At 44.3% G+C, this 259,242-nt stretch overlaps 4 protein-coding genes across 8 annotated transcripts in view; 2 read left to right on the top strand and 2 right to left on the bottom strand.

Annotated features, from left to right (window-relative positions):
• Positions 1-8,134: 8,134 nt before the first annotated feature.
• On the top strand, positions 8,135-19,513 carry GTSE1 (G2 and S-phase expressed 1). 2 transcript variants are annotated; one of them, XM_086473853.1, is made up of 11 exons: positions 8,140-8,218; positions 8,904-8,967; positions 9,048-9,657; positions 10,839-11,009; positions 13,178-13,322; positions 14,527-14,904; positions 15,078-15,150; positions 15,597-15,845; positions 16,982-17,159; positions 18,301-18,441; positions 19,430-19,513. In XM_086473853.1, exons 1-11 carry the CDS (start codon positions 8,140-8,142, stop codon positions 19,511-19,513), a joined length of 2,172 nt encoding a protein of 723 aa, XP_086329979.1. The 2 variants fall into 2 exon arrangements, with proteins under 2 accessions (XP_086329987.1, XP_086329979.1); XM_086473861.1 differs by lacking the exon at positions 10,839-11,009 and having other exon boundaries at positions 8,135-8,218.
• A 2,790-nt stretch (positions 19,514-22,303) lies between these two features.
• Positions 22,304-34,189, top strand: TRMU (tRNA mitochondrial 2-thiouridylase). Its single transcript, XM_086473841.1, has 11 exons — positions 22,304-22,388; positions 23,506-23,671; positions 25,875-25,981; positions 26,544-26,666; positions 28,539-28,711; positions 29,677-29,730; positions 30,275-30,341; positions 31,168-31,268; positions 32,285-32,429; positions 32,679-32,761; positions 33,836-34,189. The coding sequence occupies exons 1-11, from the start codon at positions 22,304-22,306 to the stop codon at positions 33,980-33,982; spliced, it is 1,251 nt and encodes a 416-aa protein (XP_086329967.1). The 3' UTR covers positions 33,983-34,189.
• Positions 34,190-52,175: 17,986 nt separating this feature from the next.
• CELSR1 (cadherin EGF LAG seven-pass G-type receptor 1) lies at positions 52,176-227,208 on the bottom strand. Of its 3 annotated transcripts, XM_086473825.1 has the most exons (36): positions 226,993-227,208; positions 224,013-226,929; positions 155,633-156,271; positions 133,807-134,029; positions 129,542-129,657; positions 126,410-126,498; positions 103,782-103,939; positions 102,484-102,647; positions 100,932-101,057; positions 96,770-96,936; positions 96,115-96,300; positions 95,672-95,785; positions 95,172-95,346; positions 94,318-94,459; positions 91,955-92,075; positions 90,531-90,714; positions 89,618-89,719; positions 87,706-87,800; positions 87,181-87,390; positions 84,317-84,500; positions 80,523-80,666; positions 79,127-79,328; positions 78,626-78,793; positions 76,057-76,183; positions 75,441-75,641; positions 70,456-70,630; positions 62,754-62,866; positions 61,363-61,442; positions 59,955-60,081; positions 57,892-58,017; positions 57,460-57,596; positions 56,846-56,949; positions 55,861-56,028; positions 54,691-54,933; positions 54,122-54,386; positions 52,176-52,200 (listed from the first exon to the last, which is right to left on the bottom strand). In XM_086473825.1, exons 1-36 carry the CDS (start codon positions 227,206-227,208, stop codon positions 52,176-52,178), a joined length of 8,733 nt encoding a protein of 2,910 aa, XP_086329951.1. The 3 variants fall into 3 exon arrangements, with proteins under 3 accessions (XP_086329951.1, XP_086329945.1, XP_086329957.1); XM_086473819.1 differs by having other exon boundaries at positions 224,013-227,208; XM_086473831.1 differs by lacking the exon at positions 226,993-227,208 and having other exon boundaries at positions 57,502-57,596; positions 224,013-226,695.
• Positions 227,209-259,129: 31,921 nt separating this feature from the next.
• Positions 259,130-259,242, bottom strand: part of LOC104348045 (histone H2B 5) — a 4,741-nt gene continuing 4,628 nt past the window's right edge. For both annotated transcript variants that reach the window (XM_086473810.1, XM_086473805.1), the window contains exon 2: positions 259,130-259,242. This exon is cut by the window's right edge. In XM_086473810.1, coding sequence (XP_086329936.1) covers positions 259,130-259,242 — 113 coding nt within the window.

Below are 259,242 nucleotides of genomic sequence, written 5' to 3'. Positions count from 1 at the left end.
CTTCTCGTGCACTTCAATGGTATATTTACAAGGGAGGGACCATCCTTTTGCTTTCACTTGTACTATTATATTATATAATATATATTAATATAAAATTAATCATGCTATATGGTTTATGACAGGGGTGCCTATGTCCTATGACAATGTATTTAATGCACTAATCATCTATTTTTTATTATTATTCCTTTGTGTGCTGTTCTTCAGTGATCATCATCAAAGCTTTGCTCCCATGTTAAAGCATGATGAGGTGGTACCTTAACAGGGTGTTTGCCCAAGTAGGGTAACACTGCCGGAGTGCTGCACGGACACAGGAATGCTGATTCCAGCACCCACATCTGCCTATTGGGAGCTGACACAGGTGTCTCTGGGGCTACACTGTGCTTTGTAAACCCTCCTTGAGGTATGCCATGTAGGTCTTCTCAGAATCACTTCTGTTTACATACCCCTCCTGATTATGGATGGCCACCAAAATAGAGTACACCTTACTTACAGGAATTGTGTAGCCTACAGGTACTATGTACTTACAAACATGCATCTATTTGTTCCTAAGTATTCAAAATGTCTTGCAGTTCTTCTTTGTTTATTGGGATACTGTTTGTTAGTTTAGGCAATGCTGAAATTTGGGGTTTAATCTGACTTTAAGTTCCAAAGGCTTGGACTATTTTTTCCAACAGTCACTGCCCCTGAGAGCTGCCAGTCCATTAACCTGAGCTCATCAGGAGTATGCAACCACACAGTTAACAAAGAGTTTAACACAGCCTGCCAACTGGCTGTATTTCCAGAAAGCTTGCACATTTTCTGAGTGGAGGTAACTTCCATGAAAAAGTGTGAGCATGGAATGCCCCCCATTAAGGATGGGCTGTTGTACGTAGAGGTTGATACTGCCATGAGGCATTAACTAATTATGGAAAAGTAAGCAGTGGCTGAAGATGAATTAAATGTATTGGTACAAGATTGGCGACTGAGACAGCTGGTTCTGCAACAAAGGATGCTCACAAATACGGTTTATTTCATGGTTTTATTCCTGAGTTTACAAAGGCATTACCATAAGTTAATAGAGATGCAAGTCCCAGCAACAGAGATGAGAATTTGACTTGTTCAGAGGTCTTCCTTTGCCTGCAGGATAGCTGGTTTTATTGATTTTTTTTTTTTCCTATGTTGTTGCAACAGGGCAGATTGTTTGCCTGTTTATAGCATATGCTTTACCATGGATTGGGACAGGTAATCTTAGCAGAGGCAGAGACTGGACAACTTAAGTTCAAAAATGGAAAGCTGGGGTGGAAATACAAAACATTGACCAATAACTCTTCTTCTTGCTAGCGTATTGTGCTTAAAGTAAGTTTCATATACACACAAAGGGTAATATAAACATGTGCAAACGGGTATACGTTATTCACAAAGTCATGCTCTGTACATTGCCTATTAGATTGCTTCACAGATTCAGTTCCACAAGTAGCAACAGTTTAAGCAGTTTCAAGTAAACTGCAATAGGCCGAGACCACTTTTTTATCCCTCCTGGGTATGGAAAATTGACACAAATATTCCTTCAAATATTTGACAAAGAAAGCATACTGCTGCTATAAGCATGAATCCTTTCTTGACCAGGCTCCCCAAATTGCCATTAGAAGGATCATGACAATCACTGCGTAAAGGGTATGGAGTGTAGCAAAATCATTTCCACACTGGTGCTTGGACCCAGATGTGCTGTGCCAGTTCTCACTTTTGTTTCCACTGGTTTTCTGTCTGTGAGCACGGAGAGAATGTATCCTGCCATAACAAAAAGCAAGATTAAGATTAAAAATGATTCTTTTCTACTAACAGTTCAACAGTGTGTATAATGAAGTCCAGAGTGTGCATTGTATCATTGACTAGATTTGGGAAAGAGCTCTTCAAACTGTATGGGGCTAATAAAGTAATTTCCATAATTGGAAATACAAAACATTTACCAGCCATTTGGTATTTCTCTCCCACTGACAGGCAGAGAGACTAGGTATGGGCTTGTTAGAGGACACACAGTGCTCTTACTCTTCACTGTTGATACAGATCAGTTGTATGAGAAAAAACATACCCTTTCATTTTGCAATATTATGAAAGTGGCAGGGTTTAAAAAAAATTACCAGTTTCCAAAGCTTTAATACACGGGAATAAGCACAGCATGTGCTATGTGAGCTTCCCATCCTGCTCTGATAATGTCTTTCTATCTCTGCTCTTCAGAGGGGACTTCCCTCGGCAGTCTGTGTCAAGACATTCATTAGCCAAAGATACATACAATTAGGAGTAACTACACAAAGCGTATCCCCAGGAATCTCTGGAGTAACATTTCACATTGCTTTGCCACCTTTACCAAATGGTTTGAAAGTAGAAGTGTCAGCCTATGGTAACTGACCTTCAGTTACTGTTATTGCCACTGAAAATTGCCTGCTAAGCCCCAGTGGGCCTGCTTTATTTTTTAAGAGAAAAAAATGTTAAATGTCAAAAATTCCGTCTGAATAGAATGCCAAAAGCAGATCAATCAGCTTGCGATTTTCATGTAGCTTAGGAGAGGGTCTGAGAAGTACTAGATGTGTTATAGCACTGGTTCATACATGTCCCTGCTGTTATTATCACAGAAGAGTAGGAGTTACCAAAAATTTTACTGCAGATACAGCTTACGGGTAAAGAGCTTTTAAATAGAAATTATATTTATATACTTAGGCACACTTGGAAGAGACCTGTCAAAACTCACCTGTTAAAAATGAAAGACTAGGAAGTGCAATCTACAAAAGGGAATTCACCAATAAAACAGAAGTTCTGCAGCTGCGATTTTACAGAAAGTAGTTGTAGAATTTGAAATACGCATTTAACATTCATATCAGGACAAGGGCTACCTTATGTCTTGTGTAACTGCAAATGGAGTAACAGAGCTCATGATCATCTGGCAGCATCATGTGAAGACCACGAGAGGAATATTCTGTCAGTAGTTTGCTTTCCTATTCCTACCTGAGGGGAACGCAGGATGTGCAGCTTACCTCCTGGAAACATTCATGGTGCCTTGGTGATTGAGTTCCCAATGCGGCAGATTTCTTCTTGCAGAGAGGAAAAAGGCCTTTTTTATCCTCTTCTTTCCTTGCACAAAAAAGGAAAATCTTCGCTCAGTACCAACAAAAAGAATCTTTCTTCCAAGCCCACCAACTTGACCAATGCTAATCTGGGAGCACTTAATATGTGTCAATCAAAACTCTCAAATTACTGATTTTCTAAAGCTGATTTTGACACCGTTCTTTGAGAATTTCCCTGGAGCAGCTCACAAGGCAAGTAATGAGTAATCCCAATGACTGGCTTCTTTTAGCTGCTGGGATCCCTTCCTATAAACAGTAGCTCGCTGCTGAAGTGTTGCCAAATTCATAGCAACACAAGTAATGCACAGATGGAGGGTGCTGGTGATGAAAAATGCAGGATGAGCTATAACTTAGAACTACTTTCTATTAGATCACAGGCTATTTTGGGGTAAAACTCAGTTCCTTTCTACAACTGTAATTTGGTTTAACTTTCCTGGAGTGAAATTTCAAGCCACCATCACTTAGATGTGCTCTAATATTCAAACATTTTAATGAAAAAGTAGGTACCTTCTTTAATAATCTGTTGACTCTTATAACACAATCATATTCCATAAGTATTCCATAAGCAGTATATCAGCCCAAAAGAAAACGTTTGGACATTCAGGGTTAGTCACATACATCCTATTCTTCCCTGACCACCTGGAGCCATTAACAAAAGGCTGTGCCAGTGCAGTTCTCCCAAAAGCTGGGACAACATCCACTGCTCTTCCCTCATCTGCCCAGCCAGACATACCATCATAAAAGGCTATCAGGTTGGTCAGGCATGATTTCCCCTTGGTGAATCCATATTGACCACTCCTGATAATCTTCTTTTCCTCCACATGCTTAGAGATGACATCCAGAATGAGCTGTTCCATCATCTTTCCAGGGATGGAAATGAGGCTGACTGGCCTGTTGTCTCCTGGGTCCTCCTTCTTGCTCTTTTTGAAGATTAGAGTGACATTGGCTTTCCTCCAGTCCTCAGGCACCTCTCCTGTTTGCCATGACCTTTCAAAGATGATGGAGAGCAGCTCAGCAATAACAGGTACCAGCTCCCTCAGCACTCACAAGTGCATCCCATCGGGGCCCATGGATTTGTGGGTGTCCAGTTTGCCTAAATGATCCCTTACACAATCCTCCTCGACCAAGGGGAAGTTCCTTTCCCCAGACTTCCTCTCTTACCCCCAGCGTCTGGGATTTTTCTCTTTATCACCCCCTGATCAAGAGTCCCTCCCCACCTTTCCTGCAGGCCCCCTTTAAGAACTGGAAGGCCGCTATAAGGTCTCCCCAGAGCCTTCTCTTCTCCAGGCTGAACAACCCCAACTCTCCCAGCCTGTCCTCACAGAGGAGGTGCTCCAGCCCTCTCATCATCTTCAAGGCCCTTCTCTGGACCCACTCAAGCAGGTCCATGTCCTTGTGCTCAGGGTCCCAGAGCTGGACACAGCACTGCAGGTGGGGTCTCATGAGAGCAGAGCAGAGGGACAGAATCCCCTCCCTCGACCTGCTGGCCACACTTCTTTTGGTGCAGCCCAGGATACGATTGGCTTTCTGGGCTGCGAGCACACACTGTTGGCTCACATTCAGTTTTTCATCCACCAACACCCCCAAATCCTTTTCTGCAGGGCTGCTCTTGATCCACTCATCGCCCAGCCTGTATCTGTGTTTGGGATTGCCCCGACCCAGGTGCAGGACCTTGCACTCGGCCTTGTTGAACTTGCAGGGGCCCACCTCTCAAGCTGGTCAAGGTCCCTCTGGATGGCATCCCTTCCCTCACCAACACTGTAAGCTTGTCATAGAAGGCCACCAAATTTGTCAGGTACAATTGCCCTTAGTGAAGCCATGTTGGTTGTCACCAGTCACCACCTTATTTTCCATATGCTTGGGATATCACTTACACTCCAGAAAATTAAGACTGAGCTTGTTTACTCATACTTTCAGTGGTCTTAAAACTCTTTTCTGTAAATTACATTTATAAAAAGAGGTATTTTAATTTCATCGACACTGTGAGTGTTTAACGGAAACTGAGTCTTTATTTCCTTTAAGTAAACTTGTCACAAGACTAGTACATCACAGTGTGTATTTCAACAGAAGTGCACCTGCTGTTTAATTCCGATGGTGATGTGAGTAAAACTGTGTCACTGGAACTAGTGGAGCCTCCGAAGCCATCATACCATTCTTCATTATTAGTAATATATTGAATATAGGAAAACAGAGGAAGAAATCTGGACATCTGTAAAGAATTACGGACTTGAATCACTTCTACCTCTTTCAGTCCTGATCCTGAGAATATAGGCAGTTACAACTTTTGGATTCTGTTTTCTTAAATAACATACACAGAGTGGTAGATGCCACAATAAAAACTGTACACTGAATTTTTCCTGTATGTTTTTAGTTTTCTTTATACATTTTTTCTATTTCAGTCCTAAGATCTGTAGCACTTGCTTAGCCTATTTGGCCCTTTCCCCATTAGTTTCATCGTGGTTTTCTATTTCTTACTGATGCATTGTGACTGAACTGAACAAAAAGAGGTATGTGCCAGCCTCATCTCAGAAGTGTGAGATTTGGGTCATATAATACACTCTTAAGATTGCTCAACTTTTATTCTTCCATCATAATTTTCTTTGTGGAAAATTATCCTTTCTAGTGCGCATGGCCCAGTTTTGTAAATACAGCCATGAACCCTTGTTCAACTTACTGAAAAAAACTGCTGCTGAGCTCTTAGGGAGACATTCTATAGGCTAAAGCAATGCAAAAGAAGAAGGATAAAAAAGTAGAATTGAAACTGATGCATCATTAACAGTAATTCAAGGACCCATGAGAAAAACACTGAAGAGAACAGGTATAAAATCTGGAGACTAAAACATGGATAAAAGGTGGTTTTTTTCTTCTGATACAGAAACTCTGTAATAATGAGGCCTGTTTTATGAGCATCAAAGCCTGACACTTGACCGCTGCCAGGCAGGAGGGACTCCTGGGGTGATGGGAGGCAGAAAATGTGGGAGGTAAGCATGTTAATACTCAGCCTGGTACCCTATTTGTCCCAGCCATTTACTGTGCATATTAGCCAATACATAGGGTGCTTGCTGTATACTCAAGTTGCATACCTACTGCTTATAAGGCTCCACAAAAGATATCAAAATATAAGTGGCCAAGTACAGCAAGGGTTACAAAATATTTTGTCTATATGAAAATCTGCAGGTTATGATTAACCATTTATTCAGCTGCTGAATTACAGTTCAGTGATTGTGTCATCCCAAAATACTGAGAACAGACTTGACTGCAATTTCTGAGGCCATGCAGGTATTAGAAGAAAAACCTAAGCACTGCATAGCATTAAATGTCAGAAGAAATGTGGAAGAGTGGTGTTTTCCTGGTGTTTCTTACTGACATGGGGCTACTTCTAAAACCATTCTATCAGTCAGCCCATATTAATTGGCAGTAGCTGGGACTGACACCCAGGAATCCTGCTATTCCTTATGTCAGCCTAGGAATAGGCACATGCCCCTTTCGGCGCAGTTCAGTTACTAGGACAACCATCTCCAGCAAAAGTGGGGAGGCAACAGAGCGGGCAAAGGAGCGGCCCGGCCCGCGATGCCGAGCAGAGCAGAGCAGAGCAGAGCAGAGCAAGCCGGGTCGCGGCGCCAAACATGGTCGCGGGCAGCCACCCAGGCCCGCCACGGGCGCCTGCAGCAGCTTTCTGGGCAGCCTCCGGTGGCCCCGGGGGCCGCGGTGCTCCAGAGGCCCGCCTCTAGTTCTACCAGACCGTATTTAACCTGCTACGGGCTGGCCGCGGCGCGCAGGTGTGGCCCCGCGGCCATGGGCAGCCACGACCAACTACAACCCCCAGAATGCCCCGGGGGGTGGGTGAGGGGTGTCATGTATCGTTCGAACCTGCCAATGAGGGCGCGCAGGACGCGCCACGTAAGCGCGGCGCGATTTCAAACGCGCGGGCGGCACAGCTGTGCCGCTCCACGCTCGGCGGCCCCGCGGAGGTGAGCGGCGCGGCGCGGCGCGGGCGGCAGCCGTTACCGGCTCGGGGCCCGTTACCGGCTCGGGGCCCGTTACCGGCTCGGGGCCCGTTACCGGCTCGGGCCCTCGGTGGCCCCAACCGCTTCCCCAGCGTCGCGGCGTGGGGTCCGGAGGGCTTCCCCCGAGGCCCGGCCGTAGAAGGGTGGTTTGCGGTCGAGGGGTGGGGGCCTACGTGAGCCCGCCTGCGGTGGGGCAGGGGGTTCGGCGGGCGGCCCGGAGGGCTCTTCGCGGGGCTCCGTGTGGCTTGTGAGCGGCTCCGCGCTCGCCGGGCAGCTTCTCCATCTCCGGGTGTGTGGGGGGGTGTGTGGTGTCCCCTCGGCTCCGGTGGGCTCCGCTGAGCTGCCCCTGAGCGCCCGGCGCCGGGAGGTCCGTGCTCGGCGTCAGTCCCCGGTGTGGCCGCACCGCATGCGGTACTCCTCCTGAGGGTCTCCTGGCTGACCCCTCGGCAGGGCCCGAGCGGGCCGCGTTAAGGTAGGGACGAGGCTGCCTTTGCTCCCAGGACGACGGTATTTGATGGGTTTCTGCGCACAAGTGAACGGCGCTGTGTTTAGCGCAGCACACGTTTCTTCTGCGGGGCAGCGACGTGCGAAGTCTCGGTTCTGCCAGACTTGAATTAGGGCTGTAAATAGATTTTTTAGCCTGTGGGGTGGCAGAGTTCTGCTGCAACCGTCTGGCCGTGCTGCCCGTTGCAGCTGTATTCATATAAGGAGTTCAGTTGCTGAACACAGAGTTTGCATTATGGAATTTTGGAAATCCTAGGCGTCACTGCTGTATTTGAAGGCTTTTTACAGAGGTTGCAGCACTTTACATTTACATTGTCTTAGGTAATTCAGTAGCACGTTTCAAGAGAGGATGGTGAGATAAGTGACATCCCTTATACCATGTTTGTGTGGCTGTCGCTAAACACAACCTACAAGAGTCTTCAAAGGGAGCGTTTGCCTCCTTGCTAATTTGGTAGTATCATAAAATTCTCTGGCCTTATTGTTGTCTTTTTAAACCTACTGTATAATTAATTCTGTTTTTCCCAGGCACTATGGAGGAAGGAAAAGAAATGGCAGCACATTGCTCAAATCATGTGATTGAAGAAAAACTGGGTAGTTGCATGAGCAATGGTAGGTGGAGAACATGTTGGGATATTCTCTACCAGGTCTGTCCCTTATTTAAAAGTTAAGACAGTTCAGATCAGTAGACCTCCTTTATCTGCTTAATCTTGTTCTGTGTACTTGTTTCTTCCATGGGCTGCTGTTGCTGCTTGTGGAGCACTGGTGATAGAGCACGTGTAGTAGTGAGACATGATGTCCTCAACCTCTCTTATCTAATCTGAGCTCCTCCCTTTTCCTTATCTGTCTGCTGTAGATTCAATTAATATTGACTAGGAATCAGGAAAAGTAATCTTTCTCACTGGCTCCTGTTACTGTCCTGTGGTAGAACTGGGAAAGAACTGACTGGTAGGACAACTGCGTTATCATATAGCTCTAGATTATATAATCTCACTTCTCTTGATTGGAGGCTGCTGATACCCTTTCCCACAGCCACATCCAGTGTTCCTATTACAGATGCTTAGAAATTAGTGTTAAGCTCTTTCATTATATTTGGGTATCTATCACAATTATGATCATATTTATAGCTGTACCTTCAATTTCTTTGACCAAAACCTTGTTTTTATTATTTTAATTATTTAAACTCGGTAGCTAAAACTTTCTTTGCCATCTGACATCAGCTTCACCAAATTGTCAAAGCATAATGCAATCGCTTTTACTGCACATCCCCACTGTGACAAAATACTTCTTGTTATATTTTCAGAATTGCCTCTTCTGACTGATGAAAAGTTTGATTTTGACCTTTCACTCTCTCCAGCAAGGTGAGTGAAGACTCTACAGGTAAATATACCTTTAAAATGGACACACATAAGGTGCTGGGCTGACTTATTTTTCTTTGTAGTGGAAATGAAGATGAAGTTTTTGTTGGACCATTGGGACACAAAGAAAAATGTGTTGCTGTCAATATTGAAGCAAAAAAAAGTGCTGAAGAAAAGACTGCACCTGCTTTGGATGATAAACTCATGTGGAGCCCACTTACAGGAGAGAAATTTGTGGAAATTTTTAAAGAAGCTCATTTGTTAGCACTGCAAATAGAGACTGAAAGCAAGAATGAGCAGACTAAAATAAGCCAGTCAGAAGAACGGGAAAACAATATTATAGAAAAGTTTGTGGAAGACTCAAAGTCAAAACTGAAACTACTGAGACACCAAAATATAGCGAAAAGTCCCAGGGCTGTTAAAAGGGAGACATACTGTGTGTGGGATAGCCCAGCGTGTCAGCTGCCAACCTGTTTTCAGGAGTCGAATAAACTTTTGTCAGGTGACGAAACACATGCTCTTCATACTCCTCCAAACAGAAGCCCTGTTAAAATTGGTGTGTACCCTACAAAAATTGCCAGTTCGCCTCTGCCACAAGAAGAGAAAAATAAGGAAAGAAAGGCAACTGGCAAACTGCCAATAGCAAAACCTTCATCAACTCTTGGAAAAAGCAATTTGTTGACTACTGAAAAGGTAAAGACAGCTTCTGGGCAACTATATTTTCTTCAAACATGCCCTTTGTGTTTTAGGAATGCCTAAACTGTTCATGCACTTTTATTTTTAAAAAGTGAACTTTAATCTTATGATGTTTCTCTACCTCCTAAGAACCTTAGGCAGGAAACATTATTATATATGAAAAAGAGAAGTTGGGGCAGATACTATGGTGCAGTAGTCAAGTAGGTTATCTGTTACGACAGTGTAGAGCATCTATAGGCAAATTTCTTTTCCATTGTGTTCCAGTTTTGTGAATACCATCATTCCTAGCTTCTGTTTAAAGACCATTTTGTTGCTGGTAAAATTACTGCAATGTTCTTGGTGACTTAATGTGCAAAAATGGCTTTTACTGTTAAACCTTGTAAATGGTGGGGGGAGATGGACCCCACAATTGTTTTGATAGGACAGGAAAATCTTTTAGCTCTAGTTCTGTCCACAACTTCTCTCCATTGTGAAATGGTATTACACCTAGGAAGTGGCTATGTGACCAACAGAAAATGTATTCTAGGACAGCAAGGAAACAGTTGTGTTAGTGGCCTTGTGTGCACACATCCCAGCCTCTAGCTAGAATATCTTCTGGGGTTTAGTGTCTACACCTTATGGCTTAGGCTTCAGTACATACTGCAGATTTTACTGGAAATGTGATATTGGCTTCTTGGGAACTTCTAGAAAACCGGGGACCCTTTGATTCCTTTGTGTTATAATTATCTTCTTGATTTTGGGTGCTGTAAGAAAAGGCACAGTCTTAATGCTTCAACTTGCCAAACTGTACCCCACTGTCCAAACAGCCAGCTTGGATGATGCAGTCTACTATTGTAATGTCTCATCTTTGGAAACTAATTAAATGGAGGTCTCACAGTTGTAAGGAACAGATGTTACACGATGTAGGTGAAGGTGATTTTGTGAAATTTGTGTGGATGAATTGTTGCAGAAGTGTCCTTAGGTTGATGCCCAATATCTGGGTTCAGGTATGTTCTAGTACTTAGGAAATACATTTGCTAGACTACTTCAAACTGTTAGTCTAAAGACTACAGACTTGACTGGATTCAAAGGCTTCTATTGTTGTCTTGGTTTCTCAACAAAATCAATTTGTGTAAAAAGCTTTATAGTGATTTCTAGAAACACTAGTAGCTTTTAAAATGTTGCATTGGAATTTCCAGCCCAAACTAGGAAAACATACTGGTATTTCTACAAAAAGAGACTTGAACAGCATGGGATCATCTGAAGATCTAATTTCTGATAAATCTAGTGCTGCTTCAGATGTCTTTGAGTCTTCGTTCAATGGCAGTTCCTCAATGCAAGACAAGAAAGCCCTTCCTGCACCAACGAAGGTAATGGCAAGCATTCTTAATCACAGAATCACAGACTGGCAGGGGTTGGAAGGGACTCTGAAAGATCATCTAGTCCAACCCCCCTGCCAGAGCAGGGTCACCTACAGCAGGTCACAAAGGAACGTGTCCAGGTGGGATTTGAGTGTCTCCAGGGAAGGAGACTCCACAACCTCCCTGGGCAGCCTGTGCCAGTGCTCTGGCACCCTCAATGTAAAGAAGTTTTCCCTCATGTTCAGGTGGAACTTCCTGTGCTCCAGTTTGTGCCCGTTGCCCCTTGTCCTGTTAGTGGGTGCTGCTGAAAAGAGCCTGGCCCCATCCTCTTGACACCCACCCTTTAGTTATTTATAAGCGTTGATAAGGTCCCCTCTCAGTCTTCTCCAGGCTAAAGAGCTCCAGGTCTCTCAGCCTTTCCTCATAGGGGAGATGCTCCAGTCCCCTCATCATCTTTGTAGCCCTCTGCTGGACTCTCTCCAGCAGTTCCCTGTCTCTCTTGAACTGGGGGGCCCAGAACTGGACACAGGATTCCAGGTGTGGCCTTACCAGAGCAGAGGGGGAGGAGAAGCTCCCTCGACCTGCTGGCCACACTCTTCTTAACGCAACCCAGGATGCCATTGGCCTTTTTGGCAACAAGGGCACATGGCTGGCTCATGGTCCACTTGCTGTCCACCAAGACTCCCAGGTCCTTCTCTGCAGAGCTGCTTTCCAGCAGGTCAGCCCCTAACCTGTACTGGTGCATGGGGTTATTCCTCCCCAGGTGCAGGACCCTACACTTGCCCTTATTGAACTTCATTAGGTTCCTCTCTGCCCAGCTCTCCAGCCTGTCCAGGTCAATATGAAAATAATGAAAATGTTAAAATAATTTTTGTGATGTTCTGATAAAAAGAAAAAACTTAATACGGTTTATATACAATGTAGCTTTAAATTAGAAAGTACAATTGTTTTAAAGAAAAGTAGTCTCTGTTCTGTAATTGCCATTCTTGAGTGTGTGTTCTAAGTCTATACTTAAAAACAACTATAAATGTGTTGGATTAACAAGCATTACCTTTGTTGCAGGTAAGTGATCAGCAATTTTCTGTAAGAAACAAAGTTTTTCATGTGTGTAGTTAACTATACCATGTGAAAAGGTTGCCATAACTTGTATGAAAGTAGAATACCTGTATCTGTTTTGAAGCTTTAGATACTTACTTCCATGCTGCATACCACTTCACTGAATCACAGAATGGCTGATGTTGGAAGGGACTTCGTGAGGTCATCTGGCCCAACCTCCTGCTCAAGCAGGGCCATCTAGAGTCAGTTGCCCAGGACCATGTCCAGATGGCTTTTGAGTATCTCCAAGGATGGAGACTCAACAGCCTTTCTGGGCAACCTGTGCCAGTGCTTGGTGACCCTCGCAGTAAAAAAGTGTTTCCTTGATGTTCAGAGGGAACCTCCTGCATTTCAGTTTGTGCCTATTGCTTCTGGTCCTGTCACTGGGCACCACTGGACACTGTCCTTTCAGATATTTGTATATATTGATGAGATCCACTTTGAGCCTTCTCTTCTCTAGGCTGAACAGTCCCAGGTCTCTAAACTCCCCTCAGATGGGAGATGTTCTAGTCCCTTAATCATCTTAGTGGCCCTTTGCTGGGCTCTTTCCAGTAGTTCCAAATAGCTTTCATACTGAGGAGCCTGGAACTGGATGCAGATCTTCAGGTGTGGCCTCCCCAGTGGTGAGCAGAGGGGAAGGATCACCTCCCTTAACCTGGCTGGCAACACTCCTCCTAATGCAGCCCAGGGTACTGTTAGCATTCTCTGCTGCAAGGGCACATGGGTGGCTTGTGTTCAGCTTGTCCGCCAGCACTTCCAAAGGCCTTTTCTGCGAAGCTGCTTTCCAGCTGGTTGATGCCCAGCATATACTGGTGCCTGAGGTTACTCCTTTAATCCTTTTTAAGTCCATACTCAGGTTTGTGGCAGGAATAAAGTCTGCCTCCAGATCTGATGTTCCAGCTCTGTAAAATAACCCACACATAATGAACTGTTCCTAAGCAAATTCACTTTTTAAACTGTAATCTGAGGAAGGAGAGTCTCTAAAATTCACAAATAAGAAGCTATAATACCAAGAGAAAGCATGGCAAAATAATGTGTTAAATAGTTTTTTGCTTTTGAATAAACTATATTCCCTGATTCAGCCTGGCTTAAAGAAGACAACACATCTGAAACTTCCTGGTGTTGCCAGTGGTCTTACAAGAAAAACTACTTCATCTTCGTCATCAGTTTCCAGCATGAACTCAAGTCTGAATTCAAGTTTATCCATTTCTCCCATAGGAAAAAATGGTAATCACTCTTACTACAGATTTGTGCCACAAATTTTAAAGTAGCTAAGCTTGTCTTGGACTATGGGTTTGGATATGTTTTAATGGTGTCTAGTACTTAAAAGCAGTAAGAGAAGTTTTGAATGGAGAATAAAATTTTGTAGACTAGCCCAGTAACCCTGTGGACTAAAGGTAAATCTTAGGCTTCTATCATTTGTAAAAACTAGATTTACATAAGCCTGATTGCCTACATGCAAGGGTCTGACACAGCTAGAAAGTAAGCAATGCCTTAGGAAACCAGTTCTTTTTGTACATGATCTTCTCTATTATAGCAAAGTACATGAGCTTCTGAATCTGTAAGCTTGTCTAACTTGACTTCAAAACAAACCAAAACAAAAACCACAACACCAAAACAACTGAAATGTGGAAGGCCTAGTTCTGAGTTTCTGTAAGCCTAGTAAAAGGATGAGCTTTACTCAAGCAGATTGGGAAAAAAAACCTCTGGGGAGAAAACTAATACAACCAAGAAGCTTATACTGTAAGGAGGACATCAGTTTGACCCTTTCAGTAAGCCTCAAAGGATCAGGAAAATGGTATCCTAAAAATACTGACAGAAGTAAGCACCAGAGTTCTTGTAGCTCTGTCAAGATACCAAGTTACTGCAAATTTTCATTTTGTTCTTTGTTTCTGGATGAATAATAATATATCAGTAAAAGTTAAAGCTTAGTAAGTAGCTTATACAATAGAAATGTCTAGTCAAGATTCATCCTATTTAACTACAGACTAGAAGAAACAACCATACAGAAAACTGGGAAAAGCACTTGTGGGGTAGTTCAGCCTGTGCCGCTAATCAGTGTAACTTGAACTATTACCTTCCTGAATGCCTGCTTAAGGGAACTGAACCAACCATGCTGGGAGAGAATATTCGAAATGTAACTTGAATCTGCAAGCTGATTTAGCATTCCTTGAAGAATATTCTTTGACTTGATTGCAGTAATTCAGGGGTTTGGTGAGGAGAATTTCTAAAACAGACAAAGTTGCTGGAGAATAAAGGGAGTAAGTTTTCAGTAATGCTATGTGTCCTCCTTAAACTTGAGTTGTTTGAACATAAATTGAAATGCTGTAAATTGCTGTTTTTCTTTCCTGTGTGAGCATAATTACTCTGCTTAGTCAAAAAATTAGCAATAAGCAATGATTCAGAAGTATAACTTAACTTTCTATTTCAGGAAAACCAAGCATGTCTTCAAAAGCTAATGTGAGTGGCTCTAAGCTTTCATCGAGTACAAACAGGCTGGCCCTTGTCAGACCTACCAGAGTGTCGTCTCTGCAGGCTACCAATATAGAGACATCCAGGAAGCAAGCAAGATCAGCCAGTACTCCCAAAATGTCTAGTGCCGTAAGCTTGGCTAAACCTTCAGCTTCCGCAGCATCGTCTGAGGTTGTAGGCAGTGGAATTCAGAGTCTGAGCTCTGTTCCCAGTCTGCAGAAGCTATATCAGCAGAATAAAGATGGAAGTGCAACAAAAGGAAGCCTGTGTCCAAAGCCCAAGGCTAGACTTTCGTCCATTCCGACAAGTCAAACCAAGGCTCCAGTGAAGACTGGAGGTAAACATTCTTCACATGCCCTGTCTTCTAGCATGGCTATTAAAAGCAAATGTTACCTTGAATGCTTGCTGTTTCATTACACTTTTGTCCACCTCTTGGAAGGGATTAGTATTGTAACGGAAAGGTATCTGTTAAAAAAATTGGATAGCAATTAACAAAACTTCTTTCTTTAGATACACCACTGAACAAATCGGCACCAAAAGCTACATCATCTCTTGGATTAACGTTTTGTGGCACACTTGGAAGGTAAGGTTTAACTGAAAATTCTGTGTACTGAGGCATACTTCTTAGAATGCAACATGCCTGGGCGTTGCAACAGTCTTTGGAAGTCCTACCTTCATTGTCTAGTCCCTTGAGATCCTCGAGGTTAGCTGTGTTAATGCCTATTGGAACTGATATTAAAAAACCCCACAAACCACAGAACAAAAAAAAACCCAAACCCCAAGACTAAGCCGAACAGCACCCACCCCATGCTCTGCAGAAGGGGGGTTTTGTTGCTGTGCTAAATAGACTAGAGTCATTCATAAAAGAGTTCTTACAAAATAAAGCCCTTACTGTGGCTGTGTTTATCAATTTTATGATGATTGCTGTTCCTTTACTGACCAAAGGGAAACTGATTTCTATTGTTTGGTAGAACAGTTTGAATAAAACTGTTTCTAGAGGTGTTTGGCTAATGCGTGTTCCCTGTTCAGTGCCATGGCAGTTAGCACTCCTGTGAAAGCTTCAGAAGATGGGATCCTTCAGAATTCTTGTTTTCCCGAGAGGTCTGTCGCCATGACTCCTGCCAGTCTGAAACGGTCTGGCTTACCTACACCTGTTCGTCGTATCTCAGGATTTCCAGCGGTGACTCCTAAAACTGCACCAAGAATGGCATTTTCTCCATGTGCTGCATCTGTTCGCCAAAGTTCCACCCTTTCTACCAAAAAGACTTTTACACTTGGGTAAGACTACAACCTCCATATATGAAATGAGTATTGCAGGCAAACTGCCTCTAAATGAATTTTAATGATGACTTTCAGGTTTCAAGGACCTCTGCTAGATGTCAGAATAAAACATTTCAGTGTAGATGCTGTATAGGCCTAATAAAGATTTATATCTTCTGACTAGTAAAATACTATAACCCTTACTGAGATGAATAATATCTAACATAAAATAATTATAATCTCTAATAGGAAGTTACTTGTATTTCTTGAGCTAGCGGGCAACTTAAGATTTGTATCTGATGTTCTGACTGAGAAGATTTGGTGTTGATGATGTTTTGCTATTGCTTTCTGATGAAGGGAAGTAGCTAGGTAAAACTGCACTTTGTTAAAGCATCAGTCAAGGATTTAGTTGACTGAACTTGAGTTTCTGAGCAGGTTTAACTTTGTTTCATTTGAAATAATTGCTTGCAGAAAGGGTGAATCCCACACTGCTGTTAATAATGTTTTTTCTGTGAAAATAATGTTGCCTTCCTATTACCAGCCCAACATCTTCTCACAAGTGCTATATATAGGTATGTAGGCTTGCTTCATGGTTGGTGATGAACAGTATTAAAGCAGAAATGATTCATGGCTAGAAAACTCTTCCTGTATGTCATGTTAGGCTTAAATGTCCAAAATAGTCTCTCTCTCTCGGAAACAGTTACTGTCTCTACAATGACTTTATCATACTAATCAGATTACAACCCCTGGTCCTCCAGCTGGTGTCAGTACTTCCTCTCAGCAGGGCCTGAAGTGGGTGGCTCAGTGACATGCAATATGAGTACTCGTTTGCTAGTTGTTTCTTCAAAGTCTAAAAAACCAAAATCCCGTGTGTGAAATTTAGGCTGCATGTATATGTCAATTTAAGATTAAATTCTTCATCATCCTGAAGTCATTAGCTCTTTTTTTGCAGGGGTAGGCTATAAATTTTATTGCAGCATGAAATATCTTGTATTTTGCAGGTAACTAGCATACTTTCAGATGAAAATATGGGAAGCCTTTTGACCATTAAAATGGTCTAAAAAAAGAGAAAATTGTTAGGGTATTGGCTTGCCTGTCTTTAGTATTTCATGCTGATTAAAGAACTCAATTTTTGCCAATGCTTTTTTCCCTAGTTCTAAACAGACAAAAGAGAGTAAGACACAGATATCATCTTCAGAAGATGATGTATCTCCTCCACCTGTGCTTCCTCTTGCACTTAACTTCTCACCAGAAAAGAATACAGAAGTAGTGGAAAATGAATTAAAAGAGGCTGAAGTACAAAATCAGCTGGCTGAAGAGAAACAAGCTGAGGTAAGAAATGACAATACATTTTTGTACAGAACTGCTAAGTAAACTGCTTGAAAATACATTATTTCAAGATGAGGGATTAAGTAGGAAAACCACTTCAGTGCACACAAAGTTGAAATGGATTAACTCTTAAGCATGTGCACCCTCTAGTGCCTATTTTTAACTGAACAGCTGTTCAGTGTTTCCACTTAGTCTGTTCCCATCTCAAAGCTGAATGGTCAAATACTTGCAGATTTCATATTAAACTTCCACTTCTGTGCTGTGAAATCCTTGTGGATTTGATTAGAAAAGCAGTGTCACAGGGCAGCTCCTATTGCAGCCATAAAGCCCTTTTGGGGCGGGGGGGGGAAGGCACTGCTGTACCTAGATTCAAACACCTAACAGCAGTGCAAATCTGCATACAATGAGTGAGGATGAAACCCAAAGCCCACGTAGCAGTAAACTGAGTTGTGCCATGTGCTTAGTCCAGTGAACATTTGTCCCCTTTCCCAAGAATCTACTGGCTTTGTGTTGAAAGCTGGCGCTCCACAGGCATTGAGGAGAAAGGACTGAACTGGTAGTCCTGAAATATTAACCTATCAAAGTGGCTATTGATTTATGAGTATTCAGGTGTAGGATAATCTGTAGATTAATTACTTGATGTTGTTGCATCAGTGTTTTCTTTGTTAGCTTGATGACACAAAGTATCTGTTATAGAATTGTGTAGCACATGTATAGAGTAGTTAAACTGGTCAAAAGCATAACTAAAGTTTGGAGCTCTACAGAATAGTTTATATGGCTAAATAACATTGCATAATAATTGTAGTCAAGTCAATATTTAAATATTGAGAGTTACTGCTCTTCTGTTTTAAGTTTGACTTAACTCTGCTTTTGAGTGAAAAATCGTTTTATGCCCTGAGGCTCTCTTGTGCTTTGTCTCACAGCATTTTCCCTATGTGTGGTGCTAGCCACTGCCAGGTTTTTTCACACAATCACTGTGCGAACAATCCTGCATGAGAAATACCCAACATGTAAATTAAGCCTATCCTGTGATTGTTACAGCTGTATGAGCTGAAGTGACAGCCTAAATGTTTATGAACAAGTGTGGAGAACAGAGGGGAAAACATGAACTGTGGTTTGGTGTGGTTTTTTTTTTTTTTTTAAGGCCTTACTGGTAGATATTGGAGTAGACAAATCTCTCCCACACGCTTTGGAAGGTGAAAGCAGACCTCTGATTGACCTTTCCAATACTCCTGAAGTGAGTAAGATTACTCCTCTAAAGCCTACATTTGCAGGGCATGTGAAGGTAAGTTATATTCAAGTCTTCCGGTGCAAATATGCTAGTGGGAAAGTGTCAGCTGGCTGCATGTACTTGTCTGCAGAGCAGCTCCACAATACTGTGAGAATTACTGAATATGAGCTCAATATGATACTACACACTAAGGTGCTCTTAAGTGAAGAGAATGTAATGTTTAAAATCAAACAATGTGCTTTAAACCAGAGGTTAGTGAGCAATCTGCAAATAGGAAAAGGAGGAGGATGGAGGAAGAACTTAATGCTTAAAGCAGTTAAAGAATGAAGCTGTGCTGAAGCAGGAAGTGAATGCTGTCTTCTGTAGGGCAGGCATGCTCACTTGTTTTCCTTTTCCTGCAAATTTTCAATTCTTGGCAGCAGCAGCTCATTTTCAGCAAAAAAGCGAGGCTGTCTCTGCTGTTTAGCTCCTCTCCTAACGCCCTCCTTTGTTGAAAGATGTGTGTTGGAATCTGTTCTAAATTTGACAAGTATTTCTGGGCAAGTGGGTGTTTTTTGTACACTAATGGCTTGAAGGTAGATGCCTTTAGGTATTTTCAGATGAATGGTGGTAGCTATGAGGATGTAGCCTTTGGAGACATTAGATGTAGTTGGGATCAATTCAATATCAGGTCCTCGCAAAAGAGGATCACAGAAGTGTGACTTCTGGGGGAGTGTTCAGAGGACTTAAGTGCCCTGCGCTGCCTGCAGGACAGTGTCACCTGAACATGTGTAGTGGTGAAACTTAAAAAAGCCTTTTAGGCTTTTAAGGTGTGTATGTGCAATAACCCTCTTGAGAAGCTCGTGCTTGTCTAAGAATGAGCTAGATGTTTAAAAACCTGAAGTTAAAGCTTGAGTGTAGTGCTTGTATCTGTCTTCTGGATACTAATTTGAATCCTAAACAAAGAAAGTACTTGAAGACTACATTAATAGATGTTATTGCTGCTAGAAGTTATGTACAACAGCTGACTACAATAGCTAAATTTTATTGGTTTTTCTTTCAGCTAATTGATTTGAGTTCACCTCTTATCACTCTGAGTCCTGATGTAAACAAAGAAAATCTGGATTCCCCTCTACTCAAGTTCTGAACTTGAGTTGAAATGAAGAATTCATGGCATCTGTGATCTTTAAAGTGTTTAGGTGTTACTTCTTGCTCATACAGGATTTTTTTGAAGACTCCTATAGATTAGGTGAAGAACTGCGTTAACACAATAGAATTCTAACAGTCTTAATATAATCAAACCGAGTCTAATTAATGGTTCTGTTCATGGATGTATTTAAACTGTGTTGCTCTAATTCTCTGTATTGGAAGCCTGTCTCTTCATTTCCTACCAATTGTCCTTTGATTCCTTATTCCTGATGTGCAACAAAGATTTAATTTAAAATAAATGAGTTTACCAAACTGTTGTAGAAAACAGTAACCTTTTATTACAAGCTTCGGTTAGACTATTTTAGTGTTTCACTAACAAATGTTAAGATGTAGGTAAAGCTAGTGGACTTCAGGGTGGCTTTTCATCGAAAGTGTAGCAAGAAAGCATAAGACAGGCATGGACCTGCTTGAGCAGGTCCAGAGGAGGACCACAAAAATGATTGGGGGGCTGGAGCACCTCCCCTGTGAGGACAGGCTGAGAGAGTTGGGGCTGCTCAGCCCAGAGAAGGCTCCAGGGAGACCTTATAGCGGCCTTTCAGTACTTAAAGGGGGCCTGCAGGAAAGGTGAGGAGGGACTCCTGATCAGGGAGTGCAGTGATAGGACATGGGGTAATGGTTTCAAGCTGAAAGAGGGGAGATTGAGATTAGATATTGGGAAGAAGTTTTTCACTGTGAGGGTGGTGAGACACTGGCACAGGCTGCCCAGAGAAGCTGTGGCTGCCCCCTCCCTGGCAGTGTTCAAGGCCAGGTTGGATGGGGCTTTGAGCACCCTGGTCTAGTGGAAGGTGTCCCTGCCCATGGCAGGGGGGGTTGGAACTAATCTTTAAGGTCCCTTCCAACCCAAACCAATCTATGAAGTTTGGGAATAAACATTTTACTGTTGAATGTTAGTGGAATACACTAACAGCAACAGCTGAATTTGTGTGATTCAAAGGAGAAAACAACAGCTTGTTACTGGCAGATGGTTTAGTCTTGACATTTGAAGGCTAGTCTTGAACTTTTTTGCTCTCAAATAACAGAAGAAAGATTTCTACATTAATTTGTCACACTTAGATAATACGTGGAGTTTTTAAATACAGGCAGGTGAATGGAAATGAAAATGCACACAGTAGTAGCCCATAAGTGTTGAAGCAACAAGCCTGTCTTGGTGACTAGATACTCCTGTTGTGTATGTCCTAGCTGAATGTATTTATGAAAGTTTATCAAGAGTTAAAAATGGATTTTCAGCTGTCTGTATTAATTGAAAAAGTGGTGGAAGTGGGAGACTCTTAAGTTTTTAGGAAGAAATGTTCAGATGAGCTTGTCAAACACTTCAATGTTGAACAAGGCTGCTGCCTTGGCTTTATCTGAAGGCACTTGCCTACTTCTCGGCACAGCTGCCTTTTCTGGGTACTGCAGTGTCAGACTGTTCTGAATGAAGGCCTTTGGCCTGGTTGAGAAGACAGAATTCTGAGTCAGAGGAAGCAGCCATGCTGCCTGTTCCTGCCACCTATGAACCATAAAACCATAGCATTTGTATAGTTTGCTTGTTCCTGCTTTCCTTCTGTGAAGAGGGTTTCTTCAAACAAAGTAATTACCAAAACATTATTTGAACTAGTGCTGTGCAGTTAAAACTAATACTCAAACCAGGTCCTCAACCAGTCTTTAAATGGGGGGGTAAATGAGTTTGGTTCCATATTTCTAAATTGAAAGAGAAAAAAAAACAAACCCAAACTTGTTTCTTTTGAGTGATGTATTTGTGATTTATTTTTAGAAAAGAGTTAAAATGGGTTTATGCCCTGCAGTTCAAGGACTTGCAGGAAAGCCAAGGCCTCTGGGCCCCTTGAGAACTAGTTTGTGAATGTATGCTTCGCCAGGCAGCAGATCTAAATACCGGGTTTGAGTATGACCACACCACCTTATGAACAAGGGGCAGTCATCTGCCAGTTGAAACAACCTCCAGCTGTGGTCCTAAAGCAGGCAGCTGGATACTGGGATTCACCACCTGTCTTGACTAGCCTAACTATTCATGGGAGCTGGGGCACTGAGTTGGCAGCTCACTGTGTCTTCAACTGAGAGCCACATTCCAACTTCAAGGTTACAGGTCAGTCGCTCCAACATCCAGAGGTGCTTGAAGCAGGGCTGGTGCAGGATGTCTGTGTGGGGCAGGGAGCTAGCGGAGATGGTGCTGCTCTGTAGCAGCAGCTGGAATAACCTCTGGCTTATTGACAATGGACATGAAGCAATCAAACGGAGACCATCACCTCTTCTGGGTCTTCCTTCGTCCAGCTGCTCGCGGACGCTTGGAGGGCTCTTGGTTGAAGTGGAGGGTTCTGGCTGGCCTGAAGCGGGGACAGCCGTGGCCCAGAAAGCTCTCCTGATTTTTCCACCTCGAACACCGCCTTATCTCCGCCCTGCCCTGCCCTGCCCCTCCTGCGGCCGCTGGCCGGGGCCCCCCTTCCCCGCCGGGAGAGGCGCAGCCCGGCTGCGTGCCGCTGAGTTAAGCGCTGAAGGCGTCAAACCGCGGCCAGCGCGCCCTGGCACCGCCTCGACGGGCGAGCGGGCGGCCATGGCGAGCGCAAGGCTGGCCCGGGCCCGCGCCCCTGCTCGCCCGGAACCCCCGACAGCAGGCGCGTTTCCCCCGAGCGCCGTTGGCCGCCGCCCCGCCCCGCCCCGGGCCGCGGCCGCCGGAAGCGGGGGGGCGGGCGGCCGGAAGCGGCGGCGCCGCGGGCGCTGCGGAGCGGGGGCGATGCTGGCGGCGGGGCGACGCGTGGCCTGCGCCGTCTCCGGCGGGGTGGACAGCGCCGTGGCCGCCCTGCTGCTGCGCCGCCGAGGTGGGTGGGTGGGTGGGTGGGTGGGCCGGCCGGCGGCAGGGCCGGGCACTGCCCTCCGCCCGCGTTGCGGGGGCCGTCGCTCGGCCCGCTCTTGGCCCTCCTGGCCGGCCGCTGTCCGGCGGGGGGAGCAGCCCCCCCCCGGGTAGGGCGCCTCGGGGGCGGCAGGAGTGGGCGGTGGCGGAGGGGCTGGGAGAAACTCGGAGTTACGAAATATTGATTGATTGATAATATGAACTTGAGCCAGCAGTGTGCCCAGGTGGCCAAGGCGGCCAACAGCATCCTGGCCTGTATCAAATATAATGTGGCCAGCAGGAACAGGGAGGTGTTCGTACCCTTGTACTGGGCACTGGTGAGGCCGCACCTCGAATACTGTGTGCAGTTTTGGGCCCCTCACTACAAGAAGGACACTGAGGTGCTGGAGCGTGTCCAGAGAAGGGCAACGAAGCTGGTGAAGGGCCTGGAGAACAGGTCTTATGGGGAGTGGCTGAGGGAACTGGGGTTGTTTAGTCTGGAGAAGAGGAGGCGGAGGGGAGACTTTACCACTATCTCCGACTACCTGAGAGGGGGTTGTAGTGAGGTGGGTGTTGGTCTCCTCCCTAATAACAAGCAATAGAACAAGGGGAAATGGCCCTAACCTGCACCAGGGGAGGTTCGGGTTGGATATTAGGAAGAATTTCTTTACTGAAAGGGTTGTCAGGCATTGGGACAGCCTGCCCAGGGAGGTGGTGGAGTCACAATCCCTGGAGGTGTTTAAGAGATGGGTATATGTTGTACTTAGGGACATGGTTTAGAGGTGTTAGTAGAGCTGGGACAAAGGTTGGGCTCGATGATCTTGAAGGTCTCTTCCAACCGAAACTGTTCTATGATACTGTCATCGCATTGGGTTGCTGGAAAAGCTTGATTTTGTGTTGGATGTTGGCTGCAGAAACAGTCATGCTGTACCTGTGCTGTACATGCTGTACCTGTACCGTACTGCTTAGCAGTATGTTTGCTTAGGGCAGGACCACTTGCATCTTCCTAAGGAAGCAGTTGCTCAAGCGAGTCTTGAAAAACACGGGTTTTGGGGCCAAACTGCAAGGGTTTCACTTTATAAGTCGTTCTTACCCTCATTTTGTAGGCTACCAGGTGACAGGTGTCTTTATGAAGAACTGGGACCCTCTGGATGAACAAGGAGCTTGCTCCATTGACAGGGACTGTGAAGATGCTTACCGGGTTTGTCAGAAGCTCGATATACCTTTTCACCAGGTTTCCTACGTGAAGGAATACTGGAATGAAGTATTCAGGTAGAAACGTGTTTAAAACAGGTGATCTGTCAGTGTCTTAGTGTAGTACCATGTGACTGTGAAAAGTAGGGATGGACAGATAACGGGCAACAGCAATTTATTGCGGTTTTGTCATGCTAAGAGAAAGTACTGAAGCCTGATAAATATGAGAGGAATTTTTTTTTTCTCTCATTCATGTTGAGGATGTTGATTTTCATATGTTTATTATTTTTTAAATTAATAGATGTCTCCCTAGTTATTACGAGTGTGTAGCAGTTGCTTTGTTGCAGCTCATTTCTTCTGCTTCCCACAGGCTGGCCCAACCTTAGAGCAACTTGAGAAAAAAATGGGGTGCTGTTACTGTCTCTGTGTGTAACTTACACAATGAGTTTTGCCTTAATATATACTGAATCCAGTTTAGCACAAAGTAGTCATGAGCTGGCCTTGCTTCTTTAAGCTTGTAACAAATTTGAAACTGTTCTCTAAAGAGGGTGTTAGGATTTCCTGTGAATTTGTTCCACTTTAAGGGAAGAAAGTTCTACGTAGGAAAAGCTGGGAGTTTTTCTTGGGAGGCAGAAGAAGGGGCGTATTGGTATAACAACATCATTTATCTTTTATGCACTCAGTGTGAGTACATAACAGTTGTTCCCTATCTTCATCATCCCCGTTTAAGTAGTGCTGTTGTCACCTTGTCTTGTAAGAAACTGAGGAATCACCTAGTCGTGGTACTTTACGTCGTGTTGAAATGACATCAAGTTGAGCACTAAACTTTTGTAGAGTGGATGAAGCAAACATCTCTGTTCTGGGATATTCCCTGCTGGTGTGAGAGAATGAATAAATGTTACCAAAACACTTGAGGGGTGGGATGTGTCTGTAAATGATAGCGAATCAGAGATCGCAGAAGATCAGCTTTTCTTTTGCTTCTCATCATTTATTAGTACAGTGTTCCCAAACGATCTGCTTCAAGTGTCTTGGTTTGTTTCAGAATCCTTTTTCTTTACTGTCATCACTGACCATGAATTTGCTTCTCCTCTGGATCTCTCTTTAGAGGGTTATTCATCAAAACCCACCTTTTATCAAGAGAACTATTCCAGATCTTTTGTCTCCCATGTTTGTGCACGGTCTGTTTCAGATCTTTACGTCAGAGAGAGGCTCAGTAGGCATCCTTCGTGGCCCTTTCTCCGCTGCTGTACTTTACTTGAAGTTCTGAACTGATGTGAGCCTGGCTTTATGCTGAGGCTTTTATAAACCTTCCAGTGTACGCTTGCAAAAGAGCATTGTGCTATCGTAAGAGTGCAGTGCTGAGCCAGCGAGAGGGAGGCAGCTCTGGGAAGACCCAGATGATTTAATTATTAGTATGAATTGTTGAGTTCAGAACTGTTAGAAAGGAGTTAGACAAAACAAAAGATATGTGCCTTTATTTTCTGTTCGTGAATGTAAGGTATAACATGGTGAGGAAGAAGTAATTAATTGTGTTTCGGATGGTGAAGAGTAAAACCAAATACCGGGGTTGCTGGTGTTCTTTTAGATCCAGTCTGTGCCCTCAGTTCTTCTGGACTTCGGTGACTACTGAGGACAAGCAAAATAATGCAGCGATCAGACCTTTTGATGTCTCAGTCCATCACTGTATGTTGGTTTAATTCTGTTAGTTAGTCAGTGTTCTCAAGCAAACAGTGCTAAGCACTTCAGTTACATGACAGTGTAAAGCCACAATATGACTTTGTGAAAATACTTGAATTTCTTGAAGGGAAAAAAAAAAAAGACAGGAAAAAAATCTCTATAACATTAAGCCCCATGACTGCTTATGGTGGCTTTATTGCAGGTTAAGTTATTGTCCATTCAGCTGAGACACAGTAACTGCTGGTGTGTACTCCGCTCCACTGTCACTTTGAAAAATTAAACAGCGTTGTTTAATTCTGAAAGTGTCAGAGGCGAGTGGGATGTGCACCGTGGGCAGCCAGGTCTCCCCTGAGGGAGTATTAATTTAATAAAACACGGTCACACGGCTGTGAATGATCATTTGACCATGTCCTCGGTGCACTTAGGAGAAAATCTTCCAAGCATTGTTTTTTACAGGTTAAAATCTAATGGGTATTTTATTTCTTGCATAAAATGCTTAGTATGACTGGGTGTCAAGTTCTCATGCTTAAACAGATCATTCAGTCTTGGATAGTATTATGTGGCGTTAATAGTGTTGATATCCATTTGAATCTTTATTTTACAGTGACCTCTTAAAAGAGTACGAATTGGGAAGGACTCCTAATCCTGATATTGTGTGTAACAAGCACATCAAGTTCAACTACTTTCTTCATTATGCTATGGATAACCTTGGTAAGGCCTTTTCAAATGTGTCAGTACAGAGTGCGTGCCGTGGAAATGCTTAAAGGATACGAATTCTTGAAAAGGTGGGGAAAAACCTGAGTTCATATGCATGCCTCATTCACGTATCTCTGTGGCAGTATGTCAATATTTGCGAAGTATTTGGTTTTAAGTTTGGTTTTACATATAGAGTCATAGAATGGTTCAGGTTGGAAAGGACCTTTAGGGAGTCATCTAGTCCAACCCCTGCTGTGGGCAGCATCGTCTTCCACCAAGTAAGGTTGCTCATATGTAGGAACAGATTTAATTCAAGGATTTACCTTGATCTGACCATTAAGTTTTACATTCTTAGGTGGTCCTTAAAGTACAAAAGCACAAGTGCTGGCATGCTGGTGAATAGTTTATGTTCTTTAAATATCAGGAGTATGATTATTGTCAGTAGAAGAATTCTCTATAGGTTTTCTTCCTTCATTGCTTTCTGCTTTTCTTGCTGGATGTTTATAATCCTGTTTTAAATGTGAATTTCAAGTATGTGCCTTTGTGCTTTTTGTGGTTTTTTTTTTTTCCTTGATAGGAGCAGATGCAATTGCTACTGGGCATTATGCTAGGACCTCACTAGAGGATGAGGAGGTGTTTCAACAGAAACATATTAAAAGACCACAAAGGCTTTTCAGAAACCGTTTTGAAGTTAGAAATAGTAAGTGGTTTCTTCATTTCATATTTCATCCTAGATATGAAAGAGAAATTTAAACTATATTTGGTGTCACAGAATCAGGGAAGTTTGTTACACACAGAACAATTACCATTTTAATTACCATTAGTCTTTGTAGGTGGTTGATTGTGCAAAACTGAAAATCACCCTGACGAGTCAGGTATTACATTTTCTATTTTAAGAGTTCTAATCCAGGTGCAGAGGTAAGAATAAGCATTTCAGTAGTAATTAACATTCTTGAGGAGCTGTAATGTGGATTAAGGAGGCAGGGCTATCTTCTATACCCTGGAGAAGTGTTTCAAGAAATCTTTACCAAGTATCTCCGTGACTTACATAAAATTTTCTTTTTAAATGTTTCTTCTATTTTAGGGAATGTATTCTTTGACTATTCAGTATCTAGTATGGATAGGACTCATCACGGGGATATGCATAAGCGGAATTTTAGAATTATGGCTTTGAAACATTAAAATTAATAACATACTTTTATACAGTAATTGGAATGTGTATTATTTTACTGAAAAAAACCAGGTTCTCATTCAGTAATGCAACTATTCTGCCCTATTTCTCTGTTCTGTAGCAGCCTGGTTTTCCCAGGTAGGTGAAGGTTCTGCCTACTCTGCAGTTGAGAAGTGCGAGTGCAGATCGTGCAGGCATTTTAAGGCTGAGATTCTCAGGTCAGCGAAGGTGCTGGTAGCAGCAGCGCAGGTTCTGCTTTTCGCTTTAACCATCTTCCTGTGGCTGTGCCTAATCAGAGGTGGATCTCAGCACCGCGGTGGTTCTCTGGGTGTCAGTACCAAAGCCAGCTTGATGAGCGCTGGTTTGGGGGTGTCTCTGCACAGCACTAGCACAGTTTGGATGGCAGCGTAGAGATTTCCCAAACAGCTCTGCAGTGGCTGGGATGCGGTAAAGTGGCTCAGATGAAGCTTGGGTGTATAATGAGAAGCAGGCGATACCCAGAGGGAAAGGCACTTGTAAACTACCACTATGCAAAGCTGCCGTGGTGATGTTTTTGTGTTACAGCTTCCTTGCTTTCATTTGTTTGTTCTGGACTTAAAGGGGTTTATTTGTTTTAATTTTATATCTGGAAAGTTGAAATGGCCCCAATGGGACCAACAGTCTGTACTTGTGACAGACTGTGGTTCACAGTTGTAGTATTTTGTGGTGCTCTAAACAGGCTTCCTGCCCTGTTACAGAGGGTTTGTATTATTGGTTGTGACTGAGCTGTTGGCATGTAGCTGGTGTTTGAGTCAGGAGACAGATAACAGATGTACAAAGCAGAGCTATTAGCTCTTAAAGAGAGTGGACAGAACATGACTGAAAAATTATACCAGTTTTATTTCAGCTGGCAATCAGGGAGACTTCATCTGTTAAAGAAAAAAAAAAAAAAAGCGTCAAACTCTCCTCTCTGAGCACTGGGAATAACTCTACTGATCATTCAAGTCATTGATATACAGCAGTGTGATTTCAGGGCAAAACTGAACATCTTTTTGATGGACAGTATACTCCAAGATACTTGAATCTCCATTCTCTCTTTCACATGAGATGTGAAAGTTCTTTTCATTTTTCATATTGTTGATATTCTTGCCAGTGACACATCCAGTGTTGCAGTAGATGAGGCAATGTAAGACTTTGTAAGAATCTGGGTTGCACAAAATCAAGACCTTTTTAGAACTTTTTAGTGGTGAGAAAATACCCAAACATTTTCAGTTAGAGTTTGAAAAATCTGAAAAATACTGTCTTTAACATGTATTTGGAAAAAATGAAACTGAAATGTTGATTGTCAAACAAAATGCTAAAGGAAGTTGACCTATTAAAGGGGGTTATGTTGTGATGCTTTGTGTGTTCTGCACTTTGCAGCTGTGAAACTCCTTCAAGGGGCTGACCTCTTTAAGGACCAGACCTTCTTTCTGAGTCAGATCTCGCAGGATGCTTTGAGGAAAACCATTTTCCCTTTAGGGGATTTAACAAAAACTTTTGTAAAGAAGATAGCAGCGGAACATGGCCTTCATCATGTGCTAAAGAAAAAAGAGGCATGGTAACACTTAAACTCTTTTGATTTGTATTTCTCTCTAAAATAGACTTTCCTGAACTTTTTGAACTTTGATCTATGACAACTCGTCTGTTTCTGAGCACCATAATAGAACAGGCTGGGAGGCAGGTTTACAGCTGTCTGCTTGCTTAAAGTAGTGTTACGAGCTTGTGTTTAGTTGTGTGTTTTAGCTTGCAGATAATTTGTCTACCATTGTATCTCAGAAGAACTAAGGTGAAGGTGTTAGGATGCTGTGAGCCTTAAGGAAAGCTTTCTCTGTCACAGCAGGTGAGAAGCCTTTGGCCTTTATTTTCCATAGCTTTTAAAGGCTTCTTCACTGTGATTGTTTTTCAATATGTCTTTATAGAAATTGGATCATACTGTTTTTCCATGGTTACTCTTTAAAAAAAAAAAAAAGTTCTGTTTCTCTGAGAACTAACACTTCATGAGTTGATCCTGACAGAATGTAGTGCTGGTGGCAATTGTATTGCTGATGCTGCCTTGATCGCTTTTAATGTTTATATTGTCCACCCTAAACGGGTGTTTGAAGAATGGAGGCAGTAACCGAAAGAAAAAGGAAAGCTTGTTTTTTTTGAAAGGTTTATTTGCAAGAGGTATAGCATTACTGTATAATTTGTGTTACTTTTGTACTTTAATCTGAAAGAGACTTCTGGTTTTAATACACAAACAATACAGTCACCAAGGTTAATATATTTATTTATTGAACATGTGTTCTATTTCCTATTATTTCTCCTCTTTTCTGTATTTACGGCTCTCACTGATACTGTATAGAATGTTTACTGATGTTGGAGCAGATGTTGTGGGGATTTTTTATTTTATGAGATGCCTAGTATAGTTTGGGATACATAGGGAAGGGGAAAATCCGTCTTGGACAAATTATTAATAAGCATTATTTAAAATGTTTTTCTCTGCTTTTATGGATTTGATACCACGTTTCTTTTTCAGAGTATGGGAGTCTGTTTCATTGGTGAAAGAAACTTTGAAAATTTCCTTCTTGAGGTGAGCAACATTAAATCTATGACAATCTATATTCTGTTCTGGTTTTCAGTAGTAATTTGTAACACTGTCTAAAGAAAAATCTCCCAACAGCTTGTGGCCCACACTTAAGTAGCAACGCCCCACCTCCCTTTGCAGTCCCAAGCCTGCCCAGAACCTAACGCCCACAGCCATAGGAAGTACCTTGACCCTCCAGCAGCCAACAGTCAGTCACTTTCTGCAGCAAAAGGAGCATGTGGACTTGCACTCCTGTGCCTGCCAGGCTCTCACAGGGGGTTGGAATGTGAGAGGGGCGGATGGCTGAATCCTGCTGTCCCCCGGCATAGGTGAGGATGGGGGGAGTGAAGCCCGGAGTTACTGCTGATTGGGTCTGCCCTTCCTGCTTCTCACTAAATCAGCATCAGGGAAGAGGCAGTAAGCTGCTTGGGCAGAATTTGCTTCTTGAAAAGTTATTTTCCAACTTCAAGGGAATGTAGTGACAGGACCTGAAGTATACCATGAGGTTTTTGTGGGCCATCTTGTGACTTAATTTCTTCCTATTTGGTAGTATTTAGAACCTCAACCAGGTAACTTTGTTTCCATTGAAGATAAGAAGGTGATGGGAACACACAAAGGTAATTGGCTAAACCCACCTTAATAACTGCTTTTAGATAAATGGAACAATGCTGCTTATATTTGGAGGGACAAATTTTGTGAAATTCCAAACTAGTCTACAGGTTTTTCCCAGCTGGATAACTAATAATCATGGAAAACTTGCTTTGTACAGTAGTAAAGCCTTGAACAACAACTGATTCTTGATTATTTGTTCTGTGTTGCAAGAAAGTAAATTATAATTATTAGAGTTACTCTGTTGATACTAAGTGGTTGTTAATTTAATACTGAGAGACCATTGTTCATTTAATTCTTTCAAAGTGACTGTGCTTCAGTTCCAGACTCTTTAGTACATAAACTTTGCAGAAAAAATACCCCGTGCACCCCAGTGGTGCACAGTAGGACATCACCAAACATGGGCAGCTTACCTTTTCCTTTCCTTCTGTGTGTCCCTCCTTTGCTTTCCTCAGTTCTAGCTGCCAGAACTGGGTTCCTCTCCCAAGTGATTTATGGAAGTATGATATTCTACTAGTACATAAAAATAAGGGAAATTGGTAAGACTAAGTGGTAGCAAAACCAGAAATTGAAGCTGAGATAAAGAAATGTTTGTCTTTTATAAACCCTAAGAGTACCGCAATTGAAATGGATTAGTTTGAAATGTGTTTCAGGTACAGATGAAAACTTCTGAGTAGATGTTAGTTTAGTTTGTCACTGGCGCGCTTCTCTGAGACAGCTTGGTTCATTATTCTTTGTTTAGTGGGGAAGTTTTGGGGGAATGATTTTAACGTATTTTTCTGAAAGTAAAAGATGAAAAGTTGCTAGCAGCATTACATTTTTGTATTTCTTTAGGTTGGTTCCTCTACACCATAGGCCAGAGGGCTAGATTAGCAGGCCTGAAGGATGCTTGGTTCGTTGTAGACAAAGATGTCAGCACTGGAGATGTCTTTGTGGTGAGTTAATTAACACTGGTACTGCAAATGACTAATGCAAGCGTTTTGTGACTCCTGCTGCACGGAATGTGCTTCTAACCTGGGCAGAATTCTTGGCTTTCCTCTTGGGGTAAATTTGAAACATCTTGTCCAAACTGGCTTTTCCTGAGTAGAAAGTTGGTTTAGATTTTGGCGTAGAACCTTTCCAAACAAAGGGCAAACACTGAAAAGAATTGGCCAGTCTACTCTAAAACATGAGGGTTTTATTGTAGTTGTTATGACACAGTATATAAAATGTGTATTAACTTGGTTTGCTGTGTATTGCTACTTTCTTTTTTTTAGTAAAAGAAATAGCAGGCAGTAATACAGTTTTATCATTTTGAAAGCTGACACAGGATGTATATAATACTGCAAATAATTGGTGTATTAATGACTAATCATATGAGATTACTGGGAGTTCTGCAGCTTGCTAGCATTGTTAATGTTTCTTGCTGATCATGCAGTTGTTGCTCTTATTTGATACTGATGTGATTATAATGAGGTGTTCTGCTACTTGCTGATGTGCCTGGGAGGAAAAAATCAATCATACGAGAGCTGAGAGCAAACAGGCAGGACCACTAAGAGATTTTTTTGTGCCCTACAGTAAGGCTGTGTGCGTGCAGCGCCTTTGCTGGGAGGTGTTGAGTTGAGAAACTGGAGAAGAGGGAGGCAGCATCTTGTTGAGATCTGATAAGGAGGACAGTAGATATCTGAACTCTGCCTGAAGAAGGCAGAGATATGGTTGGAGGTAAAAGGATACAAGAAGTGACATGACTCTGAGATGTAGAAGACTGACAAATTTAATTCGGGCTTGCTTTAGCCTGTTTTTTTCATTGAAGGCTTCCACCTGGAAGCTGATTAAATGCTAATAAATGCTTGCTTTCTTCCTCGTTTTTTCTTTGTTGTGATGTGGTTTGATGCTTCTATATTTCATGCTTCATTTTATAAGTTATACGCTCTCTAGCAAAAACATCAGCATTAAATAAATGTATTTTAAGGCACCATCAACAGATCACCCTGCTCTGTACAGAGACCTATTGCGGACAAACCGAGTGCACTGGATAGCAGAGGAGCCTCCTGCAGAGCTCGTTAGAGATAAAATGATGGAATGTCATTTCAGGTTTCGGCACCAGATGTCACTGGGTAATCAGACCTTGTTTTGTTTTGTTCTGGTTTTTTGTTTTACGCAGTTTGTGAAACCGCGGTAGTGTGCTCAGCGTAGTTTTGCAGAATAGTTTAAATGTTTTGGCTTGTCTTTCTGTAGTGTCTTTATAAAAAATTCTGTGCAGTAGTATTTTTACTGACTTCTGTTTAACCTAATAGTGAAGGTTTCTCTTTTGTAATGTGACCATAAGGATTAACTGGCAGGTGTTTGGCCATTTTCTGCTCTAGTGCCTTGTGTGCTGACTCTAAACCAAGATGGAAGTGTGTGGGTGACGCTAGTGAAGCCAGCAAGAGCTATCACACCTGGGCAGGTAAGTTATTAGAGTGATTTTCTTTCCTTTTTTGTGTTTTGGCTTATCTAGCTAATAAAACAGAGTAGTCTTTTTATTAGCTGGAGCAAAATAGGTAAGTTATTTGCATATGAGAGCAGTTAGCTCTACTTTGACTATTCATCAGCTGTTTTGAAGGAGATTGTTTCTGGTTTTAAGTGGTCACTTGTTATCCATATAGTCTGAGAAACTGACTTACAAGTTATAGAAATACATGAAAACATCTCTGGTAATCAATTGTATATGCCAAAATGGAATCTGTTGTTGTCTTAAATAGATTTTAAAAGGCATTAGTTTGTTAACTGGCCACTTAATATGGTTTTAGTGTTCAAATTTGTGTAGTGAGTTTCATTGTCCCGGTACAGTACTGAGAAGTGGTACAGGGCAGTGATGCCTTTTAACACTGCTAATATAAAGATACTCCATCAAATCGTAAACCAGTGGTTCTCAAACATTTTCTGCATGAGTGAGCTGAGCTGAGAAGACTGCAGCCAGAGCTGATGGCGGGCAGGAGAAGCCCGGCTGCCAGGAGCTGCTAAGCCTGTAACCGGGCTCTTGGCTGCAAGGTAATGAGACAAGGCCAGGAGGTCTGTGCTCCTCCTCTCCTGCAAGAACCTGCTGAGCACATCAGGGAGCCCCAGTCGCCTCCTTCCAGGTGGTCTGCTCCAGTCGTCCTTGGTCCCTGTCCTGTTTTGAGAAGTGCCACAGTAACCTGGGCGCAGGCGTCTGGGGAGGGTCCGGTGAAGATGCGGATGATGTGGTGTGTGTCGTCCCCTTTGGGAAAGGAAGCTTTCCAGCACAACCCATGCCACCTCAGTAACTGAAGAGTTTTGAGATAATCGTGTAGAAGTTCACAAAGGAACTTCCACCAACAGGTTTATATTTACACTCATGTGAGCCAACAAATCCTTCACGGTTTTTTGGGGTTTTTTTCTTAACATTTAGTCAGAACAAATTTAAATAAATACACTCACTGTCCCGCAGTCTTGCACAGCCTGTACTTGCGCACCGTGCCGTTTGCAGCTGCTGAAAAGACTCCCTGTGTTTATGTCCTAGTTTGCTGTGTTCTACAAGGGTGATGAGTGCTTGGGCAGCGGGAAGATCCTGAGGATGGGCCCATCGGTGTATACCCTGCAACAGGGCAAAAACCGAGAGGAAGGTCCGAAGAAGGAAGAGATCGACAAGATAGAACCAGCAACGTAACACGTGGGTTTGTTTGTTGAAGGACTTGGGAGAGTTTGCTGCCTGAGAATAATAAAACCAATAATAAACATAGTTTATGTTGATCCGTATGTTCTGAAGGTCAGTTGACCATCCCAGCTCTTGACTGTTAACACTGAACAGGTTTAAAACTAAGCCAGTTTGGTACAATTTTTCTGAACCAGATGGTGATACTTCCGTTAATATGTATCAAGGCATGTCTTAAAGTTTTTCTGTAATAGTAGTTACAGGAATTTTAATATAAAAGTCATGTCTGAAATCATAAATCTATCCTTTCTGTGTACTTTTTTTTTTTCTTACTTGAAGATACCTGCCCTTGGTCAAGTTGTTTTACACTGAGCATATTTGTGCTTTGAACTCTAGAAAAGAAATTAATTATATTTAAGTTCACCATTTTGAGTGAACTCCAAACAACAAATATTTATTTTTCATTTTATATAGTTTTATAAGAAATGCTTTGGATTCTTAAGCTGTATTAAGTCCTGGTTTCAGATGTTTATGTAATTCAGAATTACAAACCTTGGGGCATAAAACAGTCTTGATTGTTAAATTTTTTCACACAAGTGACTAATTTCTTGTTAACTGCTGAGGGCAGTGGCTGTTTGGTTTGTTTCCTGGAGAAGAGAATACGTTGTTGTGCTTTAGAAAAAGGCAAATTCATACCCGTTTCCTTATTATGCAGCTAACTTAATATAGACCCGATAATAGTAGGATCTTTCCGTGTGTCAAGATGGAGCGGTATTAGGAAGAGCTGAATACCCCTGTCCAAATTATCTGCATTTATAAGGACTGGGTGAATACTGAGGACACTCTAAGCTTATAATAAAAATTTATTACAGCAAGTCAACAAAAATAAATTGCTGTCTTTCAACATGGTAGTAGAAGGTAACTGTCCCTAAAGTACAGCTGTGCAGGAGCGGGTGTAGATGGGTGTAGTCTTTTGAGATTTGCATCCGATTTAGGTGGTAGGAAAGCTGTCCTATGAATAGATCTTTTCAGCAGATCTGAAGGCTTGGATTACATGTTGTCTTCTAAGAATTTCCTATATTTCTTCTGGTAAGAAAAGTAAAAGGTAGCCTCTTTTCTTCAAAGTGTGGAAGTAAAAGGGAGAGAAGACACTCTTCCGTGTCTACCTGCCAGTCTGGAAAAGTTAAACACACAGTTGAGGGAGCCGTATGGAAAAAAACCTAGGCTGTTAAAATCTTAGGTGTTTATTTGACATTACAGTAGATATGCTTGAGAGGGGTTGAAAAGCCATCCTTTTCCACTGGTGCCAAAATCAATTCAGTTTAAAAATCTGTCTTCAGAGTGTCTATCCCTGTGCAAGTTAATTGTAAAGTCTATTTGTGCTTCACATCAGACCCCGATTTGTGTTGGTCAGTCATGTTAAGGGTCCTGGTCATGACTTTTATGGGGTTTTCCTAATGTTTCGCTTATCTTTCCTGAAACTTTTGTCTTTGCAAAATGTGGAATTACTTACTAAGGAGTTAATGCTCCACGCTGTCTTCATCTGAGTTTTCCAGTAAATATCCTGATTAGGATCTTCACAAATGTTTTGTGTTACTGTGTTTTTATGACTACTTCATCTCACAACACTCTCGGGTGTGTTTACGGTACTGGTAGAGGTAGGTTCACCTGTAAGGACATGAAAGAGGGCATAGCCATCTCTGTGTCTAAAAATTCCCTTCCTTTGAAAATTTGCAGAGTTGCAGAGGTTGGCAAGGACCTGTGGAGACCATCTAGTCCAACTCCACTGCTGAAAGCAGGGGCAACTAGAGAAGCTTGCTCAGGGCTGTGTTGTCAGATTTTGAGAATCTCCAAGAATGGAAACCCCACAACCTGCATTGCTAAGATCCCCCTGAGCCTTCTTTTCTCAAGGCTGAACAGCCTCAGCTCTCTGAGCTTCTCTGTGCGACAGATGCCCCAATGCTCCCTCATCGGCTTCTCCATATTTCTGTCAGGAAGCTGTCAGCACTCAGAGACCTCCCGGACTGCGTGTGCCTTTCATGGCACCGTGCGTTCATGATCCCGATGAGATCAACCCCTGCAACTGCACGCAGACCTCTAGCTCCTCTGCTCCTCTCGTGTGTTCCCCTCGCTGCACGTGTGGTGTATGGGCACGTCAGAGGGACGTCTAGAGGCCCCTCCTGCCTGTTTTGTTTCCAAGGCCTCTCCTGCCTGGATTACCCTGCTGCCTTAGCTTGCCAACCCAGTCCGCTGCTGGGTCTCCCCAGGGCACCCTGCCTCCCCGTGCCTGGTGAGCAGCCAACCTCCCTAGACACTGGGTCAGGGCAGCAGCTGGAGCGTCTGTCCCCTGGGGCAGCGAGTGTCCCGCTGCCATCACTCTGCCTGTCCCTCCTTCCGTGCCGTGGCGGGTTTGGGCTCTCAAGGCTACAGGGTTTCAGGGAAGATCCAATTAATCTCTCTTTTCTCCCCTCTGATGTGGCCCAGGCTGCTGGCCTCCTGCCACAGCTCCTGGTGACACGGACCCTCCAGCAGCGCCCACCTCCTGCAGGCAAGGAGCCCAGCTCTGCCACGCCTGGGAGCTGCACCCTCCCCCAGGAGCTTCGTCCGAGTTGGAGTTGCTGTTAACGTTTCCTCATTCTTCAAATGGATGAGAGTTACTGGTTTTTAAAGTCCTAAAGTCGCTGTGTAGACCATTATGGGTGCCACTACCTGGAAATGAAAGTCAGGTCTTTAGAGCTGGTAAAGGATTGCAGAGCCAGTGGACCCCAGCTGGTAATTTTGTTTAGCTTAAGGCTGTGTTTGACACTGGTAGTTTCCAACCGTTAGTGTTTCATGTTTGTATAATGAGTCCTTACCTCCTTTTTGCTTTCATGTTTCTACCAGCCTGTGTTTCCTTTCCTATGTGGCTCCAAGGATTTAAATGTGTACAATCTTTTGGCTCTAAAACTCTGAAATTTAGCTATTGTATAGTCACCTGTGATCCCTGGACTTATTAAAGTGTCCACAAGGTAAGTTCTCAGAGCTGCCTAAAAATGTCTGCTTCTGGGCCTGCCCGAACCCACTGAAACTGTATCAGCCTGGGGACACTGAGGTACCGAGCTCTGCCTGGAGCTCAGGGTGAAGGAAACAAGATCCATACAGCCGGTTCACATCGTCCTGGTTTTAAACTCATTTGCTCTTAGACAGTCTTTTGAACCTGCTCTGAAAAAGTTTTCTAAGCAAAACCCTACTTGATAATTTTTTTTTTTTGCAAATACTTTCAGAACAACAACAAAAATCCCACAATAGTTTTGATAAATTTGCTATTTTTTTTGTAATAAAATGTTCATCCTGCCCTACAGGCTTAGTAGTTACTTGTGGTTTTCTGGGTGTGAGCATTGCTTCAATGATGGGTGGAGCTGCTGAGTGGTTTGATCTCTGCTGCCTGGGTAAAGCATTGCTGGCTACGAGCACAGTGAGAAAGCACCCAACTCCGGGAGAGGGCTCATTCAAGCAGGGGGGATGTGTTTCTCCACGGCCTGAATGCGTTTCCTGAACCTTTGAAGAGGAGTTTTTCCACCCTTCCTGAGCTTTTTTCTTTTTATCTCTATCAGGTGGGCTGATTTTTTTCTAAATCCCATTCTGAGGACAAATTCTCCCAGTATGTTATGCCTGGGAAGACTTGGCTGCTGGGTCACTGGTACAATGCTGGGCGCATCCCAAGCTTGGGGGACTCAGGGTGCTTGCTTGGCACACGCAGTGCAGAAGTTGTAAGTGCTTTTAACATCGTTATGGTGGATTTAAGAGTTCTGGCAACAAGATCCCAGGTTTGCTGGGAGCCACTGAGCCAGTGCCTCACAGAAGGAAATTTAGCCAATGCTGCTTGTAGCATAGCTGGGGTGGGGCACAACAAGCGTCTCCTACAGCTCCTGTAGGACAGAGGTGTTTTAACAGATGCTCTGCTTCCCTGTTTTCTCTAAATGTCCTTAAATGTGGATACAGCAGCAATCCATGATAGCTAATGCAGAAAATTTGTAAGCTAACATGCTGCTCTTTGGTGGAAACCTCTCTAGCAACCGTCTCAATTCACGTTTGAGGCTCAGGGACTTTGATTTCATCATCAGAACTGAACCTCATGGTTCTACTGAAGAAATCTCACCTGAGGAAGAAGTGAGTATGGACAGTGTTTGGTTAGTAGATGCTCATTGTCTGAGAAGGATGGAGACTTCTTCTTGGCTTCAGTGCAGCTCAGCCTCTTGCCGTGATGATGAGCAAAGACCTTTGACATGATAAAGCAATTGCTGCTGTTGCGCCTAGTGAATCCCACTGTACTGATGGGGGCTAGGCATTGGTAGGCATTTGTAAAATTCAAATTGCAAATAGCTTCTTGTACGGGATGTTTTACAACAAGTTGCACACGTCTGGCAACATGAAGCTTGCAGGTTTAGGACAGCGTTTCCAAATAGCTTGTGCTGGTCAGAGGGGGTGGTACGTTTCTTTTGCCGTCCCATGTGTTTCTCCTGGGTAAGGGTCTTAACTACTGAGCTCCTGAGCAAGTTCCTTGCTCCTCTTATCCATAGGGTCTCTGGAAAGGTGAAGTTTATTGTCCTACATATGGACACAGCTTCACAGGGGAGTCTGGCAGAGCAGCCCATAGAGGCACCTTTCTACATTTCTGGCTGTTAATGCAAGTTGAGCAGCACCATCACCATCTCTGATTGCATTTGTAGAGAGGACGGTGGTTTCAGTGACACCAGTCCCACCTGGGCGGTGTGTGGTGGTGTTGAGAAGCACTGCCTGAATCCCACTCTCCAGCCTGCCCTGAGGCCTGCAGCCCAGCCCGGACCATCACGAAACACTTGTGAAAGTGCCTAGCGGCACCGCTGTAACAGCTTGGACACGTGGAAGTAAAAGGGCGAGGTGAGAGCGGAGGTCGGTGCCTGGGGTTGGGCAGCTGCGCTCCCTGTGAGGGACAATCACTGACAGAGTCTCCCTCATGCAGCCTTTGCCAAGGCTGGAATTTGGCTAAGGTTTGGCTTGAACTGGGTAAGAGCAGTTTGACCAGCAAGCGAATTTTCTTTTCTTCTCTACTGCAGAAGAGGCATCAAAATGGTTTTAAAAATTCATTGGGTTTTCATCTTTTTGTCATTCTTTTCCCGCTTTGGGCAACAAATTGCAAGCAGATGATTTCCCTTTCAAGTTATCATTAAGCTTTTCAGGTCCTGAAACATTCAGTTTCAAACACTCAAGTGAATAACTATTTAAAAAAAGGAATTTTCCCTTGCAAAGTAGAGACCATGATAACAACAGTTGGATCACGTGACTAGAAAACCATGAATTGTATCAGCTAAAGGCTGGGACTGAATGGCAATCTCTGTTGTACGCTGTGAATATATTTGAAACCTGTGTTGCTGAGTGTATAATGGCTGAAAAATTGCCCTCCAAGCTCAGTTTTATTCCAAACGCTCTTGTGTAAAAGCTGTCTTCATTGCTCCCCTGGTTCTCTTTGTTCTTGACAGTGTTCTTGCCCCAGCTGGTCCTGCAGAGCTGGAGGACAGGGTTGTCCTCTGACACTGCTTTCCCCTGGGTGGCTGCTTTGGAGAGGTGAGACGTCGCACAGGTGTTGTGAAGGGCTTCAGTCGCACTGCGGCAGCTCAGTATTTATGGTCCGGCAGTAAAAGCATTGGCTCTCAGCGTTCATATTGGCTTGTAGGTCTGGAAGAAGCTTTTATCCTCCCACCTCAAAATTAACCGTTCACATGTTTTCTCTCTGTAGCTGCAAACCATGTGGAATAAAGCTGATGTTGTTTTGATGAAGGTTTGGGGTTTTTTTCCTTTTTAGAATAGATCTATCTTTTCAGCACGCTTATAAACAGAAAATAACAGGTGGTTTTGGATGCAACATTTAAGTTGTACATATACATATGCCGTTCAGCACCTGTGGACAGGGCTGAGCCCTCCTCAGGAGCTGGGGGTTTATTGTGTGCAACCACCTGTGCTGACTTTGCCCCGCAGGTAAGGGGATGGGACCAGAGTGAAGATTCACAGCACAGCCTCCACTGCCTGGATTTCAGGGTTGTGCAATTTCAGAGTTAGGGATACAACTTCCCCTTCCACCTTCATTCCCAAACCAGAATTTTCAAATCTCTCTTTGTCCAAAAAACACTTTTCAGCTTGGAGACTTCAGCACAGGAAGGCCCAGCGAGGGTCTCTGCTGTCCCTTCTTTACGTGGGAAGGTGTTGAGTTCTCCAGCCCAAGACAGCAGAATGAGCTGCAGAGGGATCACTGGGCCACCAAACAGCCTCAGAGTCAGGCCATGGAAGCATGCAGTACCGTCTGCTTTGCAGTGATGTCTTCTTCAAGCTAGATCCCCTTTAGAAGGTGGAGCACGTAATATGGAGGAGCAAAGTGAGTCTCCTGGTTGCTCTTCATAAGCATGGGACTCCCTTATCAGTCACGTTTGTGATGTAGTCCAAAAAAACCAGCAAGGCTGTAAGCCTGTCTCAGTGGGAACTGCCACAAGAGACAAAGCCCTTCCACCTCCTGCCCACTGATCCTGATACTACTGAGCATTTCTTCAGCTTCTCCAGAGGTCTGGTGGGCTGGAAGCCAGAAAGAAGGTTTTGAAGGCAAGAGGCTGTTCATGGGAAAGGAGCAAATATGAAAAGATGATGTGGTGTGAGGCTACAGTGGAAACGTTGTGTGTGGGCTGGGGAGGTTGGAGCCAACTCATCTGTCAGTAAGGATCAGAGAAAGTCAGGTTGAAACTGCAGATCTCTCTGAATGCTTTAGATGCTGGTTTCTTTAAATAAATGTAGATTGTTTAACTTTGCCAAGCAAAGACAGACCAACAGCCCTGAGTACCAAGGCCAAAAATCCCTCAAACTCAAACAGGTAAGTGAACAAAAAAGATTTGTTTTACATGCAAGAAACAAGGAGAAAAATGGACGAGGGGTTAGGTACTGGCCTTCTGGCCTGGAAAAACGTGGGTGTTATGAGCATTTTGGTAGCACGCACGGTTGGGAGATGATGGTGACAGTAGGTGAAGAGGATGTCCCACTGATGAGGAACATACTTGCAACCATGCAGATTTTATGATTAGTTTTTTTTAAAAAATGCTTCCTCTGCATGTTTATGTATTTACATACTTTAATGAATTAAACACAATGAAATTTTCAATCATAAATGTGATAATCACCTCAGAGTGGTGTGCCATTTCCAGCTTCAGCACCAGGAGGCACCAGGACATCACATTCATCCCTCCCAACGTGCATGACATCGTTAGGAGGTGGTGGTGGCTACAGGAAGACCAACTGGGCAATTAGCACATCCATAATTGTGAAGTTTTTCCCTTTATTTTAGACTTTTGTTGAGCCAGTACATTGGAAGAATTGTCACTCAGTGGGTTTGCTGAAGGCAGGGAGAAAGCCACGCTGTCCTTTCAGCAGACGGGTAAGCCGGCTGAGAAGCAGCGGCTTTTTAGAGCCTAACTCCTGTTGGGGCTGGGCAGCAATCGCAGAACGAGTCAGGCCAGTGAGAGCCCTGGCAGCAGGGCAAACACACACTTTCTGTTTAGATTTCAGGTCCTGTCTGTCCTCTGTCCTCTGTGCCGTGCTGTGCTGGCCATTCACTTTCACCGTCGCTCTTAAAATTCACCCAGCTCCCGAATGCCTTGGGGTAAAAAGGAGGGGGGTTTTTGTGTTGTTTTTTTTTATTTTTTTTTTTTTTTAATTTTCTTATTGAGAACTAGCACCAGATTTTTACACTTATTTGGGTGTGTGAGAGGTCTGATGAACACTAACTTCTGGGTTTGATTTGTTGAATCTCTAGGGATTTATTTCCTTTCTAAAAATGTCTTGCGTTTTACGTAAGCTCGAGAAACCTGAGAATGGAAAAAGTTAATGGACTCCTCGTTCTATGCAATTTTACAGCATATAGAGTAGTTTCTTCAATATGAAAGTGCTTCAGACTCACTCTGAAAGTTTTAAGGCCCTAGAAACAATGAAATACATGTAGAGATTCCCCTTAATCATACCCTACCTGGAGAAATGAAATATTCGCAGGGGACTGCCCAGCTCCGGATTTTAATAATTCAGTGGCACCATTCCCGTTCAGTAGCACCATCTTTTGAGGATGCTCCCAGGAAAACACCAGCCTTGTAATTACAGCACATCAGTTCCTGTGGGGAAAAGTGACAGAAGACCTATTTCCAGCACAAAGTTTAATCAAGAGGCAAAGTGACCCAACTTCTCTGTCCCACATTTCTCCAGTAGTGCTGTGGAGGCTCAGATGGAGATTAAAATCATAGAATGATTTGGGTTGGACATGACCTTGAAGATCATCTAGATCAAACCCCCCTCCCACTAGACCAAGTTGCTCAAAGCCCCATCCAACCTGCCCTTGAACACTGCCAGGGAGGGGGCAGCCACAGCTTCTCTGGGCAGCCTGTGCCAGTGTCTCACCACCCTCACAGTGAAGTTTCTTCCTCATATCTAATCGAAATCTGCCCTCTTTCAGTTTGAAACCATTACGCCTTATCCAATCACTACACCCCCTGATCAGGAGTCCCTCCCCACCTTTCCTGCAGGCCCCCTTTAAGTACTGGAAGGCCGCTATAAGGTTTCCCTGCAGCCTCCTCTTCTCCAGGCTGAACAACCCCAACTCTCTCAGCCTGTCCTCACAGGGGAGGTGCTCCAGCCCCCTGATCATCTTTATGGCCCTCCTCTGGATCCACTCGAGCAAGTACATGCCTGTCTTGTGCTGAGGACTCCAGAGCTGGAAGCAGCACTGCAGGTGGGGTCTCACGAGGGCAGAGTAGAGGGACACAATCCCCTCCCTTGACCTGCTGGCCATGCTTCTTTTGGTGCAGCTCAGGATACGATTTGCTTTCTGGGCTGAGAGCGCACATTGCTGGCTCACATTTGGTTTTTCATCCACCAATGCCTCCCAAATCCTTTTCTGCAGGGCTGCTCTTGATCCACTCATCGCCCAGCCTGTATCTGTGCTTGGGATTGCCCTGACCCAGGTGCAGGACCTTGCACTTGGCCTTGTTGAACTTCATGAGGGTTGCACAGGTCCACCTCTCCAGCCTGTCAAGGTCCCTCTGGATGGCCTCCCTTCCCTCCAGTGTGTTGACCTCATCACACAGCTTTGTGTCATTGGCAAACTTGCTGAGGGTGCACTCAATCCCACTGTCCATGTCTCCAAGAAAGATGTTAAACAGCGCTGGTCCCAATACTGACCCTTGAGGAACACCACTCATCACTGGTCTCCAGTCTGACATCAAGCCATTGACTGTGACTGTTTGAGTGCAACCATTCAGCCAATTCCTCTGGTGCTTTGTGTTCCTGCAGGGCTCCTGGGTTTGAGTCTCTGGGGTTGCAATGAGCTGGATGTACGTCGCAAGCAGTGTCGGTGGTAGCTGCTACCCAGCAGTTCTGCAGGATGGTCCGTCTGTGTTGTCCTGCCAAACTTCAAGTTGGACTCTTGGACAAATGACAAATTCTTTGTCTTATTTTGCTCTGAGAAAGCGTCTGGGTAGGAAAGAGGAGACTCAGAGCTATGTAGCATCGACCTGATGGGAGCCATTATTTCATTCCTCTGTGCATCTAGTTCTCTTCCAATTTTAATGAAATTTTGTCAGAACAGAGATGAGAGGTTCACCCATGTCCTCTAGAGCAGGGAAGATGCCCCATGTGCTCCTCTCCCCTGGGGCAGGTGCTTGTAGAGATTCCCTCTCTCTGTCTCCCAGTCTGCTGCTTCCTCCAGGGCTGATGAACACGAGCACAGCAGGAAAATCCTAAGCTGTGCCCGCTCCTCATTGCAATGGAGGAGGAGAGACTGATGAGTTAGAACCAGCAATTTAACATTTCTTCTCTTCTTTGAAGGACTTCAGGGAAATCTACATCTAAAAAAAAAGGATGAGTAGTAGCACAGATCTCTCTGGCTGTCTGTACATCTCAAAGGCTGCGTCCCCAGCCCTGCTGCAGCTCCTGCCCGCTGTCTCCATAAGCTGGTCTGGTATGGCTTCGTTATGCTGGAGGAGGCTTTGTATAAAATTATAAACATCAAAGAAGGATGGATTACAAACATAAAAAGGACTGGTATACAAAAAATGAGATGACTAGATATGAGGCATCTGGTGGATTTAAGATCAGTGTGGGATTAAAGGTAGTTTTTATTTTAATCTAGTTACTTAAGGTGAGTTTTTCTGCTGTTTTTTATCTATTGCTCCTCTCTGGGAATGTGTGAAGGACTCTACAGGTTGTGTCACACCAACCAGCTCTGTGGCAGAGGAACGCTGTTAGCAAATCTGCTATATGTAGTAAAACTGTGATTAATTTATTATAAATTTGAAAGGTTTCAGGCATGCCTTTTAAACTGAAGATCACTCTCTTACTATTAGTACTTATTGCTATTGTAATACCTATAGAAATTAATCAGACTGGCCTACACTGGTTTTAAATATTAAAGGTGGTGGTTTATGGTATAAGATTTTTACACTGAGCTAGTTTTATACCTAGCTTTTAGGGCTAAGGAGCTACCACAACAAAAATCTCTGTGAACTGACTAGTAGCTAGGTGTTGAACCTTGTGGTAGCCACATGGCCATTGCATGGAGCAGAGACTATCATCTGGTGTGTCTCCTCCGCACTGCAACACAACAGCAGTGCTTGAATTACAGAGAAAGCAGGAGAATTTGCTACAGGAGAAGAGGATTTGAGCATGATGACTTTTAAGGTGGCTCCCTGCAAGTTTTACCTCCTTTCTGATTCCAGAGGCTGAGCATTACTGACGGATCAGAAACAACATGTAAATACTCTCTAAGCACAAAAGGTTGATCCTGGGAATCAGAGCAGGCAACTCTGCTCGTGCACTGCTTGCCACAGCTGTCTAATCCCTTAATTGCAATAGGCGTCAGCTGTAACTCATCCCCACAGCTAATGCTGCTGTACTGGGCACCCGCCATGAAAAGCCAGCCCAGTGGAGGCCAGGCTCATCTCTAGTTAGAGAGAGGCAGGTTTCACACAGACGGAGCTTGCAGCAAATCCCAGGGGATGCATGGCATGTATCTGCATCGCCCTAAATGCCCTGTGGGAAGCAAGAGTGCCCAGCTGCCGGTCTGCTCCAGCAAGAGGAACCAGCGTTGACAGAAACCTCTTTGGTGTCATCTTGGTTGCGATGGCACTGGCTCTGAGGCAGAGCGCTACCCGCAGGGGAGCCGTGCGTGGGGCAGTGGGCTACTTGGGAAGCTGGCATGTCCCTCAAGTGAGCGAGAAAGAAAATACACAAGCTGCTTTTGGTTTGTGCTTGGCATAACCTAGATGAGATCATCCAAGAAAGTTTTCTTCCTTGGACAACCCAGTGGAGAAGAGCTGTGTGTCAGGCATGCTTTGGTGGGATGGCAGCTCAGTCTGTCCCAACCGTCTGCTCGCTCCCATTAGTTTGGACATTTCGTGCCAGTGGAACAACCCCTAACCCTAACCTCAACCCTGAACCAGCAGGGCTTTTCCCTGATCCTTTCCATCCCTGAAACCTGTTCCCTGTGAAGCTGGAAGTGAAGGAGTTAACCATTCCAGGCTCTCTAATTTGTTTTATCGAGAAAATTGAAACATATAATAAAATGTACCCATTTTTCTCAAAGTCAACGCCTGATTTACTGCTTCACCTGGAAACCTGTTCACTTCACTGGCTCCCAACCACAGCTGCTGCTGTTTTGTACTGGATTGAGGGGGATGTTCCTAACCTGAAGGGACTACGTGGAATGGATCCAGGTGAAAGGGATATTTATTTCTTTTAAAAACAGGTATTCTTTCCCATTTTAAAACACGCTGGCCTTTTGGGGGCTGCTTTTATAACTAATGAAATTATTGCTGTAGGTTCTTTTTTTCCCAAATCTGATGATCACGCACTGGAAACGCAGCTGTTTTGATTGAAGAGCGCTCTTAGCTCTTTGTACCTTCAGGGTGCTCGCTCCAGCACTGCTATTTTATAATGGATGGCTTGCCATGTGCCGTAAATGTGGGGTGCTTTTTTTCTTTCTTTCTGAGTGATTGTGTCATCGCAGAACCCGCCTGTTTGCCTTTCTGCCGCAAACCTGCTTTGATGAGCGCTCGTTAGCGCTGGGAGTTTTGCTGCTGCTGTGGGATTTTCCAGCAGCGCCCAGCAGCTCGGTGCAGGAGCCGTGAGCTGCAGAGGCTCCTTTGGGATTGCTGTCCCTGCGGGAGCCTGGCTGGGACCTGCACCTCTTGCCGATGCTCAGCCTGGCTGAGGATGATCTGGTGCATCGCACGTGGAGCTCGTCTCACCGCTGCATTTTCCTCACCCTTTTACTCCTGCCACAGCTGTGCGGTGCCGGTGGGCTCTACGGGGGCTGTGTGGCTGCAGGGGCGAGCGCCAGCGTGGGCTTTCCCCACTGGTGCTTTTCTAACGTCTTCCCTTGCCCCACCAGTGATGTCCATCATTTGCCCACACAGAGGGAAGAGCGGCTGGGAAGCATCTGCTTGCAGGGGTTTAGGGGGAGACCTGTTCCTTCCTCTGCTTCCCACCCAGCAGAGCTGGTGCTGGAATCACCTGTGCTTTAGAAATACTTTCACTGCATTTAAATACATCATACACAGGGACCCACTGCTTCAGTTGCCCTGTTTATAGATGCACAGGACTTCACATGGTCATTATCTCCTTGAGCATATGAATATCTAACAAAAACACAGACCCAACCCTACGCTCTTCACTTGGAAAGTTTGATATAGGCTTAACACGTGAACATCATCAAGATGGACTTCCAAAGAGCTGCCATCAAATGACCAAAAGCAAGACGTTTTCCTACATGTTAGTCCAAGGGTTTGGTGTTTCTGCAAGCTGTTGTATGTGCAGGGCTGGGGGAAACCCAATCCATAAGAAATTCATGTTGGAAACTACCTGACCAGATGCACTGCAACCATTTCAAAGAAAGAGAGCATCAGCACCTGGAAAGTTGAGGCTTTGAGTTCATTTTTGTTTCAAGAGTGGATCTGATGTAAAACGATGGCTCTGTGAGGGTCAGGATGGGCTCCACAAGCCTTAGGACATGCTGGGCAGGGGGCGGTCCCCGCTTTGGCTGAGGATGGTCCTGGGACACATGGTAGCTGTCAGAGAGACAGGGCACCTCTCAGCTTAAGCTCAGTTCTCTCCGTAAGGGGCAGCTGGGCCCCGCTCCACCTCTGCGATGTCTCCTGACCCAGTGCAGAGGCTGGGGTCTCACAGCAGCCTCGGCTGCCTTCATGAAGCACTGGTTCAGAGCCTCCCTTCGAATCAAGAAAATATGCTCAGAGTATGTAATATTTGAGTTCGAAGGAGTGGATACCCTATTCACAGCGGTCTTTGAGCAGAGGAATGGCAGCAGCAGATGTCTGACCAAGACTGAAGGGGAGATATCAGCCCGATATAGAGATCCAGGGGGCTCCTGGGGGCACTTAGAAATATTTTTAAGTATTTAGAAGACAATAATGAATTAACATGGTCTCTTTGCCTCACAAGTGTCAGATCTAATTTTCTTCTTTAACATGGTGCCTGGCATGATAGATAAAGGAGCAGCAGCAGATGGGACGTCTTCAGTAAACGGTTTGATACTGTCCCATGCTGTATTCTCACATAGAAAACACAGCGGAGGCTGATGTTAATCAGTATGAGGCAGGTGCAAAACTTGCTTGGCAAGAAGGGAAGTTTTACAAAAGCCGTGTTGGGCTTAGTTTTATTTGGTATTTTCATTCATGGTTTGAATGATGAAATAAAAGGTAGCTTGTAAAGGCTGCAGATGCTGCCAAAGAACTCCAGGCATCCTCACAGCCAGGACCAAAATCCAAAATGAGTACGAGAAACTGGAGAACGGATCCAAAAATCAAGAGACTAAAATGTAAAATGAGTGCAGTGCAAACTGATGCTACAGGGAGGAAAAGTGAGCTGCATTATGTGTGAACAGGAGCAAAAAGGCAAGGCAGAAGCTCTGCAGAAGAGGCTGTGGGGCCCAAATGCATCCCAGACTGGCCCTGGTGCTGCAGGCGACATTGGTGTGGACAATGGTCACATCTCACCAGGGCTGCTGGGGATCTCCTTTCTACGGTCCTCTACACCTTGGCAGGAGCATCCTCTGCAGCTGAGCGAGCTGCGTGTCTGAGCATGACATAAGGATACGGACGAACTAACTCATCATCCTGCAAGCGCTGTTACAGGCTATTGGCAGATGTACTGGAACCGTCATTTAGGATTTTTTAAGACTGCGTTAGACAAATCCCCAAGTACATTTGATCCTGAGTTGTTGGGAGGGGCTGGGCTACGTGATCGCTTCGGTTACTGCAGCATTACTGTGCCATGATGCTGCCACTGGTCCATCTCCTCTGGAGACTTTTTTCTTACCATTTGCTTAGGCCAAACGTAATTGTAAAGATTAGGTCAGGAAAAGGGAATGAAATGGATAGATTTAATTTTTTTTTAATTTCCTCTTTTTGGTTGTTGGTAGGCCTAGCACTTGCACTTTGTAGACTGCTCTGGTCTTTTCTCTCTCTCTCTCTGCCATCTCTAGAAAGGCTACACTAGACCCAGTAATGGGTTGAAGAAGGTCAAGAAGGAAGTCTAAAAGGTACAGCAGTGTTTCTGCGCAAGGAGATCTGAGCTGCTCAGGCAGAAAGAGACAACCCAAGTGCTCTAGGATGGAGCCTGTCTTCCTCTTTGACCTGGAGAAGGTAAATGAGGAACGATTGCTCACTGTCTCTTGTGCTGCTGGCAGCAAAGGTGTCCATCGCAGGGGACAGGAATGAAGCTGAAGATGAGTAAAAGAACCTTTTCTTGTTGCTCGTGACCGAATCAGGCAATCCACTGTGTTTACGTGGGTCCAAAACACAACGTGACACATTATTGGAGGAAACAACGGGCTGCTGGAGACAAGCACAACCCCCCCTGCCCTGAGGTACAGCGCGCTGGGAGCTGTGGACCCTGCTGGGGTCACCTCACCACGTAGCGTGTGGCTGATAATCCTCTTTCCCTGAACATCTGCTGTTGGCCGTTACTGGAGACAGGATCACAGGCTGGCCTGTCCCATAACTACCCTGCTTATGCGAAAGCCTGAGGCTTATTTATGCTCTTCCACAGTAAAGTGAACTAATACTTGAGAATCAACTCAAGTATTAGTGTTCCACCAAAACACGAACTTGTACAATAAAATTTAGAACAGTTTCCCTCTGGGCTAATTGTTTGGGTTTGTTTAATGACAAGTTTTGGCAGAACTGTTTGCAAATTGAAGACCCTGTCTTTCATTTTGCCCCTAAATCATGACAGTAACCAGGCTCTCTCCCCCTGACCTTACACCCTCCCAGTTTATTGCCTAATGTTTAGAAACGTTTATGGAAAATCTGGCCAGATGATACTGAGAAATACTTTTGTTTCCAGAAAGCTGGCAGACATGTGCAGGTCACTGCTGTGTCTTGTGAGACGCATGAATGAAGACTTGCACAACAGCCTGAAAAGTACAGAGTGAGCAAGACCATGGCTTGGCCTCAGTTGGCTTGAGAACGCCAAGAATGTAGCCAAGAAAGTCCAAAAAGGTCCTCATCGCAGGCTTTCTTGGGCTGGGCTGGCTGCCTCACCCCCCGCCACCTCCTCTCCAACCTCCTTTTCTAAACCCAGTGCTTTCCTGGCAGTCTGCTTTGCTCTGGGTTAGCAGAGGGTGTTTTTCCTCCATGGACCGCTTCCCAGGTGTGAGAAACGCCGTGGGTTTGGACTGAAATGGAATGCGCACGGTGGTACCCTGTGCCAGCAAAGGGCACAGGGCTGGAAGGGGGATTTTGTGCGTGTGTGTGTGTGTGGGGGTGGCTCTGTGTGTGTGTCACCTGGAGCAAACCCCCCATGAGATACCACCCAGGGCTGATTCCTCGGCAACAGTGAGGACCTGTATGTCCCCTCTCCTGCTGCTTTCTAAACACCAGGAAGTGCCATTTGGACCCTCAGTATCTGTACTGCACTTAAAATAAACAACCACAGGAAGAATAACAGTTCAAAAAAAAATTCTTAATTTATTGTAAATTCTCCTTTCATCTGTGCTGCAATTCCAGTGTTCTGCACATTAATAAATATACATTTGTTAAAAAAAAAAACAACCTCCAGTGTCTAATCTGCCATAAAGCTTTTAAAAAGTCATAAAAATAGGTTTTAATTTTTTTTGTCATTAATACAACTGACCCTCATTTACTGCAACAATTCTGATCAAAATAAAAACTACCTACACCTCACTGGGACAAAATATACATACACAGATGTAAGAACAACTAGTGTGGGTTATACACAACGCCTGAGCACACAGCCAGGTGCCAGACCCTTAAAACATTCAAAACTTTTTCCAGTCAGAAAATGTCACACAGTATGTTGCATAATTTTAAAGGAACAGCATCCTTCCTCCCTCTCCCCTTCCAAAGGCCGCCTTGAAACATTTGAAAATGCATAGGAATATCATGAAACCAAGATTACAGTAGATACTATTTCAATTTTGTCCTCAACTCCTGCATTTTATTTAGCCTGATTTTCTGTTTTTTCCCTTTCACACACACAGTTACACAAACGAAAGCCAGCATTATCCCAAAAGGGCTACTACAGCAAGCGAGGAGCTCCTGAAAGCCTTGGCGGCAGAGAGCAGGTCATGGCCACACCACTGCCACCCTTCGAGTCGTGTATTCCCACCATGGGGAGCTGCCAGCAGAGCTCTGCCCCACGCTGTTGGACGCCAACTTTTTAACCTTGTTTTTCCTTTTCTTGTAAATGCTGCAGGAAGGTGAAGACAGTGGACAGGCAATGCTTAGCTTTCCTATACTTGTGAAACCAGCATATTTTGTGGGAAACATGAAACCTTAAAGCCTTCCATGTGCTTTCTGAAACACCAAGGCCAGGCCTGTGTCAAAGAGCTGGGCAGTGAAACCTGGACATCCTTAAAGACTTGTATTTCTGCTTTGATTAGCAATGCGCTGACTCCACTGGGAAAGAAGTTAACAGTAAAATAAAACACTGCCCGAGGCAGAAGTTGCCCCACGGGAGGAAGGCCCTTTTCTCAGGACATGCAGAGCGCTGGTTTGTTGCAGAGCCAGACCAAAGTCAAAATCTACCATACAATGACAATACTTGTTTTCTTGTTCTTGGTAAGGGAAACATAGATTTGACTTCTTCCAGACAAGGACTGTGTTGAAATCTTAGACGAAGATATGACTTATGTTTAGTCCTGAAGTTCAGTTGCTGAACATTTCAATGCATTTGAGAGAAAAGGTCAAAACACCAAGAAATGAAAAAACAAACCAGTTTTTGTGGGTTTTAGAAGAGGTTACGAAAAAAACATACTGTGTCCTTAAAGTGTTCCAAAATCTGTCAACAAAACTTATAAATTATAGTCATGGATTTTGATGCAATCTTTACTGTATTACTTTGAAAACTGCATTGCATCTTAAGGTGGCTTCCATGCAAACCTCAGTTACTTTATCAAATGCCAAATTCAAGTAAGATTGTGCAATGTTCATATAAAAAATATCAAAACCTCTTTTAATTGATTTCCTATTATCAAATTAAGAAGATCAGTATAAATGTAAAATATACAAAGGAATTTTTTCTTTAGCAACACCATACAAAATATATAAAAGTATCTACACTTTTTATATATATATAAAGTATTTTTTTTTCTTAAGACGACGTGTCCATAGGAGAGTGGATAGAGATGCTGGCATAGAAACGAAAGGACACTTGTTGGGATATTTCTCCCCAGAGCCCAGCAAGATGAAGCGTTCACACTGTAGCCGGACAAAACTCCGCAAGAGACGTCTCCTGGTGCTTGTCTTAAGGCTGATGGATTGACTTACTGTAGGTCCGCTGTGTTTTATCTTGGTTCTTCCCAGCAACAAGCAACCCCTGCAGCACTGTCTGCACCGCGAGCAGGTACCCGTCCCTCGCAGTCCATCCTGTGGCCATTTCCATGCGTTTTGGCACGGGTTCACGCCGCGCGGAGCGTACCACACAGCAGCCTTGTCACTGGCGCATCTGGGCACTCCGTCTCCTCCGCGAGCGGTCAGGAGTCTGCCACAACGTGAAACCACAAGGGAGTCAATGCCCACCTCGCCCTCTTTGCTACGCGGCTACTCCGATGAAGTCCGAGGTGGGCAGGCAGCAACCCCGCAGCGAGGAGTCCAGAACCGCGCAGCAGCGATCACAGTTTCCTGATGGTTCAAATTGAAGTTTCGTTACTGCCTCTGTTAGTGAGAAGAAGTAACCATGCAGGCTTAGGGTTAAACAGGCACAGGCAAACCTCTCCACCCAAAACCACCTAATCCTTTTTAGGAAGGGCTCACGCTCCATGAAGTTACCATGCCTTGTCAATCCAACCCTTGCAAGGGGGATGCTGGCCTGGAGGGGAAGACCAGCTGGGAGAAACAAATCCAGGTAGTGCCCAAGAGATGCACTCTTCAGAGGAAGCTCTGCAGAGGGCTTGTATTTGGCTAACGCTTAGGTGAAGATGCAAGGTTCACACACAGATCTTACAAACTGTCAGAAATCTGGTATTTCGCACAGATTGATGCGACCTGCTGTCCAACAGCAGCAGTTTACATTATGCGAAAGGTGTGGAGATGAAACAGTTGCTTAGTACAAGTTGGCTAGTTATTCTCCAGTAACAACTGTATTACTGGTAGCAGCAAGTAGTTGTTGCTTGTTAAAGACGTCTCTGTTTCCTGGCTAACCAGGATATATTTCTTCATCTAGTTCCCAGCAACCTAAAGATGTACTTTTATAGTCAGCTGGAAATGGTCTGTGCACCCAGACAACACGAGTGTCTAAAGCATGGTGGGACAATGTCAGAGTTAAAGCCAGGTGAGAAAATTTTTCTTGGTTTGGAGAAAGAATGAGACTATTTGTGCTAATAAAAAATTAGACTATATGTGTAAAACGCTTGTGCTGACTTTACACATGGCTGTTGTCCTCATTTTAAATGCAAGAATTACGACAAGTAATGAGGTTTCTGAGAACACTCTTTGGCTGAGAGCTTGCTCTGCCTTTTGTCAATGTTTGATTTAGTTTACAACGGCAAATGCGCGCACCCATCGCCATGCAGCGGGTGGGAATCGCGCACCTGGTAATTTAGGGTCAGTGGCTTGACATGGCACTTTCTCTGTAGCCTTTGGATCTCCCACCCCAGCAATGGCTTCCCTCTGCCCAGCTGGACACCCACCCCATGCTCCCCCCAGCCTAGTGCCTTTCCCCACCAAAACACTGGGCTTCCTCAGGGGTCCTCTTCACTCGGTCTTGCCCCCACCCACCTTCCTCCATGCTGGCTGCCATACACCCACAACAGCTCTTGCTGGTCTTACTGGACCTGCATCAAAAAGTGCTGCTCCATGTTTACCCTCTACTTCTCCTCCTCCTTCAGTGCCTGGTACTGGCCACATTAACTGCACCCTGACAGTGACAGGTCCCTAATGGCCCCAAACACTCTCCTTGCTGCAAAAGGAGTGGATCGGTGAAAAACAGAGGGGAAAACAAATGTTCCCATGGTCCAAGTGGGGTGCAGGTGAGGGGCCGGGGGCAGAGAAGCAGGAGCAGGGGGTAGCCCAGAGCAGAGCACCCCTGAGGGCACACACGGCTCTCAGGACCACAGGTGGGCATTGCTAAGCCATCCCAGCATGAGGGAGTGGAAAAAGCCCAGCCTTGTTCTGGTGATGTGTGTAGGCAGGAAGGGCTGGGGAAGGCGATGACCTCAGCAGCTCACCAGGCAGGGAGGGGACAGATAATTTGTGTGGACGTGGGAGCCCAGTTTGCTGTGACCAGGGGGCAAGTGCGGCAAGTCCCGGGGCAAGGTGACGGTGCAGATAGGTTGCCCTAGTTCACAGCGTGCCAGTAACACATGAGCTTGCCAATTCAGAGCACGCCAGGGTGACCAGTGACAGGCGTCTGTCATGGCACCTTGCCTGTGATACCTATTTTGGCCTTCCCATCAAGTGAAACACCATGGCTTGGGGACACGGTATGGACAAGCCATCAGGACAGACACTGGTGGTGAAGGACTCTGGTCCAGTCACCAGGTGAAATCCTTGCTCACGTGTGAGTTTGGGGCTGGAAAATGGAGGAAGAGACCAGAGCCATGGGAGGTCTGCCAGGGCATCCTGATGTGGCACTTACTCTGAGTCTGAGGTGTCAGCATGTCCTGTTCCCACATGGACATTCATGGCCATGCCGTTGAGCTGGTCTCGAGACTGCTCCCTCCGAGCATTTTTTACTGTCACCCCTGAGTCCGAGGGAGAGCGGACCCCATCATTTGTCCCCAGAGATGTAGTCCTGGATGAGATTGTGGTCTGATTGTAATCCGACAGCTTTTCCCGCAGTCGATTCTTCATATTCTTATCCACCAGCGGGGGAGGGTAGGTGACTTTATTTTTTAAGATGCCTGTTATGGAAAAGAGGGAATAATGAGAATTCTGAAACACAGCAGTAATTTTCTTTATCAAGCTGAACACATCCAAGAAGTGACACTTTTTCTTTCTTAATCAGACTTCTAGTTTGTCATGTTATTTCAAAATCAGGAGATTAGACGTCAGCAACTACCTACTAGCTTCCCATGGTGTATCTGGTTACACAGGTTGGAGCCATTAGGAAAATGTTCTTCCCTGAGAGCTACCAGGTGAACTAATTAATACTCATTAACCCCCCAGTCTCCCAGCCTGTCTGTAAGGCTAGGTTGGCTGTGCTACCTTTCCTCTGCTCTGGCTGCTGGTTATTCTGGTGGGAGAGAGGTCTGTTCTCCTTCTGCTGTCCTTCGTTCTCCTTGTCCTGCGGTGCTTCGTTGCTGTGGTTCACCTGGTTTTCCCTGTGAAGCTCTACGTTGACCTTGGTCTCGACTTTGAGTTTCTGTTTCCCGCTGGGGTCCTCACCATCGCTGGCTGTTACGCACTCTGTGGGCCAATAGGGTTTCACATGATTGGGAAGGGTATCAACTGCAATGCAAAAAAACACTAGCTCGAAAAACACTTTTGATATGTCTTCTTAACTGCTGCCCAGCCAGTCCTGTTCCCTGTGGCTGGGGAGGAGCAAAAGCAGCACAATCTTTCAGGTGATCCTTGCTGGACTGCGCTGCCCTCGGGGTGCAGCAACCTCCACAAAACACACCTGGTAGGATGGCAGGGTGTCCAAACCCTTCCCAGAGCAAGGTTGCTGGCTCCATTATGGAGAACTATGAGGCAAACCTGCCCTTTCAGCTCTCCAGCGCTGGCAATCCCACCGGCTCCTTGGGGAGGTTGGCTTCTGAAGGGTGAGGGCACCCAAGGCACTTTGTGCTGCGTCTGTGCAAAGCACCAGCACACAGCCTGGACGTTTGCCAGTCCAAGCTGACTTATGATTAGGACAAGATGAACTATGCCTAGAAACGCCTGCACCCTTCCACACAGTATTGATATTAATGGCCAAGGACCTCCAACTCTTTAGGTCCAGGACCTCCCCAACACCATTAAATCCATATGCCTGTATTGCACGAGGGGAGGGGCAGGTGTTTCTTCCCCCTGCCCTCAAAACAAACAACTTCTTCCTCCTCTTCTTCTTCCTTCATTTGAGACTTTGCTGGCTGGGTAGCACCATTTCCCAGTGCTGTGGGGACCCACCTGCAAAGCCCACTCTCTGCCCGAGCACTGTAAGTTGCAGATTTGCTCAAGCATCCTTTTACTTGTCCTCAAACACCCCTGTGAACAAGCCTTTGGGAGGAATAAAGGTCTCTAAGCTGGAGACAACAAGAATCTCTGCAGAAACATGGCACAGCAGTAGGGATGCTGTGTTAGCCATATGGTAGTCTGGCAAATTTGTTTCATCTACTCTAAAGCCATTTTATAGAAGGAAATCAACCCATTGCTCTGCCCTTGCACTGGGAGTACCTTTGGGTGTGCTGTGGAGTGGGCCACGTTCATTATTTTTGGAAGTAGATGTATTCCACTTTTTCTCTGTCTCGAGCCCATCATCCTCACTGTCCGATGAATGGGAAGAGGCGTAAGAGCTGCTGTGTTCATCAAGGGACAGTTCGCTGTCAGAGTCTGAGTCGTGCTCTACAAATGCAGAAAGGGGAAACACAGCGATGAGAGTGTGGACAGGAGTTGAACAAATCTATCTGACAAACGCACAAGGAGAAAGAAAAGGCCTGGTTCAGGCCATGCTGGGGATGAGCTCTTACATCTGTAAATGTACATAGGATCAATTCACATGGACTGTGGTACCCATCTAAGTAATTACGGGAAGCACACCTGCTTGGCTCAGCTAGTGGGCAAGACCTTTTATGTGCATGGGAGGTGCAGAACAGAATGGGGACACTTTTTTCCCTGTTCAATATGCAGAACAGTAACTCTGTAAGATCTCAGTCAACACACAGGCAAACCAAGGTACCCAGAAATATCAATAATCTGCAAACACACTTAAAAAACTTCAAAACTGCTACAAGGTAACAAAATTTAACTTTAAGACCCAAATGAAAGGGAATCAGACAAGAGACACTTCCCATTTTCTTGTACAAAACATATAGCAGCAAAGGAGGATATTGCCTCAAGGTCTCAAATGTTAAAAGATCTCCAATTAAAAATCAAGAGCAACAGCACATAATCTGCGAGAAAGAAAGGAGACACCAGAAACTGTCAACAGCTGTGACAGCTGTCAGATTAGAACTGAACCATCACAAGAGGCAAATACATGAGATTTCCATTCCAGGATTCCCTAGTAAGGCAGCCATTGCATAGCTTGCTATGCCAAGTGCATAATAAGGAGACACACCAAGTCAGACTAACTACTCTTCCTATTACACAAGCCTTTGAAAAAAGTGCTGAGAAGGAGAAGGCGCATGACTGGGTCAAAGCATTTAGCAACAATTCTTACCATTGGATTTTGATGGATTCCTATGAAAAATGGAGGAATCTGCTTCAGTCTGACCAGCCCTTGCTTGACTTGAGGATCCACTTAGCTTATGAGCAGCCTCATCCCTTTGAGAACAAAACCAGAGGACAACTTTCTTAGTCACTTTACTGTTCTTAACAACAAGGCAGACATGCAGCTGAGATTCTTCTGGTCAAATGCAGACAGTTGCAGTGGACGCTAGCCAGCCTGTGCTTGATTGTCGATGTGGTCACTTTTACAGCAAGACATAGGCTATCCCAATGTATCTGTCTGCGTTTGGCCACATGAATCACACTCTGAAAAAGCCTGAAGTTAATAAGCTAAATTGCACTCCTTGAGCTACGTCTGAATTTTAACAGGCAAGCAGCACGGCCCATATAGTTAACATAATAGTTACGTTAACTGCTGTACTGTTGGAACTCCCCACTGAAGATGCATGCAAAAGAAAATGCATGAAAGAAAATGACAGTTTCATAAACCAGAACTATTAAGACATAGAACAAGTAGCATTTGAACCACAACATTTCTGTTTTCCACAAGAGCAATGAAAAGGGAAAGGCAAGCACCTGAAAGCCATGCACCTGCCACCTGATTACCTGAGAATATAAGCAAGGTAGCTATTGTGGCTCTTGGCTGACCTGACGGTGCTTTCTAGGGAGACAGTGGATTCCCCGAGAGTTGTGCGATACATATTTGGCTCTTCTATATACGTGTTGTTACAGTTCAGAGATCGCTAAAGGGAAAAAAAAAGACACAAAGCAATAGTAAATGATCCTACCAAAAGCCCATGTTAGCCGTGAATGTATTAAGTTTTGAGGGAACCAAGTGGTTTTTGACGTTTTCTTTCTTCTCAGAAGTTTTAATTAAAACAGAAATCAAAACTTTTGAGAGAGGCCATCAGTAATCGTAGTACACGTCACTGAAAGCAATCAGACAAGTCACTTAATTACGGACAAGACACCCATAAATTTATTTTCGGTAACTTCTACCAGCAAGAGGATGTTTGTTTCCCAGTGCTTTCTCCTTACAGTTAATAATGTGGCTCTTGTTGCAGTGGAATCGTCTGGAAGAGGTTTCTTCCCAGTTAAAGTGTTCTTCAAGTGCTTCCTGACTTCTTTGTTAAATACGCAGTGGAAGAAGAAAATGAACAGCCCCTGCATCATTTTAGAGAGAGGGAGAATAAATGTAAATGATTCATTGCTACCAAACTGCAAACACAGGTACTGGAGAACAGCCGATTTGAAACAACCCCTGAATTCTAGTTTGTAGTCCATGATTTCAACAGCAGTAACTATTTTCTGGTTTTGACTGAAATAGCACTGATTGATTTCCTAGGACTTCTTCATAATTTGCTTCCAAGTTCAAATGTACATAAAAGGGCTGGGAAAATATACACAATGATGTGTCTGTCCAAAATTTACAGAGCAGAGCTTGTGGCAGGTGCTACCCTCCCTCAGTGTTTGGGAAGAAACTTTCTTCTCAAAACATCCAACGAGGACCTCAATGTCCCACTGGAAGACATTACAGAGAGTTTCAGGATTTAGATTTTAGAGCTTGTACACCGTTGATGAGACAAAATCAATTGCAGCACATAAAAAATATCACAGCCTTTAGTGAAAACCTCTGGAAATTGAGAACTTCTGTGGTAGGTTTCCTTAATACTGTCGCTAAGAGAACTTTAGAAAGCCTTATGAGATGTGGAGAAATACCGGGGGCAGAGAGGTCCCAAATTTTGCCCCATACGTTCCTTGGTTCAGCAATACCTGCTGGTGGGAGAATTACTAAAATGCCCAGGGCTGAGCAGTTGTTGGCTGCTGGGAACACACACTAACAGCCTTTGCTGGGGGCAGGGTGCGTGCCTTCAGATGCATTTGCTCTGAGTGAATTCATGCAGCTGCCAAATTGTTATCAATTTTGGTAGGAAATATAGTATATAGAAGCCAATCACTCATGAAGTTGCAGCTGTACCAACATCACAAGGTGCCTGCGTTTCATGACTGCAGCCAAAGCAATTGACTTAGAGTAACTTTAAACTTCAAGCTCGCTTTCTAAACATTCAATCAAATGCGATCTTAGCTGGCATTAGCACTTTGGGATTACTCATTAATAAAATTCACATAAATGTCTCTTTAAAAATATGAGTTCAAAGAAGGCAGTGACATGAAACGCCACATTCCACTGTGCCTCTCTGGGCAAGTTTGGAGAATTCCAGCTGCTGACTTTCCTCCCTCTCATCAGGTTTATATTTAATTTAATTTTATTTTAGGCTTGTGGAAGCCTGGTTTTACAGCCTGAGTAGGTGTACTTATTTCAGAGCATGCCAGCTGCAGGGGCAAAATAACCTTGCTCCAGGCTGGCCTATCTGGTGTGCTTCCAAGGCATGGACAGTCATCTCCAGAAAAGATCCATCACACTTCTTTTTCTCTTTACACTTTACAAGAGTGTCCTGCTAGCAGTAGCTGTTATAATACTGTAGGCACTTGCCATGACAGTTACTGCCATCTTTGGTCACATTAAAATTGTGACCAACATGAAGCTTCATGACTACTTCTGTGACAGGTCTCCTACAAATAACTATTTTCTGCATCTTTAATCAACAAATGTGTACACTAGGACAGGCAACCCAGTAAAACCCTAATGCAATGAGTTTTATTTGAAAATCATTATTTGACTTATTTCCACGAACAGTAACTTAATTTGTGAAAGCTTTGAGCTTGGAGCCATCCACTCTGGGTGAAATAAAACAGTCGCTTTGCGGTAGCAACAGAACAACTGTTAACAATGAGCACACAGAAGACAGTAACAAAGGTTTTGTCTCTGGAAAGACAGAGGTATAATTATCTACTGTTATTTATCTGTCACAGGTTACAATAGCAGAGCACTTATCTTTAGAATGACTAGAAGTGAGAGATGCAATTACTCAAAGTTATGGTTCTGGTGAAAAGAACCCTCTCTTTGAGAAAAGAGAACAAAAATTGTACTTGCCATCTTTATTTTTCTTAAGTTAGCTCATGTGTAGTGGGTTTTTGGAGGTCTGGGTGCAGCCATGTGCCCACCAAGTTCTGCCACGGACAAGATGTATCCAACTTACCTGCAGGCAGCTGAAAATGGCAAAGAGATAGTGAAACGTCATGACGTCGCTGTTCACCGCCATCAGCCCCAGCAGCCACGTGGCACTGATGAGCAGCAAGAGCAGGAATGCCGTTCGCAGCACAGAGCTGTAAAGCCAACACAGACGGGCATTTGCAGCATGACAAGATACAAGAGAATAGCCCAACTTCTCTGCACGGGCAGTGCCACGTGCCCAATGATTTGCCAGCTGGAAAGGCCCTCTGGGAAAATTAGGACAGTGTTCACCAGGTGCAAGTTCCCAACTCTCTCACTGCACTACTCAATGACTTAGCACATTCAGGTTAAAAAAAAGGTGATTTCTTTTCAAGTTCGTTTCCAAGGTTTTCTTCAAACAAACCAGGCTGTTTGCCAAGCCCATGCTGTTCAGCCTTGTTGACTCTGAGGAAGAGATCTGGGTGGTAAACGGCCATGTCCGTCTCATTTCTGTTTGTCAAGTTCACTCTCACATTCCTTCTCAACATTACAACAGCCCAAGGTTTTGGATCAAGGGCACTCAGGGGAATATTTGTTTGCTTAAAAACTTTATTTCCACAGACACTTTCAAAATATGGTCACAATTCTAGTGGCAAAAGTTTTGTATTAGGAGTAAAATAGCTGCCATTAAGTAGCAATTATACTCCACTTGTTTAGGGAGATTTAAAAAAGAAACTTTAAAAAAATTACCCAACAGCCAGGGCTGAATAAATAGCTGGAAGAAGCCTTTTGAAATCTCACACAGCTACCTATTTGAAAAAAGAAAAAAGGGTCTGTCTTGCCACTAGCTAATCACATTTCAGTTCACAGCTAAATTCTGAGCTTTGGGCAAAACAGACGTTAATGGGAACAGGCTGCCACAGCAGGTTGAGAAGGCGGCAGGTTGCAGCTTGCGAGGCTTTCTGCTCACCCTATGGGGAGTGGGATGGGGGGAGGCTGGCCCTCATCATGGGAACCTCAGCGGATCTCTGCCACGACAGGCATTTGTGAGGGGAGACCTCTCTGAGCCACGGGCGAACACAGGGAGGCCCAGAATTACGTCTACCTGGGCATGCCACAGGCAGAGGTGAAGTGACAGTGTAGTAGGGAGTGTGATGAAAGATTTGGAAGGACTTTAATGATACCACCCAGAGACCAGACCTTTCCCTGTCCCCTCTTTTCTCCTGTCTACACTGGTTGGCGGTGCAGCGCAGCATGCTGGAGGTTTTACAGAGCCTCCAAGGGAACCTCAGGAGTAGGTGCTGTTGAAGAAGCTCCAATCATCTCTACCAATGCTGACTGTCTCCTCCAAATATCTTTCTTGTTTCCCGCTCCAACACTTGCTTTTAGGCAATTCTGTCCCTTTATTATTCCTAGCCCGAACTTTTTCTGCAGGTTTTTGAACCCAAACTTACATGACTCCAGTTTTTTCAAATGAACGTTGCCTTCGTCCGCATGATGCTTTCATTGCTAGTATAAAGATGACAGTGTTTATCTGAAAGGGAAATTGAAATAACAGCATGGATTCTTTCTGTACATCTGTTAGAGCTCAGTTTTCAATGAAACTGCGATTTTTATCCTAAAATGGTTTGTAGTGCCAAGAATATTTTTCCTTCAATTTACAGGTTTCTGAGTTCCAAGACTCATCACATTTTAAGCCAACATAGTCAAGAACATTCTGGGACTTGATCTGGATGAAACCCAGTAAGGTGGCCCTAGGCAAAGAGGCTTGAATGAAAGATAAAAAGTCAAGAATGGCCACCCTTGTCCAGACCAGAGTCCACTCAGCCCAACACCTAGTTTCAGCTGGACCAAACCAGAATATAGGAATATAGTAACAGGGCAACCATTCAGTGATAGTTCCTCTGAATACTCCTCCAGCCTCCACTGATTTCCATGGCTGGGATGTACTAGGTGGAGTGGGGTGTTTGTACTTAATCACTCATAGTGAACATCAACACTGAAAATTTGTCTGGTCATTCCCTTTCTGAAACTGTGTAGAGCTTTACCACTGCCACTGTCCTGTTTCTGGGAGTTTCTAACTTAATTTGCTGTGGAGGAATGATGCAGCTCATCCTTTTTGTTCTGAATCTGCTGTCTCCTGCTACTGCTTGTTTTGGAAAAGACACTAAACAGTTGGCTCCACAGGCATTTTCTCCAGACCACCATGCTATTACAGGCTCCTCACTTCCCCCTTCTCTGCAGCTTCCCCTTCTCTAGGCTGAAAGCTCCTAGTCCACTTAGTTGGTCCTCCAGCTGGGGTTGTCCCTGATGTCTCTGATGACTTGTGACCCCAACCTACACTGCGTCCAGGTCTGCTTCATACTTTCTGAGATGAGGAGACCAGAACTGCACTTGGTATTCAAGATAGAGTCACACCATGAAAGTTTATCTTCTGTTGCTCTGTTACTGAGGGAAGCTTTAAGGGAGACACCAGCCCATACTTTTAAATTCCTGAAATTGGAATTATTTGGTAGTTCTTTAGGACTTCTGGATGAAGTGACTTGCTATGGCTCATTTTGTTGATTTGTTTAGTAAGATCACCAAACAACCCTTCAAACATGGAACGAAGCAAACGGGGTTTCTGGCTATTGCTCCAGCCATCCTTTCACTGGCAAGCAGCCCTCTGATTTCCAGGAGCTTAGCTCACGTCTTATCTGTTTAAGCAAAGAGAGGCAAGCTCGAGTACTTTGGCTTTAAATGTAAACAATACAGTTGCTTCGCTTTATGACAACCATTTGACAAAATACAAAAGAAAAGGTGGCAGTAAGGAAAAGACAGCAGATGCCAACTACACCATACTTACAACTACAACAATTACGATGGGCCCAGCGAAACTCCAGATAAGGGTGTCATGAACAGACAACCAGCAGAAATCAGGGTTCCCATAGCCTTGTGGATCCAGACCAACAGCAAGCCCTGGGTCACAAAATGAAGAGAAAGTACATCAGAAAGGTCCTGCTGAGATCATCTATATAAACAGGCACATTTTTAAATCACTGTCTGACAAACAAGATGATAAAGGCGAAATGTGTTCAATGGGACTGTTTGGGAGGTCAAAATCAAGGTAAACGTTGAAATTAACCTTTTGTAAATAAAAATCTTTACACTGGTCGATCCATATCAAATGATTCTACGAGTTTTGCCTACCAGAACAAATATCAGCTGAATAAAAATGACAATAAATGCAAGTCCCAAATGAATTCTGTTTCAGCACAGTTTTATAGTCATACTCACACAGTGTGATGAAGCCTTGAGGGTGAGTGACATGTTGAGGAATTTCAATAAGCCTATGCAGCAGAATGACATGAATCATAACTGAGAGGATGTCAATACTACAAAAAAAAAAGTGCATTCTTAACTGCCATGAGCTTGCTGTCACTAAAATTACACCAGAGACAAAGGAACCTGGGAACTCATGGGAGTTAACTGCTTGAGCTCAGGTGAGATTCATTTTAAGCTGCCATCCCAGGTACCTCACCTTGCTTTCAGCGCTGTTTGAAATGGAGTTTGCCAATGCCCTCAAGGCAACTGAGTGAAGAACACACCTTTTATTGTTTCATTTTTCTAACACCAGACAATTCCAAGGGAGTCTCTGAGTCCAGCCTCCACCTGCTGGTTTACAGTGCTGCCGGATTTGGTGACCTACACCTTGCCTATATGGCAATGGACCGGGATTGCTGCCTTTGACCTGCAAAATCATAGAATCATAGAAGGCAGCCTGTTGCAATGCTTAACAATCCTTTTGGTGAAGAAATTTTTCCTATTATCCAATTTAAACCTCTTCTGTCACAACTTGAGGTTGTTTCCTCTTGTCCTATCATTTGTTACTTGGGAGAAGAGACCAACACCCACCTCACTACAACCTCCTTTCAGGCAGCTGTAGAGAGCAATAAGGTCTCCCTCAGCCTCCTCTTCTCCAGACTAAACAACCCCAGCTCCCTCAGCCACTCCCCATAAGACCTGTTCTCCAGACCCTTCACCAGCTTCACTGCCCTTCTCTGGACACACTCCAGCACCTCAATGTCCTTCTTGTAGTGAGGGGCCCAAAACTGCACACAGTATTCAAGGTGTGGCCTCACCAGTGCCCAGTACAGGGGCACGATCACTTCCCTGCTCCTGCTGGCCACACTATATCTGATACAGGCCAGGACGCTGTTGGCCTTCTTGGCCACCTGGGCACACGGCTGGCTCATGTTCAGCCGGCTGTCAATGAGCACCCTCGGGTCCTTTTCTGCTGGGCAGTTTTCCAGCCCCTCATCCCCAAGCCTGTAGTGCTGCAGGGGGTTGTTGTGACCCAAGTGCAGGACCCGGCACTTGGCCTTCTTGAACCTCATAGCATTGGCCTCAGCCCATCGTTCCAGCCTGTCCAGATCCCTCTGCAGAGCCTTCCTACCCTCGAGCAGGTCAACATTCCCACCCAACTTGGTGTTGTCTGCAGCCTTACTGAGGGTGCACTCAATCCCCTCGTCCAGATCATTGATAAAGCAATTAAACAGGACTGGCCCCAATACTGAGTCCTGGGGAACACCACTTGTGACCAGCCACCAACTGGACTGAACTCCATTCACCACCACTCTTTGGGCCTGGCCATCCAGCCAGTTTTTGACCCAGTGAAGCGTACTCCCAGCCAAGCCATGAGCAGCCAGTTTCTCCAGGAGAATGCTGTGGGAAATGGTGTCAAAGCCTTTACTAAAGCCCAGGTAGACACCATCCACAGCCTTTTGCTCATCCACTAAGCAGGTCACCTTGTCATAGAAGGAGGTCAGGCTGGCCAAGCAGGACCTGCCTTTCATCAACCCATGCTGACTGGGCCTGATCATCTGTTTGTCCTGTATGTGCCGTGTGATGGCACCCAAGATGATCTGCTCCATAACCTTCCCCAGCACTGAGGTCAGACTGACGGGCCTGTAGTTCCCTGGATCCTCCTTCCATCCCTTCTTGTAGATGGGTGTCACATTTGCTAACCTCCAGTCAACTGGAACCTCTCTGGTTAGGCAGGACTGCTGATAAATGATTGAAAATGGCTTGGTGAGCACCTCTGCCAGCTCCCTCAGTACCCTTGGATCCCATCCAGCCCCATAGACTTCCGTGTGTCTGAGTGGTGTAACAGGTCGCTAACCATTTCCCTGTGGATTATGGGGGCTTCATTCTTCTCCCCATCCCTGTCTTCCAGCTCAGGGGGTGGGGTACCCAGAGAACAACTGATCTTGCTATTAAAGACTGAGGCAAAGAAGGCATTAAGTACCTCAGACTTTTCCTCATCCTTGGTCACTATGTTTCCCCTCCCATCCAATAAAGGATGGAGATTCTCCTTAGTCCTCCCCTTTTGTTGCTAATATATTTATAGAAACACTTTTATTGTCTTTTTTGGCAGCAGCCAGATTAAGTTTTAGTTGGGCTTTGGCCCTTCTAATTTTCTCCCTGCATAACCTCATGACATCCTTGTAGTCCTCCTGAGTTGCCTGCCCCTTCTTTCACGGGTTATAAACTCCTTTTGTCCTGAGTTCCAGCCAAAACTCTCTGGTCAGCCAAGCCAGTCTTCTTCCCCGACAGCTCGTCCTACAGTACATGCCAACAGCCTGCTCCTGCACTTGTAAGATTTCCTTCTTGAAGCATGTCCAACCTTCCTGGACTCCTTTGCCTTTCAGGACTGCCTCCCAAGCGACTCTGTCAGCCAGTCTCCTAAACAGGCCAAAGTCTGCCCTCCAGAAGTCCAAGGTAGCAGTTCTGCTGACCCCCTACTTACTTCTCCAAGAATCAAAAATTCTATCATTTTGTGATTGATATGCCCAAGATGGCCTCCAACCACCACATCACCCACAACTCCTCTGTTCACAAAGAACAGCTCCAGTGGGGCGCCTTTGCTCGCTAGCTCACTCCCCAGCTGTGTCAGGACCTTGTCTTCCACACACTCCAGGAACCTCCTGGACTGTTTCCTCTCCGCTGTATTGTATTTCCAGCAGACATCTGGTAAGCTGAAGTCCCCCACAAGAAAAAGGGCTAGTGACCATGAGACTTCTTCCAGCCTTCTCATCTGCCTCTTCATCCTATAACAGACTACCACCACAATAGCTGCCTTGTTGGTCTTTGCCCTGATTCTTACCCATAGCCACACAACCCTACCGTCACCATCATCAAGCTCTACACAGTCAAAACACTCCGTAACATACAGGGCTACCGCACCACCTCTCCTTCCTTGCCTGTCCCTTCTGAAGAGTTTATGGCCATCCATTGCAGCACTCCAGTTGTGTGAGTCATCCCACCATGCTTTCGTAATGGCAACTATATCATAGTTTTCCCACTGCACAATGGCTTCCAGCTCCTCCTGTTTGTTGCCCATGCTGCGTGCACTGGTGTAGATGCACTTCAGTTGGGCTATTGATCCTGCCACCTTTTTGCGGGGAGAAGCCCTAATTCCTATGTGACCATTCTCAGGCGCTTCTGCTGTTTCTAACACATCGATAACCCTTGTGTCTTTGCCGTCACATGGATCTCCATCCCCTGCCTCCACTGACGCAGCAGACTGAAGGACCTCACTAGCACATCATCCCTCAAACATCGGTGTCCTGCCCCAGACTTATCTCTAGTGAGTCTGGTTTTATCCCCTTCTGCCTTCTAGTTTAAAGCTCTTTCAATGAGCCCTGCTAACTCCTCTATGAAAATGCTTTTCCCTCTTTGAGACAGGTGTACCCCATCTGCAGAGATCTTCCTTCTTCAAGACACAGAAATTGATCTCTGCAAGGCCAATGGCCAATGACATATGGTAAATGGCTGCAGCATGTTGTCTGGGCATGGGGGGCACCTATTGCGTTGAGCGTATGTCCTGACTGAAGCAGACGGCCAAGGCTGATGGCAGTGCTGTTCTCGACAAGGAGAATTCATGTACAGTAACAAACACTTTTTTTGAATTGAAGCCCGTGTGCTTTGATGAAAAGACACTGAAAAAGGGAGAGGTAGCTGTGCTTCACTGTTGCTGCTTAGAGCTGGCCCACAGCCAATATTCACATCTGGTACAGGCCTATGGTCTATGAAAATTAAACTGGTTATTTGGCAAAGCAGTGGATATTGGATCTGTTTTCTCTGAAATGTGAAATGAGATAGGACTGGTCTCCCTTCCTGCTCCCATTGGCCCTTCCACCACCCCTTTCAGCAGTTGCCATCCAGAAAGAATTAGCCATAAATGATTAAGGGACCATAAAGTATTTTATACAGATGTAATTCTATAGACACAGTCTGTTTCCCAGGACTTGATTTCCCCATTAGTGGGTCTTAAACTACAGTTTGACCAAGCATCTGGCTCTAAGAGTAATTGGCAGACAGCAACATTTTTTCACTCTCAAAATCCTACCCATTAAACAAACGGGGCAAATTGCAGTCTTCAGGTGCGTGGTTCAATTTTTACTGCAGTCAACAATACGTGAAATAACACTTTACCCACAGGCAGAACTAAGCCAATGCAATGTAATATAGAGAATCGTTTTGGCACATCAATTAAATGCTGCAGCCTGGCTGTCCTGAGCAGACTGAGTGGGCAGGCTGTGTGACAGCTCACTGGCGTCTGCAGAACTGGGGCTGGTCCTATAGCCAAGCATCCTGTGAGGGCCAGCACCCACCCCAGGAGTGTGCCAAGAGCACGCCGTGGGGAGGTGCTGCCTGAGGGGCATATTTCGACCCTTCTGAGCTCCTGTGGGCTCAGCAGCCTTACGTGACTCAGGTGGCTGTGGGTCAGCCTCACCTCTCTCCTGACTCATCATCTTGCTTAGTATTCACAGCAAACAGCAGATTTGGAAAGTGCCGTTTTCTGGGGGATATTTGTTTTAGGGCTACATAAGAACCTGTTTTAACACGAGCACTGTAGTCTCCATGGCAAAGCAGATACTGCACACATATGCCAATGGTTAGTGTGTTGCCATGAAGACATGCAGAACTGGAGGGGTCTTGCTGGATGCCAAACCCAGCCCTTTGCTCCTGAGGCAAGGAAGTCATAAAAACCCTCTCCTAGATGGATCGAACTACATTTTAAAATGAGAAAGCTTAAAGCAAGTTGAAAATGTTCCCCTATTGCTCCTCATGGAGGAATATTACAGATCCACACTGTTTTAAGTGTAAGCCTTCTTGCAGCTTCCATCCTACTTTTATTCATGGCAATTTGCTTTTCTATGCTCTGATTAAAAGTGGTTCTTCCCTGTTGGAGTGTTCCCTATGGAAATGTTTTACCAAGTTTCTTCCCCCACTAAGGGTCAAGGTTCCCTTCTGCAAGCAGCCTGGTCCCATCGCAGATACCTTAGGACCAGTGTGTCCCAGCTTGAAATGAATGTCAGTTTGAGCATGGAAAATAGAAAAAATAAATAAACAAAACAGAGTAAAAACACTGCTACTGTAAGTTAATTTTTTTCAGGATAGCTATGATAAAGATGAAATGGGCTAGATAATTATCTTCCGAATAAAACAAAAAAGTCCTTTGGATGTCCAAGTCTAAAATTCCTTCCTTTATCTAGACTTATCCACTATTAAGAAACATACCCAATCCTTCTTACATAAAGCAATTTAAAAGAAGTTGTGTTTAAGATGCATGTTACGAAGTTGGAACCTTTTTACTGTTTAGATATTAGAATTTAAAATTTATTAAAGACGCTTATTTAAAATATGTACAGTAACAGTTATCCAGGGGCAAGAAATCCCATATTGTGCTATTTATGATGAAATAATTTTCTCTTCAGATGTTTTCTAAACCTGGAACGGCAAGCTAAAGGCTTAGTTTTCTTTATCCTTCATTTCACAAAATCCTCTGACTTGCTCAGTAATAGGGATTGACTTTTCATTTAAATAAACTGCAAATTCAGTAGATTCAGAGATTAAACTACAGGAGACATCCTGGAACCATAACTCATAGTTTTAAAAGTGCAAAATAGTTCCATATCTAAGTAGAAAAGTACAAACATGGTGTACTTGTATGTTTAGATTGTATAATACTGCTGTTGAGAAGGTCTGAATTAATTTAAAATTCAGGAGAGAAACTAAACATGAAACAGAAAAACCTTCCGACAAAATTCTTGTAAAGAGTTACGTGTTCAGAAATGCAAATTGTTTATTGCTACTAAATGATAACCCTTCTTTTCTACCAGAAATGATGCTGCCAGTTATCTGATTGCACTTCAATGTTCATGAATATACCGCAATAGTCCTGTATGTATTGATAAAAGTTACACAGGTCTGAAATGTTTTAGGATGTTCAAGGATGATTTCTATTTAAAATGTCAGGGGTATGTCTAGAGTAGCAGAACCTTCTGGGCTGTGCCTTCCACTGTGTTCTGGATAAAGTGATAGCAGTAGAAATTACTTATGTACAAGGTGATATGGAAAAACTTACCAGCTCTCGGTAGAAAGAACCTGTACTAACCTATGCTATGTTTTGGTATTACACTTAAGTAACACAGAAAAAAACCCACATATTTTTAAGTCTAACTTGTTCTATAATATTTTTCCAAGTGTGTATAAGTGATAGCTATTTGTTGGATCTGAGAGACATTTAAACCTCTGGCATTGCTGACAGTATGTTGTTATCCATAAAAATAAACATAATTGGATAAAAGTTAACTGTCTGCCTATGATCTGATTTCCCATATGGCAACAGATACACACTGAAATAGTTGAACCAAAAAACCCTGCTCCAACTGTTCTGCAAAGCATACTTCCTAAGGAGCTGTCTGCCTGAATTAACACAGCACCATGTGCTTAGGGTAGTACTGGAAATGTCTGATTGCAAAAATAGGCATGGTGAGGGCGGAGATCGATGTGCTCCTGTGGATCACCCTGGAATGGTTTAAAAGATTACTGCCTCCAGCTTTTCATTACTTTTCCTCAACTGGAAGTTATTGCCTTTGTATCTGAAATGAAGTAAAAGACTGCTTGAGTATTTCCAGCTTGTTTTTATGCCAAGTAAAACAGAACTGCTGAAATACCCTTCAGGAAGCGTTTACTGCTGGTCGAGGGTAGGCAATGGAAACGTCCAGTGAAGGGCAGTAATGTCCCGCGGGCAGCTTCGCTTCTGAAGCCACTTCAGCTACCTCCCTGGGAGGTTGTGTGTCCATATCTCAAGGTACCAGCACCAGGAAGGAAAATTTCTGAAAGCTACTGGCAAAGTTGTTAAAATAAAACCACTGTAATTCCCAAGCAATGTTATCGAGTCATACTTTAATCTGGGTGCAATTATGTTTATCTTACTGTAAAACCATCAGTATCACTTCAACTGGGGCAACAGATATTTGGTACACAGATCTGCCAAACTCAGGCTGACTTCTGCTAGACGTGATTTGGTTTGCCCTTGTTCAGGAAAACACTGAAGTGACAGCAGTAGTTGAGTGGACCCACAGCTGTCTAGGATGGGGTAACTTTCCTGAATCTGGCCAGTGAATCACAGAATCACAGAATGGCAGGAGCTGGAAGGGACCTCTGGAGATGGCAGGGAAGGGAAATGAAGTTGATTTTGGGGTGGTTGAGGGTACCTGTTATGATGGCAGGAATGCCCCAGCCAACAACGTAGTAGAACCGCATGTGCCCGAAGTTGATGTTCCTCACTTCAGTCAGCATCCGGTAGATGTGGAGCTGCTCCACGAACATCCATGCAAAGGTGCTCATGTAGAAATAGTGCAGGAGGATGGCAATCACGGTGCACACGAACTGCAGAAGGGAAATGGCAGGGAAATTAGAGTTGCTCTTCTTAATCACAACCTGGTGAGTCACCGGCTCCCCTGTGAAGCTAAAGGCAAGTGTAATAAAAAGGTTTTGGCAGAACAAATATACTGCCATTGATTAAGTTTTTCAGTGTTTCAGAAAAGCTGTTCATACTGTGAAAGCTTTTTTTAAAAAAAAAAAACATAAAATTATGTGGCCTGTTCTGAGCCTGGTTCAGCTTTACCTTATCAACCCAACATGCTTTTGGTCACTGCCCTTGCCCTCCACGTTCTGTGGCTAATTTCTCTGTGCATAGTTGCTACAAAGATAGGCATTTTAGCTATTCTGATCTAATTCCTTCTGCTTGCAGGAGGGGCAGGGCTGGCAGAGCTCCTGGCTCTTTCTCCTGGTGCAGAGCAGGAGGTGGGGATCCTCCGTTCTTCCGCTTGTATGGGCCTTGCCTGCGCAATGCCACTACATCAAACTCAGCCACAGCGTGTTTAACTGCATCAGCTAAACCAGTCTCATTGCAAAGCCAACAAATTGCTCCTGAGAATGGCCACCCTCAGCCCCGCACTGGCTCGGTGTCTCCCATTTCCACATCAAGGGCAACCCTACGGGTTTTTGTGCTACTTCGATCTTTCCAGAGAGATAGCCCTCTCCAAGGAAGCAGGCTATTTTGGTACAGTTTGATTTGTTTTAAAGCAACCCATGTTTTGTGCCTGATATTAGCAGATAAAAAGGTAGAAAGAAACTCTCCTTGTGTTTGGCAGAGGTGGAGTGGAGGTATGAGAAGATCTTTGGTCTTTAGTTTAGGACCTGTGCCTGAAAAAGGCCTTCTTGCTCGGAAAAACTTCACTTCTGGGGACAAAAATCCATGAAGCTTCAGCCCAGGAAAAGTGAACGTGATGAACATGAGCAATGGATGATCTGTAGACTTTAACCAAAGAAATCCAGCCTTTCTTTAAGGAACTTTCTGATCAGTTAAATGAAATGTCTGTCTCACAAATAGATAAAATTTGATGTGATCTTATGATCTAACATAAGCTCAGCAGACCATTTTGCCCCTACATGTCTGTGTCACAGGTCTGAAAAGGTCTGTTCCATCTACAACTCCTTTTCTGGGACTCTTTCAAAAAAAATAATCGAGAAGCAAAAGCATGGATGCATCCATGGGGTAAGGTAGTGACCACCTCTTTTGTCCTTGCAGCTCTGCCCTTCACTGATTAACCCTGCAGCCCCTGCACATCTTCTATACTTCATCAAGTCACAGAGGATGCCTGGCCATGATCACTGGACTAAAATGATGCAGCTAGAAGCAGATCACCACCCACTTCACAGATCAATCTTTTACCTAATGTCAAAATCAGAGTATTTGTCTACAAAGTGGGAGAGTGGCTTCTAGGCTCTACCTTGCTTGAGCATGGGGGGTTAACCCCTTTCCCATCCACTGCAGAAAACCACCCTAACCACCAGGCTGTAGGATATTCTCGGTCCAGAAATGCTCAGCTCTGCCCTCCTCTTGAGGCTGTGTTACTTGCAGTCAGACACAGAAGTCATGAGGGCAAACAGAAAGCAGGCTAATGCTGGCCAGGTAGTTCACATCTTCGGCTAGGAACAACGGGATCTGGAGCTTCCAGTCCCAGGTTTGGATTTGGCTTTTATCCTACGTCAGCAGCACAAAGTAGACCACTCAGCTCTGCCAGGCTGAAAGTAGCAAAAATGAAGGACCTGCTGAAACCAAAGAGAATGGGAACTTAGGGTGACTAGGAGTAACAGCTACAGTGGGAAAACTGGTAGTTGAAGTCATCTTTGTGACCAAATGGCCACCGTGAAACCTCTGACCTTCACAGACTTGCATTTCTGTAGTATCTGCTATCCAGCTTCCCTCCCAATTTAATAGTTTGATGGGTGAAAACAGGAATGACCACAAGCATCCGACACCTGAATCGAAATCTTGCAGTTAACCTTCACCTTTCGGAAGCAAAGGAAAGGATCTTGCCAAGGATCTGTTGATAAGCGTGAATTAAGAGCACTTCGTGTAACCATTAATTTTTTTTTCAAAATGTTTTACATTGTGCTTTGGAATCTTTTGTTCCTGTGCAGCACTGACTCTGCTTTCAGATTTTGGCATGACTTTTTAGTGTTTTTTTTCATGGTATAATGCTCAGAAACATAAGTTTCCCTGTTGAACTTTGCCGAGCAAAGGTATCACACAAAGACTGCCAACTTTCTGGATTCACTTACTGCTTCAGCTTTATTATAACACCAAGTGTTATTGAAAATGCAGCTCACCAAATAAAAGACCTTTCTTCCTTCTATGTAAGCAGGGCTTTTTCTGTTCCTACTCGCACATGCATATGAGTAGACTGCTGCCCTGAACATTACCTTTTACAGGTAAGAAAAAAGAAAGAAAATAAATCACTTTCTATCAATAGTCCAGGGAAAGATTAAAACCTCACCCAGAAATGAGACTGTTAATTTACAGAAACCCATAAAAGCCAGGCTGGGTGCCAAGCAGTGCAGTATTATTTGTGCTCCAGCATTTTTTACCTCTTTATGTTCATCAGTGCATGACTCGTTAGACAACTCTCATTCCATACAGACAGATGAATAATTGTCTCAAGCAGAAATGGCTTACAGCCCTCCTAACTTCTCAAATTGACTGGGTAGGATGTAAGAAGAGGTTTTCTGCAGTATGAAATATATTCTGTAAGTTAAAGATCTTCATAAGTGGGTTAAAGGTTTGGGGTGTTTCACTGAGTCCTGGTAACAGTACAGGACATGATCACACATGAGCCCCAAAGCATGAAAATGAGAAGGAACTAAAGAGAACAATCTCACTAAGTATGACCATTAGTATCTGTGGTATTGCTGCAACGAACTGTTTTACTACTCTTAGAAACCTTGGCTTGGTGCTTCATGATATTATGAAAGGAATCTGGAAATAAGGAGCCAACATTTACTGCATAATTTCTGGTAAGATTCTGCAGGGATGTGGGCTTGGCCCCCTGCTCCTCAGTATTCATGCTGAAGAACTGAAAGAGCATAAACTCCTTGCTAGTGAAATGCAGTGAAGAATGAGTGGTGTGCTCAAGAAGGCATGGGAAAGGTCAAGTTACATGGAGTGCTGTGGAACAATTGGCAAGGTGAGTTCTTTTGAGCAAAATTATTTTAATATGCAAACTCATACATTATGAAACAAAGACAACATGGGTCACACATGACGTGAGACCATATCCCAGAGGGCAGGTCACTGCAAAAGATCTCACCATAGCAGCAGATAAGGGACCGGAGTTCCTGGTGCAAAGGAATATTGGAATATGGGACTGGAAGCGACAGTACCAGCTGGAAAGCTTCACCCAGTTTAGCATCCACAATTTTTCAAAAGATAAAGTGGAGGAAGATAGCCCAGAAAAAAGGCAACAGAGTAATTTGAATCTTAGAAACTGAAGAATTTAAGCCACTTAATTTTATTTAGTTTTCCAAAAGACTTCTCTCAAATTTGCTAGGAAAAGTTCTTGGCAGCACTCAATTACTGGAAGCTGAAATGTCAAGGTCGGATACTTTCGAAAACGTACGTTTTATCTCAAATGGATATTAGAATCCAGGGTGACACATTAGGCTTAAGTTACACAGCAAGTAGGGCTGCGTGGTTAGGCACCATGGTGTCATTACCATAATGGTGATACTCATTGAACGTAGGCATATTCTCCCATTTCTGCTGCTTGGACTATGTGGAATCAGCAGGGTTCTTTACTTTTTTGTGTGTGTGTTTTCATCTCATGATCGTACTTCCCTCTCGAAGTTTAGACTGAAACATGTACAGTAATGAATTTCTAGAAGATAAATTTTCTTCAGTGTTCAGATGATCCCTGCACTAACATTCTAAATATTCTTCGTATCTGTTAAGGGCATTCTTTTCATGGCATGTCATCCCCCACCTGCCTACTGCCTGTTTGGTACAGGCGACCAGGAAACTTGGCAGTGCCAAAACCCCTGCCTGCTTGTCTCCTACCTGTCTGCATGGCGACCGTGACTTTCAAGACGGGCACTACTAAGAATCAGCAGCAATACTACATATAATGCTACATAGTTCAGATAGCAATGAGGTCCTAGGTAGGGAACATACACACTTCACATGTGGCATATATCTCATATTCAGTCCATTCAGAGCTTGCGTTTCTTGACATGCACAATGTTGGAAGTGCCTGCACTAGCTTTGGCAACAGATATGATAGGCTGAAGCCAACGACCACTGTGGCTGGAAGGCACAAAGCGAAGCGACCGATTTCCTGCTGATTCCTGGATGCAGCAAGCTGTCCCATGCCTGGCAAGTGGCTTCTCCAGAACAGCCATGGTGGGTGTGCAACATGCATATTGGCACCTGAACAGCAACACATAGTTGACAACCTACCAGTCAACACCAGGAGCCGTTTGGGCTTGTGAGGTACCTGCTGCAGGAGAAACTGGAGAGCCTCCTACTGAACAGATAGAGCAAGACAGAAAACATACTAATGGAAAGGAAGGAAGAAATCAATATTCAGGGTTCAGTTCCTGGGATAAGCCTTCAACAGGGCTGCTGTCATACATTCTCTCAAAATAAATATAGTCCTGTCTCCTGCCATTAATATTAATCATGTAAACCACACAAGAACATATTAAAAGTCTGATATTTTTCACATTACTGTTGAGGCCAAGCAGAAGCAAGAAAGAAGAGAAGTGAAACAGATGGGAGCAGGTAAAAACCACAATATGAACCCCCCGATTTAAAGCTTGACAACAGCTCTAGCAATAAACACAGAGTAACTCTTACCGGGTTTTCAGTCTGGTTGATTCCAATAAGAAAGACAAGCTCAGAGAAGAAAAGGGCAGCCACCAGGTTTTTGTGGATACTGTGCAAGTTGGAACGTAGCGTGCGGATCAGGACCAGCAGTATGAAGGTGATCAGCAAAGCCACCAGTGAGATGGATACAGTTGTGTAAGTGACAATCTTCAGAGGAAGCACCTCCCCATTCTGTAGAAAGACAGATTGACAGGACCTCTGTAAGTTTCTCCTTCCTTTTCCTCCAGTCAAATCTACTACTCAGAATGTACTTGTTTTCATTACTACTGAGCCAATGTACAGATTTGCTTTAGGACCAACAGCAGTGGATGATACCTACCACCTCATGACTCAACATACTGAGTGTGTATGGGCAGCACCCAGAGGGTGTACTGACCAGGTAAGAAGCTCCTCTCAGCAGACCCAGTGGTGGGTGCTGTCAGGCACGGGGCAATGCACTCCTGACACACTACAACATGGGATCGATCCGCTGATGATGCTCTGAGTCATGCTCAAAGCTAGAGCTCAAGCTCTGAATCAAAGCCCTTGAAAACCAAAGCCCTTGAAAACTAAAGCCCTCAAAAATCACGAGCCTGACATCACCCACCTCTCGTTTTGAAATGTCCATCAGAACAGCAAAGCTGGTTATATGGTTGCACTGGCAAGCAATATGGCTCTGGTTTCTGGAAAACAACTCACATCCTCTGGAGGACCAGGCACCTGTCCCGCCAATCCTGTGGGGAAAAAAGGCATTTCTGAGTGCCGTCTTCTGATCTCCCCTCACCTCCCACTGCTGCTCTCCAGGGCAGCTATTGTTCTGCAACCAGAGAGGACTGTAAGTACCAAGACAGAAATGCTTATAGCTGTCACCTGCCTGAAAGAGTATCATCAACTTAAAAAGACTTCAGTTGAAGCAGTTTCTGATCTGACAGCTGGCTTTCCTGGCCAAATTTTCTGGTTTTATAACAATCTGTTTTGAGTTTGAAAAAAAAAAAAAAAAAAAGATTTGAAACACTTTGCTTTTGGGCCAGTGACCACACAAGCAATATGGGGAAGCGATTGCACAGAGCAAACTGGCTGTAGCAAAGGTAAAAAATACCAAGAACGCTGGGAGACATGTTTTTGAGTGATCTCTATTTCCCTAGACCTAGACAATGCTTGCAGAGCTCTTACGTGAGATGTGTTTCAGCAATAATGATTTTGTTACAGTGTTCCTCTGAAAAGTACACAAGAAAAGGTTAAAACCAGTAAATAATACTCTATATCAGGAGATCGCTTGTATTAACTTTGGGGAGGAACTGTTCCCTTACAAGTTCTTCCCTGTGCAGCCTTGGTTAGCTCCAGTGACTTCGGAAATTATTTTGTATCGATATTAATTACTCTATTCTGAAGTTAATGAGTAATAAAAATAGTCTTGTAGTTACTGAAAGAGTTTCAATTAGATATGACAGGAGATCTTTTTCATTCAGCAATAAAATATTTGTTAAACAGTTTTAATATCACTTTCTCTAGAAAAGTACTCACTTTTTAAAAACTCTTTCATTACATGCAGTTTAAGAGCTGCTTTTCAACTGTGGCTGTAGAAAGACGTAACACAGACAACAATGCCATTGAAGTTGCCAGCAAATAGCTAATAGATGAATCATTTTAGAGGTAATGAGTTATTCAAGCCCATACGATGTTTAAAATTTTATGAAAAAGGACTTGCCATGCCCTCATAATTGGCAGGATCATCTGTACGTACAAGCAAATATACTACTTTACATGCAGAAAAATGGAGTAGTTTATTATTGCAAACATAACAGATTTCTGCTGCCTCTTCGATCCTTTTAACAACATAATCTCCTGAAACTTCTCACTAGGAGGCAAACATTTCCTAGGGTAGTTTGCTCTTTTTTCCAGCACAGAATATTGCCTTTTAATGGATTTTCCCATAGATTTACTGGAGTTTTTGGATTACTAGGAAACAAGTAACAGCTATTCCTCTTACCCTGGGCAGACAGTATCATCCTCTCACTATATACCTGGTTTTATGGTTGAAAATTGCATTATATATGTAATAGTTACAATATTGTGAAATTGTAACATACAGAACACGCAGTTACCCCTCAATGCATTTTCTTTTATCCACACTCTTGAAATACATCCAACAGGACTGTGCTGTTTCCACAATGCCATAAATGCAACGAAACACGAGCATAACAGTTCTTAACATTTTTCACATTTTCAAGAAAACTATCTCTGTATCTTTAACTTTACTGAATACAAAAGACGTAAATGAGCCACTTTCAGAATACTTCATCTTTTCCCTCACACTTCCCTCCTAGAGAGTCAAATATTTTCTCCTTATGTTCTGCTTATGTATTACCATTGCTTCCTAACAACTGGAAGAGGTCTAAGGTCCCAAAGAAGGTATTTCCTCTCCCTCCAATTTTTCACTAAAACAAATGAAAGCAAATCCACAACAGCTGATGGAATGAAAGGCAAGTTGCTTCTTATCAGTGCAACTGTCTTTGGGTTGACTTTTGCTTCAAACATTTGAGATTCAAAAATCTATAATCTTTACATGTGTAATTTTATCTGCAAAACCTCAGTCCTCCTTTTTACCAACATGAAGACTTGGTTATGCAATTTTTTTGTGTTGGCACTGGCTGAGGCATCAAGGGGTGCGTGCCTGCTTGCCATATACTCTGTCTGTAGTCACTGGAGTGTAACAGAAGATTCAGACCGTGCAAGAACTGAATCATCTCCTGGAGATGCCCTCCTAAAAAGAGGGCATGAGGCAATGAGAGTCCTGACTCAGGGCCCTCGGACGAGCCATGAATTCAGGCACTGAGTCCAACTATGCCTGTCCAGATATACATCTGTGGGCATAACGCATGAGCAAATACAAGGAAATCGTATTTATTATTGCTGGGTGAAAATGAACCCTGCAGAAACTCACGACAGCACTATGTTTGTTAGAAACCACATGGCTAATCCTTTGTTGAAGAGTTATGATGATTATTTTCATTTTTCTCAGGTTGGTGGGACATGACTACACGGCTCTATTCTACCAAAAATCAGTTGCCAGTTGAATAAACTGAGCAAAAAAAGGGGTTTCCTCCAGAATTATCTTCCTGGGCAGAACTTCTCTGCTACTGAGACAGTAGCCCCAAAGCAAGTAGGAGACATACATGATGGAATGATTCCAGAAGACACAGACGGGCTTCGTTCTCTCCTCCGTTTCCAGCATGGCATACTCCACTATGATGGGCTTTTCCACCAGGTTGGGAGGAAGGTCCCCATCACTATGAATGGCTGTGCTTACTACAGGTGTGTTAATAATAGGGCGATTTGGCAACCTGCAGAGGGAGAAAAATTGCACAGTGATCTAAACGTTAAAATGCAAAGCACTGATTCGGTAGGTTCTGCAAATAAAAGATTTCCAGTTGCTTCCACTCAGAAAGTGAAGTAGATGCACCATCAGCATTCCACACAGCTGTGTTTCCAGAAGCTGGTGGCACTACAGACGTGGTTATTCTCCCACAGTGTCAGAGGAGGACAAGAGACAGTACTGCGGTGGCAACTGCAGCGCAGATGACATTTAGTCAGTATAAAAGCAGCTGTCTCACCCACACACTCAGAGCAAGTGGAAGAAGGGATCTGCACAAGTCACAAACAGGTTTGAAGTCTACCTCAAGCTCCTTCGGTCAGGATCATAGTTTTCAGGCAGAAGGTGTCCCAGAGATCGGTATATAATGACCATGGCAACAGTATGATGTGTTGAGTCATCTGGGTGTCGCTTCCTTCTTTTTGCAAAAGCACTCTCAGGGCTTAGTGTATCACTGTACACTTTAGAGGATAATTTCTGATTTGAAGGCCTCATTGTAGGCACTGCTATGGAATTAACACAAATATTACATTCTTTCCACACAACTTTGGAGCTACCACTTAAACTGTTAATTCTGCTTTGCAAAGATACAGAAATGCTATTGTTGTAACTCTAGGCTTATAAAACTAATGTTATATTTGATATTTTTAATAAAATGTTATCACATTTCATAGTTACACAGCTGATAATCAAATAACCCGTGAACCATGAATAATCATTTAGTCTAGAAAATAAGACATTTCTAAGCTAGAAGATCTGTAAGTAAATAAATACTGTGTGCATGACTTAAGGAGAATATTAAAACAGTACACATGCTATTAAACGGGATGTGCCTTTATATATTGCAAAGCTAGTGTTGTGAATACACCAGTTGGTCACATGGGATTTCTCCCTGCTAACTGTCACACAATGAGCTTTCTGTTTCAGTGGTATCTCTTAAAAGTCAAATTCCCTTTTTTCTTACAGAAAAGATACAAGTTCACGCAAACACATGCCCTGTTTCTGAGGAAAAAGTCATGAAGTTGTATTAGCTTATTATTTATTACGTTATTTTCACAAGTATTACTATTTCCCTATTTGGAGGATATTCAGCCATGGTATGTGTATAATTACTGCACTTTGGGTTACCCTCTCTCTCTTCCCTTGCCAAAGGTAACTTGTGGTTCCTCTCAGCAGTCTCGGGGTATTTCGGAGACACTGGGAAGCAGGTACTTCCCCAAGTATTCTCCCTCATCACCTATCTCCCTGCACAGCTCAAGCCTTTTTATTTGCTGCCTAGTTCTGATAATATGGCTCTGCTCCAAGATGTGGATCCTCCATCTCTCACATCACCTCCCTCCATCTCTGCAGGGATGGGCAGAAGGGGGCTGTAGGGCTGCAGGCTCCAGGCAAGCCATCCCATCCTGTCCTGGTGGGAACAGAGGCAAAGCATTTCTCTCGCACTGACAAGGTAGTTCGAGGGGCTGCGAGCGAGACCTGACAGACAGGTACAGCCAGTTACGCAGACCCCCATGCTCCTGTTGCCGCCGGCAGGCAAAATGCCTCAGAAGTATGCACAGCTGCTCCATCCCTGAATAATGTTCGATTGTATAGATGGTTGCCTCACTCTCACCCTAGTACCACTCAGCTTCGCGAGGATTAATCACACTCCTTGGGAACTAGTCAAAATTGCCCTCTGAATGGCAGCAGAAGGGTTTTACCTTTCCTGTCTGATGGTCTGAACAAAGTATCAGGGAAGACAACAGATGACTCCAGATCTTTTGGATAATCTTCTTTAATCTCATGAAATCGTGGTATTCTAGCTCCCGTGAAATTAGACTTGTCAAAGATGTCAACAGCAATAACTGGGGGGAAAAGAGTTTCCCATAAAATTAACTTCAGTGCTTTCAAATACGATATTGCAACAAAATGAAACATGATTGAAAGGTTATAACATCTGCTCAATGCACAGAAGACATTTAAACCCCAAAATACAAAGTAAAATTTGATTTCTCTCAATTAATATCATAAATAACAACTAAAAGCCTACACGTCAACATTATGTTACATTTATCGGATTGTAAGTTTATTTTGCAGTGGAAAGGAATTCACAAGACAGTATCTCACACTAGGAAAACACTACTGCAAACCTTGGAAATACAGAAGTGGCATGTTCCAATTTCAGACTTGCTTATTGTAGAGAAGGCTAAATCTGCTGCTTCAGAAATACATGGTTTTTTTTTTTTGCTTAGCTGTTAGACTTTGCAGTTTAACGGATCTGCTAAACTGCAAAGTTAGCTAAGCAAAGAAAATAACCTGGATTTTACCTGGGACTACTCATTAGTCCTCCAGTTCTCCTTCCTCTACACTAGCAGTTCTTCTCTGGTTCACCTCATCAGCTCTGCCTGTTGTCTAACTGCCAAAATATTTAAAAGCAGCTGAGTTGGCTTGAACTTTCCCATTTAAGAGAAGTCACTGAGTGCCAATTTAGATGTTCTAATAAAAGTGAGAAGCTGGAAGTCCTGAGGGTAACCCTACACCGAAAGCTGTGATCCACTGCAAGTTTCTGTATGAAGAAATATCCAAGTTAAGATCTGCAAATTGCCATTCCTTTCCTAGTCTCTAAGTAACTCCCAGATGAGCCATTAGAAAACTCCATTAACACCATGTTCACCTGGAAAAACTGTTCAAAAGAAAACAGGCCCCTTTCAGGCCAGAGTTGCCTCATCCCTCCCAAGCTCACGTCTTTTTACTCAGGAAGAGCTGGTCAAAAAAAATCCAGATTTACAATCTGCAAGAAATTCTGGTTTTTGTTTTCATGTCAGTTCAGTTCAGTTCAGTTCAAATAATGAGTATACTCTTTTCTGAGAGTGAAGATAAAAATATTTTGATTCTGATAGTCCTGAATCAAAATGAAATCTTTCATTTTTTGTTTATTAAACAGAAATCAAAGTATTTCAGTTTGGCTTAGTTCAGTAATAATCCTTCCCCCCTGGAGCTGATGCACGACTTTATAACTTTGTAGCCTGACCATCTCATGCCTTTACTTTTTATGCCCCTGTGATTGTGGACATGAAGCACTCTCAGGACAAAGTTTACAGGCAAAGATAAATTCACTTCTTATACCAATGGCTGTAGTTGGGAAAACAAGACAAGCTTTTTGGCACATGAGCCCTTCTTCAGGTCTGAAATAAAAGGAGAAGCTTGAAAAGCTAAATACAAGTTCAGGCTGATAACAATTTAGACCACTGCTGAAAGAAAAAACAGATAGCAATGCTGCTTGGAAGGGACTTCTGAAGGTCACCCAACTCAGTCTCACCTCCCAGTCACAGCAGGACTAGCACCAACACCTGCTTAGCTCAGATTGTTGGTACCTGGGGAGAAAACGAAATAAGAGAGGGCAGGGGAAAAAAAGTGGAAAGAGGATGACCAGGCTGTGGTTCCCATCCTTCACTTGCATGTGTACTGCGGGGACATCTGTGAAGTACATCAGAGCCCTGCAAGGAGCTGCTATTTGCTTGTCAGAGGCAGCATTTAGCGTGATAGGTAGGGAAGGTGCCTTGGTACGTCTGAGGTTTCCTTCTCAGTTTAGACTTAGACCATGTCACAAGTGGTGTTCCCCAGGGCTCAGTATTGGGGCCAGTCCTGTTTAATAGCTTTATCAATGATCTGGACGAGGGGATTGAGTGCACCCTCAGTAAGGCTGCAGACAACACCAAGTTGGGTGGGAATGTTGACCTGCTCGAGGGTAGGAAGGCTCTGCAGAGGGATCTGGACAGGCTGGAACGATGGGCTGAGGTCAATTCTATGAGGTTCAAGAAGGCCAAGTGCCGGGTCCTGCACTTGGGTCACAACAACCCCCTGCAGCACTACAGGCTTGGGGATGAGGGGCTGGAAAACTGCCCAGCAGAAAAAGGACCCGAGGGTGCTCATTGACAGCCGGCTGAACATGAGCCAGCTGTGTGCCCAGGTGGCCAAGAAGGCCAACAGCATCCTGGCCTGTATCAGATATAGTGTGGCCAGTAGGAGTAGGGAGGTGATTGTGCCCCTGTACTGGGCACGGGTGAGGCCGCACCTCGAATACTGTGTGCAGTTTTGGGTCCCTCACTACAAGAAGGACATTGAGGTGCTGGAGCATGTCCAGAGAAGGGCAATGAAGCTGGTGAAGGGTCTGGAGAACAGGTCTTATGGGGAGTGGCTGAGGGAACTGGGGTTGTTTAGTCTGGAGGAGGCTGAGGGGCCTTATCGCTCTCTACAGCTGCCTGAAAGGAGGTTGTAGTGAGGTGGGTGTTGGTCTCTTCTCCCAAGTAACAAGCGACAGGAGGAGAGGAAACAACCTCAGCTTGCACCAGGGAAGGTTTAGATTGGACATCAGGAAAGTTTCTTTACTGAAAGTGTTGTCAAGCACTGGAACAGGCTGCCCAGGACAGTGGTTGAGTCACCATTCCTGGAGGTATTTAAAAGATGTGTAGACATGGTGCTTAGGGACATGGTTTAGCGGCAGACTTAGCAGAGTTAGGTTAATGGTTGGACTCGATGAACTTAGAGGACTTTTCCAACCCAAAGGATTCCATGATTTTGCAGAACAAAGGCAGCAATCCCAGTCCATTGCCATATAGACAAGGCATAGGTGACCAACTCAGGCAGCACTGTAAACCAGCAGGTGGAGGGTGGACTCAGAGACTCCCTTGGAATTGTCTGGGGTTTGAAAAATGAAACAATAAAAGGTGTGTTCTTCACTCAGTTGCCTTGAGGGCATTGGCAAACTCCATTATTTCAAACAGCGCTGAAAGCAAGGTGAGGTACCTGGGATGGCAGCTCAAAATAAATGTCACCTGAGCTCAAGGTTAATGGTTCACCTCAATGATCTTAAAGGTCTTTCCCAACCTAAACGGTTCTATGAATCTATGATTCTATGGATATTTTGGATCCCAAGGATTTTGCCCTGATGATGGGTTTTGTAAGGCTGGGAGGGTGTTTAAAGGCTTGAATGGGTGATTCTGAGAAAATACGTTTCAGCACAGGAATTTCTACAGAAGCTGATTTCCTGGATAGGTTCCAGGCTAGGAAGGCACGTGAAAATCAGAGGTATAGGATCAATAGTAGGGTGTTCTTTTTTTTGCACTGCAGTAATTTTTCAGGTGGTGGTGGTGTGATTCTTTCAAAACCGTGATCTACTATGTTCAACTATACTAGGTGGTCTCAAAAGGCCTTAGCTTTACTTACAAACTTTGTCCTTCCTACCATTTGTACGCTACTGTGGCTGCAATAAAATGCCACGGTGCACAGTGGCACAGCCCAAAGGGAAAACAGATCAGACATCTTCCAGGAGGCGCCCATGGCAACTGAGAGATATGGATCAAGGCTCAATTGACTTGAAATGAATGCACTGATTATTAGAAAATCCAAGTTTGTTGTTCCTCAGTGGGTACTACTCAACAAATAGCTAGCACCTCTACCCAGCATATTTTTAAAGCTCTAATACAAAATGACAGTTTTCAACAAAGATACTTACTCATGTTAGTGGCAACAATGACAAAAGGTCTCATGTAGGTTTTCTTCATGTTCTGGGCCACATTGTTGAAATACTCCTCATAGTGCCTGAGCAGGTGAGCGGTGCCACCCTCCGTTCGCTGAATTTGCTCCCAGTGCTCCTTATTGCTGGGGTCCAGTAGAGCACTACCCACTTTGATAATATTCTGAGAAACAAAGTACAAGCCCAAATTATGAAGCAAACAAAGTGCTGGGTCTCAAGTGAGGAATACTAAAAATGATCGGCATTACTGCCTCAGGTGAGTGTATAATGAAAATTTAATGCAGGCATGTTCTACTGCAGCCGTATGAAAATATGCACACCAGCTACTCACCCTAAGGTTTTTTTGTAACATAAAGAAAATCCCTCCAAACCTTTTATGAGCAAAGTAAGCCAAAATTGGAAGCCGTAAGAGAACTGCGTACTTTATTTCCCCTTTATGACAGGAAACGTAGCAGGAAAATGCAGAAGGAAAACCTAACCAGGTTTTCTTTGTCTTGGAGAGATGAGAGACAAGAAAAGCAGAGTGCTTGGTATGTACACTGAAGAACTCCCTCTGAGAAATCAAAATAATGTGATATATTAAAAATCAAAAGAAAGCCACAGACAGCAATATTGCTTTCTCTTTTATTTTATTTTTTTTTTGCTTTGTTGATTCCTGAATAACTAGGACAACTTACATGGTGAAGAATGACAAGAGCGAATATTAACTTGCATATACAAACCTGAAAATACATAGGAATCATGTTGTTCTGCCCCTGTTTTTATGTTGCTTACAAATGCTGTTAAAAAGGACATTCTAGCTGAGGACATGCCCCTTCTGCCCTTTCTTGCATAAATATGCAAAGGGACCCTCAGGATGAACGAAAGAAAACCCGGAAGAGAGTGTCAAATGGCTTAAACGGGAAAGGAGCTAAAAAGTTTTTAATCTTGGTGTACATACGAACTACATTGTTGTGTCAAAACCTAATTCCTAAGTAAGGTAAAATTCACATTAATGATGCTGGGAATTAATCACCTGAAGCTCTAAAATAGCCAAGGCAAATATTTAGGTTTCATTTAGAAGCAGATGGAGAAGATGCTATATTCTCAGAGTCTTGTCTGAGGTTGCAAGCGTATATCTGAGATAAAAGAGGCTGTCGTGTGACTACCTTTATCAAGGGTGAGAAGCACTACATGGTTCCCCAGGAACGCAGGAGACACATGCTGTACTTGGTACCAGGCCTCCTCGGTGTTTGTGAATGTTATTTATGTTTTTTATTATCTACTTTTCAGGTTTCTACCTGAGACTATTAAAAAAAAAAAATTCTCCTTCTCCCCTTGTGCTCCCTCAGCCTAGGATGTTACCTCCTTTTTCTCATGAGCTTTACTGATCAGTTTTCAAATTCCTGACCTATCCTAAAAATATTTAGGGAGTTCTTGAAAACATCATCTGTATGACTTTCAGTGCCAAGTGCAGAGAACGATAAATTAAAGCAGAGGTTTCCAAACCATTTTGTTTTGCTTATTGTTCTTTTACTTAACAAAACATGCTAAAAATGAAGTTCCTTCTCAAGATCTGAATTGGGGAACATCATTCACTCCACAGCCCACAGGTACAAGTTTGTCAGCACAGTGTCTCCTTAGGAAAGGAAAAACTCAATCTCTTAAAATCTGGTGCATCTAAAATGCAAATGTTTCAGAAATTCTCTGCTCTTTCTTGACTGTACAACCCAAGACACTGAGGAATTTTCTCAGCCATATGTTCTCCTGTCACCACCTGCCCCAGGTATGTCCTCTCCTGGTGTAGCTTGGCCTTGCACGAGGTGTCCAAGTTCACCCCAAAGTCCACCTGACCTGGCTGTTCCTCCTGAGTACTGTGAGCTGGGTGTAGCACACCTTCAAAGGGAGCCAGACCACCTTTGGCCAGCACAGAGGCCAGTCTTGGCCCACGGAGGGTCATTCAGCAGCCCTATGCTAGTGCCTGACCTCCGGGCTCTGCTAGCACAGGTCCAGAAGGACGTTTTAGCTTGGACTCTGTGCTGTGCCATGGTTGGGATCTTGGAAACAGTACTGGCAAGCATGGACAGCAGTACCCCACAGTACACATGGCAAAGAGGAGAGCTATACGAGCCTGACATGGGTCATCAAGACTTCACATTTTCAGATCACAAAAAACTCCCAACTTCTTCCACATCTCACATTTTTCCACCACAAATACATGTTTCCCCCAGACAGGGAGGGTGCTATAGCTTGTTCTCTAGACCTGGTCAGGTCTTTGGTAATGACTGGGTCTTTCATGAATGCTCTGACTAGCAGAAGCCCTCCAGCATGCATTTTTGTATGTGCCTGCATCACTTAAAATATCAATACGGTATGGAATGTGATTCAGCGTACAAACTCTTTAATAAACATGGCTCAAGTGTTTCCAAACTGAAATATAAGAAAACTTCAGAGTCAGTAACTGTCTCAGAGTTAGTTCACTGCGCATTTAAATGCAAATGATCATGTTAGGCAAGTTTTCCAGCAAAACTGAATATGGTACATGAAGCTATTTTATCCTGGAATACCACATTACTTGAGAATTTCTTCTATTTGGGGAATTTTGCTTTTGGCTGTTAGGAGGATGATATTTATTATATCAGCACTTTTTATCATATTTGTATTACACACACATATGTGTACATACACACATGCGTAACCAACTTTCCATTCTAAATTGAGAAGACTGCCTCATTTGTGAAACAGATTAAGCAAGTACATGATACTTGCTCCACCCTAGTCAAAGACAAATTTAATTATCCTTTGCCACAAAACTTTTAAGGGGAACTGTAAAGGCTCAGAACAATATATTTTATCTCTCTTACCTCATTGAATTCCACATCCCTCGTGGCTGCCAAGTCAAACCCTTGCTGCTGGCTCTCATACTGGAGGACCCGGATCATCATCTGGTAAGCTGTCCTCACATCGTTGCCATACAAGCTGTGTGTGTATTTGGTGGCATTCTGCAGCACTCTCACAATCCGTATGGTTTTGTCTCCATCCAACTTGGTCTCATTGTGGTGCAACTTCTCATTCTGAATCAGAGACAAGAAAAAAGAAAAAAACAATGATGCATCTTTTTTTTTTTTTCATTCTAGTTAGAAAGACAATCATAATTTAGGGATTTTTTGCACAAAGGAGTTGTTTCATCAAAATGGTGTTTGTCTTGAGAAAGGGTTGACAGGACCCAATGGAAAATGTAACTGAGAGCCAGAAGAGCACAAGGGTCCTGAGGGTAACGATGGGGTTCAAGGACTCAGTGAAAAGATGGGAGTGCTGGGATATCAAACCGGAGTCTGAATTGATGATTATTTACAAAATAAAGGCAAAACCGAGAAAACACAGCTTACCATGATTTTTAGATCGACAAAAGTGCTGGTGGTGCAGTTGAAAAGCTCAGGAGGCAGCCAGCCCTTCTCCATGTTACAATGGCGAACTGCGTTTCCTGAAGAAAACAAAGCATTAATGGTAAATAATGTTCTGAATTGTGCTTCATAGATTTCAAGTATCCCAGACTTTCACATTTCCTACATTTTCAAGATTCTTAGAGCTATGCATGTACTTCACTTTCCAAACTGGGATTCCTGTCTGAGAAAAGTTCAAGACTACTAATCTTCATGAATTGTTTTTCTCAGGCTTTAGAGAAAAGTGAAGCAAACTTCAAGATCTGCCCAACCACTCTCAGCCTCGCTGCCCTAATGTTCTCAAATGAATTCAGCAATTTATTTACACCAAATGTAAGAGAGACTGTGCACTTTCTAAATATTTCTGAAAACATATCCCTGCTCAGATTTCTGTGCAATAGCCTATAGAGGAGGACCTCCCAGATAAATGCTGTCTTCATGTCAAAACATGCTAGGACCTTCGCACGCTGCACGTGTTAAACACTTCAGCCAACACGTGGAACTGCTTTTTGTCACTTGTGAATGATCTGTGAGCTACTTACTGTTTAATTTAGCCTATTCTTTTGTAGTATTTGTCAAATAACTTTAAAATGTGATTCTTGGCTGTGGATCCTTCAGAGTGAATTGCAAGTTATCAAATTCAAAATTATTGTACTAGTTAACTTGCACATGACATATTGCATGTGGCTAAGCCATTTAATTACTAATATCTAAATAAGATTTATAATCAATTGAAGAATATCTAATTATATAATTTCTCTTCCATGTTTAGATGAATACATCTAAGCCTCAGGTTCTTATCTGGATATTCATCATTATAAAGCTTACTTTTTTTTTGAGTGTTCTGGAAAATTCACTTAAAACGTGCAATTCCGATAAGTACCCTTGCCTGCTATCCTAGTGGCTAGAAGAGACACTAGGGTCGACCACAATCCAGAAAACTTATTTTAATTTAGCTTTATACTGTTTAATAATTTAGTATTCTCCACTTAAAAGAAATAACAATCAGCTCTATCTCCAAAAATCCTCAGAACAGGTGCTTGGTTGACCACAAATCTTCTGCACACCAAGGCAGTGACCTCCTCTCAGTAGTATCTGGGGAAGTCACATAACCATTTATAACTCACTGAGCCCAAGGAGTGATCATAGCAGAGAGCTACCAGGCCCAGAAATGAGACAGAGTTTTCATTTCCCACAGAACAGCCTCTGGAAAAGATTGTGAACTCTGTTGTCAAAAATCTGATAAACGTTTTCAGGGACATACATGAAAAAAAGCTGTCATTTGCTTGCTGTCCAAAACAACACAGCTCACGTGCTTTATAAAAATGTGTTTTTCAGCTGTCTGACTTAAGGGTTAGAGAAAAGATGTCGGGTAGAAAAACGCAAGTTTTGTTGTAACTCTTAGCTTTATTAACCTACAATGCTAACAAAGCAATCATCACTTAAATGATTTTCCTCATTTTATCTTTGCCCAGAGGAGCTGTATTGCTAAAGAACATGTACAAGTCACTAGAAACTAAAAGTTACATGTGTAACAATTGCTTGATAGAGTGAACAGAAAATAGAAAATTGGACTGTGCTTTTTTGAAAATACAGACACAAAATTTCTGTTCTTTATAGATGTTTATCTGCTGCAGTTTTGTACCTATTTATTGCTACTACTCCAAATGTATTTTAACAGTTCTTCAGTTTCAGCTAGATAAACTTTTCTGCTTGTGATACGCATGAACTATGCTGTAACGTCTAGATCCAATGAAATAATGCCATTCCCTTTGTACACATTTTTTTTTTTTCTCTTTTTTTTCCCCTCAAACAGGCATATAGATAAAGTAGTTAATGTTTTATCCAGGGAACTTACCCACTGATCCCTTAGGACATGGCACGGCCGCTGGCTGGCCAAACTTGGTCTGTGGCCACCAAATACCAGCTTCGAAAGCTTTGGGACAGCCATTATAAATTACTGAAAGCAGAAAAAGAAATGATGCAATTTTTCCAACAAGATAAAAATCACAACAAGGAGATATTTCAACCAGCCTAAAGGACCTTCCTGTAATTCCCAAGCCCCATCAGGATACCTGTCCTCTGCAGTGCCTTCCAAGCTGTAACCCATCAGCTGCTCCTTACCCAGCAGTACGAGCAGACAAGTACAGGCAGAGGAGGATTCAGGATGATTATGGGGCCCTGGATTTTGGCTCTGCCTATCTTTGCCTGCTCCTTTATTGTGGGAAAACGTTTCTCCTTCATTTCACCCACACACTGTGGCGAGATGGCTGCTGCAGCAGCTTGGTGCTGATCAGAGGAGGAGGGTGGGTGGGTGAGAGGAAAGGCAGGATGGGCAAGATGGGGAAGAAAGGCAGAGGGCACAGCCTCTGTGGGCAGAATGTGCAAAGGCTCTTGCCTGCCTCTTCAGCTGCAGCACAGCACTACAATACTGCACTGGCAGATGAACTCGAGTTTCAAGTAAAATTTGGATTAGTGTTTTGCTCTCCCCCCTAAGCTTGCTGTATTTCCATTTGATGAAAATTAAAGAAATATGAACTTTCTTCTTTTTCCCCAGCCCCCATGAGTCACACTGGGGAGACTTAGGAGTGTATGTTTAGGCTGCTGCAGCTGCCATTGTCCCTGATGAAGCCACCCCACTTGGGCTCCCATGCAGCCCAGGACGCAGCTGCATGCCCACCGCTGTGCACCCCCCATCTACCCACTACTAGGAGCTCTGATCCTGCAACGACAGCCCGGCTGATCAGCAGCATTTGCTGGACAGGAGGTACCTTCACAGCCCTTCACGGTAACTTCAGCAAACGGGTTGTCGCAGCGGTTGCACTGCCGCCCTATGACGCCAGGTTTGCAAGGACACTGTCCTGTCTCCATGTCGCAGGCGCGCGTGTGGGAGCCAGACGGGAAGCAGTCACAGGGGTAGCAGGTGTCACTGCTCTGCGGCCTGTAGTAATTCGCCTAGAAAAAACAAAACGATAGACACAAGGTATTTGACTTACATTTCAAATTCCTTGCATTTCTGAAATCCTGCTCTAGCAGCATGTGTATCATAAAAGGGCTAATTTTGCAAAGCACACGATAATAATGATATTACTATTAACAGAAAATGTAATAGCTATGGGAAGTGAGCTGTGTTAGCCCGGGCAACATGGAGAGGCAGAGCTGAGTGCTGGAGGGATGGCTGGGCTGTCCTGTGCCCCAGGGACCTAGGTTTGGACCACTTCTGCAGTGGGGGCGGAGGGCCTATGTTACTCCTTGTGTACTTGCTGCCAGTGCCCAGCAAGCGTATTCTTGGATGATTTGCTTTTTTCTGCTTTGCAATTCCACTCCTGTACGGCAGGAACAAGCCAGTAAGGAAACTTGCACCGTCCATTTGCGTTTCATGTAGAGGGCGGAGAGCAACCAATGATCACGTATTCAGATTGCATCTGTAAATGCTTTTGATCTGAGGCGTTACGCGATTACACAAGAGCATGGTGCTGGCACCCCACTGACTCGATTTAACGCAACAGTTGCTGTGTGTCCTGCTGGCATTTCGGAAAGGAGTACGGGGCCAGATTCACAGCCGCCAGTCTGCACAGGCCCCATACTCCTCTGATGTCATTCAACCCTATTGTAAAACCTATTGTGAGAAGTCCTTTGTAAAACCTTCAGGAGGGAGGCGCCTACCCTCCCCTGTCCCTCGTCTGTCCCTGCCTGTCCACAGCAAATTCCTCTTAAACTCCACAGAGCTGGCACTGAGGAAAGCATTTAGCCTCTCGTATTGTGTACCTCTCTCCAGCTGCTAGGCCTTTTGCTGGCCATTGCACAGTGGAGAGCTTCACCCAGCTGGCCCAAGCTGTTTCATGGCTATTACTCACTTGTGATACACAAAACACCACTGGCACTCCTCTGCACCCAGGTTTGATCTCCCCCGATAAACCAGGCTGCGCTTCAGAGAGATCAGAGCCAAGCTTTCATCCTCTCAGTTTTGCTTTCCAAATGCAAATAAGATAAGAGCTGCACAATATGATTTTGTGAAGGGTGGTGCCAGCAAAATACTTTAGGTAAAGATTAACTACACTGCGCACATATATACATGACACAAAGCACAACTGTGTGTACTTTGTCTCAGATACTCACTTGTTGTAGTTATTAGTGGTATAGTTACTTTTTAAACTAAAGAAATTTTGACTTAAGACTGGTTTCTTTTGCTTACCTTGCAATGGCATTCTCCATTGGTCTTATTGCAATCAGAATCAAACCCTTTACTGGTCTCACAATTACACGGGCCACAAATGGGATTTCCCCACCAGCCTCTGGGACAAGGCAGGTCAATCCTAGAAAAGAAAATCAAATTGAAAGTAAGTTCTTTTAAGTTTCCTCTTAAAAGGTGGGAAAAAAGAGCTTTGGGCTAAATCTGCACTCAACTCCATCAGCTTATAGAGTGTAACATATCTCACTGCAGCGGCCAACAATCAATACATGTATAAACATACACACTGTAATAAAAGAAAATAAGGAATATCAGTGCTATGAAACCCTAGAGGGAATATTTCTCTAAATGTTTTCAAGATCAGCTCCTCTTTATAAGGACTATACATCCGTAGGAGCAAATAAAGTCCTCTTTCCTATGGGAGAGGGTAATGGGGCCCATGCTGCCTAGTGGAAGTGGTCCCGGTCCCACCAGCCCCACTCCCCTGCTGGGGAAAGCACTGGATGGGGCAGGCTGGACAGCCTGTGCCACAGAATCACAGAATGTTAGGGGTTGGAACGGACCTCAAAAGATCATCTAGTCCAACCCCTCTGCCAGAGCAGGACCACCTAGAGTAGATCACACAGGAACGCGTCCAGGCAGGTTTTGAATGTCTCCAGAGGAGACTCCACAACCTCTCTGGGCAGCCTGTTCCAGTGCTCTGTCACCCTCACAGTGAAAAAGCTTTACCTTATGTTCACGTGGAATCTCCTATGCTCCAGCTTGCACTTCACCAGCTCAGACAACTGCTGGTGGTGCTGAGCCTGTGCCCTGGTTTTACCTACCGCCATGAACCACCTCAGGGTACAGCTCCCCAACACTTTATATCCCACCCCCCATCGTCATGGGTTCCTGCCCCTGCCCTGACGTGGGCAGCAGTGCTTGTCCAATCTGCAGGGACACCAGCCCAGGTGCAAAGCTGGCTGCAAGCTCACGCTACGAAGAAAAGTCACTACTTTCAGCCAACCTGGCTTTCTCAGCCAGCTCACACCAGGGTCTGAAAAGCTCTGGTCTCCCACAGGGGAGGAGGAGGAGGACACATGTGGTTGAGGCCATGGAAGAGGGAAGGGTGGCAGCTTTGACCCAGACTATGAATCAAAGATCATCATTCAGACTATGAGTAGAGCAACACCGCTCATCGGAAGCTGTGCAGCAACCCAAAAGCCACCTCTGCTGAAGGACAACCCTCGTTTTTGCTGGTTCTGTTTCTTCTGGGTGAGCTTCTGAGCAGGTTTGTCCCACAGATGCCCCAACACTAGTGCTGGCAAGGAGAGCTCTGGGAAGTGGCTGGGGCAGTAACCTTGGCCTCTGCTAGCTGGAAGTCTTCATCAAACAATAGCCTGAAGGACAACACTGCTGAGTCTGTGATCAGCATAATGCCCAAGGAATTCTGTCCCTGCTGCTCATTTTAGGAAAGAAAAGCTGTAAAGCTGTTTGCTGTCTGTTTCAAAGACCACGCTGAATTTTGTTTATGGTAATTGCCAGGTTTGTACTTCTGTGCTTTATAATATGAAAAACCACAACGCTGCACTTGACATGAAGTCAGCAGATAACGACAAGGGACAACATCTCTGTGTTGCTAAACCAGAGGAATGAAAGATGAATCTGGCAACAGCAGGGCCAACATTTGCAAGCCCACACAACAAAAGGCGGAGGAAGAAGCTTTTGGTTTTCAAAGGGAAGGAAACATCACATGAGCTATTCCTAAATGGGCAGACAAATGCACTTCATTTGCACATCATGAATGGCCCATATTACAGTAAATCAAAGTGCCGTCTCTGGGATAAGGCTGGTTGCTGAATGTTTATCTGAGACCAGGAAGCCGGTGACGAGGGAATCAGCACGTTTCTCCCACAGAGCAACAGCATACAGGCCTCTCAGACTGTCCAGCAGGGATGGCTTTTTGCCAGCCCAGGGACTGGACACAAACTGCAAAGCCTTTTTATCTGGCCACAAGCCAGCTAACTGGGTGCGTTGCTCTGTGTGTGTGCTGGGGGAGCTGAAGGAGAGATGCAGAGCAAACTCAGGCCAAGCCCACCACTAGGTACAGGTCAGATGCAGTGCTGTGTAACACAGCACAATTGGCTGAGCCCCTGAGTTGCTGATGAAGAAAAGCGGCCCTTGAGTATATGGAAGTTTGCGTGGTCTCTGGGAAGAGAGCTCAGGAGTGCCAAAGGGCAGGGAGCCTGCAAATAATATCCACGATGAACACTCAAATTGTAACAGGAAAGCTAACTGAAGCAGAAAAGAAAGCGGGAGGACTGCTGCCTTAGGAGAAATGCTACCTGGAAGGATCAAGAAACCAAGAACAAAAACAATTCTCTTACTTGCTCTCACAGTACTGTCCATAGTAGCTTTGTCCACATTCACAGGTGTAGCCATGGGATGAGCTAGGTTTGTGCACGCATGTGGAGACATGCTCACATGGGTTCAAGTTACATACATCAACACAGTCTCTTCCAAAGTACCCTGGGGAGACAAGGTCATAAAATCACAGCAACCATTGTAATTTACGATTTGCATGTCTCCAAAAGATCATCTATTTCAGGCTTATACACTAATAACAGATCTTCAATAATCAGTAGATTCCCCCTGAGATACTGTCAGAAAAAAGGTACTCTTTTCCCTCTCAGCAAAAAAGATAGTGGGTTGTTCTTTTCGACAGTCTGTTAACATGCTCAAGGCACCCTTGTGCCTTTGGTTTCCAGTTTTATATTCATGGCATGTGTTACAAATAGTTTTGTATTCTCTCCCTGTGTGTATGGGAGGTGACTGTGCTGGGTGCTGACAGCATGTGCTGGCAACATGCACCAAAACAGAGAAAACATTCAAAGTATCTCGATTAGGATGCAGGGTGTGAGACTGAAATTCAAGAGCAGAAAAGGCTGGGAAAGAAAAAAAAAAACCAAACATCAAAAAGGGGAGGTGCATGGAAAGGGCCCTTTGGACTAGAAGCTGTCTTTGTTTGGTTGATATGTTGCCTAGAACAAATGATCCTTCGTCCATGACTGCAGTTTCAAGGGTGCTACAGTAAGACTGGGAAAGATAATACTGATTGGAAGAGGAAGAATCAGAAGATGAGCACTTTGCAAGCATGCTGCTGCTGTCGTTGCTCTTCTGATGAATGCCTGAAGATGTGATTCAGCTCCTGGATGAGTGCGTGGGATGGTCACCGGCTTACCTGGATCACAGACGCAGGAGTAGCTGTCCCAGTCGTCACTGCAGTAGCTGTGCTGGGGACATGGGTTGGAATCACAGGGGTTATCCACTTCGCAACCCTCCTTCACGTTGATCTTGATAGCCTGTTTCATGTTGAGCGTAGCTGTATTTGTCGATGTCTCCCCCATTCTTACTCCCTGATGACAAAAGACAATTATTTTTAAATTAAGTTTTCATTCCAAATACAGTACTATGTGTTTCACTGCTTCCACTAATCCATGAGGCTACATTTTAAAGAAACATCACCTGATAAGCCAAACCCAGATTTTTGTTTTCAAATGCTGTTCCCCTGTGAGACCAGATTTTTACCTGGGAAAGTGGGTGGCCTGTAATATTCTAATTCTTAGATATTTTGATAGAAGAAACAAATGTTTAGGGATGGATGAAAAAGAAAAACTCCCATTTTCACATAAGTATTTTATTAAAAGTTCAAAGTTTGTTGCTACACTTTTCATTTCATACCTGCATACAGCCATAAAATCCCTGCTGAACAGAGACTTGGTCTCCAGAGACACCTCCCACAATGATGCTTTTCATTTTCAGTCCAGGTAGTTGATTTCCAATCTGCACAGTACTCTGTTAAGGAAAAGGACAGTCGATAAGAAGCACTATCATCCTCTGTGACACAGACAGCCTACTTTCTGTAGTGATGGAGTCAAGCAGCAGCTGACAGTAGATTATAGAAAAAATACCAAATCAGTGAGAAGCTAGACATCTGAATGTGGCTTTTCACAGACTTGTTCATAAGATATTATTAGGCTTAACAAATTAATATAACTTTATTAGGCACAAGACACTGCAAAACACGGCTCACAGCATAAGTATTTGTCCATAAGCCTTTATCCTACTGTTCTCTTAATAACATTTCTGTAGTGCTTAGTGGTGAAGTCATGATGCTGCGTTACCTGATACATCCCGTAGTCCAAGGACATGACAGCAAGGTACTTGATGTCTTTACCATCTTTAGCACTCTTCAGCTCTATTAATAAATGGTGCCACTCTCCATCACTGACTCGTGACTGGCTCATCTTCAAACTAGCAACCTGGCTCAGGCCACTGTACACTTCAAACTGCACATAGTTGTTCAGTATCTGTTGAAAAAAAAAACCCTCCATGTCTATTTTTTGCTACATATTTGTATTTGATATGGAAGGGATGGGGGGGTGGGGGGCAAGATAATAACATTTCCTAAGAGAACCCAAAAGGGAAAAAAACTCCAACAGTAACGAAGGGAACATTTGCCATAACTCCTTGTATAACTTTGGATGTTCAGACTTTAACTTACCCTACTGACAAAAAAAAACCCAAAACAATCAAAAGACACATTTTTTGTGTATGTATTAACACACACTACTACCTCCTTTTAAAAAAATAATCCTAAACCAATGAATCTGAATTTTACAATGATCTTTTGATCTTTGTAAAAGGCTGACGAAATAATTTGTATTTATTGATGTGCATTTAGCTGGGTGGATGAAGCTATGTAGTTCATGTGGCCATGTCCCCTGATGAGGGAGAATTTCTTAATTCTTTCCTAACCAAAGGCAGCCACGTTTTTACCTGAATGTTGATCTTGGATGCAGCCCCGGCATTGGCTTGCATTAACATGCCATTGACTTTACGGGTTCTGAACATCAGCCCAATGTACCATGGCACAGAGATGGTAATGTCAAGGTCACTCCAAATGATAATGCTTTCACCGCTGAAACGCTGAGGAGAAGGCATTGCTGTAAATCAAAAGACAGGAGAGAAACAGTTGATGTCCTTCAGAACAAAGGTTAAGAGGAGAAGTGACACTATGCAACGGTGATGGCGCAAGGTAGCTAGTCCCCCTTCCACTGAGACATTTTTAATTTACTATAGAGGAAGAGCCAGTCTAGGGGAGTTACTATGAAGCAGCTGATAATACTGTAAATTCATAACCTACCCTTGTTGTGGAGTAGGCACCTTGTTTCGGTGCCTGCACTCAAAGGCAGCCCTTCTACACTGCTACTGCATTACACAGGCGACAGATGCTCCTAGAAAGGTAAGCTCAGGCTCTCTACTGATACAGTCCTGCTGATGAGTGGGTGGACAGAGCAGGAAATACGAGAGCAACAGTTGCTACAGATGTTTTCAACATATCCTTGATTACCTGCTTCTAATTAACAGATTAAACACAGAGGAAAAGACTGGGAGGCAACAGGAAATATTAATTAATTATAAATACTGCAGGGCCAGCTTATTAAGCCATCTCAGCTATGCAGCCTTTTCACAGGGAGAAATTGCCTAAATCATCTGCCTTAAATATCCTGAGGTGGCAGCTGAAGAGGTGCTCTCCTCTCTAACCTTCCATGAACACAGCTCCTACAAGGAGACATCGATAACAGCCTTCAATGGAAAGCACTTTGCTGATGGAAAATAGGGGAACACCCACCTTTTGGACTTTTAAAGTAGTTACCTCAGGTAACGGGAGCTACATTACCAAGGATTAGTGGATCCCACTGATTAGATGCACAAATTAAGCTCTGGGAGCTGTGCGCTATTTGCAGCACCTCATACGGCACCTCCACCTTGCACAGCACCTTGTAGTGGGCTCTGCTGTCAGTCCCTGCCTGATGTCCTTGCTGGTGACATTCATGGCAGCTTTTTTCAAGCGGAAGCAGGCCTTAGAGACTGGGTACAATCACCACAGGCTGGCACCCTGCCATGTATCTCACGCGCTGAGCCCATGTGGATGGCCAGTGAGATGACAGAACTTAACAGTCTCCTCCCCCTTCAGCTCCACACTACCATATCTCCTGACTCTTCTGGATTTTCCTGTAGTAGGAGAAATGATGTATATACAAATGCGTATGTGTCACTATAAAATGGCAAGTCCTTAGAAAAAGGTAGAGGGATCACATCGTAGCAGATGGAAGTCAGGCTGACGTGAAGTTGCATTTTCGGGAGGAAAAAACACAAACCCCAAATTCTGGTATGTCTGCCTTGCTGGTCTCTGTAAAGTGAAAGGCTGTGTGTGTGGGAGTGCATGGCTTGGAGGAAAATGCAAGCCCTTCAGCTCCCTATTTGTGAGAAACAAGATGTCAGTGACTAACGGACTACCACTAGCCAAGCCAGAGGTGTAACTTGACTTGCTCTTCTCTAAGGTGTGGTTACCCAACCACCCCAACCCAGGGTAAGTGCAGGCAGCCCCAAAGGGCAACTCTTCTCCCTCCTGCTCCAGGCTGTGATCTCCCCTTTGCAGTCATACACAGTCCTCCACTGAGGACTAGCTAGCAGGGGCATATAATCGAACAACTAAAGCTTAGCCTGGTCTTCAAGCCCAGACAACAATTTAAAATGGTTTGCCATCAGACATAGATGTCCCCAGGTTGCTCAAAACTTGAATCGAGCGCTTGAGCTCTGCCTGTCTGGGCCAGAGCAGGATTCATCAGCCCGCACAGCACCACATCAATGTAAAAGTAACCAGGACATCAGTTTTGAGCAGGATAATTTCTTCCTTCTGTTCCACAAGTGCAAGTCAGCCCTCTCCTTCTTCATCTATCCCGACGACCATCACAAAGACCTCAACTTCCCACTTCTTTGCCAGTGGTTTCCCAGTCCGTTGCTGAGATTTTTAAGCCTGCCTGCCTCTGGAGAGCAGAGCCACGATGCAAACCTTGTGGGCTCCCCACCTGCTGAAGGCTGGGAATGCTGTTTGCAAGCGTTTCACCTTGGCCCCTGGAAGAACTGGACTGGCATGGCAATGAGCCACCTTCTTCCTTTTCTCACCGGTGGTGACTTTCCGTGCTTGCAAATATCGTTCCCTTCCCACACCTCCTCCCAACTCCCCTCCCTTCCCTGAGGCCAGGGTGCACTTCTCCTGCTTGTAAAAGAGAAATCAGCCCTCTCTGACCTCTCTCCAGCCCTTCCCCATGCCTGGGACCAGCGGTCTCCATGGAGGAGCTGGTGGTCACCTCCAATGTACCCAGATGGGACCTGATCACCCCTGTCACCACAGAGGTGAGCGCACACGCTTCCAAACACAGCATCTTGTTGCCATCGGCGATGCAGTGATGCAAACAAATTGTTTTCTCAGGGTTTGTCACTTTGAAGTGCTGCCCATGATGAGAGACAGTGATGCTTGGTTGTCGTAAACTGTGTTATCTGAACTTAAAATGAGTTTCCAATGATGGCTACAGGGCACTTCTGAGGTTATTCTCTAAATCCCAACCTTTTTGTTTTGGTCTCAAGTTTGGGATAAGAAAATGATGAATAAAACACAACATTTAATCAAATTTTGAAATTCCACTTCAAAACTAAGATAAAATCAGAGGGAAGGATAGTCTTTGCATGTGATAGCACTACTCCCCATTTACCCCAGTACAGGTCACACCAGAGTTGGGCCCTGGCACTCTCTCAGGAGACATCAGCACTGGTTTGTGTCACAGAAACCAGTCTATCATGAAGAAAACACCAGAACTTCACTGCCAAAGATACTTGACATGAGACACATGAAAAAAATAGATCATACAAACCCGGGGAGCTCAAAATACTTGGAGAGCTACTATAGAGAGTAGATACCTTGCTAGAGGTAGTAACAGCAGCTCTGAGCTCTGCATGAGGTGGAACATAGGAAGAGGCCTCCATCATTCCCTTCCCCTGTCTCTCACCTTGCAGACCCATTTCCAAGCCAGCAACTTAGCTATGTGCCCTCTCCTCCTAAGCTGCTACTTCTCAGGCAAGGTGAGTGCAGTTGCCATCACCTAGATCTGGCCCAGGCTGAGGCATACTGTGCTAAAGAGGTTTGCAACTCACTGTGGTGCATGCACCTCAGCGTGGAGACCTGCTATTCCAGGGTCCATGCCCTGCTGAGAGTAATCAAGAACATCTGGTTTGGGGTAGATACATCAAAAGAACAAAATCCTTGATCACACTGCAAACTCTCCTGGGCTAAGTGTAATGGAGGGTAGGGTGGGGCACGTAACGGAAAGAAAGACCTCCCACATCTGCATCAGAGGCCAGAATTTGGCCTGTTTCTGGGAAAACTGCGCCTAGTTTAAGCATGTTTTCTTTCCTGGAAGCCTCCAAATGAGCAACCCTTCACTAGATGTGGAGATGCCATCCTACAGTGGGCAGCCCACTGCTGCACTGACCCCACAGGACCCCAAACGCAGATGACTCCTCGCTTCCTTGGGAAGAAACTAACTGCAAGTCCTTTATGCCCTATAAACCACACCTGCTGCTCCTTCCTCACCCTTTATTAACGAGGTTTTACACATATATGCACATTGTGTTCAATCAAAGAAAAACCCAATAAACCTGAAAGTGCTTGTACTCAGCAGAGAGCGCCTTCTTGCCAAGAAAGTGGTGATTAAAACTGCACATTCATCCCTGGTTTGAGTCAAAGCCCAATAAAGTCAGCAGGGTTCTTTCCACTGATTTAAAGGGGCTTAGGATCAGGCATTTTTACTATAAACAAATTACTAAATACTGCCAAGTTCTGTGGAACTACTTTGCTTATGTAAGTAAATCAATGAAAGCTGCTGTTATTCATTACAGTATTTCAGCTATCATACTTACTATGTAGGTGATCTCTAAAATTATTTCAAATAGATAATGAATGACTTCTAGTCTTGACTGCAATCTTCTATTACCTATCACTTAAGCATCACAGTTCGACATACATGCTATGAGATGTTAATAACGGGTAATGAAATGTACACATATGACTACGCATGAAGTGTTCTTTGCATCCTACCTTGCTCACAGTTTTTCCCTCCATAGCGTACGGGGCACTCACAGATGTACGTGTTCCACTTGTTGACACACGTGCCTCCGTTCTGGCACCAGTTGATTTCGCAATAGTTCCTCTGTGCTGCACAGCCTGAAATTCAGGAAAACAGTTACTTTACATGGTTTTAACAAGAAAAAGGCTCTGAATGGTTGTATCTCACTTTTTATGTAAAAAGAAGACATGACCATTACGGGTTTGGGGTTTTTTTAATATCCTTGAAATCAGTGAAGCAAATGTGGAAGGCAGAAATTTACGTGAGCTGAGCAAGTGTCATATTCATAATGACAAATCTATCAAAGGCTATTAAATACAGTCACTGAGCTGTAAATCTCTGGGGACTAAGAGAAAAATTTGAGATAATATCACTGCATGCTTGTGCTGTCTTTATATTCCTCCCCTGGCATCCACTGCTGGAGACAGGCAGATCGACTGGTGCCGTGACTCTGCACCACTGTTTGCAACTAACTGAGACACTAACCAGGCAAAGCCAACGTGGAGTGTTACACCATGGAACAACACTACTATACATCATTGTTTTAAAACTATATGGAAACATGTTTCCAAATGAGGAAGAAAAATATCCATCCTAAAGAAAACACTTCATGGCCTCCTCATGTATATATTTCCATAAGATAAAAACTTGTGTTTAACTAATACTAGAGATATAACTGCTAAAAAAGGGCTCCAGGACAAAATAGCAATTTGAAGTGCAAGCTATGACTCCCTTCTTAATATATGATCAATGCAACACACCTAAGAACTGCAATTTAGCTCTTACACAGACCTTTAGCAGCGTGGAAAGAAGGGACTTGCCATTCTTGCATGTAAGAGCCTGTTTTATGATGCTGAGAACATTTTGTACACCAGAACTAATCCTGATCAGGGATCCAAAGACTGGAAACGAAATCAGAACGTCCAACAGGCTGCTTCATGAAGCAGGTTTCAGATTTGGACTGTGGAATTTGATTTACAAAACAAACATAATTTATGAAAAAGTCATAAAAAACATTGTCTTTTTCATGAACTAATCCTACTGGCTTTCAGAGCAAAGTGACATTTAAAAGACGGTTAAAAAAAAAAACAGGGAAGTTCATTCAGGAGTAAATTCCTGGGTGAAACTCATAGCAATACAGAAGGTCTAAACAAGCTTGGTTCTTCTTTGTGTGCTACTTAATCCTGTAAGTGTGCGCTGCGCCACGGGCTATTGTGTGCGCCCCTGGCACGGGCGTGGACTGCACCTTGCTCAAACAAACGAGGTCTGGATGCAGCCATTCCAGTGATGTGGTGGCAGCGCCATGCCCAGCAGCACCTTGAGCCCCTGCCATGCAGCCTGGGGCAAACACTATGCACTCAGCAGTGCTAACAGGGGTCAGGGGCTATTTCAGACCCCTCTGTCCCCTGCCCCTTCCTGGGGTTCCTTCCAATGCTGGCCCCTTCGAGATCCTAAGCCCTGTTACACACACAGCTACGGCAGGAGCTTTCTCGTGTTGACTTTTGAGGCAGTGATCGCTCATACCTGGCAGAGTGCCATTATTGGCAATGAAACTAGCCATGTCAATCGGCTTGCTGTCAATAGACAGGTTCCTCATGCAGCCAATAAACTGTCTGTTGTGCACTGGGAAATCTTCAGGCAAGTTTGGGACACCGCCAAGGAGGAGAGGGCCAGTTAGGTCCAAAGATCTGAAGAAAAAGAGAAACGCTCATACTTTCTTGCATGTAGTTTGTTTTGCTTTGTTCTTTATCTTACTCCTTCCCTAAGCACATTTGAGCTGTTTAGTTTACCCATGTTGCCATGCACTTCCCTTTGCTACATCAGCACTTCCAGAGCTTGTAATCAAAGGACCTTCCAGAAACACCGTAACTTTTAACTTAGGAGCAGTCATATGCATACAGAATCCAATGACCTGTTCCTAACAGCGGTCAATATGCAGAAGAAAATTAAAATTATGGAAAAATGTGCAGTCGCAGGACACTTCTTTCTGACTCCAGTCACCCTGGGGCTGGCTCATGCTCCTCAGCACAAGGGTTGAGATGCTGCAAATTTTGATATACTGACTTAACCATTATACAGTTCCAACCCTTTCCAAATCCTCTGAAGATCTTAGTCTCAATAACATGTAGTGGATGCAGGTTTCACTGAATGACCCCACACCTTGTGAAAAGTGTATCACCTGGTCAGTCTGAATTAGCCTTAATTTTTAAGGTGCCCCCTTCTCTTGGGATTTTAGAGCAGCATGTGTATCTCAATGGTCTTTCTGCTATCACTCATTACTTAATATCCCCACTATGTTGCTTGCTGTCCTCCTTTCCAAACTCAAAAGTAATAATCTTTTTTTGGCCTTTCCTCACAGGAAAGTTTTTTTCATACCTAATGATTTTCAGTGGTCTTTTCTGTACCTCCTTTATTTCTGTCTCCTTTTAAGATAGGACTTTTAACTTAAATGATGGAAGTAATAAGCTCTTCAGCTTTCCCCTTAATTAATAAAGTCTAACATTTTATTTGACCTTCTCACTACATTTTCATACTGAGTAGATGCTTTTTGGGGGCTATCCACACTAACCTCCTGGGTTTTTTTGCATTTTACAAGTAATTTGGGCACATATCTGTATCTACACAAAACTCTGTGCATTCCACCCAGTGTGCTGACACTTGCAGTAGCTGCCAACAAATTCCATTTACCAAACTAAAACTTGTTACTTTTTCCTGTTATATCTGCTTTTCCAACTTACTTTGCCTAATGGTTAATTACATACTGTTGACTCTCCACTGGAAGAAGAGAATGAGTAGAAAACATACATATAGGGAATCCTTACTTTTTTGAGCCAGTCTGAGTCCCCTGGGCAGCGCAGGTGTAGTTTCCAATGAGGGTCCCGAAGCGCACAGCTACTGCTGTGTCACAGTCATCCACTGTCACCACGGCCACCTTCTCTCCAGAAGGCCCGTGGGGAATTCCTAATCGCCCAATATTGGGCTTCAAGAAATAAATGGCACATGTCATACAGTGCTACATACACACAGGATTTAAATGCTGGTTCAGCCAGCTCAACAACATACTTCTTCCTATCCCCCAAAGGGGATCAAACTAGCATATTTAAAGAAAACCGAAGTTGACCTACGACATCTAGGAAAGAAAAAACCCCAATGGATGACTTCAAAGAGAGTCCACACACGCCCACTGTGATATACAGCATGGTCAGAAACGGCTTTTCTACTGCCGAACTGCTCTGGCCCAAATTCAGAGCTGTTTTCTTATTTCTGCACAGCAAACTTCTAACTTTACCTCATCTCTGGCTTCACCCTGGCAGTAGGAAATTCCTGCCCACCCAGTCACCACATGCCCTGGTGAACGTGGGCCACAGAACCAGAATTATCTCACTCAGCCTCACACCTCCACTGTTACTGGCTCGCTCTGCTCATCACCCCGCTGGCAGTTGTCGTTCTCCCCACAGCACCTACCAACAAGTGGGGAAATTCAGTGATCTCAACAGACAGCAAAGCCTACAGGAGAATCCAACCCCAACCACCAAACTTCTGTGCCTCCACCACAAACACATCCTTCATCTCCACTAATTTTGCAACTGAGAAGATATAGCCCAGCTCAACTGACAGCAGATGATATCTGCTATGCAGAAACTCGAGACAGATTCCTTCAGTGAAGTGCATCACGACTGTTAAAGGGTGCACGTATAAACAGCAGCACAGCAGCCTCAGTGAAGAACTAACAAACTGTCTAAGAAAACCATTTTCCATGTTCAGTGTTCGTAGAGAGCTACAGAATCCTCATCTACCGCTGCTGCAGGATCTCTGAAGACTGTACAGGTACAAGAGAAGCACTGAGCAGCCCCCGGCTTTGCTGCCGTTCCTCTATGGGCAAAGGGACACCCCACAGGAGTGAAGTCACCAGGATCTGATGAGACATGCAGCACAACTGAAAGCCAAGAATATTTTTATGATGTGTTGATCGGCAATAGTTGCCATATGAAAACGGAAGACGGCTGGGCATCACACTGTAGTCTGCTATACGGTTGCTTTAAAACATGTATTGCTCAACTGCATACTTATATCACTTATTTGTACAGCAAACAAGGAAGCAGTGAGTGGATAAATGCCTATTCTTTCTGTTTCACTTGTACACACATAGATTTGTCAAAATACCAAAAGCCACTTTCATCATCTGTAAAGAGATACAGATTTATTTCTAAGGATAATTATCCCAATGTATAAGAAACATTTTTAAAAGATGTTTCCTGGTGTCAATTCCACTTGGAAAGTATTTGCCATTTCCTCTACCAAGAATTAATGTGACCACATAGTTTGGCAGTTGTACAGTATAAGGTTTTGACCTCTCTTGAGTGATATTAAGGTAGATTTTATTTTTTTTCTGATACTTCCTGGACTTTGCCATTGCCTAGTTTGTTAAGACAGGAAGCATCCATATTTGCAGTGCTGAAAATGTTATTGTATGCAATGATGGCAATGTTAGTGAGCAGCTTTTCAAAGTAAATGAAAAAATGCATAGAAAATTAACCAACTGACAGGCAGCCCTTCCCTTCCAAAATTAAAATGTTTACATTCTGGGTGCTACTTCTATTCATCTGGAGGAACGATTCGATTAACATTTATGTTCTTGTGCTTCACTGAAATAACCTATTGTTTCTTACATGGGAGCCTTGACAAAGGCAGGGTATTTATTCTCGCAGCAGGGGGGATCTGCCCAATGTTAATCAAGATTGCAACCTGATGAGACTCAGCAGTTTGCAGCTGCTCCTTCACAGTCAACTAGCTGCAGTGGCAAATTGATTTTTTTCCTCTACTTTTATTTAACATAGGAACTGCAAAGTGTTTCTCTAGATGTTGACTGTTCGCTGCAGCGCAGATCCCTGGCATCTCTTTGGCTCTGATGACCAAACAGAACCATAAGCTGATGAAGAAGAAATGGAATATTCTGGTGAATGAAAAGAGACCTATTGGCAGTTCAACACATACTCGGTTCAAACACGATGTGATTTTCTGACCATGTTAAAAGGCTCATTTAACAGAACAGGCTTTTTCCAAAATAGAAGAATATATTGCTGGGAAAGAAAAATGAGATTTTCTGAGTGATTTAATGTGACATAGTCTCTTTTTTCTTATAAGTGGCAAGTACTACGCTACTCATCTTCTCAGTACCTAGCGTAGGGAATACTTTATACTTGAAATAATGTGAAATAAATAAAAGACTGGAACAGAAGGAGCCTAAGTTAGGAGTTCCTTCAGAATTGAATCACGAAACTGATTTTATTCACTTAATATTTTGATTAATACTAAATATAGTTTGCTGGTGATGCAAAGGATATTTAGAACACCATGCATTAAAAAGAGAATCACTTTGAATAGCTGAGTGCTAGAAAGAGAATTAATCACACAACATGAAACTTGGGATAAGAATTCTTATTGCAGGCTTAGAGACCATGAACTACAAATGATGAAAAATAAGAAAAAATAACTACTAATTTTCTACAAAACAATTATGAATCATGGTGTGATTAAAAGGTAAAGAAGGCAATACGACAGTGGGTTGCTGCAAAAACGGGTATGAGAGAAATTTTAAAATACTGAACAGGATAGTGATTTTGATTTCATTTATTAAAAACAACTTCCAGCTACAGCAAATGCATAGAACCACAGCCAGGGCAGTGCAAGGCCTACCTTACCATACAGACAAAACGGACTTCGCATGTTTAGCCCAGCAAAAAAAGGGGAAGAGTTTTGGAAATGAGAAGACACTGTCACTGCAACGGACACAGTACAAGAACAAATGGGTATAAGATGCTGTCCTGGTTTCAGCTGGGATAGAGTTAATTTACTTCCTAGTAGCTGGTACAGTGCAGTGTTTTGGATTCAGCGTGAGAGTAACGCTGATAACACACTGAAGTTTTGTAAGTAGCGCTTATCCTAAGTCAGGGATTTCTCAGTTTCCCATGCTGTGCCAGCAAGGAGGTACATAAGAAGCTGGTAGGAAGCATGGCCAGGACAGCTGACCCGAACTAGCCAGAGGGATATTCCATACCATAGGACATCGTGCTCAGTGTATAAACTGGAGGGAGCTGGCTGGGGGGTGCAGATCGATGCTCAAGCATTGGTCAGCATGTGGTGAGCAACTGCATTGTGCATCCCTTGTCTGTTCTTGGGTTTTATTTCTTTCTCTTTTTGCTATGCTCATTTTTGTTACTATTATTATTTAGATATTTTATTTTAGTTATTAAACTGTTCTTATCTCAAACCACGAGTTTTACTGTTTTTTTTCGATTCTCCCCCCCATCCCACTGTGGGGGGAGGAGTGAGCGACCAGTTGCATGGTGCTTAGTTGCTGACTGGGGCTAAACCGTGACAGATGCCCATGAATAATGTAGGCTGGAAATCACCAGGCAACGCTCAGCCATAGGAGGGGTCATCTTTGGGAAAGTAGCAAGGGCAAAAACTATAAAAAATAACTTAATTTGTTTGTGATTATAGAAGCTCGTGTTAGCAGAGGCCTGGCCTACCTTTGAAAGAAAATAAGTAACAGTAAACAGTAGTCGGAAAATAGACAAGGAAGCAAATTACCAATACTAAATGACAGCACACACATTTACGTTTCAGGGACAATCTTTGCCTCAGTGTAATTCTACTGGAGCAAGACTGATCCCTAACAGTAGGAACATCTGATGCTAACCAGCATTAATTCATACTATCATTTTCTGGAAATATATTCAAGGAGCTAAAAGCCAGACTTTCACCTGGGTACTTAGCAGTCCTTTCTGCCTGTCAGACTCATCTCCTGAAACACCCTGCTACCCGAAGGGCAAGTTTCATTAGCTGTGCCAATTCTGCACTCATGAGTAAATGTGCAATGTGGTGCACAGGAATTTACCAGCATGACCCCCATTAATGGTAATGCAACTCATGTAACCGAGTTCCTGCTCATGGGGCTGGAAATTTACCTTGAGCTGCCTAACCCTAAAGGCTGCCTTTTTACTTAGTGCTTGTCCAGAAAGAGGTTGGGACTCAAACTTCAAAGACCACATGCTGTAAAAGTGAGTAGCAAGAAGAGGCACCAAACAGCGCCAGAGAGAGAACTTTGTCTCCCTTAAACAAGCTGTGAATGAAGTGACTTCATCCTGGACTCAAAAAAGGAAAAAAAAAAATGCAGCCCTGATTGTCATAGTGTATTAACACCAACACATAGTGATTCTTCAAACATTCTGTGCACTCCATATTAAAGTAAACCGTGAATCCAAAACACTGTACCGACCCTTATGTTTTCTCGTTATAATCAAACACAGAGCCACCTGGAGAAGAGAAAAAAGCAGCCTTGACTCAGGATCCACATGTGAGACCAAAGCCACCTACTCTTCTCTCTATCTGTAAAACAAGACGAATCACATTTATGTTCCCCAAGTAATGGCAATTAGTACCTAAAATTGTATGCAATGTCATGAAACTTAACTTTGCCTCAGTAAGCTTTCATGAAAGCAGTTAGTGTTTCTCTCCTGGTTTGGCTGGGACAGAATCACAGCCCAGCCATGCCAGGCAGGCCTTTAGCAGTTTCAGGTCAGCCAGGGCAGCTGACCTGAGTGAGCTACAGCTGCAGCCCATCCCATAATGTCATGGGCATTGTAAAGGGGGAAGGTTTGCTGAGGAAGGGGAGCTTCTGCGGAGTTCCTCCTGCTCCTCCTTTGGCTTCTCCCTGCTCCTGAGGACAGCTCTCCTGCTGATTTTAACAGCTGCATATTCATTTGCCTGAATATAACTTCGTATACCTTTGTTGGTATTAGTGCTGTTTCGTTAAATCATTTTCACTTCAACCCACAGGTCTGTTCTCCTTTTCCTGATTCTCCTTCCTGGCTGGTGAGGGGTTGTTGGGTGACAGAGCAACTGTTACAGTTTAGACCTGGATACGGGCTAAATGTAGACCCCAGAGTCAAAGGCAGATTGCAATTGCAGGAGTGACAGTCTCCTGTCTCCCAGGATGCATTTTGAAAATTGCAGCTCCCTTTTTGACCATAACTGAGTTAACAGTGAGACTTATCTACTGTCCTCAGTGGTGACCTGGAGGAGTGACCTTCTCAAGCTGCAAAGTTGCATGTAACTGCCTTTGGCCACCTGCAGTGACTTTCTCAGGTTGCAGTGAGAGAATGCCACTGTGAAGGTATTCTACTAGCGATGCCAAATCTGATTTTTGTGAAACCCAAGTATGGAACAATGAACTGTTTGGACTTCTCCAAACTTCAACAGAAATAAACACATGTAGATTCTCCCAGGTGCATGTAAAACCCTAAGAAGCTTAATCTGTGAACTCGTGTTTTATAAATGGAGACCAGATAGAGGACAGAAGGTCATCAAAATACATCTGTTTATAGTTTGCAAATCTACTGCAAAAATCTACTCCCATTCCACTTAAAACATCAGACATGGATATTCTCATGTATCTCAGTTTCATTTGGATCCTCTATTATTTTAAAGTAAATATTTAAACTGCAAGAGCCCACACAGTTACTTATTAAAGACACAGATGGTCTAACGATGCACAGTGAATGGAAAAGACATACAGATTAACAGACAATAGAAGCCTTGTCTTAAATACTTAACTGTTATATTTTTATGTTATACATAGTACTGTTTTCAAAAGTCACGATGCAAAATTGTTGGAGAGGTTTAAGCAAACAGTCCAATCTTTGGTACACTTATTTTGAATTAAACCAGACGAGATACTGTACATGTAACAGTAACACTACTAAGTGCAAATGTTTGTTTAGTCAATCATCAGCAGTGATGACACTCAGATTCCTGGATCTCACGCTTTTATTAGTTAATCTGCAAGATAACAGGCCTTTTCCAAAGGTCCCACAAACATCTCCTCCACCAGGAATAACTTTTTCTAATTCCATTCTTAGACAAAAAAGTGCCACTTGACTTTTTGCACAGACGGAAAGAGGGAGACTGGGTTTGGTTGGCCATGAGAGAGTTCCAACATCAGAGATATTCCCTGAACTCAAACTGAAAGCTGTGCTCTCCAGCCTGAACCTCAGCCATGAGGACTTCCGCCTGCTTTAGCCACCCCACTGAGTCTTTTGAAGGAGCTGAGGAGATGATTCAGCAGCAGACTGTAAGTATGGCCAAGACTTTGAGAACACAGACTGAGAACCCTTGCAGATGAGACACAACCCCCCTCATTACGCTTGGCATGAGGGGATCTGTTTTCATGGGGGACAGATATAACGTTGCATGTCGTAAGTACTGCATTTGCTTAGCTCACTGTACACGTTAAAAAATGTATCTATTTTAGAAAGTTGGGTCTTTTAGCAAAATGCTTTGTGTGGCACAGTTTAATATGCAGAGCTTGGCTTGTCTGTCTTTTTAATAAGTGCAAATGTGTAAACAGAAAAGCCATCCTGAAGTCAGTGCCAGCCTTTCAGTGCTTCCAAGACTATTGGACAATAAGTTACCCTTCTGTTTTTGTTAATCAGTAGCTAATGATTTATTGACCGTTCGGAGTGGCTAAAGGTTAAAAAGAATCTGTTTCCTAGTTATTTTTAATACAAAAAAAGCACTTCTCTGCATTGTTAATATGTTGGTTGAGACTCCACTGGCCCCTAAAGTGCTGGGTGGAAAATGCCTCATGTTCATACCCTTTGGGGCTCTTGCTTTCTGATGCTTCCAGCTTCAGTAATAATGGGAAAAAATGGATCAACTGGCATCGGGTCCTGCTGGAGACTGCTCCCCCCTCACTGGCTCCCTGGTGCTCATTAGGCAGCCTGCCAGCTACCCCAGCTCCTTCGTTAACCCGCCGGCCTCTGCTCTGCTATCTGATGCGGGGAAGGGAGAAATCCCCTCCAATTCCCAGGCAATGCTGTGCTGCTTCAGTGGTCAAAAAGCTCATTAAGGGCCTGCGGCGGCAGCGGCGGTCTCCCTGGGCAAGTGGCCGGAGCCTGGCCCCCCGTAAAGAAAATAAATAAATAAACAGGAAAAAACAAATGGGGAAAGCACCATATTTGCAATCCCAGGGAGAGCGACTAGGAAACGCCAGAGAAGTTTAGTACCGTGGCATGGACTTGCAGACCGTTCTGATCAATCAGGAAACTCCAGATTAGAGAAACCATTAATGTTAATCTCTGCTTTTTAAAGCTTCCCCCTACAGCTTTCCAGAGCATCTTTAAAATAAGGCAGTGTGAAGAACTGAGAATCTCTTACACATCCTGATTAGTCACCAGGGAAAGGCAGGACAAATAATTTCACATAAACCCCTTACTCCTTTGATGTATGCATCCCCTTTATTCCCTGAATATTTTAATGGCATTTCTTTATACAAACTTGGTTTGAGTCTGTAAAGAAACATGAGAGCCTGTGACAGTGAAAAGGAAAACCAAAAAGCTTCCCATCGGTGAGGCAAAAATGCAAATCCTGAAAAGTCACCAGACCAGTTCCTTTTCCTAGACAAGCTCCCTGAAACTCTGATCCTCAGGATCCAGGCTGGGCCACAAAGTCAAGCCAGTTTTACTAGCCTGATTTGTTATCTCCTTCACGGCCACATCCAGAGGCTAAACTTTGATATTCAAAGCAGGAGGCTTTCAGCACAGCTATGAGAACTGGCACGGGTGAAGAGCGCTGCCTGAATTGCTGCTGCTCTTTTCGGTGGTAGGGCAGAGATGGGGAGCAGCCCTCCTGTCCCACCATGTGAGGGCATGGCGAGGCTGTGAAAAGCCATGGTTACACATGCTCCTTCCCTCAGCAGAATATGACCAGTATCTTCACAAAGACCATCCAGCTACTGCAAAAGGTGTATTCTTTGACTTGACTAATTTTGGCAAAGGCTGCTGTAGTACTGATGGGAAGAATGAATTTTCCCTGCCTGCAAATGGAAATTTTATCCTGAAATTTGTATTCCCAGGTGCCTCTCAGCTCTTTGATGCTGAATCAGTGACACAGCAAGAAGGACCTGTTTTGGCTGCCAAGAGACCATACCCACTCCTCAAGACAACATCCAGCTTTCCGTGTGGGAGATACCACTCACCATGGTGCTCCGTGGCTCTGGGTCCCCTTGTCCACCCTCTGCAGCCCTCTCCTCTCCTCTGATCTGCCCCTGTGGCTGGTGCACCTCCTCCCTGCCCTCTGAACCATTTTTCTGCCTACTTTGCTGCCTCTCTCCCTTTCACCAACCCTACCATCACTAAGGATGCTCCTCTTCCAGCATCCTCGGAGAACTAGGAGAGGAGAGCACACGAAAGATGCTGGAAGTGCACCCTTGTTCTCCTTCACATGCTCTCTTCTCCCAGTTCAGCAAACCCTTCTCCCTTTGCCATTTGTCTCTATCTACCTGCCAAAGTACTGCTCTCAAATATTTTTAGTGTATATAAATCTTGTACATTGTATGACTTAATTATGCATCCATGATGCAAATGCTATTGCTGTTGGAGTCCCAGAAATACCTAGAAGAAATAGCAGAATATGACACTTAGCCACAGCAATTAACTCCTCCTTGGATTCATCCCTGGTAACACCTTGCCAGGCAAACTGCTACTCAGTGTGGGTGATGGGGACACAACTGGCTCTATAAAATCCAGGAATCCCACACTGCTTTATGGTTTAGCCCCCACCATGGCTGGATCTTTGCAAGGGTCTCCTGGTACACACAGACACCTGTGTGGCCAGGTAATTGCAAAGTGCTGCTTCCCCTCACTACACAGAGAGATGCAAACTACCTGAAAAGCTACTGCAAACCAGTGAGCTACTGTGGATTTACTGTGTGATTAAATGGAGATAACAGTGCACTTCAAAGAATTCGCACCAAATTCCTGAGGTGCCATTTCAATGACTCCGCTGGCTTTGTAGAAGCCCTGCCAGGCTGTGATGTGCAGCACAGCCTTCAAGCACCATCCTCAGGGCCTTACAGTGCGCCAAGGGTGAGTCAGACTCCATGAGCTATCATGGAGGTCCCTTGCATCTCCTTAACCTTCAGGAGGAGCTGAAAATCACTATTTTGGGAGGTGTCATTATACCTCCAAGGAGTTTCATGGCCTGGAGGTGTTAGATGGCTTGAGCAAACCTGGGCTCAAGGAGCACCCTTGGGTGCCAGGTTCCCCAGGGTGATCCAAGAGCCCCACATCATGAGGAACATCATGCAGCTGAGACCCTGTTCAGGTGTACGGTGGGTGCAGATCTAAAAGTGGCAGTGCTGTAACTGGGCATACAATTCAAGCCTTTTAAAACCTGAGAGGAGTAAGTGCTGAGCAACCTTGGCGAAGATGAGGCTTCCAGAAGAGCAGAGGCTTGAGTAGGTTTGGACACAACATGGTCCCTTCTGTCACTTGCAGAGTGAAAACCCTGGGGATGGTTTCTGAAAAGTTACTGTTTGCATTTGTGTATAAAATCACTGCCACAACAAGGAGCGTTTTCAGGTGGTGTCTGCAAACTCTGCAAGAACGACACTTCCAAAAGCAGGTGGGGGACAGAAAGAGCCAGGCACTGGGTATGCGTTTGTCCTCCTCTTCCCCAGCCGTCTGTGAGCTGAGCAACTCTGGGCTGGGGAGCAGGACACACTTTGCATCTCAATGACCTCCAAATGACTTTCACTGCTTTACACTTTCATTTCCCGAGATACGGATTTAGAGGCAAGGTATTTGTTATTTCGTGTCAAGACAATGGAATGCTGCTCTGCTGCCAAAGCCTGATTTCCTTTCCCAGATATCAATCACTTCGCACTTAAGCTCTACTAGGAAAAAAAAAAGTCAAAACCCAACAAAAACAATTACTACTAATTGAAATCCGCATGAATAAATACTGGTGGAATTGCAGGGAGGGGCTTTTAAAATCCAGGCTCACGTGTGCCTGTTCTGCAAGGGCAGATCAGCTGCCCCTGCTACACCCACTAACACCTGCAAGGGCTCCACAACCACTTCCAAGAAGGACCAAGGAAAAGTAAACACTAGCCAGCCAGCCCTTCAGTGCTTTTCAGGAGATGTTAGGAATGTAAATGCTTGCCACAGGCCAGACCAAAGTCCCACTGAGGGAGCAGTAGATGCCATGGAAGAGTGTAAGAACAAGGCAAACGGGCAGCAACACTTCTGTCCTCCTGGCTCTTGGCTTCCCATTTGCAATTCTGCAGGGTGGAGCTTGGGATGGGTTTTTCACAGGATCCTGCCACATTTTACGGATGGAAGGGACTCATGTCATCAACTAATCATCCTTTTGCCTCATACAATCACCCAATGAGTCCTGTCTCAATAACACGGCTTGCACCCCAGCTAGAATTTTCCTTTGGAAAGGGAAATACTGACTTATTTAAAGATTTCAGAGGACAGCAAGACCATCAGAACTGTGGGCAGATTATCATGCAGATTATATATTCTCACTATTAATGATATCATATAGTATTTCTAATCAGAACCTGTCAAGCTTCAGTTTCTATATATCAAATCTATGGTCTTATCTAGACTAGGACTTTCGTTGATGATCCTCTGGATTTGGGTGGAAGAGGATGAATTTGGCCTCAGCAAGGACGGGAGTCTCTGAATCTTCAGCCAGAATGCCAGGAAATGACTCATAAACTGAACTATTTTTATAGAGATTACCTTTTCTTGTGGCATTTTAAAAATCGAGTTCTGAGCATGTAGGAAATGACATGTTTTGCATTCAGACACAAGGAATATATTTTATGTGTCTGACTAGAACAACATTTTGAACTTTAAATGTAAAAACCTGGCATGTATTCAGCAATGGAAAACCTAATTTCTTTCCCTTCCTGTAGCTGCTTGTAATTCTAATTGCTACTTTTTTTAAATGGCCATGCCCACTAGCACCAAAAATACATAGAACAGATAAATAATACAAATGCATAGCTACAAATTCCTCATACCCTCATATCGTACGTATGCCTCCAGCACTGTCTACCACAGGCTTCACAAGTATACAAGCCTGCCCAACAAAAAGCACAATAATCTGATGATATAAAAAATTTTGTTCTTTTAACAAAGTTGTGAAAAAACTATCATTACATGCATCTGGCTAACAATCTTAAGTAAGAATACATGACTTGTTTTAAGAGGAAGTCCTAAATTTTAACACACTTTCTGCTTTGCACACTTGAGAGAGCCTTTAAAGGCTATATTGGCATTTCTCAGAGATACTATAATTTTAGCTTTGGAAATGCAGATCCACAAGTTTGTATTCTTCCTGGAAAAATATGCCCAGAGAAGTAGGTTGTTCCAAACTGAATGACATTTTCAGTATTTACAGTACCCAGCCCCCCTCCAATATTTGCTTAACACTGCAATTAATGTTCTGCATTTTTGTTTACCAGACAATGCCAAGCAATGCTACAGTGGGCCTGTGTTGATCATAGACGCTGTAAACACAGCAAGTCACTCTGAGCCAGTAAAATCCAAACTCTGGCAGGGCCCACATCTGATCAACAGTGGCATCATGATAATCTTCAACAACTGCATTGTTTATTTAGAAAATCTCCTTCAATCCCTTAACAAATTAGTCTGGAAGCCACCAGGAGGATTAACTTCAGAAATTCTCCCTCAGGTCACAATTAAGTCTGCTCAGATGTCACCAGTGATAGACATTTGCATAAGTCATACCCAACCTCTATTACTAACTGCATTTGCAGTGATTTGACTTCCACTGGGGTCTGTCTTTTCCAACCTAGCCACAAAACGCAGTGGGGGCAACCATGCCTCAGTGTAAGAGGTGCTCCTGGGCACAGGGTGTAATACCTAATACCTATCCAAGAATTTAACTGCCAACCACTTTTCCTGACTGTTCAGATTAAGAAGTAAACGATACTGGATGGTGTCCTGGATGCTTTCAGGGCAGTCTTTCACCTTGGGTCTAACGACTAAAGGTTATGCCTAGCTGATGGCAGCTATGTGGCTTTTCTCCAAGGAGCTGGAGATCCCTATTCAGCTGCGGGCATGTGCCTGCCTCATAAATCACCCACGGTGCTGGCAGCCTCGTTGGCAGGCTCAGCAGGGAGACCGAGGGCTGAGCAAACAAGGCTTTCGGGCTGGAACGGGAACCTCCCGCCCGAGGGGCACTGTGGCGGCAGGGCGGCATGGGGAAGCCTGTGCTGAGTTGCTGCGTGATGCTCCTGTTTGCCTGTCGGTCCTGGGGGGATGGGGTGCTGTGAACCCAGAACTTCTAACAAGAATTAGCTCCCTTTATAGCAGAGAAAGTAGTAACCAGTGTCACGCGTGTCTTTTGGCACTGTTGTCACAATCTATTACAACACTAAAACGTCGATACCTGCCATCTTTCCTTCCCAAGGTAAACTGGCAAAATCAATTATTGGTGTTGAATAAAGAACATATTTCCATAACAGGTGAATTTGCCATCATCAGAGAGGGTCTGTGTTTTCAGAAGGAAATGAGATAACCTATCTGTCAGCTCCACAGGCACCAGGTGTGGGGGCCCGTGTGCCATAGCCAGCAGGGCTTGTGCTCATCTCTGCAGCAGACCATCAGAGGTTGCTGTATTTCATCCCACCCTTTTCAAAACAAAGTGCCACATTAACCTCCCCAACGCAGACCAGCACCACTCCCACTGCCTGCGACTGCCTGTGCCGCTTGTGCTTGGGTGGGAGAACAGGGGCGGTCCTGGGTTTTTAAAAGGGAATTCTGCATCCTCAAATCCTTCAGAAGTGCTCTGCCTCTGGCCACTGCTAGGCAGTTGTGTGACACAGGCTCCCAGAATCAAAACAGAGGCTCTAGTAAAACAAAGGCAGTGACGAATATTAGAGATTTGCTATAAAGATAATCCTAAAAACAATTCCACTAACGAGTGGCAGGCATAATCAATCATAGAATCATTCAGGTTGGAAAAGACCTTTGAGATCATCAAGTCCAACCATCAACCCTACTCTACCAAGTACAACCCTAAACTATATCTCCAAGCACCACATCTAAACAACCTTTACACACATTAAGGGATGGTGACTCAACCACCTCTCTGGGCAGCCTATTCCAATGTCTGACAACCCTTTCAGTGAAAAAGTTTTTCCTAATGTCTAGCCTAAACCTACCCTGGTGCAGCATGAGTCTGTTCCCTCTTGTTCTGTCATTAATTACCTGTGAGAAGAGACCAGCACCTACTTCTCTACAATGTCCTCTCAGGTAGTTGTAGAGAGCGATAAGGTCTCCCCTCAGCCTCCTCTTCTCCAGACTAAACAATCCCAGTTCCCTCAGCCGCTCTTCATAAGACTTATTCTCTAGGCCTTTCACCAGCTTTGTTGCCCTTTTCTGCACTCTCTCCAGCACCTCAATGTCCTTCTTGTAGTGAGGGGCCCAAAACTGCACACAGTATTCGAGGCGCAGCCTCACCAGTGCCCAGTACAGGGGCACGATCACCTCCCTACTACTGTTGGCCACACTATTTCTGATACAGGCCAGGATGCTGTTGGCCGCCTTGGCCACCTGGGCACACTGCTGGCTCATATTCAGCTGCTTGTCAGTCAGCACCCCCAGATCCTTTTCTGACAGGCAGCTTTCCAGCCCCTCATCCCCAAGCCTGTAGCGCTGCAGGGGGTTGTTGTGACCCAAGTGCAGGACCAGGCACTTGGCGTTGTTGAAGCTCATATAGTTGTCCTTGGCCCATCGATCCAGCCTGTCCAAGTCCCTCTGTAGAGCCCTCTCTACCCTCAAGCAGATTAACACTCTCACCTAACTTGATGTCATCTGCAAACTTACTAAGGATGATGCATGTGAGAATATGAGAAAATGCAGGGGTTGTACAAGACTGAACCTGAGAGCTTTTGCTTGCCATGTGGTCAGCTGAATGAAGTGCTCCGTATGAGCAAGGCACGCTCCAGCGAGATACATCATGTGTCTAAGGCAAATTTGTTCCATCTTTTAGCACCATTGTGCAACTGCCCCTCCACATCTGCTGGTGGGCCCTGGTGGGTGCTGCGTGCCACCCGTTCCCGTCACCCTTGCAGCTGCCCCATGGGACTGCTGCTTCCCCGCTCACATCTCCCTTGGGAGCTCAACAGGTTCATTGGGTTTTCTGTCAAGTCCGTACATTTACCCACCCTTCTCCTTTTGCTAGGCCAGAAGCTGCCATTGGACTGGAGAGCTGGAAGGTACTTGTGCAGGAAAGTCTTTCAAGCAAAGAAACTGGCTTGATTTTTCTGCTTAATTTAGAAAATGGGGAACTCCCTGCCAAAAAAACAACAAACCCAAACCCCAACAACCTTCCCTTTATACCTCCAAGTTTGCCAGATAAATGTTGCAATTTTTATCTAAAGGCCTTTGCTCCTATCCATTATAGAAAGTCTTCATCCTGAAGTTGCTGAACACCAGGTCTGTTGCAAAGAGCTTCTTATTTCTTGCTTAGTGTCTTGCTAGCAGCCCCACACAGCCACTTGCTCACTCCTCCAACAGCAGTATGGGGGAGAGAATCAGAAGGGTGAAAGTGAGAAAACTCATGGGTTGAGGTGAAGACAGTTTAACAGGTAAAGCAAAGCTGTGCACGCAAGCAAAGGAAAACAAGGAACTCATTCGCTCCTTCCCATCAGCAGGAAGATGTTCAGCCATCTCCAGAGACGGAGGAAAGCAGGGCTCCATCATGCACAGTGGTTACTTGGGAAGACAAACACCATCATTCTGAATGTGTGCCCCTTCCTTCTCCTTTCCCCAGTTTTTTATGCTGAGCATGACGTTAGATGTCACGGGATGCTCCTCTGGTCCGTTGGGGTCAGCTGTCCCAGTGTCATCTCCCAACTTCTTGTGCACCCCGGGCCTACTCACTGGTGGGGCAGTCTGAGGAGCAGAAAAGTGACCTTGATGCTATGTAAGCACTGCTCAGCATTAGCTACAACCTCCCTCTGTTATCAACACTGTTCTAGTCACAAATCCAAAACATAGTCCCATACCACCCCAGCCAAAACCAGTACACTTGGACATGACAAAAACTACACATGGAGACGGAGAGTGTGTATGGAGTGATGGAGTGAAGGTGGGTGGTTTGGAACAGACCTGCAGATGCTTTTAATTTTATTTTAACTGTAAGAGCATTGACAGATACTATCTTCCAGTAGGAAAACTCTCAGTCTATGCCTCTTAAGATATCTGTATTCACAGAGCTCCCACACAATATTCCTTTTTCTGACCAACATATTGCCTGACTAACTACAGCAGCAGCAGCAAATGAAGCCCTGACCCGGCCTGGGGCTGTTTTTTATTTCCTGTCTTTTCCTCTATGACACTGTCCCTCCTTCCACTTCATTCCCTGAGTCGCAGGCAAGTGCAGATGGGATCTGTTCCTCTGTTGCGAGCAGCTCCATCACAAGTCTACACTGGCAGCAGTCCCACATCTGCATCATCCTCAAGACCCTCAGACGTCCCCAGCTCCATCGGGAGCCCAGAAGGACACACAAACTTCCCAGCATTGTTGGAGAGTTGCCACTCAGATCCCACTGGCAAATGGGGCTCACTGCGGGCCCCCAGATACAGAGCTGGTTGGTTTTGCTCAGATGCATCCTACCTCCCCGCATCAAGGGCCAGCCTGTGGGGCACTACTAGTGATCCACAGCAGGGAGGATTTGTGGATGCAGACTCGAAATGGTAAGCTCTGCCAGCACCGTCGCACAGCTGTATGGGTACGGTGCAATAACCCTTCGGGATCAGCTTTGGCTGAGGAGCCCACAGCCAAGGGAGAAAGCTGCCTTCCCACCCACTCGCCTGCTGGCTGAGCAAGCACAAGGGGAGAGCTGCAGTGTGCACCTGAGGGATGGAAAATCAATTAGAGCGTGGGACTTGGCACTGAAACAGAGGGTGTTCTGGCACCTGGAAACAGCTTTCAGCCAGTGGGCAGAGGGATAGATCCTCCCCGGGAAGGAAAGGTACTGGCAAATTCCAGTGTGTGAGTGGGCTGAGGGCTAAATCTCTACAGCATTAGCTCAGTCTCTGGTGACACTCAAGCTCCAGCATGCCCCACATGAAGGCCAGTTAACTCAAGAGAAACCATCACTTACCACAGGCAGGAGATTTTCCGAAGCATATGTGAGCCTGATCTAGAGAAATGCACCTCCTGTGCTTTGAATTCACAATGCACAGAAGACCAGCCCTAAGCAGCCCCCATCTCTTTTAAGTTTATCTCTAACTGAAGAATTTGCCTGTTTTCTCCAGCAGCTGTCTTCAGGCTAAACGCAGGTCTGGGCTCTGCTGGGTGGGAAGTGAACAGGGATGGAAAGCAGTAGGTCCCTGCTAACTGTAACTGCTGTGGAAGGGTGGGCTACTCCCAAGACAGCCATGGATCTGAAACAACCACCATAGCACTCTTCAGACGTACAAGGAAGGAGTGAAACAATGGCAGCTTACTATCAATTCTCAAATATGAGAAGAAACCTTAGCCCAGTTATGGGAAAAGGGTAATGTTTGTCCTGAATATCTCATCCTAGGAGCCTGCAAGCTCGAGTGACCAGTACAGTGGAGACACTCTCTAAGGCACCCATCATCTTACACCTTCTGACCATGGACGAGGATCCCATGCACACACACTGCCCTCTCTTACAGTCGTTTCTTTTGTGAGTCATTCTGTGAGTCATTCAGGGATTTGTTCATCCCATCCCCCAGAATTACTGTACTGCACATAAGACACTCGGTGATAGCATGTTTCTCTCGGCTCTTCTCAGGTTTTCTGTCATTTAGGTAAAATTATGCTGCGCTCCCTTAAACAGGGAGCTTCTGCCTACAGAACAGTAATGTCCTTAAGCGACTTTGATGTCATATATATCTAAGTAACACATTAAGATACACAGAATATAAATATAAATGTACATGCCCTCTATAATTAAAGGAACATGTCCACACGCAAAACATTTTTATCTTGTGCCAAATGATGAATTCCACCCTGAGGTAATGAGTCAGGTAAAACATTAACATAATTTGATGGTATATCTCAAATTCTGAACAAAATTCATTTCTATCACAAGTTTGGGAGAGTGGCTTGAAGTTTTCACTTAATTTAACAACCACCCACTACTGGACTCATTAAAATCTCCTGTCTCAAGCACTGCCTACAATCATACATGATCCTGTATGTGCAATGAATGCCAGATAGTTCATGTCATATTACTGACACTGAGCATCATTACCGTCAAACATCTTGGTGGTTTTGCTCCTATTCCAAACAAATATCAGCACGGCTACACCTATTGACTGTGACTCATGCCACCAGGCTCAGGAGAGCTAAAGGATAAGGACCAAACTCCATCAGAGGCTGACTGCACCCTCAGCATCTGGAAAGGAAACACATTACCAAGGCAAAGAGGGCAGCTCACATCACTGCTGCCTCTTACACCAGCTATCCTGTGAACAAGCAGCAGGTTTATCAGTTTTATTTGCCAGGCTGAAATCTTCCTCATTCTCCCACCTTTCCTTCCAAAATAATTTAAAAATCCCATTTCTTCTCAACATATATACCTCTTGAGAAACCAGGTCACATGCACGTCACCTTTAATTTAATATCCCCCACTGATTTTAATGGCTGCAAGATCAGGATCCCAGGAGGTAACGTGTTTGAGCTAACAGAGTCAGTGAGTAGCTTTCCTCCCTGCCTTCCCCCTGCTGTCAGCAAACATCTATAACGGCAAGTAACACTGCTAACAGGTAAACTGATACCTTGCTACTGGGCAGCTGACAAGACTTTTAATATATAACTGAAACTAGAGAATGGTTATACAACACTCCTAGTTCACTTCTGCTCTGTTATAGCTACTAATTCCTCCCCCTTGGTGTTTTCCCTTCCAGAAATTCAATACAGAGCCAACACTTCCGTAGTGCAACATCCATGCGCTTCCCTCAGGCACTTCCACTGAAACCAAGTGTGTCAGCTGTTATCAGGGCAGGAAGCATCCATTTCCATCACTACACCGTAAATGAAACAACATTGCTTCCCTTCCTCGTCTGATACAATCCGTTTTGATACTGCAACATTTTACAGTGCCTGCATGTAGCAGGATTTCTGAGAAAGCATCAAATACTTGTGCTGATAGAGAACTGGTTTGATGCTTCTCCGCAAACATGGTAGCGCAAAGCCAGCTCTGGACTCACCTCTTAACCCATGAGGCTCCAGTGTTTGTCCCTAAGTGGCAGTCGACCCTCATGATATGGAGTTAATTATAAAACAACATTTTTCAACAACACTGAAGACAAATATTACCAAGCACATCGCTTCTGAGCTGAGTACAGAAAATAATTTACAGGGATCACTTCTACACTTAGTTCTTATTTCATTATCGTTATTAACAAACTGACTTTGTGCAGGCTGGTGGCATCACCAGGATGCTGCAGAACTGCATGCTACATTAGGAAATAGCTGCTCCAGAAATTTTCCACCAGAGTTGCCCCCCGCATGCAAGTCACCCACTCCTGGAGCCCAAATTCCAGCAGTGCTCAGCCAAATATTGTCCACAGAGCGGCAGGTGCCAAAAAGCACTCAACCTTTGCTTGTATCCGACCATGATCAACTCAGATTGCAGGAACAGCTTTCAGAGCTGTGAAAACTCATCTATAAAAATTTGCTTTGGACTGAAGTGATTTAGATTATGTATCAAAGCCCGTTAGTCATTCTCCTCAAAAAATGAAGATGAAAAATTAACCTTGGCTGTGATGAAATCTAATACTCCATACGTGAATTACAGCATTATCTGAAAGCTCCAAAGACTGTACAGGTTTTTTTCTTGATAGATGCTGTACAAATGTGAAAAGAAGGACATAAACTGAAGAGTTTCTAACTTAGTTTTAAAAAAGATCCTTTAAAGATGCTTAACAAGAAAAGGAACTGCGAAAGAAGGATGAAGCTAAGGGAGCACCTGACTCCAAATGCTTGCTGTGAGCACAACTGCTATTTATTCACTTGCACCACAACATGTCTTACATTTCCAAGGCAGGAGGAAAGGGTCCAGCGCTCAAAGAAGCCTGACAGTGCCGGAGGACACAGTGGTGGGTAGGAAGAGGACAGGCGCAGCTGTAGTGACCCCAGTAGCAGGACGAGCAGCCTGGTAACACTCCGCTGTAGGAGTGTGAACAATAAGAAAAGTTTGAAATGTCTGTATGGGTTTTGCTGTGCAAAAAAGGCATGGAAGTGACACGGGAAAGGACCGATGAATGGACAGGGAAAGGTGATCATATTTATGAAATAAAGTAAACCTGCTGATGGAGCAAAAGGCAGATGGAGGGAAATGAAACTCAATATGAGTGAGGGCTAAGAAAGATCAGGTATAAACACCTCTTTAATGTGAGACATAGACAAAAGAGTAAAATGGATCTCTGCAGGTATCTCGGATGATGGGTTATGCATTTCCCATGGACAGCATCAGGAAGACATATCTAAAAAGGAGAAAAGACTAAAAGCTCCCCAGGCAAACAGAAGAAGGGGCAAGGAGCCCCACAGGGATGCTGGTGGAGGTAGTCCCTGTGGCCCTGCCTGGAAAATGCCAGAACAAGTGGGAGGCAGAGGAGGGAGAGGCATCCAGAAGGGGTTGGAGGTGGGGGTCAAACACAAGCTGGAGGCAGGGAGGAGGGAGATGGCTCAGGGGAGCTCTGCTTGCTCAGGAAGGCTGAGCAATGTCTGAGAAGAGCAAAGGGGCTGAGTAGTGATGGGATGAGGACCTGACATTGCGGTAGGATTTTGGAAAGAGAGGAAGGATGCAGTACCTACAAAATAATATGAGTGCACAATTTAAGCAAACTCATGAGTTTTGGGTACTCTGTTATTCAAACATGTCTTGGCTGCGTCATGTTTAGACACAGCATCCCATTTATCTTGGCACAACTCAAATCCCTAAATTATCTCTGTCTTTTCAACCTCCTCACAGGAACTTTACTTCCAGCTTTGTTAAAACATGAAGTAGCCAAGGAACTGCTTTACAAACAAATACCAGCTGAGGCGAAGGCTCAAGCCTGCAGCGCGGGCAGGCCTGCAGAGCTGCCTCCGGGTGCTGCTGCCCCACACCGCCCGCTCCTTCCTTCACCATCAGAGAGCTGGTGCAACATAGGCACTTCTCAGACACGCTGGAAAGTCCTGAGACAAATACGTATGAGTTAACATATCCTACTTGCCCTGTCTACTCAATATTGTGAGCTCTCCTCTGCCAGCCCAAATTTAACCATTCTGGAACAAATACTGCTAAGGGGAAGGTGATGACCTCTGTCTGTAACACAGACAGCAAAGGGCACAGTGCTGCTCCCCACACAGTGACCCTGCTTTTCATCACTTTTATGTCATGCAAAGGCAGTGAATCCAGTGCTGTTTCCTGGCATGGGCCCTCTGCTCTCCCTTTCTGCCCCGAGTTTCCTCTTGTGCAGCAGGGACTGGCTTGTTCCCCTTCAAAAAACTGGGGCAGAAGAAGAAAATGATGACAGGGCACATGTGTTAATGATAGGAAAACACCAGCTGCTAACATGGCTCACCTACCAGTCTGCTTGAACAGCAGCAGGCCCTGAAAATGAGGCAGGTGTTTATTTTTAACATCTGTGTCAGATCTCTTTGCCTTTTAAAGAGCGTCCTGGGGCTGCCCAGGCCTCTTATCTGCTCGGCAGCGCTTCAGCGAGCCATTCCAGTGGGTGTCCCTGTAGCTGTGCCCTCCCCTCCTCGTCCACCAAGGAGCAGGAAAGCTGGTGTCCCTCTGCTGCCTCATCAAGTGCCATTTACTCTGCTAAAGTGATTCACTAAGAAATATGTGGACTACGAAAACACAGCATGTTGCAGTTTGTAGGGAAAAGCCTCATGATGTCCACAGATGCATGCATGGTGACACATCAAGTTTTGCTTCTATTTCTCTGTGCTTCAGATATTAGACAGTCCATTAAGTACACTAAGTACAAAACTTACAAAATAAGTTTTAAAAATTTATTTTTTAATATAAAATAACTAATAAAAAAAGGTTTTTATTTCCTCAATAAAATATCCTAAGGCTAAGAGACCCTGTCTAGGAGTCCAAAGAAAATTTTAATCCTCTCATTCAAACTGCCACACAAACTGTGATGAAAGGATGCAGCGCTGGGAAATAAAGAACTTGCTGATCATATTAATCCTTCATCTTCCATTCAACTTCCTACACCAGTATCCTGTTTCCTTTCTAACAGCCAACAATGCCCCTCTATTTCTTTATGCAATCCCCCATAATGCTATCATGTCAGACTTAAAAGCAACGCTTCTCAGTAACTAAATGAATTCTCTAATTTTTGTTATAGATTATAGAGGAGCTCTGACATCTATCTGTAAACAGTGACACCGTACACCCTAAAAGCCTGCTTTTTGGTTAATCACAAAACGGCTGGTTTGCACAAAGTCCCTGCCTTTGGTTCAGTCAAAGTGAACCTGCTCTTGACAACTACCAGGAGTGCAGCTGTGGGACAGGGACGCCGAAGCCCACCTCTGAGTGCCATGGACTTTGTGCAATGATGCTTTTTGCCTTTCTCTTGCATATCTTTTTATATAGCAGACAAAAAAAATATTTAGTAAGATAGTCCTTGATTACTGAAAACCATTTCATAACCAAATTTTCCAAACCAGATGTCTTGGTTTGGCTGCGACAGAATCACAGCCCAGCCACGCCAGGTAGGCCTTTAGCAGTTTTGGGTCCGCCAGGGTAGCTGACCTGAGTGAGCTACAGGGGTAGCCCATCCCATAATGTCACGCTGATTGTAAAGGGGGAAGGTTTGCTGAGGAAGGGGAGCTCCTTTGGGGTTCCTGCTAGGGTTCCGCCTGCTCCTCCTCTGGCTTCTCCCTGCTCCTGAGGACAGCTCTCTCAGCTGCATATTCATTTGGCTGACTCTAACTTTGTATACCTTTGTTGGTATTGGTGTGGTTTCACTAAATCGTTTTCACTTCAACCCACGGGTCTCCTCTCCTTTTCCTGATTCCCTTTCCTGGCTGGTGAGGGGTTGTCAGGTAACAGAGCAACTGTTATAGTTTAGCCCTGGATACAGGCTAAACATAGACATCAGAAAAGCTTGTGCTAGCTACACTTGTTATTTTACACAAGAAAAGATAATTATAGGGAAGAATTTTGCTTTGCCTCAGAAAATCCTACGCTAGTGGTTTGTAGTTACTACACAGAAGGCTCCTGCACTACACAATTCTTTAAAAAGATCCAAATTGGTGAATCAGTTGTTTTAGATACACTGACACTTGAGAGGGTTTAAAGAACTGAAAAATGAAGTCATTCCAAGTACCTGAAGGTTTCCCTGGTAGTACTTCTGAAAGGGATGTACTAGGTCTGATTTTGCCTTCCTGAGACAAAACTCAAAAGCCCTCACAGGGAATTTTTGTCCCAGGCAAGGTGAGCAAGACTGGTATTCTTGTGCAGAGCAGTAGCAACGTGCCTAGTTAAATAAGTAAAATTCAGGTCACCTGCATACCCACATCTCTATTACTCTACAAATAATAGGGTTATCACCAACATGGTTAGTCTTACCTTATTGTAGTACTGCACCTGGACTGAGTGCCACTGCCCGTCACTGACCCCTCCCGGAACAAACGGTGCCACTGTAGTGGTTGTCTCCCCTGAAAGGGCAGGCAGAAGGGAAAAAATAAGTCAATGTCACTGCAAACTCTGCACTAAACCGAAACACAGAGAGACCCTCATTGAGCGCGGGATGCAGCTGTCTTACTTCATCTTGGAGGAATTTGGGTTTTTGTCCTGTGAGACAGTAAATATCCTCAGTTTCACGGAATTATTTTGGTGCACAAATACAAAAATAGCATCTGGCATATTTGGGTGAATTATTTTTTATTATGCTTCTGCAAAGCACGGTAGCAGATGCATTGGGTAGATAAAGCTATTGCCCAAGCAGTCAACTGGAGAAAAAATGTACAGGAATTTTTCTGCATTTCTTCCAAAAGCAGCACTTCAAGGTTTTTGTAATATGATGAGTATTGTGCTGGGATACTTTGTCAGGGAAGGGAAGCCTGCTCATTGTCAGAACTGAGAAAGTGAAATCCAAAAGTGCTCTAGTATAAAACCCATGGTAACCTTGGTCCCAGCAAAATTTATCAGTGATTAAAGAAATTATTGGCGGCATTTCAGTACTTAAATTTGAAAGCAAGTCCTTGCTATTGCAATTGGAGAGCTAAAGCTTTTAAGCTAGGTCTGAGTCAGCAGAACCAGCCCAGTAACCAGGCATATCTGTTCCGAGGTAGCAGCAAAATAAACATTCATGTTGAAAGTACATAAAAGGCTTGGCACGGAGAAGGGATTGCTAGGTTTCGACTTTTTTTTTTTTCCTCTTTGTTTTTTGTTGTTTTTTTTTTAAACAGTTGGAAAATTCTACATAATAAACCACAGGAGAAATAACTCTCTCCTGCAAGCTAACAAAGTTCATAGTACTGTTCAGCTTAAAACGTACTTTCAACTCTCTATTTCCAACAAATACTTTACCCTGTGTGAAGTATTATTCCTATGTCCCCTACTTTCGTTTAACTCCCATCTAATATACTTCTGTTACTTAAACAATACAGATTTCAGCTTAGTGTGTTTGACACCTTGCTGTGATTTTTTTTTATCATTTAGTGATCAAATATCTGTGGTAAAAATCGGGCTTTTTATTCAGCTAGCAAGTTTCTGCAAAAGGAAGATCACTGGTGGCCAACCCTTTTGCTTTGCTTTCTGCGAAAAAGTTGTTGCGACAGGTAAAACAGATCAGATGTCCAAACCTTGCGCTGTTCGTTAAAAGCCACTTAAAACTATAAAATGTAAACCATTCTCTTTCCAAAGAAAATACCATTTGTAATATACAGGACCAGACCTGCTCTCAGGTGCAGCAGTGCAAATCTAAATTTAGTTTCATGTATCTTAAAGGAGTTCCTCCACATTTAAATGTACATAAATGCAAGTAGAATTTATTAATTTTTTTTCTCATTCATCCTCAGGGTGCCTTCCAAGCAATTTGATTCAAGTTTAGACAGGTGGAGCAGAGGTACAGAAGCAAGCCTATCTCTCTGACTGCAGCATGTTTTTTCTTTACACTAATCCATTCAAAAGCCTGCCTTAAAATCTAACTTGGACAACTTTGAGGTAATAAAGGGGAAATACAACCGGATATCTTCAACCTAAAGGGCCTTGATAAGCACTTAAGCATTGCTGGTAAATCGATGGGGTTTACCATGGGGTCTGAGGGCAGTGACTGTCACTGGCGATGAGTGTGCAACACCGACGTGGGCTGTGCCTCTGCTTCTACTGCTTGCAATGTCTCACTTTTCACAAAAATAAAATGAAGAGTTGACTAGAGCCCATGTGTCTACCCTCAATATGGATAACGGGAAGTAACAGGATTATTTCCTGAGTTATGTGCCTGGTACAGATGTACAAACATCTCACTTGACCTACACATAACCCCACTTGACCTACGTGACAACAGCCCTTCCCAGATGTTTGTTTCTGTCCCAGCGGAAAACATCCCCTAAACCCTGCTGAGATTTAGTAAAGCCACCCAAGCCTTCCCAACAAACTCACAGACCTGCTCCTGGGCTGAAGCAGGAATGCAAGTGGTCGACCAAGGGGGATTCCAAGAGCCTCAGCAAGCCTGATGAAGGCTAGGGGGTGGCTCCTGGTGACTTCAATGTGCTTCAACCATGCTGTACAGCTGTGTGCTAACAGCTGCACCTGCTACCACCCCCCCCCCCTCCATCATGGCAACCAGCACAGCTGGGCATGAGTTTTTGGAGGAAACTTTGAGGTTTTTAGCTAGGGAAACACCCCTTTGTTGAGACTGGAACGGTCAGGGTTTGTTCTGATCACATTTTTGTCAGGAAGAGCTTTGCCGCTGCCAGGGCTGATTTTCTGGAGTAAACCTCTCCCCTGGTAGAAGGCCACAGTGGCAGCGATACATGCCACCTGAGCTTCGCTTGTCAGCTTTCCCCTCTTTCTGCACCAAAAGCACCAAAAAACTCTGGCTTTTTTCCTAGTGCAGAAAGCAAGCAAACGCCAAAGCCTCTGTTTCTTGTTTCCTAGTCCACCATATCAATGAGTGGGCAGCTAAGTTCTCCTAAATTTGTTCTTGTTTACGGCTTCTTCCAAGGGGAGGTGCTCCTACAGTGCAAAAGTACATTCCAGTGACAGTGTTGCTCATCACCAATCCGTAACGAATGGCAGGAATTTTTCACTTGTCTGCTAGCTTTTCCTTTGGCTTGCATATATTTCTTAGATAACATTTACACATCTAGTTTCACTGATGGAGTAGTGTAAAAATGCATAAACACATGACATTTATCACAGTGTGATAAAATGAATTCTCATTTTAGCAAACATTGTCTCAGAGGCCAACTTTCAGGCTAGTGACAATCTTTTATGGTAGTCATAAACTCCAGCTTTTATAAACTGTTATGTTGACGAGCTCCTGCTTACCACAGCAGCAAGTATAACCAACACAAACCGCTACAGTCTGGAGTCCTTTGCAACACCCAGCATCAGTTGTTCACTGTACAATGTCAGCCAGTTACTCAATTAATGAGGCAGCAAATAGCCATATAAAATCATTAAAGTGCATTTCCAGACAGCTTGAGAGGTTCTGACTGCAAGCAGAAACGTTCAACTTGAGCGAGACCTCACCTGCAGAGAATGTGAGCTGGATCTGCTCCTCAATGATCTCCAAGGCAATGAAGTCGTGCTTCTCATTAAAACGTCCATTGTAGAGGAGGAGAGCGTTCCTCTCCCTGGTTGCAAACCTAGAACGCAGAGACGAGGGGTTAGCTCATGCTTAACGGCTTACGAATTAAAGACTGATGGTCAAGTCACCCAGAAGAAAGACAGCATTGTATTTAGCACAAAAGCAAGCCTTTGAATCTTTCTTCAGACAGAAAATTACAAAATTGAGGAGTCAGGAGTACTCTTTCACAATTGACAGAGGCAAACAAGATGCAAATTGCAGAAATCTACTCTACAGAGATCTGCTGTGGATGCTGACCCTCACAAGGAGTACAATTAGGCAGACGCATGATGCAACATGAGTCTCTGACACTCGCCAAACAGTAGCACTTACTACACTTTGCAAACAGTCTGAAAGCTAGAAAGCCTTTTCACATCAAAGGGGGGATACTCGCTGTCTGCTTGCTGTCTAAATGCTACAGGGTACAAGGAAAGTCATCAACTGATGGGGAGGCAAGGGGAAAAGAAAGATAAGAGTTACTTTAATAACGTCATGTGGACATCACAGTTCATCAATCAACAGGTCAGCCAAGTAGAGGAAGGAAAATAAACACCTAAACGATTCCACTAAATCATCGCCAATGGATGGGGTTTTTTGTTTTATTTTTCTTGTGCTTCTAATATGGGATGTATCACACCTTTCCTGCAGAAAAACAGGCGACCCCACTTTTAAAAAAGCACGGGCTCTTCGTCAGCATAGAACTTCTTTTGCGAATTTCTGCATGTTGTGTGGATTTTATAATTTTTAATTGAATCCTGTTATCTTTGGGGATTTACACAGAGCTTTCATCTACTTAGAAATAAAAAAAAATTATTACACTTTACATAAACATTTTTACAAAGATTAATATTATGTAAAGAGAGAAAGAGAAAGAAACCATGGGAATTTCTTGTGTTTCCAAATGGCAGTGTACTTTGATTTTGTATCTTGAACTTCAGGAAATATGCCTAATTTAAATTAACCCACTTTTCCTACAAATTAATCAAATGCTGAACACAGCTAATGAAAACTGCCTTCCACAGATAGAAGAAATGATTCTTGTTCCTGTCATGTCACATCTACTAGCAAGACTCTCACGAGATGCAACAAAACCTGCATTCAGAGAATGTGAAAGACGCAGTATTTTAGAACATCATGGTCTGGTATCTGGAATATAAAATTTCAAACCCTGTTTGTCAGACATATATATGTTGTGGATCATGCCAAGTAGAGACCTTTCAGAACCAGAAGCATGAATTTGAGCTACATGGAAATGGGAATTTTATCTTACAGATTTTTAAATATTTTCGAAGGAGAACGAATTGGTTCTGGTTCAAAAAAAAAGAAATCAAAATTTTGACATTTCCAATAAAATACAAACTCCAAAGAATGTATTTTATAGTTCATCAAAATATTGTATTACTGTTTTGATTACTTTTAATCAGTTTTGAAAGACAGCTTTATTTCTAAATTTATTTAATGTAATAAAAATAATATTATAGAAGTAAAAGGCAAACTAAATTAAGACAATACTGTTGAAATATTTCAATATTATCAAAATGTCAAAATTTAGTTCTCACTTTTCACTATCAAACATTTCATCCAAAGGAATAAGTTCCTGTAAAACATTTCCCAAGTCTGTATTCTTCCATGAACTGCTTCATCAATACATTTTGATCAGATCTGTCTAGAATATATATGAGCAACAGAAAATGAGTATAATATTAGTGATGTTTCTTTAGTGGGTAGAAAGACTTAGTTGGATTAGCCACAACAGCAACCTTAATTCTGTTTGCATATATTTTTCTGATATGGTTACAATTCTTTACTACAATTTTAATTATTAAACTATTATTTATTAAACTATTAAATAATTAAGCTACTTTTTATATTTCTTTACTCCGTGTGTGCTCAGTTCCATTCTTTGCCACTAGTCAAAAGCATCTTTTGTATCATACTAACAGTTAAAACACCACTGCTTTTGAACTTGTCCGGTTATCACCAGCTGGGGAAAAAAAATACTGTTTTTAAATAAAAGGGATATTTTTATCTCAGGACATATGAAACAAAAGACACTTTCTTAGAGAATTTTGAATAAATATTCAGAAAACCTCTCCACTGACAGTGTCTCTTGGAATGGAGGAGTAGCAAGTGTTGGAAGGAAGCAAGGAAAATGTTGGGAGCAGAAAAACATGCCTGGTCCATAACCTAAATACTTTTTTTAAAAAATCACATATTAGTTATGAGACTGGACAATGCAAACATCCTGCTTTTTGCCAGGAGTGGGTCATGAGTCACTTGAGGCTCAGGGAAGCTAGACACCCTGGGATTTTACAAATGCTGCCAAATCACAAAATATGTAATAGGAAATCATCATCTAGTCAAACTGCTAATTCTTGCTTATCATCACAAAATGTTCTCCACCTGCACTGAAGGATAATAAGAGCGAAAGGAGTAAATGTAAATAAAAATGAACTTCAGGTATGAAAAGCTAAATGTGTCGTTCTCCCAGACAGTGTGGGATGAAACCCATGACGGTCTAGACTTCCACTGAGTGGACTAGGCAGTGTTTTAGCTCATGACTAAATATACCATCTTGCTGTTAAAGATGGTGAAGAAACCCTGGTGCAAGCACTACCTCACTACAGTAGTTTGCTGTTTCTCAACAACTCCTACATTTGAGACACTTTAACTTGAAGCAACATACATATAAAAGATCTCTTCCTAAAAGCCTGAAAATTGACACCACGTGGCTGAGGGGACAAGCGAAGGGTAATACAGGTAATTTATGCTGGCAGCCAGCCCAGGCAGCTCCTTTGTTTGCACTCACTGTAGGTTTGACAAGTCCAACAGAGACTTTTGCTCCTCAATTTTTCCATATAGTTAGATCTGATGCTCTAAAACGATCTTGACTGGTGCAACTCTTCCTTGCCTCGGCTTGCGTGCAAACAGTGCTTGTACTTTCTGATTTAACCAAAATGTGAAGATTCCATAAAACTTCAGGCCTTGGGATTAAGGCAGATGAAGGATAAAATGGAAAGAAGCTGTCTGGTTCCTGACAGATATAAAACACCAGCTAACTGCTGGGTGCTGGATGGGATGCATGCCTGGTGGCGTCCCCCTGAGCACTTTCTCTAGTCAGATGAACAAACATGTCTGTCCTTGTGGCTGTTTTACCTATCAACAAATCCCTGGCCTTGCCCTTTGGGGTCGGGGCTAACACATTTGGTGCTATTTACTGACAGTCAACCGTGAGGGAGAACCAAAGTTCAATCCTGACTGCCTAAACCATGGGAAAGCTGCAAACCCACCCCCTCTCTGGAGAAGTGGTGTGTGTGCACCTGGAGCTGCGGCTCCACTGAGGGCAAGCCCTAAGCCTGACCCAAGAAGTCTTCTCCAGAGGAGGGTTTTTTCCCGCAGGATGTGTAAGCCAGGGGAGGAGAGCCCTGGGCCACGCAGTGTGGCTGCCCTTGCCTCCCCGAGTGCCCCCACGCGAAAAGTGATAGCCAGCCCAGGAAAAGACTGTCCAACGTTGGGATGACATGGCAGATGGGATGGGGATGAGGCTGGTTGTGCCTGGCAGCCAGGGTCGGACCAGATGCAGGAGCGGGGTGTGAAGGCCAGCAGTGAGGTGAGGAGCTGGGACAGTTGGAGCTGTCCCAGGCCCAAGGCTGGGAACCAAGAGAGAGCAAGGATCTGAGGAGGACCAGCCTGTGCTCAGCCATGGCCTGATGTGGCCAGGTCCTCTCACCGGCTGGGAAACAGGAGAGGGGAAGAGCACTCCCAAGCCAGCAGCATGAACTGGTCGGCTCTGCAGGTGGCCTGAAATTCAAGAGGCCACAGACCCAACTACAAAAAGTGGCAAACCCATCACCACCCTCGTGCCTCTCCGGCCGAGGGCTGCTGAGAGGCAGCCAGAGAGGCCCTGGTGTCCCCTCTCCCCGCACCATCGCTCTGCATTGCAGCAGTGGAAGGTCAGGAGTTAGCACCTCTGCGGCATCCTCAGCAGGGCAGACAATCAAACGCTCTCAAATAACACAAATGCGCCTCACTCGCAGGAGTCACTGTCAGAAATCCCCAAGTGGCCTCTACATATAGGTAATTCGGTGGGTGACAATATTTAACAAACACCCCCCAATCTCAAGTGGAGAAGCCACCAGCCACAGAGCCCTTCCCCAGTGGGACTTACATGAGGGAGACGGTGAAGTGGAAGCGCTGCCGCAGCCCCTTGAAGGTGATGAAGGACTGTGGTGGGAAGCTCCTGGTGGTCATCTCGCAGTACGGCCGCTCGTATTCGCCTGGGGGACACTCACACTTGAAGCCCCCAATCAGTAGGTTCACACAGGTTCCTCCATTCTTACACACCCCCGGAGCACAGCGGCCGGAGCGCGCATTCACCTCGCAGTACTCTCCTGCAAGGGGAGAAGCAGACGTCAGGGAAGGCGACACCTCAACCCAGCAGCAAGCTGTGACACTCAGCTACTCAAGCGTTTCTGCTAAAGGTTAAGCTGCTTCCAAATTTCTGCATCCGACCCACTCCACAATTGAGGCACGAGCCTACAATTGCAGAGGGGTAAGGATGCTGCATCATCTTTCAAGCCTGAATTTTCAGGGGTGTGTGAGTTACGATTTGCTGAGCAATCCTCTTGCAAATAGCCAACAACGTTGGCCTCGGTTTTCAGATTCCTTGGCTGCTTCCAGACTTGGTGATAAATATAAAGCTGGTAACAGACAAATCTATATGGGAGGAGGTAGCACCACCGGTTAAAAACTTGCACATTTCCTGTCATCCAAAATATGTGTAAATTCTTCCAGGGTTTCACTACAGGTTGGAAATTGTATAAACAGATAAGCGTTTGCACCTTGCTTTGAGTGGAATTTGGCTTTGCTGCCCATGGCGGCAGCAGGGCATCGCTGAGCTCGCAACAACGCTCGCAAAATGTTTATAGAAAGAATAAGCAGGATGCTGATTATATACGTATTGCTTCCACCTTTTCCCATGCACGCATCCTGCAGGTGACAGTCATTTTCTGAACCCTTCAAAGATGGGCACAGTAACTCTCTGCAAAAGTCACAGATTCTGCATGCTGCTTGCTGAAGCTGTTTTCCACCAAATGCTTCATCTTTATTCAACTCTGAAGTCTTTATTAAGATGTGTTAAATGCAATACTAAAGAATGAGGTGTCTTGCTTTGTATGTACACCATAATTTTTCCTGCATTTGCCCAAAATCTGAGAGTGAATCACAATTTAAAAAATAACGCACAGAGGATATTCACTTAAAAAAATCTGCTGTGGTTTGGACAAAAGCAGCTGCTGAATTAATCATTGTACAGAAAGGTAAACCCTCTGTGTGAGTTAATTAGTTAACATTTACGTTTTGGCCTGTGTCTTCCTAAGATATAAAACATGTTCATATCCCACATGTAAAACTGTTCAGAGAAAATAAAGACGGAATATATAGTTGCATTTTAGCCAGTAACAATGTCTGACAAATAAAAGTAGAGCAAAACTACTCAACACAGCCAGCTGAAGGAATAAATTTCCAATATTTGCATGATTACTCGCTACCAGATTATACAATTACATTAATTCAAACACAGTTAAAACCGTGCAAATGCATTCCTGGAGGAAAGCAAAAGCAGCAGGAGCTGTGGGCAGTGACTCACAAACAAAGGCAAATTAAAACGGAAAGTTTTGCTCCAGTTGCTGCCCCCGCAGCCCTGCTCCCTCAGGTTCCCACACCAAAGCTGCCGGTGCTGGGCAGCAGGCTGCAGCCAGCAGTACTGCCACATCCAGACCTGGATCTGAACCTCTTTTCTATGCAGGGCTGTAAACAATGGTTTGCAGCTGGTTTAGCCAGTGCCCCAGGGGCAGTGATCTCTGAGACAAGGTGAGGTGGACAGCCTGACTGTTTTGGCTCTCCAGCTTTGCTGCGTTTCTTCTCTTGCATCAACACCACGTGCCTTTGAGGCAGGTGTGATGTATGCTGGCAAAATGCAGGTGCAAATACAAGTGTGCCATGATCATGCAGCCAGCCAAATGCATGCCCCATCCAGGTGGGCTCAGCTCCAGAGGATGGACGTCCAGTCCTGCTCTGTGCTCCCCAAGGCCAGCAGAGCCATCGTACAACTGCCTCTCAACGAATGCATTTGTGGGTATCTCCTGACAAACAATATACTGGGGTGTTTCAGTATATTTAAAAAGGACGTAACACAAGGCACAGGGGAGATGAACACAGCTCTCTACTATAATAATTCTCAGAGCTAACAAATTATGAAATAAATCTTTCCCATTGTTCAAGAGGGAGTGCAATCCAAAATCTCTGAAGTAAGAAACCACACAGCTGAGAATTCAATGTCAACCCTGTGCTTAGAGCTCTTCTGATTCAGCACTCGTGTTCCTGTATTCTCACTTTAACATATTAAGATGAAATGCTGTGAAAACCACTTGATAAATATCTTCCCGCCTCCATTTATCGACTGTATCAGGCAAGAATATGTGACTACACCTTCCTTAATACTTTAAAATGCTGTACAATGTGTTTCTTTTGGGAGAAATTGTATATAACATCCAAGACAGAAAATTCCCTCAGTGTATTGGATATGCCAAACAAAGTGCAGACATATATCAGATGTTCTAAGAGGACACTACAGAAAGTAATTCTTTATGATCCGCTGCATAAGCACAGCCAATTCCCCTTAACACACACACATTTTTTGTACCAGAACTCTCAAAAAAAAGGAAAACCACAATTCTTATAGAAAGACTAAACACAGGTTTGTCCCTTTAAAAAAGCAGTAGGATATTTTGTGAAATAGCTCTTCAACTCAGAGAGGAATGTAATCTCCAAGGCTTTCTGAAAACAGAATGATATATTTGGCAAAAGCAAATAACGCACAGGCTTGAATACACAGGGAGAAAAAGGAATGAGCTAAAAGGAGAGATTCCTGGCACTGCAGCACGCTGTGGAAATGCCATGGCAATACGGAAGTGAAATATAAAAGCCTAAGCTGGAAGTCACTGATGGTTCTGTATTAATTCTGTGATATAACAAGAATGTATAGACCATCTGTTTAAACACCTATACAGGCATAAAACTATTTAAGAGAAAAGAAAGCTTACAGAAAAGTTCTGTTGAATTATGTTTATTACTGCTTTTCGTTATGATGCTTAAAGTAGGAATTTAAAGGAATGTCATTCAACTTTAAATAAGATCCTTTGTCCTATATTCATTCATTCAGCTGTAACATCACTGATGTCCCAGTTACTAAAATTATTCTGAATTCTCTTTAGTCTGTAATGTAAATGAGAACTGCATTTGATGCACATTCTTTGATGTTGAATTTTCATATTTTATGCATATTTACCAAAATGCATTAAAATAGTGGTTTTGAAATCTTTACAGTAAGTCCAAGGCATCATTGTTCTTCAAGGCACAAAGGTCTACCAAGAAACTTGGTAAATCCTTATTTACCCTTTTTTCCAAAAGTGCCTGGAATTACTTAGAAAGAGGGCATTTTGGGCTTTATGGAGTAGCCATCCGAGCAAGTATTCAAAGCAGGGCTTTGATCAGGATTGGCAATACAACAAACCTTGGTGTTGCTCTTGGGTTTGTCACTTCCAAGGGTGGCCACCTCATCCTGGACACATCGCTGTCCCACAGCACTGCCCTGTGGGAGCTTTGAGGCACGGCCTGAAAAGCATCCTCAAAATTTGAACCGAAGCCCGCATGGACTTGAAGGACAAGCTGGTTGCTGGCTGGAGCTGGAGTCAGAAGGCCCTAAGGGAAAAACTCCTTGAGGGGCTGAAAAGGAAGGGATCTGCATCCACCAGCCTTCGGGATGAAAAGTGCCTGTGTGTCTGCTTGCAGCGGAAGGTCGGAGGGCTGGGACGTGCTGTTGGAGGGGATGTCTTGCAGTCCAGTGGGAAAAAATAGTACAGAAGGAGGGATAGATGCTGTGCAGGGAGGGTCTGGAAGGGCTCGGGTGATAAGAGCACAGCCCAGATAGCTGCCGCACACAGCCTGGGGTCGGTCTGTGACACTGGTGATGCTGGCACGGTTCACCCTCTCACCCAGCCTGTGCAACTCCCCTTCGCTCCTCACGGCATTTCCTTGGCTAGAATAATTTCATTTTTCACACTGGCCAGCATTTTAGGAATCACTGAAAAAACTAGTTACATATCACAACTCTGTGAAATCCAAGCAGGAGATGTGAAGCTTAGTCCCTCCAGCTGCTAAATCTAAAGCATGCACTGTCAGATAAGACAGGCCAGGGCTGCCTGTTATCTGCCGGCAGATTCCTGGGCTTTGAAAAAACCCTGGCCCAAGCCAGCAAGCAGTTTACTGTTACAGGACAGTAGCTGATCTTATAGGCTTTCAATTAATATTGATGACTTAAAGCTACGAGTCCTGTGGCTTTTACCCAGGCCTTTATGTAGTGCTTCCTGGTTTTAAAGCCCTTGAGACCACAACATGATAGTTGCTTTCGACACTGCTTCCTACTTGCAACCATTCTGTCTTTAACACGTCTTCTTCAATTTTAAGACTAACTTCATAAAGATGTTAATCATAAAATTTCTCTTTATGTGAGTGAGTATGCCATGATACCAGGTGTAACACAACAAGAACAAGCAAAGCAAAAGACTGGCTAGAAGATTTGGTCTTCCTCTGACATATTCCAAGTAATGTAAGCATTTAATGAATAAACATAAATTATGATTAAAACAAGTGAAGAGAAATAAAAATAAGCTACATGAAAAATGAAAAATAATCTCACAATTGAAATACCTTTGAGCCAAACATTATGGGTTTCAAACAGCACACTGGTGTGCATCAAGGTCTTTGCAGACATCTGCCTTGTGGTTCTGCTGTGGGTTGCCTGACCTTACAACAACAGACAATGTGTAACATTGGAAAGCTTGCTGGAAACAACATGACAGCATTGGAATAAATACAGAATTACTCTACATTTCAGTTTACTGCAATGTGTTTCCACAATATCCCTGTTTACGGACTAGTCCTCAAAAATTTGAACTATTCCCTGACTGTTTTCAACTTAAATACTACATTAAATATATATCTACATGAAGCAGCAGACCTGCACAAATGTTCGTTTCTTTTTTTCCAGTTTACCTAGACACATGTTAATTTTTCACTCAGTACCTGTAATTGTTTGACTTAAACTGATTCTTCTCTGCTTTCCTCCATCCTACCATTTGCTCTAGATACATATTAATCTTCTTCATCTTTGTAGTTTCTTCACCAGAATGGAAAGCATTTTGAGAGGCTGATTTAAGCAGCCAGCCTAAAATGATGTACTTTAAAGTGGAATAAAGAAACAAGAAATAGGGTGAAAGGTGAAACAAGAAATAGGGCAACTAAATCCTTCAGAGAATTCCCATTGACCCATTGCCCTGATAAAGAACCAACTATCATTAAAAATGTATTTGCTATCTTGCACATTATGGGAAAATCAACCCTCCTTTTCCTCTAGTAACTAAAGCGCTACTAACCTTAAATGACAATCAGCACTAAAGCAATCAGTGCCCTAAGCAATAAGAAGGTTGTTAAAAACAGATTAGCTGCAGAATCAGCCTGGAAATCTCTATCGGGACAAGAGATAAAGAGCTTGGGATCCAACGCACTCACTTTAGGGGTGGTTTCACCACAGTTTAGGCTGAGTGGGAGTTACCACAGTCCCCTCCTTTCCCCAAACATGTTGCACTTTCCTCCCCCTCCCCTGTGTTGGCATTCATGTAATCCCGCAGTTGACTGATTTGTGGAGCTAAGATGGCAAAACACCATTCATTTCTTTATTATAGGGTTAGTGATCTTCTGATTAGGCCCCTCCTAGGACTGACGGGATGAATAGCACAGAAGGCACAAGGGAAGGAGGCAGGACCATGCACCCAGTAATACGAATGAAGGAATGATCTTAGAAAGGTATGACTGTTATGGAAATACAGCTTCAGGCCATTTTAGATGGCTCAAGTGTGAGTGTGGCGGCTCATGCTCGACTTAGGTGAACTAGATCAACACCTTCAGTAGGTAACCACCTCTTTCCACTGACTGTATATGGATATACTGCAGGAAATTTGCCTAAAATGTAGGTGCAAGTCAAATAATAAAAATGAATATCACATTTTGCCCATAAAGAGAAATTCATTACTTCAGTGGCTCTGTGGTACATGAACCTACCCTCAGAACCTATAGGGAGAAGTCAGGCTTACTTGCCAGTAAATGCCACTTATGAATGAAACATTCACAAACAAAAATCTACTGGTTTTATGAGAGAAGTTAGAGAGCAGTTATGCAGAAAAAGTAACCAAGTCATTCTGAATGAAGGAGAAGCTGGATGAAATAGAATTTAGAAGCCATTGGTGTACTAGTGACCGTGATTAATTAGGGGATGACTATATTGATGTACCATTTTATGCAGATGTCTCAGAAGTGCTATTTGAAGAGCAGAGGTAAAATCTGGGTCCCTTAGAAATCAATGGCCAAACCCCTACTGCCACTTCAGAGAGGCCGTGCAGATGCGGTTGTTAGACTCAACACTGACACTGATGGTCGTCACTTTGTGAGGTTTCTGTATTACCCTGCTACTAAACGTTCGAATTTGAAAATATACTTTGGTCTTCCGTTTTACCTATTAATTTATGTTTTTTATAATTGGGACTGATCTAGGAAAATTAGAATCAGCCCCAACCCTCTTACAGGGAGAAACACCAGATTAAGGTCCACTTTGGTGCCTCCCTCCTCTCCTTTGCCTTCTGCTCACTTTGCTGCTTTCTGCACTATAAAGACATATTATGAGAAACAGGTTAAAGTAAAATCATACATAAATACATACATAAACACACACAAGCACACACCACACGTACACACTCACACTGTTTAGGACTAAATCCTGCTGACTCGCAATGGCATAATTGGAGCTGCTTCATAATTGGAGCTGCTAACCATTCCAGATTCAACAAAATGTATTTGCAAGGGGGTAACCCGAAAGTAAAACACTAAGCAAAATAACAGCAAAAACATTCCTCTTACTATATCTATATCTATATCTATATCTATATCTATATCTATATCTATATCTATATCTATCTCTGTATATATTGCTTGCCAAGTAGCTCCCTGATGTGATAGAAACTGATCCTATAATAAGATACTCAGGAAAACACCATTTTATCTCTGGATCTGGTTTATTTTTTAGGTGGACATAAGCACTCAGATGGTGGGAAGAGAGGGTGCAGAATTACCAGTGCTCTCTCAACGATATATGTCATCCCTCTCCTTCACTGTCACCCTTCTCCCTTCCCTGTGCCTTCTTCCACAAAGTTCTGCCTGGGCATCCCTGATAACTCACAGATCAGATTTCCAAAAATCATGAGACTGGGCTGCTCTGGAGTCCTGCAAGCTTCTGGGAGGAGGACCACAATAAAAAGCTCCCCTGGCCAAATAGGCAAGAGAGACAGACAGGACCCCATTCCACATCCTGATACCGCCCTGCTAGCAACCAAGCTAAATTGTATTTTACAAAAGCAAGAGCAGGGAAAGCTCAGGTCTTCATCTCTCAGGCTGCTTCAGGCTGTGCCCACCAATGTCCTGCACACGCACAGCAGCCACTGAAACAGTACCTGGCCCCTGCCAGTCCAAAATCAGACCCAGGATCCTACATGCAGCACCCAGTCTGAGCAAAGATGTTCCTCTACCCCTCGCCTCCTCCCCCCTTCCCTGATCATAAACCAAAGCAAAACAAAAGACCCCCTGCAGGGATGGATGGTTTGGGATTTGTTTTTTGTTTGTGTGTTTTTGCATTTAAATAAGAAGGAATAATTGGGGAAAAAAAGAAACAATACTGAGGAGGATTAGTGATATTTGGGGCACATCTGTTGGAGAAATGAATTAGTCTGTGGACTCCAGAAATTATGGACATGTTCTCAAGATCCTATACGTTCAATTTGAATGGTCACTGGACCTTCTCCCCCTATGCAACTTCCACTAGGAAGTTGGCAGGAACAAAGCACAGTCAAAAGTCACGACTGAGTCTTTTAATATCTGTGCTCTCTTCCTCGTATATTTGTTAAGGATTAAAAATTCTCGGTCATTAAGCTTCCACTCTGCCTATACCGGATAGCTTGCCTTTCACCTTCCAGCAACGAGGCCGGGAGTGGTGTGAGCACCAGAAGTGCTACCAACATTTATCACAAGTATTGTGATTTTTTTTTCCCTATAGCACCCTGATGAGCAAGGAGCCAGACACCACAGTAAAACGTTCTCCATTTAAGAAAGTATTCAATTTTGAAGTCCACCTTATGGTTTGGAAAAGAAAAGAGATAACTCCGGATGATTCTATGATTTTACACCCCAAGGATTAGTGCCAATACGTGCAAAAAGCCCCAATAGGTAGTTTGCAGAGCTGGGGTGCATGCTAATGGCAAACTCATGCAGAGCTGTCTCTTGTGAAGCCTGGGCACTGTTCTCCTGGCTCAGGCAGGTGGGCAGAGGTGCACTCAACGTGCCTGGCTTCTCCCCGCTGCCTGCTCCCATGGCACTGGACATAATCACCCTCATGCTGCTGAGGAAATGCTGAGGAAAAGCACTTTTTGTTAATGTTTTACATGTGGTAGAGGAGAATGAGAAAGAAAACATCCATGCCTTCAGCCTGCCACAGCTACCTAACAACAATTTTTGCTCTATGGGGTCCAATGGGTAATTTCTTAAAGTCTTACTTTACTCTTGGCTGATTTTACAACTGTCTCTAAGCTCTGTAGATTATTGAACCATTTGTGAGGGCCCTCACAAGCTGTCATCTCCCTCGGCATTCCACCTGTAAGGTAAAGCTTTAGCGAGCTTTTTAGGTTCTGTCTCTCACTCAGAACTATACACAGCACTAATCTACATGAGAAAAAAGAAACACACTGAAATTTCTGGTTTATGCTGAGCTCTGTGGCAGGTTTATATGTAAGGTAATTTATCACAATGCAAATTGCACTGATTTGGGGGTAAGATAGGGTGATGAAGCAGTGTCTTTCAAAAGCCTAAGCTTTATCTCTGGATGTATTTAGCAGGGGAAAAACATTACTGGAGATGTCAAAGATAAAACTCAAATTAGATTATGCCATTATGTCTGCACTTTGCATTATGTCTTACTTGGAATAAATCTCTTCCTAAAAATCCCACCTTAAAACCAATGAGAAAGCTGGAGGTGTAAGAGCAAAACACACCTCTGCGTAACATACTTAGATTCATTTACAGAGGAACATCCCTCCCCCCATTTCTTTTTAAGGGAAACTGTCATCTTCTACCTTTACTATACACATACCTGATATTATATTTTGTTTTCTCTGCTCTCTATACCCCTTGATTCATCTCCAGGAGTGTTACTCAAGGAGGGGCACATGGAGGAAACCGAAGGCTGAAGCAGCCACCGTGGCTTGCAGGGCACGTTCCCTTTGGGACAGCCTTTGCAGTCTGGTCCTTATTTGCATCCCTGAGCCCCTGCAGGCACTTCAGCATGGGAACCACCCGCCATGCCTAGTTCTCACCTCCTTCTACAGGCAGCAGTGAGACAGAAGAAGGGCACTCGGACTCAGCTCATCTCTGCTCAGATGACAAAGATGACTATTTCATCACACAAAGTTGCAATTTTTACTGGGCACCAAATGCCACCACTGGCACTGTTAATTCCCCACCGGGCTTTTCAAAATATATTAAACTATTTACGTGAACGAGGAAAGCAAGCAAGGTGTGGTGGCTCTGCCAGGGGTGTGTGTGCAATAACATCTTTTATTAACAGGAACTCAGGAGCTGGAAAAGCAAATGTGCTTTCAGGCACTGTCAGGCTTCCCGCTCACTTTCAGCCTGGTTTCCCTAAGCTGCTTTCCACAGAGGACACCAAAGGGCTGCAACTCCCAGTTCCCAAACTGGGAGGGAAGGAGAAAGCTCTAGCACTTTTTTTGGAGACAATTAACATCCCAAAGCAGTTGAAAAAGGCAACATACCTGCAAATAACTGACCTCAGAAAGAAAGAAACAAAAGGGCTCAGAAATACTCAGAAAAGGAGCTCAGGGTCTCCCTTTCAATGGCAAACATTACTGTTTTCTTTAGGAGAGTCCAGCCCTTATTCCACTAAGATCCCATTTAATTCTCTCCATGTAGCTGTTACAGACTTGATGTTTTGGCTCAGAACAAGAGACAAAGCACAGAAGAAACCATCTGCCCTAGTCCCCAGCAGCCTGCTGGGATTAACTGCACAACCAGCTAACGCTGCCCACCTCCAGTAAACAAGGACTGGTGAGAGCTTGCATTTTGTGTTTTCCACAAACAGAAGTTTTCACAGGAAAATCTCACCCTCACATCTTCCGTGTAATCCAACGCTATGGTAAAAATGATGGCATTTAGAAATAGGTGGACCTCAAATCAAATCATGCCCCTGCAAGTGCTAGGTGGTCCCAGAAGCTCTGGTGGAAAGAAGATAATGGCCAATTAGTGAGAACAATTGAAAAGAAGCTATAAAAAATTAATTACATCTTAGGAGGACAGGATTTCAGAGCTTTATATTTTCATCTTACGTGAGAATTATTAAGTTAAAAGAAAGTTATGCTTAGAAGCACTGTATAACTGTCTTTATTGTGGATTGTAGGAGTTCAGACGTTTTGTTTGATGGAGTAGATAGAACTGACAAAAACAATCTGATTATACATTGAAGGCAAATTTTGAAAAAAATCAAAAATGCCCATTTGCTTGTCAAATTAAAAGGATTAGGGTTAAAAAGATAATCCCATAATCTTATGTTTTGGTAGTCTCAAAAATATTTCATACACAGGTCAGGATTGTAAACTGAAAACAAAAAGCAACTTAATCAGGGAAGCTGACTTTTTCTTAATGACTCCTGAAAAAGGCCTTGTAATGTCACACACATCTTGCACAGAAAATCACAAAATCAATGTATTTTTAAATCTACAGAATAGATAGAAATTCAAAAGTTACTTTTTCAAAAGATGTTTTTAAACACTCATTGAACATGAATCCAGCCAGCTTCCGCAGTTTGTACTTAGCTCTTCTCACAACAGTTTAAAATCCAGATTAAATTTAGATTAAAATTCAGCATTTTTGTAAAATATGGTTTCATTTTAAAGTCACTTTAAATGATTACCATCTTGTTAGAGTTAATATACCTTATTGTGTCATCTAGATTGTGTTTAATCATTAATGTAAGACACATCTTCATAATAATGTTTCTTACAATATGCACATCAGTGTGCTGACCCCTTGAAGCTGGGTGGCCCTATCTAATTAAAATATGGTTTTTAATTATTATACAGAAAATGCTGTATAATAGCTCTCATATGCTTAGCTATGGGGAATTTGAGACACAGCCTGAAGTAAAGTACCTTCACTTTGATTTTTAGAAACTGAAAATTCGGGCCGACAAGTGCTCGGGAAACTGTGATTTGGAGGCACCGTACAGTGTGGGTCGCAGAACAAAACCTGCTCCAGGAGGAGCAGGGCCTGGCATGTAGGCACTGAACCATGATGCTCTAAACAAAAGAGCATTTGCAACAACAATGAAGTTGTGGTTCCCACCATGCTCTACACAACTGTATTGCAGAACTGTAATTATCTTGATGTTCAAGGCCAAGTGCCTCAGTCTGGTGCTCAACTGTCGAAACTATCAATCATAACACAAAGAACAGACACACAAGAAACTACTCTACACTTTTTTCCTTCCTAACAGGACATCATCCTGATACCCTCATCTCCACACCTAACCGTCCTTCCTGTCACTTTCCTGTTGTTTATCTACTGATGAAAATAAAATGTCTAACTTGGGAATTATAAATAAGTGCAGAATCCTAAATCAGTCTCACTGAACTGTAAGGGGGCAGTGGGCTTCCCGGTTTTGTTTCCAAGATTTGCATTTACAGACGAGAGAAAAGGGGCTCTGTTATGTTGTTCCTTGAAAGTTAAATTTCTTTTTTGTTTTGGAAGAGCTAAAATATTTAATTCCAGCCTTCCTGGAATTTCTTTTACTAGTCTTCACCTCTGATCTACCGTGAACATTGTGAGGGGCTTTCCAGAACATGAGGCATATTGGAAAATAATACTATTTCATTATGATTTTATCTTCCCCACAAATAACTTAAAGGCAAGTTGTTGGGTTTTTTCTCTTCCTTTCTCCCTATCTGATTCGTTTTCAGTGAGGAAAAAACCAACCAAGACACCTAGCCACTGGCAAAAAAACCCACTTAAAGGATAGTCTAATATATGGGCTATTTGGACACTTAGCAAGTGTATGCTTGGGTGTATTAGAATGAATTTGTGTGGCTTAAAATTTTATCCAGCTAACCTTTCTGATATTAAACTAAAAGAACCCCCCCCAAGTCTTACGTTACACAAGGCTCAACCTGGCTAAATTAATAAAACCACAATTGTAAGCTATGGTCACAGAGAAGTTTGCCATGGTTTAATAAACTGCTATTTAAAATATTTTAATTAAAACAAACCTCAGTGTGTGTAGTTTCTCTCAAATCAATGTTCTGCAATGCATATATATGTTCACAATTACGACAGTGTGTGGGAATTTAGCTACGTCAGTGAGGAGGGGTTTTATATGGACCTATAAAATTATAATATCAAATAGCTCCACTTCATGTAATTATGCTCCACCTTCCACTTATTTTTGTAGTTACACCAATGAAGATAAGCAAATGCATTTTAACAGAAGTTTACAAAAAGCCTGGGAGAATTGCGATGCCTGTTTAGGTGTGGTAACAGAAATCCCATCGATATAAAAGCAGTACAAGTCAAGAGACTAAATACTGTTGAAAATTGACAGAGCAAGCCCATTCAATAAGAAATATGTGTACAACAGGTTAAAGACAATAAAAGAGATTTCACATAAGTTAGAACAAAGGGAATCCTAATTTAGACTGGTCTGTTGTTAACCAGAATGCCAACAGGAAACCTGAGGTGCTCGCTGTGACTCTCTCCCACTGAACGCCACTAACTGATAAGCTCACACTCATAGGATGTTTTCTTGCCAAGAGGTGGGAAGGAGAGGTCAGGTGCCAGAGGTAGGCAGGTACCCACGCCAGGTTAGCAGTTTACCTTGCTCATGTAAAGCCAGCTGCCTGACAGCAAACAGAGCTTAGCTTGGCACGGCTTCAGGGTCAAATGTGTTATTTTCACATCAGGGATTTAATGAGATTTGACTTTAACCACAGAGACTGAAGCCAATGTTAGCCACGGCAGGGGGGTTGGACTAGATGATCTTCAAAGGTCCCTTCCAACTCAAACCATCCTCTGATTATACCTGGCCATTAGGGCTCGATATTAAACACCTACCTTGTAGAACAGCGGGGCAGCACTTGTTCAACAGCTGCAATGCTACCACACTGCAGCGTGCGCTTGCAGGCCGCTCATGTCTGCAAGCTCCTTGACTTCATACTACACAGCCCGCAATTAAGAACCTACCTTCCCTCCATATTGTGATATAATCTAACAGACACGAACGGTATTAATAGCAAGTAGGTGTAAAAATGTAATTCTAAACACGGAACAATCCTCAAACAGGCTATTGCCCAAGTTCTTTGGATACTGAATTTCAGCTACGAGCTACTTGAAATTATCAACAATGGGTGAGAAAGTGCAAAATCATCAGTGATAAACTACAGGTGACAAATTAGGGGAGTGGCTAAATGAAGAGAACAGGCCAGCCACACAGCTGCCTGAAGGGGAAGCGAAAGAAGATAAGTTGTAATGAGTAAGGAGGCTCTCCTAGATCCTGGAAGAGCTGAATTCATAAGTATATTGGAAATGAATTACTAAGGTAGCTTCCGAAGCCAGGGCTAAGTGATTACATCGGTGTGTGATCTGCTGCCTGCTTTTACAAAGCACCCATCACACCTGCACTGCGGGAGCACCCGGTAAGAACAGAAGTCTTGTCAAATCATTCTAAAACTAATTAAAAAGAATACATACATGATCAAGTCTGTAGCTAGGTTTCCACATGACAGCAAAGAACTTCGATCAGTGCAAGTATTTCCACAGGCAAGAAGGGAAGCTGCGAGGCTCCAGAAGAGGCAGCCGAACCCCCAGCACTTGCAGCAGTTCACCTGAATCAAAGATCATCCCATGTGCAGCATCTTGGGGAGGGGGGCAAGGGAGGGTTCATACATGACTGGGAAAACTTTCAAACTTTAAACAGTAGCTAGTTTAGGCCCATCAGGATGAGGGTAATGCGATAAAACTCTTTGCTCCGGTTCAGGAAAAGGCATAGCAGATTGATGTGAAGGTTGCAGGCTATTTACGCTGTTTGAGAACTAAACTGTCAACAAGTACACCACAGTAATCCAATTAGAAAAGGCTTTTTGCATCCTGACAAGTGAGCACAGGTTGAAGATTAGCTGAAGAATATACTCTGCAGATAAAAATCCACCTACAGAAGTGGCAGACCTCTTACTGAGCCCTGTGAATCTGATACAAACTCTGGATTTCCAACACTTATCTCCTGTGACCTGGTGACATCGACAGGAATATAATCAACAGAAACATGACAATATTTAAAGTTTAATAGATTTCAGCTTTTGACTTTGTTATACAAAAATGTAACTTTACTCTGTTCTTATTGTTACAGTTATCTTCTGGAGCAAGCAGTCATGCAGTTGTGCTGCCTGGGCCACAGGCTAAGGTCCAACCCAGCATCACTGGGGTCCAGCCATAAGGCCATGGTGTGCTGGCCCCATCCCTGCACACATTAACAGCGAGCCTGCCACAAAAAGAAGCAAGCATCTGTTTTAACATGCACAACAAACCTCTGAGTCAAACACAGTGGGCAAGTGGGCATGAGGCTTCTGCAGAGAGTCTGTGTCAGGAAAGAAATGTTTTCATGGAGTTCTCCCCCAGGTTTCCAGCCATGGGCAGTCCAGGAATGGGCAAGAGGAGCTGCCTCAGCCACTCTGGACTTGCCACTGACTGCTTTTATGTGAGCTGGAAGAGATGAAGATGCTGTGCCTCAGCTTCCCGTTCTTTTGGTGAGGGGGACAGCACCCTCTTGCTCAAAGGGATGTCACAGGGGTTCCCTTTGCTGTTAGTTACTTTTGCAGAGTCCACAGTGATCCTTAGATGAAAAGCGGTTCATACAGCTATAGCTCGTAATGATCTGAAGTCATAGTTCTCTGTCTATATATATATATATATATATATACACACATATACACCCAAAAGCAAGAATTTTGCCAGGTGATACTTCTTAATTCAAATATCCAAATCTAATACTTATTTTCTGGAACTGTCATGGTTTAACCCCAGCTGACAACTAAGCACCACACAGCCACCTGCTCACTCCCTTCACCGGTGGTATGGGAGAGAGAATCAGAAGGGTAAGACTAAGAAAACTTGTGGATTGAGATAAGAACAGTTTAATAATTGAAATAAAATATGGTAATATAATAACAATAATAATGATGATGGTGATGAATAAAAGGAAAATAATAAAAAGAGAGAGAAAGAAACCCCAAGAAAAACAAGTGATGCAAATAAAAACCCAATTGCTTACCACCAACTGACCAATGACCAGCCTGCTCCTGAGCAAGGGTCCCAGGACAGCTTTCCCCCTAGTTTATACACTGAGCATGACACCACATGGTATGGAATATCCCTTTGGCCAGTTGGAGTCAGCTGTGTCCCCTCCCAGCTTCTTGTGCACCCCCAGCCTACTTGCTGGTAGGGCAGTATGAGAAGATGAAAAGTCCTTGACTTAGTGTAAGCACTGCTCAGCAACAACTAAACATAAGTGTGTTATCAACATCATTCTCATCCTAAATCCAAAACACAGCCCTGTACCAGCTACTAGGAAGAAAACTAACTCTATCCCAGCTGAAACCACGACAGGAATTCGCGACACAAAATGGACATCACACTAAAAGGAGAGAAAGGAAAGCAAACATCACAATTGCCTGCTGTGCTCTTCAAACGCAGCATGCACTGCGCAATAGCCAATGGAAGACTTACTATCCATGGCTAATTGCAAAGAATAGGTTGTATGGGTTCCTTCTATGTTTAGATATTAAGTCAGCTCATGAGATGACATCTGGGGTTCATTGCTTTTTGGCATGGGTCACATGGGGAAACTTCAAAGCACTGAGAGTACGATTTATGAGACGCTACATCTCACAGTACATAGCTGAGTGGTGAAGATCATAAAAAGTGAAAACGATAGGCTTTTCCAGCTTTTGCACCAGTCATGCTCTGAAAATGTTCAGAGGAGGTAAGCTCTGCTTCTGGACTGTCAGCTGCAAGCTTACAGAGTCCTTGCCAGCAACCCAAGTGCTGCGAGCCCCTGGGGGCTTGGAAGGGGCTACAGGCTGGGACGAAACAGAGATACCCGTCTGTATGTGGCTGCTGCCAACCACAGGGAGACACAGCTTGCCATGTCTACACCAATGGAGACATCTGCTTATTCAATAAAGGCCAAAGAGGGCTTTCCTCACAAAAATTTTATGCTGATGAGACACAGAAAGTCGAATATTGACGGAAAAGACTTGGGACATCTGTGTAGAGGACTAGTCTTAAGGAAGGATCTTATAAGCAAATGATCCTTTATCTCCCTATGAGATGTGAAAAAAGTTATCTCAGCTGTAGGGAGTAAGAGGCCCCCAGCAAAGGGAAATTGTGTTGCAGTTATGAAGACCTAGTTTCACTACAAACATCATAACAGCATGGCATAGCACTGCTGAAAACGAAGTCAAATTTCTAGACCTCCAACGTTATACAGACCTTCACTGGGGTGCAACCACCCTACATAAGCTTTCTCATGGTACTGCCACACAGAAACTGCAAGGAAAGGCAACCAGGTATTCTTTGAGGCACTGAGAAACAATGAAAGTTATTAAAAGCCTGATAGTCAGCACTCTTCCTCAACTTTTCCTGCATCCAAAATCAGCAGAAAAACTTAATAAAAAACTGCCAAGGCTTTTTACAAATGGGAAAATACACAGCCTTTAAATTGTGAAAATAGTGAAAATCATCCAGCATCCTAATAACTGTAATTATATTTAAACTCTTGAAACTGAATATACTATTTTTATAGTATTAGACCTTGCCTAGGTTGTTTTCATGTCTTTATTATACAAATGCACCTGGAATCCAGTAGCATAACTTTGAAGACTTGGACTAATGGACACCGTTAAGGCAGCAAAGATACAAAACATTTTAGCACCTTCACTGTGTCACCTTAACATTTGAATGAGGTATCAAAGAGGTGACTCAGGTAGCTGCCCCATACTGTGGAAAATGTCCCTACATTTATGGGAGTGTTTGGGAATGGCAGAATTTCTTATTTGGTGTTTTATAGTAAAGGCCTTGGTCACAGCTGTTTGAAAGTGCTGACAAAGCCCCACAACCCTGTGAGGATAATCTTTGTTCAGCCTTGCTGTCACAAAACCATGGCCTTTCATAAGCTAAACAAGGAGTTAAAGATGCAGTAAGGAACCTGAAAGAATCAAATTAAGATTTGCTGTACAGGATTTGGCTGTTACACACCTGTGATCCCACTGCTCCAGCGGAGCTGCAGACGTGGAACCGAGAGTGGAATTTCAGACCCTCTTGCCCAAGATAAAACACTCATTACCGCTACCATGGCTGCCAGATTTCTCTACTTGAAAGCTGAAATGCTCCCAAATAAATCTCTCTGGCCTGAAAAATGAGAATCTGGTATCAGACCGAGCTGGGAAATTACTATCTGAAGAATGGATATAAGTAAAGATAACGCAGAAGCAAATCTTCGCATTTACTTTTATTGCTATATGTTTGCAAGAGCCAAATGCTGAGAACTTACTAAACAATATGAATAGGCACTTCTGGCATGATGCTGTGGAAAGAGCTATAATTACCTTCTCATGACACAGAGTCAGAATTCACAGCAGCCACATTAGATGTCATGATTCCTCAATATGGTATCACAAAAATAAATCAGGAGGAAAAAAGTATAACACATAAAAGATCTTTAATTGCTGTATTTGATTACTAGAAGATTTACAACCACTTAAGATTTCTCCCCTCTGTGAAGTGAAATCCAAGGAGAGATGCAGAGGATATGGGAAATTCTCTGATAATCTTTTTCCCTAGAAATTGCTCCTTGCTAGGGGTTACCTAGCAAAGGAGGCAGAGAGAATGCCATATGCTAAGGAGAACTGTGGGAACATTAGATCTCTTCCTTATTTCAAGTTTGATTTTTTTTTCCCCATTGGAGTGCTGTTGTTCTGTGCCAATTAAATTTTACTTTTTGGGAGCACGACCGCAGAGAAGAAGGTTCATGGTGGCTGCTGACCAGGACTGCGCGCATCGAACTGTGGTGAGAGCTGCGGGAGGACGCAGTGATGGCAGCAGGCACCCACTCATGGCAGGGCAGAAATGATGGGAATTCATACACAAAGAGGCAGTGACTTATGGCAGCAGTGGTATGCTCTATAGGAGGCACCAGGATGGGGATGGAAGTACAGCTCATTCAGGAACCGCTGTGGCAACCATGCCTCCAAAACTAGAGTGGATGACATGGTGCATTTGCTCTTCAGGGGTTTGCCCCTGGGGAGTACAGACAATTCCACCTCTGCACAAGCCTTCACCTATAGTTCATCTCAGCTGCTTCTGCAGCGCTCAAAGATACATGAAATAAAGCTGGGAAAATTACACAGGCTTCCCACAGTGTTCAAGTTCATTAAATTTGTTTGCTTAACTTAAATTACTGCCTTTAACCCTTGAGCCATGCACACAGATCCATGCCATCAATGGCATGCCTGTTAGTGTGTACATTGTTCACTTCTCTACACTAATTTGTATATAAAGAAAAGAACTTAAAGTGGTCACTATTCTAAAAAAACATGATTAAAAAGAAATGTCCTTCTTCACTCACCTCCTTACATCACAGGAAGTGAAGCTAATTCCAAATCACCCCAAACTAGCCAGTAATCAGGTTTCAGAAATATCTTGTAGAAGATCAGTTTACCTTGTGCCCGTAACAGAAGACTCCTGAAGACAGAGAAACTTTCATCATGTATAAATGCCTAACAATTACATCAAAACAAATGGAGGGCTTCAAAGCGGGGTGGAAAAACGCGGGGAAATTCCATCCGATTAAGATAGGACATAATTATCTTCTACAGGAAATAAACGCTGTATTTTTAACAGGTGACCAGTCGGATAGATTCAGTACAGGGTTATGATTGTGTAGTGATTTCTCATCGAGTTGCAGCATATCTCCCCAGAGAGATGACAGATCTTAGTATTTTTTTGTAATTATTTTTCTACATAGGCTCTTAATTGGGAAATGGAAACATGAGAGCTCCCAGAGCAGGCTGCATTTCATTGACTATTACCATTCATATTTCATCTTTTACAATTAATTCAAAGATTCAGAAGTACCTCATACTGGTACTTTACTACACTGATACCGTGGTAATGTTTCAGTATTACCAGAATCTCCCAACTTTCAGTCTTAGCAATTGTCTGCTCATTCTGATTTACAATCGCTGCATTCCGTGAGCCAATACACACTGCTGCTATTGAAACCAACATATGCTGTTTAAATATTAAACAGATATAAAATCTGGATCATTGTAAACAATAAATATTTATATACAAGCGGAAACCACAGTGTTATGATTAATAGATATAAACCAAACTTGCAAATAGATAGGAATGTATTTAAGGAAATGACAACAATCATAGGGAAAATAACAGTTCTTAAAGGAGATTGGGACAAGATTCAATAACGCATCTTTATAAAATATTTCTGGTAATAGAGTACTTGTTGATAACATTTTCTACATATTTCTGTAAAGGGGATGAAAATCAATCAACTAATGACCACCATATCTGGCTAAGTGTGTCAGGTTTGAGGGAAAAAACATTGTCATGCAACATGGAGCCTAAAGGCACTAACGTAATGTAAGCCAACACAGAGTAGATACTAAATTTCTACGGCATTCATTCAGCAATAAACCAGAAGTATTCAGTAATATTTATATCAATTTACAGGATAAGGGATTCCAGAGCCCTCTTGATCATGGCTGGGTGTGTTTTCCCCTGGCCAATCTTACCGCAATCAGGACCCGAACTGTCCTTTCAAAGAATAAAGTGTTTCACTGGAGTGTAGTTAACTCTGTAACATAAAGGTGGCAAAGCTATAAGCACTGATTGCTCCTTAACTTCTGATCGTTTTAATATCCTGGCAGCAGGATAGTTAATTTTTAACTCAACAACTATGCACTGAAAATACAGTTATAGATCAAATCTTTCTTTGTGTATGAATAATATGGTGCCTCTCCTCTAAATATGTACTGTGTTGTTCTGACTACAGCATTAATTATTAAATATGTTAATCAATTATTAATATAAGATTATTCTCTTTCATTTTAAAAGTATATTTAGCCTTTTTTTTCCTGAAGATTTCTACCAAGAGACCCTCAAAATGTGATGTAGGAATGCATGTCATTCCAAAACCCATTTCCAAAATGTAATGAATGAATTAACTCTATTTATATGCACATCTTTTGTTTAATGAAACCTGCTACTTCTAACCATTCCTATTTACAGTACAATAGTACATAAACATGTTAAATCACCTGGTCATAAAATCTGTTTTGTAATGCCCAACGCTGTACATATTTTGCATTAGCTGTATGTAACAGATAATGGACTTTATAACGTATTTCACTGTGGAAGTCATTCATGAGAAGTCTGGCAAGAAAATCACTCCTCAACAAAGACCAAATATCCCAACCACCTCACAGCTCTATTGACAGTTTCACCAGCCAGGCAAAAAGTTTGTCTGCATCTCCTTAGGAAGGTCCTGCTGCCCTAAGCCCCGCTCTGAACTTAGCAAGCATCTCTTGTCCCCCTTGCTGGGGAAAGCCCAGTTCACTTGCTACTGCCATGTCCCTGCTCACTGACTCCTGGCTCCTTCCACCACCACATTTTTAATTACAGCCCTGAGCCAAAAGCCACAGAAAGTGAAGAAAAAACTCTTCCACCTAGAGGGCTGGATCCAGCCCAGTAGGCATACACATCATCTAGATTTTTTTACATGGAGACTTAAATAATTTATGTTTTGAATTTTTTATAACCTCAGCAGAGAGAGGCAGCGTTGGGAACAGCCCCCTCTGCTTCACCTCTCGTTTGCAGGGGTCACAGCAAACATTGCTGAGCTGTCAGCGTGAATTACAGCCGGCAGCACGTCAGTGCAGAACACTTAAATGTGTGTGCAATTTCAAATACATAAATAATCCCAATGACTTTACTGAAGCATCAGAAAACATTCAGCTAATGTTCTTTCATAACTTCTCAGGAGTATTTGAGAAGCAGCACTTTGATCTTTATTAGCTGTCAGGTCCATGATGAGGCAAAGTACGTTCCTCAGCAGGCTGCTGGAGACAGGCCTGGAAGCAGCTACGTCATTCTGGAGTTTATCTGGACATTTAGAAACTGGAGCTGTCTTGCAGCATTTCCCATAAACACGTATTATTGTGGTTTCTTGGGACCATGAACTATCCTCACGCTCCGTGCTTTTTGACGGCCATGGGTTGACGACCTCCTACTGAGGCTGCGTATCCCCACTATACCCTGGTAGGAGGAGATGGCTGAGGGGCCAGAAAGGTGTTAACATGCAAAACCATGAAACAGCAGATGTGTCCCACCTTTTTTTCCTTCCAGAAGAAATAAGTTCGCATAAAGTGTTTTGAGCAGAAATTCACACAGTGCAAACCACTTCATCCATTGGGCCTGCTGCATGACCTGGAGCAAGGCATGGTTCCTACCACCATGCATGCACAGAGATATGGGACTTACCTTAAGTGATGTGTGACACTCACAAGCCTTCTCCTGACCAGAAGGCAGCACCAGGAGTTTTTCTCCCTTTGACTAAGAATGTCAGCAATTTCAGCTTGACAGAGCTGGCCTGGCTGATGGTCTAACATAAATCATGGGTCAAAGATAAGATAAACACATACCAGTGTAGTCCTCGTAGCATTCACAAGTGTAGCCCCCTTCTCGGCTTCGACACAGCCCATTACTCCCACAAGGGTTGGAGTAGCAGAGGTCAATCTCTGTCTCACAGTAGTCGCCCGTGAAACCCGGGGGGCATCGGCACCGCAGCCCGTTGATGGGATGGATGGGACGGAACAGGACAGTGTTGGAGCTGATGAAGGGCGCTGAGCTGTCGAATTTCAGGACGGAGACGCACTTCATGTAGTTCTCACAGGGCTCGCGCAAGCAGATGTTGTCATCGAAGGGCAGCACCCTCTGCGTGGAAATCATGGTCAGCAAGGTCCTATTAAGGTAGATCTGCTCCTGCAGGTCCTCAGAGGGGAAAAACTTGTTTCGAATGCCACCAGGGAGCAAAGCCGAGAAGGTCACGTTCAGGATATTGGAGCTGACGTCTGTGTCATTTTGGATGTTGAAAACGAAGATGCCGTCCTTGGCAGTGGAAAGCACTGTTGCCACCCCCTCCACAAACAGGGACAGGAGGGGAGAAAGGAACCTCTCCTGGGACATGTTCTCCAGCCGCACTGTGATGCTGTTGGTGAGCATGTCATCTGTGATGATGGTGACACGCAGGGTGCAGACTGCCGTGACACTGTGGACACCATCTGAAGGGAAGAGAAAATAACAGCGACGTCAGAGAGCAAGCTTCAACCTACAGGCAAGGAGGCTCCCACAGTGTCCTGGAAACAAAATAGACCTGCAATGCAGTTCAGGGCACTGGGATGGGAGAGGGAAATGTATCCACCTTCTGCAGTGATTACCAATGCCTTTACTCAGGAAAACAAAATAACATCTCTTAAGGATTGCAACTCAAAGTTGCAGAGACATCTTGAAGATCCAGAACACCTGGAGAACATCCCAGGCAAACAACCGGCAAGGACTAGTAAGCAAACAGCCTGAGAGCCCCAGGATGGCCAAGGGGAAGGGGGCCTCTCATGACAGCGACTGAATGGATCTTCATACAAGTCACTGCTAGTCTACAACTGGTGCTGGGAAGCTGTTGCTTTTCACAGCACACCACCAAAATTATCGTCTCCAGGCATGGTCTCAGGCTTAAGGAGCCAGAACTATGCACAGAGAGAGAATTGTGACCACAGCGTTAGATAAAAGTCACCTAAGGAAACAAGCCTTTGCATTTGAACAGCTGAAGTTCTTCATTCCTCACCCTTAACTTCTTCAAAATACTTTATGAAAATTTAAAAAAAAAATAATATAAATATACACATTTAAAAACTCTTCCATTTCATCCTTCCTTTAAAGCATTTCTGATATTGCTGTGGATGTTCCGCAATAAAACCCATAAATATATAAATATAGCACTAATACCTGACAATGGACTGAGAGATGTCGCTGTAAAAGCTCAGTACACCCTGAGGCTTACAGTAGTGCTGTGAATGTACAAAGTCTAGAGCATTCTATCGCTATGAAACATAATTATGACACAGCAAGTGCTATAATTAATCTGAATTCAATGAGCGCATGGAATGGGAAGTTGCGTCACCACTGAAACCAAATCACTTAGTTTAATTCTGTCTCCTTGCTAACATTAAGGACTCACTAAAAGACAGGTCGCGTTACAGAAAATATCGTTAGTATTACAGCAGCATCTAGAAATCCCAGGAGAGATCAAGCCTGGCTTCTGATAGGAAATGATCCTTCTCAAATATCTCATGGTGTAAATAAGCAACCAGAAATGTGTGTGAGTTCATCTCACGAGAGAGATGAACTGGTTTGAGTGGCCAACAATATCACGCCCACACTGGGGTTAAGAACTGAATACAGTTCCCCTAAGACCCAGCTCAGTGCCATAGCCTTGGCCCAAAGTATCCCAAAAGTAATCGTTTCACAAGTAACCTGCTATTACATTTATTTCAATTAAATCATAAGGTATGTGCGGAAATGGATTTTGAACCACCTCAATGTAAATTTACCTCAATGTAAAATCACAGCAGAAACTTCATTTGAATCAATCTAAATCCAGTGTGAGATCAAATTTCTAATAGCATGGATTGCTAAATGTCATTTTCCTAAGGTTTATTATCTCTAAGTGTAAATTTATGACCCATTATGGTCTCTTATAACGGGTATTTCAAGAACAGATAAATCAAAATGGCTCCTTTTCTCTTCACCATCACTTCTACATCTCAAGTGCTGTTTTGTTTCAAAAAGAAATGTATTGTTGGAAGATTCTTCCTCCAGTAATATAGTAGCAATATAGTAAATTACGGCAACATAATTAACCAAATGTCTTTTGACTCCCTCCTCCTGACCAGGCTGTCTGTAAAAGGTCAGCTGTTGACCTTCTTCCACACTGAAGCAGCTTTTAGGCAAATAGAAAAATCTTTTCTCCTGTGTGCTACTTTACTACTGCCTGGCTAAAACCAAACAGTCAGAAGAGGCCATTATCCAGGGTGATCTGTTTGATGTGCCCCTCAGAGATGCTCACGCGCCAACCTTCACTTTCTCCCAAGTTTGCAGAAATCTTTATCTCCTCTTCCTCAGACTCATTCTAGAAACATATAGTTTCAGCCTCCAACAAGACCCAAAGCAACGTTTAAAAATGATCCGTAGCCAAAATCCTCATTGCAACCTCCTCACCCTCCGCGGTCTGTGGATTTCTGGCCAACAGACAATACAGGATACACCGTATTTTCACAAATTACATCCTCTGACTAGTTTACCCACTTTTGTCAACTGGATGGTTCATTCCCTTGAAAGGCCAGAAGTAGAACAAACTATTCACTTTTTTTTTCCTAAAGCAATTGACATTTGCCTGCCTGTCCCATAGGGTGCCTGAACTATTTTGCTATTTGTTGCACAATACGTTACAGAAGTTCTTTCATACCAGCAAGAACGCTGGACAATGGGTCCTTTTCTTAAGAAAACACTATGATCTATAGCCCATGGTATGTATAGTAAGAAGACAAAATACGATCCACTGTCTGACAACGCACTAGAGTCTACAAACTGTCATAATCAATATCAACTGTCACAATATGCAAGAGCTTCCCAGCATTCACAACAGCTATTCTGACACAGTTAATAAATCACTGGAAAAAGCCCAGTGTCAGATACCACACAGCCTCCTTGTTCCACAGGCAGCACAAAAGAAAACCGGGCACAGACGTATAGCTGCAAAATGAAGTTGTGTTTTAAAAGCCAATTCGGCTTTGTGCAGCCCTGTTGCAGAGCATTAAAATAAAAAGAGAGTAAAAAGGAGCTGAGCATGTGTACTATGGGCAACAAAAGAGCGGCACAGCTATACAGCCGGCTGGACAAGCGCCTCTTTCATATCACCAGCGAGTCTGAGAGCAGCATCATGGGATCCAATCATCTATTCATTCAGAAATTCGTGGAAAGTTGAAACAATCTGTGGCTTTATGGGACTAAATTAGTATCTATTCTACTTTTAACAGACAACATTCGCTTTGAGGGCTGGAACAAGTGCAATAAAGAAAGTGGAAATTTTGTCCTCGTCTTTACTGGGAATTGAATTAAGCCCTAAATACACAATAATATATGTGTTTTGAGATTCACAAGTGAAATACTCCATGAAAGTTTCAAACGTTTACTGCCAGAAATGTCAGAAAAATATTATTAGGAAGTACTATTTTATTTTATGGCAATACTTTATGGCCTTTCACTGTCTGACATGCCTACCATATGCAGCTATCCAATACACATGCATAGCCAATCTGTTATTCTTCTAAAAAGGCTCTAACAAACTGATTTTTCAAAGGCCTTATGATACAGCTATAAAAAGTCCCTATCGTGTTTTGGCAGATGCAAGATGGTTTCAGTCAGGGGTGTGAAAACACCCTTCAAGTGACACTACACAGGAGAAACTCTGGCTACATGTTACTCTTTGGAGCAGACCTTTGCACAGATGAATACATACACATATGCAAAGCTTAGCCTCACCGGCAGCCATCATCTGCTTGGCTTTGGTGAACTGGTGGGATGCCGGAGAATTCCTGAAAACACGAGCCGTGCTGGCAGATGGGACGTGCAGGCATCCTGCGAAGAGCGGTTTGAGCAGACAGCCTGCATCTTAGCAGCTCAAGCCACTGCCACCCTGATAGCCCGAGAAAAGGGAAACACGGGACAGATCAACGAGGAAGACAGGATTTAACCCATCCTTTTGTGGGCTTGGCTTCTAAAACCCTTGTACCAATGGCTTTTGTCACTCTGTCCTCAAGCTTCTCTTCTGTGAAGGGGGGATAATAGCACTTACATGTACACTGCGAAGTAGTGGCTGCAGATGATGAAATACTGAGATACTGGGGTAATGAAGGCAACATAAACATCCTAAACAAATCATAAAAGGTTTTTTCAAAAACTGTTGCAGCCAAGTTATGAAAAACAAGGTGGAAAGATTAAAATAAAAGACTCCTAGCGTCTCGCACATCAGTGAATGGACAAAGAGGATTCTGGACAGATGGGTGACTGCACAGAAGAAGAGATGTTTGTTACAAATGCAGTCCTTGCACACTGAATTTATATCCTGACAATATTTTTTTATGTATACTTTCTACTAAAGAAATCTCCAGAAGGTGGAAATCAAAGCAGACTGTTGTCTTTTCTGTCACTGTCATTGCTGAATAGGCTCCTTAAAAACAGAACAACTCATCTTCATCCTCCATCAAACTAATGAAAAGACTTAATAGCAACCACATACCCGGACGCATTACAAAGAAAAGAGAAGACAGTAAGGCTGACAAAAGCTTGAACCTCTCTAAAATACAAGAATAACTAAGAATTGACTAAATAGTCATTGTTTCATGATTACATTTACTTTACAACCATCCTAATCAAATCTGAGATTTTAATCTCAGCTTTCTATCTTCCGGCAGTCCATAAACCAAAGAATTTTATTATCTAGAAACGTCAACACATCAAAGTTTAACTGAAATTCAGATTTGGCGATGGTAGCACCTCGCCAGAAAGGTTCTTTTGTTTGGTGGTTTTTTTTAGGTTGGAAGAAATAAAATAATTAATGCTTCTTTGGATTATTACATACAAAGGTCTTAGGGCTAATTATGAAAGCTGCATATTTTATAGAAAAACTCTGGCATCAGAGTTTTTTTTCATGGATATCCCAACCCAAATTCTAAGGCTGCTTTATAATGCATCTGGAAATAACAGATGTCAGAGTTTACTACAGACATGCAAACGTAGCAAAACGTAGAATAAGGACACTCCGTAGGTTCAAATAACCTCTTGCTCTTCCCAGCTCATAAGCAGCAGGCATGCCCATGGGTAGCAGCCATTGGTAACATGCCTTGGAAGGATCAGACGTCCATCCCACGTTGCTTCCAGCCATGTCTTTACATATGAGAGTTAACACACACCTAGTCCAGTGCTAAGCTTCGAGTTACTGATGAGGATGTCATACTTCTAGTGTCCTCTCCACTGCTTGGGTGGCAGTAGCACTTTAAGTAGCACCAGCTTGCAGAAATGGAGACCGCAGGCACTACTTGGCTGCCGGAGCAGAGCTGGAACCCAAACCACGCTTCCCACTGAGCAAACAGCAGTAAAAAATCAGCAGATGTCCATAAAAGTGAGATGCACAGTCTTGCGCTAAGCTTCAGTTTGCCTCAGAAAGTCTGCAAGTCTTGCAGGGCTGAGTCCCTTCCTTGCATAGTGCTTCCACCACCATGGAAACAGATTTAAAATGCAAAAAACAGCAGCGTCTTAATATCGTCTCTTCCAAAACACTGCTGTAGGCACTACAGCACTCACTTCTATGAGTAGAAATAAGAAGTCTATGAGCATCCATAAGACAAACTCCTTAAAATATTTTCTACATTATGGAAAAATTCAGGAGCTCACAGAGCAGAGAAAATATTCTGCAAACTGCACAGAAAATCGCAGGTGAGAACCTAAATAAAATGCTTTGCTGAAACCACAGAGAACATTACCAGAAAGGAAAATGAAAATAGGCATAATTGTGAATTTACAGAGACCCTACCTCAGGGTCTTCCCAGTTAGCAAGCAGCCTCACTGGGGAAGTGTTTCAGGACAGAAACTGTGTATGTCACCCAAGTTTGATGGTACCTTCAGGGCACCTTGGCAAACGACACGCGGCCTTAACTCTCCAAAAGACCAGAGTGATGAGCAGTGGCAAATGTCCCCTGTGCATCCCCAAGTAGTCCCTGTTTTGTGATAGGAACAGATGAAAGTACAAACGCGTCTTTTGCTAGAGAAAAGTGGTATTAAATGTGCAATAATAGAAAAGTAACATCAACGAGAAACACGCTCCATCACTTCCCTTTGGAAAAACAAACGTATTGTGTATAACATCCTATTATTTCTTAGACAGGCACTAATGGATTCTGTCAAAGCCTCCCTTTCCTTGGGATCGGAAATGCCACTGATGACCAATTCCTTCTTTATATCAAGTGAGATGAAATGACATGGAAATGATTCCCCTCGGCCACATGAGGCTTCTGTTATTGATTTTGTCCCTTTGTTTCAGGCTGCCAGTCTCAGCTCCATGCATTTAGGAGTACTGACTGCAAGCACAAGTTGTGGGCTTTGAAAAGGATATGTAAGAATAACTATCTGTTATTCACACAATGCCAAAGGTTCATGTTGGAACCACTGCTCTGAAGAACATTGAAGCCCAGGTCTGCTCCAAAGCCCACTACGTCAACAGGAACATTCCCATTTACTTCAGTGGGCTTTGCTCCTGGCCAAAATTGGGCCTAGAGCCTAATCCCCTGAGTCCTTGCCAGTGCACTCGCACGGAGCTTCACTCCCGACCCTGCAGCCCCAAATGAGAACAGTCTGCCCAGGAAAAGGCTCAGGGCTGAAACACAAGATGCAAGAACAGAAAGCAAAAGACGAGGGATGAGCAGGGTAAGCATGTGGACAGTAGAAATGTGCAACATGGACTGCACAGCGTGAGTCATAAAGGTTGTAAGGGTTTTCCTAAAATCTGATGTCTGAATCCCTACCCCAACATTTCTAAATTTCCAGGAAGGATGAGCAGCTGCAGTCCCCCTTCTGCAGACGCTCAGTTTTGAAAACACTGGCCAATGTTGCCGGGCATCCTTTGAAGAAAAAGAGTTCAGAAGGGTCACAGGAAGGAGGAAGAGGAAGATGTGTTACCTGGTGTTATGGGGGGATTTTAGGTCACAGGGAGAGGTAAAACAGAAGGCACAGGAGCTGCGTGGCATATGCAAGCACACCAACAATGGGGGCTCAGTCCTGACTGCGCTACAAGGGAGGGGGAGTGTCCTGGGTAAAACACATCTTTGGGGGAAAAAGAATGTACCTGGGATTAACTAGTCCGAGGCTGGAAGATTGCTGGAGGACAGGCAATGGTCCACGCTGGCACAGAGTGCCTATTTATGACTGCACCAGCAACCAGCTTGCCCTAAACCAGCATCAACCACACTACCTCCAGCACTGTCCTGCTGCCACTGCAGCAGCTCAGAGCACCCAAGGGGTCTGCCCCATCCCACTCAGGACATGGAGTATGTACCTGGGTTGTGGCTATGCCAGCTCGTGCTCTGTCACTGCACTGCCCCATGGCAGCGTTAGCCACATCTGCACTTGTGTAATGATGGCAGGGTCGGTGCAAGCAAAGGATCCTGACAAGTCCGTCCAGACACTTCCAGGCAAAGCCACCCCTAATGCCCACAGGCTGCAGACACTCTTAAAAACACTTCAAGTCAAACTTTCATGCACTTCTTTTTACAAGATGAGTCACCTCTTCTTCCTGACAGTGATGGGTATCTGGGACACCTGGGGAAGGTGGGCAGTGGGGCTTGGGGTTTGCAACTCACGGCAGCTCTCACTCTGCTGTCCCCTTGGCAGCAGCCATAGCAGTACCAGCTAAACCAGCTAAAAATAAACCAAGCTGTGGGAGAAGAAACTGCGCATAAAGCAACTGTGAATTCCCGACATGTATAAAAGAAAAAAACAAACTAATTTTGGCATCACTATCTTTAATGTAGCCTGTGCTGTTCAGGATTATTTACTTTGTACACAATACTGAAAAGAAAAAAAAACTGTATTTCAGTTTGCAGCTTGAACAGGGGATTAAGAACAAATTCACGCCAACGGGATTGCTCAACATTGTACAAGATTGCCACTAGCTTTTCTGAAAACAGCACCTGCAAGCTGAGAATTTTGAAATGTTAATTGGGTTGATAACACCAGTCTGGGAGAATATTTCCGGGGGGTGGGAAGTAAGCCAAGTTGGATCTGCTGGCAGGAATAAGCACTCTTGAATTCTGACTGCCGTGACGCTGAAAATACACCTAACTTCCCTGAACACCCACCCACAGCATCACTTCTTGCTCTTCAGGTACCTGGTGCACATGGGTTATAACTGCAGTGGGGGTTGAGATAAAGGCAGGGAAGCTGGCAGGGATGCAGCAGTAACAAGGTGGGCAAGGAAACAAGTCCTTGTCCTGAGCAGAAAGCACAAGTAGAAAGGATGAGGGATATGTAGAGGGAAGTAGGATATGTGGGAAGACAGCGTGAGCATGCTAATAACAGCTCCTTCCAGACCATCTTACTGATGAGGAGGTTTTCCTGCTAGCTAAAACACAAAACGGTTTTCCTTTCTGGGCTTTACACATCTCCCTCAACCTCAGCTGGTTTTCCTTGTTAGCAAGGACCAGCAAGGTTCCTGTGCCTGGCCGCTCACAGCCCAGGAGCCCACTCTGCTGCTGCTCCATGGCCAGCATGCCAGCTGCGACATAGCTTTTAAACTCCAGCTGAAGAGGTGGGTTTACATTTCATGCTAATGTCCATGCAGAGTGTGCATCTTACGGCACTCATCGGACCTGTTCGGACGAAAACCCCCACTCCAGATTGCTACACCAGATAGATTCACAGACTGACTTGCTGGGGGCTCCGTCACCTCCCATAAAGCTTGATCTTGTTTCATACATAATCCAAACTATTGCCTAATTACTGCAATAATTTTTAAGCCTCTCTGAACTTTAAAGGCAGAGGGTTTAAATATTATTTACATTTTAATTCTAATTAAATGCATAGCTAAATGTCCATAGCTAAAAGACGATTTCCCAGCAGGCTCGCTTGCCTGCAGCAACATCTCACAGTGCACTGCAGCGGTGGCCGCAGTGGCTTGGACAAGGCACTGCCGGGCAGGTGGAGATGCCGGCGACCATTGGGGTGTACAAAGCCCAGGCATGGGGAGCCCAGTCACCCACTCACCACACAGCCAAAGGGCTATCCCTGGGCATCTCTACCTTCCCAGCTGTAACCAGTTGTATACTGGAGTCGAAACCGGTTTCTTAAAGATCCATGAAAGCACTGGACATACTAAACTGCAGTCATGCGATGCTCCAGCATTAATCTCTATTCAGGGTATGGTCTTCTTGTAAATGATGTATTTTGTACACAGCAAGATAACAGCAGTGTGTTTACCCTGACACACGCTTTTATGTCGCCAACCCACTTCAAAAGAGAGAGCCCCCGCTTGGGGTGCCTGATCTTGCTGCTGGAGGAGCAGCTGATGGGTCGCCACAAAAGCCTCCATTCTCCTCGTAGCTACACATCCCCTGCAAACACTTTTACTCACTCGGTCTGATTAAAGCAAGAACTTCCCTAGGCAAGCCAGGGCTCTGCTCAAACCTCCTTCTTTGCAGTTTCAAAGCAGGAGTGAATGAATACTATTTTGAGGATGGCAAGAGGGTGGGAGGAGTTGGGGTGGGGGCCTGGGAGTTTCAAAACTGGGAGCAGTGATAAGGAAGTAGTTTCTCGCTTCAGTGTTTGTACCCGTACTGTGTATTAGTGCCCTCAAAGGGACGCTTTCAAAACAGTATCAGCAAAATGAAATCTGTCAGGTTTATTCTTCTAAATATCTCCATATTCATATGTTCCTTTTGCCTGGAGATATGCTCTGCTCCTTGCTGTGACCCACAGTGAAATCATGGGGACACTTCCCCCTGGACAGAGTTCAGGTTTGCTATCTTGACTGAAAAACAAAGGAGGGAACAATGAAAAAAGACAATGGTCATGTTTTTCTGATGTCATTTCTGTTTACAGACAAGCTTTCAAAACAGTTACGCACCGCTGAAAGAGTTATTGATATAGTGGGCAATGCAGAAACATGCTCAGCTCCCTGAAAGAGAAAAAACACCAGAAAAATTCAGCTGTGATAGCTCAACAGGTTGCTGACTGCGCTGGTGCTCTGCCGAAGCACAGCTTGGGCAACTAAGATGGTTCTTAGGCGCCTTTTTTTTTTCAGTTTTCTGTAGTTTCATTCATCATAAGATCTTTTGCAAATTAGTACAAGGGAAAAACAGAGGGCTATCCACCCAGGGAAGGACGAGCAGTAACGGCTACGTGTCAGCATCCACGTGCACTGGGGACAGGAAAGGTTGCTTCAGCTATTCCTTCTGCCCGTGGAGATTTGAACATTCTCGAATACAAGGAACCCACACAAGCAGGGTAACGCTCTCATGCTGCTTCAGTTCACATCAAATTTGTTGATGAGAGCAATGACTGGGGCACGGATGTCCCACCTGTAACATGCACGTCCTAAAGGAAAGTTTCAGAGTCTTTACATCGTTCTATTTTCTATCTTTCTCTCTCAAGTTCAATTAACGTTTAAGAATTTTTAATAAGAAGTAGATCAAAATCAAGAGAAGTGATGGGGAGGATCAAGGTCTGCCCACTCAGATCTGACACAAAATACTCCATTTCCCGCAGTCTGAAGAATCTACTTTCAGTTAGCTTGACTCCATTAGAAATCTCCAGAATGAAAATACTTTCTTCAACAAAACATCATGTTTTCCCCCATTTTTGGTTTCCACGGGAATGAGTTTTCTTTTTTCTTACTACATTTTCAACTAACCAGTTTTGCTGATCTTTTCTGCTAAGTGAGGTCTGCTGAGTTAAGCAGAATAAGAAGCAAGTAAGAAACCTGAGGTAATAAACTTACGCACATAAGAAATCAAAACAAAAATATTTGCTTGCATCATGTGATTAAAATAAAGAAATAAGAACAGAAAGATAAAATAAACAGGCAAAAACACCCTTACCAAACGTTTGTAGTTTTGGGAAAGACTCACTAGGCACTGGCAATATTTATAGAAAAAATGCTATGTACTTTGTCCAGACTCTGTTGATAGGCAACCCACATAATCTTTTAAAAATGCAAAGCAAAAACAAAAAACCCCTTTGATTAGCTAACCATCTACGTGTCACTGGCCACTGGCAATGAGATCATTGTGTTTTTGGCCGCATGGTCAACTGAGAAGATTATTCTTGGATCCTTGCCGTTAAAACCAGTATGCTGGACACGAATCAAAAAGGAAAAAGCACTTGTTTCCTGTTTCTATAGACTTGAACCTGCAGTGGGTATTTTTCTCTCCAAAATTTTGCCAAAGAGAAAAGCAGTTCCACAGACAAAATCAGGAGAATGCAAGAGTTTGACCCTTATCGCTGTATGTCATCTCGGGAAGCCGATGGAGAGAAAGGGCAGGTCAAGTTATGCCAGATTAAAGTGGGTAACATCAGTGACTCGGAGCCACCGGTGAACCGCAGAAACTACACTGATCTTCGAAATGGTACTGTAATCTCAAATGCCTACCTAACGGTTTCTATCGATCTGATCTGTAGAAATACAGTCATAACTATGATTCACTTTTTTAAAAATCAGGTAAGATTTTCTGCCAGACATTTTATAAGACATAGATCTTGAGCAAAACAGGTATTTTGCATTCTAGGACCAATATAAGGCTATCCAACAATTTCTATAAGTAAAAGATTATCTTTAAAGGAATTTACTGTACTTGATAACAGAGGAAAACACTTGTGATCTCAATACATCCTTGATCTTACCACAGCATCAGCAGGGCATCACCAGGAGCATGCAGGCTAGAGTCTGCCCAGCAGTCGCATGCTTCTAGCCAAGGGCAGGGTGAGTGTCTCTTTCTGTTCTAGGTAATGGCTCCTTCCTTCCTACTCTGCCAAGGCTGCAGACAATCCAGAGAAATGGTATTTGGTGAGCTCCAGGTTATCCAGCAGCAAGCAGAGGCTCACTACAGGAGAGTGCCAACACCCAGCAGGCATGTCCTCCCCACTGAGCAGGGCAGGATGACTCCCTGTGCCACCTGCATCATGCACAGCACCAAGTTTTACTGGTGCGGTGACAATTTGTCCACCATTTCCAGGCACCCCATTGTAACTGTTGCTCCTATCAGATCGCTGGACGTCCCAACATCCAGTAGCAAAGCCCTTTCTTTGAACCTAAGCAAAATTTCCAAGTGGAAAAAAGGACACATCCAGTAAAAGCTGGACATACGATGATCTTAATGGAGTCATGGAAGAAGCACTTTTTGACTTCCATGGAATAAACTCCCCATGGAAAAAAGTTTCATTATACGCAGACTTTTCTCAAAGCTCTTTGTATTTTCTGCAAAGTCTAATGAATATATATATCTCCTTAATTATAGTAGCAGTAGGTTGCTATTAATATCTTTAAGGGCATTATTTTTCATTGTTTTAGTTGTATTTTATGGAAAAATATAAAACACTGAGCCTATGCAAAATATCCTCAAAACCTGTCACCATTAATGTCGAGCCTTAAAATGTAAATCACTCCGGGAAAACAGGAAAATGCTCGTTCTAGGAATCCTTACCCATATAGTCCCACTGCTATCAGCAAAGCCTGAGCATTATGGGACTGTTGGACATAAAGCATTCAGCCCAAGCCCCCAGACTGTACTGGGTCGACTCCAAGAGCGTGTGGCTTCCCGAGAAAGCACTGAGTCAGAAGAGCAAGATTTCACCAAGCACTGGAACAGGCTGCCCAGAGAGGCTGTGGAGTCTCCTCCTCTGGAGGCATTCAAAACCCATCTGGACACGTTCCTGTGTGATCTACTCTAGGTGGTCCTGCTCTGGCAGGGGGGTTGGACTGGATGATCTTTCAAGGTCTCTTCCAACCCCTGACATTCTGTGATTCTGTGATACTGTGATTAGTAGAGGTCGTATCACCTTTCCATAAAACACAGCAAAGCCTCATGTCAGCTATTTGTATGCATGCAATATAGGATAAATATTATCCCTGAGTGAGTATTTTATTTTTAAAAAATCCTTTTTAGAATTTTGTACTAGGCAGTGTGAAAAGCAGCTGTCTGTAAATCACTATTTTCTCTGCAAAGAGCTTATCTGAATTCCTGCAGGATGCTTCATACTATGGAGTCATTTCCCAAGAGCTCAGATAATTGCTGAAGTATAATCAGTAGAAAGGATTTGCTGTTTCAGTGTCCAGATCACATTTTCTCACCACCTGAGCTCTGAGGCCATCTGTACAGGCAGGACATCGGCTTTCTGGACTGTACCCTTGAGTGCAGCTACTTGTTCTCTCCTTCCACTAATAAAATTAGGCTCACATCATGTTCTCAGAAGAAAAGTGTATTTTAGGCATTTTCTAAATAGCCATTTTCTAAAATTCCCTCAGTTTTCAAAAACCTCTTTAGCCCTGTTTAAATTTAGGCTGATATTTCTGTACTTGGCCAGTGCCAAGCCTCTGCATGAAAGACCTTCCCAAAGGCTGACAGTGTGCCCACAGTCACTGCACTGGATTAATAACCCCTGCAAGCATCACATGAGGAGACTCGCTCCTTCTCTCCACGGGGCATACCAGAAACTCTGCTCTGCCTCCCAGCCTGCATCCATTTCCTTGAATGTCTCATAGGTGGACTCTTGGGAAAGGGAAGCAGAGGTTCAGTATTTGCATGGAAAGAAGTATTTCTCTCTGGATGTGACAGCTGGTGTCACGGAGAAAGGCAAAGCAGCTGCAACGCGGATCAGGAGAGGTTTATACGGCTGTCAGGGCACCTGAGCAGCGTAGGCAGCAGCAGCTTAGCATGGGTCAACATTAGTGGAAAGAACAGCAAAATTCCCATAAATGTGTATTACATAAACGTAAATGTAAAAGGGAGAGGGCTTCAGCACACTCTGGGCCAGAGGCAGCACAGGCAGGAAAGCTGGGAGCAGTGCAGTGGCCAGTGGTAACACCCAGCTGTCACCCAACCTGGCTCCATGTCATCATGTGGACACCGTTCCTTGTGTGAAATAAACATAGAGCAAGATGTCCACAAAAGTATCATTACAGCTGGCTGCAACATCTGCAGAAAAGTCAAGTGGAGAAAACATTTCTACTGGAAATCTTCCAATATCATGTGACTAAACCAAATATAAATTAACAGAAACATCCATTCCAGTGAGCCTTTCACTGGGAGTGCCTTAGATAATTTCTATCACCCCATATGCACTTTTTGATCTCTATACATAACTTAAAATTCTGTACTGGTAAGGATAACTCTATAGAGTCCCTGCTCTTAACCTCCAGCTCAGGCTAGTAAGAGGTGGATGCAGCTCTTCCTCCAATACCCCCAGAAGAGGAGGGAACTGCCCCAGACAAGCTGGCTTTTACTCCTCCTTTATGTTCTTTCTGCCTTCTCAGCCAAAACAAACTGCTGCAGTTGTAGCTACAAGGAGGTGGAGGTGGGGCAGGACAATTCACAGGGGTGAGCTATGCTGAGCAGTGAAGCAGAAGCAAACTCCAACTGTGCATTTCGGCGGGGTGGGGGGACACACAGACATGGTTCACAGGCATGAAGCCTGCAGGGTGGGGTGTGTTTAGCCAGACTTGAGTCTTCATGACCTCTAACTTACTCTAATTTCATTACAGTAAAATTTAAAAGTGCTTTCCCAGTTGCCAAACATACCTTCTACTTCATCTTCATTAAAACAAAAACCTTTTAATTAAAGATGGATGTATAACTAAAAGCAAAAAAAAAAGCAGTAAAATTTCAGGACGGATGGATGTATAAGATGGATGTATCATTAAAAGTAAAAAAAAAAAAAAGGCAGTAAAAATTCAAAGAATGTTCAACTCAAAATAAAATATTCTAGCCCTGAAAAAATTACCAATTTGTCTTTGCCTCTTTTTCAGAGGCCTGTTTGGCAAAGAAGACACTTCACAGTCTCCTCTTACGGAAATCCAACTCCATGTTCTCCCTCCAGGACTGCTGCTGGCTCCGTGTTTAATGGTTAAATTCCATCATATTTGTCTTTGAGAGGCTCTTCTGAACAGGAAACTGTGCTGTGACACCAGGCTCCTGTGCTTTTTAAAACAGATCAAGCTCTGTAAAATGACCTCTCTTGACTCGCTTTCTCAGTTGGCTCAAGACATCTCCTGCATGTTGTTTCTACAGCAGTAACCCGAGGCTTCAGAAAATGCTGTAACAGGTGGTTAAAGTTAAGTCAGAACTCAAAAAGAGGAAACATTTTAATATTACCTACCTAATACACTTCTTTTCCTTAAATCCACACGTCTAACCAGAATTTGGGAGTTTTTTTTACAGGTCCATGACTTACACCCAGACACTACTCAAGGCCAATAAATACACTATTGCAATTTGTTAATATACAGCATCATTTAACACCTCCTGCATTTTACTGACTGAATCGTCTGGGAAGTGCAGGATGCTTTGGAGATCATGGAAGTACAGGGGAGCACCTTGTGTCTCTGAGTGCATCTTGTACCTCTTTCACAACTGTTTTAGCTTGCCAATCAAGTAATGATGTTTCTGTAATTACTGTAAAAGTACTGATCTCACTTGGTGCATGCTGTGCACTGCTGTGTAAGCGGTGGATTTGAATAATTATACTGTCCTAGAAGATACCAAACAGTAATCCCCAGTTACCAACAGAAGCTGAGTAATGTAGTTAGAAATAATGTGACGAGGTTGTACGAGCATGAAACACAGAATAGTTCTCTACTACCACTTTTCATTGCAAAAAAAAATATGGTGCTTTCCTTTCTCTTCTCTGAGTACAGAGTAACACACTCAGCAGCACCGAACTCAAAACAGTCTGTACCCAAAGGAGCAAAGCAACCACTCTGCTCTGCAACATCTTCGGTGTATTGGAGTTGCTCTAGATTCACACACAGGTACCAGCAGGCAGAATCTGGCCAAATCACTTTAAAAAGACTGAACTGCTTGAGATATTAAGACCTGAGAACCCACCTCTTAATACGCCATTGCTCTAATTTCTCTTCTTAAAGCATTTGCACCAGTAATCAGAGGTGATCACTGAGCTCCATCCTGCACCTTTAATTAAGGTCTGTTTCTGAAAGCCCTGTCTAGAGGCTAATCCCTCTCTACTCAGCTGCTAGATTTGCAAAGCAGGGCAAGGAGGCAGATGCACATTTGGGGAGGTGAACAGGGCCCAGCTTGGCATCCCAAACTGTCACAAACCATCGACTAATACTGAAGCCAACTACTTCAAATGCAAATTGTCAACGGTCAGTGAAGAAGTGGGGCAGAAAAGCACAAGCAGGGGAAATACATGAATGCAGATATTAAAATTAATTGTTCAAGGGTAACTACATGTTATTTTTTGTTCAGTACTACCAGTGTGGGCTCAGGTCCTGTCAGGAGCAGATGCTTCTGTTGGAGCAGATGCAGAGAGACCTGCAGAGCTTGCACAGAAGGAAACTGGGAGCTGCAGGAAGTCCTCCCTATAAGAGCTCAAAGGAGACGGGAAAGAAAGAACTGGCACACCAACAAAAGCAAATTTAGTCCTCAAAGCACTAGCGTAGTGGCTCATAGGATCCCCATGAGCTGGGGAACTGTGTCAGAGCTCACGTTTCACATTGACGTTTCTGTACCATTACGCTCACACTACTGCCTCTATACGTGATGCATTGCCACTTATGCTCTGCTCTGCCAACGTGGCGGGGCTCCATCTCCCAATATCAGATTTCCCCTATGTCTCATCTCCTCTCATGTGTCTGACCCTTCCTCCACCTCCCAGAGTGGCCACAAAGTCCTCCCTCCTCTTCCCACTGTAAACTTATCTCTTCTGAGGCACCTATGGGAAACTGCCTGCCTGTGATGGCAGGTGAGAGCAGGAGCAAGTGGCTTCAGTCACTGACGCTTCTTCACATGCTCATGTGGATAAGGAAGGGTCCCTACTGCAAACGCAGATGTAAAGGTACACTGCTGACTGTTGGCCTTGCCCTTCCACCACCCCTCACCTTCAGTGAGCCTGACAAACTTTTACCATCTCTTTTCTCAGCCCCAAGGGATGGATGCCTGTTCTGTGTTTGCACATCTTGCTCTCAGTCTCAGCAGACTGGCAACACACAAACAGATAACAGTAACAGAGCAGAGGCATCTCTGCAGGAAAGGATTTGTGGTCCCAGGACATATGTTTGTGGAGAATTTACTGCATGGGCTTAGGGACTGCTCAGACTGACTGAGCTGCAGCTCCCACAGAGATCAATGCGCAGAAAAAGACACATATACCCAAACCTCTTCAAACTCATAGTCAAGAAGCAAACATGAGACAAAGCCAGGAGAGAGAGAGAGATGAAGTGAGAGTCTGTGACTGGTAGCTTCATGGTGAAGAGCCAAACCTGCGGTCTGTAACAAAGAGAATGGGATGTGATGTTGCCTTCTGGAAGCTACGATGTGATTAACATAATCCTCCTTTATGGAGGAAAGATCACCTCAGGAATACAGGGGAATTTCCTGAGTCAGTATTTTCAAGTGAAAACAATGAAACAAGCAGCAGGCAAGTCAATGCTTTGTAAAATTGTGCTAGAAATGTGAGACTAGAAAAGCCAAGGGGAAGCCCTCTCCAAGACTGCTTGGGTACCCACTGCAGGTCAGCAGAGACTCCACACAGCAGCCAAAGGATGCAGGAGTGACACATTGGCAGGATGCTTTCTGTGACGAAAGGTTAGTACTAAGATTAAATGGTCTTAAGCAAAGAGGGTGCTAACCTCCCTATGTTCACAGCTGACAATTCAGAAGAGCTTCAAGATAAGTGGAAAAAAACAGGGGAGGCACTTGGCTCAGAGCTCTCATCACTGGCTCCAGCATATAGCATAAAGAAAAGATAAATGAATTATTTTTCTTACTTCCTAAATACACATTCTCGCTTCCCAACTGTACATTGCAATACACGTTACAAGAAGCTAAGCCACACATTGTACGCTGCTGGCTGGTGTTTACCTCCGCTGCTGGCAGCCCCGCAGTACGTAAACGTCTTCCTAACACAGATGTACCTCTCAGGTCTATGTAATCTGGGTTTTCTGCAGGCCTGGGGGAACAGCTGAGTACCTGACTGCAAATCCAACTCTCTGTTGGCACTTTTCATGGCTGAAAGAAGCCCTCAAAAGTCAAAATACTAATTAAAAGAGTGAAATATAAGTGCTCGGTGACACCTACATTAATGTACCCACATGCAATGTAGAGGGTATGGGAAAGAACCTAGCTATAGTAAAAAAGTTAATGAATGATGCAATTTGTGACCTAGGCAACATCACTAAACAGAGAACAATGATTCTTGGACCTGCAATGGAGAGAGAGAATAGAGATAGAAGCAGAGGGGTGGGTGATGCAATGCTAGACATTGCTAACAAAAAACCATACAGTAACACAGAAGAATAAGGAGGTGAAACATTGTGGGAGTAAATAAACGGACAAAACCTAAAGCAACTGTAAGAGGAAACTGAAGTTGGACATCAGGAAGAGATCATAGCACAATATAAACTTGCTTGGCTTTTCACACCATGCAAAGAGGTAGGGAATTTTAACACATGGTGTTTTCATGCATGGTAACAAAAATATCTTTATTTTCTGCTAGCAGAGCTATAGAACAGTTCTGTGATACAGAAATAGCAGAATCTAATTACAAGAAAAGAGACTTGAGAGGCCTTACAAATTAAAGCAAGAACTAGCTGGTGATGCAACTACATGGTAGTTTAGTGCTAGTAACAAACACAGCAGCCAGAGTATTTAAAAGTGATTTGCCAAATAAAACAAGAAAACCTTTAATTCTAGTGATGCTACTATCTGCAGGATTCACACATGGCACAAACTAATCTAAAACTTGACACAAACTTCACTGGTTGCACTTTTTTTTAGGTAGACTAGTTACTGATTTTAATGATACGTGATAAAAGTTCAGTATTAGAGTGTTCTTATTTGAATCACAGAAGTAGCTTCCAGTGCACCTAGACCTGAGAGATGGCCGTAATATGTTGAGTTTGCAACTGCTTCATGTGCCAGTCTAACTGGGAGCACCCCCCACCTACTTACTTGAACTGTCACCTTCTCCAGTTTAACTTCCCTCTCTCTTATTGCTGGTTGCGGTGCAGCATGTGGCCCTGGCTCTTGGCACTTCACAAAGTCACCTGGAGAACGCACACTCAACATTTCAAGCTGCGACTCCTCGCCGAATGCGGGTTTCCCAGCCAATCCAGCTGGCCCGCAGGCCAGTGCTGCTTTTCCTCCAGCAGCTCCCCCCGCACAGCACAGCCCCCCCGAGTACCAGTTTGTTCAGCTCAATTAAACAGCCCCTCGTCAACATGCCTTGGGAAAGGACAAGCTTTCCTTTCCAGTGAATGACAGACTGAAGCTCATGTATTTATTATTTTCTGACTGGTTTCAGAAGGACGTATGCCCACATTTAGCCTGGTGACACCAGGACAGGCATCAAGCGATGTCTGGGGACTTCAGAAGTAGGAAACAGTTGGTTTCTCTATTGATACCTTCGTTACAAAAAGATACTAAGTGGTTCACGGAAATGAATCCAGAAACACCAGACAATCTATTTGATATATTGATAAACGTGAAATAGTAGATGATTTTTTAAAAAGGAAGTATTTACACTACATCTACTCTAAGGTCATCTCTCGAGCCACTTGGTAACACCTTCAGATTTTAAGCTGCACTTGACTAGTAATGTGTCTTCTAAAATGATGCCCACCAAGAGCAACACAACATTTTGCTGTTTCTTGAGCAGCATCCCGTAGTTGGCAGAGCGAAGACATGATCTTCTACCTTAAACCAAATCCCAATCACCCAAAAGGCTCCAACAGGCTCCTTGTGCTCAGCAATACGCTGTGCTGTAACCCTCCCACTGCAGCATGGCAGCTCTGTCCTCATCTATCGTCCTCAACCATGGAAACCTTATGCCATCCTCCCTCTACCCGGCAAGCTCAGGAGCCTGTTCTTCTTGACACTACTGCCCTGTAGGAAAAAACATGACAAATGTCAGCTTACTAGCTGGAAATTGTCTAAGTGTACTCCTCCTCCTTGCAGGGCTAAGAGTGAGGAGCTGAAAGGTGATGTGCATGCGTGACAGTCTCTTTGATAAGAGGCCAAGAACTGACACCAACAAGATAATCAGGCCTTCCAACCAGGTGTACACATCTGGGACAACTATCTGCAGCTTCCATCTGACAAGAGCATAATCCTATTAGTATGAGTCTTTGACACCAGGATGAGTGCTGCAGCAAAAGACTAAATTAAAAGATTAAATGAGTTTCAACTCAGTTTTCAAATTAAATTTTTCAAATTAAAGATTAAATTAGTTTGAACTGGCTTCTCTCTGGCTTTTAGTGGTGTCGCAAACACTGACTCATGCAGCGCAGGGAGGGGAAGATTTTGCACCAAGGGGTTTTCTCATAGATATGTTCAATCCCAGCTCAGTCACTCTGGGACCTTCTGCATGAAAATTCCAACTATAGAAAATTTGGGGGGAATACGACTGTGGGACTTCACATGGACCATCCAAAAAGCAAGCCCTGCACACTGATCCCTAGCTGGCCATCAGGAGGGAAAGCAGGGCTTTCCCCGTGCTGCACAGGGTAGGACTGTGCCTGACACCTTGTGCGGTTCAGGGTAGCACCCCTGGGTGAGGATGCCACCAAGGGCACAACACAACGTGTCTTGCTGAGCATTATGTCCAGCAGCAGCAGCATCTCGCTGGGCTCCCTCATGGTGGGCTCTGTGGGAGCGGTGCATCGTCTGACACAATGCAAGAAGTATATGAAACGTCTGTCCCCAGCCTGTATCAGCAGGGAGGGAGGAAGACATTCTCCAGAGCACAGACTGGGTTGGTCCAGAAATGTGCTAAGCCCAAAAGAATGAGCGACTTTGCTCCTGCAGCTGATGTCAGCTGCTCCTGACTTCTCCTGCCTCAGGTGAGTTGATTCATGTGTTTTGCAGCCATGAAGTATGAAAGATGCTATTGTTCCTCGAAGTTCCTCACAGGATGCAGCTTCCACCCTGTTTGGTCCTGTCCTTGCCTTCTTACCAATGGGGCTGAACCACAACTTCGCAACCCAACACTGCCAGCTTTCAAGAAGCTCAGCTCCAGGTCATTCCTTGGCTAACCTTTATTTTCCTTCTCCTGAATCCAACTAACCATACCTCTGAGCACACAAGATCACGGGAGAAAAAATGAACACAGACAAGGCTTCAGCTCAGGTCTTTCAACTCTTTTCCTGATCTGGTTTTCGCTGCCTCCCCCGCCTTCATTTTTTCTCACCAGTCTGGTGTGGGTAATGAGGAGAGAATATGCATTTTGCCTCCAGCAAGAGTTTTTTTAGTTCAGATCATCTGCCTCTGACTGGAGTAGATATTCTGGTAAAAGAATGGGATGCAACCCACAGCAAACTGAAATAAGAAAAACCTGATGGCTAATTTACTGGCTGCTTCAAAAACAGACTCTACCCTGACCCCTTCTTGCCTGCAGCAGCTACAGTGCTTTGACGTACGGCTGCTCTCCTGCACAGAGCAAGACCATACGTGCACCTACAGCTGTTCCAGAGGTTGATTTGGGGCTGAGATGCACAAATGTGTGTGTTGCTGGAGACAGCTGGAGTCCTCCACACTGACCTGGTGAAGCTGATGGTTCCATAGGACATCTGGCAGCCCGGCAGTACACTCTGCACCTTGCCTGGGACACCCACCCTGTGTGGCTCCACCAAGCCCCGCACAACTGCCGAAATCATGGATGTGTACCGCAGCCTCCCGGGGGGAAAGCCAGCATTTGGGTGAAACTCATTAAAACCAGCCCAGCAATTAACAACCCACAGCTCTCAGTACAAGAAAATCAACTACTGCACCACTTGAAGTGTAGCACATGTACATACACGAAAATACTAAAAGGGAGCTTCAAAAGATACACTGAGGAGAGAGGAGGAGCCGGGGAGGCTGAGTGCTGCCCAGAAAAGGAGCCTACAGCAGTTTTTGTCTCGTTGCCTTTGCCAGTTGCCTTTCATAAACAATGTTTGGGAGAAAAAACTTTCATAAATGTCAGCAATTGCAGTTTATTACATGATCCATGACCTATTTGTAAACTGACTCACAATTTCTTAATTATATTTGCCTTTAGATGGTAAGAACCATACAAAAAATTGTTATCTTTTGTGGAGCTCTAAGTGAGCAAATTACTGGCTTCCGGAGCCTTCCTAACATCTCGGCGATTTCTGGCAAAAGCTCATTCAAGGAGGAGTATGGAAAAAAGAAGACGTTTGTGAGAAAGAATGTGTATCATCTGTTATTCCCATATTGCTCCAAATCAAAGCAAACAACCGAGCTCAGGTAAAGCTCAGACACACAGAGCATGCCTTCGTATGGTACTGAAGAGGGAGAAAATTCAGCTGGTTAACTTGTATAGACTAGCATTTAGAAGGCTTTAGCAACATTTTAAAACATGCTGGGAGAAGCACATCGATCTGTCTCCACTAGATTAATGCAGGTTAGCTCAGGGGTCGGCAGCTGTTCAAGGCTGGCACCCATGGGATGTTCTTCCTCCTTGCTCAGAGACTATATTTGCCCAGAGGAACTGAGCAAGTTCTTGGGAGAAGCTGCTTCTTCAAGGGGTAACATGCTGCAGACTCAGAGCTCAGTAGTTCTTATGTCTGCGCAAGCCAATAGCACCCCACTCCTGATAAATTTTATTGATCATTACCCTATGTTTCTTATTCCTCATTTTCTTCAGTGCATTTCAAGAGTTACTTTACAGGACACACAGAATCAACAGAGTTAAGCTGCAAAATGTTGGTCATTGAAAGACTTCTTAAAAGCAATGTTAAAAAACCTAAAAATCCATAAATATTCATGAGCTGAACTTTTGGCACCAAATAAAGTTTACCTTGCAAATTAAAGAATAATAAATTGAGTGAAAGAATACTTTCATAGAACACAGCAATTAGGCAATTTAAACAATAAAAAGGCATACCAAACGTATTTCAACTGAAGACAGGAACAGCAATGTAACATCCCTTCCTATATAATGGTCATTTCATTTGCCACCCCAGCTTATTTAGCTGATCATCATAATTCTACCATTTAAAATGTCACGTAAAAAGGATTAAAAAAAGAAAATTAAGCAGCTTGCAGATTTTTCATCTAGTCCAGAGGATGCAGTTAGCTATCATTCAGAGGTGCAGCCCGTTCCTAAACTGCCCCTCACTCCCTGCTTCCAATGCTCCCAGCTTAGGCTGCCCAGCTCAATTACACTCCAGCACTAAACTTTGTTAAAATGTCCCACATGCGTTCAGGGCACAGGGCCACTGCAGCAGCGGCTCCCCCTCCATTCCCCATTGCCTGCCCCATGCCATGCCACTCAACCGCTGCCCACATACCGCTGCTGGCACACTGCGGGCTGCTGAGCACCGCCTCAGCTACCACCTGTTAGACCCTCCTCTGGGCAAGATTTGCAGAAACAATGACTGCGCTTTTTGGGCCACCTGACTTCTCTGAGCACCAAAACATGACCTTAACAGCAAACATTAAATTGAAAACACTACACAGCTTCCAAAGTGCACCAGTGCCTCTCTGTGCTGTTCTGCAGACCACTACTTCAGAAACAGGAGCCTAAGAGACTTCAAACAGCCTTGTGTTCTGCCAATGAAGCCTCTACTGCAGATCTTTTTCAGTGCAAGGAAGGAGAAAACAACCAAGTGTTCCTCTGCTGTGCATGGACATGAAGAGAAAAACACTCCTTTCTGGGAATTTTGTTTGACATGGGGAAGACACACAACTGCAGTTGGTGTAGAGCTCAGATACCCTGTTTGCTAAGATCTGAGATACCTCCCAATTCATAGCAAGCCTCATTTTGAAGAACAAGAGGCAGACAGAAAGCTAGCTGTATGGAAAAAAATAGAAGTAAGCAACTGCAAAAATCATTACAAGGTCTTGTATCCTACTGCACAATTTAAAAAATGCTGGAAAGGAGACTCATCTTACGTTCCTTCCCAATTCAATTCACAGTTGAATTTATACTTCTATATCTCCTCAAGTAAGTTTTTTTCCTAGAAAGATACACACACACTAAAAACGTCCATTAAAACTTGAGGATGAAAGGTTTACAAGATTTTTTTTTTTTTTTAATGTTCTGAAAATCCCACTTGCTGTATTCTAACCTTTCAGCATTTTAAAGGGTCTTGTTGCAACCTGCTTGTGGTTCACCTCTGGTTGCTCGGGAAGCTGTATCTAACCTGTACAAAATGTAAGACTGGTGACTAACTAGCACGGGAACGGGTATCTTCAGGGCATGAGTGAGGTATAGCCAAGCATCAGCCTTCAGAAATAGCAAGCGTCCACCTTAAGAACCTAAGTGTCCCCCCAGCAATCTATGCAGAGGAGCTCTCAGAGGAGCCAAATGGCATTAGCGTCTTTTCAAACCTGTTTCAGAAATGGACTGCTCTGGGAGGTGGTTGATGTGGAGACTGTTCCCCCAAAGCTTTTCTCTCCCCCCTTCGTGCTCAGCTCTGCAGAGCTCATAGAGCCACCAGAGATGTGTTTGCAAACATGGAGGGAAGAAAGGCCAGGATTCCCATTTCCATAATGAACAGGGTATTTTTTATCCTTTTTTTGTTTCTTTTTCTCTGTTCTATACACGGCAAACAACAGCCTTTCCAGTAAAGCCTTTGCTTGTGAAGGGTGGAGACATTTGTTTCTACAGTCCTTTTTCAGACTATTTCAAAAAGACAGCTTTCTTGTGTTATGTTGTCCAAATAGAGAGAAAGGATTCACCTATCACTACTTGACTTCAACTGTTAACAAGTAACCCACGCTTTAATGAAGCCTTTTGTGAAGAAAAGGATAAAAAAATATTACTATCCAAACAACCACCTGATTACTATTCGAGCTGTTCTGTTCTACTAAGCCTGTGTTCACACACCTGAGAGGCCTGGCAGAGAGCATAGGGGACCAGGGGATTTTTTTTAGGCAGGTAACACTCCACACTGGCTACACAAAGCATCAGTCTCTCCTTTGAAAGGAGAGAGCAGAAAGCCACCAGCAATGGCTCTGCCGATGTCCCTGAAGCTGCACCACGCCAGATCACACCTTCCTCCCCAGCATCCCTCCTTAGTGAAATGCATTTGCATAGCCCATAAACCCACTGCAGTCAGAACAGACACAGATTTTTGTACAGGTGTGTGTGTAACGATTAAAAATACCCTGAAAGTCTGTTAGAGAAATTCAGTAATGCTGTTTGGGGCTGGGTACATGGTACTGGGGCAGTACTATTTGCTGCCCTAAAGGGGTATCAAGCAGGAGCTGCCCCTCCAGCCACAGGTGCAGAAGTCACCCCAGTGCTGCACAACACCTAAGATTTGTCCCCATAGGCATTAAATAATGTAAATTTGATTAAAAGCAGAGCTGACAGTTCTTTCTAAATCTGCAGGGAAAGGACAGTTTTATCATCAACTTTTGAGTGAAGTGTTAGAAGACCCTTGAAGAATGAAACCACATTAGTTTGATGCACATTTCCAGGCAAACCTGCCCACCTGTGAGCACGTAAACAGAGCTGTCGCAAAGCAAGCGAGCACGAGAGCTTGAGCAGAGCAGCTTTGCGCCATGCTTCATGCACAATGAATTAAAAACTAGGGCCACCAAAACTCTCTCAAATCTGGTAGGAGAAAAGCTCGTTGGTTTGTAGCAAGGCAAAAGAAACCAGTCCCTTTTTATCTGTGTATTTGAAGTCTGGCGGGAAGCTAAAACATCACTGTTCTCATCCTCAAAGATGCCAACAAGAAGTAACTCCATTGATTTAATGAGGTTTACATGACTGTTACTGAAAAGAGAACTTGGCATCCCTGATTTCAACAGTAAAGCTAACTTAGCTCTGTGAATCTCAACCAAATGCTGAAACAGTAATACATGTGCCCTGGGAATATGAGAATCATCTGGAACACCCGTCCCAGCAAGACCCATCCCAAAAGTGCTTTTACAGTTCAAATAGGATTTGCATGTGGGCTAGCCTACCCGGTCTGGCTCCCCGTGAAGGCTGCACCCCCTAGCTCCCAGCTCTCAGCAGGCTGCGGGCTGCTGAATTCAGGTTGCTCTCGTTCCTTTTGGCAATTCTCATTCTACTTGAAATGCATGTAGAATAAAATGTACTAAAAGAAGGTGAAAAATCTAGGTAGAAGGTATCTTTAATACTCCATTAACTGGGTTTATCTAATGTACACTTCTTTTCCTGGTCCAATCACATAGGGAAAATGCATGAACATGCTCATGCCTCCTAACAGCCACCACAGAGCCAGCACCCAGTGAATGTGACAGGCTCCCTAATCTCATGCTATCCCCATTAAAAAACCTGCCCTGTCATAAGAACAGACAAAATTTTTAGAGGCCATACATGTCTGCTTCATTAACCACCACATGCATTGGTCTGAGCATCACAGGGAGCAACAGGCTGCTGGGACTAACTTCATAGAACCATAGAATGGTGTGGTTGGAAGGGACCTTAAAGATCACCTAGTTCCAACCCCCCTGCCATGGGCAGGGACACCTTCTACTAGACCAGGTTGCTCCAAGCCCCATCCAACCTGGCCTTGAACACTGCCAGGGAGGGGACAGCCACAGCTTCTCTGGGCAGCCTGTGCCAGTGCCTCACCACCCTCACAGTGAAGAACTTCTTCCTAATACCTAATCTATATCTCCCCTCTTTCAGTCTGAAACCATTTAAAAAACATTCAGTTTAAAAGAGACTGAAGACTGCATCTAATGCTTGTATGCCCTTATGCACAGAAGAGGGAATGATGCCTCTTACCTTGCCACTATTTACTCAGTGTTTGTATGCAGTACATGAAGACCCTGCTAATGCAGATAAGCGGTGGAAATGTCCCAAAACAGATTCAGCTCCTGGCAGCTTGCAGGGAGTCGGCACTTGCAGAACTTCCCTTGTCTGCATCCCTGTGACTTGGTGTAATATGAAAGCTGTATTGCACATTGACTGAGGACAAAAGGCTGGTCTATTCGCAAAAGCTCTGTCAAATCTGAAAAACACAGTCTTTCAAACTGTCTTTAATTGTCTGTGATATTTGCCATATGAAGTGGTACAACAGTACAGCAATGGTCCTACACCTATCCTATGCAAAAGCTAGAGGCAAATGAACTCACATCATGGAGACCCACAACCAAAACAGAGAAAATGCTTTGGTTCTCCACCGCAAGCATTTTAGATGCTGTGTATCAATTTTCTTCAAACCATATCTTTGTATTATATCTTCAAATTCATATCAAGCTGCTATAAACAAAAATAAATCATGATCAGTCTGAATGACAGCAAAGTTGCACACTGAAAGTCAACAGCAGCTCCAGTTAATACCTGTTTATTTCTACAGGCAGATTATGAGCCAATAGTCTTTAAAATCAAGTTTATGATTTTTCAGAATTATGTAAATGCATAATATGGAAGATTGCCATACTGAGGTCACCTGTGACTGAATTTACTACGTTGATATAGACTGCCTAAGGGCTATTTGTTTAGATCTACATTTGGTCCCTACCTCAGAAAAAATGCCAAAGGGAATGAAGGAACAGATGTAGCCGACCTGGCATCCCCTGACACCTACAGCCTCTGTGCAGCCTCTGTTCCCAAATTTCTGCTGCAGCAAGCTCTCCCAGGGAAACAAGCGATAGTTCAGTCTTTTCTTTTTTTTTTCTTCTAACGGAGACTCGATAATAGTAATTTCTGTTGCTGCCAAACTACAGAGGCCAGTTCTGTGATCTGGACTGGTCTCCATTGGTTTGGGGCTGAGCACTGCCAGGCATACTCCACAGAGGACACTGAATAAAGGCCACTGAATAATAATTAATTGTTTTATTAAAATACGTGCATAATCTGTTTCATTTTTAATTACCCAAGTACTAACTGTAAAACAACTGAAAGGCCATTTATTTTCAATTATTTTGATACTCCAGAAATCCCTGAAAAAAAAGACAGTGAACTAAACATTGATTAGCAACCAAAAAGAATAAAGTTTAGATTCTATTGTTCAGCATAAAGAGAGAACCACAACGATGTGAATGAGTTTAAATCTGTATCCATTTGCATAATAATTCAGGTGCACTGAGTAATTTTTCCACTGAGTTTTATTATGCTGTGTTTTAAATCTTTAATGGAACTGTAATGGAAAAAGTGATTGTCAAGATCGAGATCAAGAATAAGAGAAGGAATTCAAACTGGCATGATATCAATACAAGTCTTAATCCAGCTCCCAATGAAAACAACAGCAGTTTTGGCATTAGCTATAATAGAAGCGCATCAAGCCTAAGTATCTGCATTTTAGGACTTTGCACTATTTCTCTTTAGCTTTCAATGATACCGTTCCACACATTCATTTTTTTCCCTTGTGAATTCACACCTTCACAGGAAATTATCAATGTGTTTTACCTGTGGATTTGAGTTCTGGTGAGGAGCTAAAACATTAAGATCACACTCCAAGTATTATTCTCACGTTCACAGATGCCAACATGAAGTAATCCCAGTGGTTAATGAGGATTTTACTACTGCAACTGAAAATAGACACTGCAAAAAGACAAACACCTTCTCCTTTCTTAAAGCTCAAATTTCTGAAATCAAATGTATATTTCTGGGTTTATGACTTTTTTTCTTTTTTCCCAACTCATTCATCTTCAGGAGTTTTGATTTCCAGCTTTGGAGGTGAACCATTTGCAGATGCAGATGCTGAATATGATAATTTTTCATTTATAGGAATGAGATTTTTTGTTTGTTTGGGGTTGTTTTGTTTTGTTTTTTAAACTCAAAGAAGTATTTTTGTCCATTATTTTCCATCTAGTCCAAATGCTACTCAGTAATTATATAACAATATAGGCAATTTCTCCCTCACTCTCATTACAGAAATGGAAGTTGTGTTGCCATATAAAATCCCAATATATGCCTATGTATTACATATATAGACATACATACACACAGAGATATATGTATACACATATAGATTGAGAACAAACATACATATCAACAATCATATCTTCCAAGCAGTGAGTTTAACTCCCATGTCCTCCACATGCTAGGAAACACAGGAAGTTCCCCAAGACCCATCACATATTTCTCCCCTCCCACTCTCCCCTTCCACATATTCCCTCTCTTAAGAAAGCTGTAAACAGGAATCTCTACGCTTTCAGAGACGGATGTTTTGCCAGGTCCAGGGTACCAGGTGCTTCTCACCCAGGAGGGCTGGGAGGGAACTCTGCGGCAGTCAGGAGAGAAAAACCTTCAGGAATAAGTAAGAGTGTCCAACACCAGCAGCTTCTCACAACAGGCAGCCTTTTCCTTTCCCTCCCACTTCCCTCAGTTTTCACCCTCCCACCTTGTGGGGCTGCTTTGCTTCATAGCCAGCTCCTCACTCTGCCCGTGGTTCCTGTTTGAAGGAAGTCAGAATTAGACTGACTTGTCTCTAAAAGAAAATGTACTTTATTTCTTTTGGAATATAAACCCAAAGGTCCTGGGACCTCACCTTTACAAGGCTCTGCACATCACGACTCTTCCCTCCAGGGCCAGACCACTGTTTCTCTCCCAATTCACTAAGCAGCACAGGTTTTCACTATGTTATTCAATACCACTTTTGTGAACCAGAACAAAATACACTGCTTGATTTCTTTTAAAGAGGCTTTATCATGACCCAGGGCTGGAAACACTTCATGCGTGTGTTTGTACAAAGTAGTCCATCACAAACTTCAAAAGACTATCACCCAGAAAACTATGTACCTAAAACCAGACAAGTCTTCACAGTAGTGTTATCTTTAAAGCCAAAGTAGCAGCTGTTAGTAGTGCTAGTTACTGTTCTGGTTCAGGCCTGAAGGACATGAAATAAAGCTTTCATCCTTTTAAGCAGCTCTTCTTCTGACACGACAGTCAAACAAATGTGGAAGGTGGGCCATTTTGCAGCACTGTTGTATGTTCAGTGACTGCCCAAAGCAAGAGGAAAAACCTAAGCAAATCTAAACTGTACATTACAGTGAGGCTCACCCTTTACAATTACTTCTGTATTTTTTTCTTGCTCCTATTTCTTTCTTTCTGTTTATACAGAGAAACAACTTCCAAAAATATCTTTAGTGAATCTGCCCTAGTGCTTGGTTTTAATTAGTCTAATTATCGAATACCTCCTTAGGCAAAATTTTCACTCAGTTAAAGTACATATGTAAGGGCCCAACATATGCACTTTCATATAGCCACAGTCCTGTTTTTCTGCCTGGACAAAATTGCTGGGAAGAGAAAGGAGACCTTGTCCAAGAAAACCTAGAAGTGTGATGATGACTTTGTAGATAATTCTTACTGAATTCATAAGCAAATTAAAACAATTTACTGCCTATCTGATTTGCCAGTGCTTTCTGAAGGAGAGTGAAGCTGAGACAGCACTTGACATACTCTTTTTACAACTATTGTATTTAAATCAGCCAATTTCTACCACACAGTATATGCAGCAGAATAGAAAAGGGTCTTAAATGAAAGGTTTCTGCTCTGAATAACTCAGGAACATATGATCAGATGTCAAGTAATTGATTTTGGATCTAATAGAAGGGGATTCTCAGTAAAGTAGGCTGTTTTCTTTCTCTTAGCATCATAGAAAAGGAAGTCCTTCATTCACCAAGACAGCACATCAATGAACTTAAATCCGAGGTTAGAGAAAACCATTGTTACGAACACAAAGATAAAGACCCCCCAGACTGATCAAAGTACCCAATATTTTGACATATTAAGCCTTCACAGTCTTAATATTTTTCCTGAAAGTAAATCTCTCCTTTTTACACTTTTTCCTGTTATTGCATTATCAAAATTAACGTACAAGTATATAATGCCTGTGGTTTTAAACAGGAGTGTGCCTTTCCAGTATGCAAAGTTCAAACAACTCTATGTAAAACAATTTTCTGGGCTTACACAAACAGTAGTTGTTTAAGGTCTTGCGTCCCTTTTCTGGTGCAACAATGATAAATCATTTGACGTTAGCTCACGCCTTTCTGCCTGATCACTTCCCAAAGCTAAGAATGCGTGGAATTGCTTTCCCCAAAAAACACCTGACAATGCCAAGAATGCGCTACTGCCCAAAGGTTTATAAAAGCAGCACAAAAAAAAAAAAAAAAAAAGCTAAAATTTTAAATTAAAGACAATGAGCAGTGACCAAAGGGGACAGTTACATCGCCCCACGTGCCACAGCTGGGAGATTGATACGTGGCTCTAACTGTGTAACACATGCCACGTGTGGTCACTTTAGTTCTTATGTGTCTCCATGTGCGATACAGAAAGTTAATAAATGTCCATATTAAACACTTTGCTGTTAATCTACTCTTTTGATCCTAGAAACCTTCACACCTCCGAGGAATCTCACTACAAAGCCTACGCTGCGAGAAGCTACAGCCCACACCAGGAGTCAACCCAGGTTCACACTTGTAAGAGTTACTTCTCAGAAAAACACTCTGCAATGACCTCTGGTCTTGGTCTAAGAACATAAATTTGATGAAGCAAGGCTTGTATGATCAGGCTCTTACTCAAAGCAGCATAAACCAAACTCTTCTACTCCAGTACTCATCGAAGCAGCATGGTTGCCACCAGGATGAGAAGTCAAGCAGCGTTTTCCCTCCAAGTAGCTCCCACCGACATCTCAGGAGCAACGGGCACCTACTTGACGAGCCGCCCCGAGCAGGCCCAGGGCCATCCATCTGCCAGTGCAAAGCACTCTGCCAAAGCTTTCATAGTTTTCACTCATTGTCTTCAGGTGAAAACACTTACTCATCAAAATACCAAAATACAATTAATGAAAGAGTTCTCTATTAGTAATTGACAGTGGTACATGGTACATCATTAAAATCTTTACATAACTTCCTGTATTATGTTGTTCAAATAATCCTATTTAAACAGATGGAAGTTTTAAAAGTGAACTTATGGATTAATTCTTTCTCTGTTTACTTTGGTAGAGAGGGATTCCTGCTGTGAAGAGGAACATATTTTTGTCCTTCCATTACCTTCTACTTTACAACATTTCAGTGCTGCCTGACACAGAGTCCTCATGCAATACTTTGGAGAGTGCAAAAGGAATGAAATGACAAATCTGTTTCACTTACGTGGGAACGAGAATCAGCTGAGGCACAAGGAATCTTCTGTGGCACAAGGAATGAATCTTCTGCATGACAGAAGGTACAGCAGACTTGGTGTCTACACTATTCCAGCTACCTTACACACAAATTTGGTAATATATACTGCAAAGCAAACATACCAACACTGCATACGAATCCAACCGCATCTGCAAGTCAGGCAGTAAGTCATCTGAGCAGATGTTATATAGTTAATTATGAGTACATTTTTACTCTACGTTTCTCTGAAGGCCAGGGTAAGACCCTGATAAAAATGCTATCCAAAAAGGCATAGCATCTATTGGCATTTATGTTCTACAGTATTGCAGATAACTATTTGCTAAGATAAAGTCAGAGAAGTTAAGCAAAATCACTGAGCTGGTATATATGAATAAACAGAGCATAGATTATGGACTTCTGTAGTCGCACAAAATTTTCAGACAATGAACAAAAGGATATATTGTGTACCCCTCAGGATGTGTGACTTGGCAAGCAAAGGTGTCTCCAACACTGGACAGCTAATGGTTGTCCCTGCTCTTCCTGAGCTCATGTCCTGCCATAGCATTCCCATGGCACGTGCTACAATGCTAGCTGCAATACAGTCAAGAGAAGACAAGACAGGCAACCCAGCTTGTCTGCAAACCAGAAAGGAATCAGTGAGGAAAGGAGGCAGATCCTGATTCCTCACCTCATGAAGCCAACTCTTTAACTATTAGAAGATAAATTGTTAGATGCTGTTGGCTAATGCTGCTGCCCTAAATCCTTCCAGTACACCATTCGTCTTGTCTCTCCCAGGTGTGATTTCTGTGGCTCTCCTGACCTGAGGGCAATGTAACCACCACACCAAGGCTACACCCAGCACACCGAGTAGCTGTCCTGGTCAGAGCCAGTCTAGGTCTGTGTAAGCATATACACCAAGATCTTCTGCTCCCCTGGCTTCCAATTTCAAAATCATCATCTGAGAAGATGCACCTCCAGAGTCAGAAGAGAGCTTAGCTGAGAATCCAGCTCAACAGCTCTATAGCAATAAACAACAGAGAAACCTACAGGGCAGCAAAACATCTTTCAAAAAAACCCACTAAGACACTCAAATGAAGAACAACCAAAAAAATCAAGAAAATCACGTGAGCAACAAGTGGATTTTTATGTCAGTTTGATGAGAATAAACACTCAGGCACGTAACTCCCTCCTTTGAGCTACCTGCAAACACAACACACTAAGACGAGCTTTGTTGTCAGAGATTCTTGCCACTCCCTCTGAAAGAAAATCTGATAAAAGGTGATTAGTGTGTTCTATGTAAATAGACTTGAAAGGAGAATTTTGCTAATATAGCATATACGGATTAATGCCCAGTTAAGATCCCCAAAAGTAAGGTGTGCTTACAGACTGCTGCTTTCCCTCATTGGAGTGCATACTCTGTTCTTCTGTTATAAACCTCTTCAGCAACATGCTAAAACATGGCACACAACAGACATTATTTACAGTAAAGGATTAGGTTAGTTAATTTATCAGGGTTAATGTAGAGGCATTTACTTGTTGAAGTAGTTGCACATTTAGTCCATAGGCTTACCATGAGAATGCGACCAACACCAGAGTTGTTTAACTGGTCCCTCAGAGCTCAGCAAACCGATCTTTATCTTGCTCTCTGCCAAGTCAAAGGAAAAATTCCCATCCCTGGCAACAGTGCAGGCTCCAGCCCATACCACACTTCTTCCAGAGCTGCAGCCAACTTTTCCCATCACATTTTCACAAGGAGTTCCCGATGTTTACACTCTTTGCTTTTAGACAGAAAACAGCTTTATCTAGTTTTGCTAAACTTCAGGTATTAGACTTTGGAAAGGTCAACATTTCTTTTTACACTAATGAGAATTTTCCACCAGGTAATTAAATCACATGCTTACTCATGGTGTGCAGTAACATACTCCTGGTAATTGCCATATGACTGCTCCTGGAATAAAGTGTTGCTTAATGCAAACATGGCAGAATTAAGCCCTAGGACTCTATTAAAACGTGGCACAACTGCCGGAGTACAGCTTTTTCATAATACCATGTGATTTTAAAATGAAATTGCAGCAGGTTGGGAAAACTTTTATTAAAGTTATTGAACATTTGCTTACTAAAGTGCTTTATTTTTTTCACCCAAGCTCTCAATCTCACACAGGTCAGAGTCTTTCTTGTAGTGGATCACAACAGCAGTAATGTCCAGGAACAACAGGCAGAGATAATGATGCTAAATCCTCTTGTTTTTTGAGAGTTTAAGTTAGACCCTTAACATCAGCTTAACACTGGGGTTTTTTCTCCTTTTTTTTTGTTTTTTTTTAAATTTAGTCTAAGATGCTCAAACTGATCTAAAGGATTAGGATGTGCAATTCCCATTAGCTGTAACAACAGTACTTCAAACTGTCAGAGGAGCTTTATGGCCAGGGTTTATGGCCCAGTTCGCGTTGTATGTGAGGAAGAGGCACTGTGGCAAGGCACGGCAATGCTCCAGCAATGATCAAAGTTGCTAGCTGCCACTCAGCTGGTCATGCTCGAACCTGGTAAAGTCCCCTGCCCTTCTTAAAGAGTGCTTGCTGTAAGGGCATGTACACTTGAAATGATATCCACGTAAATCATGTAATTCTACTGACTTCCATGAGCAGAGGTGTCAGCTGGACTGGTGTAAACTGAGTGTGATGGCTAGCTAGCAACAGCTCACCCATATAAATCCAGACTTCATGTCTCTAGAACCTGACTCTAAAGACACTTCAGATGGTATCAATAAAGCAGAAAGAAGAAAGACCTAAGGCGCTTCCATGCTAATGTAAGAATATTAGCTCTCCCTGCTTGCAACCTGAGAGAATTCATTTACAAAAGTATTTGATTGTGTATGATATTTTTTACCACGCTGTATATTCAAAAGTCAGGAGCTAAGCCTCAAAAAGAACAAGGAGGTTTATCCAAATAAAAATAAATATTGGCATCTTACTCTTTGTGCTATAAAATTAAGCCGTTAAATGACACTGGGGACTGGGGGCTCCTGAAGTTTCTCTAGAAAACCACGTTTCTTAAAATGGGAAACAGGTGAACCAGTAGAGCTCCAGGTGTCAGGGCATTAAGAAAACCAGTAAGTGTGTTTGCTTGCAAGAGTTTCATGCCAGAAAAAAAAAAAAAAAAAAAAGAGAATGTTGTCTCCAGTACACTCCTCTGGCTGAGGAACCTGTTTTGCCATCCTGACTGTGCCATGACTGCTCAAAGAGTGAAGAGCTGCTCAGAGGAAGGAGGAGATGCATGTCTGTGTGCAGGAGGCACCTGTGGCCCTTTGAGGCTGGCCATGATCTGTGCCAATGCAAATCTCCTGGAAACCTAAGCATCAGTTTTACCAAGAAAGGACAGGAAAATGCTAACTAGGAGTCTACAGTTACCAAAATGTCCATACCTAGAATTAAAACAACTTTTTAACTATTAGCAAATTTGACATATCTAAAAAAAGGAAATAGGAGTTGCTGAAAGGCCAGTAATTCATATACTTCATGAATTTCCTGGCTGTGTGAAATCGAACAGACACTCAGCAAGTCAAAACTTCTTGTGCATGAGTCAGGATTTGATTCACGAACTGATTTTTTAAGACTGCTAATGCACTCATTACATCCTCAAAGCCCTCCTAAATCACTCTCTGCTCACCATAATTTGGGCTAAATATAAGAACAAGGCAACATGTTTGTGTCTTTTAATAACACCATAGTTTATGTCATTGCCTTACAAAGCTCTGTGGAGTTTTAAACTTTTAATAAGAGAAATATATATAGATACTGATACATTCACAAAGAGAGGTAATTTATACAGCAAAATACACTGAGGAAATGCAGGCCTGTACACTATTTAGAACTGGGCCAACTGCACACCATGGAAAACAGATTGACCTAAAGCTACAGTGAAACAACGAAACAAATTCTGCTGTGAACTACAGCTGCAAGCCCTTGTCTTCTGTATTTGGGTACACATAAGGATCCGGCTCCTAGATTGCCATCCACATCCAATAAGAAAGAGAAAAGTCTCATGAGGGTGCACCAGGAATTCAGTTAGCAAGAGCTGTGTTACCAGTGGCATTATCAGCAGAAGCACAGGAAGGAAGTTTAGGAGAGTATTTGGGATCTGAATTCATGGGAAGGAGGTTTTTGTTTTAACTGCAGTTAACTACTGCGTGTCATCTACCCTGAGGGAAATCATAGTCAAGATAAGGCACCCATATTTTCTGTAAGGTCAGCTTACAGGGCCCAGGTAGGAAAACTCTACCAACCTCAGCAAATTTGCAAGAGGGTTATAGAAGTCCCTCATCTTCTTGATCGCAACTTGGGTAACTGAATTGAATTGCTTGAGCCAAGCCAGACAGCATAACGCACTTTCTGTAGTGAAAACAAGAAGTAGGTATTTTAGGCAGAGAAACTACACCTGACATTGCACATGATTTGGTGGAAAAAATATGTAACTCATTCACTAAAAAAGTCTTTGCATCATTTCTGAAGCACAGGTGCCACGTACAGAAAGAAAAGATCTACCCCAGATGGGGCAAAGCTGTCTCCCAGTTGCCCTCTCTTCACACTATCCTTGAACTGTATCTGAGAAGAGAAGCTCTAATAACAGCTACCAATCACAGATTATTTGAATTATGCTTAGCCCAAGGAAATTGCAATCCAAAAAAAAGACAAACCCCACCCCAACAGGGAAAGAAGACCTCCTATTTCAGGGCAGCTCTGCCTGATGCACAGCTCCCGACATCCCGCTCCACATCCACTCTGCAGCCAAAGCCCCAGCGACCGCCAACCCCACCGCTCTGCCCTCCTACACATCTTACCCTCTCCTTGAGGTATCTCCTGATTAGAAGGCATATTCCATCAACACACCTTTTAAAAAGTAATTGTAGCCTAAGGAAGGATTGTGTCTACTACGTTTGTTTGCTTGCTTTTTCATATGGCTGCCACTGGAAATGTCACTTTGAAGTGCATGCACGAAGAGCAAACCGCACCTCTGATCTGTCCAACAACCTACGATGCAGGCATAAAATAAAATTAAGAAAAGCAAAAGAACTCACTGATTCCCTCAAGCGATCACACACAAAAAAACCTCCACCTAAATAAACAAAATTACCAGGACCTCAAATACCTTTTCACTAGTAAACCACAGTGCAGAACAGAACCTGTGAACGTCCCACAATAACAACAGCCAGTGGGATAATTTGGACTTTTTAAAGTAAAATAGACATTCTGGAGAGTAAAAGCTTGACATGGAAAAGTCCAAGTTCTCCTTACACCAATGACCTTTGTGGGAGAGGCTGGTTCTCAAATCCTTCAAAATGAGACCACGAATTTTCTGCTTTTTATGAGTACTCACATAGCATCTGTGTCATTTTTACCCAGAAGTGTAGCAGGTTAAGCACTGGCTAAATGCACTGTATTGGCCAAGAGAAAAGTCAGAAACAGCCCCAGCCCCAAGGTGTTTACATGCGTTTGAGATCCTTAATGAAGCTGCAAGACAGTGCAGAAAAGATTGACAGATGTTCCTGGTGGCGTAGCAAGAATGGTTAATCCGACAGGGAGACGAATATGTGAGACACAGAAACCTAATGGAATCACTGTACAAGCGACCTCAGCATTTTAGGTAGGCAAACCGCTCTGAGTGTACGGCTTTTACCAAAATAACGGTTCTAATAAGAACAGATCTCAACAGAGGAAAAATGTTACAAAATCCCCAGGCAGACTTATTATTATACAAAAAGAGGACAAACAACAGGGTCTAGACTGATTACCAAAAATACTCCATCCTCTTAATAATTAATATAAATTGGCAAAAATCACTTTGTATAATAAACTCTAGCATCCTGTGGGAAAGGAAGTAGAACTGTTGACCTGGTCTTGCAAACCTCTTCCTAGCCAGGCAGTTAGAGGGAAGTTAAGGAAATTGCTCAAGGAAGAGAGGATAGCTCACCTAGGGAAAAACTGGCAGTATCGGTGCCCGGAGAGATGTTTATGAGGGACAGACAGAATTTTTAGACCTGAAAATTATTCTAATAAGCTTCTGTGTCTCTACGTTCTACAGTGAATTGACCTGTTGATACCTGAAAACTGTTTTACTGCTTGCAACAAATTACACGTATTCTAGTATTTTAGGCAGAAACAGTGGAGGCCATCATTGCTAGCCACACTGAATCATGTCAAATATCTCTGCAAATTTACCCTCATTAGCATTGTTCTAAATTGTTTAATTGCAACAGTCTATTTGCTGAGAATTTCTCAAATTTATTCTGAGAGTCACACTGAAGAGTCCACTTTCTGCAATGATGTGTGATAGCAGGACGAGTTATAAGCTGCTGGTATGTATCTACATGGGAACTGAAAGAGGTCCACCAAAAAGTGAAATTAAATTAGTATTTACCTCTTACAGCAGAAGGACTACTCAAATGTAATTCAGCAAGATTATAAACAGTTCACAGAGAAAAGGTTTTTCATAGGACCAATTTCCTCTAATGTGAAAAACTTTTTCACTGTGAGGGCGACAGCACTGGAACAGGCTGCCCAGAGAGGTTGTGAAGTCTCCTTCTATGGAGACGTTCAAAACCTGCCTGGATGCGTTCCTGCGTGTTCTACTCTAGGTGGTCCTGCTCTGGCAGGTGGGTTGGACTAGATGATCTTTTGAGGTCCCTTCCAACCCCTAACATTCTGTGATTCTGTGTAACACCAGAGTAATATCGCCTATCACATGAGAGTGATACTGGCATCATTCTGATGGTATAAAAATTGGATATTTTGGGTGCTCTTTCCACTAAAGTAATGAATACTTGTTCTCAAATTCATAGTCCAGAGTGATGCGACATTAATAGTAACTAGAGGGTACACATAGTATTATAACATTTATGACATAGGAAGAGAGTTGCTTTCTCAGTGTATTCAAGGGGAAGAGGTCTGTCTTTAAAAATGGTATAGATGTTTAAAAGTTACAGAGAGGAGCAAAGTATTTCCTGTAAACTCAAACACCTCACAGAAGTGTCATCATAGCACTGCAATTTTGCAGGCTCTAAGGCTTCACACCCCAGACCACTCAAATCTCTTCAATACATTTAATACCCCAAGTAACACAGATTATGCTGGGCAGGCTGTGGTCACAAATCCTGCTCACCTCCCTGCTGGGAACAGACCCATGGTGTCAGACAGGATACCCTTCATGACTATGGCTCGTGGGAGCTGGTCATAGTGAAGCAACGGACTTCACTGTAAACGTGAGCAATCTTAAAGAGATGCATTTTAGAGCTAAACCACATAAAACGCTCTGTATGATGCTAGGTAACCACAATGTACTGCCAATGGATAGGAGACAGGTTGTTCAGGAAAAGAAAAGGCTAATGGTATTCTTGGCTGCACTAAAAAGAACCCTTTATTGCAATGGTGCGAGTCCTGGTGAAACTGTATCTGGCCTATCATCTCTGTTTGGGGCTGTAATCCCACAGTGGCATCCAGCCCCTGCCTGCTACACCACCCTGACTGCCTTTGCCCACACATTTGCCTTGGGACATCTCTCCTCGCAGTACCCCTCAAGCTCTGCATCTGCAGCTCCCAAAGTGGTGCAAGGAGAGCATCTTCAAAAACCCATATCGTTGGATCCCACTGAATCATAACCGGTTTGGGAGCTTCCCACAGAAGGAAAGAGGGAACTGAGAAAAAATTGTATACGTGTTTAACTGCCTTAATTCCTTTGGTTTTGTTCCTGACGCCATCCAAAATGGAGCAGCTGTTCACCCCCTCCCCGGGACCAGGAGCTAACACAGCATGCCACTGTCACCCCTTCTCCTCCTCTGATCCAGGGGCAGGAACTTTGCTGTTGGCAGCAAGCTGCCATCTTCCCACTATGAGGGCTGAGGATCTACTCAGAGCTATCACTCAGATTTTAAACTCAGGCAGGCAATAATTTCTTGGGTGTTTTCATTAACTGCACAAGTGCCAGCGTATTTTCCGTGTAAGTTCTGAAAGCATAAACGCAGTGAAGACCTAAACCCATACGTACTAGGAGTGATAAGAAGCAAGGACTGTCCCCAAAATCCTAAGCAGAGCTCGGAGTGAGTGTCTGAAGCACACAGGAGGGGGGCAGAGTCCTGGCAAGGGGGGGCAATCCCAGCACTTCAACCTCTTGAGCTTCCGCTTCAGCCAGGGCAGTGCTCGGAAGCACCAGCCCCTCTGCCCGTTAAACCCATGCCTGGAACTAAATGTTTTAAGTAATTCAAGTAAATAACGATGCGATACAGAATTGATACATATGGTCTATGGATATAAACGCCTTTGAAAAAGGAAGTCATTAAAGTAATGTAACACTGAATGTAAGATGAAGTACAATGGTAAATGAAGCGATATTATCATGTCTCCATGCTCTGGCCCCAGTTTCTCTTACCTAGTGACATATCTTTTTGCAGCAGATAAGCAGAAAGTCTCGACTGAGAACACCCTCTCATAGGCAGGTGGCTGCAACCTTTCAGGCTAAACCACATTTATTGTGAGATCCTGGAGAAACTTACAATTCATCCGTGGTTTTGTTGCTGTGACCACGCAGAGAAAGCCTTGAGCTCTTTTTCTGCAAGTTCAGCCTGTAGCTCAGGGCATTCAATGTGTTAATTCTGCTGGGGCCAGATGAGTGATACCCTGGAGCAGATACAATCTGGCTACTACTGATGAAAGCCTCATTAAAATTTTCTTGCTGCGAACACACAAGCGCAAAAACAATTTTGAGTGACCTTATACCTCTGAAAACGGCCAACGGCCAACCCCCTGCCGCCGTGCACGACCCTTGTACCAGAGCTAGAGAAAACAAATCTAACAAGACCGTTGCTGCAAGGGAATACGCCTGAAACTTAAAAAACGTTCCAACACTTCCCTCTTTGCGAGGCAGAGGGATTTGCTTTCCTGGGGAACAAGCCTCTACTTCATCTACCTTGTATCAGATAACCTTTTACATCCCGACTCCCGGAGTTTTGTCTTCTCCGGGAGCTGTGAAAATTCCTCCAGAGCGGTGGCTACGGTCAAAGATCGCATTTACAAGCGGAGTGCGATGCCGCCGGTAACCACAGTAACGAGGTGCCCCCCGAGCCCCGCCGGCCTCTCCGGTTGATGAGTAACTCGGGGACAATGGCAGGCACCCAGCGCTCCCGCAGGTCCCTAACGCCGGCCCGGAGGGAGGGAGGGATGAAAGGCTGCAGCATGAAACCAAGCCCGGGGAAGGCCAACCAGGAAAGTCGCCAAGCTGAAACTGCAGCTGGAGAGACACCTGTAGCGGGTGGGAGTGATCGTAATGGGAATAGTAAAGCAAATTTTGCCAAATGCCTTTATTATTCTTCCTAAAGGATTTTTGAATTAGCATTTACAGCACTTTCTTGTGTGGAGAATAACATGTAAGAGGAACTCTGAATTGAATCCAGAGTTTGGTCCTCCTTAACTTCAGGGCTTTCAAGAAGAAAGGGCAGACAAAAAATTGTTCATAACATTCCTTCAACCGCAGTTCACCTGTAGCAACCGCTTCGCCAAATGTAACACCAAGTCCCACCATGTTTGCTGTCTTAAACTTCTATTGCCAAATGTATTCCAATTAGCCCAGGAATATTTCTTAAGTATTTTAAAGCAGCTGCTTATGTGAAAGAAAAAACTTTTCTATGAAAGTAGTAACTCAGCACCTGCTGCAGCATCCCAAGAGTAAGAGAAGGTAGACACTGAGTGAGCACGGCTATGTGCTGAAATGACAAACCCCATCTCCTGCTATCCTGGGTCTTGTGAGCTTGGTGACCCTCCCCTGGATTTTCCTCACCCGATGAGACCCCGCGGACTTGCTCCAGGCTACAACCTGACACTCAGGCAAGGATGGACAACCGGGAAAACCGGGAGTCGAGCACGCATTCCCCGCCAGGCTGCCGTGGTGGGGGCTGACAAACCCTCCGTGTGCATTTCAGGGGTTCCTGGTCTTGCCTGCCCTGGTTCAGTCCTGAGGACTGGCCGACAGTGCGCATCCTCTGGATTGGTTTCATCTGGGAGGAGCCCAGCTTGTGTGCTCCCAGGCGACTGCACAGTGCACATCAAAGTGGAGTAAGCGGGAATGATCAGCAGATCGGCTTCACGCTTGTGATCTGAACTAAAATGGTAATGTAGATGCACCCATGGTGAGATAGATTTAAACTACACTGCAGCTTTGCCCGATTCCCCAGACACCCTGATGCAATACAAAAAAAACCTAGCCCCCATTTCTCACTCAGATGGATTTTCCCATACCCACAAACCCCGAAGTCACTATTCTGGAACTGATGAACTCTCACGCAGGGGATGAAAGTAAAATAAATGGCTCCCAGGTCCTGCTCCTTTCAAGTCGATTGCAGAAGTCTCTTTGACTTCAGAGAGAACAATAAGAACAATAATAGGTTCTCATTAGGCCCCATTCCCAGCAGGGCTTTGGGTACTTCCAGAAATAACAAGATCTTCCCAAAGGTCTCTTTCTTTGTCTCTTCCTTTAATCCCAACAGGATTGGAATTTGGGGTTAATTTTGTTGCAGGAGTAGGCATTGAAATCCAATGCAGCTCATATCAACACCTCTCATTCTGCCACCATCTCCAAATATCTCAAGATTAGACCTTTCTTATTGGGCAACCAGGTAAAAAAAGTGGGTCTCTAACAGATGGCTCTGGGCTAGACACAAGTTTAGTTTTCATCTAATTAATATTCCTTGTGTGTGCATGCGTTATGAAAGAATTTAAAGTAGGTGTATGGAATAAGGCACATCCAGAGACTCCAAGCACTGAAAGATATAATTGCCAGCAGACTTCTACAACCTTACCCCAGCTGCTGCATGTATTTTATTCTTAGCTTAATTCTCTTCCAATCTTTTCACGGATTATCCAGCATATATTTTGCTTCTCTTTATCTAGTGAAGACCCTGTCCTCGAAACGTGTGCCTCCTAATCTTATTTTGGTAAACAGAAATATAACACAGATAAAACAGTGATTCAAATGAATAATTACATCTCTATATAAAAAACCCATACTGATTAAATGCTATATTTCTAGATTTAGTATAAAAATTATTTGTTCACATTCTCAATTTTCTTCTTTTTATCCACACACAGTTCTGTCCAGACCCAAACACACTGGTCATACATGTGGATCTGCCTATTCAGGAGATAACAGTGAAGTCCTGACCTTGTTTAGGTCTTTTCAGGCAGAAGACCAAACTTCTACAAGGAAAGATTTCCCAGGCTGTGCTTTTCAAGCCTGCTCAGAGCCGGTCATTCAGGGCTCAGTTTGAGTGTCTTCCTCGAATCTTTTCCTGTTAATCTAGGGAATCAAGCTGTGATCCTGGTTTAGACCTAAAAAACCTGGAGACTTGCAACAGCAAAAAATTGGAACTTAATTCCCATTGAGCCATTTCTTGTAGAAAGTAATTAAAATAAGCATTGATACACAAACAGCACTCCAGAGTCCTATTGTTTTACAAGTGACAGAAATCTGCATTTAGACAATGAAATAGGCTCTTCAATTTAAAGGGTCCCTTACTTAAAAAAAAGGACTACAAAGGTGCATCTTGCAGCCTACTTTTCCTAAGGAATGTCTATGAGGAGGTTTCAGTCACTATGACAACCTCTTTTTAATGCCAATGCTTTTCTAGCCCAGACAACTCTTTCCTGAGAAAGGGCATGTTTCAAGGCTCTGCCAAAACTGTGGTTAAAAGCCTTACTGACAAGAAGATAATCTATGAGGTTACCGTTTTGGCAAACATCAGTTTTTGAAAAGAACCGGGAATTTTGCATTATTGCTGTCCAAAGGATTGCTGCTGTAAAGGGAAAAAACAATAGAGAGAATAAGAAAAAAAAACCCCAATCTACCACAAGCACCATTTGTGTAAAACACGGGCATTCTGGTGTCTAACGGTTTTGGTACCTCAGGAGTTTGCAAACCTATAAAGATGCATTGTGTAGGGACAGATAAGGAGAACATGTGGTACCCTCTCAAACCTGCATTTTATTTCAGTCCGCAATAAAGATCTTTTAACATTTGTCAATCTTTACCTGCTAAGTCTCTGCTACGTCTCCATCAAGAAAATCAAATGCAACTATTTCTCACAACTCATATTTACAGAGCATTTCTTGTACTACATTGCCATCTCTCTCTAGAATAAGCAAATAAAGGGTTTCCCTTTCACCAGTGATTTGATGTTATTCCATAAGAATTACCTCATGGAGAATACGATAAAAGAGACTCTTCAATATTCACAGCGCAGTTCCAACCGGGTGTCAATTCAGAAGCACATTAGCGCAGCCCCACACAGGCTTTGCATTCCCGCGGGATGGTTTGCAACCATGTGGCCAGGGCGTTTTCCCTTTCAGTGAGGATTTGCAACCACCCAAGTCCCAGCCAGCTCATTTTCTGCTCTGATTCCTAACCTGTAACTACTTTCACAGGGAAATACGTTAACACAGGTTATGTGGCACAGCTAAAACTGCTCGCAGTAAATCAGTGGCAGATGCTGGAGTGCAAAATGAGGATTTTGGAGCCTCACCCTGTACAGACGGTCTCGCTACCCAGAGATCGCACGCAGCCTGCTGCAGGCGTGGCAGATCAGCACGGGAAGAAACAGGCAGAGAACGGTTTTGCAATCATAGCCTGCACAAAAGCCCTAGCAGCTGTTGCTATTGAATCCGAGAGACCGAAAGGCTATATGCACCCTCAGCCAACCGCCTGCATCGGCAGCTGACGGCCGTAACAACGTGTTGCAAGAACTGTTCGCTTTTACCACAGTGGTGTTCCTCACAGGTGTAGGTTTGCTCACAAAAAAGAGGGTTTCAATGTTATACATTAACAATACAGTTTTATACAATATACAGTAGTTAAAAGAAAGGAGGTAATTTTATGTAACAGGTACCTGAGTAGAATATACTCCTGCAGGGCAGCCTTTGACCGGCTAAGAGTACAACTGCTGTACTGAGCTTTCTCCTCTAGAAACAGTACATATGTTGTAAGAAAAACAGATGTTACAATAAACACCCACAAGAAATAAAGGGGTTGGGGAAACACCTCTGTTTCTAGGAAGAATCCAGATAAACCTGCATATCTGTGCCTGTGACTCTCACTAGGATCTGCTGCTTCAAAAAGACATTGAAAGCGTCAAACTAGTACAAGATCTTGTCTCATGGTACTGACACTATTTACGGGTTAAAATATCGGAAGAATAGAGTATCTCTCAATATTTTGACCTCAAAAACAGTTGCAGTGATATACATATACAGACAGACACACAATAAACATGAAAAATGCTGCAATATAAGGATATTCATAGACCTCTCAGAATATATACGCCACCAAGTAACTGGTAATACTTGTGTATCTGCCATGCTGTCGTCGGAGAAAATCAAATTCAGCTTTGAAGCGTTCAGCCAAGGGATCTGAGGAATTTTTCTAGAAAATGTTTATGAATGCCTATACATTTGGCTAATGACAATCAGCTTTGTCAGAAAAATTACATCAGTAAAGGGACAGGCAGCCAGACCCCACTTCAAGACATGACACCCAGTTAAGGATGTGTGTCCACACACCCCCAGGCTGAGTGAAAAGGACCTTTAGTGGGAATCTCTGGGAGCAGGCAGGACATGCTGATGGGGCAGGATTGACAATGTTGCTCTCTGCTGAATTATAAGAGCGACAAATTCCTTTCCTGAAATGCAGCCTCTTGCTCCGAGGGCAGCAGAGCTATGTGAGCACACATTTAGCCCTGGGCTATCTATAGCTTCTGTACATAGATGACATTGTCTCTCAGCTAAGACAAAGGCTGGTCCTTGTCTAGTCCTCCAGGATGGGTGCTGGCCAAGCTGGGAATGGCTTGAACAGTGACAAACTCATGCATCCATCAAAGTCAACGGCAGCACAGGTGCAGAAAGTCAGGCACAGCCCCATCGATCTGCTGACAGGGATGGAAAAAAATCAGCCCAGAAGACAACACCTCCAAAGCTAAAGCTGAAGACACAGGTCAATCCATCTAGAAAAGAGGCAAAAAGGCAAGAGAAGCTAAAAGTCATGGATTTTGCTGGCATAGTGCCACAGACCAGCTTATTTCAACAAAATATGCTCATGTTTGGAGACTTGCGTCAGGATACTCTACCCACAGAGCACCAAGCTCCGCTGGCAACAAAGGTGTGAAGCTCTCCAGCTGGTCCTCTCAGCATCCTCCAGGAACATGTGGGAAAGCTGTGGTCACATACTCAGGGCAGCTGCTGGCAACTTATGGCTTTGGTAGATGTGAGCAGTTGTGGAACTGACAGAAATCCCTCCAGTCCCCACTGCTCTGCACTGTAACCAGACTCTTGCAGGCACCACTTAGACATTTCCCATCGCAAGGTACAACAGTATGACAGGTTTCGAGATACTTCAGTTTCCTGGAGGGTGATCTCGACCTCTCCAGGAGCTGACAGTGAAGAACATTTCCTAGTTCTGCTGATAGTACTGCTTCCTCTGTCTCCAGGGGTTTGGCAACCTAGACACGTCCCTCCTGAAATGATCTAAAATTGAGACGTTGCAGATATTGGCATCAAGGACATCATTTCTACAGTTTAGAATGCTCTAAATGATAACATGAGAAACAGGGGTTGTTTAGCCTCCCAACTCCAGTTCAAGGTGATAAGAAAGGTTTGGCCACAATGCACTGAAGACCCCTGTTCCTCAATGCAACTGATGACATTTCAGGCTCTTCTACAAGACCTATGGCGGTGCAATGTCTGAGATCCCCCAGAGCAACCTGGGCTGTACAGAGCAGGAATGTGCAACGGAGAGGGCATCTCGGCAACAGTGAGGAGGGAACTGCTGGCCATGGAGACCTGTTTCCTAGACCTCAACCACACTAGGGGCATTACAGATGTCTCCATCACAGCTTTACATTGCTTAAGAAAAGACACCAAGGCTCATCTGGACTGTCCAGAGTATCACTCTGTTTCAATGATCTATCAGTCTGGCAGGGCTTAATATCAGCAGAGGTGTTAAGTTCAGCACCGATGACCCACGTGCCAGCCATATGGAGGGGTCAGCCAGCAGTATTTGGTCAAAACCAAGTTTTATGATTCAGGTAAAGATGAAGGTAGCCCACAAGACTACCAGAGCTTTGCAGTAAGTTCCCATTAAAGATGGGAAGACCCGAGTCACACTGCTGACAGGTTCCCTCCTGGAGGCTTTTGAAGTGACACTGATAATCAGTTTCAATATCCCAGACACTGATGTAGGGGAAGGTAGCTAGGCTGTAACTCTGGAGCAGAGAGATAGCACTGCTCAGTTTAAACAAAATAGGCTCTCTTTGTGAGCCCTGCCTGAGGTGGTCAGCATCTAACAAAAGACCACTGACAGTCCTTTGGCACAATCTCAAGCAATTTGAACTTTCCACAGCTTTTGTAGTAACACAGTTCACTTAAAGCTGACACAGGCAGGAACTTTCCAGTAATCCTCGTGTTAGCTCTTATGCTGGGTTAATAATTCCCTGCTCAGTCATCTGTGACTGAGACACCACCAGTAAGATTCTGGTTAAGTCTCACCTACTAAAAGTGGAGTCAAAAACATATGGAAAACTTTAAAAAATTAAATAAAGCAAATGCTTTATCCTACTTGCATGCAAGGCAAAGCAAGAGCTTTTTTTCATTTTATTTCAGTGATTTCTAATCCAAAATGGAACCAAGACCAAGACCCTATGCTCTACTACATAAACAAGAAAAATAGCAAACACTTTCCTTTTGATATCCTTTGAAAAATGTTGCCTAAGATTTTCTAGTTTTCACTTTTTGTCTTTTTTTAAAGCAGTAAATAGATACAAATTTAAACCTAACACCTAAAAATAATATGCATATAACATTGTTAGACTTAAGGCAAGGTCTGAGCTCCCATTTTGGGTAAAGCTGTTCTTCGACGGGCTGGTGACAGGGCCCCTGTGAAGAGCATCCCCTTCAGCACCACGAGGCTCCCAAAGCCCTGAACTCCGTATCTTATCTAGATAACACTCTCACTGCTTTGGTCTTTTTTTGAAGCCTACATAAATCTTTTTTCCTGAACTGAGTTTGGCTTAGTAAAGAAAAGCAGCGTGTTCTGATTTTAGTGGAAAGAGTTCTTGTAAAAAAAATCCAGCCACATACACTCACCTTGGTTGTTCTATCACAAAGGGCTCAGCAAGGAGTCTAAGAAAGCAGGCAGCTGTATCTGTCCTACCTCAAAGCAAAATCCCAACCAGGAAGGCAGCATCAATTGTTAAAGGAAAATACAGGAATTTTCCTTAGTGATTCAAAGGCAATTCATACAGCAATTAAAGTATCAGGTTCAGATGTATTCACAATTAATGTGGTTATAATAGCAAAAGTATCCAGATACATAAACAAACAAACTGGGAAATGGGGTGAAATGTTTAGCTTGAGTTGAGCTCTTCCCCTACTGACAACAGCGCCATGATGCTTCCTGCTCCCAGTGTGGCCACCAGCACAGGGGTCAGCTTGGCAGGTGTGATACACACACGCTGGCTTCAGGCGAGCAGAGACCCTGAAGTCATGAGTATCTCGCACTCTCCCCTTCTCCTGGCTGTTCCCACAACCAGCGATTACCTGGAGATGGGCTGAAATGGCACCAAAAGTCAAACAGGAACAAACACCTTAATTTTGACAAGAAACCCAGCCCAGGTCACGGCTACACCGTATCACCTACAGCACGGGGAGGAGATGAAACCCTGCTCTGCACGGCTCTCCTGCCCACGTTTGTGTTGGCACTCTGCAGGCGAAAAGCCTGCCAACAAATACAAATAAAAATGTAAAAATACATTTGCTGCACCTGGTTCTTTATTCTTCTCTGAAATAAATGACTAAGCTTTGCTCTAACATGAGTGGGGAGGCAATATAGCTACTATTTGTGTATTGAAATGGGTATTAGCTGTATCCAAAACACCCTAGTTAGAGGGATGAGCAAAGAGAATAACAAAAAACTAGATGGGACACCCAGCTGCTTTTCAGACAGGAGCCAGCAGCCACCAGCAGCAGCCGCCATCCAGGGACGGGTGTTTCTACAGCCAAAGCTTTGCAAGTTTTGCAAAAGAGTTTTAAAGAATGATGTAAACACAGTAAATATTCTGCAGAAGAAAACAAAGCTCAAAGCACCTGAGAACATTGCAGACAGTTATCACCTCTGTAATTTGCCCTTTCCCTGGAAACGTTTTGGGCATAAATACACCCATTTACAGTGGGAGGCTTTCATTTACACCCTCCTGGGCAAGTCAGGCACATCTGGAGAAATCATCTTCACAGTATGTTACAAGACTAGGAGCACTCCTTTTAGGATGGGAAGACAGATGGCTAAGGGGAGGCATGACAAGGAAGTATAAAATCACAACAAGAAGGGGAATGAAGAACAAACAATCCCTGTTCCTCACAATACAAAAACTAAAGATCACCCAGCAAAATGATCAGGCAACATGTTTTAACAGAAAACAATTTCTGCAGGTGTGTCCTTCTGAGCAGTGGGGACTATGATCAGCCCTTGGGGAAAGCAGAAACCTCAGAGAGGGATTAAACAGATTGAAAGATGAGGAGGCCATGGATTGTGGCACTGACTCACCCCATGGTGAGCCAATACCATGATCCAGGGGAAGCCTATAGCCCCAAAAGCGCTTAAACATCTGCCTGCCGGGAGCTGGGACAGTGCGAGAAGGGAAGGACCAGTCTGTACTTGTCCTGTTTCTCATACTCTTTCCTTAATATTTGTTACTAGGCAGAGCTAGAGTGGGGATATTAGCTTAGACATCCCTTCGGCCTCATATAATTTAGCAGGTCTGAGAGGTGATGCTTATGGTAGTAAATAAAACAAGCCACCTCATACGATCACCTGGAGCAGCAGCAGCACTGGTGCAGTTTTTGACCAGTGCAGTAGCACCTTGCCAAGCTGGCTCACTTTCAGGGATGGATCCTGGCCATGCTGGGATGGGACCGAGCAGAGGGAACCGTGCCGGCCCAGCCAGGCTCTGCCATTTAGCCTCTGGGGCAGGCAAGCATCCCTGCCTTGCTTAATGAGCTTCTGTAAACATTAGCAGGGCAGGTCTTTTCTAACTTTCAATTACTTAAACATGCAAAACAGTGGTTAAAATAATCCAGACTATTTTCTGCTATCTGTACGACAGTTGGGATCATTGATCTCACACATCAATAAAAGGGCCACTTAGGCTAATTGGAAGGTATACCTTAATTACCTGCACATGGCACTGAATCAGGCAGCCCAGCTAAACCCCAGTCCCTGTGCAGCCTCCTAGCCCTAAAACGAGCCATGCCAGGAGATCGTCTTTCACTGTTTACCTGCCTTTCCTTCAGACTCACTTCTCCTGAAACAGAAGGAAGTCAGTGTACTTTTTGCCTAACAAACACATCCAAAAAGGGTGTGTTGTACCTCACAGAAATCATAACACTTACAGAGCAGGATACACCCAAAAAACTTCTCCGGCGAGCACCAGCTTTTCCCAGAGGCTGGTTTTGCACATATTATATTCCAGACAACGTTTTTATGAGAGACTGTTCCTGGCTGCAGAGATCGGTGTGAGGGAGCCCCGGGGCTCCTTCCCACTGAGTACAGCCCTTGGGTCCCCACAGCAGCTCCGGCTGCCACACCGGCTCTGCGTCTGCAAGAGCTCTTGTCTGCAGATCAAACCAGATTCTCCTCCCAGGGCTTCACAGCTGGGTCTACCTTCCAGTTCACCTCTTAAGGAGGGTTTCTCATGCGGGAGAAAAGCATCCCTGACTGGATTTCTACTGATAGATCCCCGGGTGAGGGGCAGAGTAATCCTGGTGTCCATCTGGCTGTGCTCTCCCTGCCTCCACCTGGCTCCTCTGAGTCCATTAAGACAAAGACCTGTGACTTTATGCCACAAGAGAGGTGGAGATCTCAGTGTGTGGTGAGTGTCTTTAACACAAGGATGCCCGAAAGAAGAGGAAGGATGGTGTCAAATCAAAACACAGTTCAAGAGACATGAAAGCAGCTTTCCTCCTGGCGCTACACAAGCCTGGCTTCGGGGAAGCAATTCCCACACTTTCTAAACCAAAACACTGAGTAATTACAGGCTGCTTAGCCCAGCGCTGCCTATTGTGCAAACTCCTCCGTACAGGTTTCCATACAAACTAGCAGTTCGGGCTTTTCTGGTCACTTTTGATGATGGAGATGGCAAAAAGGGAGCCCTAGGAGCAAGGACATAAGTTTAGTCTCAGCGGCTACAGTAAAATTAGTGTCCCTGCCTGCAGCCCTGTGCAATTAGATATCAGCCAAGCAGAGTCACCTTTTGCTCTGACTATGGCTGACATGGACTTTATGGATCTTCTCCAACGACTCTGAAGAGCGGCAAACCAAAGGGAGATAATGATTTCATGACCATGACAGCCCATTTCCCAACTCTGAGCATTTTTCTACACACTAACCGTCACATGAGCCCGATTCTGATGAGTCACCCTGTTCAGTTTGACTCATCTCCTCTGCTCCTCAACAAACACAAGCCAGCACAAGCCAAATCCTACCCAATTGATACTGTCTCATGAAAGCAGTTACAGCAAGCTGCTTCTCAGACTGTAAGGCCTTTGGGTGCAGCTGACAAGTGCAGTGAGGGAACGCATGTGGACGCGTCCTGCACACACCGTTTGTCTCCATCCATTTTTTTTCCCCACCCCCTGTCTTTTCTAAACATGCTGATTTCCATCTCCATGGTTCTGAGGACACAAAGCAGGGGGCAAAGAGAAAAATAGAACAAGTGGAACAAGTGTGGACAAGGCTAGAGGTAGCTCTAGATAAGATGGTGCCTGAAATGCCAGCAGCCTCCCTGGAGCCACCTCTCTCTTCCCTCTTCTATCAACATGGCTACTGGTGGGGCTGCATCCATCTTTGCAGAGATAGAAGCTTTTTTTTTTTTTTTTTTGAAGTGTAGCCAGAGTTATGAGCACAATCCTCTGAAGCCAGCGAGGTTTCTTGAAGTGTGAGAGAGACCTTTTCTATTCCTCTCCTTTGTTCGGATCAGGAATTAGCAATCCAAATCCCAGCCACACCAGGGCAGGCAATAAGCCCAGCTGCTGTAAGCAGCATCTTAAAAGAGTTCATGAGGCTGCTTGCGAAGGAGCTGCTGTGAGACAAGGTGAACTGAGCTCAAAAAAACCCTCTATGTATATAACACCATTAAGATTGCAAATAAAAAACCTGTGCTGCAATGTAAAGGAATGTGATAGTTATGGACTGCTCCCCTAGAGTTGCAAAGAGTCCTTGAAATATTAACAGGGTTATCAGCATTCACTTATCGGTTACAGTAGTGCCTAGATAATTCAAAGGACTGGGCCAGAGCTCATAAATAAATATACTTTCTCAACACAAAATTCTTACTATCAGACAATTTATTACCTTTTTAAACAAATATTTGTTAACTTTTTTGATTAACAAATTTAGAAAGGCAGCAATCTATCTACAGGGAATGAAGAACTAAAATTATTCCATTGTTTAGCTTTGCATTCATTTATTGCAACATTTTCTTGCGCCCTGTGTGTTTCCAACACAGGTGCTTCTAGATGTGTTTACTGAATCTCCTGTGGTTTTGATGTTAGCACAACGCAGCTGCATTTTGCATCACAAAATCTGTGGTAGGTTCAAGCTGTAGAACTTCTAGGTCGCAGAACTTCATACAAATGAAAGCTGGGAGTTTTGTACCCACAGAAGAGAGTGGTGAATGCTGATACACTTACCTACCTGGGTTAGAGGCGGAGTTTTGTGCATAGAGCACTGTTACAAATTCTCCCCTTAGTTTGAGCCAATGTGGTCACACAGGCCTAAGGGAGGGACAGAACAATCTTTTCATATGTTGAAAGGACTTTCTAGAGACTTTTTACCTTCCAGCGAGCATGGGCAAACTTACATCATCTCCTCCAAGAAGCAGCAGCAGAGAACCCACCAAGCCAGGGGCAGAGCCTAAATGACCTAATTACTACCTCCTCTTTCACACCACTCCTGGCACCTGTCCAACCATGTGCTGAACTGTTCCAGCATAAGGTACTAAAAATCCTACTTAAAAACACCAACAAAAATGAGTATTTTTCTTTAGGCCTTGGTTGCGAATGCACAGCAGCCCTAAGCTAATCTAAGGGCTGGCTGCCACAGTCCCTCTCCTCTCTGCACTGGCACTTACCTCACACTGCATTGATCTATTTCTTCATACCAAGTCAAAACTTACTCGTTTCATCGGGTTTTATTGGTAGTTTGGCTTTTTATCAACTTTCAGCCTCCCTTGCACTGCCTCTGATACTCGTTTGATGGACTGACTGCTTAGTCAGAAGTTTGTTTGGGTTTTTTTAATGGCAGGTTGGCTTTTTAGCAACTTGGTGCATGGAAACAGCCCAACACATGGTCATACAGGTGCTGGGAAGGGAAGGTCTGTAACAGCCAGAAGCAAGATTGGCTCATATTTGCTGCAACTTGCAACCTGTGACATTTGTGAATAACTTCCAGCCCCATTCATTTATCTACTGAACCATATTGCCTTGTGGATTCTTTAACTTTCCTTGATATCAAGTTTAGGAGAAGATAGAAATGCTGTTACCAACACACAACTTACAGAAGCTCAGGCACTTCAAAGGGCTAACTGCATTTACAGTTCGTTAATATGTGTGTTTAATTTCTGCAGAAAAAAAAAGAACAGGAAATCATTTTCCCATCAACAAGTTCAACTTTCTATTCAAGGAAGCTTCTCACGGAAGTGTGTTGTATATACCTAATACTACTTATAAACTATCAAGTGTTTATTGATTTATCAAGCTTCATCTCCAGCTACATTTCTTTGGATCCCTCCACAGAGATGCTCTTCCAGAAATTTTCTTCCCTAAAGGTTTCAAACTGCCTTCTAACATCCCACCTAAAATCACCGAGAGTAGGTTCACTTAGAGATTTTTTTTTCCTTTAAACTGCTCTGCTCTTAACTTTGTTTTTGTAATGTTTTCCGTAAGTACTTCAGAGAGGTAGGTAGCAACTATAGTCCTCTTTGGTTTTCATTTTGCAATATAAAAGATGCAATCTTCTACCATACATGATACCTCCACTGAAACAAATTCTCTGTTCCCCAACTTGTCCTCTTTACAATATAAATTAAGAATTCTTAACTATCAGAATAGTACAGAGATGAGATATTCACAGTGCCTTGTACAGCAGCATATAGTACCTCACTTTCTTTAATAAACCCATCCCACTTAACAAACCCCTGCAGTGGAAGCCCCATGCACCAACACATTTTTCAGCTAGTCTCTTGCTTCCATCTTTCTGAACAAAATCTAAAACATAGACAGTGGTTGGACGAGAAAAGATAGTCACCCAAACAATGTAATTTCAGAAAATGGAATAATTTTCCATCCCAGTATTTGATAAGCAGTTTAAATACTATGTAAGTAGGTGGAGGGCCTGTCTCTAAAGAGAGGGCAGCGTGGTCCTGCCACATCACACCCAGGTAACAATATATGGCTTTCCTTAGGGAAGCGGCAGCGTTGCCTCTAAACAAGCAGCAACACATGATCCAACCGAAAGAAATACAAGAGATGCCGAAATGCTGTCACACAGAGGCTAACCTGTTCCAAGAGATTTCGTGACTCGTAAATTATCACAGAGAAAATTAAATGCCACGAAATACCTAAGAACAGAAATGGAAAACAAATTAATTAAGAAGTCTTAGAAGGAACTGAAGCAGTGGTAGTTTCTTAGTGTGGGATTATTAACTATGGTGCTTTCCAAAAGTGATTAAATTACCCTGAAGCTCTAATGGATCTGCATCTCATTTGCTAAAGGACCAGCTCTCAGCTGCGAGCTCGAGCTCCCGTGCCAGGACCTGAGCATCTCCACAAGGTACCTACACACATCAGCCTCTTCCACTGTACCACAAGGATGGAGAGGGTGTTCAACAGCGAAAAAAACCATCCCCAGCACAGACCACCAGCAAATTAGCCACTGACTGACAGAAGTGGGAAACAGGGAGGGATGACACTGTTCACAAAACTAGTCAGAGCCCTACTTTTAATAATCACTGTATGATAAAAGGGAAAACTACTGCAAAAAGGAAAAAGCACTGGAAACGCAAATGCAGGCACGTGGCTGTAAAATCATCAGGCTGAGCTCTCTGCTGAGTACATGGAGGGATTCAGTGACCCTGAGGAGGCCTTACCTGCTGAATGAGCCAAGAATACGACTTGCCGGGTGTTAGGCAACGTCATGTAATACGACTACAGCAGTAAGCACAAAGGCTCTACAGTGCAAAGAACAACACTGCGAATTTCACAACTGATGAAATTGTAGACCAATTTCTTTAAAATTCAGTTTCAGCACAGGAATAAAATTTAATTAGTCTTTTCTTATCATTGGTCATTTATATAAGTTCAGATATAAATACCATAAAATACACAATATCCCTTTACACAGCACTAAGCCAGGAAAATGCTATCCTATATGATCAGTGTGGGATATGTAGAGTGTAGGTAAAGTCATTTACACCCCATCAGACGCTTTCCAGTCTGAGAAAGCTTTCAAATTGGCCATCAAAGTCGTCACTCTATTTTCCCTTTAGGCCTTGAAAAGAGCAATGGGATCTTTTGACAGCTAAAGTCTGATCAAGGAGACACAGAGCAAAAACCAAGGGGAGTCACTGACACCACCTCAGAGCAGGCGAAATGGCTTTCCCCCAGGAAAAAAAAAAGGGGATGACTGCTCAGCTGCCATGGGTTGTGTGAAGAATTTTATCTGATCATCTCAGGACCTCAGCTTCAGCACAGTCTGATGCACATTGGCTGAGCCAAGGAGTGAATCAGTCATCTCAGCTTAAGAAATCTCCAACCACTTGGCAAGGGACATATTTTAAAAGCAGATCATACAAAAGTTTGTAAAGCTTGTTCATACAAAACAAACACGTTCACTGCATAGAACAGAAAAAAATGTCCTTGTCTCTCCATTCTCACCTGAGTTTATTGCCATTAATCGGTCATGTCCCTCAACGCTGTTGGTAGTAAATAGGAATTTCTTAGTTTAAAGCCTCTTAAAGCTGAATAAAGTCCCAGACACTGCTATTAGCTGAGCCTCAAAGGAGCTGCGGCATGAAGGAACCAGCCAGTAAAGGCAACTGCAACTCGTCACAAGGGACAAGAAAAAAATTGTAGCCACTGTCCATACTCAGCCAGGACAAATTCCCAGTTCGGGGGTACGGGTGCTGCTCTGATTGACTGCAAAGATGACAAGCACCAACATTCTGCGTGCAGCATGCCCTGCAACCTGGGGCTGGCCAGAAATGTTCTGCAACTGCCTGCATCAAAACTTCCGTGGGACTGTCACCACCTCATGCCATGGCCCCCGAGACCCTGTGCATGGAGAGGGGCAGAGGATTGTGGCTGCAAAACCTCTGGAAGCTGCACCCAGCAGCCAGCACTGCTGAGATTCCAACCCCAAAACGGTCACTGGGAATACAAGGGCTGCATGGGTGATGCGATGGCTGTCACCAATTCACAAGGAGCATCTCACGGGGCATCCCTGGAGGGGACGGACCCTGCCCCTCGCCTTGGGCCAACGCATCCACCTAACAGCAAGTTACAGCGTGGTGGTCAGAAGTGGATGAGGGGTGGATGAGAAACCTGCCCTGCCTCCCCAAAGGTGAGAGGGAAGGCAGTGAGAAAGGATGCTGGCACACCATCGGCAAGCACTGTGCCTGGTGGGCAACCGCCAGCCAGCTCCCAGCGCCTGCCGGACACACCACCGGGTGGGCCTGGAGCGGTCCCCAACGCCGCCGTCCGTATCTGGCAATCTCACGGGGCAGACGGTCAGCCGATGTCTGGTGGTTATCCTAATTATTTACAGCAGGTATTACAAAAGCAGCCCCTGCGAGGTCTCTGCTGCGCATAGCCCTGTACAAACTTGCAGCAGGCAAACTCCGCAGACGCGGCGCCTCGCTGCAAAACAGCACACAGCAAACAGATCCAATGAACTCAAAGGGAGAGGAGAAAAGAAGATAAGCAAGAAGGAACGAGGAACACCAACGTATTTTCTGTAACAAGCTTTCAGCATCCACCAGGTCCTAAAATGTACCCAGGTTCCCACTTTGCATAAAACCAGTGCAAACAACCAGCACCTGCTCTCAGTAGCTTGGTCAACAGACCCAAATGTCAGATTGACAAACTCAATGCAGAATAATGTTGGGTAGCTTAGTAAGCAGGACCTAAAAGTTAACCTGTCTTACCTAACGTTCCAAAAACTCACATGAATTTGCCCACATCGCTATAGCCCACAACAAATCCTTTTGCAAACAGCCTGCAAAACCAACCAGAAGGCACCGGCAGGCTTCATGATCTTGAGAAACTGAAGTTAAGACAGGATTTAAACTAGCAGGCAATTATCTGCCAGATGGAGAGCTCATCATGCAGAGCACACATTGCTAAATTATGCCACGTCAGTAAAAGAAGGCCAACATCAGAAATACACCCTGTGAGGAGGGAAACTGAGTCAACTGATGGGATAGTTCAAGCCAGTCATGGCTGCCAAGAGACCTTTACTATATGTGTCAGGAGAACGTTGGCTAGCTATAGTGTCAGCGAGCACATTGCGGGAAAAGCCACAGGCGGCGAGAGGCAACATGTCGATAATTACTAGCAAGTCTATCATCACAGCAAACTGCAGTGAGAAAGAGGATTAAACAGTAGGCAAAGATGGGTTGAACTCTGGATATTTAGCAGTGTAATTTAAGTCTGAGCCCATGAATCCTTCCACAACCGACCCTTTGGCACATCTAGGGGCTACCCCACATAAAAGCAAAATACTTTTTCAAATAAAGCCAGAAGACAAACAAATCAGCTCTGATCAATAGGAAAGTACTCCCTGGAAAGCCCCATGGTTCTTGCTTATTTTGAGTTCCCAGGTGGGAAGAGCTGAGTCCCTGGCTATAGCCAGAACTGACCTAGTCCTGACACGGCCTGAAGGGTTCACGATCCAGCTTTTATTACAGCCTAAACAAAATCCAGCAGCTGAGGGTCAAAGCTTGACTGCCCACACCACCGCTTGACTGAAGCAGAGGTGCCCACACACACGAACGTGAGCCAGAAAGCCTCCTCTCTGGTGCCCTGCAAGTGTGAGCATGACCCTGTAGCTTATGGCACTTACCAAAGAGATGGGAAATGCGAGTCCCACAACGGCTTCTGTACCTTACTCGGCTCCTCTTTAACGTATAGCACAGTAAGAGCTTTGAGATCAAGGGCTGGAGCCCAGCCCATCTCTGCCCTCACTAAGTGTCCTGATCGCTATGCTGAGTGAAGTGCCCAAGCCATAGTGGGATGGTATTTCAAGTACTCCCACTTTATAGGACACTTAACTGCCTAAAACAGGATACCGCTGCAGAGAACAGGCACCTAAAATTGAGACTGCTGTGGCAGCTGATGGTTAGATATAAGTCCTCTACTGGACCTAAGCTGTGAAAGATGCCAAACGCCTCTTCCTAGCCATGCTGAGCTGTGCCTGCAGTATCTGTAGGCTGGCAATCACGCACTAAAACAAAAGTAGTGAGAGACAGCTTTTACATGATTTAAGCTAAATTCAGACAGATAAATAAATAAATTAATTTAAAAAAAAATAAAAATCACAGCTTGGGTGTTAAAGGGTCTCCTTTAGGAACAGACCCAGCATGAACATTCCTGCAAGCACACAAGTAAATGAGGGGCTGTGCTGGTTCCTGGAAAGTCCGAAAGTGCTATGACAGGAATCCAATCCAGTAAACTCAATCACTTGCTAACGTCAGTTTTGACTAAGGTCAAGGAGTCTGATCTGGAGCTAGTGAAAGAAAAGAGCAAACCCAACCAATCCAGCAGCTCTTTGTACCCACGACACATGCTCTAGTGCCACGGCTAGCGAGAATCTACAGAGAATCACCTTGCTTCCAAACCTAACAGCCCCTTGGGATTTAACAGCAAAGACAGACTGCTAGGTGCTGGCCGTCACATCTGTGAAACTCAAATCTGATAATAGTCCTTGCTTTGCCCCTTTTGGTGGGGTCCAGATGCTTTTGCCTCTCCCTGAAACTGTATCTAGCCCACAGACTCTGCAGCAGGCAGGAGGTGACATGTTGATAATGGTTGTTAAGGACGGCATCTCCTTCTCCCTCCTTCAAAAAGCGCTTCAAAATTTTGACCAGATGCGTCACTTCCAAAAGTGCTGGAGACCTGATGGAATGTAGCATCTATCATGCATTTGGCAACCGTGTTGAAAACAGATTACTTTCCTTTGTATTTGATAAGCATAACATGTCTATGTTTATTATGTGGTCCCCTGAGGATTTATTACAGGTTTACCGTTTCATTTATTTGCTTTTTTTGTGCTTGGCAAGTGTAAACACTGGAATAAATACGAAGGTGGTTACAGCTTAGCAGCATTAACGACTTGTTGAAACAAAGTCCAAAAGTCTTCCTTTCTCTCCAGCAAATCCTACTTTTCTATCCAACTGCTTTTTTTTTTTCCAAGTGCGAAGATCATCTTTCTGAAGTATTTTAAAATTTTATTTCTTTGTTGAATGCCAAATCCCCATAAAAGCATACTTTTCCCCTTCATTCACTCAAACTCTTGACAATATTTAAAGTCTTTCCTAACATTATTCATGGAAAAACATTTTCCTGTTTGCCTCCCCCATTCTTTCCATCTAGTCTGCTAAGCCTGTTACTACAGGTAGTTTGCTGTAACAGAAATAAGTACAATCATTGCTACAAAAGAAAACAAACCCTTCCGTCCTGGCACACACATGCAGGGTGGGTTCATCCCACTGAACTTTAGCCACCTAACAACAAGTCAATTAGCCCAAGTCAGTCACGTTCCCTCTTTAATCAGTAGGGTGAGATGGGCATCTCCAGCCAGCAGCCCTCCTGCCTATGAACCATGCAGGCTGCAACCTACAGGACCATCTTTGAAGAGATACCCAATTTCTTGGGCAGACCATGGTATGTGATACAAATCTGACCGTAAGAGCCAAGCTTTACCTTTGATAATGCCGTTTCAATCCAACAAAACCAATGAATTGCAACGAAATCTCCACCAAAGTGTATGCATCCGGGCCTTACAAAAAAGGGTGTTAGGCAAATCTCGCCAAACAAACAAGAGATTTCAAAATTTTCCACGAAGATTACATCCTGCCCCTTCTGGAAACCTGTGTTACATCTGTAAATAGTTCAGTGTTTTTCAACACTGGAAAAAGAGATGCACTGGGAGGGGGGAAATAAAAACTGTCACTTGTCACAGAAACACAAAGTGGCAAAACCGAATTTAATCCGGTCTCAGATGTTCTTTCTTTCAAGTGGACAACCACTGTGAACAAGGCTTTGAAGAACCGAGCCCCTCATCAACTTGTTCTGTACTCTGATGTATGCAATCTTTTGGCCAAAGAGTCTTTAAAAAAGGCTTTTTTGTTATCTGCTCCTATCATTCATAAAAGACAGCGCTGCCATACTTGTTTCTTAAATGGCAAAGTAGATGTCAGAGTAGCTAGAGTACTATTTTACCTAAAAAATTGTAATTCCCACAGAAACCAGGACAGAAAAACTGTAGCACGGAAGACTGCCAAAAAGGGTCATTAGATCTGATCTGAGTATCTTCAGCTCTTCTAACCCTCCTATATTTCCTAAAGACTTTCCATGCATAAGTTTGGAAATACAAGTCAGTACGCCAAAGGAAGCCAAGAGAGACAGTTGCCCAAATCCTGTAAGTAAGGCAATACTGAGGTAAGCAGATAAGCTGTGTTGTTATCCCAAGCACTGAAATGTAGTGAGTCTGTCTCCACCAACTGGCTCCCAAAATCCTGAGGGCTTTTAAGACAGAGGGAGAAAGGATGGAAAACATAGATCTTGTGTCTGACATTTGATCCTCCCCTTACTCATCCTCCATGCAAGAGCCTTAGAGCTAGAGTTGCCTACACTGCTAAATATTGAAAAGGTATTTGTAGCATGTAGGTTTAGGAGAGGTTTCTGCTTCATCTTTGCTCGTTTCCTGCCCAGAAAATAGTTCTGCTCCCAACTTCTAGAGCGGTCACGTTCCCAGACTCTTTGTACTAGTCTCACTTGACCCACGCAGGAATTGAGGGGCCCAGTGAAATCAGAAGCCGAACCCATACTACAGTGCAGTCATTGCTGTCTGTACCCAAAACAACCAGATGAAAGCAAGCTCAGCTACACATCTGGCTGAACTGTAAACACCGTCATAGGTGTTGCGTGCTATCACATGCCCCTGAACCCATGAACCCTGAGCACCCAGCCAGCCAAAAGGCTGGAGACAACCCGTCCGCTGCAGGGGTGTCTGGCAGACCTGCAGCACACCCTGAGGAGGAGGCAGGAGACCACGGATGAATCTCCCCAACCCTTCCTTGAAGATGCTGGGAGACACCAGGGCCACGCTTTTACCAGACTGGTGGAAGCGTGAGGACGCCTGGGTTCCCATCCAAGTGTCTGCTAAAGGTCTCACGAGCAAGCATCCTACCAGAAGAGCCATGAGCACGCTACTTACCTTCACCTAATGTCATACTTTAAAACCCAGCATTACGTTCCTCATTCATGGAATGTCTGATAAAATCCATTCAGCCTAAAGATGGAAGTCAACAATGAAAGGGAGTTTCAAGACATTAAGTATATACACCGAAGGAAAACAGACCATTCAATAAGCAAATGTAAAATTACATGCTTTATCAGCAGCCAGCCACTTCCTCAGGTAGTGCTTGAGATGTTGGAGATAATGAAGTATAAAATCTCTCTGCTCCACATCACCTACTTTCCCCACCACTACTTCCACTGCAGGTTTACTGTCATCCTAACATCCAAACCTAGGAAACTGTTCCTGTATTCTAAACAAAGGGTTCTTTTGCCATTACCCTTGACAACAATTCAATGTTTATTCTGTGTTTGGCAGTCTGCAGCAGGCTCCACAAGCCCAGCCTAAACCAATTCTGAACTGCAAGGAAACGTGCGACCAGAACAACAGAACAAAAGAGAATTCTTCCCAACCCGCCAGTGCAAGCCAGAAGTAAGAGCACTTCAGTGACTTCTAAGAGGGAACCAAATCATAACAAGTGAATACACCAAGGAAACCAATTCATTAATACACCCTGAAGGTTAAAAAGCAATCAAAAAATATAAAACAATTACTAATCCAATTAAAAAATGGTTATTTCCACTATCTCCCCATTTGCAAATAATTTTAAAATAGGAGGAAAAAGCATTCTAGGTAATCCAACCATCATACTTCTCTAAATGTAATTTCTTTCCCTCGAGACTGGTTATCAAGTAAAGCCTAGTAGATCCTTCTCCCTCTCACGTCTTCAATCTCACTCTTCTTATACCTTCTTGTTATCCTAAACTCTCCCGCTTTCCCAGAAATCACTGAGAAAAGCATCAACATTTAGGCAATAAAAAAAATAAAATAAAATTATAGGTACACTGAGCTGGTGTACAAAATAAGCCAAAACCCCCTGCAGCCTCTATGAGCCTTTTCTCATACCCTCTCAATCAAGGCAAACCAATAGCTTGTACCGAAATCTTAACAAGAAGATCCTGCAAATACAACCACGCCCTTTTGGTTTTTAAACAGCATTGCTGAGTTTGGGTTTATGTAGGGCTTTGATAGACACTATTTTTTTTCCTCTGGGAACTGATTGTGACCTCTAATATTTATGGTTCAAAGTTTCACTTTGTGGGATGAGGTTATGAAATGCCATCTGCAATATGCTTCAACCACCGCGACATACTAAGATAGAAATAGCTTGTCAAAAATTGTGTAACAAAACATGGGAACATACAGCCTGCACTGCACAGAGACAGGAACAGGGAGAAAGAAACATTTTTAGTGACAGCCATGTTGCTTAGTAGCATTTTCTGAAAGAAGATGATTGACAAAATAGCTTTTATCTTAGATAAAACATCTCATTTTCTTTTTAAAATGTGCTGTGGTAAACATTTCTTTTTTTATTACTAGGAATACCATTTTAGCAAAGAAATTGCTTATTTACAGTAACCTGAGCTGCAGGTAACTCCCTGTTTATTTATTTACATGCAGAAGATAAAAGTTATCTCAGTAAAAAGTTACTTTGTCAGTCAGCCTTCCACTAAATATTTTCCTCTCATAGCCATAGACATTTTCCTGTCTTTTGAAAAAAAAACACACCACTCCTATGAAATCCAGGGATGAAGTGGAAGGAAGCCCATAGGAAAGCAACAAGGCAGCCACAGCTTTTTATCAGCTGGAACAGATCACACAGCTGAAGGGGGAAAGTCACATTCCTGCAGGCTGGAGGGACACACATCTAAAATACATCCCACCGATAGAACAGATTAGAATACAGAACCTATATGGACACAATGAAGGACTTAGGTAGTTACAGCAGATCCAGGAGCTACCCTAACTTTAAAATGATGGTCACTACTCTTGATTTGCTATTTTAGGAAAATAAACATAAACGTTCAAAACCACCGTTACTAACCACTCTCTGTCATCCTTCACTTCAGTCCCACCTATCACACCAAGTTACGACTGGGGATGCAATCCTGCAGCTCCGGGTATCACACCATCTTTCTAAATGAGGTCCCTCATCGTTCCTCCCTGGTCTCTGCAGCGTTTGAGCGGCTGCTTCTCTCCCCTCGCCTTAGCGCGGGATGCACACGTGAAGTGCGAGCGCCCGAGCTCCCCGGGAACGCCAGTGTGCAAAAGCCCTGCAGCCACACGGCATGCCAACATACAGAGTGGGGTGGGGGGAGAGAGGAGCCTCCACCTGTCCGTTTCCATCATCTCCCAATTGTATAACCCACAGGGATCCCACCGCAGCTGCCTGCGGGAATGTGTTTCCCTGAGAGGGGTGCCACGGAGAGCAGTTCGGGTGCTAGTTCGCCCCTCGCTGACCCTGAAAACAAGTCCTCACAGGCAGCCAGAAGCATCACTCCTAAAAGAACCAGCTGCCCTGCGGTTCTGCCCCCCAAAACTCACAAGATCGCAGCAGCCCCATCCACCCCACTCCCCAAAGGCAGAGGCACAAGGCTAGGGCATAACACGACGCTGCCGAGGTGCCCGGGCCGCATCCCAAGTGGTCGCTCTCTGCTCGCCCTCCGCACCCAAAGGTGCCCCTGCCCTCACAGAGAGGCTTCTTCCCTTGAGTTTCTTTTTTTCCTTTAATCTTCACACACACACCAAAAAACCCCCAATGCCTTGCATCTCAGGCACAGCTGTGCCTTTATCAGAAGGGCTAAACTGAAGTATTCCATCTTCTGTTACATTTGTATGGAGAAGGCACAGAGCTGGAGATCCAGGATCATTAGCATAATGACTTCTAAATTACAATAATAATGGAGATCCTTTACCAAGCCTTGAGTAAAAATGCCAAAAGTTTACTGGAACACAAACGACCTCTATCTTAATTGGTATTTGCTGATAGTCAATAATCTCACTGAATGCCACTGGAGATTAAAAGCCAAAGAAATGTAAAAGGTGATACTTGAGCTTGCACGCCCTCAAAAATGCTAGGGTGTCTATCCCTCACTGTGTGAGAAGCACTACCTTCCCAAAATTGTATGCTGTGTAATGATATTTTACATTTATCCAGATCACTCAAAAGCTGTAGTGTCCAGTCAGGTTGGGTTTTGTCTGCGCTGGTGAATTAGGCTGGGTTCCCAGAGGAGTTTGCGCACACATCTATTGTATCCCATTGAGCTGTCGTTGATGATAAGTGGGACTACTTGTGGCAGCACAGCCAAGCAGGTGCCAGCAGCGTTTGCAATGTGATACCCTGGCAAACTTGTGCAACATTTGTGCAAAGTTGAGGCTAGCACCAGCCTTCCCCCCAGCACTGGCGGGGACTGCGGTATAATGTTTAACATGGGCGAATGCAATGTGACTTGAGCAATGTTTAACCCATTTTTTGACCAAATAAATCCCAATTTAATGTTACCATGAACATCACCGTCAACAAAAAAAAAAAGTAATCGTTTGCAACGATCCTGTCAATTTAAGCCATGTATTTATTAGTAACACTAAGAAATCACAGACTGATGACTCTTGACCACCTGTTTCAGAAGCCTGGAGTAAAATCCTGCCCCCTGGAAAGCAAGGGCAGGATTTCAGCAGTGTCCAGATTTCACCCCCATTGTCAAAACAACATAAACCTAACGACACAATGTGCAGGACGGGAATATAAGGAAAGCCTTGAAGGTACAGTGGAAAAAGGAGAATGTGCCTTTTTAAGGAACCCCTGGAGCACATTTGGATTAGTTTCATCCAAAGGTGAAACCAGTAAAGGTTTATTCACTGAGACGGCTCAGCACGACCAGCACGGGCAGAGGGGCACCCAGAGATTCACTTCAAAAGAGACTAACTTCAAAAGTTCCCTCCCTATCCAAAGCAAAATGCTAATATCCACACCACCCACATTCCTCCCTCCTCCGCCTGGGTCGGTTCCTCACCTGGTGCGGGGGCACGGCTGAGCAGGTATGGCGGCACCAGGGCAAAGGCAGAGCCACCCACGCACTGAGCCTGCCCACGCAGCTTCTGATGGCATTTACGCTGTCAAGGTAAGTTTTAAATGCCGAGTCTGCCGTTTTCAGGTTTTATGAAACTGATTATCTCCATTTGCTTGGTTTTCATGACTCTTAAAGTTTTGTTTATAGGCAGAAGGCCAAAATTACCGTGCTTATTTGAATAATCCCCAAGTCAAATGAAATAATGATGCTTTTAGCCAAGTATCAAAGTCTCAAAGTAATTTAATTGAGCAGCGCAGCTCCTCATTAGCATCGCACACATTCACATGCCTCTGCAGCACAACACATCGCTAGGTGGACATAAGATTTTTATAGCAGCACTGTTACTTCCGACTTGTATATAGATCAAATTCCCCAAGTTCATAAAGAGCTCCAATCCTTCCCTGACCTGAAAAGCAGCTGTGAGTAGGACAGGACTTTGTGTTTGTTTGGGCTGAGAGGTTAATGGCTACTCCACAGACACATTTTTCAGTTAACTGGCAGGTCATTTTAGCAGATGATTTGCAGGTATTTTGCAACACTTAAGAGATAACCCTGTGGAGTACTTCTGTCTGAGCTTCTTTTTAAAGACTGCATCAGATAAACCAGAGAAAGCAGGCAGGTGAGACTTTCCTGGACTAATTACACACCGTCAAACTCTGCCCTTTCAATTTCCAAACAGTGAACTTCTCCAAATAAACGTCAAATGGAGTTCAGAGCTTGTCAAAATTATTTCAGAATCCTACCCATAAAAAGCTTTAATCTTCCAAATATCTCAAGACATGCAGCAGACAGCCAGTTTCGATCGACATCACAGCAAAGTTTAAAGTTCACACCTTCACCAAACATGAAAATGATGCTGGAAGGATCAAGCTCCTGTTACTTAAGAAAACATTCGTACCTGAGATTTCATCCACTTAAACTGCATAAATCACTAGGCTGAGAAAGGAATAGTTCACATCACCTATTTTTCTGTCAGAACACACTCTTCATCTAGTCTAACAAAACAACTTTGCCAAGCTTTGTGCTCCAAGATGAGTTCTTATCTTCTGCTACCAGATAAAGAGCTACTGGTTCAGCCAGACAGTGACCATGCAATCCCCTGCACCTTAATCCGAATGTTTTTCTTTAAGGTCACAAGCCAACTGTCTGGTTTTGCTGCAAGTCCTCACAGGACATACAAACGGCATTTATGAGCTACCTTACCACATTAGCTGCCCCCCAGCATTTTGGAAGAACCGTGAGTGGCTTGTCAGGTGATACACTGCTGTAAGTTCAGTCAGCTCCCTTAGTATCACTTTCATTTTCCTGAAAAAAAAAGGACCTCAAGCCTCCAAGCACAAGGGAGAGCACGGCTCACTCCCCCGCGGCCCTGCTGCACTCCACGACTACTTAGAGTGAAACAAGCGCTGCCAGGATTGTGCCACAGTTTGATTATTATTATTTTAAACACAACCATCCAAAAAGCATCATCTCCCAAACTGTCATTTTATTTATCTAGTACTTCCAGCTATTTTTTTTTTGCAAAAAGAATACAAATATTAGGTTTAGGTTGCAGAGAGGCAGCGAGGAACCTATCTGGTTAAACTTTTGAAAGTCAACAGACATATGGGATCAGGTCCACAGTAAACTTTACAGAGTGGCACCTGCAGAGGAAATTACTCATTGCATGACTGATGCCACAATTAGAGGCATAAAAAGTAATTCCATGATAAACAAGCAACCTAGCAGAAAAAGAATAATATCCTAAGAGCGTGTACGTGCTTATATAAAAGTATATATTGGACAATATCGAACAGTCTTCACAGACACAAATTCTCCAGGGAAGTTAATGGTACAGCACCCCTCCCTCTCCCTCCCCGCTACAGCACTGATTTGGGGGCTGCATTTGGCCAGTATCTGCCCCTAGTGCTACTAAAGCAACTCCAGTGCAATTAGCCGCGTCACACAGCTATTACACAGCCGTAACTCATTGCTTTCAGAGCTGCCATTTCCCACAGGAACACACGCCAGCAATGCAAACCAGCGCAGCTCCGCCAGCATCACATCCACCCGGGCCACAGCAGCAGAGAACTGGTCTGAGGTCTACGGATCTACCAGCCACACCTCCCAGTATGCAGAAGGGAATAAACATGTTTTGTTGCTAAAAAAAGCAGAGATACCATACCAAATCTCAACTTTTTTTTTTTTTTTTTTTAGAGAAACAAAAAGAGGGAGGGGAGACGGCACTACAGATACATGTGTGTTCCCTACATCTTTGCAAGTTACATCATTTATTACTTTTACGCAACCACATCAGAAAAGCTTCAGCCAAGGCAACACCTAAACTGAGGGAGTATATACCCTTCCATACACGCTCATATTTATTTACCCTTGTGATCCACATTTACTAAACAATTTCAGTGCACCACTTCAATCCACAGCACATGGGCTTGATACATTTCTGTGGTTCCTCTCCAAAAATTTCACAGATAAATTGCTGCCTCAGGAAATTGAAAGCTGCGCTCTAAACTGCAAGTGGGTTATTTCTGCCCATGCCCCCGTACTGGCCTGACAAGCAGAATTACGCGCTTTATGAACCTCGAATGCTCGCTTACCTGAGACCGACACTTTCATAAGGGCTTCCAGGGGTCTGTTGTTGTCCAGATCACGACTGAGTTTGAGTTCCCCAGTGGCAGAGTCCAAAAGAAGCAAGTTTAATTCATTGCCTTGCACAAAGGTGTAGGCCAGGCTATCAGACACGTCGGGATCATGGGCTGGGATCTTCCCAATCACGCCAGAGGGGAAGCTGTTGGACTTGTTAGTCACATAGTTATTGAAGAGGATCTGGAAGTCCTGCAGCACGGGCGGGTTATCGTTCTGGTCCAGGAGGCGGATATGCACTGTTGCCCGGCTCACAAGAGGGGCTGAAGTGGCCTGCACCACGATCACATACTCCGTCCGGCTCTCGTAATCCAGGTCCATCAAGGCCGTGAGGTCTCCATTGAGCAAATCTAGTTGGAAGACCTCAGGGATGTTCCCCTCTACGATCTGATACATGATCTGTGCATTGGTCCCCTCATCAGGGTCAGCTGCACTGATCCGTGCCACAATAGAGCCCACGGGGCTGTTCTCCTCCACAAAGATGTCAAATTCATCCTTCTCAAAGACAGGGGGGTTATCGTTGATGTCCAGCACAGTCACTTGGATATCCACAGAGGCTTTCAGTGGTGGGCTGCCCCTGTCCACAGCAAAGGCCCGCAGGCTGTAGACAGCCACATTCTCGCGGTCCAGCTTGCGCAATGTGCGTATCACTCCAGAAGTGGGTTCGATGTAGAAGTCTCCATCTCCATCGTCACCACCTTGGAACGTGTAGAGGAGACGGCCATTGAGGCCCGAGTCACGGTCGGTGGCAGACAGCTGCAGGACGCTAGTGGAGAGTGGCACATCCTCAAAAACCGAGCCCTGGTAGCGGTCGCGCAGGAAGCGGGGTGCGTTGTCATTGGCATCCAGGATGAGGATCTCGACGTAGGTGGTGTCCGATTTCTGGGGGATGCCATTGTCATGGGCTGTAATGGCCAACGTGTAGGAGGCCTGGTCCTCGTAGTCCAGCTCCATCAGGGTGGTGATGGTGCCTGTGTCAGGGTCAATGCGGAACTGGGGGATGTTATCATCCAAAATGTAAGTGATTCTTGCGTTCTCCCCCGTGTCTTCATCGGTGGCACTGATGGTGACAATAGAGGTGCCGATGGGCTTGTCCTCGCTGACGCTCACTGTGTAGTGGGAGCTCTGGAAGACTGGACGGTGTGTGTTGGCATCTGTCACGTTGATGAAAACTTGGACGGTGTCAAAGCGAGTGCCGTCAGAGGCAGTGACTGTGAGCACATACTGCCTTTCCTGCTTGTAATCCAGGGGCAAGGCCAGCGTGATCAGCCCCCCTCCGCTCTGACTGGTAATGGCAAAACGGTTCCTGGTGTTGCCACTGGTGATCTGGTAAGTCACAACGCTGTTAACGTCCCTGTCCACTGCTGTCAGGGTCAGGACACTGCTGCCCACAGCCGCATCCTCATTCAGTCTGAGGTGATACACCTTCTCTGTGAAGGTGGGGTTGTTGTCATTCACGTCCAGGACAGTGATGGACACACTGGCTGAGGAGGTCATGACTGGCACGCCATGGTCCCTGGCCTCCACCCCAAAGTGATAGTTCTCCACAGTCTCTCGGTCCAGCTCTGCAGCCACCGTGATCCACCCTGTGCTGTTGTTGATCTGAAAAGGGAACCCAGCGTCACCTGCTACGGGGGCACCTCCAGCGGATGGTGCCATCTCTACGAGTCTGTACTCCAGGCGGGCGTTCTCCCCAGAGTCAGCATCCACAGCCTGGATGTGCAGCACCGAGTAGCCCAGAGGAACGTTCTCCAGCACCGTGGCCTGAAAGGGAGTGCTCACAAAGATGGGGGCGTTGTCATTCACGTCCACGACCTGCACCGACACCATGCCAGTGGAGTTGATCAAGGGAGGCCTGCCCCCATCCTGTGCTTTGATCCGGAGCGTGTACTCCCGAATAGTCTCATAATCCAGAGGGTTGATCAGGTCGATGGCACCGGAGAAAGAGTGGATGTAGAACTGGCCTTTCAGGTTGCCGCTCACAATGCTGTAATGCACCTGGGCATTACTGCCCCGGTCCCGATCCGTGGCCTGCACCTGCAGTATCTGGCTGTTCACTGGGGCATCCTCCGGCACCTGGACCAGGTAGCGCTTCTCACTGAACTGAGGGTAGTTGTCATTCTCATCCTCGACGGTGATGTGCACCATAGCCGTGGCACTGAGCGGTCCTGGATCCTTGCCCTGGTCATTGGCTTCCACCACCAGGTGATACTCGGAGACCTCCTCGCGGTCCACCAGGGCTCGGGTCCTCACAACCCCGGAGCGCGGGTCAATCTCAAAGACCCCGTCACCAGCTCCCGGCTCCAGCAGGCGGTAAAGCATGTTGGCGTTGGCTGGGGCATCACCGTCGGTGGCGCGGATGGTCAGCACCTCGTAACCCACCTCCAAGTTCTCGCGGATGCTCTCCCGGTACTCGGGCTGCTCAAACACCGGCTCATGGTCGTTGGTGTCACTCACAGTCACGGTCAGATAGGTGGTGGCCGAGCGGCGGCGCGGGGAGCCGTGGTCGGAGGCAGTCACCTTCAGCACGTGGGTGTCCTTCGTCTCCCGGTCGAGGCTGCGGGTGGTGACCACGCTGCCCGTCTCGGCGTCGATGGAGAAGTAGTCGTTCGAGCGCTCATCGAAAAGCGCCTCCATGGAGTACGCCAGCCGGCCGGCTTCCCCCTCGTCGGGGTCCTGGGCCCGCAGAACGATGACCGCCGTGCCGGCCGGCTCGTTCTCGGGGATGGAGACCTGGTAGCTGGGCAGCTGGAACTGCGGGGGGTTGTTGAGGCTCCGCGCTCGCCGCGCTCCTGGCCGCCCGCCGCCCTCCTCCCCCGGGGGCGGCGGGGCGCAGCCGGCGGCCGCTCCGCGGGGCTCGGCGGCCGCCCGCTGCCGGGCGCGCCGCGGGCAGGGCCCGCCGCCGCGGGGCCCGCGGGGCTCGGCGGGCGGAGCGCGGCGCAGCGCGGCGCCCGCCGCCCTCAGGCGCCCGGCGGGCGGCAGCGCGGGCGGCTCGGCGGCGGCGGCGGCGCGGCGCCCCGTGGCCCCCGGGGGCAGGTGGAGGAGCGGGGCGGCGCGGGGCGGCCGCAGCTCCCCGCCGCCCGCCGGCGCCAGGGCGCAGAGCAGCGCGGCCCAGGACACGCAGGCGGCGGCGGCGGACAGCCGCGGCATCTCCGGAGCTCAGCGGGCAGCGGTGCCGGGCAGAGGGCTGCCGCACAATCCATCCACCCGCCGGGCTGCCCGCCCGCCCTCATCCATCAGCCGCCGGCTCGGCCCCCCCCTGCCGCCCTCGCCGCCCGGGCGCCGCCGGCCCAGAGCCCCGCGCCCCGTCCCCGTCCCCGGGCAGCGGGCTGGAGAGCTCCAACTTTTCCACCTTAAACTTTGAAGTGAGTTCAAAATGGCTCCTCTCCTCCTCCTCCTCCTCCTCCCACCGCCGCCGCTCCCGAGAGGGTGATTAGCATAAACCTGCTGCTCGTCCCCTTCGCCAGGAAAAAAAAGAAAAAAAGAAAAAAAGAAAAAAAATTAAATACCGAAGTCCCCCCCCGCGGCGGGGCCGGCCCACGGGCGCCGCGGTCCCGCGTGGCTGCGCGACACGGCGGAGCCTCCACGCCCCGTCCCGTCCCGTCCCGCGCCGCTCCTGCCGCCCCGCTCCGCTCGGTTCCGCGGCGGCGCTGAGCGGCGCAGGCTGCGCGGAGCGCGGCGGGCGCTGCCCGGGGCGGGGTTTCCTGCCGGCCCCGCCCGGCCCCTCCCGGGCGGTGGCGGCGGCGGGGGCCGGGCAGGGTCCAGCCCCGCGGGGCTCCCGCCCCGTCGCCCGGCGCCTCTCGGCGGCTGCTCGGGCCTCGGCCGCCGGGAGAGCCGCCCGCTCCGGCGGGGGCTGCGCCGGGTGGCGGCCGGGCGGGCGGGCGGCGGCACAGGTAGCGCTGCGGCGGCCCCGCTGTCCCCACTAGGACCGGCGCTCCGGGGGATGGAGGTGCCGCGGGAAGGCGCTGCGCGACGGATCGCAGCCGCTTCCCCGCGGATCGCAGCCGCTTTCCCCCGTAAGAGCACCTGCCGTCTCGGATCCGCCGTCCAGAACAAAGTTAAAATGAGTTTTATGTGGGTTGGTTGGTTGGTTGGTTGTTTTTTTAAAATTCTTCCTGTGCAGAAAAAAAGAGAATAAATTAAAGTTACTTTTCAGCGCAAAACCAGCGTCATCTGCCTGACTTGGGGAGCGCCGCGGAACCCGGCGGTAGGCTTTGCTGACACGCTTTGCTCTGAACTATACAAAGCAGCAGGTAGGATCTGGAGCCTTGAATTAAAGATTTCTTTGGGGCAATTGCAAATAATTATGTACAAGATGAAAACTTAGGCAGTTTGTGGGAAGAAGCAACGGCAAACCCCGCATGTAAATGTTGCACTGGTGATTATAATGTCAATTCTATGAATTTATGCTAAACGCTTTATATCGTTTTACTTTTACTTTTTTTTTTTTTCTCTGTAATGTGTGCAATGGAGCGGTGCGCCCCGGCGGAGCCTTCATCCCTGCGACTGCAGTGTCCTCTTGCGGGTGCGGCGAGAAAGACGCAGCAGCTCCGCACCCGCGCTGCCGGCCCCGCAGCCTGCCTGTGCGGCGCTGGGGAGCCGCCTGCCCGGGAGGGAACATCTGGGGCGCCTGCCCGCGGTGTTTATCGCACCCTCGGTGGCGAATACTGGGGCTAATCTACAGAGGTCTGGCACACGAAGAAGGCCGGGGGGGTGAGCAATAAGCCGCCCAAGGTTGCCGACTGGGATTTTGCAAAACGTTGTGCCTTGCAGGAGCTGGAAGGCAACTTTTAGAGCAATCTGTTACTGTCGGTTCAGGCTCTTCAGCACTTAAAGAAGACTGTGAAAAACAGATTCTTTCAACTGCTTTCATCCCCGGAACTGCATTATTGCAAGAGGAAAAAAAAAAAACAAAACAAAACAAACCACCTGGATTATTGCCAATATGTCTGTCAGGGGTAAAAGAGCTTTATAAATTGCAGTTTTGGAAGATGTTTAGCTGATTCAGCTTTGCTCAATTAGATTTTTTTTTTTTTTTCTTTTACATGGAATTTAGAAGCTTAGTTGGCTTTTCAAATCCTCCAATGAAAATAATAATTCAGGAAAAGGAAAAGGAAAGAAATAGGTTTAAAATTTAAACATAACCTCTCCTTTTTCAAGTTTGAGTGGATGTAGTGATCTATTTTACACTCCAGAAATCAAGCAACTAGCTCTGTAGCTGGTTTAAATCATCAGTATTAACTTGGGATCTATGTAAGAAAACCTTTGTTTAAGTCCATAGTTTTCTTACTTCTCTCTACATTTTCTTGCTGCGACTCTTAATGCCCATGTTTTGAAAAATAACCTTTTGTTACAAAATAATCCTTTTCTATGGCTTTTCAAAAGTGGGATCCCAGTAGGTGTTTCCAGAGTTTTCATTAGATAAAACAGATCTGCAAGAAAAGACAGTTTGAACTTTTTTTTCTTTTCATTTTATTGCAACAAGAGGCAACATCCGTGAGTTGGAAAAGGGAAGATATTGTAAAACCAATTACGTGCATAATTACACAAAATCCTCCATCCTATTCCTGTTTGTACGACTTGCCCTGTTTTCAGTTAATTTTGACTCGTTTATCTGACGTGTTTCATTTTTTTCTCATTAATTGTATAATCCCTATTGCTGCTTTCATGTGTTACACCACTTGTCATATGATTTTACCATAAAAATAGACTTCCAATGCAAAATGGTGAATATAGAGTGTCAAAGGCTGACTCAGTGCCCTAGTGAAAGGAGTGGGTTATTTAACACGATGGCAACTCAAATCACTTCTCAGACACAGGCATGGTGAGATGCCCCACGCCTGTTCCCACATCTCTCCGCACAGAAATGGGAGCCGTGGCTTGGTCAGAGGTCAGGGCTGGCAAGATCCAATTTTGCTGCTGCTTCTGCGGGTCCAGAAGAGTTGGAGAAGGCCACGGTGAAACTGGGTGGCTGCTAAAGACAACTCAAGGTGGGGAGGAAAATCAGAATTACATCTGTATCGTGTTTTACTGGCAAGCTTTCAGTGAAGGCTAATCCTTCTAAGAAAATCAGATACTCCCTTTGGGTGTGATTCTGCGGATTTTCTGGTATAAGCTACCCTTTTCTATAGAAGAAATCACACTGACATCACCATGATGGGTGACGTCCATAAAAATGTGCAAGTGGGTGAGGTTTTGCCTGACCCTTTGTTTCCTTGGTAGCAATCGATGACATATTCATTTCACAGTTCAAAAAATGCTCTGTTTCGACTTGTCTGGGAGTGAAGTATTTCAAGTTTCTTTCCAAAGTGAATTTCAAACAAAACTGAGAAGCTAAAAAAAAAAAAAGATAGCATTGTAACCCAGCTCCATTCAGTGCCCAGCTCTAAAAAAATTAATTAAACTTTAAGGGATTTTCTTAAAACACAAAGTTTACAAGCCCAGGGAAGAGACCAAGAATCATTCCTTAATTGAAACTCTGCTGTGAGATCTGTAGCCCAGAGGAAGAGGAAGGCAGAGCTGGGGTTCCCTGCATCTAGATCTGACAGCATTTTTAAGTGTGTAAATGAAGTGATTCAGTGTAACATCCATCCCTGCGGAGGAGGTGGTTCTCTGGAAGGAGATGGAGCTTTTCTCATCTCGGCCCGCCAGTACTTTGAGAAAAGACCTAAAAATTCTGGTTCAGTAATGTGGTGTTACAAATATTTCACTTTTTTTTTTTTTTTTTTTTTTTTTTTTTTAAGAATAAGAGTGGTGGTGGTGAAAAGCTTTTTGTCATGGGATTTGTGAAGTATATTTCAATGAGGTGATGCGCAGAGTGTCCCCAGCCCCACCAACCAGTGGTTTTATCTTCTAAACTCTTGCCTGGGGGGAGGTTATGCACGAGAAGAAAAATTATCCTCAAATTTAGGCATCATTGCAACACAAACTGTGTCTCATATGGGATCTCTATGTACATACTGTTAATAGAAATTGATACATGTAACACATATTCATAACTGCATTTGTTTACTTCACAAGTGCACCAGTGATCTATTCCTGCTAAAGTAACGCTTTGAGAAAATAGTCTGAGAAACCACAACAGGCAGCAATAAAGCAGCCTTTAACCACACTTTATTCTTCAACCTTCCAATTTTCCAGCACCTGGAAATAAACTAGAAGTTTTTTGCCACACATTAGAAGTGAACAAAACTAAGTTCCGGAGGGGAATGTTATTTATTATCCATGATTTCAAATAAACTGTCAACATATTAGACATGAAAAACACCCCAAATAACAAACAGTGTGCTAGTTTTTAGGCTACCTGTACTGGTTGTTGTTACATCCTACCCGCAAGGTTGGGTCTCTTCATTGTCTGGGACCACACATCCGCAGAGATCAGCCTTCTGTGATCCCAGACAAAGCCTAATAAAAAAAAAAAAAAGAGATGCAAGTTCAGAGGTATTCCTCAATTTTGAAGGTGAGCCTTGCTCTCATGTTGTTCCCCCTGCCTATGGCAGGAGCCTGGGGCTGCCAACGGCTGACTCGCCCCTGGATCTCGGGCTGGCCACTGCAGAGGGGGTGTCTGTCTGCCCAAAGCACCCGCAGAAGACCTCGTCCCAGTGCAGTGTGCAAACCGGTCAGAGCACCGGAGCTGAGTCCTAGTGTCACTCTAGTGAATTTAAATTGGATAAACCCAGGATTTTAGACAATTTCTACAATCACTAGAGAAAGAAAGCATGATAACAAGTTGCTCTGTGAACAGGCATTTGGACTTCCAATCCCCGTATGAATCTGTTCCATGTTCAGCCCAAGAAAGCTCAAACAAGCAAAAGTAATTTATTTTTTTCACATTCATCTGAGTTTATTTTAAGAACAGAAGAATTAGTTTGAGCTCCGTAAGGTGAAACTTGAACCTTCACCTATTGCAGGAGCCACACAGGTTTGGAAACGTTTCAGAAAATACTTTTATTGCTAACATTCATTATTCTTAAAGCCAAGAATGGATTCCAAACCGCTGGGATCCTTATTGCAGGAATGATGTTCAAGGCTTCTTGGCTACATATAGCTTCTCTTTTGTAGAAAGAGAAGAAACAATTCAGAGCTCTTAGACAGCGTGTTTGTTGTAGCCAATCGTACTGTTGCTTCTTTTAAAATCCTCGGTGGAGATAGCAGCCATTCGGTGTTGGAACTTGTTTGTTTTCTTAGACTTAACAGTATCCATTTATAATTTACCCTAAGGAGCTCAGCTCCACCCTTCTCAAACACTGCCTGTGAATTTCCTCACACTAAATTGGTTTGGGTATTTTTTTTCCCTCCTCACTTACATTAGCTAAAGGCTCCACTAGTTACAACATGCAAATAGAAAAATAAACCAATAGGAGAGCAAATTTCGTGCCCCAAAATTGCATGGTGGCCAAGAGCAAATAAAAGCTGAATATGGCTTGGCTTTTATTTATGGCGAAAGTGATGCAGAGACTAATGCATCAGAAATGCAGTTCTACAAACGAACAAGCTCTGTAACAAATGATCTAACAAACTAGTATATAAAACCCAAGACTAATGATCCAGTTCAAGTAAGCAGAGTAGAAAGCCCAGCTCTACAGATTCGTATGATTTTCTTTACTTTTCAGGTTTCTCCTATAAATTAACAGAGGTACTGAGTGAAAAATAAACACTTGGAAATTACCTTTTACTGTTTGTTTTGCAGGACTTGCCCTTTCTTTCTCACAGGGTCTCACCCTACATTGTACAAACAGATTAAAAAGTCAGCTCTCGTGGCTTTGTCCAAGAGGTTAAGGTGAGTTTGCTGCAAGTTTACTGTCAGCCCATCAAAGTAAAGGTGCAACAGGACAGGTTTCCTTACTTTGCCAGGTTCTGATATTTAATCAGGGGATTAGGGGACTAATTAATAAGAAAAGAGTGCAAAAGATAGACATGTCTAGCTTGGCTAAAAGGCGGATTAGGGACTGGAGCAGGCTGGAGTCTAACAATACATTTCAAACATCCAGGTGTAGTCTGGATGCAGTTACTGGTGGTGGTACAAGAACACGAGGAGCAAGTAGATGACACAAAAGATGACTAGATTGAGTAGTAGGGTTCAAGTACTGAGAGCAATGCTTCTGGCTCTGGAGCAGCCTTCTGCAGGACTGCACAGCATGCTCTCTGGGTAGGCACACTCTGCATTTACGTGGGAGTATGGGGATAATGTTCTTGTACCCCAGTCAGTAGCTGCTCCTTGGTAACTACACCTGGATGTTTGTAACATGTTGTTAGACTCCAGCCTGCTCCAGTTTCTCCCTTAGTAATTCCTTAAGCTCTCTCTACTCTTTTGACACCCATTTAGTATTTAAACATTGTTTTTCAGGGATTTTAATGCCTCCAAAATATTTTTTTTTTTCTGGAGTGGACTAAGATTTTCTGAATTTTTTATGGTTTACATAGAGACAAGATTAGGTTTTTTTCCTCCGGTCTTCATTACCTTGTGCTTATCAGCACTGGGCGTCATCTGCCACTATACTGCCCACTCACTCAGCACCACAAGATTCTTCGCCTCTCCATAAGCCCATAGATTCGATGTCAATAGATTCAACAATCCTGTCTATTTTTATAACATCTATACACTCAGTCACCTTTCTGTTCAGCTCTTTTGTGGCAGTGGGCCTTTGTAGCCTGTTTTCCATGAGTTTGCCATGGGCTCCTTGGACACAGCAACTTTAGCACAAGAAACCATGGAGGAAAATTCTTTCAACTGGTTATAAAAGAGCATTCATTCAAAGAGCTTCTGGTGGGTGAGCATGAAGGTGGAGTGAAGCAAGGACACTGTGACTTTGGTTTGAGCTGTTCCTTTTCCAGAAGTTCAATTACATTCAAAGACAAAATATTTCAGGCGAGGAAGCACATAGCTGGAATGAAACACTTGCAGGCAAGGGATTAGTTGACCTGTTGGAAAAATAAAAATGTCAGCTGAAATGCTTAACAAGGAAATATGATGTCAGCATTAACAGGTTGCTCAAATAATGGTGGGGTTTGAGGCTTTGTGGCTGTCTCAACAAAAAGAAGGTGATACTGGTGTTCAGCATCTCTCTTAATCACTGTATTTTTTGCAGATGAGGTATTACAGCTATCACTATTTCCTCCCCTTTCTCAGTGGTTTTTTGTACCTGGAGTTCAATGGGAAGATACAGTCTTGGTTTCTGGTGCTGGTCTGGAAGCACACCATGCACCACAATCACTTTTCGTCTTTTCCCAAGAGGCCTAGGAATAGTCATTTTTTTTCTTGTAGATGCATTTTGTAATGTATTTCTGAGTGTTTGTCATCATTCCTGGGGCTTGGCACCCCTGAATGTGAAAAAATACAGTGTTTAAAAATCCAGTATATCAAATCGCTTTTAAAAGCATCAGTAAGACTGTGATGGGCCCCAGTTTAGGTGCTTTCTGGCTCTGGGATGGGTACGCAGAGGCACCACATCCTCCTGCAGACATCCAGAGGTGTCAGGCCCAAGTGCTGGTGCAGGATCGGCGCATTGCACTGCTGCTGTGCTCTCAGGCTGAGCTGTGTCCCATGCCAGTTCACCCCCTTGGCCAGCCCACGCCAGGTAGGGCTTAGGACAGCCCTGGGGCCATGCCCAGTGATAAATTTAGATAGGGTTACCCTGTGTATGTCAGGAAAGGCACAAGAGCTTTCCTCTGGGTGCAAGCCATGCCATACCAGTTGGCCTCCGTGCCAAAGAACAGCCCCTGCCCTGATTTATTTCCCAATCTACGCAAAGTGAAAAGATAGTTTCACTCTAAATGCATGAAACAGACTGTATTTTCAAAGTCCAATGTTTTAAGTGTCCACTTTTCTGCTCCTCTACTAGCTGTCTATCACCAAGGCTCTTTCTCGGGGTGATCAGTTGTTCTGCCTCTCCAGCAGCCTTCGCTGGGCTCACGACATATTAGCAGATCATGTCTCTGGTTGCTGGATTTCTTCAGGGATCACTCAATATTGTTTCATAAAAGAGAGGAAGAACATTTGCACTCTTAATGAATTTAGTTGTCATCACTTGTCAACTTTGTGCTCTGAGGTTAGGTAGCATAATTATCATTATATTTATGTACAGGTAATTACAATCTGGGAAACAGTCCAAATTCTGGTTTTTTTTAAGTAAAATTGGTTAAGCCTATTTGCAGCGACTGGAGCCCCTCTGCATGCAGCAGTCTCACCAGCAGCACCACAGTGGCTGTGGGAGGATGTGCCACATGGAAACAAGGGGACCCGCTTTCTTGCTCGGGTACAGCCAGGGGTCATTTGTTATTCTGCCTGGCATTCTCCGAAACACCCTTATCTTTGGACAATCTAGCCTGGAAGCTGTAGTCTGGAAAAAGGACAAAAGTAACCACCACTTAGGCAGGCTGGGGGGTGGGAAGGTCGTTAGGCTGTCAGGCTTGTGCTCCATCCCTACCACTGCTGCCAGGCTGCTTTTCCCTATATCAACAGACATGGGTCCCACAGTCCTCAAAGAAACAAAAGTCACACAAGATGGTTTCTCATGGAGTGCCTTGGTTTCAAATCCCACCATTGCTCTTGCCACATCAATGGTTCCTAGATGAACAGCACAGGGCTCTGCAGAGCCAAAACAGCACCATAAGCACCCTGCCTGCTTCTACAGCCCTGACATACACCTATAAATGCTGCCTTGATGATTTCTTTGTTCTCAGGGGCACAAAATAAATTTCCATGTGAAAAAAATCCTCTGGGAGTGTCTCTAACGATTCCTACTGGAGTGTGCAGCCTCACCCTTAGCTGCTGTCTCTACAATTAGTTGTACCTTCTGCCATGCCATGTTGAGAAAATGCAGGGTGCCCTTGGGTTTTGCAGTCCATGGGTGAAGCTTTGGGACCCTCACCATTATTTCTGCTACTCATCCAGGGAGCTGTAACATTAGAAATTGTTAATCTCCGTTTCCACTCACAGTGCAAAAAATGAAATATTTTCTGAACTACAAGGAGGCTGAGAGACCTGGAACCAAAAATATTCCCACAGCTGCCACTGTCACAGATGAAAAAGGGCATCAAAACTGTCTTATTCTGAAAATTTTAACCAGTAAACCGTGCTGTCAGCACAGGCAGGGGCAGAGAAGGGTCCTCGGTTAATCAGGGGAAGCATAGGGCTGGGATGCTGGACTTCTTGTGGGTGGATATCATTAGGCACTAATGGGTTTCTTCTTGGTAAAGGGGATGAAGGGAAGCCTTTGGTCTTTTTGTTTGGAAGAGGAAATTCTCTTATTCTCCCCTTGCCTTCTCACTCAACTGCATGTCACATACCTTGTAGATGCCAGAGCATCTGGGAATAGTGGGGCTGCTGAAAGCATAACGCCCGTACCTGCGTCTTATTCTCATACAGCCAAGATTACTCCCTCTCCTAATCCATGATCTCCATCCATCGTATGGTCATATGGCTGTCTCGGAAAGGCCTTGCTTTTCTCATGTATTGTAACTTTTGATCAGATGTTTTGTTAACCGCTAAGGCAGCATTTTTCTAAAATACAGAAGGGGTCAGCCTTGCTAATCCATTAGGTAGGAACTTGGTGGCTATTAAAGTATATTCAATGAAGCCTCTCTACTCAGGTGAGTTCCGCAGCATTTTTCTCCTGGTCCCATGCACTGGAGGGATGTGCTATTTGTCAGGTTTTCTGCTCATTACTCTGTGGAGTGTCTCTGTCTCATTTTCCTTTCTACTTCTGGTGAGCAACAGTTTGGTTTTAACGAGGTTGCACAAGTCTACTCAGCCAAACCCCAATACTGAATGTGTCTGCCAAGAACCAGCACAGAACAAAATCTCTGCCTCTCTACCTGCCCTGTTATACTGACCTAGCTAATGGAGCCAAATTCATTCTGATCCAGAAAATCCTTTTAAATCATGGGAACAACTGAAAGCAGAGTTTGGCCTGCTGTGCACAGGGCCTGGGTCAGGGCCAGGACTACAGAGCCAGTGATGTGCCCTCACCACAACACAAGCTAACAGTATCCTGGGATGCGTTAGGCAAAGTATTCCCAGCAGGTGGAGGGATGTTATCCTTCCCCTCTGTTTAGCACTGGGGAGGCCACACCTGGAATTTTGGGTCCAGTTCTGGGCTCCCCAGTACAAGAGAGACATGAATATACTGGTAAGAGTCCGCCAAAGGGCCACAGAGATGATGAAGGGACTGGAACATCTCTCCTGTGAGGAAAGGCTGAGATAGCTGGGACTGTTCAGCCTGCAGAAGAGAAGGCTCAGGGAGATCTCACCAATGATCCAAGAGATGTGGCTCCTAATTAAGCATTTTTCTGTGATTTTCCCTCCGCCTTGGAGCCTGAATCCCGGCAACTGGAACTCCTTCGGGGCATGAGCTTGCAGCACTGCAGCGCTCAATCAGAAGCAGCTGGCACGTCAAACACCCACAGTGCTGGGCGGACCTCCCTGGCAGGCCTCACCAGCAGCGTGCATTGAGATCGCTGAATTATCCGTTGACAGTTTGCTAAGTGAGGTACGCTGGGATGTGATAATCATAGCTGACATGTTCTCTGCTGGCAGGTCTGAGCCCAGCTTCCTTCCTGGGGCTGGATTGCTTCTGTATTACTGTTATTAGCACTGTCATTGCAAGAGTTTATCTAGCACCCATCAGCGTATCTGAAAGCCATTACAGACTTGTCTTCTTTCTCATGGTGCTGCCAGAGTCTGGCTCTGCAGGGAGGATCATGCCCACAGATGGTGTGGCCATGGCAGCGGGTGCTCAGCATCTCTCAGGCTAAGCCTGCTGAGTACCGGTTCTCACCATGGACCACAGTGCTGTGGGAGCACTGACTGCCCTGAAACACGGTCTGACAGAGGGATACAGGCAGACAGGACCCTCCAAAGGGTCAGGTCTGTGTCTGGCATGGGCTTTCCTGCACTTAATGGGAACAGAGCAGACAGCTTGAGCCACACTGGAGCTGATAAAGAAAAGTCATCTCAAAATGGGTACAAACGTAAAGTGTTGCTGATTTTATAAATGGTTCCTGTTAATTATTCACACAAAAACACACACAGAGACCACATTAAGTGAACATTATTGCCATTGCAAAGTCAAGCTCTCAAGAGTATGCCAGAATTAAGGTGACCTATGCATGATATAAAGTCTCCTTAAGTACCCGTATGATGGGAATATGTTACAGTTTCTCAGTGTAGCACTTGTTATATACTATGGACTTGATAACGGAAAAGATTTTAGCCCTCTCTCACATTCAGTCGAGGCTTTTCTGACTATCTTTCTCCATTCCTATCATGGATCCTGTAGATAAACATCTCCTGCTGCGGTTTGAAATGTAGTCTATTGGGAGATGAGATGTGCTCCAGCAAATACTTAGTAGCCTTTGTTTTTTTTTTTTTCCTCAAATGTAGAAAGTACTGAATGTGAGCGATAAATAAAAATCAAGAATAAGCAGACCAAAGGGCTTGCTGGCTTGTTACCCTGTCTCTGGTGGTGGCCAGTAACAGGTCCTGCAGGCAGAGCATAAGAAGAGGACAAGCAGGTATTGCTGCTTCCTGAAAGTGCTTGCAGAATGCAAACGTTTGCGATGCAAAGACTTCCTGACCAGAAATGACGCCTTTGGTTTTTCATAGAGCCAAATGGATATTTCTTCCACAAATTTGGCTGCTTGCTTTCTGAACCGTGTAAACTTTGGCATCCTCCCACAGACTGTTGTGAAGCTTCAGCACATGTTGTGTGAGAAACCCTCCCCTTCCCTCCCTGTAGTGTCTGCCACTTGCTCTGGGTCTCAGACACCCTCAGACAGTGCCCTCTGCCCCCTTTTTTCATACCACTCAGGATTTCATGGGCAGCTGTCATGGTCCCCCCTCAATTATTTATTTTCAGGGTTAATGGCTGTAATTTTGTTCTGTAACTGTTTTTTCCATTATACTTGCCTTCAGATGGAGGCCCAGAACTGCACATCAGGTTTTGATTTGCAATAGCGGGTTCTGGTTGTATCTCTGCGTGGTGGAAGTCAGAACTGGGTTTGCTAAAGGGTTTGACTTAAACTTATCTACCTTTTATCTGCAAATTTCACCTGCTGTTTTACTGTCCAATTTCTGGGTATTCCAAAACTCTTTTGTAAATGCTGAAGTAACTTTCATTCCTATTACTTTGGACAGCTGTGTACAGTTGACCAAATTTACCCATTATCCCTGAAGGTCTCTTATTCACCTTCTTTTGCGGAGTTTTTAGAAATTAGTTGCTCAGAGCAGCCGCAGCATATGTCAGTGTAGGACTCCAACTGTGACTCCCCTTCCCTGTGAACATTGCTAGTGTATTCCTGGTTTTTGCCAATTGCTTGCTCACATGAAGGCACTCTCTCTTAATCCACTGCAGCTACTTTACGAGGTACTGTTGAAGGATTTCCCCGATGCCTTTTGGAAATCGAGTTGACTCTATCTGTTGGATTTTTCTTGTCTGTTGATGCTCGTCGATGCTTTCAAAGAAATCTTACAGATATGTGAGTCATGACTGCTGACACTAACTGTGATGAATATATCATATTTATTAACATATCTACACCACCAATCCCTTCCAATAGTTTCTTGACCCGGCTGTGGAATGGGAAAAAAAAAAATTAGTCCCTAGATAATGATAGCTGAGAGTGGTTTTCGTGTTTATATATATATATTCTTATCCAAAAAGACTGCCTGCCTCCCACCAAGAAAAACTGAGAATCATGCAATTCATCTTCCAGCCACCAGGTAGAGGCAAAAGCCACTGCAAAATAGATACCCAGGCAACAATATAACAGTATTTCCAAAATACCGGTCTGACTGACATAAAATGAAAGCTTCTGGCCAATCTGTCTTCATAGTTCTTAAAACAGGTCTGGCCAAATTCAAATATAAAAATTAATTTTGAATCTCATTAGCTCTGTAGTCAATTAGTTAATCAGAAAGCAGTTGCAGACAATCAGCGTGAAACACACTCTAATCTCTTCCTACCCAACGCATGAAAAATTAATCATGGTAGAGTTGCTCTACCTCTTAAGACAATGACAAAAACAGTGGAGCAAGTGTTAGCTGTCCCAAAGAGCATCCAGTGAAGCTCTTTAGAAGGAGTTTTTTTCTTTTTTTGTAGGAAAACTTAATAATTTGCCTGTTAAGATTTTTCTAAAACACAGACTCTTCAAATCCAGCCTTATGAAAAGAGTCATTAAAAAAAGGGCCAAATCTTAGCAGGAAAACTCAAAGGTATTAAACACTAAATATGCAGAACGGTATCTATATTATATTCATGCTTTTTTCATGAGTTTTCAGGGGTTAATTATAAGGAGGAAAACCGTTAAAAAAAATAAGTTATTGGGCTACCGAGGGCAAAATTTACATGTGTCATTTATTCTCTATACAGGAGCAGCATCAATCCTGATCTTTCAAAGACATAAATCTTTTCTTCACCTGATATATCAGTTGTACTTATTATTTGCATTGCAGCAGCTCATTTGACCCATTATACCACAGATTACACACATATAAGCTTGAATGAGACTACTCACAATCCATATCTGTCTTGGAGGAGCAGGGTTGTAGGTGTGCAGCTCTCTCCCATAATTACAGCATATAGAACCACTTATTCACCAGTCAAAAAAACCCCCAAAACCCCTTAAAACCCCCCAAAACCTTTGAACGTACTTTTGAGTAAAAGTGTTTGAAACCTTGAAAGTCTATTAAAACTGCAGTTAAAGTACACCAATATTTCAGTTTGGTGAAGTTGATAGATATTTTAAGATTTTTTCAGATGTCATAGGATTTTGAGCTTAGAACTACTGTATGAAGAAGAGTGAAGTGATACATTTGCTGGTTTCCTAAAATTTGTCAGAGGAGCAGAAATTGATAGATGCAAAATAATGCCTCTGATGATTAATTTTATATGAATATAACTGAATCAAATGACTAGAATTTTATTATAAATGAGTAATATAAGATTAGACATTTTGCATAGTCTCAAGGGCCCTGGGCAGAGAGTGCTGGGAAGGGGCAGTGGAGGTACACACCTACCCTGGCACTGAGGAGGTGAATTTGCCTGCCTCCCCTTGCAGCACTGCTGGGGCTCAGGAGGGGAGGACACTGCTCAGCCAGCTGCTGACGGCATGGGAGGTGTTGGAATTCTCCCTGCTGACAGTGCTTTATTGTAAAGATTTCATACCTGAAGTATTTGCTGGTTTTGCAATGCAAAAAATTCAGAAGACATCCAACTACATCAGGATGGGTTTTGGCTATAGGTGCTAGGAAACTTCTCTCAGCAACCCAAAATTCAATGCCTAGGCACCCTTTGGGTCACTCCTTCCCTTTTCGTGGAATCAGTCCAGAAGGAAAAGTCATCAGCTGGCAAGCTTTTGCCTGAAAATGTCTTCTCTCAGCCCCACAGAGCAGAGAGTGTAAACGCTGAGCCCAGTCCTAGGTCTGGAGGATGCTGTAGGACACCCTGAGGATGGGGACACAGGTCATGGAGATGTGGGTACACCAGCCAGGTGCTGCTGTGGGAGGTCGCAGCATGGCCACACAACACCCTCGCTGCCATCCAAGCATGGCGGGCAGCACTGAGAGATGCATGGCTCAGCAACACGCTGGTGGCACTCAGCAGGCTGACACTCCTATCGAAAAGCAGCCTCTGGGTTTCTTTTCATGCTATCCTCCTGCCACCATAGATCCCTGAAAGCCTGGGATCTGGCACTTACTGAGGTCTGGTCACCCTACACTGCAGTGCGGCGTTTCAGTCCGAAGCCCCAGGACTGGGCCTTTAAATGCATTTTATTCCATTAGCCGGTAGTCACTCTGAAACCTGATTGTGCCTTGCAGGGTGAGACCAGCCTGCTGGTTCAGCCCTTCCAGTCTCCTCACTATGACCTGTTTACAACAGTAATTTAATGTGTTGAACCTGTTTTTTCATAAGCTGAGAGCCACAGAAGAAGACCAGAAACATCTTTTTTGCCTGATTACTTAACAGGAACAAACCAGTGAAGGACCGTGAGAGCCAGCAGTGAGCCAGCAATGCCAGGCAGAGCAGGAGGACCATGGGGAAGGGGTTGAGTGTCAGCCAGCATGAGAGGTAGAGCTGGCAGCGCCTCTGTCTGTCCAGCCTGGCTCTGAAGAGCATGCTTCTTTAATTTCAGCTTTTGTTGAATATTTAGTAATGCAAAAATAATATATGGTATCTAATCATATCCCCAGGATAACAATGCTGCTTCAGACGTAGCATAGTGTTGCAGGCCAAGACTTAGGTGAAGATCAACACCTGGGGCCCCAGGTCCTGGAGTGATATGATTGTATCTGGTTTTGGGCTATCTTCTGTACAAGTTTCATTGCAATTCAGAGGAAGCCCCTTTCTTCTCAAAATGGAACATGAATCACCAGCGCTTTCTTCTCCTGATGTGAGCAGGAAGCTCTGTTTTTCCAAGGAGATGGTTATAAGACCCTTTGGCTGATATAGTCAGAGATGAGATGATGTGATATACCACTAACACCTGAAATTTGACTAGTCTAAAAAGTGGATTCAGTAGCAGGATGATCCAACACTTTTAGGCTTTGACCAAAGCAGAGAGAGGCTTCATCTAAATTCCCAAATGAAGGAGAGGAGTGAGCACATGGTGATGAGGAGGAGGACAAGGAGGAGAAGAGCTGCTGGGGAGTAGGAGCCATTTTTGGGAGAGCCTGGGAGGCAGGGGAGAGCGCTTAAGGTCCTTGACAGGCGAGGAGCAAGGTGAAGCAGTGGGAGCCTGTGAGGTTTGTCCTGGCTCCCCGGGGAATTTCAGCAACAAGGCTTGTGAGGGATGGGGAGCCTGGAGGAAGAACGGTAGAAGAATAACAGTGGTGTACAGGAAAGACAGGCTGGAGGAAAGACCAGAAGGATTTTTTTTTTCTTTTCAGTTTTTCCGGACTGCAAGATTGACTGAGCCTCAGGAAAAGACCTGATCAGCCAAGGTCTTGCTGTCTGAAGTGGACACATCCCAAACTGGGAGCTATGACACGAAGTGCCAGCTGTGGTACCCTGTGTGTGGGAAGGCCCAGCATGGGCCTGGGGCCAGGCTGGGTAAGTCTCAGCTATGCAGCTCCATGTAAAAGCCCTATTTTTAGGTCCCTAAGTGTGACAGCAAGAGTTGAATGTCCTGCGCTGGCAGCTGCTGGGCCAGTGGTGTGGAGATACAAGCGACAGCTGCCTTTACTCCGTTAGAACCACAGAACAGTTTGGGTTGGAAGGGACCTTCAAAGATCATCTAGTCCAACCCCCCTATCACTAGACCAGACTGCTCAAAGCCCTGTCTAACCTGACCTTTAACACTTCAGTGATGGGGAAGTGCCTTTGCCCTGCTCAGATGAGCTTTCTGTGCCTAGAGGGCACATGGGTCATAACAAACCGTCCTGCTTCAAAAAACGGCTGATGTCCATCTACTGACTGCTGGTAAGCTTTTTTCATGTGTAGTTAGATCAAAATTCTTCCCATAGATGCCTAAATGGATAAATGGATAGAAGGACCAGTTAGTTATTCTGCAGCTGTCAAGTATGGCTTTGCCTTTACCTCGTGGAGTGTTTCATGACTGATAACAGCTACTGCCCTGCTCCCTTCCTTTCCGTCTGACTTTGGAAGAATTGCAGTGATGCCTCTGACCTCCACAACATCTAGAAACCCTTCAGTGACCAGAAATAACACATTACTTCACTGCTTCACCTGAACCATTTACTAGGGGTGGACCTTCTAAAAGGAAAGTAAAGGTAAGAGAGCAAGAAAGATTACTTCACTGGGTAAAAAACTGGCTGGATGGCTGGGCCCATCTGGACCCAAGAGTGATGGTAAATGGAGTTCGATACAGTTGGCAGCTGATCACAAGTGGTGTTCCCCAGGGCTCAGTATTGAGGCCAGCTCTGTCTAATATCTTTATCAGCTATCAGGATGAGGGGATCGAGTGCACCCTCAGTAAGGTTGCAGTGTTGATCTAGTTGAGGGTAGGAAGGCTCTACAGAGGAATCTGGACAGGCTGGAACAATGAGCTGAGGCCAACTGCATGAGGTTCAACAAGGCCAAGTGCCAGGTCCTGCACTTGGGTCACAACAGCCCCCTGCAGTGCTACAGGCCTGGGGATGAGTGGCTGGAAAGCTTCCCGGTGGAAAAGGAACATGACCCAGTAGTGTGCCCAGGTGGCCAAGAAGGCCAACAGCATCCTGGCCTGTATCAGATATAGTGTGGCCAGCAGGAGTAGGGAGGTGATCGTGCCCCTGTACTGGGCACTGGTGAGACCGCACCTCGAATACTGTGTGCAGTTTTGGGCCCCTCACTACAAGAAGGACATTGAGGTGCTGGAGCGTGTCCAGAGGAGGGCAACAAGGATGTGAATGGTCAAGAACAGGTCTTATGAAGAGCGGCTGAGGGAACTGGGGTTGTTTAGTCTGGAGAAGAGGAGGCTGAGGGGAGACCTTATCACTCTCTACAACCACCTGAAAGGAGGTTGTAGCCAGCTGGATGTTGGTCTCTTCTCCCAAGTAACAAGCGATAGGAGGAGAGAAAATGGCCTCAGGTTGCACCAGGGGAGGTTTAGATTGGATATTAGGAAAAATTTCTTTACTGAAAGCGTTGTCAAGCATTGGATCAGGCTGCCCAGGAAAGTGGTGGAGTCACCATCCCTGGAGGTATTTAAAAGATGTGTAGATGTGGCATGGGAGTAGTAGGCTAATGGCTGGACTCGATGTTCTTTAGAGGTCTTTTCCAACCTAAATGATTCTGTGATTCTATGAGCAGGAAGGTCAGTGATCTCTTAGGTGTTCCCAAGTTCCTTGCTGGTACTTATAAATAAAGTGCATACTCCTACAGTGCAAGTCTGTGATACCCAGTCCAAAAATCAGCGTGGATTTCATTTCTGTGCCTGCTTTGCTCTAAGAGCAGGTGGTTTTGAAGCTGTCAGAGTGGTGGAGGAGGAAAGCCGGAGTGAGCTGGGCTGTCCTCCCTTGCTACACATAATTAAAGAGAACAAATATTTGTCATTAGCTTGTGACTCTTCCAGCCTGCGTACGAGGAAGATTCATACTACTCAAAGAACGGTGTAATTAAGTGCTACTAATCCCCCAAACTCCCTCTGTAGTAGGATCATACTAGTTTTAGGGAGAGATGCAGCATGTCACATTCTGTTTCCATAAATGCCTTATGAAATGAGTTGCAAAGTATGTGATATGACTTGCATGAAGAATCAAAGGAACCCAAATCTCTGGGATCTAAACCCAGAAGAAGGAACACAGCCTGCTCTGCTGCCTGAGGAAAGCACTGTGCTCTCTTAGCTAAAGGAAGCCAAACTCAAACAGAGCCTTCTTCTGCCCTGTCACACTGGTGCAATGGGAATAAGCCCTTCAGCATCAGAGGAAGTGACACAGGCATCAAATAACTGTGCCTAATCCTCCTGCTGCCTCTGTGCAAGTGCACAGATTTGGCTGCCTCAGGGCATCTCCAAGACATCGGCAGAGGAGAGAACCTGCGCTCCCACCTTCGAAATGATGACATTGCATGAAGCTAACACCCACCTCACAACAGAATCAAAACTCTGCTGCAGAATATGCCCATGGGAGTACTCCCACATTAGCACCGTGGGTTTGACCAGTGCTGTTAGGCAGAAGAAATACTGAGGGGAGAGTGGGGATGGTTGAATACAATGTTTGGACAGTCTGTGATGCCATTTAAGCACCCTCCATAAGCTTCAGGCATCTGTGCTTTCCCTAACCCTTTTGTTATGGGAGGCAGGGTGACAGGAATAACTTCCCTGTTTTATTCCTAACCAGAAGATGCAAGGGTATGTGTAGGCCACTCCATGACCACTGGCACTAGGCATGAACTGAGTCTCTGAGAAGCTGTTTGCTGAATTTGCCCAGCTTCATGCTGCTCCTGCCATAGCTCCGTGCAAGTGATGCACGGCCACGTGGCTTAGGGATTTCCTTTTGGTGTCAAACCTACACCATAGGCAGGTAAAGCTGAAGTTCCTGAAGTCCAAAGCTGTTTGCAAGCTCTGCCTGTGCCCATGATCTCCGAACAGCAAAGAGACAACCTCTTGCAGGACAGATTTGGGAAGGGCAGAAAACTGGCAGCAGCTGCTGGGAGGATGGAGGTGCATGACTGATGCTAGGTGTCTGCAAAAGCTGCCTGCAAAACTTTCACACTCCATTTCTGCTTTTTTTCCCACAGGTGGGGTTGTCTTGCTCTCTGTGGGATTCAGAAACAGGTGCTGAGTTTTTCCTTTCAGTGGAAAGGCTTCCTGCAGGGAAGGCAAGGCAGCTCTGCTGGTTGAGTGGGAGACTAAGAGCAAAGCCACAGGCATAATCTTCTCAAGGGGCTCTCTGCTGCCCAAGAGGGCATGACCCAAGTCCCTGATGTGCTTCTTTCAGATAAACCCTGCTGAGGCATGGCTTAGGCAGAGTTTCTGCCTTAAAATACACAAAGATGATAAAGGGAAGCCCAGAAGGGCTGTATCCCTGGAAGGGCTTTTGGCTGTGGTATACCCCTGATTCTGGTTAGCACTGGGTCTGTGGAGAGGGCATCTGTATGCCAGCCTCTAGCATGCTGAGCTGGACCAGATGTGGTTCAGCATCTCTCAGCATGACAGCTTGCCATGGCGAACAGTTAATAGCCTACATACAACTGCTGGTGGGAGGGTCAGGAATGTGACACCCTGTGGGATGCACAGCCACCAAGTACTGCTGGATGGGCCCTTTGTGGGTCTGTGTTCCCCCTCTGCCATGTCTTACCTACTACAAACTTGCTTAATTTCAGATATTGGTCTTCAAGGAAGGTTTTCTGGCTCCCTCCGTTGTAAAATGAGAGAAATGTGCGCTCCTGGGATGTAGGTCACTTCATGCTAGCACAGGTCAGCTGGCTCGCAGCACAGAAATTGCTCTTCGCTCCAGTGATGAGAGACAGCAGCACCTGCACTACTCATCCAGGCAGAGCAGAGTAAAGCAAAGCGATGTTACTTCATCAGCGCTCGTTTTTTTCAGCAACTAGTGTGGGGGGACTGCAACTCCACTTTCAACTGCACCGTAAGTGCTCAGCCTCCTCCCTCATGGCAGCATGATAACAATCCTTTGAGGCCTTTTCACCTGTGCTTTGTGGTGAGGGGCTTTGAGACAGATACAAAAATTTCACTTCTTCAAGTGTAATCTACTTCTGGAGACAAGGGTTCAGAGAGAGAGGGAAATGCTACCTCCCTGCCTGTTAGGGAAGAGCTGGCCAAAGCCACCTACAGTGAGGAGCAGAAGAGGAGGAGACTTGAGGAAACCTTGCAGAAAGGATTTTGAGCCTGACAGAGACCTGACGAGGCCAGCACTTGGCTGGAGAAGCTGGAAAGCTGTGGGGGCCAAGGTAGGATAAAAGCAGGTATTGGCACTGTGGTTTTATGTTGACCAAACAGACTGCAACAAGGTGTGCCATGCATGAGTCCGGAAACTATTAGAAAACAAAACAGAGGCAGTCACCAGGATCTTCTCTGAAAACTTCCTCAACATTCTGGGATTGTCAGTGCTAAACCAGAGAGGAGCATCTGTAAAGTCTAAGGTAGAGATAGCCAGGTTTAGCCCCATGCTCCCTCTGACTTTAGTGGTGAACTGAAACAGCCACCACCCCTGCCCTCTGGGTCCTGCCTACAGCCTGCTGCTATTGCAGACCATGAAATACTGGAGCAGAGGTCACGGACAACATCCTATAGGGCTAGTTTTGCCTAGAAAACAGACATTTTCTATGCCAAACAGACCAAAGCATCAGGTATAAAGCTCACCTGCGAATGGCTGCACATGATGGTGTCACAGCCTCTCACCACAAACCCGGTGCACACATAGGCTGTACCTCATCAATGGGGCACCACTGGGACCTGCCAAAGACTGAGGAGACTGCAGGGTGTTGGTACGGGGCAGGGCAGGGCAGCGGAGCCAGGGACAGGCACTAACCTTCTGCTTCCCTGGCGCCTGGCGTGGATCCCTTGGTGCGCTCCTCCTTGCCGTGCTCTTGCCATCCTGCCAGCCTGTCCCTGTGCCTGTGAGCAGGCTCTCTGGCACAGAAGCTGTTTTCTTTGCTGTCAAGACCTGCTTTCATTTGAATTATTTTAGCACTGCTGAAATAAAAATAAAATAATTGGGATGGATGACATTGTTTTCAGTTTTATTTCAGCCCTGACACAAGTTGGCTGAGTTTCAGTGAACGGATTTATACCAAATACTGCTCTGCCATATCCACAGCTTATCTTTACCAATAAGAATGAAAGAAACTGTCAGCAGCAGGTTTAAGCCAGCTCATACAGGAGCTGATGGAAGGAGCTCTGTGTGTGTTGTCCTTCAGGGTCAGGGCTTTGGACTGGATTGCAGGTGAGTGTATTAGCTGTGCCCAAGGCCTCTCTCCCTGGGCTGTCTCAGTGACTCAGCTTGTCAGTACAGCACGGGCCCTGTTTCAGGTCAGGGTTCAAAACCCAGATGACATCACACCCATTTCTGTAAGGACAAGGTGCTACCATCTTGGGTTGTGTGACTCAGCACCTTGGTGGAGGTGTCTTAGCTGGCTGACTCAACCTAGAGAACTGAGTCTCAGAACATGAAAAAGGACTTTTTCCACCTTGCTAAAAATAAGTTCTAGTCTTAATGAAATCTTGCTTGATTATAGCTGAAGAATCTAAGTAGGATCTCATACTGGAGCTTACTGAGCACAGCGATTGGGCCGTTAGCAAGACACACAGGGTATAACACTTGGTATGGTTTAGGCAATACACATCTACATCTTTAATGTCAATTGTGAGTGCTCAGTGATAGAGCCAGGGAGACGCCAGTATTGGACAAGAGCCACCCTGCACAGTGAAACACAACCTGACATGTGTTGTACCACGAAATCCCACAAGTGATCAGAGATGTCAGCTCAACCACACATCTTTTGATAAATCTTTTATAATATTTGGTCAAACCTTATACCTGGCTAACTCTAGGGGACTGAGAAGACTGTCTGATATTGCTGCTATCTCTTCTGGGTCAGTCTTTGTCTGACAAGTGCAGGAATGCTACATAACCAAGATAGAGAGAGGATACTATTCTCAGTGTTGGAATAATACCAAGGGCTTCACTGTTAAACTCCCTTCGGGGACAGGCAAAAGACCTTTTATGAAGGTTGATAACAATAACGACAACAACAGATGTTACTATTACTAGTGCTTGGATCTCCAGACTGAACTAAGAAGACGACTTATGTTTTGAATCTAGAATGAGAAGTGGAGGTTGGCTTTCCACCTGTTTGCAGGTACTTAGCTATGTAAAGAGATATGTGGGAGATTGAAGTAATACTGTTGTGCCTAATTTCCAAGGAGTCCTCACCCTTGGCCCCCTCCTAAATGGACCCCTTGTCCAAAAATATTAGAAAGTGAGAATGCATCTGATGCTGGAGGAGATGGCAATTGCTGGGGAATGGACTCCCACTCCAAGTCACTTGCACCTTTTTCATTAAGCATTTAAGGGATAACAGCAAACACTTTTTAGGGTACTGACCTATTACACCTTACTTCAGAAACACTTGCTTCGTGTATTTTCCCTGTTCTCTTTTTTTTTTTTTTTTTTTCCAAATAGCTGCACAGCCTCAGCAGGAGGGGCAGAAAGGTATGCCCCAGGTTAGGAACAGGAGTAATTTCAGGGTTAGGTGTTCTGAGCCAGGAGGCGGTGGCTACAGCCAGCTATTCCTGTGCTCCTCCTAATAGCAGGTGGCCCTGTTTCAAGGTCCCTTTCCCACTCATCCAAACAGAGGAAGAAAGGAAATCGGGGATTTTTGCTTTCTGAGCTATAGAGTTAAGTGAGCAGTGGCTCAGTGCTCTTACTTTTCCTAAGACAGCTTCCTAGAGAGAAACGGGAAGAACATCAGGCTTAAATATCAGTACAAAGTTATTGATCCTTGTACAGGCACAGATGCTTTGGCATCTTTGTGCCCAGAAACAAAACTGCAGGTATTTAGGTTGCCTTCACATTTTTCCAGGTCACTTCCAGAGCTGTTGCCCTCTCAGGCCTTGGCACATGTGTAGCTGGGTGTTAAAGTTATCTACAGACAGGCTAAGCCCTGAGATTCTAAAGAAAACATGAAAAATGTGGTCCAAATGGTAAATGACAAATAACAGAAAAAAAAGAGGGAAAACTTCCAAAAATTGAGTACTCCTTTCTGAAGGGCCTGAACTGACTATTCAGTCATGTGAACAGGCACTTTGAGCATGAATTTCTCTACCTAGCAGAGTGTCCTTGCGAGAGCCAGCAGGTATGGGCTGTTTCGGAGGACGCTGCAAGCCCCACAGCAGCTGGGAGGGTGGGATAAGGCTTCTTCCTGCTGTTCCTTTGTAACTAGTGTAATCTTGCTATAAAGCACAGAGCTCCTGTTGCTTGCAAACTTGCATCTATTCAGTCTTTTGTTATTAAAATTTTTCTTGCCATCTATGCGCTTCTAATCCCCCTAAAATACGGCTGGGCTCTTGGTTGCTGTGGTACCCTTTGGCACGGAGGACTTCCCGTTCATCCTTCATGGTGTGCAGCTGCTTGCATCAAACTTTCTGCTGCTTCTGCTTTTCAGTGTTGTTCAGTGTCCTGCCCTACAAACGCAGAAAATCACAAGTGGTGAATAGCTCATGCCGGGGAAGATGCTGGCTCTGAGAGAGAGATGGCGCGTGCGGTGTCCCATGATTCCTAAGAGATCTATCTTTTCCATTTAAAGATACTTAAATGCCATAAACAGCATTACAGGCATATGTTCAGGGGATTGACAGAATCAGGGATTTATGAGAACTTTGTGCCCTTGTATTTAAAACTTGAGAAGAGGCGTGATGAGAAGAGGCGCGAGATGCCTGCTGCTGAGCTATAAAGGCTTCTTTGTGCTGAATCATCCGGGCTAAAAAGAGCTCTGGCTTTCTCCTGCTAAGTGGCTAGGGACTGCTGGTGGACCCCACAGAGGCAGCTTTTGTTAGCTGAGATCAGCTGTGGCAAGCGGTGCCTGGGTGCTCTCGCCATAATGCCAGCTGCAAAAGGAGTGAGGAAATAAATTTGTGTTTTCTTATATTGCTCTCCCATGGAGTTTTCCACTTAAAGCTGCGGTATGGACCGGAGTGCAAGCCAGTATGGTAGCAGTATAGGTTTAATGTGAGTTCACATGGACGTGACTGTACAGATGTGGCATTGCAGGGAGTTTGTGAGAAGAGAGGGCAGGATGCTGCATCTCCGAAGTCAGTACTTGGATGTGACTTTTCATTACCTTGACGGCAGGAGGAAGTAGGTGTGGGGTAAACACTCATCCCAACAAAGTAACTTCTCAATGAAAGCAACAGTCTACCAGCAGCTTCTGCCGCCACAGCAGGAGCCACTTTGCTAGAACTGAGTCATGCCTCAGAAATCTTCCTCCAAGGGCAGTTTTTTTTGAGATGGAGCAGTTCAATAGCCTGTTTCCATCAGTGCCCACAAGACAAGGCTTCCTGGGAATGCTTGAATACTGCAGCACTCCAAAGAAACCGAAAGCCTACAAAAAGAAGATGGTAAATGGCAATAGCACCCTCACATTTCCCTCACTTTAGTGAAATTGGATCTGGTGCACTTATGTTTCCTGCTTTTGTCAGTCTTCCCAGCCTCAGGTGAAAAGAGGAGACCGAGTGCTTGGATTGACAGATCTCATGGCTCTCTCATCTGCAGCTAAGTTTTTCAGAGGCAGACTGGTATTCACCAGGACACGTCCTAGCCCATGGGGCAGGTTAGGTCAGAAGCATCTCCTGGTTTATTTAAAAAGTTGTGCTAGACACTTTTTCCACTGTTGGCAACCACAGAAGCTCTCCCACACCTGCACAGGAGGAAGTTCAATGGGCGATAAATTGGAGAGATGCACAGAAGCTGGATGCAGGTGAATAACTGATGAGCAACCACAATGCAGCAAACTCAATGCAAGTCCCTATAGGAAGGTGACTTTATCACCTTATAGGCATGTGAATTTATTTTAAAGCAGTACTGATTTGGCTCACTCATGTTCATATTCTTGTACCCACATACTCACCAGATGGGTGTATCCAAGCCGCCTGACCAGCATGCAGACACCAGGATGCATGTGTCCACCTTCACAATGACTTTGAGGGTAAGGGATGGTGCCGTCAAATTTCCTGGGTTCCCCTTAGATTGGTGATCGTGTGCTGCCTTTGGATGTGCCTTTTGTACCCTTTAGTTGCTGGCAGCAACTGCACTGCCCATCCTACTCCACCTCTGGGAGTTACCAGGATTTACTCCCTGCCCTTCGTTTCCTGACTGTGTCCTGAGCAGATGCACGCCGTGTGTGTGCTGGCACCTTGGTGGGCTCCTCATTGAGGTCCCATCAGCACCTGCCACTCTTAGAGCATTCACTTGTAGTTTCCTGCCTTTGGTCCCTTCTGGTGCCTTACATCCAGCCATTGCCATTCCTTCCTCATTCTTGCCAATGTCCCAAACTCTATTACTATTACAATATTCTTCTGACTTTAGAAGACAGTTAAATCTGTAAGAAATTTTTTCTGAACGAATTGTGTAAGAAATTCAGTAAGAGGTTTTTTTTTTTTTTTTGGGGGGGGGGAATTAGCCTTATGGACATTAAAAGGCAGGAAATTGTGTATATGTATATATATTTAATCAATGGCTTCGAGGGAGAATATGAGAAATGTTTTTGAGAGCAGCTTTCCTTTATCTGAGAAAACAGAAGCTCCATTCCTCTCTCTTTCTCACACCATCTGTGTTTATTAACTCTAACTATTTTAGAAACAAAATATCTCTTACATCTTTGATGTAAGCCAGGCTAACACAGTCCACATAACCATTAAGGCAAGTGTAGGAGCTATATAGGAAAGGAAGATAAAATGCTTTCTTTTATGCTTTCTTCTAAGCATCAGAGGCCTAAGAAAACTGTTTGAAATCCTCCACAGTTCACAGGTAGTACAAGGCAGACATTACATGAATTTATGCAGACAACCTGGATCAGCCCTTTGGTGCATCCAACCCAAAATCTCATTTCCAGCAGTGGCCATGAAAGAACAGGCAAGGAAGACTGTAGGAATAGGGCAGGCACATACAGTAATGTCTCCTCCTATTCCCCCAGCCTCTACCTTTACAGCATAGTTTATATGTATTTAGCAACTCTCAATGGATTTCTCGTCCCTTGATTTGTTCTTGAACCAAACTGTAATATCTCCAACATCCGTTGGCCAAGGGCTCGATAGGTGGACTGCTTGCTGCATGAAGTCCTGCTCCTTTTTACTTATTTTAAACCTTGTTCACTCATAGTTTCTTTTGATGCTCCTGAGTTCTTGTGTCTGGTTCCACCAACAGCATTAGCCATCTGGCACCTGAGTCCAGCTAATGGCCTTTGAATAATCAGTCAATGATAACTAAATAATAATTGAATGACTAAAAAAATGTTAGTTCTCTCCCAGCATCCTGAAGAGGCACGACCATAGTTTATGCTCTAGCTTTTGTAACCTGGTTTGGGTCTTCCCGAGGCCCCAGTGCCAGCTCTGTTATGAGAGTGCATTGTGGGTGCTGCTCTGTAAAGGGGTATCAGAATGGAAATCAGCATTAGAAGTAGCACAATTTATTTCTTTGGAAAGAAATGCTTCAGATCAGTTAGTTATACAGGTTTGTTTTCCCCAAATACTGCTTTTCCCCATTTATATTAAGCTTATGAGCTTGCCTTTAAAGAGACTCTAAATCTTTTTAACTCTGATTTCTGTCATATGCCGTATCTGAAGTCTTAGCTTGTTTCGCCAGCACACAGTGTCTAGCACGGCACATGCATTTCCCACTCCAATGCATTATGATGCATTGCGTCCAGCAGGTGTTTCACTCGAGTGTATTTACTAATCATTCCTTAAAAGGAAGATCTTTTCTTTCCTGGCATTTGCAGATTCTACATCTTATTCCATGTTTGTTCCCTGTAAACTTCTCATAGTCCAAGGAAAGATGTTTCTAGTGGCCACAATCATTAATTCTGACAAAACGTAATTCTGAATGCATACAAAACACGTTTCCAATGACAGAATCTCACAGTGCTCAGCATGTGCAAGTGAAAAGCGTTGCCCCTTGGGGGTTAAAGGACGGATGCCAGGCAGAGTGTGGCAAGCAGGAGCGTGGCAAGGACAGGTTGCAGGCCTGGCTCTGGTTAGGGCAAGCTCACTGGAAGGGCTTGAAAACACACACATGCTCATGTTGAGTGACACCCCGTGAGGACTCACGGTGGCAGCCTGTGACATCCCCTTCATGAGGGGCTGCTCTGTTTTTTGACTGATCCTCTGCCAGGACCAGTCAGGCTCCATTTCTGCCGGAAGGGTGGCTGCTGCCACCCCAGGTCTGGAGGAAATATGATGGAGAAAGCGAAATATAAAGCTTGGGGGGGGATTCCAGTGATACAGCAGAAGCAAAGACAACCTGACAGCTGGGTCTCATCTGACTTTCAACAAGTTGACATTTACATTTTATTTATACATTTAACAGAAAACAGGTAATTAGCAGTACAACAGGTCATAAAACAGCAGTAATATAACATAGATCATACTTGATGTAACACTTACTTAACACAGAAAAACTCTGTGTACATAAGCCCACAAGATACCATGCATGGAAAGTAAGCAGGAGAGATTGCTCCTCAGGTGCTGGTCCTAGGGAACTCTCAAAATTCTGGCAGCAAGTGATTTTTATGATTTAGTTCACATTCTTCCTTTCCCTGTAAACAATTTGGTCTGGATGTAAACGTCAGGAAGCGCTATGATGGGACAAACGCTAAGGGCTGCGCAGAGGCCATGCCAAGCTTGACTCCAGGGCTGGCCAGGACTTGGGGCTACCTCCGCATGGCTGCCTGCCACCAGGGCAGAAGGGCACACAGCCATGCAGCTCCTCTGGGCAGGGCTCTTCAGCAGTCTTTGCTCAGGCAACCCTTCCTAGGACACGCAGCAGTGTCCAGGACAGGCACTTGTACTCCACACTTGTTTTTACTCATTTTGCCTGGGTTGACTAAAGACCTGTCTGTCTGGAGCACGAGCAAACCTCCATGCACGTGGCCACTTGGTTCTTCTGTAGGTTGAGCTCCGCTGTGAAGGGTGGACAGGCTTTAAGCCCTTCTAGGGAAGCAGGGTGGAAAATCAGGAGTAGATCTATAGCAGCTAATTTTATCTCTTAAATTGTACATGAAAACAAATAACTCAGTGCAGTGATGTCCATGGGGTTAATATGAGGTTAATATCAAGGCCGTATTACTCCTTTTCAGCTTTCTTTTCCCACTTTCAATCTGCAGTGGATTTTTTTTTTCATTGTCAAAACACAGGAATGGCCCAGAGATGCTTCTGGATTGCAGAAGGAATCAGGTAAGGACAGTGGGCTTTGGTATATTATCTTAATTTTTAAAATGTTTCACCAATTCCAGAGCTGGAAAAACACATATTTTAAAAGCACAGATCCTGAAGTGCAGAAGTCTTCTGCAGCAAATACCCTTACCAGAGAACTGTGGAATATGTCACACCTCAGATTACTGAGTGGACAATCGAAGCTTCAACTTCTAGACCGTTTTCTATTGCCTCTACTGTTAAGGGTCAGTCCAAGCTCATCCCAGTCCAAATAATTTCCATTAAACTTCTGTGAATGTGCTCCTGTACAGCAGCAGGCAGTTCTGGGAAGGGCAGGCTGCCTCGCGTGCTCTTTGCCTGCTGAACAAGGAGCGTCCAACCACTACTGCTGGGGGGCTGCAAGGGAGTAGTGTCCCCTTCCCAATCTGCTCCTTTTCCCTTGTGTAACACTTGAGTCCTCTGGGATCTGCAGAAATGGGATGTGTCTGATTTCCAACATCAGAACTGTTAGAGAAACAGCTTGTGAGACACTGCAAGGGTAACACCCATAGCAGCGTATTTAAAGCCATGTCTTTGCTGCTAACTGGACCACTGCAGGAGACACAGATTTCCTTTCTTCATTTTTCCTTGACATTAAGGCCATTAATTTCCCAACTGCTTTCTGCAGCAGTCCTAGCTTATGCCAGACTTGCCTTTCCTCGATCGGCCCTTCCCTTGGCTGGCACAAGTGTCTGTACAACAGTGACAGACCAGAGCAGCCAACAGAACTAGGTTAAAACCAAGCTTGCAAGACAAGGAAAGAAAAAAGGTTCATTTTAACCTGGATCAGCTCCTCAGTCCTGTGCTGCACATTGTTGGGGGCAAGTAAAGAAATGATACAAAGGGAGAGTGAAGAGCAAATGATGTGTGAAATGACAGCCTAAACTGTAAATGGATGGACATGACCAGTCTCAGTTAATATAAATTAAAAAAAAATAATTAAAGACTCAGCTTTAGACAATATAAAAATCCTCTTTGAGCCTTCAAGTATTTTTATAGCCTTAAATCACCATTTCTCCTCTCTCTGAAGCAATCTCCAAAAACGGAGAGTGGCAATAGTGGCAGAAGAAAATAAGACCAGTACTGTACATGTATGAGGCCAGCAGCTTCTGTCTGAGTGCCCAGCCTTGTCCCTGGCTCCCCGAGCTGCCCAGGAGACCCTGGAAGGACAACACCTCATTTTATTTTCCTGACTTCTTGCTGCCTGTGGAGACTGGAGCAGGACTCTGCTCTGCTCGAAAGTGTGAGGATTTAGAGGCTGCGCTGGGTAATCCTGGGAGATGTGTGCCCTGGCTCGCACACACCGCTTGGACTGGAGTGGATTTATTCCACCCTGAATTGCTACCTTCAAGAGGACTCCCCAAGGGGATGAATTCTGACCTACAGCTCATAGGGATGGGAGGAGAGTGGTCCAGCATTGCCAGCCAGCTCTCCACTCCCTATATTCCCCTTTTGCATCATCTACTGTCTGCCTTCTGGTGGGACAGGGGCCAAGGACTGTGGCTGTAGGCCTACTGCAGGTACATTTTCATCTTTGGTATCTGATTTTGACTCTTCGATAGGAAAACAAAAAGAAGTGGTAAGCTGTCACCTTTAAAGAGTCCTGGCCAAGTGGTCCAGGTCACCAACACTACCAAACACAGGTACTGCTGCTGGGAGCCACTTGCTGTGGGGAGCCAGCTTTTTCTCTGAAAGATATCGCTAAGGATTCCTGCTGGCATTAGGGCATGAAACATGGCTATGTGCTTTCACCAAGCAAAGCGTGGGAAGAAAGCCCCTTTTCAGGTGTGGGGTGTTCAAACCCAAAGCAGGCAGATAGGAGCAGCCCATAAGCAACTTGACCTTTGCTCTTGCACAGAGCCCGCATGAGACCCACCACTGCTCTTGGGTTTCTGATGCGCTCTTGGTCGAGCAGGTCTATACAGTCCTTTCCTCAAACCAACTGGAAAATGACTGCAACACCGTTATAAAAGGAAGAAATAATTGAATTTTCTGAAGCTGCAGAGTCCTACAGCTCCAAAAGCAACATAAATTTGTCAAGGGTTCCCATCACTCTCAAAGTGTAAAGAAACAGGATAGAGATAAACATAGGGGAAAGTGAGAGATGTACCGCAAGGTTGCTATTTTTGGGTATGAATTTACCTTTCAATTAAAAGCAAGGTCTTGGGAGTTGGGGAAGAACCTGCACTTAGTTCTGAATCCTCTGTCTTTGCTGGCCTTTTTATTTACAGAGTAAGCTGCAGAAAGCAGTTGTTATTTTAGACATGAATATTTTTCATCTGAGCGCTACTGCCTACCAGACATTTTGATATTTTTTAAAAAATGTTGGCTAATTTTGTGTTTTGAGTAGGAAGCTTCAACTTCACACCAGTTCTACACATGCCTTTCTCCTGTCCAGCAGTTTGGGCAAGATAAACCTGTAACCAAGACGTTCCTCCACAAATCTCTATGGCTTTTATCAGGATTTTATTATTGCTCACCTTACTGTGGACTTTGAAAAGACATGGGGGAGTATCTGAAGTAGTTTAAAATTATATAATCTTTAAAATATCACTGGGATGCACGTAAGTGTTCCAATACATCCACCAAGGCCCAGTTTTTGCTTTTGCTTTCTAACCGGTGAATGACGCAGGGAAGGCAGCGCCAGGTGAGCTGCCTGCAGCGATCTCTACCTCTCCCCTAGACTACATTAACCACCTCTCCTCCCACTCCAGATGCCTTCCCAAATCCTTGGTCCTCTCCCGACACCTCTGTGCTCTTTGCCCTGCACCACCCTAGCACTCGCAGGAGAGGGGACCCCATTGGCACCACCCCATCTCACTCACGCTTATGGCAGAAGAAAGTGCCCAGGTAGCATTGAGGCAGGAAAAGTCTCTGAAAAGAAGCACAATTAGCAATGTCTTGCACACCAAAGTAAGTCCTAAAGCAGGCAAAGCAGCAGCTGGGGAAGGTAGTGACCCAGCCCCAACATCCCCCCTTGTCCGTCCGCCTCGGCACAAGGAGGGAGGCAGTGGGCAGCTCCAGCGTCAGCACCCTCAGCCTGCTGGATGGCTCATCCATCGGGAGTGATGAGGAAGAATAGTGCTGGGTATCATCCCAGGCATCTGCCTGCCTGCCAGGCTTGCTCTTTAAAACAAGCTGTCAAGCACGGATAGCTGTTGAATCAATATGGATTTTATTCTACAGCCCGTGCCTGGTAGCTGTCAATGCCACTTCTGCCAGCACAGGGTGGGCTGTGCCACTGTACACCAGGACAGGTGCTACAAGGAAGAGGACACCAGCGCTGACTCCTCAGTGCCTGTCTTGGATGACTGTGAGAAAGCAGCCAAACAGGAAGACTTCAGAGACAGTGTCTCTGTGTTGCTGCTGCCAGTCTCCCCCGCCAGCGCCAAACATGCATGTTTGCCAAGCACAGAGGAGAGTTTGGATATACTACAGTCGGTCAGTCCTTCGGATGAGATGTGAAAGCAGGAGCCTCCTCCACCAGCCTCGCCGAACGTGCTGCATGTCCCAAACAGACTATGAAAATCAGCCGACATCCAGATCATCATCTCCTCTTCCACCAGGCAGCTTCTCATGCCCATCCCAAGGCTGTAAGTTGCTGTGGATAATAGCTGTGATGTTTACCCAGACTGTGGCTGCCTACCTGTGCTTGCGCGGAGGGTCCGGTGCTTGATGGTCCCATTGAAGAGGTGATGTCCAGCTACTTGGAGCTCGTGTACTTGGTGACGGCCTTGGTGCCCTCTGAGACAGCGTGCTTGGCCAGCTCTCCAGGGAGCAGCAGGCGCACGGCTGTCTGAATCTCCCGGGAGGTGA

This window comes from Leptosomus discolor, chromosome 1 (genome assembly GCF_034619465.1).
Source record: "Leptosomus discolor isolate bLepDis1 chromosome 1, bLepDis1.hap2, whole genome shotgun sequence".
In the NCBI taxonomy this organism is placed as follows: domain Eukaryota; kingdom Metazoa; phylum Chordata; class Aves; order Leptosomiformes; family Leptosomidae; genus Leptosomus; species Leptosomus discolor.
The sequence above is the reverse complement of the archived record's forward strand: the minus strand, read 5'-3'. Positions and strand labels throughout refer to the sequence as shown.

Bases quoted from the DNA above. Each gene is read 5' to 3' on its own strand.
- GTSE1 (XM_086473853.1), top strand. From the start codon at position 8,140: ATGGAGGAAGGAAAAGAAATGGCAGCACATTGCTCAAATCATGTGATT. The intron at 8,968-9,047 runs GTGAGTGAAGAC...TTTTCTTTGTAG, and splicing joins CTTTCACTCTCTCCAGCAAG to TGGAAATGAAGATGAAGTTT. The intron at 15,846-16,981 runs GTAAGACTACAA...TTTTTTCCCTAG, and splicing joins AAAAAGACTTTTACACTTGG to TTCTAAACAGACAAAAGAGA.
- CELSR1 (XM_086473819.1), bottom strand. From the start codon at position 227,208: ATGCCGCGGCTGTCCGCCGCCGCCGCCTGCGTGTCCTGGGCCGCGCTG. The intron at 76,184-78,625 runs GTATGTCTCCTA...TTTTCCCCACAG, and splicing joins TTCTGGAATCATTCCATCAT to GATTGGCGGGACAGGTGCCT. The intron at 52,201-54,121 runs GTAAGTGCCACA...TCTCACTAACAG, and splicing joins GCTGACACCTCAGACTCAGA to AGGCAGTAACGAAACTTCAA.
- TRMU (XM_086473841.1), top strand. From the start codon at position 22,304: ATGCTGGCGGCGGGGCGACGCGTGGCCTGCGCCGTCTCCGGCGGGGTG. The intron at 22,389-23,505 runs GTGGGTGGGTGG...CTCATTTTGTAG, and splicing joins CCTGCTGCTGCGCCGCCGAG to GCTACCAGGTGACAGGTGTC. The intron at 23,672-25,874 runs GTAGAAACGTGT...TTTATTTTACAG, and splicing joins TACTGGAATGAAGTATTCAG to TGACCTCTTAAAAGAGTACG.